The sequence below is a fragment of the Malania oleifera genome, chromosome 3, assembly GCF_029873635.1.
Source record: "Malania oleifera isolate guangnan ecotype guangnan chromosome 3, ASM2987363v1, whole genome shotgun sequence".
Taxonomy (NCBI): Eukaryota; Viridiplantae; Streptophyta; class Magnoliopsida; order Santalales; family Ximeniaceae; genus Malania; species Malania oleifera.
The window spans coordinates 22,483,440-22,771,797 of NC_080419.1; the positions used below are offsets into that span (position 1 = coordinate 22,483,440).

Genomic DNA, 288,358 nt, shown 5'->3' on the forward strand with positions numbered 1-288,358 from the left:
TTTGAAGCAAGCTTCTAGGTAATGGTTTGCTAAATTATCCACAACATTACTTGCTTATGGTTTTACTCAAGGTAGCTCTGATTGTTCTTTGTTTATCAAGAATTCTAAATCATTTTTCATAACTTTACTAGTCTATGTAGATGATATTCTTTTGGCCAGTGATAGTTTACTTGAAATACAACTGCCTAAGTCTTTTCTACATGACAAATTTACCATTAAAGATTTGGGAGAACTTAAATATTTTCTTGGCTTGGAGATTACAAGATCTAAAACTGGTATATCACTTTGCCAAAGGAAGTTTGTTCTCAATATGCTTGAACAAGCTAGAGTTCTTGGTGCAAAACCTATAGCTTTTCCAATGGATTAGAACTTAAAACTCACTACTTCTGATTCTGATTTGTGTGATGATCCTTCAGCTTATAGAAGACTGGTTGGGAAATTGTTATATTTAACATTAACTAGACCCGATCTTGCATTTTCAGTCCAAATTCTTAGTCAATTTTTTACCAAACCAACTGTGAGTCATTTCCAAGCTGCCATTCGAGTTCTCAGGTATCTAAAGGCAACTCCTAATCAAGGCTTGTTCTTTGTAGCTTCATTAGAACTGCAGCTCAAAGCTTTCTCCAACAGTGATTGGGCAGGATGTATTAACCCTCGAAGAAGTGTCACTAGTTTTGCTATCTTCTTGGGTGATTCCCTGATTTTCTGGAAGAGTAAAAAGCAAGCAACCATCAGCAGATCCTCTGCTGAAGCAGAATACAGGGCCCTTGCCTCAACAACTTGTGAAATTCAATGGCTTCTTTATGTACTACAAGATTTGCATATTCCCCATCAACAGCCAGTTTTGGTTTACACCGATAGTAAATCAGCATTGTCCATTGCTACCAACCCAGTCCAACATGAGAGAACCAAACATTTACAGATCGACTGTCATCTTATTAGAGAAAAACTACAACAAAATATCATAAAGTTGTTCCATGTTCCTTCACGATTGCAATTAGCAGACATTTTCACTAAGCCTCTCAGTTCTCTTCCATTTCATCATAGTCTTCGCAAGATGAACATTCAAAATATGCATGTTCATCTTGAAGGGGGGGGGGGGGTGTTGGAATATTGTCTCATGGATTGAACAACTGAAGCTAAAATCCAAGGCTAAGTTATAAGAGAAGAAGATGAGTTAATATAGTTTTTAATCAGTTATCATAGTTAGTTAAGTTATTAGTTTCCTTTTCTTGTTTCTTGTGTTGTATAAATATAATCATGTATTCTGTATTTTGTATTGAATAGAAGTATTTTTCAATTCATACAAAACTTGACATTAACCTCCGAGTAAGGTTTCAAATTAGTTCTCAAATTTAGTTTTGTCACACACTCTTCTTCCAATTTAGCAATTCATCATCATCATCTTCTTCTTCTTCAAAAATTTTTTTAGGAAGATTCCGATGGGATGAGATTCTGAGTGAAGGTGTTGTTGATGCTAGTGTTTCGTTCAACCTCCAAGTTGAAAATAAAATAAAATCTACAAGCTTATCACTGAAGTCCAAAAGTTCTATACTTTTAGCGTATGCCTATCAATGATTGTGTGGCTTTTGAATCTCTGAGCTATGTAGTTGTTCAGCTGGTTCAAAGATGATGATTCTTATGGTTTTATAGATTTGTAAATTGAAAAAGAAAATTGTGTTTATCTTTTAGTTCTCTTTGATGGGGTTATGTATTTGCTTCCCATGAAGTCGATTGTTGAGTCGATGATGTTCTCAAGTGGCAAGTGGTATGATCTATGGCAGCCATGTCTTTGTTTGAAGTATTGAATTTTGTTCAAGTACTAAGATTTACTCAATGTTTGTGGAAGAAAGGGAAAGTGGGATGCAACAAAAAATTACATAATGATTATGTAAAATTATAAAGGTAACTCTATTCTTATCGTTAATTTCAATTAAAAGGTAATAATTCTAAATACATTAAATAACCAAAAATGATGAATTAAAAAAAATAAAAATAAAAGGGAAACTAATAATCGAAAAGAAAATATAAATATAATAAAGAAAAATAACAAAAGAAAACAAGAAGAAAATAGAGGTATCATTTTGCATAAGTGCATCAATCTTTTTTCAGTTTAAAGGTGCTTTCTATTTTCATTCATCATCATTTTGTATGTATATACAAATGCAATAATCAAAGTCTCTTGTTAACTTACCAATATCTTCATCTTATTTTAATTTTGATGTAGTTCAATTTGAGCAACCAAACATAGAATCCTTACCGAGTGAATATTTATTCATACTTTCTTCTCTATAGAAAATCTATAATGAAACATAAATAACTATTAGCACTTTTTTTTTCAAAGATTTTGCTTGATGGGTGGGAACTAACTTTTTTTTTTCTTTTTTTTAAAGCGGGGTGGGAACTTGATTCACTATATCTTTTACATGAAATATATTTGTTAGTGCATATGTGTTCCATATTTTATGTAGTGCATTTTTTATTTTTTGTTACAATAAATCGACTTTTATGGAGCCTATGTATTGATGGGTATTTACAGTTTAAAATTATTAGGTGTAGGTTTATAACTAATAATATTTGTTTAAATATGGTTATTAAAATATAAATAAGATATTCATTATATGTGTTACAATTTTAAATAATAAATATACTTTAATTACAAGCTAGTGCTCATGCATAGTGTCACGGTGCTATGCTATGTTTGGGAGATTCCTTGTGGTCTTTAGACATCTCTCATCCGTGACATATAGCATGGGACGGAGATTGTTATTCTTAAAATTGCAAAGTTAATGATGATGAGTATTTTTGAAAATTAAGTGTTGATGCTGTGTTTGTGTCAGTTTTGTGTACCCTCTAAAAATGCTACAGAGGTTGTATATTATTATAACATGGAAGGCTAAGGGCTCAAAAGAGGTGATGTGGAGGCCAAATATTCAAAGCACGTGGAAATGTGGATGAAGAATTGTAGACAATTATGTAACATCAAACCGTTTTGCGTTAGAGTGAGGTTAAAGGGCTAATTCAGAACCTAGGTGCGTATCATGCGTGAGGTTGCCCACGTCAATGTTGCCCAATATAGAAGTGTTGTCTAAAAGTGGCAACTAACAAATTAACCAAATACGATCGTAAATATTAGACGAGATCTTCAATGATCATTAATATAAAAAACTAATTGAAATATGATAATAAAGATCATACGAGTTTTTCAAGTTTAAGAATCAACTTCAGTTGGGAATTAGTGTCCCAAAAATGGAGAAATCCTTAAAATTCAACCATTTAGTTAAGAGTAGGTTTCACTTTGACTTGATAAGAAAAGTTGATAGAGTTAGGTCTGTGTGTATTCGAGTAAAGTCAACACAACAAAATACTCAAACTTGACTTGACTTAGAAATGTTCACCTTGAAACTAAACTCAAAATAATCTTGTGTCTGTCACATGGAATATTCACGAAAGAAAAAAGGTCATCTCTAGGTCACAAGGCTCTCAGCTTTGTAAGGGTTGTCATACTATACGCAACCTTACCTATACTTTTATGCAAAAAAAATGTTTACTTAAATTCATGACCAACCAATCAAAAAAAAAAAAAAATCTTACTGGGCCTGCCCTTTACTTGAAATATTTACTAATTAATATTGAAAATTTTATGCTCTGTGATTTTTTATTTTTAGGATATTTATACTTATTATCCTTGTAACAAAAGCTCGAATGTCTTTCGCAAATCTCCATAAAGGCTGATAAATATTTTTTAGGGAAACATATACCTTACTTTAGGTTTGAAAAAAAAAGATACAAACCTCCTTTAAGATTTTAGAAATTCAAAAATCCTCACCTAAGGTTTCAATAATTTCACGGACTTTTCCTAAAGTTTATAAAAAAAATTGTTAAACTCCATTTATATTTAATAAAGACGCTTGTTTTTAAAAAAATATAAGTATTTCAAAATTCAAATGTAAGAAAACACTAATAGAATATTTAAAATTATAAAAGAGATTTGTGTGATTTTTGAAAATTAAAAAAAAAAAAATTTGCTAAACTGAAAAAGGTAAAAGACTCTATGGTATTACTATCAAAAAATTATAGAAACAAAATTAGAAAAGACAACCAAAAGCTAAAAATGAGAAATCAATAATCGTTAATATTTATAAAATTAATACAAATTAAAATTTTAATAAAAATGTTCATTTTCATCTTTAAAATATGATTAAAATAATAAAATGATAAATAATACACTTAAAAATACTATGATAAAAATAAAAATTATTATAATTACTTTACTTAATAAAGTTTTATTGGACATGATAATTGAAAAATAGTAAAAAAATATATTTTTAAATTGGCTTCATTATTATTTTTTGAAATTTATATATATTTATTTTTAATTCATATGATCCTTTCATTTTATAAACTAGATGATTTAATTCAAATATATATATATATATATATATATCTATATACATATATATTAATTTTTTAAAAATAATTTATTAAAATAAAATATAATTCTTAAATTTTTTTAGAAAATATAAACCAACAAGCTTTTATAATTTGTTTACTGCGTAATTTTTTTTTTTTTACAAAAAAAAAAAAAAAAGAGAGAGGGAGAGGGAGAGAAAAATGAACAACCAGATGGTTTAACTCAAATTGAGAGAGATGGTGCGTGCATGAACTGGTGAGTTCTTCTTGCGATCTCTTTCATTTCAGTCATGTTTGTTTATCTCTGCAGAACCCTAATCAATTTGAGAACTTTCTATGGAGATTTGGCCTCTCAATCCTGCGTTCTTCAGCAGCCATGGCCATTTCTAACAAGATCAATCTCAAGTCGCACCTCGCATCAGCATTCTTTTGCAGCTTCTTACCTCATAAACACTTTTAGGTTCTCGCAGGAAGCTGCTGTAAAGGCTACCAAGTATGTCAATTTCGACTCCTCAGAGGGGCCGGACTCGGCCATCGCCTTTTTCGAGAGCAAAGGATTCTCTAGAAACCAAATCTCCAGTCTCATCAGAAAAGTTCCGCGGATTCTGGTATCGTATAATCCCGAGAAAATCCTTCTTCCCAAATTCCAATTTATGTATTCAATTGGCATTTCAAGCTCCGATCTTGCCAGAACCGTAACTTCATACCCAGATGTTCTGAGAAGAAGCTTAGAGAAACAACTCATTCCTTCTGTTAATTTCTTGAGGGATTTGCTTCGCTCAGATGAGAGAGTCGTCCTTGCTTTTAGGCGCTTCCCGGATATATTCGCGCATGATCTTTCAAAAAATGTGGAACCAAACGTTAAGATCTTGCGAGAGTGTGGAGTACCCGAGTCGAATATTGCGGATTTAGTAACTTGGCATCCTAGGGCTATCTTAGAAAAGAATGATTCGTTTAGAGAGGTTGTCAATAGCGTAAGGAAAATGGGTTTTAACCCTTCGAAGGGGGTGTTTGTTCTAGCAGTAAATGCAATGGCGTCAATGAGCAAAAAGAAATGGGAAAAGAAGATGGAGGCATATAGGAGTTGGGGTTGGTCTGAGGAAGACATTCTTGTTGCTTTTGGGAAGCATCCGTGGTGTATGATTACATCGGAGGACAAGATAATGGCAGTCATGGATTTTTTCGTCAATACAATGGGTTGGGACTCTTATCTAATTTCCAGAAACCCTATAATCCTTACATTGAGCTTGAAGAAGAGAATCATTCCTAGGTGTTTAGTTTTTCACGCTCTGTTGTCTAAGGGATTGTATAAGAAAGAGCTTAGAATCCATGCACTGTTGAATTCCCCTGAAGAGTATTTCCTAAAGAGATTTGTTACTTGTCATGAGAAGGAAGCTCCTCAGTTGTTGAAGCTATACAAGAAGAAATTGAATTGCCCTACATAAGCATCCGGTTCTGTGAGAAAGTGTGTGTTGAAATAGTTGTAGTATGTCAGCATTAACTTGCAAAATTATGTCATATTCTCTGTTTTGTTACTTTCTTCTGTTGATTTTCTTTGGTCTCAAAAGGCAGGAGCAACCATGATGCTTGCGCCATTTTGAAAATTTAGTTTATTTTTTATCTGTGATAGAGTTTGATTTCCAGCGAAGTAATGTTTACCTGTTTGTTCTAATTCAGTTGCCTAGTGTAATTCCCTTTGCTTTCTTTTAGCCTAGTTTAAATTTCTTATTTTAAGGGCAGTGTGAATTTTTTCAAAACCTTTTCTAAATTTTCACCGTTGCTTGTGGCCGTTGAGTGCAGACGCAAAGACAATTTACAAAGATCTAGTCATCAAATTCCTGAAATTGTCTGTGGTTTGCCCAGTGGGGGCTGAGGATGGACAAGCTTCCTTAGCTGTCCTAACAGACTGGTTTCAGAAATGTTCCATCTTAATTGTGTTCTTCCTTCGTGTTTGATAATCAAGACAACATGTGCTGCGATTTTCAGGAACATATGGAATCTCCATTATTCTTTTCATAATTCAGACAGAAGGATTTGAATGAGACATTTCTTAGGAGAGGTCAAGATTGGGAAATTAAGTGTTATTATTTCTTTGCTACACTTATATGCGAGCTGGGTCATCCAAGGTGGGGAAGATGTAATGAGGTGGAAGAGATCTAAGAGTGAGATTTTTTGAGGTCAAATCTTTCAAACGCATCATTAGCAATGAGACACTTGAGAGTGGTGAGTGTGCTTTCATCTGGAAAACTGTTTGGCAGACACTTGATCCTTCCAGAGTTGTGGTTCTAATGAGGTCTCTTGGCAGGAAAGAAGCAGAAGCTTTTGAAGGTACTGATTTTAATGAACTGTACTCAATCAATTAGAACTATGAATTTTTGGATTAACAGATAACCCTCTTATTCTAATACCCAGGCTACCGTTAATTTTGTTGCTTTGTGTCTTTGTAATCCTTCCTTCTCCATCTGTACCACCTGCTTGGTGCCCATAGTAATTCTTTTTATTTTGCTTATCCTAAAAGAAATACCTAGAAATTATTTTGGCTCTTGGTAATAGTATGGAATGTCATATGATTTTATTATAATGAATACTTGTTTTAAGAAGAGAGAACACTTAATTACCTTTAAAAGCGGACAAAATAGAAGTCATATAGATTTTTTTTTTTTTAACTATGAGGGTAGATGGATTGTAAAGTTATTCTAAGTGAAAGCACCACACAACATAGAGTTTTAGTGTTAGATATATGTATTAAAAAATAGAAGAAAAATGATAAAATACACCAATGTAAGACAACTAGGTGGTGTAACCTAAAGGGAGAAAATATAGTAAAATTTAAAGATAAAATGATCAAAGATAGAGATTAGACTATAGAAGATGAGATAAATACAAATATTCTTTGGAGTAGATTAGTTAGGTTTATTAAAGAGATAACTTAAGAGATTTTAGGTGAATCAAGGGGAAGATTCACGAATAATAAAGAAAGTTGGTGGTGGGATAAAGATGTCCAAAAGGCCATAAAAAAAAAAAAAAATGGTATAAAATGTTTCAAAAATGTAGAAACATGAATAACTTTGAAAAGTATAAAGAGGTGAGAAAAGATGCAAATAAGGCTGTTAGTGAAGCTAAACATATATCATTTAATAGTTTGTATGATAGATTAGACACAAAAGAAGGAGAAAAAGATATATTTAAACTTACTAAAGCTAAAGAAATGAAGAGTAAGGACTTAGGAAATGTAAAATGTATAAAAAGTGCAGATGATATCGTCTTGGTTAAGGACAAAGACATAAAAGATGGATGGCGAAGTTACTTTAGTAAGTTATTTAATGAAAATCAAATAGAAGACTTAAATTCAGAATTGACAAATGAGGAAAAGACTAAAAATATAAGATTTATTCTGAAAATTAGAGTTAATGAAGTTAAGTTTGCACTAAAAAAGATGAAAAATGGAAAAGGCATAGGACCAGATAACATCCCAATTGAAGTTTGGAAGCGCTTAGTTGATAACGAAATTATATGGTTAACTAATTTATTTAACAAAATTATAAAAATTAAGAAAATGCAAGATGAATGGAGGTAAGACACTTTAATACCTATATACAAAAATAAAGGAGATATTCAAAATTGTAATAACTATCGTGAAATTAAACTTGAAAGTCATACGACAAAACTGAAGGAAAGGGTATTTGAACAAAGATTAAGGTTACAAATAAAGGTTTTAGAAAATCAATTTGATTTTATGTCTGAAAGATCTACCACAAAAGTTATATATCTTTTAAAAACATTAATGTAAATGTTTAGGGAAAAGAAGAGGGACTTGCATATGGTATTTATTGACTTAGTGAAAGCATATGATAGGGTACCTGAAGAACTTCTATTGTGGGTTTTAGAAAAAATAAAAAAGAAAGGTTTATGTAGTAGATGTAATGATGTCATTAAGGATATGTACGATGGAGTAATGACTAGTGTAAGGACTATAGATGAAGAAACTAGAGAATTTCCAATCACCATAGGTGTACATCAAGAATCTGCTTTGAACCCTTATCTTTTTGTTTTAGTGATGGACCAACTGACTATGAATATTCAAAATGAGGTGCCATGGTGTATTTTGTTTGCAGATGATATTGTATTGATTGATGAAACTAGGGGCGGAGTAAAGGCTAAGTTAGAATTATGGAGAGAAGTTTTGGAATCTAAAAACTTTAAGATTAGAAATAAGACATAATATATGAAATGTAATTTCAGTAATAGTTGGGGTAATAATGGAGACAAAATTAAACTTGATGATGAAGAAATAAATAACACTTGTAGATTTCGATACCTTAGATCTTTTATGCAAGCTGAAGGAGAAATTAAAGATGATGTGATACATAAATTTAAAGCAGGTTGGGTAAAATGGAGAAGTTCTTCAAGTGTGCTTTGTGATCGTAGAATACCATTAAAATTAAAACTGAAGTTTGATTGGTCGGTTATAAGACCAATCATGCTATATGGATCAGAATGTTGGGTGACGAAAAAACAGAATATCAAAAATGTAAAAGTTGCCAAAATGAGAATGCTTAGATGGATGAGTGATATAACACTGAAAGATAAATTAAAGAATGAACATATACGCGATAAGTTGGGTGTAGCTCCTATAGAAGATAAGATAAGAGAGGGACGACTTAGATGGTTTGGGTACTTGCAACGTAGGCCACATAGTGCATTAGTTAAGAAGAGCAAGTTAGTTACTATGGGGGGTAGTAGAAGGAGAACTTGAAATGAGATAGTGAACAAGGATTTCATAGCCCTAAATTTGTCATAAGAAATGATCAATGATTGCATAAATTGGCGAAAAAAGATTCATATAGCTGACCCCACTTAGTGGGACTTAAGGCTTAGTTTTGTTGTTGTTGTTGCTGTTTGGTAATAGTATGGGAAGAGTGAAAGAAATGTTTTCAAATGTGCCCATCCAAAATTAGCAATTAGTACCTACTTTTTTCTTATTTTTATTGAGAAGGGAACAGAAGGTAACTCTCACACAAATCCATCCTTTTGGGGAACAAGGCAAGGAATGGAAAACTGGACTGAGTTCTTCACACAAATGAGAGGTAAACTGTTTTGACTTGTTTTTCCATGTTTATTTCAGCACGTTGATGAAGGACTGGAAACAAATACGAACTCATCCTCCCTTGCTTTCCCTGCTATTGTGAGTGCTTTGTAAATCTGATAATTGGCTCTTAGGGTCCTTGACAGACGACACTGATCTTTCAATCCCATCAGCTTCGTAAAAAATTTTATTCTATTGTAGCAGCTTAATTTACAGGTGATTTTCTCAGTTCAAATGTTCAAATCTGCTAACCTGTTCTTTTTGAAAATTTGATGTATTCTTCTGTCCTACATAAGGCGAATGTTTTTTGGTGTTCAAACAATTTTGACCTATTTACATTTTCATTCATGAGTGCAGAGGATATTTTATTTTTTATTTTAAAGAAGATGCCTATCAGACGGAATAATTTTGTTGATGATTTTAGCATGCAATGCTTTAATAGGGATCGGTTAATTTATCCTAGTTTGAGACTTAAATGTTGCATTTAGAATGTACAACTATGTAGTTCTGAGACACTTCAGCTATTCACATCAATTTCACAAGGTCCAATTCAGCAGTTTATCTTCCTTCTCAAGAAAATTTGAAGGAAGATTCCTATAAGGATCCGATGAATGTGCTGCTGATGCTAGTGTTTTTTTGGGCATGTAGTTATCAAAGATTTTGTAACTTGAATCTCTGAGCTGTGTAGTGATCTGTTCATGGTTGTGAAAGGTTAACATTTGCCTCTGTGATTGGCATTTTGGTGTTTTTTTTCCTCTCTCTTGTTAATGGTGTTTGTTGGGCTGGTTTCATTTTCATGTTTCATCATTGCTGTCAATTGCAGGTTTTGTTTTTTGGGGTGCAGAGGAGATGATAGGGAGTAGTTCTGCACTTCTACACTATGAATCAGCATTTGACATGAAGCCAAGAAGTATAACTTCTATCATTTTGTTCATTATCTGCTAAAAGGCAGCTGGCTGACTTTTAGTCTTTTAATGACGATTAATTTGCTCAGAGGAAAAAGACTGTAGTTTGTAAAATTCACTAAATAATATGCCTACTAATATTTAGGTGATGGAAGTTCTGTAATATGTTTATATTTTGTGCTGTGTTAAACTTTTCCTGAATTTGGAATCATGATAGGTTTGAGTGTGGGATTCATTCTAATGAGATCAGTTCTAAATTTGAAAAATTAATAATTTTCTATTTCGTCATCAATCATATAAATCTATCAATTAAAATTATTATTAATGGAAAAATGTGAAGCTTAAGAAAAACCTCGGCAAAGGGAATTTGAACATTCTATGATCGAACAACTATTAGAATTTTTAAAAAAGAAAAACATTGTACTCTTTAATAAATTATATAATGAAAATCAAATAAAAAACTTAAACTTAGAATTGACAAATGAGGAAAAGATTAAAAATATGAGATTTATTTGTAAAATTAGAGTTAATGAAATTAAATTTGCACTAAAAAAATGAAAAATGGAAAAGATATAGGACCGAATAACATCTCAATTGAAGTTTGGAAGTGTTTAGGTGATAACGGAATTATATGGTTAACTAATTTATTTAAGGTAATTATAAAAACTAAGAAAAAGTTAGATGAATGAAGGAAAAATACTTTAATACCTATATACAAAAATAAATGAGATATTTAGAAAAGTAATAACTATTGTGGAATTAGACTTATGAGTCATACAACGAAACCATGTGAAAGTGTAGTTGAACAAAGATTAAGGCTAGAAAGAAAGGTCTTGAAAAATCTATTTGGTTTTATGCTTGTGAGATCTACCATAGTAGCTATATATCTTTTAAGAAGATTAATAGAAAAGTTTAGGGAAAAGAAGAGGGACTTGCATATGGTATTTATTGACTTAGAGAAAACATATAATAGGGTACCTAGAGAAGTTCTACTGTGGGTTTTAGAAAGACAAAAAAAGGTACATGTAGTAGGTGTATTGATGTCATTAAGGATATGTACGATGGAGACTATAGATGGAGAAACCACAGAATTTCCAATCACCATAGGTGTATATTAAGGATCCGCTTTGAGCTCTTATCTTTTTACTTTAGTGATGGACCAACTGACTAAGAACATTCAAAATGAGGTTTTATGACGTATGTTGTTTGCAAATGATAGTGTTGATTAATGAAACTAGGGGTGGAGTAGAGGTTAGGTTAGAATTATGGAGAGAAGCTTTGGAATCTAGAGGTTTTAGGACAACTTAAAAAAAAAAAAAACTGAATATATGAAATGTAATTTTAGTAGTGGTCGGGAGAATATTAGAGACAAAATTAAACTTGATGATGAAGAAATAAATAGCACTTGTAGTTTTTGATACATTGGATTTATTATCCAAGTTGAAGGAGATATTGAGGATGATGTTACACATAGACTTAAAGTGTGTTGGGTAACATGGAGAAGTACTTCAAGTGTGCTTTGTGATCATAGAATACCCTTAAAATTAAAAAGAAAACTTTAGGATGACTATAAGACCAGTTATGCTTTAAGGATAAAATGTTGGGTGACAAAAAAAATAGAACATCCAAAATGTAAAAGTTGCAAAGATGAAAATGCTTAGATAGATGAGTGGTATAACATTGAAAAATAAATTAAAGAATGAACATATTCACAATAAGTTAGATATAGTTCCTATAAAAGATAAGAGAGGGATGACTCAGATGGTTTGGGCACTTGCAACGTAGGGCACATAGTGCGTCAGTGAAGAAGAGTGAATTAGTTACTATGGGGGATAGTAGAAGGGGTAGGGGTAGACCTAAAATGACTTAGAATGAGATAGTGAATAAGGATTTAATAACCCTAAATTTGTCAAAAAAATGGTCCATGATCGCATAAATTGACAAACAATGATTCATATAGCCTGACCCCACCTAGTGGGACTTAGACTTGATTTTGTTATTGTTGTTGTTTGGTAATTGTATGGAAGAGTGAAAGAAAATTTTTTTCAAATGTGCCCATCCAAATTTAGAAATTAGTAGGTTCTACTTTTTTCTTATTTTTTTATTGAGAAAGGAATAGAAGGCAACTCTTGCACAAATCCATCCTTTTAGGAAACAAAGCAAGAAATGGAAAATTGGACTGAGTTCTTCACAGAAATGAAAGGTAAATTGTTTTGACTTGGACGGGAAACAAATAAGAACTCATCCTCAATTGCTTTCCTTGTTGTTGTGAGTGCTTTGTAAATCTGATAATTAGCTCTTAGAGTCCTTGATAGACAGCACAGATCTTTCAATCCCATTAGCTTTGTAAAAAAATTTATTTTACTGTAGCAACTTAATTTACAAGTGATTTGTTGGAGATGTGGTTTATATTCGGAACGTATCACATGTACCGGAGAAAGTTAGGTGAAGCGAGTGACAATTACATGAGCGGAGTATGTAACACTAGGGCAAACTGTCGACTGATTAGGCCAAATCGTTGATAGTTCCAGGTTGTACGCAAGAGTATTTTCTCAGCACCAATTAGTTGATTGTTTGGCCTAAACAGTTGACTAATTCAGTTGGTGCAGATTACGAATTTTGAATTCAGGGGCTTGTAGATTGGGGTCATCTGGAGGATTTTCCTTCGGTAGATCACTATAGTTATAGTTTAGTTTTATTAGAACTCTTTTATAGGCATTGGGTTCATACTTAAACACTTTTATAACCCAAAGATGTAAGCTTTGACATTGTTCATAGTGAAAATTGAAGTGCTGCTCCCATGGATGTAGGCTATTGGCGAACCACGTATATCTTATGCGTTCTAGTTGTGGTTTGCTTGTTCTTATTATAATTTGATGGCTTTTTTAGTATATTTCATCATTGAGTGTTTGCATTAGTGATTGTTGAGTGATTCATGATTGATTGCGTGCTTCCGCTGCGCGTGTTCAAGTCAAACGAAACACCAACAAGTGGTATTAGAGCATCAAGTTCTGTAATGGTTGGGGGTCTCTTCGATGAAGTTTGATGTGAACAAGTTCGATGGAATGGGTAATTTCAGGTTTTGGCAACAAAGAGTGAAAGATCTTCTAGTGCAACAAGGGATGAGGAAGGCTTTGTACAAAAGAAGTTGAACAACATGAACGAGGCAAGTTGGAAGGAGCTTGAAGCAATGGCGATTTCCATAATCTGACATTGTCTAGCCGATGATGTTATGACAACGTCATGGATGAGGAATCATCGGTGGGATATAGTTGAAGCTTTGGAAGCCGATACATGTCCAAGTCACTAACGAACAAGCTATATCTTAAGAAAAAGCTTTATAAGATTAAGATGGCGGAGGGTTCTGATCTTTCTCAACACATCAACACTTTCAATCAGATCATTAGCGATCTAAAGCGTGTCGATGTGAGGTTCGATGAAGAGGATAAGGCATTGATGCTACTAAATTTCCTATTGACATATTTGACATACAAAAACCTGGTTATGACTCTAGCTCGAGGAAAAGAAACTTTGGAGTTGGAGGATATCACGAGTGCATTGCTAGGGTTCCACCAAAGGAAGAAGGCCAGTGATGAGGACTCACATGCTGAAGGGCTCGTGGCAAAGGGGAATCAGGATCGTGGGAGGAGTGGTTCTCGGAGTGGATCGAGCGGCCATAGGGCTCGATCTAAGTCTAGGAAGAAGAAGGACATGCAATGTTTTAAGTGCGTCAAAAGAGGGCATATAAAACGCGAGTGTCCGGAAAGGAGTAAGGGAGCTGCTAAAAACAAAGAAGGTTCATTAATGATGACAAATGTAGTTGAAGAATAGGACTTTGGGAGTGGTGATGGTGATATGCTATCAGTTTCATCAGGCTCGAATGAGTTCTCGGATTCTTGGATTTTGGACTCTAAATGTTCATATCATATGACGCCAAATAAGGACTGGTTCACTACGTATAGACTGGTCAGTTCTGGTTCCGTTCTGATGGGGAACAATGCTATGTGCAAAGTGATCGAGATGGATAATATCAGAATCAGGATGTATGATGGTGTAGTGTAGATGTTGTGTGATGTGAGGCACATACCAGAGTTGAAGAAGAATCTAGCTTCATTAGGCACCTTGGATTGCAATGGGTTTAGTTACAAGTCCGAAGGTGGGGTAATGAAGGTGAGCAAGGGAGTTCTTACCGTGATGAAGGGGAAGAGAGTGAGGAGTAATATTTACACACTGTTGGGAATCAAGGTTGTAGGTGGAGCTACATCCATAGAGTCTGAGTCTGACAGTAATTTTTTGTGGCATATGCATCTACGGCATATAGGAGAGCATGAGATGCAAGAACTCCACAAGCGAGATCTTATGAAGGGGGTAAAATCATGTAAGCTAAAGTTCTGCAAGTACTGCATACTTGGGAAGCACAACTGGGTTTAGTTCATGACGTCCACGCACAAGATGGAGGGAGTATTGGACTACATTCATTTAGATGTTTAGGGACTGATGAGAGTGGCATCATAAGGGGGACATGTGTATTTCATGAGTTTTATCGACGACTACTCACGAAAGGTTTGGGTTTACTTCATGCATCACAAGTTGGAAACGTTTGCCAAGTTTAAAGTGTGGAAAGCTGAAGTGGAGAACTAGACCGGGAGAAAAATCAAATTCCTCATAACATACAATAGGATTGAGTACACAAATTCGTAATTCAGAAAGTTTTGCGAGCAGTAAGGCATAAGGAGGCATTTTATCGTGCGTCGGACACTGCAGCAAAGCGGGTTAGCGGAGAGGATGAACTGGACCCTGGTTGAAAAGGCTCGGTGTCTTAGGTTGCAGGCTGCGCTCGCCATGAATTTCTGGGCCAAGGTGGTTAATATGGTATGTTTCTTGCTAAACATATCACTTAGGGCATCACACAATGGGAAAGTTGCTGAGGAGCTGTAGATCGGTGAAAAGGTAAACTACTCTGGACTTAGACTATTTAGGTGTCCGACCTATGTGCACATTCAGGGTGAGGAGAGATCTAAGCTTGATGCAAAGTCTAGACGGTGCATCTTTCTAGGATATCATAAAGGGGTGAAAGGGTTCAAGTTGTGGGATCCAGAGGCAAACAAGGTGGTGATCAGTAAGGACGTGGTTTTCGATGAGAAAACCACGTTGTGGCGCACTCAAGATGAAATAGAGAAACAGATTCCAGGAAATCATAGTAGCAATGAGTGTGTGATTCAAGTGGAGTTAGAGACTCAAGGCAGACATGCAGGGAGTCCTAGATTGAGAGATCAACCAGTGGTGCAGGTGGAGTCAGAAACTCAGGGTAGAGATGAAACGGGGAGTTCTAGCTCGAATGACCAGCAGCTGTGTCGAAGCATAGATTTAGATAGACCCAGATGCGTCGTCAGGCCACCCCAAAGATATGGTTTTGACGATATGGTGTTTTATGCGCTTATCACCAGCAGCGGGGATCCTACTACCTATAAGGAGGCTATGCATATCTAGGAGAAAGGTAGTTGGATAGGCGCTATGGTGGAGGAGATAAAGTTGTTGCATAAGAACCAAACATGGGACTTGGTAAAGCTTCTAGTTGGAAAGCGAGAAATTGGATGCAAGTAGGTATACAGGAAAAAGGAAGCAGATTCAGAAAAGGGGAAAAGAGAAGTACAAGGTTCTCTTGTAACGAAGGGTTACTCGCAGATGAAGGGAGTATATTATGATGAAATCTTCTCTCCTGTGGTCAGACACACTTCCTTTAGGGTAGTGTTGGGGCTGGTGGTGCAACATGATCTGCATCTGGAGCATATGGAACGAAAGACAGTGTTTCTCCATGGTGACCTAGAGGAGCTGATTTACATGACACAGTCAAAAGGGTTTAGTCAACCTAGATAGAAGCATTTAGTTTGCAAACTGAAAAAATCACTGTACGGGCTAAAGCAGTCTCTGAGGCAGTGGTATAAGAGGTTTGACGCCTATATGACCCAAATCGGCTACAAGAGATGCGAGTATGATTGTTGCGTCTATGTGAGGAAACTTGTGAACAAGTCTCTTATTTTTCTACTGCTATACGTAGATGATATACTAATTGCTGCTAAAGACATGACCGAGGTAAATCGGTTAAAGACTTTGTTAGGAAAAGAATTCAACATGAAAGATTTGGGTGCAGCCAAGAGAATACTTGGCATCGAGATTCGCAGGGACCAAGTTGTAGAGAGACTATGGTTATCTCAAGGCGGTTATGTGGAGAAGGTGTTGGAGAGGTTTAGCATGGCCAATGCTAAACCAGTGAGCGCTCCTTTGGCAAGTCATTTTAGGTTGTCTACTGCCCAATGCCTAAGTACAAATGATGAAGTCCGTGATATGAGGGTCCCCTATGCTAGCACAGTAGGGTGTCTGATGTACGCCATGGTGTGTACGAGGCTAGGCCTGGCACATGCTGTTAGCATGGTGAGCAAGTTCTTTTCGAATCCGGGTCGACAACACTAGGATGATGTGAAGTGGATTTTCAGGTACTTGAGAGGTACGACCAAGTATGACATAGAGTTCAAAGCACAACAGAGTGATCCTACAGTGGTGGGGTACATGGATGCTGACTACGCAAGAGACTTGGATGACAGAAGGTCTACCACGGGGTACGTATTTACCCTTGTGGGGGGACCCATTTGTTGGAGGTCTATGGTACAGTCGCTTGTGGCATTGTCTACTACCGAGTCAGAGTACATGGCAGTGGCTAAGGCTTCTAAGAAGGTGTTGTGGCTTATGGGGTTGGTTAGAGAACTGGGTGTCTAGGAAGGTGGAGTTCGACTAAAGTGTGATTGTCAGAGTGTCATTTACGTTGTGAAGAATCAGGTGTACCATGCGAGGACAAAGCACATTGATGTGCAGTATCATAGCGTCAGGGAGTTGATAGCTTCAAGGGAATTTCTTTTTGAGAAGGTCCATACGTCTGATAATGTGGCGGATATGCCAACGAAGTCGGTCATGATGGACAAGTTCAAGCATTGCTTGGACTTGATCAACATCTCCAAGTACTTGAGGGGAGACAGACCCAAACTACAAGCCTGGGAGAAGCAATAGTTATGCTTTCAAATTTCCAAGGTGGTGAATATTTGCCAAGCTAGAGATTGTTGGAGATGTGGCTCATATTCGGAGCAGATCACATGTACTGGAGAGAGCTACGTAAGGTAAGGGACAATTTCATAAGAGGAGTATGCATGTAACGTCCTCAAAATTCTTACCATTTTTTTTTATTATGTGTATAACTACATCCATGCCTAAGCAGCGGAAACACAAATCATACAACCATTTACATATATACTATACAATACCAGAATCTAGTATATACAAGTCACAACCATACAAAAATAAACCCCTCCAGCATCATCTATCTCAAAAATACAAAACCCTATCATAAATCACCCTACAACCAGGGTAATCTCGTAAACTTCCTATCCGAAAGCCTAATCTGCTCACCTAGCTGGCTCACCTGAAAAATGTTAAAGTAATGGGGTGAGTCGACGCTTAATAAGTGGAAATATGCTATTACTAGTGTATGGCGGCGGAGTTAAATAATTAAAATACTGACATAATACTGTAATCTGAGAAAATTGATAAACTGAACAGAATATATCTATCTACCATGTAATCTTTAAAATATAACTGAGTATCCGAGTTTACTATCTAAAGGTACTGCTAATATTATAATAATATAAGTTGCTGCTATATGATATATCTGTACATAGGAGTTTCTGCTATACCCTGGGATCTGTATATCATGATATATCCCCTCATGATAGGGTTGTGCGGCCCGTAGGCTGGACTTACTCTGATCAGCCCTCCAGGTAAGTCAATATCTATCATCCGCCAATCTGTGATGATCTATGTAGATCCTGGCCCATTGTAATCACTCTGGGCTTTCACAAACCTCTGTCATCGTCTAACCGACTTCCTCAACCTAGCATACTGGGGAGACTGCAAATCTCTCCTAGCACGGTTAGACGGAATCCACATGCTATCTAAGTCATGTGGTTGCACGTGTCTGAAACTAGCAACGGTACCATGCTCTGCTGTAATTATATATGTCTGTAATTTCCATAGGGATCTGATATCGTGTAATACTGTATACATATATACATATATATATATATATATATAATATATACTCATTTTGCTGCTTTTAACATGATTTCAAAAACAACCACAACACTATATTTCTGAGCTCTATTATCTAAGATATCTGACTATTCTGTGTATGATATTTGTGGGCTCTGTATATAATATTTGTATGCTCTGTATGTACTCTCTATATGCTTTGTAAATAATCTGTATACTCTGTATATCTGCTGTAGCATCTTGATGCTATCACTGTATAATCTGTCTGAGTATTATGGTCTAGAAATCATGTTTTTCTTTGAAAATACTGTAAGTCTCATTCATTTCTAATATTCTGAAATATCTGAATATCTATATACCTGAAATATTGTAAAATCTATATATATGTATATATATATATATATATATATATATATATATATATATGATACTGTAATAAACTCATGCCACACATTTGAATAAACATAGTCTCATGCTCAATTCCTGTAATTTCTGCTATAAGGTAATATTCATAAATCTCTGGAAAATAATCTGATATACATGCTTGAAACACTCATTCATAATCTTCTGTATACATAATAAGAATTACTAGCATAGCATATTTCCCTTACCAAATTACTAGCATAGCATATTTCTCTTACCTTAATTCTGAAAAGTCTCAATTAAATTCTGGCCCTATACCCATAGGGTTCTTAGCTCAACATCCTGAAAAACAATATCCCCCAGATCATAATATCAGTATTTCCTTACCTACAACATTTCTCATAACTATAAGGAAGGCATAATCTGAATAAAATACCTTACCTTGGATTTGTGATGAATTTCAAATCGACTCTCCCCACGATCTGCTCTGGAAGACTTGCATAGAACTTTGTCGGGAGCGTCGTGGTGGCCTCGGATCTTCAATCCGGCGAGAAATGGGGCTAGGATCTAAGAGAGAAGAGGAGGGGATCGTAGGAGAGAGAGAGAGAGAGAGAGAGAGAGAAAAGTTCTGCGCTGAAATTTTGGTTAAAAATTCGAGTTTCAACTATTTATAGGACTGAATTTGTCGACGAGACATGTCACCTTGTCGACGAGTCCTTCAATAATTTCGTCGATGAACTTCCTCCCTCGTCGACAAATTTCAGACTATCCCAAAACCCTTATCGGTATCTTCTCGTCGACGAAACTTGTCTTCGTCAACGAGGTCCCCTTGTGCGCTCGTCGATGAATCCCTGTGTTCGTCGACGAGGCCCTGTGTAAGAATCCCGGGTTATTCCAACCAAAGTGCAATGTCGTCGACGAACGCTAAGCCTACTGTCTTGTTCTATTCCTGTTTCCATTTTCCTTTCTCTTTATTATTCAAATACCAATATTTTTCGGGTCATTGCATTCTCCCCTCCTTATAAAATTTCGTCCTCGAAATTTACTATTTGTATCTCCATTTATCATCCCATAAAGGAAAATGGTCTACTTATTTTATTTCCTGCCCTCACTTGTGGCGGAGGAATACCGTGGTTACATTTATGTTTTGAGAAATTACACATATAAAACTAAAAAACTATATACTAACTAATATCAATACATGTACTTGCAAAAGAAACATATCTAACTATTATACTTTACCTGAGTACCTTTATACCTCTTGGAACAACTGCGGGTATTTCTGTCTGATCTGCTCCTCGAGCTCCCATGAAGCCTCCTCTATAGCGTGATTCTTCCACAAAACTTTTACTAACTGTATTTTTTTAGTGCATAAAATCTGAACCTTCCTGTCCAAAATCTGTACTTGTACTTCTTCATATGCTAATGAATCCTTAAGCTCTATCTCTGCATAACTAAGGATGTGGGATGGGTCTGGGACGTATTTCCTTAACATGGCAACATGAAACACATCATGAATTCGAGCCAAAGCTGGCGGCAAAGCTAGCCTGTAAGCAACTGACTCTATTCTATCAAGTATTTCAAAAGGACCAATATACTTAGGGCTCAACTTGTCCTTCTTTCTAAATCTCATAACTCCTTTCAGAGGAGCTATCTTTAAAAATACTCAATCTCCCACATCAAATTCCAACTCTTGGTGGCGAGTATCTGCGTAGCTTTTCTGCCGACTCTGTGCTGTACTGATTCTTTCTCTAATTAATTGGACTTTGTCGGATGCTTGTTGTATTATCTCGGGACCCAAAACTCGCATCTCTCCTACCTCATCCCAGAAGAGAGGAGAACGACATCTCCTACCATACAGTGCCTCATATGGAGCTATGCCGATACTAGACTGGTAGCTATTATTTTAGGCAAATTCAACTAGTGGTAGAAACTGAGTCCAGCTACCCCCAAAATCTAGTACGCACAAACGAAGCATATCTTCTAAGGTCTGAATTGTCCTCTCAGTCTGGCCATCTATCTGGGGATGGAAAGCTATACTAAATGCTAACTATGTACTCATAGCCTCCTGAAAGCTTTTCTAGAATCGTGAAGTAAATCGAGGATCGCAGTCTAAAACTATGGATACTGGTACACCATGGATGCGAACTATCTCCTAAACATATATCTCTGCCAATCTGTCCATGGAATAGCCGACTTTAATAGGGATAAAATGGGCAGTTTTCGTCAAACGATCAACAACTACCCAAATTGCATTCAATCCCTGCCGCACTGGTGGTAACCCCGTAACAAAATTCATAGAAACGTGGTCCCGCTTCCACTCTGAAATAAATAACGGTTGCAACTGTCCTACTGGTCTTTAGTGCTCAGCTTTAACTTGCTGGTATGTCAAGCACTGCTGGACAAATTCGGCTATCTCCCCCTTCATTCCACTCCACCAAAAGTACTCTCACAGATCCCTGTACATTTTAGTACTGCCCGGATGGACTATGTATAGTGATCTGTGAGCCTCCTCCAATATAGTTCTCTTGATTTCGGTATCCGCAGGAGCACATAGTCTAGTACAGAAACGCAAAGCTCCGTCATCTGATATGCTAAACTCCTCTCCCTAACCATCCCTCACTCTAGCCATCACCACTGCCAACTCTGTATCATCTCCCTGAGCTACTTTAATTTTCTCATATAAGGTTGGCTGTATGACTAGGCTGGCAACAAAACCCTGAGGACTATCCTCTACCAACTCTATAATGAGTCTCTCTAAATTCATCAAAATCGAGTGCTGAATCTTCATGGCTGCTAGTGCTGGTCCCACTGATTTTCTGCTCAGTGCATCTGCTACTACATTCGCTTTTCCTGGGTGGTAATTAATAGTACAGTCATAATCTTTAATAATCTCTAACCACCTTCTTTGTCTCATATTTAATTCTCTCTGAGTGAAAAAATATTTCAGACTCTTGTGATCTGTAAAAATTTTGCATTTTCCCCCATACAGATAATGCCTCTAGATTTTAAGAGCGTACACCACTGCAGCTAACTCCAAGTCATGCACAAGGTAATTCTTCTCATATTCTTTAAGTTTACTAGAAGCATATGCAATAACCCTATCGTGCTCCATCAATACGCACCCAAGCCCTTTCAGGGATGCATCACTATATATTACAAACTCATCCTCTCCTGATGGAATAACCAACACTGGAGCTGTAACCAATCTTTGCTTCAACTCCTGGAAGCTCCGCTCACAATCATCACTCCATTCAAACCGTACATTTTTCCTTGTAAGTCGCGTCAACGGACCTGACAAACTGGAAAATCCCTCTACAAAGTGTTGGTAATAGCCTGCCAATCCCAGAAAACTTCGAACCTCTTGAACATTTCCAGGCCTCACCCAATTAACCACTGCTTCTATCTTACTCGGATCAACAGATACACCCGCCTCATAAATCACATGGCCTAGAAAAGAAACCTGTTTCAGCCAGAATTCACATTTCTTGAACTTCGCATACAACTTTCTCTCTCTCAATGTCTGTAATACCAGCCTCAAATGATGCTCGTGCTCCTCAAAACTCCTCGAGTAGACCAGTATATCATCAATAAACACAACTATGAACTGGTCTAAGTACTGATAGAACACTCGGTTCATTAAATCCATAAATACCGCTAGTGCATTAGTCAATCCAAATGGCATCACCAAAAATACGTAGTGCCCATATCTCGTACGAAACACCGTTTTTGAGATGTCCTCTGGTCTCACTTTCACCTGATGGTAACCTGACCGCAGGTTGATTTTAGAATAAACCTGGGTCCCTTGGAGCTGATTAAACAAATCGTCAATCCTGGGAGAGGATATTTATTCTTAACTGTTAATTTATTTATTTCTCTGTAATCTATACACATCCTCATGGTCCCATCTTTCTTTTTCACAAATAAGACTGGTACTCCCTAGGGCGACACACTGGGCCTGATGAATCATTTATCTAGTAATTATTGCAATTGATCCTTCAGTTCTTTTAATTCAGCTGGGGTCATCCAATAAGGAGCCTTAGATACTGGCGCTGACCCCGGTAGAAGATCCACAGTAAACTCAACTTCACGGTCTGGTGGCAAACCAGGTAATTCCTCTGGGAATACATCTAAGAAATCTCTAACTACAGGGACATCAGGTTGTTTTAGTTCTTCTTTCGGTGACTCTTTAATGTAAGCAACAAATCCCTGGCAGCCTTCTTAGATCAATTTTCTCACCTAAACAGCTGACGCAAGCTGTGGCAAAGAACGTACCCGTGAACCAAGAAATCTATATTTTGGCTCGCTTGGAGGTCTAAAAATCACTTCTTTCAAATGACAGTCAATACTAGCATGATTATCTGCCAACCAATCCATACCCAAAGTGATGTCAAACCCCTGCATATCTAATATCACCAAATCAGCTGGCAATATTTTTTCCTGAATAGTTACTGGAAATCTCCTGAGTACCCTTCTACATTTCACCACTAACCCAGTCGGTGTGGCAACAACCAACTCAATATGTAACAACTGTGCCTCATACCCCGTTAACTTAGCGTATACCGCAGAAACAAAAGAGTGGGTGGCACCTGTATCAAATAAAACAATAGCTATAAATGGAAAAGTAGTAAGGGTACTTGTAACTACGTCTCTAGCTGCATCGGCGTCACCCGACGTCAACGCGTACACTCTCGCCGGTGCTGTATTCCTCTGCTGTCCTCCACGGGGCGCCTGATAACCACCTTAGTATGGTCTGGGAGCTGGTGCCTGAGCTGTCAATCCCTGACACGACCAAGATATGTGCCTGGGTCTCCCACATTGATAGCAGACGTCCTCACCCATCCTGCATTCACCCGGATGCTTGCGGCCACACCTAGGACAGACCGGAGCAGCTCGTCCACCATGAAAACCACCATGGTCCGTCATCTGTCTTCGACCACCTCCATAGCGATCTCCTCTCCATGGCCCTCGGCTAGAGCTCGCCTACAAATCCTGAGGGGCAGACCTCTTCCTCTGACCCTGAGTTGCAGCGCTCCTCTGCATACCACTTTCAATAACAACAACTCTGTCCACCACCTCGACAAATGTCTGAGCTCGAAAGCTAATGACTTGCTCAAATAAACTCTGCTTCAATCCCTCTTCAAACTTCCTGACCTTTTTCTCTTCGTCTGGTGCTAAATGTGGGGCGAAACAGTATAACTCAAGAAATCGTGCAGCATACTGTGTCACCGTCATCAACCCCTGATTCAGATGTAGAAATTCTACTGCCTTTGCGCTCCGAACGATAGCAGGGAAATATTGCTCGAAAAACAAATCCTTGAATTGACTCCATGACACTGGCACTAGATCCGGCCTCTGCTCCTCAATTATACGCGCTGATCTCCACCAGCGCTTTGCCTCTCCTATCAATTTAAATGTCGCAAACGCCACTTTCTACTCGTCTGTACATGCCAGTACGGCTAAAGTCTCCTCGACCTCCTGTATCCAATTCTCAGCCACAATCGGGTCAGGTCCTCCAGTAAAGGAAGGAGGTCTCATCCGCGTAAACTATTCAATCGTGCAGTCACGCTCTCCTCTACTCTTGGCCATCTCAACCATCACCTGCTAAGTGACGCTGCGCATTACGACATATGTATCTCCACCTCCTATACTGGAGGGTCTTGGTCTGTCACTCCAGCATCTGTACCACTGCTACCCGGATCCATCCCTGAAAATACACAAAACACTATTTTAAAATCCTATACAGATCTACTTTACTCCATCCAACTAAAATCTCAAATTCACTATTAACTATTTCCCTTACTCCTATCCCAAAATCCAATTCTGCGACCCAAACACACGACTCGTCGATAGTTTACTATGATTTTCCTGAAATCTTCACCTCAGAAAAAACACAGAAACCACCACGATAATCTTATATTTAGACCATAAAGTATAACCTCAAATTCTTTTCCTATATTATGGTATTGTATCCGTTGCATTCTAGAGTTTACAGAACCTAACAACCTAGACTCTAATACCAAATTGTAACGTCCTCAAAATTCTTACCATTTTTTTTTTTATATGTGTATAACTACATCCATGCCTAAGCAACGGAAACACAAATCATACAATCATTTACATATATACTATACAATACTAGAATTTAGTATATACAAGCCACAACCTTACAAAAATAAACCCCTCCAGCATCATCTATCTCAAAAATACAAAACCCTGTCATAACTCACCCTACAACCAGGGTAATCTCGTAAACTTCCTATCTGCGAGCCTAATCTGCTCGCCTAGTTGGCTCACCTGAAAAATGTTAAAGTAATGGGGTGAGTCGATGTTCAGTAAGTGGAAATATGCTATTACTAGTGTGTGGCGGCGGAGTTAAATAATTAAAATATTGAAATAATACTGTAATTTGAGAAAACTGATAAACTAAACAGAATATATCTATCTACCATGTAATATTTAAAATATGACTGAGTATCCGAGTTTACTATCAAAGGTACTGCTAATATTATAATAATATAAGTTACATAGGAGTTTCTGCTATACCCTAGGATCTGTATATCATGATATATCCCCTCATGATAGGATTGTACGGCCCGTAGGCTGGACTTACTCTGGTCAGCCCTCTAGGTAAGTGAATCTCTATCATCCACCAATCTTTGATGATCTATGTAGATCCTAACCCACTGCAATCACTCCGGGCTATCGCAAACCTCTGTCATCGTCTAATCGGCTACCTCAACCTAGCATGTTGGGGAGACTACAAATCTCTTCTAGCACGGTTAGAGGGAATCCACATGCTATCTAAGTCATGTGGTTGCACGTGTCTGAAACTAGCAACGGTACCGTGCTTTGCTGTAATTATATTTGTCTGTAATTTCCACAGGGATCTGATATCGTGTAATACTGTATACATAAATAATATATACTCATTTTGCTGCTTTTAACATGATTTCAAAAACAACCACAACACTATATTTCTGAGCTATATTATCTAAGATATCTGACTATTCTGGGTATGATATCTGTGGGCTCTGTATATAATATCTGTATGCTCTGTATATACTCTGTATACTCCGTATATCTGTTGTAGCATCTTGATGCTATCACTGTATAATCTATCTGAGTATTATGATCTAGAAATCATGTTTTTCTTTGAAAATACTGTAAGTCTCATTCATTTCTAATATTCTGAAATATCTGAATATCTATACATCTGAAATACTGTAAAATCTATATATATGTATATATATGATACTGTAATAAACTCATGCCACACATTTGAATAAACATAGTCTTGTGCTTAATTCCTATAATTTCTGCTATAAGGTAATATTCATAAATCTCTGGAAAATAATCTGATATACATGCTTGAAACACTCATTCATAATCTTCTGTATACATAATAAAAATTACTAGCATAGCATATTTCTCTTACCTTAATTCTGAAAAGTCTCAATTAAATTCTGGCCCTATACCCATAGGGTTCTTAGCTCAACATCCTGAAAACAATATCCCCCAGATCATAATATCAGTATTTCCTTACCTACAACATTTCTCATAACTATAAGGAAGGCATAATCTGAATAAAATACCTTACCTTGGATTTGGGATGAATTCCAAATCGACTCTCCCCATGATCTGCTCCGGCAGACTTGTAGAGAACTTTGTCGGGAGCGTCGTGGTGGCCTCGGATCTTCAATTCGGCGAGAAATGGGGCTAGGATCGAAGAGAGAAGGGGAGGGGGTCGTAGGAGAGAGAGAGAGAGAGAGAGAGAGAGAGAGAGAGAGAGAGAGAGAGAGAGAGAGAGAGAAGAGTTATACGCTGAAATTTTGGTTAAAAATCCGAGTTTCAACTATTTATAGGACTGGATTCGTCGACGAGACACGTCACCTCGTCGACCAGTCCTTCAATAATTTCGTCGATGAACTTCCTCCCTCGTCGACGAATTTCAGACTATCCCAAAACCCTTCTTGGTATCTTCTCGTCAATGAAACTTGTCTTCGTCGACGAGGTCCCCTTATGCGCTAGTCGATGAATCCCTGTGTTCATCGATGAGGCCCTATGTAAGAATCCCGGGTTATTCCAACCAAAGTACAATGTCGTCGACAAACTCGAAGCGTTCGTCGACGAAGCCTACTGCCTTGTTTTGTTCCTATTTCCCTTTTCCTCTCTCTTTATTATTCAAATACCAATATTTTTTGGGTAATTACAATGCAGCACTGGGGCAAATCGTTGATTGATTAGGCCAAATTTTCAACGGTTTCAAGCAATACATAGGAGTATTTTCTTAGCACCAATCAGTCAACTATTTGGCCTAAACAGTCGATTGATTTAGTTGGTGCAAATTACGAATTTTGAATTCAAGGGCTTATAGATTGAGGTTATCTGGAGGATTTTCCTCCGGGGGATCACTATAGATGTAGTTTAGTTTTACTGGAACTCTTCTATAGGCATTGGGTTCATACTTAAACACTATTGTAATCCAAAGATGTAAAGCTTTGACATTGTTCAAAGTAAAAACCAAAGTGCTGCTCCAGTGGACATAGGCCATTGTCAAACCATATCTTGTGCGTTCTAGTTGTGTTTTGCTTGTTCTTATTATTGTTTGATTGCTTCTTTATTATATTTCATCATTGAGTGTTTGCATTAGTGATTGTTGAGTAATTCGTGATTGATTGTGTGCTTTCGCTGTGCGTGTTCAAGTCGGACGAAACACCAACATGATTTTCTCAGTTCAAATGTTTAATTCTGCCAACCTATTCTTTTTGAAAATTTAATGTATTATTCTGTCCTACATAAAGCGAATGTTTTCTGGTGTTCAAACAATTTTGACCTATTTACATTTTCATTCATGAGTGCAGAGGATATTTTATTTTTTATTTTAAAGAAGATGCCTATCAGACAGACTAAGTTTGTTGATGATTTTAGCATGCAATGCTTTAATAGGGATCGGTTAATTTATCCTAGTTTGAGACTTAAATGTTGCATTTAGAATGTACAACTATGTAGTTCTGAGACACTTCAGCTATTCACATCAATTTCACAAGGTCCAATTTAGCAGTTTATCTTCCTTCTTAAGAAAATTTGAAGGAAGATTCCTATAAGAATCCGATGAAGGTCTGCTGAATGAGTAATGTAGTGAAGTTTGAATTTTAAGGTTTCAGGGATTTGGAATGTCGTGGGACGTAGGCCGGGGTGTTAGTGGCTTTTTCAAGAATCAGGTAAGGGGATTAAGTTAAGTCAGGAATTTTATTTAATTTGAACCGATTAAATTTATATATATATATATATATATATATTTTTAAGAATTTGAAGGTTATTTCAAAAACCAACCGTTCGAAATGGATTTTACAAACCTAGGATATATGGTATGATATTTTGAATAGAAACTAACGGTGGAAAGTTTGGTTGTTTATATGGTTATGTTTAAATGTTAAAATCGTGTGGCCGATGATTTTTTGGTAGGATTTATTGTTTAACTGGATTTGAGATTGTTTGTGAAATACTGGAACTGTTTGTGATATACTAGAATTGTTGCGAAAAATACTGGAACTGCTTGTAAATAATGCAGGAATTTGGTATGACAGCCGAGGGCCGAGTTTTAATTGACGGCTATACACCAGGTTGTATTTTGTGACCGGGGGCTAGGTTTTTGGAATAACAAGAAATATATGTGAAATGATGTTTTAAATAGTATTTTCTATTATCTAAATTGCATGATATGCTTTAGGAACCTTGGGGACCAGTATATTGTGAGCACGGTACCATTGTTAGGGATTTGTTATGTGGCCATGTGCGCCCACACCTGTGCTAAGAGGTGTAAGGTGGCCTTATCTGATTTGCCTATGTGAGGTGAATGTGCCCCCCTGGGTGAGGACAATTGGACCAGCAGCTGGAGTTACATATACCCGCTGAGTATGTTAGCGGAGAGTACAAATGACTATTGTTTAGGTGGATCCTTCAGGACAATAGTCCAGCCTTCGGGCCGCACAATCTATATCATGGGAGAAGTAAATGGTGTGTTTATCATAGGGAGTGTCTTATATGCATATCTGTTAATTTATGTGAATATGAATAATTAATAAGATAATTTCGAGAGCTTGCTGAGAAAGGCGAGTGCCCTAGTAGCAGTAATGATATTAGAGCAGAGGGAAGCTACTTGTATGAGCAGGTAATCTTCCCTATCCTCGACTAATTGTGTGTGTGAGTGTAAAATAAGAATGTTTTCATAAATGTGTTTATCTACTTAGTGAACTGGTTATTTTCTATACACTAAATGCATGTTGGCCACATACTAACATTAACTTAGTTTTTCCCTTACTGAGCTGTGCCTCACCCCTACTTTACAAACTGTCTTTTCAAGAAATCCTAGAGATCGGGTCTAGAGGATAGAGCAGCCGGGCTAGTGGTGTAAATTTTATGTTGGTAGTGTGTACACAGAGATTTTATTTTTGTTTAGTTTTATGGGATGTAATTATGTGAAAATGAATATATTTGTGTATAAAGATAATTAGAACTCTGGTAATGTAATTTGAGGATTTTGTATTTTATTTTCGCTGCATATATGTATTTTATATATGATGAACAAGGTAATAGGTACTCAGACGTCACTAAAGTAGCACTCCGAGCTTACGTGGCAAGTCAGGGTTGTTACAGATATTTTACAAATATTATACAAACAAATATTTTATAGTATTTACAGAATGTCATGATTTCCAAAATCATAACACCCAAACATTATAGATTATTTTAGTCAGATATTACAGTTATTTCAGTCAAATATTTTAGTATTTTCAAATCAAATTTGTAGTGTTATGGTTATTTTGGAATCATGATGAAAACATTTACGTCAAATTTATACGCCGCTGGGAATTAGAATTCAACGTGGGAGATTGGGTATTTTTGAAAGTAGCTCTACTGAGAGGAGTTATGAGATTTGGAAATAAGGGTAAGCTAAGTCGTAGGTACATTGACCCATTTGAGATACTTGAGAGAGTAAGGTCAGTTGCCTACAGGCTAGCTCTACCACCAGTTTTATCTAGAATTCATGACGTATTTCATGTTTCTGTGTTGAGGAAATACGACCCAGACCCTTTCCACGTGATTAGTTATGCAGAGATAGAGCTCAGGGATTCACTGGCTTATGAGGAAGCACTGGTGCAGATCTTAAACAGGAAGGAACAAGAATTGCATACTAAGAAAATTCAGTTGGTAAAAGTCCTGTGGAAGAATCATGTCATAGAGGAAGCTTCATGGGAGCTTGAGGAGGAAATCAGATAGAAATACCTACACCTATTTAGTGGAATATTGTAATAGTTAGTATTGTTCAGATAACAACATTTTTATTTTATTCAGTACAAAGTGATGAATGTATAGTTGTATTTTAGATTATAAGGTAGGTAGTGTTTTAGTTTTGGGAGAACTTTTTTTTTATGAGTATATTTGTAATCTCCCAGAACTGCTTTTGTAACCACGGTATTCTTCAGCCATAAATGAGGATAATTAATAAAATAAGTAGTCAATTTTCCTTAATGGATGGTGTTCAATACAGATAGCAAATTTCGAGGACGAAATTTTATAAGGAGAGGAGAATGTAGTAACCCGAATAATTATAGAAATTAAATAAAAAGGAAGTAAAGAAAAAAAAATTTTCAAAAGGGTGTGCGTTCGTCGACGAATTGCCTACTTGGGCATGTTGATGAGGACACGTGTCTCGTCGACGAAAAGAAATCGAGAAGGGTGATTTCAGGGCCTGAAAATTCGTCGATGACGTACGAGTTCATCGACGAACTCCATTCTTGCCTTCGTCAACGAGATGACGTGGCTCATTGACAAGGTCACGTGGCCAAAGGTCTATAAATAGCAAAAAATCGGGATTCAGCGAGAGAAATTCATTTTTCCTCTATTTTTCTCTCTCCTGCTCGGTTTCTCTCCCCTTCTCTCTAGATTTCTTGTCTCGTTTCTCCCCATTTCGACGATCAGAAGCCGCCACGTTGATCTTGTGGAGATTCTCTACAAGTCTGTTAGAACAGATTGTCGATTAGGGCAACTTGGGCACCATCCCAAAATTTTCATAAGTAGACTATTTAGGTATTTTTAGTATTAGAGAGCTTATTTGAGTTCAGATTTTGTATTATATGAGAGTATACTGGTGTTTTGTGGAGTAAAATTAAGGTATTATGTTTTCAGGGTTAGGGTGTTTTTGGGACCTTGCAGGCATGGGTTGAGGACCCCAACAAATATTTTCCAAGAGCTCAGGTAAATTATAGTTTAAAAAATTACGGGTATGCAGGTTCAGGAAATATAAGTGAGATGATCTTCTTGGGAATTCAGTGATTTACTGAGGAATTGGTATGTGTGTGTGTGTGTGTATATATATATATATATTATTTCATGATTTTGAGGATAGTACGTTGAGGGCATGAGAGTGGAATTGGAGGCAAGTCTCTTGATCAGTTAGGTAAAAGAAATATGATATGCTAGTAAATTTAGAAATATTATCAGTAAATTATAGTATTTGTTTATTAAGATATAGGGTATAAATTATACAATTTTTCAGATTCTAGAACATGAGTTTTATTAATTGTGTGGCCTGAAAAGATATTTGTTTAGTACATAGTTTATATAGTTTTTCAAAATATCATGATTTGCAGTGTTTTTTGTATAGAAACATGTTTTACTAGATTTTACATAATTATGAATTACAGTGTATATATATACAGATATATCTTACAGACATATATTTACTAGACAAATATTTTACAAATATTATATAGACAAATATTTTACAGTATTTACAGAATGTCATGATTTCCAAAATCATAACACTCAGACATTACATATTATTTCAGTCAGATATTACAGTTATTTCAGTCAGATATTATAGTATTTTCAGATCAGATTTATAGTGTTATGATTATTTTGGAATCATAATGAAAACAGTAGGATATCTATAGAAATAGTATATACAATAGCAGATGCTGATTAATCAAGTTATGTTTAGTTAGCAAAGCACAGTACCGTTGCTAGTATAGATCAGAGTGCAACCACACATCTTAGATAATGTGTGGATGGTTTCCATCAACCGTACCTGGAGAGATTGCGGACTCCCTAGAAGACTGGGTTAAGGTGGCCGGTTTGACTTGGTAGTTACCAGTTCTGAGTCTAGGAGAGGTTGCAGTTTGGCCGGACTGAGGATTGGTAGAGTACAGTTGACTTACCTAATAGGCCAACCAGGATTACGTCCCGCCTACGGGCCGCACAACCTTGTCATAAAGGGTTAAATCATGACGTACAATTTTTTAGGATAAACATCTGAGTTATGTATATGTATACACATTTACAGAATATCAACAAATATAGTATGATACTAGAAGTATGAAAAGTAGAAAACTCAAATATTACAGTTATATTTTAAACTATAATAGATACAAGTTATACTATATATTGATTTACTAACTTTTACAGTTTCAAATATTGTCAATATAGTATTTAGGAAACTCAGTCGTCACACTCTAGCAATATCATATTTCCTCTTACTGAGTGTTGTCTCATTCCAGTGATTTAACATTTTTCAAGTGATTCAACTAGGTGAGCAGATCAGACTCGCAGATAGAGAGATCTTTTGTACTGCCCTATTTATAAGGTAAATGTATTCAGGAGATTGTATTTTTGAGTAAATGATATTGGAGTGATGTGTAAATATGTATGTATGGTAAATTCTGGTATTGTAAATATGGGTGTATGACTTTATATTTTCCGTTGCATAGGTGTGTCAATTTGTGTATAGGGATACCTCAGTACCATCTAAGGGCTGAGATGTTATAGCAGGTGTTACAAGAGTATCAGAGTAATTTATATATATAAAAAATGGTGTAATTTTTGGATTGTTACACATAATGGCATAAATTGGTTAATACCTAGGGTACTCGTTGTTTCTGTGTCTTTGTAATCCTTCCTTCTCCTTTTGTACCACCTACTTGGTACCAATAGTAATTCTTTTCATTCTAATGAGATCAGTTCTAAATTTGAAAAATTAATGATTTTCTATTTTATCATCATTCATATATATCTATCAATTAAAATTATTAATAATGGAAAAATGTGAAGCTTAAGAAAAACCTCATCAAAGGGAATGTGAACATTCTATTACCGAACATCTATTAGAATTTTTAAAAAAGAAAAACATTATACTCTTTAATAACTTTAATTAAAAATAAAAATATTATTGAAACAATATAGTCCGCGTTATCAAGATGCGGATTCACAGCACGTTGCAGGTTTGAAATTTTCTACTCTCAATTTCCTCATACGTATATTCTCGCAATTCCTGCTCTTTTGTGTGCGTCTCTCTCTCTCTCTCTCCCTCTCTCTCTCTCTCTCTCTCTCTCTTTTGAGAATTATTATTTCGGATTGAGTCTTCTGACTCTTCTCCAAGATCGAAGGATAATGTGAGTGGGTCTTCCATCGATGATTGGAGCTCTACTTCTGTAAACAGTATTTAGAGTGGTAAAGCGCAACATTGGTGAGTTCCCTTTGCCATTTCTTCTACTTAATCATGTTTTTTGTTATCTCTGCAAAACCCTAATCAAAGCGAGTACTGGCCAGGGAGATTCCGCTTTTCACTCACACATTTTTCAAAATCCATGGCTATTTCGAATTAGATTCGTCTCAAATGGCACTTCAATCAACACTTCATAGTTTTTTACCTCAAACACTCGTGGGTACGTCCATTTCGACATCCCCGAGGGGCCTAACTCCGTTATGGCCTTCCTTCTTCGAATACCAGGGATTCTCCAAAACCCAAATCTTCCATCTCCTCAGAAAAGCTCCTCATCTGATCTCATATAATCCTGACACAATAAAACCCTGTCGCCCAAACTCCATTTTTCTCTACTCTATTGGCTTTCCAAGTGCCGACCTTGTCAAAACTCTAACTTTGTTCCCAAATGTTCTGAGACGAAGCTTAGAGAAACAAATCATTCCTTCTCTTTAATATCTTGAAAGATTTTTCTTAAATCAAATGATAAGATTATTGCTGCTGTTAAGAGGTGTCCAGATATATTCACGCATGATCTTGAAAAAGATTTGAGACCAAACACTTGAGAAAATGGGGTGCCTGAGTCAAATATTACGTTTTTAATTCCTTTGCTGCCTAGGGCAATCGTAAGGAGGACTTGTTCATTTAGAGAGGGTCTATAGAAAGCAAGGAAAATGGGTTTCAACCCTTCCAAAAAGAAGTTTGTTTTGGCAATATTCTTAATGGCAAGAATGAACAGAATGACGTGGGAAAGGAAGAGGGAGGTGTATAGGAAGTGGGGTTGCTCTGAGCAAGATGTTCTCAGTGCTTTTTCTTAGTATCCAGACTTCATGGTTATGTCTGAGGACAAGATAATGGCAAAGATGGATTTTTATGTCAATGAAATGCGTTGGGAGTTCATTTTTTCTCAGGGAGCATTTTTTAATGACATTGAGCCTAGAGAAAGGTATTGTTCCTAGGTGTTCAGTTGTTCAAGCCCTGTTATCTAAGGGTTTGATTAAGAAATATTTCAGCATAAATGTATTGTGGGAGGACTCAGAAAACTTATTCCTTAAGAAATTTGTGACCTGCCACAAGGAGGAAGCTCCTCAGTTCATGAAGATGCACAATGAGAAATTGAATTCGTCTACCTGACGATCTGGATATGAGGAAGAGTGTGATGAAGTAGTCCTAGTGGCATCTTAATCTTAATTTTACTTGTAAATTTGAGTCTCATTGCTTGTTCTGTTGGTTCTTTGGTCCCAAAAACAGGAGAATGTGGTGCTTTCTTGACATGCATTTGCAACAATTTGAAACTTTATTGATAACAATGACACTGGAGCTTGATCTCCAACAACCCTTGGTGCATCTGTTTGGTCTTATTGAAATTGCCTATCATCATTGATCTTGCCTTGTCTAACTTTCTCATTTTTAAGGCACGTAGACGCTTGTATTTGGGAATTGTTTCCAGACCTTTCTCATTCTTCAAAATTGCTTGTCCCATCAATATTGGATCTCTAAAGTGGGTACAAATGGTAATTTAGAGAGTTCCTTGTCATCAATTGAACTGTTAGTACAATGCATAGATGAGTATGATAAATCTACAAGCCATAAACATTTTGAGATTATGCCTTAACACTACCACAAGCGTTTTGTCTTCCTTAATGCTTAACACCCTGCCTGCTTCCCACTTCTAGATCTTTGTTTCCAAATACCAGCTTCTTCTTTTTCTAGTCAATGAATGCTACCAAATCTTTCCTTTTGATTTAGCCTCCCAAACCACTTGCTTCAATTTTCCACAGGTTTCTAGAAATTGAAATTGTGAAATTAACATTGAGTGCTGCAATTAGCCACCATTCTATGGTCATTTTTCTTTTTCAAAATATATGATGTTCAAGACAATGTTAGCTTGGTAAGTAGGACATTTATATAAGACAAACCCAAGAAGCTTGAATGATGCTTGATTTGGTAGTGAGTTGCCTAGCATTGAAAAAAATATTATTTGGTATCAGTTGGATATGTTATTCTAACTTCAAATTTTTATTCTTTTGGGAAATTGTGTAGTTTTTTTAATAATTAACCGCTGGTCTAAATTTTTGCTAATTATATAGTTTTTTAATGATTGAGCATGGGTGGAAATTATATTTGTAGGTATACCGATGTTATTAAGGATATGTACGATGGAGTAATGACTAGTGTAAGGACTATAGATGGAGAAACTAGAGAATTTCCAATTACCATAGGTGTACATCAAGGATCTGCTTTGAGTCCTTATCTTTTTGCTTTAGTAATTAACCAATTGACTAAGAGTATTCAAAAGGAGGTTCCATGGTATAGTTTGCAAATGATATTATATTAATTGACGAAACTAGGGACGGAGTAGAGGTTGAGTTAGAATTATGGAGAGAAGTTTTGGAATCTAGAGGCTTTAGGATAAGTAGAAATAAAACATAATATATGAAATGTAATTTTAGTAATGATAGGATGATTATTGGAGACAAAGTTAAACTTGATGATGAAGAAATAAATAGCACTTGTAGATTTAGATACCTTGGATCTATTATGCAAGCTGAAAGAGAAATTGAAGATGATGTAATGCATATAGTTAAAGCAGGTTGGGTAAAATGAAGAAGTTTTTTAAGTGTGCTATGTGATCGTAGAATACCCTTAAAATTGAAAGGAAAGTTTTATAGGATAGCTATAAGACCAGCTATGCTATATGGATTGAAATGTTGGGTGACGAAGAAACATAATATCCAAAAAGTAAAAGTTGCTGAGATGAGAATGCTTAGATGGATGAGTGGTATAACATTGAAAGATAAATTAAGGAATGAACATATTTGTGGTAAGTTAGGTGTAACTCCTATAGAAGATAAGATAAGAGAGGGATGACTTAGATCGTATGGACACTTGCAACGTAAGCCACATAGTGCACCTGTGAGGAAGAGTGACTTAGTTACTGTGAGGGGTAATAAAAGGGGTAGGGGTAGACCTAAAATAACTTGGGAGGAGATAGTGAGTAAGAATTCAATATCCTTGAATCTATCAAAAGAAATGATCCATGATCGCATAAATTGGTGGAAAATGATTCATATAGCCGACCCCACTTAGTGGGACTGAGACTTGGTTTTGTTGTTGTTGTACTTCTTGAAAAAAAAAAAAAGGAATGTATATCTCAGTGTTTGTATAAGTGGCTATGCCAATAATTAGAAGGCAAAGAGAAGAAATAGAAGAGATATAGAGAGAAAATATGGCATAGTCATAGAGAAAGAGGACACAAAGAGGTGAAGATTGAAGAGAGAGAAGGGGAAGAAGAAGAGGGTTCGGAGTTTAGACCCTTTTGGAGAGTTCTCTTGTAAATCATTTTTCACCTACTTGACTTGTGATTCTATTGTGAATCCTTTTGCTTTGCATCGTTTGATTTGGAAAGCTATAGATCCCTCGAAAATAAAAGCTTTCATGGACTGTGATACTTGAAAGGATTAATACCAATGATTTGCTTCAAAAGAGAAGATATAATAAGCCCCTATCCCCCAACATTTGTGTCCTTCGCATGAAGAGGGAAGGAACTTGTGCACGTCTCTCTCTTCATTACCTTTTCACATTGGCTATTTGGAATAACTTGTTTGGTATATTTGGTGGAAATTGGGCATGTCCATACACTTTGAAGGCCATTTATACCATAACTTTTAGGGGTTTTGGCAAAGGAAAGGATAGGAAAGCTCTCTGGCATTGCACCATTTTGGCTATTATTTGGTGTGTTTGGTTGGAAATGAACACTAGAATGCTCAAAGATGTGGCTACTACTAACAATTTGCTTTGGAGTAGAGTGGTATTTCTTGCGTCGCCGTGGGTGTCAGCAAATGGTTTTTTTTGTCATGGTTGACCCTGTCACATTGAGTTTACTTCTCTATTTAAATTGCATTCTTTGTAACTAGTTTTTATTGATGTAAAGGGAGGATTTCTTATTCTCCCTATCTTTTCTTTTTTTATTTTCCTTTCTCTAACTTTCTGATGTACATTCTTCTTTCTTTTAATACAATTCTTTGTTTATCAAAAAAAAAAAAAAGAGGAAGGAGAAGGAGGAGAAGAAATGGTGTGTGTGTGTGTGTGTGTGTGTGTGAGAGAGAGAGAGAGAGAGAGAGAGAGAGAGAGAGAGAGATTAAGATAAAGTTTTAATTAGGCATCCAATTACCTTGTTCTTACAACTGTAGGCCTATTTTCATACGCAAACAATAAATCCTAAAAATAAAGCAACCAGAAATTACAAAATAACCCCAAACTAAACGAAAAAATTCTAAGATAATGTACTTTTCTAAACCTATGCCTATAATACTTAAAAGGCTGGCACAAGCAGTAATCCATCATACTCCCCAATTGAAAAGAGCTTGACTTTGTAGAGTCAGACTACAATTTCCATTCTAAAGATCAGGATCAGTATCAATCAAACTAACATCTGAAGTTGGGCAGCCTTTCTGCTGAACTAGGAATTAATGGGAACCTCCAGGGGAAGAAGGCAAACTCATCATGTAATACATCCTCAATCTCATCCAAATGATCCAACCTCATCCTATTATTGCTGTGGAATAACCTGCACAGGTTAGAAGGCAAAGGAGGCCTTGGTTAGGTGTCGAGTCCTCTGCATTGAAAACAGAATAAACTCTGGCATAATACAGCATTCCTGCATCATGCACAATTCTTGCACCAAATTTGGAAACTTGATAAGGTGTCAAATCCTCGTGCTAAGAAAAAATGTTAATATTTGATGGCTTGAATTGTTTGTAAAATGATTTGAATGTAGATGGTAGTACAATAGAAGAATGACCAAGAAATAAAGTGAAAATTATTTTTTTTTAGCATATTTAATTAACTAGTTAATTAAAAGAACATTTATTTCTTCCTACATCCTACATGTGTTAATTGCATATTAGATCCTCATATATTTTATCTTGATAAGTTGACATTTTTTTGTTTCCAAAATTTTTTGGATGGGTAGTACAACAAATGTCAGAGATTTGGTGAAAAATATTTTTTTAGCATGTTTAGTTAATTGAATAAATAAAAAATTATTTTGTTCCTTCTATGACCTGTTTTGTGTCCTACTTTCCGGAACTTGCTGTGTGATTGTCTATGCAGTGCCATGTCTATGCCTATACCTTTTCTATTTGGGGGTTGAGGAAGGTGTTTTTTTTATTCGAATTCCAAGAATAAAAAAAAAAAAAAAAAGTTTTCTGATTTTTTTGCTCTTTAAATTCTTGACAGTCAACATAAAGCCTAATCCCACTGGCATAAGTAAAAGTATGAATCGCCCGCCATTACGCGGGTTTTCCAGTTTGCTTGATGTGTGGTCAGAACATTCTAACTCAGCATATCCTGGGAAATTAAGGGGGAGGAATTGGAATCCTCTTCCAATACCACACAGAACATTTCCTGTACCCAAGGGGCAAGATCTTGATTTCATCAATGTTGCTCACAGTCACCTTGTACACTCTGATTGGGCTAAGCTTGATACACTAGTTTCTGGTCTAACAGCATTCAGAATCAAGCACATTTTGCTGAAGATTCAAAAGGATTATGTGCTTTCACTCGAATTCTTCAAGTGGGCCGAGCTCCAAAATCCTGATTCCCACACTCTGGATACTCGATCCATAATTCTTCATATTCTCACCAAGAACTGCAAATTCAAATCTGCAGAATGCATTTTGAAAAATATTCTTGTCTCGTATTCGCTGGAATTGCCTTATAAGCTGTTTGAAGCAATTCTCAACTCGTACAGAATATGCGATTCCTCTCCCCGTGTTTTTGACTTGCTCTTTAAGTACTATGCGCATATGAAGAAGCTAAGAAATGCTACTGACACTTTCTGTAAGATGAAGGATTATGGGTTTCTCCCAACTGTTGAATCTTGCAATGCTTTTATGAGCTCATTGCTTGATTTACAGAGGACAGATATTGCCTTGGCATTCTACAGAGAGATACGACGCTCTTTGATTTCACCAAATGTGTATACCATCAATATGGTTATGTCTGCTCTTTGTAAATCTGGGAAATTGGAAAAGGCTGATGAGGTGTTTCGAGAGATGGAGACTCTGGGTATAAGTCCTACAGTTGCATCTTATAATACACTGATTGCTGGACATTGTAAACAAGGCCTTCTGAACTCAGCTATGAAGCTTAAAAACTTAATGGGAATGAAAGGGATGCATCCGAATGTTGTTACTTATAATACTCTTATCCATGGGTTATGCAAGGAGGGGAAACTAAATGAAGCAAACAAGGTGTTTAGTGAGATGAAGACCATGGGTGTAGCTCCCAATACTGTAACTTATAATACTTTGATAAATGGGTACAGCGAAGTGGGTAATAGTGAGATGGGAAATAGGCTTTATGAGGAGATGTCAAAGGCTGGAATTGAAACTAACATTTTGACTTATAATGCGTTGATTTTGGGACTCTGCAGGGAGGGTAAGACAAGAATGGCTGCAAATTTGGTGAAAGAACTTGCTAAGGAGAACTTGGTACCCAATTCGGCAACCTTCTCTGCTCTTATTTGTGGGCAGTGTGTAAGAATGAACTCTGAACGTGCCTTCCAATTATATAAAAGCATGATAAGGAGTGGCTGTTACCCAACTGGTCATACTTTCAAGATGCTGATTTCTACCTTCTGCAAGAATGAGGATTTTGACGGTGGAGTTGAAGTTTTGCAGGAAATGTTGAATAGATCTTTGGTTCCTGATTCAGCTATCTTACACGAGCTTTGCAGTGGCCTCTGCAGGCATGGAAAAAATGAATTGGCTATGACATTGTGCAAAGAGTTGGATGCTAGACACCTTACTCCAGAAGGTTTTGACAAAGCCAACATTTTGTAAGTAACTTTAAAGCACTGTTACTGTTTGGATTAGCTTCTTAAATTATTTCCTGGTTTCAGAGCACAAAAAAGAGCAGCAATTGTTGCTTATTAAAAGTGTGGGAATTTCTTGGAGGCTGATAATTGATTGAATCCTTGCTGGGTGTCTTGGACAAGTTTTATGTGTACAAGCACACACTCTACTGTATTTACCCATAGCAGCCAAACTTTGTGAAACTTGGCGTACTCATCTTTAGGTTTAGTATGTAAAGTCATGGAGCAGCATTATTTCGCCGGATAATTAAAGAAAATAAATAGCAAGCTGCCCATCAATACTAGAGTTATTATGATTCCATTGTAATCCTGATCCTCTAATGCATTAGCATTAGATATGGCAGTAACTCTTGTTTGTCATTTCTACTACCGCCTTTTAGCTTACATTACCTCCCTCCCTCTTTGTATTCTGGTTTGTGTATAAAGTGAAGCGAACGAGATTTGAGTGAGGTGGCTATGGGGTATCTATAAGCAATAATAGTGTACATAATCAAGTTAAGGGGCTCACTTGATTTGCGTTCTCAATAGATTATCCTTTCGTCATATCAGAAGCAGAATAAATAAATAGAAACTTTATGGGTACAACTTGCCAAAGGTCACCCTGCAGATTTTTTAAACCTGCTAGTTTGCCTCTTACCGTCATTGCTATGGTTCATCGATGCCGACAATTAATTGCAGGCTTTGTTTTCTGGGGTGATGAGCTGATGGTGGATACTTCTGCAATATGAATCATAATTGACATGAAGGGAAAATCTCAAAAAATTTCATTAATCTTCATTTTAGAAACCACCTATTGGGGCTTAGTACTCGCTTTTTTTTATTGTTCTTCATGTTGAAAGAAACCATGGATGAGAAATCAGAACTGTACTTTCTTACTTGGCAAGAGACGTGTTTGTATTAGTTTGATTAACGCAAAATTGAATGAACCAAACCCTTCAAATATATTGTTCTACTATGTGCTATTGTAAATCTTCAAAGAAGTAAAATGTCTCCTTTCTTTCGGTAGTTTTTGTTGAATCCAAATAAATATTTGGTTTCCCTATTTTGTTCTTAAGGGTCCATCTAGATCAAGGGTTTTTCTTTGGGAAAAGATAGGAAAGGAAAATAAACAAAATACTTATTTTTCTTTCTATTTTTCTTATCTGTTAAATACTATCAAAAATAAAATGTTTAGTTTAATATGATCAAAAATTAAGAAAAATTAAATATTAATGATGTGTAAATTTTAAATTTTATTCATTGATTTTGTAAATTTTTTATTTTCTTTCTTATTTTTCTTGATAAGAAAATGTGGATTCTTTTGATATTTTCTTTCTTTTTTTTTTTTTCATTATTTTGAAAGTTCTAAACAGGGCCTAATTGAGTAGGATTTTTTTTTAGAAATTTTTGTGCAAAAGTAGTGGCAACCACAAATTCAACTTGCAATAATATGGTGCTTTTGAAAAAGAGGAATGCAAGAATGCTTGCTCTATGTACTCTCCCCACACATCATGATTTGTCTATTTTGCATTATTTCAAAAACAAAGGAATGCGCTCGGACCTCATACTCTCCCTATGAATGGGCCACTAGTCATTTAAAAAAATGAAAAATAAAAAATATGCCACTATCTTAGATTCGTATTCATATAGCTAAATAAAAAGTAAGCTATTGTCATAGATTGTCCTAATTAGATTGTTGTAAATAATGAAAGGGGAAGACTAAATTAATAAAAGCATTAATCAATACATGTCTCGTCTCTTCAAAACCTTTACTAGAAGGTAATCTTCTAATCTCACCTCTATGTTGGTGTCTATGTTGTGCATATATGCCTCTCTTGTGGCTTTTTTAGGTAATAATAAAACTTCAACCCACACAGAGATGTTTTCTTAGAAAAGGGAATATTTAAGAGAGAGAACTTCTTGAAAGAAATAATACTTCTTTTAATTTTTTCACTTTTAAATATTCTCTTTTCTAAGAAAACATCTCTACGTGGGTTGAAGTTCTATTGTTGCCTGGAAGAGCCTGTAGGAGAGGCATATAGGTACGACATAGACACTAGCATAAAGGTGGGATTAAAGGATTACCTTCTACAACATCGTAAAGGTTCTGAAGAGACGAGACATATATTGATTAATGCTTTTATTAATTTAGTATTCCCCCTTTCATTATTTACAACCATCTAATTAGTAGTCTCTCGATAGTTTAGTTGAAATCATCGACCTCTAGAGAAATTGGTATCAAAGCCTAAGGATTTATAGAAGCAACGCGATGCTCTATGGACAGTAAGAAAGGGTTGTATTATAAGAAAGCTACAACAGAATCTCCTATAAGATTTTACGAGACTCTAATTGAAGAAGTGTGGTTAGAAAAGTATTTTAAACTACCTTCTTATAGAATTAACTTTGAGTCAAATTCTATAGTAATAAACATAAAGAGAGTCAAAGCAGGGTTAGAAAAATGCCTGAAAGAAATTGAAGAGCAGATAAGTCTATCAATCTAGAATTAAGTAGTGCAAGTGGCAACTAGAATAGTTCCATAGAACTTTAGGTAAGGAATCTATTGGTCAAGATCATATTTATCTTTGAAGATGAGTGATATTAAGTCTATCACAGATAAGAAAAAAGAGATCGCCAAGAGTTATGATAATAAAATTAGAGAACTCGATAGGATAGAAGATCCACAAACTTCTCAAGTACGTAGCAGCATATCGGGAAGATATGCTGCTAAAGACTATGAAGAGGTGCAGAGTGCCCCCAACGATATTGATGAAACCAAAGTTTTATCAAGCATAACTGAGGATATTCAGAGATCTCAAAAAGAGCTAAATAAACTCTTGTTAAAAGAAAGTTAGATAGAAGATGATGTAGCTAAGATACAAGAAAAGGTCAATAAGAGGCTTGATGAGGTAGAACACCTAAATGCCAAGAAATTGGCCTAAGCAGAAGCTATCATAGCAAAATCCAAAAGGAGATATGCTCCAAGAGAATCCTTAGGAGCAGGACCATCCAGACCGAGAAGATCAATTGATTTTCCGGAAATCTCTACTTGGGAGGCAAAGCTAGTATGGCTGCCCCTAAGATTAGAGTCAAAACCATGGGAGCGAAAGAAGTTATCTTTTAAAGAAATGCTCTAATCGACTAGACAACCAGAAATGGTGCTTGATTACCCAAGAAGAATTCAGACCTAAGAAAAGTATTCCAAAAGGAGTTCCCCAAAACGAGACGATATTTAGGCTTGATAACTGGGCAGTGGATATTATGTTCAATATCCTTAGCCATGGTGTAGAAACTTGGATGGTAGAGCGAGCATATAAGTTTGGAATATCTACCTTGAGGGGTAATGCCAATAATTTTTGGGAAATATTACAGAGAAACTCAGATGTTAGTGCAATAATCCTAAATACGATTTGTACCCCAAACAAGGTCATAGCTATTATTGCGGATTTCCTCAAACAAGAGTTTGTTGGATATTCCCTAGTAGACAGAGGAGAAGAGTTTATCAAAAAAACTAGGATGGCTATCACAAAAATTTAAATTTGTGATATGTGCTATTTCGAAGAATACTTGTGTGAGTTTCAACACTGGTGTTATCAACTAGGACCTTAGGACCAAACTTATGCCAAAGAAGTTTTTGTGCAAAAACTACTGGGCAGTTGGCCAAGTTTGGTAGTCCAAGCCATAAAACAGAGACTTGAGAGGAATACAGAAGTATTAGACACTCTCGGAGTAAGAACAGAGACAGTAAGGCATATGATAAGACTTTACTATACGCAAAAGCATGTCTTACAGGACGTAAGAAGTATGCCATATATGAATCCAGCATGTTGTCCCAAGACAAGTGGGATTGCAGGAAGATATGGATGTGACCAAAAAACAGTAAAAACTTCAAGAGTTATGGAGTCTAGCTATTCAAGAGGTCAATGCCATCGGAAGAAATCAGGAAAGAAATCTTGGAAAAGATTCGATAAGAGGAGCAATTCAAGAAGAGAACCTAAAGCTCCAGGAAAGAGATGCCTTAGACCTAATAGGGTCAAAAAGGATGTTAGGGAATCTTTCAAGAAAAGATATCGAAGATATCCTAATTGTCCATAGGGAAAATCTCTTTCTGAATGCAACTGTTGTTGGTTTTTTGGCAAGAAGGATCACAAAGCTAATGACTGCCTAGAAGCAGAGAAGAGAAAAGGTAGCCTCTAGAGTATCTTGATGGAGAACTCTTTAGAGCTTCTTTATAAGCCTATTTGGGGAGAAGAAATAAATTTAGATGATGATAGTGTCTATTCTGTTTTTTTAGAATACTCAAAATCTGAAGGAGAAGATTCTAAGGAAGAAATCCTAGAACAAGCTCTTTTCCATCTAAAGCTAAGCCAATTGAGATTAGCAATGATGAAGCCAACAGAAAATGTACCTAATCTAGTTCCATTAGCATAATTGGGTAAAGATCTAGTACATTTTGTAGAAACGAAAATCCCTTCAGGAGGAAGAGGTTCCAAAGAATGAAGAATGCCTCGAGCCAATTGGGCTAAAGCATACCACACCTCATGGATACCTTACAAAGAAATTGTAAAGGTCATCAATAAAGAGGTAACTACAAAAGTATCCAGTACAGATGCAAGGACATTCATAGTTCCATTACTTACTACACAAGAAGTACAAAAATCAATGGATAAAAGGGCAAGGCATGTCCATTATAGAATCATCCAAGTTGGGATTGATCCATTAGTCAGAAAAGGGCAAGATCTACCCATCCTTGTAGCAATCATGGATGGAAGCATAGGTAATTTTGGTAGGTCATTACTAGGAGGAGCAAGGGCTAATTTGTAGCCTGGATCAAAGTAATACCATATTCACACGTAGATCTCCAGGAAAAAAGTGTAGAGAGAACTCTGCAGATTAAGGTAAATACAAGAGAAGGGCTGAACATGTTAAGATGCAGTCCAGATAGGAGATGCATCAAATTAATTACTAGATTGTATTTAAAGTTTTATAACACGGGGAAACTAGCTCTTTGAAGAGGAGTGAATAGGTTTACATAGCTCTTCGAGACAAATCAACGAGACTTAATCAGAGGATTACAATCAAAAGTTGTAAACCTTAGAGCATTGAGTTGACCACAAATTTGGGTCACCCCAAGAGCAGAAGAAATGTTAAAAAGTCTTTTGCCAGAGTCAATAAGACAAAAGGCAAATAGATTAATTATAATCAAACCAATTACTGATAATACTTCTAGTAGAGTGAGTATATCCAGAGAAGAAGATTTTAATTCGGAAATAAGGTTAGAAGAATATGGACCCTCTGAATTAAGGTCATCAAGAAGTAGAAGGATAGTTGGTCAGAGAGCCATCATAATTTCTATCTATGGTAAAGATAATACAGACTAGGCTCATATAGCATATATGGGAACATCCATTCTAAGCGATAAAATTGAAGAATGGGTAGCACTAGTAAACATATTTAATGGTGGGATAGAATGTACGGCCCTAGTAGACACTAGATGTACCTGGTCAAGTACAAGAATTAAATTCCCATAAGTAAATTGGGATTTAGCCAATCTCCATGTTACAGTAGGTAATAGTGCACTACTCTAAATTGGAGAAGTAGCAAAGAATGTTAAGATAACTCTAAATGGCAGGGTATTTGAGGAGCAAATCCTTTACTTAATTCCAGAGTTACTTGACTATTTCCTCTTAGGAAATCTAATCCTTAGAAAATATCAACCATTTATGGTATTTTCAAAAGGAATCAACTTAGATAACCATTTTATTCCTACCTCGTCAGCTATCATAAATGGAAGGAGCCAGATAATGATAGAGAAAGAAAAGAACAAGGAAGTTCAAGTTTATCAAGAGAAGCTTGATGAATGGAAAATTTTGGTTGGAGGAGAAATCCTAAGTGTAAATCAGACAGTTGAAAATAATAGCCAGATTGAAGAAGTTAAGGCTTTGCTTTTAGAAAATTGGTCAGACAACCCTCAAGCACTATGACAGAAGGCAATGCCTAAGACTGACATTTTTCTTAAGGATCCTGACACGATTATTCGAAGTAGAGGGATCACTTACCCTAAATTAATGATAGAGGAATTTGAGAAATAAATTCCTGAATTATTAAAGTTAGGTCTTATTAGACATAGTCAAAGCCAGCACAGGAGTGCAGCTTTCATGGTGATGAACCATGCTGAAAAGGTTAGAGGCAAGGCCAGGATGGTCATTGATTACATGGAATTAAATAAAGCCTCCAAGGATTATGGTTATAATTTCCCAATCAAGAATTCTTAAGGAACAGGATTCGAAGAGAGTAACCAACGATTTATTCTAAGTTCTATCTTAAGTTGGGATATTGGCAGATTAAGATCAAAGAAGAAGTCGTTGGTCTCACTGCCTTTACGACCCCAGTAGGATTATTTGAATGGATAGTTACGTCATTTGGATTGAAGAATGCTCCGGGAGTTTTTTTAGAAAAGAATGGATAGAACATTTGAAGGTATGCTACAGTTTGTGGCTATCTACATTGATGATATTCTTGTCTTGAGTAAAAATTTAGAAAAGCATTATAGACATCTTAAGCAGACGACAGAGGTGTTTAGAAAAAAAGGAATGGTTATTTCAGAAAGAAAAACCATATGGTCTAAAACCAAAATTGATTTCCTTGGCGTAAAGATTCAAGGAAGTGGAGAGGAACTCCAACCGCATATAGCAGAGAAGCTATTGCAGTTTCCAAATGAACTTGAAGATAAAAAGCAATGCAAGAGCTTTCTGGGAGTTATGAATTACGCAAGGATGTTTATCTAGAACTTTACAGAAAAATCATTTCCTATACAGGAAAAAGTTTCTAGTAAGAAACTATAGAAATGGGAGAAGGAGGATACTGAAGTAGTCAAAATCCTCAAAAGCGAGATTCAAAATCTACCTAAGTTAGATTACTCAGATGGGTCTGAATCAGAGATTATCCTAGAAATGAATGCATCCAATGTAGCATGGGGATGTGTTTAAAGATCAAAAAGGTTGATAAAACATAACACCTTAGTAAATATTGGAGTAAATGTTTTAGCAATGAAGGAGCTAAATTATCCTGTACACGAGAAAGAACTTCTCACTATAGTTAAAGGCATTCGTAGTAATGAACTTTTTCTAAGAAAACATTTTATCGTTAGAACATATAGTTCTTATGTAAATAATTTCATGGTAATTAAGCTTAGACGATTTACGCAAGATAAATTAGTTGGATGGAGAAATGAATTGCAATATTATTCCTTTTCTATAGAATGCATAAAAGGTCAAGAAAATATTATTGCAGATACACTAACAAGATATCTAAATGCTTGTAGGTTCAATGGCCAGCAATCGCAGCCAAATAAAATGCCCTCTTTGTCAAGAAAGACACAAGCCGGCAGAATGCCCAATTGTGAAATTTGTTGAAGAAAAGAGGTATTTATCATCTAACTTCAGAAGAGGAGGAAGAGGAAGAGACAGTTTTTCTCAGAAAAAGGAAAGACCAGTCTCAGCCCGAGCTGCAGAAAGTAGCCAGGCAAAAGTCAAGAATTTATCATTAGGAAAAGATGAGAAACCAAAAGACAAGAGTCATATCCAGTGTATTGTATGCAACTAATACGAGCATTACATCACTCAATGCGCTCAGAACCCTAAAACCAGGAAGGTAAAAGCAAAAGGGGAAAAAGTATTAGCATTGAAAGATAAGAAAGAATGTGACCTAACCATTGAAGAAGATGATTCAGAATCCAGAAAGGAAGAAGGAATCAATCTTGAAGATTTTCTAGGAAGGATCCCAGAAATATCAAAAAAGAAAAGAGAAATACTAGAAAGATTACTAGTTAATCTAGCTAGGGCACTTTTCTCAAAAAGTGTAAAAGAAGTAATCAAAATAGTTGAAGAATTCGAAACTATTTCAAAAGATTACAAAGAAATTAACAAGTATAATATGGCAGCCCTCATACATGAGCAAATTATCTTAAAGGTAACCATGGACATTCAACTCAAAAAGAGGACGTTCACAACCAGAGCGATAATTGGTATTGAGGAATACCCAAAACTAAAGCAATATTGGATAAAAACAGGATTATGTAGTCCAAAATTGCAGATCCCTAGCCGTATAAATCTTGAAAATCTGATTGCAATTTAGAGAGCCCTTAGCTTGGGAGATATCTAGTTTTTTGGGTTCAAAAAAACCAGACAAGTCTTTAATTTCTTACCACCTTTGGCAAAGCATGTATTACTTCACCAACCCAGGGTGGCTATGATGGGTAGGATACATATAGAGCCAATTGAATTAAAAGACAATGAGAGTTCTTTTTTGGAATTTGTTTCTAGAGGACTGGAAAGAAGGACCAATTTCAGAATTCAACGAAGAAGCATCATATTGGGATGATTTCCGAAAACATAGAAAGTTTTATGAAATAGTTCAGATTCTATAGGCAATTTATCTTCTTGAAGCAATAACTGCTTTGGACTGTGTGCTCTTTGAAGATTATGAAACTTTTAATTACTATTGAAGGGAAATATCTCCAGCAAGCTTATCTGATTATACTATTGACGTAAGAAAATTAGTAAGCCAGATCAGAAATTGAGAATGTCATCTCCCATCAGTTCAGGCAATGAAGAATGAACTCCAATTGGTTTTAGCAGAACTCGCTAAAAAGGATAATGATGAAGAAGTCATCGAGGCACTAAAAGATTTCTGAAGAGACGATACAGGTATTGATTAATGTTTTTATTAATTTAGTCTCCCCATTTCATTATTTACAACGATCTAATTAGTTGAGTCTCGATAGTTTAGTTGAAATTATCGACCTCTAGAGAAATTGGAAAAATTAACGTATCGATGTAGTAAAATAATGCCTTTCTAAGCCCTGAAAATTCAGATATTTTTGTTCATGTCATGTGCAATAGTTATTCATCTAAATTTCCATCCTATATATGCTTATAATTCGTAAGGAAATGTCACAATGAAAAACATCGTTTGAATGTAGATGATGTGGGTGAGAAATTCAACCAAAATTATTAATTATTTACATGTTTATATATTAATTAGTTTGGAAAATTGAACTAAAACAATTATGTAGATATAAAATTGAGTAGTTAATTATGTACATATTCAAATCGAATTGTCCGTGGTTGTAAAATTGTGTATATAAATTTTCAAATAATAGTATTAATTATGTACTTATGTAATATGTATAATTACAAAGATTTATATAAATTATGGACATATTTAAATCAAATAAATTATTCAATTACTTGCATGCATGTTACGTAATTTGGACCATCGAACCAAATCAATTATGTACACATATAATTGTATAATTATGTATATATTCAAATTAAATTGCTCTCAATTACAAAATTAGGTACTTAAATTTTCAAATTATAGTGTTAATTACGTAATTATGTAGTTTAACTTCAAATGATATTAGGTGTAATCAATGCTATAATTATATAATTACATAACTATAGATATATTTAAACTGAATCAATTTGTAATTACGTACATACTTGTTGTGCGCATATGAATGCGTATTATTGGTTTGGAAATTCAAAATAAATTAAATTACATACATATGCATAATTGCATAATTACATTCATATTGTAATTGAGTTTTCTATAATTATAAAATTATGCATTTAGATTTTTTAATATAACATTAATTACATAATTATATAGTTTAATTATAAATAATAAGTGTAGACAATATTATAATCACTTACATAATTACGGACACATCTAAATTGATTGAATTATGCAATTATAAGCATGCATCATTATTATTTTTAAGTTGTCGTTCATGTAGTGCCTTCTTACTATTACTTCGGCTTTTTTTTGTGGAAGCTATATCATATGTTTATAATTTATAGACCAACATGTATTGTCATTACTAAAATAATATTAATTATGAGTTTGGTAGCATGGATTTCACTTTGGATACATATGAATTTAGACAAAATATAATGTAAAATTGTATAGCATTTCTTTCAGATACAGACAAATTCAAATTCAAGGTATGAATAATGAAGTCAATGATTCCGAGCACTTTGAAAATTTATCATGTAAATAAAATGTACATATTCTATTATTATAAAAATTAAAATGCATATTATTATTTACTAAAATATTATTAAAAAAATATTACACTCTTCGATAATTTATATAGTTCAACTACGATTAATAATTTTTGTTTGGAACTTAATCAACGAAACTAAACGATGTCATTTGTCTAAGGCTTCTTTCCACTTACTAGATGAAGTGTGCATTTTCATGGCTGTAAGGATTTTTTTGTCGATTTTAAAAGTTTATTTTAATTAAAGTTATTTAAAAACATTTCGAATGGAACTTTATTTCCCAAATTGATGCGTCCAAGACGCTGATTCATTTAGCGTTTTTTAATCTGGGCGAGCCTCTTGTCAATTGACGCATGGCGATTAAAAAACGCTATCCTAAGTAGCTTTTTTTGCTTGCTTAAATCTCATCTTCTTCCTTCCTCTCTATCTGCAATTTGCAAAAGCTGAGACGACCAAGAGAGTCGAGCACTGACGAGGAGTACTTGCGGGCCATTTTTGTAGGTGAACATTGTGGTTTGGATTATACAATCCAAACGTTTTGCCACAAGGTACAAGTGAACATTAGGGAAGTAGCATATAAGGAATGGAAATGAGGTATGTTTTCTTACATCAAGTTGTTTAAAACTCTAGTTCTCATAATTTACAATTTGAGTTGAGATTCTGAAATTTGAGTTCAAATTCTTATTAGTTTGCAATAGAAATTGATATTTTGTATCTTGAATTGAGTTATATTGAAGTCAATTTGGTGATTTGAAGCGTTATTGAGGTTAGGGTTTTTTTTTCATGTTTGAATTTTTCATGTTTAAATGATGAATGTGTTATAAAAGTTGCAGAAAAATAAATAGGGAAATAAATAAATAGAGACGAGACAGAAATTTACGTGGTTTGGTTATGCCAACTCTATAGGCAGATAGGACCAAAAGTTCACTATCACAGGCTGAATCATAAGATGATTTGGAACTGGCCTTGTATAAAATATCGAAATCGACCTTGTACAAGACATTTCTTTTTTCTTTATCTCTCATCTTCTTTTTATATATTTTACTTGCTTCAAGCATGCAGGTGAGTATACAAGCATGCAAAGATATGTGTTAAAAATGTGAGGGGTAGGATCCCCTTTTATAAGGCAATATAGATAACAAGACATTCATTGGGGTAGAAAAATCGAAGTGGTGGAAAATGAGGTGACATACACATTTTTCATAACACTCTCCCTTAGATGTCACTCATATATTAACTTCTTTTATTAAGATCTTTAATATATCTCATTCCGATGAGATGAACCAATTTTTAAAATATTGTAGTAGGCAAAGTTTTGATGAAGAAATCAGCTAGATTATCGTTTAATCGGATCTGTTGAACATTTATATCATCATTCTTCTGGAGCTCATGTGTATAGAAGAATTTTGAAGAGATATGTTTTGTTCTGTCATCCTTTATGTATTCTCCTCTTAATTGAGTTATACATACAGTATAGTCTTCATATAAAACTGTTGAAATATCCTTGATTGATTGAAGACCCCAATTTCCATAAGAGGCATGCTCAGTCATTCAGCGATTGCTAGCCCAATTAAGAATTTGAAAGTGATCTCATCAATTACGAGAGAATATGTCTTCTCATAATCAATTCCAGTTTTAGAAACCTTGTGCCATAAACTAGCCTTGTTTTATATCGAGTAATTTCATTATTTTCATTTCGCTTGCACACAAATACTCATTTGTATTTAACGGGTTGGACATCTTCTAATGTTTGGACTACAGGTCCCAAAACTTCTCTTTTTGATAGAGATTTTAATTCTGATTTGATAGTCTCTTTCCATTTTGATCAATTACTTCTATATCGACATTCATTAACAGATTTAGGTTCAGGATTCTCATTACTTATGGTAATGTCATTACTTATGCTAATGTTACTTCTAGTAATGTCATCATTACTTCGGGTAATGTCAGTAGTTGGTCCATGTGCAAACGTGTTGTTGACAACAACTTTATTACTATCCCACATTTCTCCTATGTAATGAATTGAAATCTCATTATTATTTTCAGGTACCTGTCCCTTTTCAAGGGAAGTCTCTTCAGGAGTTTTTTCTTTAGGAGATTTCTCTTCAGGAGGTTCCGTAATAGGGATTTCATTTTCAGGAGAAACAGATATGTGAATTTCGAATGGATTATTCACCTCTATAACCTCTTCTAAAGTGTTTACAGATTTCAATTTTCTCCTTCTATGACTTTTATCTTTTGCACCAATAGGTCTTCCACGCTTAAATTGCAGTTTAGGTTCCTCTTCAGAAGGTTCCGTAATAGGGATTTCATTTTCAGGAGAAACGGATTTGTGAATGTCGAATGGATTATTCACCTATATAACCTCTTCTGGAGTGTTTACAAATTTCAATTTTCTCCTTCCATGACTTTTATCTTTTGCACCAACAGGTCTTCCACGCTTAAATTGCGGTTTAGGTTCATTAGTTGGTTGTTGTCCTTCAGGGACGTCAATACGTGTTAAAATATTTGTAGCATATCTATGAGATTTTAATATGGCCTTGGTATCTACAAAAAAATCTGGTAATTGGTTTGCAACCTCTTACAAATGTATAATCTTCTGAACTTCAAGTTCACTTTGATGAGATAAACTCATGACATTCCATGTGATTTTATGTTGTACTTTACGCACTGATTTTGCTCCCACTAATGTAGGGAATACTGCTTCATTAAAATGACAATTAATTTCCTTTAAGAGCAAGAAGTACACATGAATTCATTTGATAAAAGAATCTTCTGGTTCTTTAGTGGATGACCATGTGAATTCTCAATAATTTTTCGCATCATTACATCTCCAAGATGTCCAAGACGATCATGTCAAAGTGTAAATAACTTTAGGTCATTGCACTTCTAGTGCAAGATATTATATGATTCTAGTGCTTCAATCTTTGTATAATACAATTCAAAAGATAAAATTGATAGTTTTTCTAAAATTTGTTTCTTCCAGAAACAATAGAAGTAATATAAAAAAATTATTTACTGTCTTTATTTGTAGTTTCAATGTAATATCCATTAAATCTTTAAAGCTTAACAGATTTCTTCTAGATCTACTGGAATATAAAGTTTCATCAATTTATAATAAAGTACCATTGGATAACTTTATATTAGCTCTTTTGAAACCTGCAATCAAATTTGTAAAACCTGATATTGTATTAATATTTGTTGAAAATATATTCAAGTAATGGAAATATTTCTTATCTCGAAGAATTGTGTTCGTTGAAGTATTGTCAGCTAAACAAACTTTTTTCCATAGACATCTTAGAATTGATCAAAACTTTAGGACAATCTATGGTGCAATACATATTTTAAGGAGTACGATTCCAATTTATAATATTAAAATGGATAATAATTTACCACCTCTTCCGGAGGTTAAATATATTACCTCATTTAGAGGATAAACGTTTCACCCCTTTAGGAGGTCGATTTAAACATTTTTTTGAGAGGTTAAAAATATACCCTCTTTAGGAAGTAAATATTTATCATCTCTTATGAATATTAGATATATAGCATCTTCATGAGGTTTATCTCTTCGGGAGAATAACATATAGATGAAAAATTTAAATATATTGTCTCTTCAGGAGGACTATCTCTTCGGGAGATTTAAATATATAGACGAGAAATTTAAATATATTGTCTTTTCAAGAGGTCTATCTCTTCAGGAGATTTATATATATGTATGGAAGATTTAAATATATATAGCATCTTCAGGAGGACTATCTTACCATCTCTTCTGGAGATTATGTAATAACCCCAAAAATGATTATACAAGATTAGTGGGGTGATTCCCAAAAAAAATAAAAAAATAAAAAATTGAATTAATTAATTAAATTTATTAAAAAATTAATTAAAATTTATTTTATTTTTATTAATAAAATATATTATTAATATTAATTAAAAATATTATTATTATTATTATTATTATTATTATTATATATAAATTTAACATCCTGAAGCTTCAAGCTTCAGGATGCATCTACAGAGCCGCGGACCCCCCCTTCTTCCTTTTCTGTTGTATTCTATGCTCGAGACCTGCGCAGCCTCTCTCTCTCCCTCTCTCCTCAGTTACGTGGCAGATTTTCGCCCGATCGAAAATCGAAAGATACCGCTGGACTCCATTCTCCGTTGCTGTCATTTCTACTGGAGCGGATCGGTCGTAAGAGCGGCGTAGGCGTATCTCTTGGAGTAAGTCTATTTCAATTTTTTTTAATTTCTTGCAAATTATAAGTTTGATTGACGAACGGACACCACCACGAGAATCTATAGATGATTCTTTACAAGTCTAGCGGGACGATTTTCTCATGGGGTCGTCATGGGCAAAACCCCAAATTTGGAGTTATTAAGGGGCTTATTTTTAATTAATTAGGATTAATTTAGAAATGCTAAAATATTGAACATCTGGAGTTGAAGTAGAATTTTTGGAATTTAGGGCCCAAATGAGCGCCGCGGGTGTAATTTTGAGACCCGTAAACAATGTTAATTTGGAGTACATGGAGCCTAGGGAAGGTTAGATGGGTATTATTTTGGGAAAATAGGTTAATTAATTTAGAAAAAATATAAATTGCAGGATTTGAATTTCAGGCATCAAGGGCGTAGGATTTGGTCCTAACGAAACTCTCAGTAAGTCAGATAAGTGGAATAAATTATAGCAGTATTTTTAGAATTACTATTTGAATTAATATATGAAAATGAACATATTGTATTCTGCCTGAAAATTATTAAGATATAAATATCACATAAATTGTGTGGCATTTGAGTAATATTAATTTTTGATGCTTTGGAGTCTGAAATTAATATATTATGAATATTAAATGAAAACTGTGTGGCACATGACATGTGTTGAAAAATATGAAATATAACGATGGGTATTTTTTGAGAAAAATATTGAAATGAGAATGATTGATGTGATTAGTGAAAAATAATGAAATGTGGTATTTATATGTGAGTGGAAATTATTTGCATGAGAAATGAGTTTGTACAAATTACTGATATTAGTATTTTGGAAAAATGTGAAAATACATGAAATATGATATATATTATTACGAGATGATGAAATGTGTACAGAAAATAATGAGAATATTTATATTGAACTGAATTGTGATATACTGAAATATGATTGATGAAATGTCAATACCACATAATGATTGCGGGTATGTGGTAGTGAACTCTGATGGATGGTTATAATATTAAGTACGGTACCGTTGCTAGCGGTGTTGGTGCAACCATATGGACTCTTGGAGCGTGTGGCGTGACAGTTGACTGAGCCATTTTGTAGGGTTGTTGGGGCCCCTGAGTCTGGATCAGGGCTATAGGTCGGTTAGTCGTACTACAGACGCAATATGTGATATGATATTTGATCTAACCGAGTCGGCCAACCGCAGTAAGATCCAGCCTTCGGGCCGCACAACCTTGACCAGGAGGGGAAGCATGGCGTGGATAGAAAGATCCTCCAAGTGGCCATGAGTTACAGACGCAATGTTGGTATTTGATACCAAGGATACTCATGAGCCGGAAAATAAAAATGGAAACAAAAAGTGAAAGAATGATAAAATTGGTTAAAATGAGAAATGAAAGAAAGAATGGAAATTGAGAAACAGAGAATAATAAAATTGAGAAATGAAATTGTGTGAATTAATAATATAAATAATTGAGGTAAAGTGAAACTCTCCGCCTAAGGGCTTACAGAGTAAGGTGAGTGCCCTGATAGGTATCAGATGTGGTCATACCTGACTGCATAACGTGTTAGGGCAGAGAGAAGCTACCTGTATGGGCGGGTAATCTTCCCTATTCTCAAGAACTTCGCAGATAAAAATGTGTTGGAATGATTGATTTTGAGAAATGATTTTAAAGCTTATAAAAGCTTGTGTTGTATATTTATATGACTATGAGAATATATTTGCCAGTGTATTTTCTCAGATGAAATGTTATTTTGAAAAGTAAAGCATGTTATAACTGAACTCATATGGTCACACACTGTAAATAATTTATTCCTTCATACTGAGATGTGTCTCACCCAATTTATCTAAACTTTTCAGGGAACAGAGACTGATTGGGTGATAGAGCTCTGTGATAGTAGGGAGCTGGAACCCTGATATACAAGGTGAGTTTGGACTAGGGAGGTGTGATTCCCTAGGGTTCTATCATTTTTGGGTATGAGATAGTATTGTGTAAATATGTATGTTAGTACTCTGGATATTGTATTCTGGATGATATGAATATATTGTCTTCCGCTATTAGGTTTTATCCGGTACCCAGTGCGGGTCGAGTCGTATGAATGATAGTAGGATTGTTGACGTGGCCGATTTATGGATGTTATCGATGACGTGTAATTTATTTATTATTGTTTATGAAAAAATTGTACGAAAATCAGAGTGTCACAATTTGGTATCAGAGTCTAAGTTGCTAGCTTCTGTAGATTTTAGTAGACAGCGGAATACAATACCAGAGTATAGGAGTAGATTTTGAGGGAAATAGAAGATGGGTAGATTAAAATGGGGGTTAGTGATTGTTAGAGAATGAGGTAAGAATTTAGGGTTCTATATTGCGGCCTAGAGATAGGAGTACCAGGGTGGTTTCTATGTTTTTCCTGGGGTGACGATTTCAGGAAAACCATGGATACTATCGCTGGGTCTTGTTTCTAAGTGGTAGGACTGAATTATAAATGGGGATTAAGGATGTGGAGATAAATGGTCATAGAAGAGTAATTTATGAGTTATTGTAGTGTATGGGTTGTGTAATAATGATTGTATGCTGAGATTAGCTGTTTACTTTGCAGGATGGATCTAGAGAACGGTAACACGAATGCGGGAGGTGATGGAGTAGTACCTTCCAGTATGGGTGGTGCAGACCCTGATGCAGTGTTGCGTAGCATCACTCAGCGGGTGATGACTGAGATGGCTAGGAGTTCGGAGGAGCGGAGCTACACGATCGAGCAATTCACGCGTATGCGACCCCCGTCTTTTGCTTGAGGAGTGGACCCACTGGTAGCCGAGAACTAGGTTCAGGACATAGAGGACATACTAGCAGTCCTCTTATGTACAGATGAGCAAAAGGTGTTATTTGCTACATTTAAATTAACCAGGGAAGCAAAGCGCTGGTGGAGGTCAGTGAGATTACTTGACAAGCAGAGGCCTGACCCTGTAGTGATGACGTGAAGTCGCTTCAGGAAGATTTTCTTCGAGCGGTACTTTACCACTACGGTCAAGAGTGCAAAGGCATCGGAGTTTCTGTATCTGACACAGGGGTCTATGATGGTGCAGCAGTACGTAGCAAGATTTGTTAAGCTGTCCCGATTTGCCCCGTATATGGTGCCAGATGAGGAGAGAAAGGCAAGGAAGTTTGAGGAGGGCCTGAGGCCAAATCTGCATGAGCAGTTGGTAGGCTTCCGAGCTCAAACCTTCTCAGAGATAGTGGATAGGGTTACGGTGATTAAGAGCAGCATACAGAGAGGTGCAGCAGCACAGAGCCAGAGGAAGAGGCCCGCTTCTTCTGATTTTCATGCAGGGTCCAGTCGAGGGCCGTGGAGGAGATATGATAGCAAAGGGGGATGGCAACAGGGAGGAGTAAAGCGAGCAGTACAGGGCAGAAAGATGCTCCCTCCTTGACCCAGATGTTTGAGGAGGCATCCAGGAGAGTGCCAAATGAGGGAGATTGTCTGCTATCAGTGCCACCAACTTGAGCATATCACAAGGAACTGTCAGGCACCGCCAGCGGTAGTGGCTACTCCTCAACCATATAGAGGAGGCTATCAAGCACCTCGAGGTGGACAGCAGAGGAATACTGCTCCGGCGCAAGTTTATGCACTAACACCGGGAGATACTGAGGCGGCTGGAGATGTGGTGACAGGTACGGTTTCAATACTGTCATTTAAAGCTACTGTTTTGTTTGATTCTGGAGCGACTCATTCTTTTATCGCCTAAGAATATGTGAAGTTATGTGAATTTGAGCCTCAGCAGTTAGATATTAGTTTGTCTGTTACTATGCCGATTGAGGTTGTAGGGATATGTAGAAAGGTACTTAAAGACTGTCCTGTGGGTATTCAGGGGAGGCCTTTGTTAGCTAATCTGGTAGTTTTAAACATGCATGGGTTTGAGGTAATCTTGGGTATGGATTGACTAGCTGCCCACTATGCTAGCATTGATTGCCATTAAAGAGAGGTGTATTCAAACATCCAGAGGGACAGGAATACAGATTCGTGGGATCACGTGTACGCACCCCACCTCAGTTATTATCTACTATTCAGGTGCATAGATTGCTATTAGAAGGCTATCAGGGATATTTAACCTGTGTGAAGGTGGTATCAGAATAGGAGCTGAAGGTGGAGGATATTCCAATGGTGAGGGATTTTCCTGATGTATTTTCTGAGGATTTCCCGGGACTACCTCCTGATCGTGAGGTAGAGTTCGTTATTGATCTGGTTCTAGGGGACAGCGTCGATTTCGAAGGCACCGTATAGAATGGCACCGGCAGAATTGAAAGAGAAAGAACAGTTGCAGGAACTGTTAGATAAAGGGTTTATTCGGCCTAATGTGTCGCCCTAGGGAGCACCGATTTTGTTTGTGAGGAAAAAGGATGGGTCGATGAGGTTGTGCATTGACTACAGGGAAATAAACAAAGTAACTATAAAAAATAAATACCCGCTCCCGCATATCAATGATTTGTTTGACCAGTTACAGGGGACACAGATATTTCCAAAGATAGACTTATGCTCTGGGTACCATCAGGTGAAAGTCAGGGCGGAAGATGTTCCGAAGACAGCATTTAAAACACGATATGGACACTATGAATTTCTGGTTATGCTATTCGGGTTGACGAATGGTCCTGCAGTGTTTATGGATCTGATGAACAGGGTCTTTCACCAGTACTCTGATCAGTTTGTGGTAGTATTTATTGATGATATACTAGTGTATTCAAAGAGCCCAGTGGAGCATGAGGAACATCTGAGGATTGTGCTTCAAGTGCTGAGAGAAAAGAAGTTGTACGCGAAGCTAAAGAAGTGTGAATTCTGGCTAGAACAGGTTACCTTCCTTGGACACGTTATATCCAGGGGTGGTATTTCTGTTGATTCGAGTAAGATTGAGGTGGTAGTAGACTAGGTACGACCAAAGAACGTGCACGAGATTAGGAGTTTCCTGGGATTGGCTGGGTACTACCGCAGGTTTGTTGAGAGCTTCTCTAGATTGTTAGACCCACTTGCCAGATAGACCAGGAAGGGAGTGAAGTTTGAATGATCTGATAAATGTGAACAGAGCTTCCAAGAATTGAACCAGCGACTCATCACTGCGCCTGTATTGATGATTCCTTTAGGAGAAGAAGGGTTCGTAATTTACAGTGATGCGTCCCATAAAAGGCTCGGATGTGTGTTGATGCAGCGAGGGAGAGTGATAGCATATGCCTTATGACAGTTGAAATAATATGAGAAGAACTATCCTACCTATGATCTGGAGTTGGCAGCGGTTGTTTACACACTGAAGATTTGGAGGCACTATCTATATGGGGGTAGGTGTGAGATATTTACTGACCATAAGCGCTTAAAGTATTTCTTCACGCAGAAGGAATTAAATATAAGGCAGAGGAGATGGGCAGAGCTAATAAAAGATTACGACTGCACTATCAACTACCACCCAGAAAAGGCTAATGTGGTCAATGATGCTTTAAGCCGAAAATTAGTGGATTCATCTGTATCTGCAGTAGAGATTCAGCATCCGATTCAGATGGATCTAGAGAGACTTGGTGTGGATTTGGTAGAGGGCGATTACCAGGCATTCATTGCTAACTTGGTTTTGCAGCCCACTCTACAGGAGAAAATTAAAGTAGCTTAGAGGAATGTTGCAAAATTGGTAGAGCTTATGGAGAAGGTACAGGATGGTCAAGAAACTGAGTTCAGCATCTTAAATGATGGAGCCTTGTGGTTCCGTACCAAGTTATGCGTTCCTGCTGATCTTGAGATCAAGAAGGTCATTCTGGAATAAACACATCGGTCCCTATATACTGTACATCCAGGTAGCACTAAAATGTACAGGGATCTTCGAGAGTCCTTCTGGTGGAGCAACATGAAGAGGGAGATAGCTCAGTTTGTGGATCAGTGTTTGACGTGCCAGCAAGTGAAGGCTGAGCATCAGAGACCGGCAGGATCATTACAGCCACTCCACATTCTTGAGTGGAAGTGGGAGCATATAGCGATGGATTTCGTCACAGGATTACCGCTGCCGTTGCGTGGATAGGACGCTATTTGGGTAGTGGTGGATCGATTGACAAAGACTATCCACTTTGTGCCGATCAGAGTTAGCTACTCCATGGACAGATTATCTGAGTCATATATCCAAGAGATAGTTAAACTCCACAGCGTCCCAGTGTCCATAGTTTCAGACAGAGACCCACGGTTCACATCTCGTTTTTGGAAGAGTCTGCAAGGGGTCATGGGTTTTCAGTTATTGTTGAGCACAGCTTTTCATCCTCAGACAGATGGGCAGACGGAGAGGACGATATAGATTCTAGAGGATATGCTGCGAGCATGTGTGCTGGACTTTGGAGGTTGTTAGATACAGTATATGCCACTGGTCGAGTTTGCGTATAACAACAGCTACCAGGCTAGCATTGGGATGGCACCGTATGAGGCATTATACAGCAGGAGGTGTAGATCTCCGTTGTACTGGGATGAGATTGGGGAGAGACAGATATTGGGGCCAAAGCTGATACAACAGACTCAGGATAAAGTCAGACTCACTAGAGATAGGATCAGGACGGCACAGAGCCGGCAAAAGAGTTACGCAGATACTCGTTGGCGAGAATTGGAGTTTGACGCAGGAGATCACGTATTCCTGAAGGTTGCACCGATGAAGGGAGTTATGAGGTTTGGAAGGAAGGGTAAGCTGAGCCCTAGGTATATTGGATCATTCGAGATTCTTGAAAGAGTGGGTCCAGTTGCCTATCGATTGGCATTACCACCGGTCCTGTCTAGGATCCATGACGTATTCCACTTTTCTATGCTGAGGAAATACGTCCCAAACCCCTCCCATGTAATCAGTTATGAAGCACTGGAGTTGGGTGATACCTTAGCTTATGAAGAAGTGCCAGTGCAGGTTCTTGATTGGAAGGAATAGGATTACGCACGAAAAAGATTCCACTGGTAAAAGTTTTGTGGCGCAATCATGCCATTGAAGAGACTTCTTGGGAACTAGAGGATCAGATGCGTCAGAGATATCCATACTTATTCAGTGGAGTTTAGAGTTGACCCAATAAGAGTAAAAAGAATAATATTGTGTATTTTATTTGTATAGTGTAACGTAGGATAGATAGGGTTTTTAGTTTTGAAATATGAATGGCTTTGAGAGAATTTTGGAAAAGCTGTAATCTCCTAGAACCCTCGTTGTAACCACGGTATTCCTATGCCATAAGTGAGGGTAATTAATAAAATTGGGGTGTTTCTCTTTAAAAATGGGAAGCAAATGAATAGCAAATTTCGAGGACGAAATTTTGATGAGGGGAGAATGTAATAACCCCAAAAATGATTATATAAGATTAGTGGGGTGATTTCCAAAAAAATAAATAAATAAAAAATAAAATAAATAAATAAATAATTAATTAATTAAATTTATTTAAAAATTAATTAAAATTTATTTTTATTTTTATTAATAAAATATATTATTATTAATATTAATTAAATATATAATTATTATTATTATTATTATTATTATTATTATTATTATTATTATTATTATAACATCCTGAAGCTTAGAGCTTTAGGATGCATCTACAGAGCCATAGACCCCTCCCTTCTTCCTTTTCTGTTGTATTCTGCGCGGGAGACCTACGCAGTCTCTCTCTCTCCTCTCATTCTCTCTCCCTCTCTCCTCAATTATGTGGCGGATTTTCTCTCGATCGAAAATTGGAAGATACCGCTGGACTTCATTCTCCACTGCCGTCATTTCTACCGGAGCGGATTGGTGGTAAGAGCGGCGTAGGCGTATCTCCTGGGGTAAGCCAATTTTTCTTTTTTTTTTTTTAATTTCTTGCAAATTATAAGTCTGATTGATGAACAAACACCACCACGAGAATCTAGGGATGATTCTCTACAAGTCTAGCGGGACGGAATTCTCGTGGGGTCGTCGTGGAAAAAACTCCCAATAAGTTCACATAAAGATATCAAGTCTCATATATTTCAATCAGCAGGATGTCTCAAGCATGTAAATGTCAAATAATGTATATGTTTGGTTTGCAAAAGATGTGTAATCTTTGTATTCAGTAAATAATATATAAGTGAATGAATATTGCAACAAAGATCACTATCACATAAACAAATATCTTATCAAAGTTATATCAAAATAAATCCCACAAGATATTTGGAAATGTTTTGAAGAGATTTTGCAATCCACAACCAAATACAAACTTCACAAGATATTGTAATGGATATGCAATATTCGGAAGTTTAATACAAGTTTTCTTAGGAGAGACTTATTAACAAAGTCCTCTAAGAATAATTAGGCTTAGCTCTCAAGAAAAATCATATCAAATAATCTTCCAAACAAGGAGAGCAAACCTTTCAACACAAACACTCAATTAACTTACAAATGATGTAGGCAATAATAGAAGGTAAGTATGAGTGGTTGGGGCTTAGATATGAGTATTATAGGTTTTGGGAATTTCAAAGAATCTCTCCTAATCAAAGTAGCTAATCCCATGCTAATTATCCCAAATGAGAGGGTATTTATAGACACCCCTTGAAATATAACCATTAGGGACCTATTGGGAATAATTAAGAAAGTTTTAAATCATTTTAAAATAATTAACCCTGTTTAAAATATTTTAACCACGGTAAAAAATCAGGACAACCCGAGAGGTTCGGTCGACCAGAACCTTTTCGGTCGACTGAAGTTCATATGGTTCAGTCGACTGGGCCATTTTTGAACTGGGGACTCGGTCGATCGGACGAGTATGTCCGAAGCGATTTTTTCATTTTTTCGAGGTTCAGTTAATTAGGCCATTTTGAACTGAATGGTTTGATTGACTAGATAGTTGGGATTTCTCCCGAGGACCCTTGGTCAACCAAATAGTTGGTATTCAATTTTGGCTCGGTCGACCAGGTGGTCAAATTGTTGACCTCATGAGGGTTCGGTCGACCAGGGAATTTGAACTACAATGGTTCGGTCGATCGGGGCAGAATGAACTGCCTTGGTCGATCGACCGAAAGTGCACAATGTGTGCATTTCAATCCTGTTATGATTCACTCAAACCCTAATCAAGTGCCTAATATTCATAGGTGCAATGGTAAGTGTCCTAGGGTCATTTATGTCCAATTAAAGACACCAAGAAAATTCAGTGTCGGTCGACCGAAGGGTGAACCCTAAGGTCATTTTTAGTTTATAGTTGGTTTGAGCTTACCTATTAAATCATGCATGTGATGTGTGTGAACTTATTACAAACCAAAGACCCTAATTACTATTACATACCCTTTACAAAAATAAATTATAATACAACATAAGAAATTGAGTCTTTAATGGAAATTTAGTCTTTAAGCTTTACTCGTTCCATGTGCATTATGATCTGACAATTTAAGTTCCTACACAAAATCTCAAGTACCCATTAGATATTATGAGTATTTGTCATAATCAAAACCGAGCGTGACCTATAAGGTCAACATGATAGTTTGGAAGTGTGATTGGAACCTTAGATTCAAGGGTTTTGGGTGAGAATGGAGGGAGACAGAGAGATAAGTCTTCGGAATAGTGATAGAATAGAGTCTAGAAGGCTGAAGTTAAGGTTTTGAAGAGTTTTAAATATTTATAACCCACGACTTCAGAAGACTAAAGTTAGGTTCAGTCGTCTGAATATTTTCAGAATAGGAAACTAAACAAAGAGTAGTACTTCAGAAGACTGAAGTCCAAATTCAGTCATCTGAACCTTCAGTGCTACAGTGTTCAATCATCTAAGCTTATAAGTTCAGTCGTCTGAAGTCTGTAAATTTTCAGAAGTCTTTCTATTCATATCCTGAAATCTTTCTAAATTACTTCCATACTATGTTTTATCAATTTATTAGGTTTCAAGCATCTTTTTAGCATTGCCTTTTGAGACATATAACATCCTTTTTCTTTGAAGATAGGTTCAATTATTTGAGGGTACTTATGAAATTTTGTGATTATCTCATAAGTTCTTAACTAGTTCACTATCCTTGTAAAAAAAAATGACTTTCTTAATTTCTAAAGGGAATGACTAATCCAAATATCTTTGGATCCTTAGTTTATGAACTTGGCTTTTCATCTAGGTACCCATACTTTCTTGGGTCCGTATGGTTTAACAAGTGATGTTTCTTTAATTCTCCAAATTTGTTTTGTTTTCACACATTTCCTCTTTAATGGACATTCAAACTTAACATGCCCCTTTTTCTTACATAGAAAACACGTGGTGTGTGCGTAGGCATTTGAGGAGGTGCTAGCATAATCTTTAGATGCTTTTGTAAAGTATCCCATATAAAGATTCTTTTTCCTTTTATTTTCAATTCCATTGAATCTTATGCCTTCTTTGTTTAATGACATTCTTTGTGAGCCAATCATTTTCTCAAAATTTTCTTTTCCTTTTGTGAAATTGAAAATGATTTTGGCTTGATCCTCAATTTTTCTCTTAAGATCATTGATTTCTGAATTTTGTATATTTTTACCCTTTTCTTGATTTTGAGATATTTATCTGATTTTACTCTCTAATTCAGAATTATATTGATCTTTCTCATTTTCCATAGAAGTTTGGGATCTTAGATCTTCTAACTCTATTATTAACTTTTCATTCTTGCTTTCTAATCTCTTAATGTCCAAATTCTTTTCTTTTATAACAAGATTTTTAAAGTTTAACTCTTTTATCAAAGCTTCATTTTTATTTCTTATTTTCTTGATTTTTGAATCTTTTTCTTTTTCAGCAAGTTTAAGGGACTCCAACTTTTTTATTGTACTTTCATTCTTATTTTTTCAATAAAGTATATCGTTTAGTTACTTTAGCTAATATCTTATGAACTTTGAATAATTTATTTTGTAACTCTTCATAAAATGGCATGCTCTCATCATTGGATTCATTAAATGAATCACTACTATATTCATTAACTGATTTGGGTGAGGAACTTTGTTCTTTATCATCGTCCCATGCCATATAGCAAGCAACCTCTTGGTCACTTGATTCTCTTTCTGAACCACTTGTACTTAGATTGTCCCATATAGTGGCCTTCATTACCTTTTTATTTTTCTTTTTAAAATCCTTTATGAGCAGTGGACAATCCGGTTTTATGTGTCCATATTTCTTGCAATTATAACATGTGGGGATTCTATTCTTTGATTTCTTTTCATTGGTTTCTTCTTCATTTGATTTTGTTTTTGAGTTATGAAATTTTCATTTAAATTTATTCTTTCTTCTAAGGATTTTTGCAAGTTTCTTAGATATGAAGGTTAGTTCATCTTCATCCATTTCATCTTCATCCATTTCATCTTCATCTTCATCACTAAAGCTTTTATTTGAGGCTTTAAATGCAACAGACTCTTGGGCTTTAGATTTTTCACTTCTTTCATTCATAGCCATTTCATAGGTGAGAAGAGAACCTATGAGTTCATCTAGGGAGGTATTTTTCAGATTTCTTCCTTCAATTATTGTTGTGGCTTTTGGTTCCCATATGGGTGGCAGTCCTCTAAGGATTTTTCTAATCATTTCATAAGTGGTGTAAGTTTTTCCTAATGCATTGAGGGAGTTTATTATGTGGATGAACCTAGTGTACATACTAGTGATGGTTTCATCCGGGTTCGTCCTAAATGCTTCATACTTGTTAGTGAGCATATTGATTCAATTGTCCCTTACATCAATAGTACCTTCATAGGTTACTTCTAATTTATCTCATATTTCTTCAGCTGGTTTGCAAGTGATGACCCTATTAAATTCGTTTATGTCAAGAGCACAATATAATGCATTCATAGCACTTGAATTTACTTGCAGCATCTTATGGTCATTGTCAGTCATCTCTTTTTCTTCTTTGAGTATTTCTTTTCCATCTACACGCTTGGTAGGAATTAAGTCACCATATGTGACAACCTTCCATGCTTTCCAATCCATAGTTTGGAGGTAGATTCTCATCCTTTGTTTCCAAAATGTACAATTTAAACCACAAAATATAGGAGGCCTAGTTGAGGATTATGTAACGACCTTCCTATTTTCTATATATTTTTTCACATAATAACATTTATAATAATTCTAATAACCTGCTAAATTGCCAAAGTTATGATCAACCTAGACCCATGGGTACTAGGGATGTACCTATCATACAACTCTAATACCTAAGCAGCGGAAAACATAAAATCACATACTTGCCATAAAACATTAGAAATCATGCCAGATATTAGAAAAGGTGTATTCCCAAGGGGGGGGGGGTGAATTGGAATTTTAAACTTTCTTCCTAGGTTCAACTAATCCTACAATCAGTATTACACAAACCTAGGGTCTTTTTATGCAATTCCAAATGTGTAGATGAAAATGATGTGGAAATTAAATCAAACGCATCATTCACACCAAAACATACATGTGCGGTAAATATAAAGTGCTGAAATGTAAATAGGCACACGATATGTTATCGGGGTTCGGCCAACTGTGCTTACGTCCCCACCTCTAGCTCGCAAGTCAGAGGATTCCACTAATAGCTCACTTAAGGGTGGAGCGGCACCGTTTACAACTAGGTCAAATTAACACAAAGCTGACCTCAACCTTAACCAGGTCAATTAGCGGGGCTGACCTCAACCTACACGCCTTAACAGGACGACGCAACTAGCTTTCCTAACCGAGTCTAAGCCAATCCGGGACTATTCTAGGGCTAGTCTCCCTCTTCAGGCCCGTGGCTGGATATACAACAAATGTGTATATAATTAGATGGTACAATGATTGTGCTTTCATGTAAAGCAGATATGTACCCAAATGCGTGCAATAACATACACCACAAATGATATAATAAGTAAGCTCAATGTGGGCTAAATGGTTCAACTCTCAAAGGTATTTTCTATCTGTGTAATGCTTACGTGAGAGTGACAAACAAGCAATCTTTGTATCACAAGATATTCAGCAAATAAGTTCACAAAAAGATGTCAAGTCTCCAGTATTTCAATCAACAAGATATCTCAAGCATGTAAGTATTAAATGATGTAAATGCTTGGTTTGCAAAAGATGTGTAATTTTTGTATTCAGCAAATAATATATAAGTGGAAGAATATTGCAATAAAGATCACTATCACACAAACAAATATATCTTTAAATATTTTACAAGATAAAAACACAGTAGATATTTGGAAGTGTTTGAAAAGTTTTTGAAATAAAAAACAAATACAATCTTCTCAAGATCTTGCAATGAAGGTGCAAGCTTGGAAGATCAAATCAAAATCTTCTTAGGAGACTTATTAACGAAGTCCCTTAAGAATACAAGGGTTTAGCTCTCGTAAAAATAAAATCAATCTTACATAAAATTGGAGAACAAACCTCTCTTAATCAAGCACTCAATCAACTTACAGAGAGTTTGAGCAATCAGAGAAGGTAAGTATGAGTGTTTGGGGCTTAGATATGAGTATTATAGGATTTGGAAATTTCAGAGAATTTCTCCTAATCAAAATGGCTAATCTGTTACTAATTTGCACAAATGATCTCATATATGTAGACATTTGAGAAAATATGACCGTTGGAGACCTATTGGGTATTATTAAGAAAGTTTAATGAGATTTAGAACATTTTAACCCTGTTTAAAAAAATATTAACTGCGGTAAAAAATCAGGGCAACCCAAGAGGTCCGGTCGACTAGAACAAGTTCGGTCGACCAAGTCTCATATGGTTTGGTCGACCAGAAGAGGGCGATTTCTCAATTTTCCGAGGTTCGGTTGACCAGGCCATTTTGAATTGGCTGGTTCGGTCGACCAGACCACTGAGATTTCTCCCGAGGACCCTTTGGTCGACCAGATAGTTGGAGAACAAAAGTGTTCGGTCGACCAGATGGTCAAAATGTTGACCAGGGAGGGTTTCGATCGACCAGGAGTTTTTGAACTACCTGGTTCGGTCGACCAGGGCAGAATGAACTGCCTTGGCTAGTCGACCGGAAGTGCACCATGTGTGCATTTTGATCCCATTTCGAAACATACAAGCTCTATTCAAGTGCCTAACAAACATATGTGTAAATATGTGTCTCCTAGAGTCACTTGAGGTCCAATTTGAAGACACTAAAAAAGTCCGGTGTCGGTCGACCGAAGGGAAAACCCTAAGGTCTTTCTAAAGTCATTTCTTACTTATGGTTTGTTTGAGCTTACGTATTATCATAAATGTGATGTGTGTGAGCTTATTACAAACCAAAAGATCTATTTAATATTACAGACCAATTTCCCTACTGAATATATATATTACAACTGAAAAACGTGATTGGTCTTCAAGCTTTAAGCTTTGTGCCCATCTTGATTTCAACAATCTTAGTTCCTGCACAAAACCTCAAACACCGATTAGATACAATGAGTATTTGTCATAATCAAAACCGGTCGTGACCAATAAGGTCAACACCAGAGTTCTACTAAATATGTTTTATATATATATACAGTCACCTACAAAAAGACTAAAAAATATTCCTAGGATCTCAATCCAAAAATCCATCTGACCCTAACTCACCCACTTACCTTATAAACAGGGTAGCTCAGTCCACTTATACTACTACGGGGCTCTATCAACCCTCCTACCTGGATTTCCTGAAATGTTTGTAATGTTGGGGTGAGACACCTCTCAGTAAGGAAGACAAATTAATATCAGTGTGTGACAACATGAATATTTTTCATGATATACTTATAAATAGTACATAATTCATAACCAGTATGAACAATTGTAACATATTTGAATAAAACATGATTTAACATAACATAATTTAACATACTAAATTCATCTACTGAAAAATTATCTTATATAAACATATGATACTTAAATTATTACCTAGGATAGATAGATAGTTAGTTATCTTCATGTCTTACCCCCCACATGATAGGGTTGTGCGGCCCGAAGGCTAGATCTAGCAATGATTGGCCGACCATGCTAAGTCAATATCGGTTACAGTGTAAGTATGATGGGCATGTTCCACCTATTCCAGACTACCAGGGGAACTACGACACTCCCATAAAGCCACATCGACTGCCATCTCCCACACTCTATATAAGATGTGTGGTAACACTAACATAAACGTAAACATGAACATACATTTACAGTACCGTACTTCGTGAAACTAAACTAAGCTATCTAGGTTGTGATAACATATAATATATTTCATGATATTGAACATAGCAGTTTCATATATCAAGGTAAAACATAACATGATAATATTTTCTTGAAACTTGACATAACATGCATAATTATGGCATTTTATGCCATTATATCATAACAAAAAAATCATAATACCGGCGCCGGCATAACATGACGTACTTGTACATTAAATTTTTGCACTTGTTAACAAAATAATCTTATAATCATAGTTCTTGTGCTGTTTTTATTGTTTTCCTAAAAACTATTATAGCATGCTTATCTTGGGAAAATCATAATATTTCAATATAACATAAATTTCATGGAAATATTATACTCATGCCACACAAATGTTCATAGCCTTATAAACTTATAATTTATCCTGCAATCCTTTTTCCATATAAAATGTGTTAAAATCATTTCCCTGTTCAACAGTAGTATTCTCAAATATAATTCTATATCATACATATTTTCCTGAAAATAAATGTCATTTAATTCATAATAATTTCATGAAAAATACTAACTTAATTTATCCCCTTATCTGGCTTACTGGAAAGTCCACAAAATATTTCAAACCTACACCCGTGTGTTCCCCAGCTCAACACCCCGAAATTACATTTTTTCTAACTAAACTTCAGTATTATTCCATCTAAATCATTTTCCTCAGTCTAGAAACATCAAATATCCTATAAAACTTAAAATATCCAACTTACCTAGATTTTGGAATGGTGCCCAAGTTGGTCTAACCAACGAACTACTCTAACAGACTTGAAGAGAATCTTCCTAGGAGTAGCATGATGGTTTTCGATCGTTGAACCAACAAAGGATGAAGCCAAAAATGAAGAGAGAGGGAGGGAGAGACGTTTTAGAGAGAGAGAGAGAGAGAGAGAGAGAGAGAGAGAGAGAGAACCCTTGCATGCAAAATTCCTTCGCTGAAACCCGAACTTAGAATATTTATAAAATACGGATTCATCGACGAGACATGTCACTTCGTCGACGAGTCCATGAAAGGAGCTCATCGATGAACACTTACTCCTCGTCGATGAGTTTTAGGCCTTGAAAACAGCCATCTCGGTAAGTTCTCGTCGACGAGCCCAAGAAGTTTATTCATTGACGAGCACTCTGCACTCGTCGACGAAACCCTACTGAATCCCTTTTTAATATTCCTTTTCTCTCCTTCCTTTTATTATTTAATTACTATAATTCTTCGGGTCTCTACAGATTAACCCTCTCCAAGGAGTTACGCCTAAGTGTGCCATCTAGATCTTTATATAACTACTTGTTAGGATTTGTTATAACCCCGCTCCGATACCAATTGAAAACTAAGGTGTAGTCCTAATAAGGGGGTGAATTGGGTTTTTAAAAAAATTCTTTTAATACTTTTCAAGAATCCTTAACATCTTTTAATTCTTTTAATGAATTCTTAACTTGTTGTTAATTTATCCAAGACACAACAAATACTTAAGTCTTTATACAATTCTCAAAAACAATATTCAATCCACAACCATATACCAATAAAGTAACCAATCAATCAAACATTCAATCAAGAAAGCTTTAGAACAATTCTCAGCTTTTGTTAACAGCCCTGTGTATATAAATTTGATTTAAGCCTTGTAGTAATAAAATTTGTTTCTTCAATGCAAACCACAACTCAAATTCCCAACAACTTAGAATTTAAATAAACTCTTAGTTAATTTGTCTTTGGGTGTTAACCAATCAACGTACTCCCTTTGAGGTTCCCGCAAAGTATTGATCAACCAACGTACTCCCTTCCGGTTTCCGCAATCCCAAATCAAAATTAAACTTTGGTTTATTTAATTTCCAATTCACGTAGTTTTTATGATTAAAGAATTTAAAACATCCACGCAGTTTATATGTTTGCTGGAATTTAAAGAGAGTAAGGGAAAGAGAAGAAGACCACAATTTTTTACGAGGTTCGAATTATCCCTAACGTACGTCCTCGCCTTAGGCAAACCACCTAAGGATTCACTAAACCAATTCCTTTCCGGGTAGAACAAAACCTTTACAAACACTCCTTCACTAGGTTAGAGTAATCACCTCTCCAAGTGATACCCCACGCTTGGGCACTCCTTCAATAGGCTAGAGTAGTCTCCTCTCCAAGCGATACCTCATGCTTGAACAACAATCTAAATCAACCTTGAACAATCTAAGAACTAAAAGAAACACAAAATAAACACTGCGTACAAGAACACTCTCAAACAGAGCAGATTAGTACAAATTCAACACTATGTACTTCAAAATTTAAATATCAAAGTGAAATAAGATGAATCTCAAGATTAGATTTCACCAAGGTTCCTTCTTAGATGAGGATCAGCAATAAAGACTAGAGTATAATGGATTCAACACTTCATATTATCTCAGCAAATCAGCTTTGTAATGAGTGAGCAAGAGATAGTTTTGTAAGAACAAGAGTGCTTTCAGCTTTTTTCAGATTTTCAATTCTTGGCATATATTTTGATTTACAAAACAATATATTTATAGGCTTAGAAAAGTGTTTTTGTGATGCCCAAGTTTACTTGGAGTATCTTCAAAGTTTTCATTAATTTTGGATCACAAGCAACCTCAATTTAAAATTTAAAACAATCAAAATTTCTGATCATTAATAGTGTTTAGACGTCTGAGATATCGAGTTCAGTCATATGAGGTTCCAATGTTTTGAAAAATTTGAACTGAACACAAGGTCAGATGTCTGAAGCGTAGGTTCAGACTTCTGAAGTTCATATTCAGATAACTAAACTGATCGTTCAGACGTCTGAATGTGTTCTGCCTGTTCTGGGTTTTAAAAATAAAATCTTCAGTCTTTTGATTTTAATCTTGAGACTTCTGAAGAAATTCTTCAGTCATCTGGGCAAGCTACTTTCAGTTTTGTTTTCAAAAAACATTTTTGCTTTCTTACTTTACTTCTTCATAAAACATTTTTCGGGTTTTGAAATAAGGTCTCTAAGTCAATATTTAACCCTAAAATAGCTTCAAAATTATTTCAAAGGATATTCAAACATGAAGTGTAATAACCCGGAAAAAAATTTTTTATAAAAAATTAATTAAAATTATTAATTAATTAAGTGGTTAAACACTATTAAATTAATGTATTAAATAAACAAATGAAAATAAATAGTATGAAAAAAAATATTAATTAATTAATGAATTAATTAAACATTATTAAATTAAATAAATAAAAGAATAGTAAAAAAAAATTAGAATAAAGATATATATATGTATATATATATATATAAAAGTTAAAAGTATAATATATATGTTGTTAAAAGCTTCCTCAGGAAGCTTCCTGGAGTAAATCTCAAATTGAGATTGCAGCGCTCCTCCCCCAGGCAGGAAGCTTCCTGGAGTAAATCTCAAATTGAGATTGCAGCGCTCCTCCCCCAGGCGATCTTTCTTCTCTGTCAGCTTCTCGTAGGCTCTCCGTCGTCTCTCCGTCCACCTCCCTCTCTCTCTTCAATTTCGTCGGCCTAACGAGCACTAATCAAGAAACGGAAGGTGTCGTTAGGTTCCTAGTTCCGCCACCGACATTTCTATTGGAGCAGATTTGTCGTGGGAACAGCTTAGGCACTGCTCCTGTGAAAAAATATATTTTTCCTAATTTCTCAATTTTTGGTTAAATCTACTATTGAATCGACGATCAGGCACCACCATCGGGTCCTAATCGTCGTTGTCGTCATTTTGACGTAGGTAATTTTTCAATTGGGGTTTTTTAGGTCCTACTCCAAAGCGAGAGTGGGATTTGAGAAATTTGGCAATTTGGCTAAATTTAAGGGTATATTTATTTATTTAGGAATTATGACCCTAGGAAATATTTAAATAATATTTTATTCAAGAATAATTTATTGGAATTAGGAATTTAATTTCAGGGTCCGGGTGAGCGCCGCAGGTATTTTTTGGAGTCCCTGTTGGCGTAGTTCAAGAAACCAGGTAAGGGGAAAAATATATATTAAATCAGAATTTTTATGAATTTAAAGAAAAAAAAATTGTGTTATATATACGTGTATATGTTTCGGTATGGGTAAAATGCCAACTGTTTAAATTATATTTCTTTCGAATTTAGGGTTGTTTATTAGATATGTATATGCGAAAATGAACTGATGAAAGTGAAAAAATATTTTCAGGATAATTAAGTAAGAAATGAAAGGTATTTTCAATATATAAACACTAAATGTTGGTTGGCTTATTTTACAAGCAGTGTATGAATTTTATTACTAAATTGTGTGGCATGAGAATCTGTGCAAATTATATGTTAAATGTATAAGATGCAGGCTAAGTAAGTAAAACAATGAGAATAAAATATGATATGGACAATGTTGCTTGTGTATGTTAAATGCAACCATGTAAATGTAAGACAGTTGAAAGAGAGTCATGTTAGCAGATCTAGCACATTTCTGTGCAGACTAACTGATGACAGCTAAAAGGAACTGTGTTAGCAGATTTAGCACGTTTCTACGTAGACTAACTGATGATGGCTAAAGACTAACTGTAGTACGAAGTAATGAAATGAAATGTTATGTAATGAAATGACGATGAAATGGTAATGAAATGAAATGACAAAGGTAAATGATGTAAATGGGAAAGAGTCACTTAAAGTGAAACGAAATGCAAAATTAAGTTATGAACAGGAATGAATGTGCATGAATGTATAATGATAGAAAAGAATGATGTATTATGATAATAGAATTATGTATGTACGTAGAACATGGTACGATTGGGCGAGGCATACCTTTCGCCTGAGGGCTTGCTGAGTAAAGCGAGTGCACTAGTAGCTTCAGATGTGACAGTAGCTGCATAACGCACTAGGGCAGAGGGAATCTACTTGTATGGGTGGGTAGAATTTCCTATCCTTGGGGTTTTTGCCGATAAACTATTGTTGAATGCGTGAGTACGGGATTAATTTAACACTTGAGGGCTTACTGAGTAAGGTGAGTGCCCTGGCATGCTTTAGCTGCGCCCTTTGGGTTGCCTAGGTATCAGAGCAGAGGGGTGCTACTTGTATGGGTGGGTAATCACCCCTATCCTCGGGTAATCTTGTGGGTTAAACATTTGCATGTGTTTGATTAGATTCAGGCAATGATTTCAGAAATTATGTTAACGATTTTCAAATGTTAAATAATATGTCATATATAAACTCATGTTGGCCATACACTATTTTAATATATTGTTTCTTCCCTTACTGAGATGTGTCTCATACGAGTATGAATTCATTTTTTTCAGGATTTCTCAAGATCGAACTTTGAGAACTCGAGATTTTATAACATTTTTTGGAAGATATAAGAAAAAAGGGTATATTTTTATGTTAACTTTGATATGTATATTTTATGTTTTATAATTTATGTTTTAAATTTTATAAGATATGGCAGGTTGTGAAACATACTGGTATTAGTGGATAATGTTTTGGAGACATGTATATACTTGAATACTGGTGGAAGAATAATTTATTATGGTTGGTAGTTAGAATTAGTAAACTTTGATATTGTGTTTTATGGAGATTATAGTTATGTTTTCCGCTGCGTATATATTGATTATGGATTATTAGGGATTTTATCAGGTATAACGTGTCGGACCCGGGTTTAAGGGTTCGGGGCGTTACATGAAGTACTTACAACATGGTCCTAAAATTTGAAACTCTTTTCTTCAAACCTTCCATGGTATTTCTCTTTAAGATCTTTTTAACTTGAATTCTAAGTCAGCTTTAAGTGTCCTCATATTCTGCTCATATTGAAGTTGCTTTAAGCTCTCTTGTTAAATCTTTGTGAATAAGACTTTGTGATTCTTTGAACTTTCCATTCTTTTCCTTTTGAACTTTGTCTTACACTCAATCCTGAAACATCACCACTCAACCAACTCATATTAGATTATCCTTGATTTGTTATCATTAAAACAAGATTGAAAAACCATGAAAGGCCAACAGTATATGTAGTTCTATGTATATTATTTTGTACATTAGTTTCATTCTTATATATTATCTTTCATGTCTCCTTGCATTACTTCTATATAATTGGAAATTTTATTTTTTGTTCCCTAATATGTATATGTAATTGCTGAACAATGTGAACAACTTTACTAATATTATAAATGTCATGATTAGGAAATATCGCCGGTATAGTATGTTGTGAAAAAATTTGTTTGTCAATGAAAGTTATATTTTTTACAAGTGCGGTAAAAAATGGGTATACTCGATTTTAAGAGGAGACTTTGTCCAATTTTTTACAAAATTTGGACATAATATGAATATATAAATTATGTGTATGAATGTTGTGAAAAAATGTTGTCATTGTTTGCCTATGAAAGTTGTTTTTTTTCGAACAAGCGTGTTTAGAAATAGGTATACTAGATTTTAAGAGGAGACTTTGTCGAGATTTTTACAAAAATTCAACATACTATCAATGTATAATTTCTGTGTATGAATGTTGTGAAAAAAATGTTGTCATTGTTTGCCCATGGAAGTTGTTTTTTTCGTATAGGTGCAATAAAAAATGGGTATATTCAATTTTAAAATGAGATTCTGCCGAAATTTTTACAAAAGTTCAACATACTATCAATGTATAACTTATGTGTATGAATGTTGTAAAAAAATGTTATCATTGTTTGCCTATAAAAGTTGTGTTTTTTAAATAGGTGCGGTCAAAAATGGGTATACTCAATTTTAAGAGGAGACTCTGCCGAAATTTTTACAAAAGTTCAACATACTATTAATGTATAACTTCTATGTAAGAATGTTGTGAAAAAATATAGTGGCTGCAGGCAATTTCTCACGAGAGAGGAAATTGCAGAAGAATCTGGGAAACTTTCTCATGCACTTTGCTATCGTGTGGGGTGCGTGAATCACTAGCAATAAGATTCTAGCGATGAAACTTCAAGCAACTGTTAACTGTTTCCCCACCAAAGAGGAGAAACCAGAGGGTGAGGGGAACTCACGTTCACTTCAATTCACATTCATGAATAATTGCCTAAACATGACTTTCATACACTCTTTATAATAAAACCTCTTTAAATGAAATTACACATAAACCCCTAAAACTACATTACATTACAAATGTACCCCTACTTTACACAAATATTATAAACAACCCCCAAGTACACATAATCCTATACTAATTAATACTATACACACATAGTAAACTACTAATTTAACGCCACAATTCCTTAACCCAACTCTTCTTAATTATTTTCCAGCAATGATCTTCCTTAGGTCTTATTTCTTGACCTACATCAGTATCAGTTATGCCCTAGTTCTCTAGAGTTTGGAGGATTTTTTGTTGAGTGCTTTTAAAGGATATGGGAGACAAGGATGTGAGGAAACTTTGGTGGTGTGTTATTTTTGTTGTCTTGTGGTGTCTGGGCTAGAAAGAAATGCTTACATTTTTTAACATTAGTTATTGTCGATAAATGTCGTCCTCAACCGGATTGAGTTTTTAAGATTAGTTTCTAGGTAGACCATGAAGAAAAAATAATATTGTTGTTTTTAAATATCAATTTTACTTTGCAGCGGAACATACTATTATAGTGAACATCTAATATGCAAAAAGTTAAGACTTTATTATTCCCAAAAGCATTAACCTTCCAATTATCTTTACCCTTTCAGTTTCTACATGCTTCAAGAGAAAACTAATGCCACAAAGTCAGCCTGAAAGACACTTAGATGGTTTTCAGGGGATACATGGACACTGCAATCTCAATGAAATAAACCTATTCAGATGAATGGCGCCAAGGACCTCCTTAAGGTAGTTGGTGTCTCTAGGCTACACAGTTTAGCATCTCTTAGGTTCTTCAAGAAAATGTTTTTCAAAAAAAACTCACTTTGCAAGTTAAGCACAAAACTGACGAATCTAATTAGTGTCTTTTTGAAAAATATTAAGAGAAGTTTGTTGAATTTTTAAAACCTCAAGATTTTTCGATAAAACGTTTCACAAAAAAGGCTTGCTTTAATTGCAAGCTAAACACACACCTAACAAATCTAGTTAGCGTCTTTTTGAAAAACCTCAGGGAAGGTTTATGAAATTTTTAAGATTTCAGGAAAGGATTTTTAAAGCCTTAGTGACCTTGATACGAAACTAGAGCTGCTAACTATGATGAATGCGCTAACTATGGATATGATGCCGGAAATAGACCAATTTTATATCACCCTTCAATTCGAATCAGCAAAAGCAATGTCTCCTTGCATAACATGGATTGCAAATATTCATGATTTGGATGTGAATGAGTCGAATTACTTAATAATTGCGATTGAAAGTCGTCTCACAATTAGTATTATAAGTACACATCTAATTGTGTGATGATGACGAAAATTTTTAAGTTACATGAAGACTATGGGAATGTTACATAATTATTAACGATAATTAACCTTGCCTATTATAGTATCAATCATCAATAGTAGATCTCAAGTTTCTCTTTCCATCTTCCACTCTTCTTTCATCTTGAAATTTTTTTGAGTCATTTATAAAGACTAAGCCCTACTTAGGAGCACTTAAAAAAAGTTCTTATAGTACTAATCCCTTTAAATAAACACTTTTATTAGAAAAAATATATATTAACATTTTGTTTGTACCACAATAAACACTTACTATAAAAAGTGATTTTCTATAACCACCTTTTTTAGAAATATTTAAATGAATTTTGAGAAACAAACTAAGATAACTTTTTGGCTACTTACAAGTGACACTATTTATAAGTGGGGTTAATTTTGTTAATATATGAAAATTTAGTAGCAATTTTATAATTTAAAAAATACATTAGAAGATAATTATATATTATTTTACTATGTATTATGATATATTAGTTATTAATGAAATATAATTCTATTTTAGAATAAAGAAGAAGAACCATTTATTAATTTACATTAATATTAAAAATTAAAAATATTCATTTAATTAATAATGTTATTTTAACATAAATTAATATGATACAACATGTCATTAATATAAATTAAGAACGAGGTTATTGTTAATAAAAAATAATATTATATTATTTTTACTTAATAAAGATGTTTAAACATTAACTAAAATAACAGTTAACGCAATTATTTAATTAATTATTAATTAAAATTAATTATATATTCTTTTATTATGCATTATAACCTACTAATTACTATTAAAATTATAATTAAATTATGGAACGAATAAAAAGAACTATCTATTAATTTTAATTAATATTAAATAAAATTAAAATCTTAATTTGATCATTAATACTACTTTAAAATAAATTAATGTGATAATCATATGTTATAAATATATATTAATAAAAAAATATAATTAATTAATAAAAAATATTATATTATTTTTAATTATAGAAGTTAAATAATTATCATTTATATTTGTAATTATTAAAATATTAATATTTTATTTAAAATATATTTGGAAATACATCTTAGTTATTATAATTCAATTATTGATTGACAAGAACTATTTATTAATTTAAATTAACATTAACTAAATTAAAATTTTAAATTTAATTAGTAACATTATTTCATTATAATTTAATATGATAGTTATATGTTATAAATATACATTAATAACAAGATTATTATTAATTAAAAATAATAATCTTATATTATTTTTCATAAAAATACTTAAATTTTAATTATAAGTAATTAAAATATTAATACTCATAATTCAAAATATGTTCAAAAATAATTATATACTGCCTTATTATAAAAGTAAGTATGCCAATGCCACTAGTTATTAAACATAGTCAAACCACTTGTAACTTTCAACACTTTTATATTTCGACACTCATTAAATTTAGCATTTTTTTTTCCTAAAATGTACTTTTACATAAATAGTTCCAAATGATTCCTAATTATTCTTCCAGCCAAGGATGGTTATTTGTGTCTCACCATTTCATCCACATAAAAGACCATTTATATGTGTGAAGATTGGAGGGCGGGCCTAGGATCAATGATAAGGTTTATGCTTTGTGACCAATTGGTCATGAGTTTGAGTCTAAGAAACAATCTCTCTACATAAAAGTAGGGGTAAGACCGTGGATACTGTAACAACCCTCACCTTACGGCTTACCCTCGTGAAGCAAGGAGCCTCATGGCCCTATTAGGTAGGAAAAAATGGATTCATTAAAAAAAAAAGTAAATTAAGAGGAAATAAAGGTTTAGTCAATAGCAAATAAAAAATTATGGAGATTTTTTTTTATAAAAAAAAATGTTTATGTAAAATTAAGCTTAAAATATTAGGAACACTGAAAATTGAGTTTATGGGAGAAGGATATAAAATAGAATTATTAAACTCAAAAGAAAAAAAAAACTGAATTGGGGGTGTTAAACTTGGAACTAATAGAACTAATGGCTTCCCAAAATTAATATAGAGGGGGAAAAAAAAGAAGTAGATTTGACTTAGAATACGGGAGATAATAAAACTTTTAAGGTTAATAGAAGAATATATGTAAAAGTAGTCGTGGACATAGACGTGGTAGTTTTTCTTAAAAGAAGGTTTTTCAATTTGATTAGAAGAGCAGTTATAATTAATTATATTAATTACAAGAGCATTTAAGGTAGTTATAGATAGTTATAAGGATGTTTTGAGACACTTATAAGCAGTTACATGGATAAATTTGACATTCATTAAAAATGACATAAAAAAAATCTAATTTTTATGTTAGATATTAGAGATCATAAAATTATTGTGAGTTTAAAATAATATTTTTACAAATAAAAATACCTGCAAACTTATAATATTATACGTAATTATTCACATGCATCATAAAAAAAAATCTTTATTAATTAGCATTTTTAAATTTAATGAACAACAACAATAACAATAGACTGCTTTTAGTCCTACCAGGCAGAATTGGCTACACGAGTACTTTATGTGAATTCACTCCATTGAGGGTATTCTTTTCGGTTAACGTAGGAGTAATTACATACTCACTATCTCATTGCATGTTATTTTAGATCTACTCCTATCATTTTTTGTTTAATTGACTAATCATATTTTAAGGTGCAAGTAATATAACTTTCTTTTCTAAAGTAATATTCAAGGCATGTTTACTTACGAAATATAAAAACAATAGATGAGACACAACATGTTGGCCTATATTAAGAGATAATAATGAGGTCATAACATAATGTCAATGAACACAAATGAGTGCATGTAATTAAATACATTTAAAGGAGATAGTAAAATGTTTGTAACCCCCAATAAAAGTCAGATTAAAGATTCATAAAATTTGTGTGACTCTTGGAATAAAAGCTCATGACTCATATTTAACTACTCCATGGTTGGAAAAAAAAAAACATTAATGGGAGGGAGACCTAAACAACTATAAAATGAGGAATCTGAAAAAAATGAAAGGATCCACGAACACCTAATTCTTATACTATTGTCATCCCATACTATCATCATTCTATATTTATCCTTCTAGTTTTTTACTAAAGCATTAGAGTAATCTCCCATATTATACTTAGGTCTTCCAAACCCTTTCTATTTCCCTTTTTAGGTGATTGAGATTATGATCACAAATCATAGTCCAGATTTTATCTACAACAATTTGACGTCGTCCTTTGAAATGGTAGGAGTAAAGTAGTAAGGTTGGCACATGATCATGACAACCTCATACAACTCTAGCTCCAATCATTCGGACGGAAAACCATTTACCATTATCAATTCAATATTCCAACCTACTATTTCACCTTAAGAACAAATGGTTTCAATACAATAGTTATTGACTTTTCAAAAAAAAAAGGTGAACGAGGGACAACTTGATTAACCACAAATTATGAGTATCTCAACTCTAACGATACTAAATAATTTAATATTAGATTATTTTTTTTGGCTTTTTAGATATAAAATTAATATTTATCATGATAACATGGATAAAAAGTGTGTTGATCATAGTATGACAAGACATTCCCTTGTTAGTAAAATTAGAATGCAAGGGAAATAAGTAAAAAAAAGAGTCAACAAATGCTACAAGGCTAATTAAACATACCAAATAAGCCTACTTGTTAGAATAAATAAAGACAAATAAGCAATGCTCATGTTACTTTACAGATGGACAAAGCCCATATTCTTCAAAGATGACATAACAGATGGACTTTATTTATAATCTTAATAGATGGCAATGGCCATATAACCTAGCAAACGAATAATAATTATGTTACTTGATATATGGGCAAAGCCACTATTACTCAGAAGATGGGCTCTATTCATATATCTAACTAATGAGCTTTATTAATGACAAATGCACTCTACTCATAATTTTGATAGACGAAACCTGCTTATATATTTAAATTGATACATTTACATAGTATATCTAAGCTGATGATGTGTGCTCAAAACTACATAAATGATATATATATATATATATATATATATATATATATATATATATGTGTGTGTGTGTGTGTGTGTGTTAATGAACCTATTCATGTTAAAATAGATGATCTTTCCTTACAAGGTCAGCTTGTGTTTGGAGGTAAGCTTAGTTTAAATTTATATGAATAAATGAACTTTGCAAAAATAAAGTATATCAATGCATGAAAGTAAGTAGATTGAAGAAATTCCTGCTTGGCTATGAAATTTTTTTTTTTTTTAAATTATAGTAAGCCTTCAATAAGGTCTACTTGGGCGTCAAAAAAAAAAAAATTCATGACTTGCTTTTTATAAGTGTTCTATTTGGTACAAAGAAAGACAGAGAACAACAACAACAACAGCAAAACCAAGCCTTAGTCCCACTAAGTGGGGTCGGATAAATGAATAATTTTCTGTCAATTTATGCAATCATGAACCATTTCTTTTGATAGATTCAAGGATATTAAATTCTTACTCATTATTTCCTCCCAAGTTATTTTAGGTCTACCCCTACCCTTCTACTGCCCCCCCAGAGTAATTAAGTCACTCTTCCTCACAGGTGCACTATAAGGCCTACGTTATAAGTGTCCATACCATATGAGTCGTCCCTCCCTTATTTTATTTTCTATAAGTGCTACACCTAACTTACTACGAATATGTTCATTCCTTAATTTATCTTTTAATGTTATATCACTCATCCATTTAAGCATTCTCATCTCGACAACTTTTATTTTTTGGATATTATGTTTTTTCGTCACCCAACATTCTGATCCATATAACATAGTTGGTCTTATAATTATCCTATAAAATTTTCCTTTCAATTTTAAGGGTATTCTACGATCACATAGCACACTTGAAGCACTTTTTCATTTTACCCAACTTGCTTTAACTCTATGCATTATAGTATCTTCAATTTCTTCTTCAACTTGCATAATAGATCCAAGGTATCGAAATCTACAAGTTCTATTTATTTATTCATCATTAAGTTTTATTTTGTCTCCAATATTCCTCCTATCATTACTAAAATTACATTTCATATATTCTGTTTTATTTCTACTTATCCTAAAGTCTCTAAATTCTAAAACTTCTCTGCATAATTCTAACTCAGTCTCTACTCCGCCCTTAGTTTCGTCAATTAATACAATATCATCTGCAAACAACATATACCATGGAACCTCCTTTTGAATACTTTTAGTCAATTGGTACATCACTAAAACAAAAGGATAAGGACTCAAAGCAGATCTTTGATGTACACCTATGGTAATTAGAAATTCTCTAGTTTCTCCATTTATAGTTCTTATACTAGTCATTACTCCATCATACATATTCTTAATGACATTGGTATACCTACAACATACACCCTTTTTTTTCTAAAACCCACTATAGAACTTCCCTAGATATCATATCATATGTTTTCTCAACGTTAATAAATATTATATGCAAGTCACTATTCTTTTCTCTAAACTTTTCCATCAATCATCTTAAAAGATAAATAGCTTCGGTGGTAGATCTCCCAGACATTAAACAAAGAGAGTGAGAGAGAGAGAAGAATAATCTTTTATTAAGCTCGAATAAAATCAATATATCAATTTAAATTTTAAAGCAAAAAGGCTAAAATAGAACCAAAACAACACAAATATTGCCAAAAAAGACTCATTTATAGCTTAATTATTTCATATTAGTCCAAATAGCTTGGGTATAACAATATAGCCCAGACAACTCAAATTTAGCCAAAAATAATTCGGTTATAAGCCAAATGGCTTGGCCAAATGGTTGGGCCAAATGTTGTTTGACTAGAAGCCTGCTTAGCCCAACCTATCTTCCACCTTGCTTGATCAAAAATTTTTTTTTTCAAAGAAAAGAGGGGTGCTTGCATCTATCTCCCCCTCCCCCCTTCCCAAAAAGGCCAAATTAAAGGACTATAAATCTTACATATAATACCTATATAATTCATTCATAATTGAAAGAAATAAGAAAAAAGAACATTATTGGTACAAAGACCTAAACAACTATAAAAGAAGGATTTTGAGAAAATGTAATATATTCTAAAGACATCCAATTTATGTATTATTGTTATTTCATACTTATCCTATTTCAAACCTTTATGTATCATTTTTGAGGTGATTGAAGTCATGATCAAGTTAATAAATTGTGATTCAAATTTTAACAACAACACAATTTAAAAAATAAAGCACAATCGGTATAAAAAATTGATAAAAAAATAAATGAAAACTCATTTTTCTCTATTTAATTAATTAAAAAAAATGTTGAAGGCGTCATTATGTGAGATGTTGAAAGTTTTTTCCCAAATTATCTGTTTAAAAAAAATATATATTAAATAATATTTTTTTTTAAAAAATATTTCTCAAAATGATTCTAACGTAATTTCACTACTCAAAGTAACGAGATTTGTCATGTGTTGACATTAAGCAAATCTCGCTACTCCAAGTAGCGAAATTTAGTTGCTACACATCTCTGTGAGAATGACCCTGACATTTAAATCTTACTATTCCGAGTAGCGAAATTACGTTAAAATCATTATGAAAAATATTTTTTAGAAATGAATATTATTTAATATATTTAAAAAAAAAATAATAGGGGAAAAAAACTCCAGATGTAGATCTTCGAGTTATAAAATTCAAATTAAATCGCTCAAAGCAACTTCCTAAACTTGATGGTACGCTCTCAAGTTTCGCGGGTTTGCCCTTAAATTTCTTCATCGTCATCATCCTCATCGTCTTCGTCTTTGTTGCTAAACTCTGTGTGCTTTCCTCTTCGGTCGATGGCTCCAACATAGAGAAGCTTTGCTCGGTGAGCGTGCACTTTGTGAAAATTTTTAGTGCTTGCCAATTAGTTAACTTCGTAACGCTCGTCATTGTTCATTGAACTTTGGGGGCTGACAATGCCAGTAAAATTGTATTTTCTGGAGTTCTTTTGTGATTTCAGTGGAATTTTTTGTTGTTGTTATTATGTTGTTAATTTGAGAATCTGTGAGTTGCTTTTGGTTATATTTGGTCTGCAAGTTTATATGTTTTGATCAATTCTTAGCTCGCATCTGCGGATCAAGGTATCTTAGGCTCGTTTTCTTTTTCGTTTTTTGGTGTGTGCGCGATGCCAGTGTAAGGATTGCCGCGGAGGGTCTTAACGTGTATCTACTCTGTGGGGTTTGAGCTTGAAATTGTATCTGGGTTTGTCAACGACAGTCGATTTTAGTTCAACATTTTGGGTTGTTTGAACTTTCTGGGAATCTTATTTATTGGCGCCTGGTCAATGCCTTGTGTGTTTTTGAGCTTTAGCCAGGAGAAAAGTAGGTATTTATTATTTATTATTTTTTTTTCGCAAATTCAGCAAGCAAAAAGTTGTGATATTGATCTTCTTTGGTTGTATTTAGTTTATATTTTGAAGGTAGTTCTGCCATGATTCATCAACAATGTTCTTGTTTTGAGTTTATTTTTGTTCCATTCTTGGACATGCTTGACTTGTTAAAATCTACTTGTTTATAACTCATGAATTAACTTAACAGAATTATATTCAATTCTAAATAACAAAGTAAAATTTACATTTCCAATCAACACGGTGCTAAAAGTATATTAATTGTCAAGCCCTTTAAAAAATGTAAATAATAACAGGAATATCAGAAATCTCACATCTTTTTTTTGGGTGGGGGGGGAGAGGGGGGATAAAGCATGCACAACATGCACTCCGATAGAAATTAAACATAGAGGATGGAGAGATACAACCATTTATATTGGTTCAGACCAAACACTATGCCTATGTACACATCTCAAGGAACCTTCTTCAGCTTTCTGCTAGGTTTAGACAAAGATACCTAACCTTGAACATGGAAAAGACCACTCTTCTCTCGCTTGAGAACAATAATCACTTTCCCTCATGAAGAATAAATTTGGCTTATAAAGGATCTCTCAAAAAGTAAGCAGATGAAACAGCGGTGAACCTTAATAGAAGAGATTGGTGAAGCTAAAAATATTGAATCTCTCCCTTTTTACATGGGTTTCTCTCTTATATATTAGCTGTTAGATGGAGAGAGAGTGCATGTCAAGAACTTCTTTCTCCTTCCCTAGTTTTATCTCTTAAGAGTTTGCATCAAACAAGGAAACAAGACATTTCCTTCAAAATCTATTTGCTTTTGATAGAGAGGGAGAGTGCACATATGATAAAAAAGCATACCCGAGTCCTGCACTGCTGCCGACAGGAAAAGAGTATCAAGGCCCAACAATCTTCAAAATCTTTTTGTTCTTGATGACATTTCAAGTTTTTTACTTGAATTCTAAATGGAATCCACCAAAAATATTCTCAAACAACAAGAAATTTTATGGACAATGCAAAAAAAGGGGGGGGGGGGGGGTGGAAGAGAAGGATTCCCTTACTCTTGAAGTTCAAACACCAAATCCAAGCAAATTTTTGTGTTTTCGAGGTCTAAGATGTGTCGATCTAGGCTGGATGACTGTTGGGAGAGGGAGAATGAAGCAAATAGAAGGAGAAATGTGAAAGAGATGGCAGAAAAGTGTTGTTGGCAGTCATCCATGCACAATGGGGAGTAACAGTTCATAGAAGGTTGTGATAGAATAATAATGGCTGTCACAGTGGCATAATGGCTGTTGCGCGCGTGAATTTCAGTCTTATCACAAATGTAGGTTGTAACAGGAATGGAGGCTTCAAAATTGGTTACATAATGGCTCATTATGCTATTAAACGGTTGTTATTTAAAACTTTGCATCTACAACACTATCTTTTAGATCTTTGTCCACAATGATTCGTACCTCATTTTTATGTTTTTATTTTTCGGTGTACCTAAGTTTAAATCCTGATTTTTCAATTTCTCTAGCATTCTCCCCTTCTCAAAGTTTCTAAAAGGCAGATTTTCCAACTTTCTCCAAGTTTTTACCAATAAGTGTTCTTATATTCCAAGTTGCGAATTTAACCCTATTCTCTTGAACTGATATCTTTCCCATGCCAGAATGATGTGGGAACCCTAAAATATTTGACAATGTACCCGGGCACCGACACAATTTGTCACTTTGGGGCGACAATCTAGCCTAGCCTTATCCATTTTTCACTATGCCCGGGTATTATAAGTGCAACGCAGCACTTGTAGGGGTTGCCCCAATGAGTAATCACTAAGATTCATATCATAGAAATATGACAAGTGTTATGCTTAGCTATCACCTACCTAGCCCAACCCACCTCCTTTACTTGGGCTTGAGTCCGGTGTTAGCTACTTGACGACTTTTGAAAATCCAACTTAAAAAATGATCCCTCCCCTTTCCTTTGGCAGATGTTCTCCACCACCTCATTAGCTACTAAGTCTATCAACCCCTACAAAGCACTCTGAGGATGAGAAATAGTGTCATTTACCACAATTTCGCAATTAAACAAAGAAATAAAGAGCAACTATTAGGCCTTACCTATAAGTTAACATTTTGTGTGGAAACACCCTAAAAAAAAGTGAATATGAAACTGACCTGCTATATTAAAATTTAAACTTCATTTTAGCAATTAGACAGATAAACAGAGAGCATGGTAAGATTAGACTTTGGCAAGTAAAGCAACAATGGTTTAAGTGCAACACCTGGAACACAATAAGAGTTTAGAAAATTATAAAAACAACTATTATGATTTAGATTCTGAATTCAGAGAGCTTCATATAAGAAACCATCACTTGACAAAATACCCACCATTCAGCTGACCAAACACCCACCAGTCACCACCTTAAACTTCACGTGTTATCATAAATGAAATTAATTAACACCATAAGAGCAAAGGAATATTGGAACTGATCAGATGAGATTAAATTAAATTAAAAATTACAGTGAGGAAAAACACATCACAACGTGCAATGCAGTGAAAACAACTAGAGAATAAATAAATTATTTCTTTCGTTCTGGTGCTTCTTCTCCATGGCCAAGAAGCAGGCCTGTGAATCACCCTCATAATCCAGAAAAGCTACCCTTTGTGTAAGATTAACATTGTATTGAGAATCTAAAGAAAACGAAGTATCAAGTATATGGCAAGGTTTTGTTATAGTCCTGTCAATGGTTTCACAACAGGCTCTGCTTGTATGGGAATTGTTGAGCATATGGCGGCTACAGGGATTCGGAAGAAATCTAGAAAACTTTGTCCTCCTTGCTTACAATCCACTTGGAGGTGCTTCTGAGCATATTGAGTTTGGGAGGGAGGACACGGCAGGAAATGAAGCAAGTGAGGAATTGGGGAAGTAAGAATTAGGAAGATCTGGAAGACCAACCTATCTGATGTGAAAGTGGAAGACTTTGAGAGAGAGAAGAGAGAGAGGGGTAGAGAGTAGAAAAAACTTTGAAGCACCAATGACAAGCATTAATTAATGCATCTGGGTTGAGAGAGAGGCTGCAGAGAACAAAGCAGAGAAAGGAGAGAATGAAAAATGTAAAAAAATGGTAAAGTGAGAAAACAATAAAGTGAGATGTGGCGAAAGCGAAACTTTCTTGAGTTTCTATTTTACAGTAATAATTATTAGATTACTAGTTTATGGGGATCCTACACATTTTCTGGTGCTATTGTAATCCCAGTGTTAGATTCCTCCTTTCCCTTGTTAGAAAATTTCTTGATTTGGGACTGTAATTTATATTATGGATAAATCATGTATTGTGTTTTAGTAGAGATTGTAACTTGTAATGAACTTCAGCTTGGACATCTTGTGTTGAGCTTAGTTATGAGTCTAAGCAAGCTAATTTTTGGTTTTTTAAATATTTCCTCTATGAAAAATTTTCTGTTGGTATGTTTTTCTTTGCAACTGTTTTTTCCAAGCATGATGGCATTAAAATTTGCAGCAATGTTCCAAAAATTTTCTTTTAGTCATTAGAAGTTTTAGCAACTTGTGCAGTTGTGCATTATATCTGTAGATTTATGTGTGCGTTAGTACTAAATTTTGAATATGTCAAGTTTATTTTTCTTTTAAAAAAGTGATATACTCAGTTGGGATTTTAAATTCTTTAAGTTTTAATTTTTTAGGGGTGTTGCAGTGAGAATGATTAGGAGATTATCATAAAGATACTATGTTCTTCCCATGAGAAATTTGATTTGCTTACTTGTGGTTTTCTTGTTTGTGCATTTTAGACATTTAAGGAAGTTACTAATGGGCCCAACAAGAAAATCTAGAAGTGTGAAGAAGCATTTTTCTTATGTTGATGAGGTCTCTCCTAGTAAAGATGGTGAGAATGTGAACAAAAGTAGGCAGCGGGTGAGTTTTGGTTAATCCATTTTATTTATAATTATATATGTTTTATATTGTCATGATTAATGAACTTCTTATGCATTTATACATGTGGTATTCCAGCTTTCTCAATATTGTTTTAATGATCAAATATCTCCGTTGATATACTATTAATTTGGTTCTTGATTATATATCAGTGTCTATTTCTCACAGGTTAATCTGATAGATGGGTTCTAAATAGTTTGTATACATGTTGTGGATATTTGATCAAATTTCTTCTGTTTTTGAGTTTTAATTGAATGCTTTGACCACCTGTCTTCTAGGTCTTTCAATTAAACAATGTACCTAGGCTGATATTTTGGTGGTCTCCAGCTCACTACATTTATTACTAGATGAGCTAATGTGTTGAAGCTGTTTTTCCTAGCAATTTGATTGGGGGTGGGGTGGGGTAAATGGGTCTTGACTATCAATAGGACTTTATAGCTGTGCATGTGCATCAAAGCGAACCAACGTGCATTTCTCTGCAATTATGTTTTTTTCCACTCAAGATTATATTTTCAGCTAAAATTTTCTTTAGATCCCTACATAATAGGGAAATTGAGATTGTTGTCTATTTTCCACACCAACTCACGCAAGACGAACTCCTACTTGTATGGTGCTGCCTGGTGCCTAACACAATGCTGAGCAGTAACTTTGTGGTTTATGTCACTCACAAACAGCAGATGATTTTTCTTCAATGCAATATTTGGATGGTAAGAATGAAAGTTTACAATGGGCTTCACAATCATTGGAAAGGAATATCTAGTTATGGATATCCTTAAATGACCTTCATTATGTTTGGATAGTTTATGAATCCAAGGTAACTGTTGCCCCCTCCTGGGTTGTAATTTTCTCCCTTCTCTTTCCTAATATATTTCTGTTGCGATAAAAAGGAAAAGAAGAATCCGAAGTAATATTGATTCCTATTGAAAATCTAGGATGTTTGGTTTGATCTAATTACATATAGCAATGTAACCAAATGTTTGATTTTGAAGCAAAGCCACCTTGAGAAATTGATTAAATAAATGATAGAGCAAGAAAAAAATTGCAGAAGCCAGCATAATCTAGAAGCCACTGTTCATAAATTTCTTACTTCTTAAAATCAGAAAATAAAAACTCTAATAAAAGTCAAACATATATTTAAGAAATTTTCCACATGATGGATTGGAGGGTTCGAATCAATTGAAACCCTTTAGCTTGATTGTTGAATAATGTGATGAAGACAAGGAGCTTTAGGATGATAATTGTGGGTCTGAAGCATATCAGATCAGATCAGACCAAACAGGAAGCAAATGGGTTTGAAGGACTTTGAGGAGTGTGCTGAAAATGCTACCCTGCTCAAGAATCTGAAAAACAAAAACATGCTTATTCTCTATGTGCTGTGCCACCATAATTTGGTTGATGACCAGCTGTCTTGGGATTTTTAATATGAGGGATAAAGCAAAGTAAGATGTGCAGAGGTTCCTCAACATCAGGAATATAAATCATACCATACATGCAGGGTTTTATCCGTGTACCAATCCAAAAAGAAAACAAAAAAATATAGGGTTTTATTTGCCATGTGTAAAAGAGTTCCTAAAAGCAAATTAGTCATGGGAATAGAATTTTCATTTTAGACTCCAATCCTGACATCCAAACAGGTCCCAAGTAGTTTTGATGGATGTTAGAACAAGGATGGGAAATGAAAAATGTGATTTATTGAGTGCTATTTCCCCAAGAAGTGGTAAGGTGGACAGGTAGAATAATTTGTTTGGAACATGCGGGAGTGACCATTGGCACGTCTTCTTTTGCAGGCATGGAATAAGATAAGTTCTTGCTTACTTTTATTTGGTAACTAGAATCATGAAATAACTTCTAAATACAATGTGAAGCGATTGTTTTATAGGAAAAAAGAAGTTAAGCAATTGATTATAGTGGGGAAAGATGGTGAAGTGATTTTATGTGGATGTGCATAAAACTGTGGGTGTTTCCTGACTAGCATTTGAAAAACTAAGGTGTAGTCCCAAGAGGGGGGGGGGGGGTGAATTGGGTTTATAAAATTTTTCTTTTAATTCCTTTTATAAATTCCCAACTTATTTTATATTTAGCAATTACTCAAGAATTTGATATTCAATGCTTGTATAGGCCAATCAAAAATCACACTCAGTTAATGAATTGATTTAATATAAACACAAGGTAATGATTCTTAATGAAAATCAACCAATTGATTTACCAAACACAAGTTAATGTATGAACTGCAGCACTATCAAGATTTGGTGATTAAATAGCAAATTTTGAATATGAATGCTTACAGAGATTAAGCCCTGTATTATTGAAATTGATCTTTCAAAATGATAAGCAATATAACATCCAACACTCTTTCCAAAATTTAGATTTCAAATAAACCTTCAGTTAATAGGTTTTGAGTGTTAACCAATCAATGTACTCCGTTATGGTTTCTGCAATTTATATTGATCAACCAACGTACTTCCTTTCGGTTTCCACAAGTCCCAAAAGCAAATTAATCTTTAGTTTATTTAAAGTCCAATCTACGTAGTATTTATGATCAAGAAATTTAAATCAATCACGCAGTTAATAAGTATGCAGAAAATTAAAGAGTAAGGAAAAGAGAGTGAGACCGAGTTTTTTATGAGGTTCGGCTTATACCCAGCCTATGCCCTCGCCTTAGGCAACGACCTAAGGATTCCACTAACATGTTCCTTTACGGGCGGAACACACCGTTACAAACCCTCCTTCAAATAGAGTGGAGCTCCCTCTCCAAGCGATACCCCACGCTCGGTTACAACGATCCAATAGCCCTGAACCGTCAAGAAATAAGAAACAAGAAGAAGAGTTTGTGTACAAGAATCATTCTCAGATAGAGCAAGTTAGTACAAGTGTAAGCGCAAAATATACTTTAACGTAAATCTCAATATAATGAAATTGAAGCTCAATGTAAATCTATCACCGGTATAATCTTTCTATGATTGAAAGATTTAGACTTGATGCTCAATTTCGGTGTGAGAAGTTCAGCAAAAACTCAGTTGAAAGATCAGCAAGATGTGAGCAAGATAGCCTTTGAGAATTAAGAGCACTTGAGAATATGTTGATTGCTGAAAATATTTCTTGTTATGAACTCTTTGCTTTTGGGGGATATATATAGATTTTAAAAAGTAAATTCCTTGTTCCCCAAGTTTACTTGGAGTGTTTCTCAAGTTTGCACGAAGTTTGGAGCCCAAGCAACCAAATTTTGAAACTTTCCTGTATTGTATTTTTTAAAAGCTTTTGAATGGCAGTCGCTTGTCTTAAAGGGGTCAGGCTCCTGTCGTAGTTCAATTTAAAAAGTCAGTGTACTGGCAGGCTCCTGTCCAAACGAGGTCAGTCGCCTCAGTTGACAAGGGTAGGCGTCTGTCACCATTCTGTTTGCCAATCTTACAAAACATGAAAAGGTCAATCGCTTGTTGGTTTTAGGTCAAGCGCTTGATCATTTTAAAACACTTGTTTTTCAAGATTTTTATTTTAAAAACTCTTTTCTCTTGGGACCTTTATAATTTATAACTTTGGAAATTATATTTAAAGGTCTTTTAAAAAATGGTTTCTAGGTCTTTGATTATCCCTGAGGAGCTTCAATGCATTTATATTGACTTTTACTTGAAGTACTTACATGAGACTTCCTTAAGACTCTAAATCCTTCAATTCTTGAAGTCTTCATGTATGTCCTTGCTTTGAGTCCATCTTGTCTTGAGCTTCAAGATTCTTTGAGCTTCCATGATATTTGTCAAACTTGAGCTTTCATAGTATTTGTCAAACTTTGAGCTTTGTCACACTTTGATCTGAGCTTTGCTTGAATCACTTGTTTGAATATTTTCATTGTATTCTTGTGATTACTTGATCTTTGAGCTTTCTAATATTTGATTCCTGAAACATTACCACTTTGAAACATATTAAATTCCCTTGATTTGTTATCATCAAAATAAGAGTCGTAAGCCCTATTTGGCCAACAATCTCCCCTTTTTTGATGATGACAAATTCGGAGCAGAAGAGAGTGAACCTTAAAAAGGCTCCCCCTTACAATAAGCACGTATGTAATAATAAAATTTCAGTACTCAAACTTAGATTGCAAGATCCATGTAACAGTACAGGCTTATGCTCATGATTTTATCAACTTAGGCTCATTATATGTTCAATGTCAAATATTCAATGTGAGTCAAACAAAGTTAAACAAAGTTTCAATCATTCAATATGAGTCGAACAATTTTATCTTGTATATCTTTTGTCTTGTATATTTTTAGTCTTAGTCTTATTTTGCATAGTCATTCGATATGACTCAAACAAGTTTATCTTGTATATCTTTTGTCTTGTATATCTTTAGTCTTAGTCTTATTTTGCGTAGTCTTCTTCTTTTGCTCTCACATTATTCTCCCCCTTTTGACATCATTCAAAAAGTGAAAGAAAATCAACAAGTATAGGCATATCGGAGCATACAAAAGAAGAATATCATATTCATCCAGATTGATGCTCGTATAAGCAAAAGTCTGGAGAAGCAAACCAAAAAGCATTAAATGTCAACACAAACAAAAAAAAAACACTAAGATAAGAACATCTAAGATCAATCTTCATCCGTAGCTGCAGCATCATCATCTTTAGCAGCATCAGCGGAATTCTTTAGAGTCGGCTTTGGATGCATCATCGTCTTCTTCATTGCCCTCAGAATCATCATCAGATGTAGCGTCGCTAGAAGGAGCAGAGCTAATGTCCATAGGTGCTGTACCTCTGGAGGTGCTAGCCAAAATTTTCTCCAAACGATCCATACGCTGATCAAGAGAGGAACAATGAGTTTCTACAACGGTGACCTTCTCCTGAAGAGAATCATGACCAGATTGCATCCTTTGACTGAAGTTGAGGTTATGAGTATAAAAAGGGAGGAACCAAGAAGGTGTGTCCGCATCCTGTGGAGCAAACTGGGCTGGCTTAGAAGGCTGAGCAAGTATAGGAGGCTTAGGAGTTAGTTGCTTGCTACCTCTATGAAACCATCCTTGAGTTTATTTCTTATATCCCATTAACTTAAGGGTTGTGGCAGAAAATATATCATAATGGGTCTTTCTCACAAAGTAAAAAGATGGTGTGAGGATGTGATAGTGGGCAAACACCAAATTCGGCATTCCTGCGTAAGGAAGAATGATACGAGAAGCTTCTTCCTTCATGATCATCCACTTGATGATGAGGCTCGGTAGGTCCAACTTTTTCCCTTTAAGAATGCCCTGCATGACAGAGCAATCAAGGAAAGAAACATGGTCATGTGAACCTGCTCTAGGTAGGATGTTGTAGGTGATAACTTGTGCAAAATCAGTGCTTGAAGATTCAACTATTTATAGAGTGGTGGATTGCCAAAATATACAGGACCGTCCTTCATGACTAGTGGCAAAAACTCCTGTGGAGTGAACCCTTGTTCCATTATCCACTGTTTTTCAACGGGGTTGCACTCAAAATCTCCTTGCTTTGTACGAAGTATCTTTCCTAATGATAATGGAGTGAGATGAATGGACTGCCCCATAAGATCAGTTGAGAGACCAATGTCATTCTTCACCATATTTGCATAGAAAATCTTGACTAAGTTCGGATAGTATCCAGTGGCTTGATATGTGATGAATTTTTCCCACCCAATATCTTGAAATAACGGTATGATTTCAGGAAAATCAAAATTGAAAAATAAGGCATCAAGTACTTTACCATAGATTGGATCAGTAGATTGAATTTGATTCTGGTAAAGTGTCTTGGCCCGAGGAGTGGTTAGCCACTTTTCTACTTCGTCATTGTTGATACGTCAGGAGGAGGAGGCCTTGTTCCCGGTTGTCTTCGTTCGTGGCATGGTTCGTGATGATGAAAAACCCTAGAATGCAGTGATGACGGGAAGCTAGGATTGATGAAATCTTGGAGGAGAAAGGATGGTATGGGAAGGAGAAGGAGTTTTAGAGAGGAATGGAACAGAGTCAGGCAGTTGATAGGTTTAAAAATGAAGTTCTTTCATGTTTAAGTAGGTGACCCGCCGCGAGTCAGGCGCTTGGTACTCGAGGAGTTAGGCACCTGATGCCCTTAAGTTCATCAGGCAGAAACATGGCAAGCGCCTGACCTTCAGGTGGTTAGTTGCGTGTCCTTCAGGTTTCCTGAATTCCTTCTTTAAACTACTTCTCTAACATGTAGTAATCCTCACTCACATCTAATAGATATAAACCGATCCTCTGAAAGTGGTTTTGTGAAGATGTCCGCTAATTGATTATTTGTATTTACGAATTCAAGAGTTATATCTTCTTTTTGTACGTGATCTCTCAAGAAATGATGTCTAATATTGATATGTTTTGTTCTTGAATGAGATACTGGATTTTGGAGATATTTATAGCACTAGTATTATCACACTTAATCGGTATAGCAGAATATTCTAAGTTGAAGTCTTTGTTCATGTAGAGTGTTTGTGCACAACAACTACTTGCTGCCACATTCTCAGCTTCCGCGGTAGATAATGCTACGGAATTTTGCTTGGAGAACCAAAAGACACGAGACTGTCCTAGAAAGTGACAAATCCCACTTGTACTTTTTCTATCAATTTTACAACTTGCATAGTCCGCGTCTGAGTAACTAATCATTTTAAAACTGGTGTCCTTAGGATAACATAATCCTAGGTCAAGAGTACCTATCAAGTATCTTAGAATTCTTTTAACAACTATTTGATGAGATTCTTTGGGAGCAGATTGAAATCGTGCGCCCATACACTAAACATTATGTCCGGTCTACTAGCTTTCACGTATAACAAGCTTCCTATCATGCCTCGATAGTATTTTATATCTATTGGTTTTCCTTTTTCATCCGTATCAAGGTTTATTGAGGTACTCATGGGAGTTCCTATGGGCTTACTTCCTTCCATATCAAATTTCTTAAGCATGTCTTTTATATTTTTGGATTGATTTATAAAAGTTTCATTTTTGGCTTGCTTAATTTGTAGTCCAAGGAAGTAGTTTAATTCTCCCATCTTGCTCATTTCAAACTCATCTTGCATACATTTTGCAAATTCCTTACATAAGTTTTCAATTGTTGCACCAAATATGATGTCATTCACATAGATTTGGATGATGAGCATGTCTTTCTTCTTAGTTTTGATAAACAACATACTATCTGCTTTTCCTCTAAAAAATTCATTTTCTAATAAAAATCCACTTAATCTTTCATTCCAAGCCCTAGGGGTTTGTTTCAATCCATATAAGGCCTTAGTCAACTTAAATACATGATTGGGATATTGAATGTCCTCAAAGCCTGGTGGTTGTGCTACATATACTTCTTTATTTATAAAACCATTTAGAAAGGCACTTTTTACATCCATTTGATATAATTTGAATTCGTTATGTGATGCATATGCTAACAACATTCTAATGACTTCCATTCTTGCTATGGGAGCAAAAGTCTCATCGTAGTCTATTCTTTCTTCTTGATTGTATCCTTGTGCAGCAAGTCTTGCCTTATTTCTTACAACTATTTCACTTTCATCCTTTTTGTTCCTAAAAACCCATTTTGTTCCTATTATTGAGTGGACATCGGGTCTTGGAACTAGTTTCCATACTCTATTTCTTTCAAATTGATGCAGTTCTTCTCGCATAGCTATTATCCATGAATCATCATTTAGAGCTTCTTCAACATTCTTAGGTTCATCTTGAGATAAGAATGCATAGTGATTACATAGGTTTTTCAATGATGATCTAGTAGTTACTCCTCTAGAAGGTTCTCCTATAATTTGATCTCTAGGATGGTTTCTTACAAACTTCCATTCTTTTGGTAAGTCATAATTTTCTATAGGATCATCATTTGGAGTTTCTTCGTTTTTCTTTTCTTTGACTTCTTCAATATCTAAGATTTCTAGTTTTTGTAGGGAATCATCTTTCTCTTCAATTTGAATTGTTTTTGTATAAAGATTAGCTTCATCAAACGTTACATGGATTGATTCAATAATTGTGAGTGTTCTCTTATTGTAGATTCTAATTGCTTTTCTATTTGTTGCATATCCTAAGAAAATACCCTCATTTGACTTAGCATCAAATTTCCCTAAGTCATCTTGTCATTAAGTACAAAGCACTTACATCCAAATGCATAAAAGTAAGCTATATTGGGTCTTCTTCCTTTCCATAATTTGTAGGGAGTTTTATTTAAGCTTGATCTTATCGACACTCTATTTATCACATAGCATGTGGTATTAACCGCTTCAGCTCAAAAGTACTTCGGTAGTTTGTTTTCATTTAACATTGTCCTAGCCATTTCTTGAAGGGTTTTATTCTTGCTTTCTACAACTCCATTTTGTTGTGGAGTTCTAGGTGCTGAAAAGTTATGTCTAATTTCATGTTCATTGCAGAATTTTTCAACGTCTTTATTATTGAATTCTCTTCTTTGATCACTTCTTATGTTCAAGATACCATAACCTTTTTCATTTTGAAGTCTTTTACATAGGTTTATTAACATATTGCATGCTTCATCCTTTGAGGCTAAGAAGAGTACCCAGGTAAGCCTGGAGTAGTTATCATTGATGACGAAAGCATATTGCTTTCCTCCTAGACTTTGTGTACTGGTTGGTCCAAACAAATCTAGGTGAATAAGCTCTAAGGGTTTGCTTGTGGAGATATGTTTCTTCTTCTTAAAGCTGGACTTAATTTGTTTTCCTAATTGACAAACATCACATATTTTATCTTTAACAAACTTTGTACTAGGAAGTCCTCTAACTAAGTTCTTTTTAGCTAATCTTGATAATAAGTCCATACTAGCGTGTCCTAGTCTTCTATGCCATAACCAACTAGCCTCATTCATAGTTACTAAGCATGTGATATTTTGAGATTTTATCTTTTCAAAATTTATGCAGTATACATTATCAATTCTTTGAGCAGTGAAGAGAACATCATGTTTTGCTCTATTTTCAACAACACATTTATCTTGCTTAAAGGTTACATCAAATCCTTTGTCACTTAATTGGCTTCTGCTTAAGAGATTATGCTTTAATCCTTCTACTAATAACACATCATCAATGGTGAGGGAAGGTTCTTTACTTATCTTACCAATTCCAATGATTTTGCCCTTAGCATTGTCTCCAAAAGTGACATATCCACCATCTTTTAGCATGAGTGTGGTGAATTTGGATCTATCTCCGGTCATGTGCCTAGAACACCCATTGTCCATATACCATTTGTCTTTTGATGTGGTTGTCCTAAGGCAGACCTACAAGAAGGGTTCAATGTGTTACTCTTAGGAATCCAAACCTTCTTAGGCTTCTTTGATTCAGTTTTGTCTTCTTTAATTTTCCTTACTTTCTTTACTTTCACATTCTTTCTTTTAAATGGACAATCAAATTTAATGTGTCCCTTTTTCTTACATAAAAAGCATGTATTGTGTTGATAAATGTTGTTTGAGGATGTGCTTGCAAAGTACTTTGATTTTTTGACAAAGTATCCCATATAAAGATCCCTTTTCTTTTTGTTCTCAATTCCATTAAATCCAATTCCTTCTTTGTCTAATGACATTTTTTGTTTACCTAGCAACTTTTCAAAGCTCTTCTTTCCTTTAGTGAATTTGTATATGATTTTCTCTTTATTTTAAATTTTGTCTTTAAGGTCCTTTATTTCTAAGTCTTTCTTGCTTTGACCATTTACTTGTAATTTAACTAACTCTTGAGACAAGTCATTTATCTTATTCATAAGTTCAGCAATGTGTGTTTCTTTTTCTTTTTCAACTGATTTTGATGTATCAAGTTGATTTTTGAGGAATTCATTTTGTTCTTTTAAGGCAACGTTTCTTTTTGTGACTTCTACAAATCTATTGTGTAAAGAAAAAAGTTCAGCTTGCATTTCTTTGTATGATGACATACTATCACAAGAATCACTACACGAATTATCACTTGATTCATCGAATGAACTATAGTAGGAATTTACCTCATCATTGTGCACCATGAAGCATATGTTGGTCACTTCTTGTTCACTTGATTCGTTCTCCAATTCACTTGAGCTTGTATCATCCCATGTAGCTTTCATCGCCTTCTTTTTGACATCCTTTTTGAGCTGTGAACAATCGGGTTTAATATGTCCAACTTTTTTACAATTGTAACATGTAGGGGTTTCATTCTTATTCTTATTTTCCTTTTTACTAGTTTCTCCTTTTTTCAGATTTTGACCCTTCAAACTTTCTGTCAAACTTCTTATTTCTTTTAAAGAATTTTCCAAACCTCTTAGTAATGAACGCTAGTTCTTCATCATCTAAGTCACTTGTATCTTCCTCTTCTTCACCAGAGTTTTCTTTTGCTGCCTTAAGGGCTATAGATTTCCCATTTTTGTTTTCAGCATTTCTTTCATTCGTAGACATCTCATAGGTGAGAAGAGATCCAGTAAGTTCATCTTGTGAGGTATTCCTAAGGTTTCTTCCTTCCGTAATAGCTGTGGCTTTAGGTTCCCAAATGGGTAGAAGACCTCTAAGGATTTTTCGAATCATCTCATAGGTGGTGTAAGTTTTTCCTAATGCGTTGAGGGAGTTTATTATATGGGTGAACCTAGTGTACGTGTTTGTGATGGATTCGTCGGGATTCATCCTAAAGGCTTCGTATTCACTAGTCAACATATCAATTCTATTGTCTCTAACATCAACGGTACCTTCATAGGTTACTTCTAGTTTGTCCCATATTTCTTTGGCTGTTTTGTATGCCATGACCCTATTGAATTCATTTATATCAAGGGCACAATATAATGCGTTTATAGCACTTGAGTAACCTTGCAACATCTTATGATCATTCTCATTCATGTCTTTTTCGTCTTTGGGTATTTCTTTTCCATCTACAAGTTTGGTAGGGATAAGAGCACCATGTTTGACAACCCTCCATGCTTTCCAATCCATTGTTTGAAGGTAGATTCTCATTCTTTGTTTCCAAAATGTATAGTTAAGTTCACAAAAGATAAGAGGCCTAGTTGAGGATTGACCCTTTGCAAAGGGAGCTATGCCTAGGTGTGCCATTTAGATCTTTATATAGCTTCTAATTAAGATTTGCTATAACTTCGCTCTGATACCAATTGAAAAACTAAGGTGTAGTCCCAAGTGGGTGGGTGAATTGGGTTTATAAAATTTTTCTTTTAATTCCTTTTATAAATTCCCAACTTATTTTATATTTAGCAATCACTCAAGTATAATTAGATATTCAATGCTTGTATAGGCCAATCACAAATCACAGTCAATTAATGAATTGATTTAATATCAACACAAAGTAATGATTCTTAATGAAAATCAACCAATTGATTTACCAAACACAAGTTAATGTATGAACTGCAGCACTATCAAGATTTGGTGATTAAATAACAAATTTTGAATATGAATGCTTACAGAGATTAAGCCCTGTATTATTGAAATTGATCTTTCAAAATGATAAGCAATATAACATCCAACACTCTTTCCAAAATTTAGATTTCAAATAAACCTTCAGTTAATAGGTTTTGGGTGTTAACCAATCAACGTACTTCCTTATGGTTTCCGCAATTTACATTGATCAACCAACGTACTTCCTTTCGGTTTCCACAAGTTCCAAAAGCAAATTAATCTTTAGTTTATTTAAAGTCCAATCTACGTAGTATTTATGATCAAGAAATTTAAATCAACCACGCAGTTAATAAGTATGCAGAAAATTAAAGAGTAAGGGAAAGAGAGAGACCGAGTTTTTTACGAGGTTTGGCTTATACCCAGCCTACGTCCTCGTCTTAGGCAACAACCTAAGGATTCCACTAACACGTTCCTATACGGGCGGAACACACCGTTACAAACCCTCCTTCAAATAGGATGAAGCTCCCTCTCCAAGCGATACCCCACGCTCGGTTACAACGATCCAATAGCCCTGAACCGTCAAGAAACAAGAAGCAAGAAACAAGAAGAAGAGTTTGTGTACAAAAATCACTCTCAGATAGAGCAAGTTAGTACAAGTGTAAGCACAAAATATACTTCAATGTAAATCTCAATATAATGAAATTGAAGCTCAATGTAAATCAATCACTGGTATAATCTTTCTATGGTTGAAAAATTCAGACTTGATGCTCAATTTCGGTGTGAGAAGTTCAGCAAAAACTCATTTGAAAGATCAACAAGATGTGAGCAAGATAGCCTTTGAGAATTAAGAGCACTTGAGAGTATGTTGATTGCTGAAAATATTTCTTGTTATGAAAATCTTTGCCTTGGGGGATATATATAGATTTTAAAAAGTGAATTCCTTATTCCCCAAGTTTACTTGGAGTGTTTCTCAAGTTTGCACGAAGTTTGGAGCCCAAGAAACCAAATTTTGAAACTTTCTCGTATTGTATTTTTTAAAAGCTTTCGAATGGTAGTCGCCTATCTTAAAGGGGTTAGGCTCCTGTCGTAGTTCAATTTAAAAAGTCAGTGTACTGGCAGGCTCCTGTCCAAACGAGGTCAGTCGCCTCAATTGACAAGGGCAGGCGCTTGTCTGGCTAAGCCGAGGCGCCTGTCACCATTCTGTTTGCCAATCTTAAAAAACATAAAAAGGTTAGTAGCCTGTTCGTTTTAGGTCGGGCGTTTGATCATTTTAAGATACTTTTTTTTCAAGATTTTTATTTTAAAAACTCTTTTCTCTTGGGGCCTTTATAATTTATAACTTTGGAAATTATATTTGAAGGTCTTTTAAAAAATGGTTTCTAGGTCTTTGATTATCCCTAAGGAGCTTCAATGCATTTATATTGACTTTTACTTGAAGTACTTACATAAGACTTAAGATTCTAAATCCTTCAATTCTTGAAGTCTTCATGTATGTCCTTGCTTTGAGTCCATCTTGTCTTGAGCTTCAACATTCTTTGAGCTTCCATGATATTTGTCAAACTTGAGCTTTCATAGTATTTGTCAAACTTTGAGCTTTGTCACACTTTGATCTGAGCTTTGCTTGAATCACTTGTTTGAATGTTTTCATTGTATTCTTGTGATTACTTGATCTTTGAGCTTTCTAATATTTGATTCCTGAAACATTACCACTTTGAAACATATTAAATTCCCTTGATTTGTTATCATCAAAATAAGAGTCGTAAGCCTTGTTAGGCCAACAACATTCATCACTTGTGCCATTTTTTCAAATTCTATGCATTTTTTTTCTGTGTTGTATTGGAAACCAATGGAGTGGAATGTAATGAGCTAACAAAAAGCACTAGTTTGAAACTGGAATTCTCACCAAGATATGGAATCTTTGTGTTTAATCCCCATGAGGCTTTAGAAATTATCAATCTTTGTGCTTAAAGAGATAGGTATTTGTATTAAACATATTTGACATATAGTTTTTCTTTTAGATAGTCAAAACTTCATTAATGCAAGAGATAGGAAAAAAAATTCTGGAAAAAGAGGACAAGTGATCCTCTTATGCAGAAAAAACAAAAGGAAAAAAAAGAAACTAACTATTTACATCAAAGCTGCCTTCTCAATCCTCTGGATATCAGACAGGTAAATACCCTTAAAACCCTCCAAAATATAAGCTTAAAAAGCAGCCATATTTGACATATAATAATTCTAGAATGAGAAGAGGACAAAGGAGAGAGAAGTATTTTTCAGTATTTATTTTGGAATGCTTTAATATAAAGATCCTTCGAAAATATTTTCTGTTGGAACTTGGAATAGGGTGATCAAGATTATTTCCATAGTAATACATGCACGATCCTTGGTTTGTTTTGGGGCTAGGATGTTTAATGAAAATTAGCCTAACTCCTGGTGTTCTAAATGGATTCTAAATAATAGGATATCAAATTTTTGTTGAGTGTGTTTGAGAGTTTTGAAGAGCTGATTTGGTTTATTTAGTAAGAATGAGTTTTAATGCTGCTTTTCTTGAGAACCATTCTTCATATTTTTGAATTAGAAAAATTTAGTACTGTTAAAGCTTGATATACATTGTAGGCCCACAGCCTAACAGCTTAAGCTTTTAGGTAAAGTGGTAATCTAACATGGTATCAGAGCTGGTTATCAAGAGGTCTTGGGTTCTAGTCTTGTTGCCGTGTTTACTGTGTGGTATCTTAAAAAATTATTGTGTTCTCTATCATGGGTGCTATTTATCATGTGCTTATCTCTTCACGTGCTGTCAGGCTGCACGTGCGGGGGAGTATTAAAGCTTGATATACGTTGTTGGCCCACAACCAAACAGTTTAAGCTTTTGGGTAAAGTGGTAATCTAACAAGTTCCATTTAGTTTCTCTCCTAGATTGGACCTTGTTTGGATAGAATACTTGTGTTGGATCAGTGCAGTCCCAAAGGTTTTCCATAATCAATAGATATCTTTATATTTTTATTTTTTATTTTTTTGGGTGTCAAAAAGACTGGAAATTTGACAAATGAAAATATAAAATAATGGACGGTAATTTGATTCCTTGTCAGTTTTTATTGGATTTGTGGTAATATATTCATTTGTGGTTTGGGGTGTTTTGCCTCTGTGGTTTCTTTTGGTAACACTTGTTGCACGTATGATATAGCTTGTGTGGGATTTAGTGCTACATTATTACTTGCAAGTTGCAAGACTGATTGTTTTGGGTAATGGCATGGATGGAGGGATGGGGTATGCTACTTAATTTGGCACAATGTGTGAGGCATAGGCTTCATGGTTTTAAATAGTGGTAGTGAATAGCTCAGTGTAATGGTCATGGGTGTATTGAAAAGCAAGAGTTGCGGATTTCAGTTGAAATTGTATTTTTTCCAAGCACACACAACCAATGTTAGTTAGAATGTGGAACATTTTGGCTTGTGGAATGGGGATGGGATTGCGGCACGGCACATGCTCTAAAATGTGGGAAATTAGGGGTTTAGATGAATAGATATATTGGTGAAAAAAGTGTACTGGCACTTGTATATTTTGGACAGGATGATGTGTTTCTAAATGTGCAAGAGATTTTCTGTTGAGAAATAGATTGATAATGACAGAAACTGAATTAGGATGTCATGATTCCCCTTTTTTAACTAACAAAAAGCTATTATGTGAAAAATATTGAAATAAAACTTTGGTTGTTGGAATTAGCATTCTGGAACAAAAATGTTCCATGTTTCGGAATGTACTTACCAATATGTGATTTGCTAGGGTGTTATATTTTCTGGTAGCTATGCAAACAAACTCATTGATATTGGTATATTTGCGTGTTTTAAGCCCTTAACCCTTCTTGAAAGGATATTTAATGTATTTTGGACACTGTTCAACTTACTAACATTGTTTGGGAAGGATGAATTATTTATATATATATATATATATATATATTTGATAGAAAAATAAAAATTTCATTAATAGGAAAAGAATTTACACGAGGGAGAATGAGAAATCCCTCGAAAAAGATCTGGAACAAACCAGGAAAAAAAACAACTAAAAAATGGCAAAAGGAGAAAAGATCAACAAGCCAGCATGTTCTCTGTTATGAGGATTTGTGGAAGAAAGGAATGTCAATATTATAATATTATTTGAAATTGTTTTTTATTTTATTTTAATTTTCTGTTATTGAGTTTCCGATGATGGAGTCATCTTCTGTCTTTGAGTGGCTTTCTTCATTATGTCCCTTTAAAGTGGTGAGGGAAGAAGTTTGTCTACTTCGAATGGGAGTTTGTCACACATGGGTAAACTTTGTTGTTATCCATTTTTGTAAGTTTTTGAGGGTGTACTGATCTCTCCCCCTCTTCCTCATTATCCTTCAAGGAAAATTTTTACCAATACAAAGTGCACAATTTTGATATTTGTTTTTATTAAGAAAGAATAATGTTGTATCAACATAGCTGAAACCAATCCTACCTTTTAGGCGTCCACAGCATCTACACCCTGCTCCCAAGTGTTAGTAATTTTTATTATTGTTTGCAGTGATCAGATGCTAGACATTCTATGCTAGATGACGCAGCCTATTTGAGAGGATTTATGTTGCCAATCCCAAATAACTGGGTTATAGAGCTCTTTTATGAGTTGATTACGATTGCATATCTTCTGCCATTTGGTTGAACAGAATGGTGTTTCCCATGTGACATGATATTGACTCGCGTGGCTGACAAATATTTCTGCATGATGGCCATAAAAACGAAAAAAAAAAAGAGAGAGAGAGAGAGAGAGAGAAAAATTGTGACAAATATATTTGGCGACCTTTGTGTGGTATTTTTTTGTTGTTAGTAGAGAACAAAATTGGTAAAATAGGAAAAAGTTAACATTTCTCAAGATTTCCCATATCTTTCTCGAGGCATCATTCTGTGCACTATTGGCATAATACAATTGTGGGATCAAGCGTCTACTACTGCACCAAAATCTGTAATAGCTGATAGTGAGAGTGATACTCGAATCCAACCTTAGCAGACCAATGCCATGTTTTGAGTCTTTTGGTTGTGTATTGACCCATACCCTGAGCCTCTGCCACATTGGCCAATAACTGAAACAGCTTGGCCAACAATCTCCCCTCTAGCAACTGCCCACTGGCACCTGGGAGTTGAATCCATGGCCTTGGCTACGATACCACTTGTAGGATGGATCGCCTGCCACTGCATCAACAATTATATCTGATAGCGAGAGTGCTACTCAAATTCCAACCCAAAGTGATGTTTTGACTGTGACTTGACCATCACCTTGGACCTCCGCCATGGGGGTCGATTGCTGCCTTTGGCCAATAGCAACATATTCTTTGAAACTAGACTGTAAAAACTTTCTGTATCCAGCCTTTGGTACCATTGCTTCTCAAGGAATATCATGCCCCTATTGATTCTTTTTGTATTTAGCAATATTTATTTTGTGCTGATTTCTTTTTATAGCTATGCTACTCTTGAAAAACAGAAAACAAAATGAAACAAAAGAAGAGGAAGAAAGAAAGGAAAGAAGAAAAAAAGAAGAAGAAAAAACATCATGTTCTTTGCAATATTGCATATTGATTTATGATCCCCAGAGAACCATACAAGTGTACAACAGCTGACTTTATAAGTTTGGTTTTTGATGCATTTTCCTTTTTTGAATTTATGACCATATTCTTGGTATCTACAGAAGAGGAAGCTGTCAGATAAATTAGGCACTCAATGGAGCAAGGAAGAGCTAGAACGTTTCTATGAAGCTTATCGTAAGTATGGGAGAGAGTGGAAGAAGGTAAGCACAAATTTTATCATTGTGGTCCTGCATCCTTACTAAATATAGGTTATATGTAACTTTTATTGGGCTTTTGTTCCTTGGTATTTTACTTACCAATGCTTTTCCTCTGGCTTTTCAACAAAATTGGTGGGAATAAGCTTATTATATTGGTTTCAGCATCTTCTGAAATGCTGTTTCGCATGGGATTTTAGGTGGCTGCCATGGTACGTAACAGATCAGTGGAAATGGTTGAGGCCCTTTATAATATGAATAGGGTAAGGCATAACTTTCAATATCTTGCCTAAATATTATGTTATTACCATGACTTGTTTATTTTTCTGTTTATCATGTGGAAAATGGGGATTTATGTCCCAATAATTTAACTTGATAACTGTGTCTTTCTTTTAACCTTTTTTCTTCTGCATTCATGATGGGTATATGCATCGAGTGGTTTGCTTTTGCCAATTTAGGCTCAGCTTTGAGGTTGCCACATCAGGATTCAGATTTTTGAGTCGACTTCAAAAAAAAAAAAAAAAAACAAATAGATTTGGTTTTAAAAAAATTGATAACTCAAGTTTGTGCTTTGTTTTCAGGCCTACTTATCTCTTCCAGAGGGCACTGCTTCTGTGGTTGGACTAATAGCAATGATGACAGATCATTACTGTGTTTTGGTGAGACAAAAACGAAATTTCTGCCATTGTGTAGGATGCATGCATGTGCGCACATGTGTCTACGGAATTTAGTTTAGTAATCAAATGTCATATTTGCTGTAATGTTTACTGATAAATATTGAAGGATGCCATGCAACAAAAAGGGAATAAATTGGCCTAATTTGAAAGGTTGTATATGGTAAGCGTGCAAATATTATGCAATTTGTCCCATGCAGACAAAGTATGCTATTTTTTTATTGTGAGGCCCTTGCCACTCTTCGCATTTCAAAAACGGATGTGTTTGTTGCTCTTTTTGCCATGATGTGCAGCCAAAAGGATTGTTATTTGTTAGCACATCTGCATCCTTCTCCTTTTAGTAATACAATTCAAGAGAAAGGTAATGGGGAGCCCAAGGATGAACTTATGAATTGTTTATATTCAAGAAAAAATGTGGAAAAATGTCTAATCATTGTGGAAAATAGAAAATGTGGAAGTGAATATAATGTGCAATTTCATGGTTGTCAATTTGTGGCTTTTGTGTTAGGTTTCACTGCAAATGGACTTGCTTAAAGTAATAAATTAAAGTGCAAATCATGCAAGGGGATTAGGAGGTCCGCTACTCTCAGGCCCAAACATTACCATCTCTAGTTGATGGTTCACTTGCAGGAAACCGATATGCATCTTGCCAAACCACCACTTTTTCTTTTTGATTGCATTGTGCCGCAGCTGCTGGACTGCCTTTGTGACAGAAACTTTCTTTATCCCGACAACTTGCACCTGTACATCCATAAACAGATGACTCCAAAGGGAATCCTCCCATAGTGACTTCACTCCACTGACTCTTACCCTCTTTTGCCACTTTGATATCTACCCTTTTAAGATTGGATTCATCCATACATTCCTCCCTACCAAATCCAGTAACCGTTTCAGGAAACTTCTCCAACTACCTCTGTTCATAACTTCAGGAACAGAAATCAGAAACTCCTGGACTCCCAATCTGAGTCGGTCTAACAAGAAATCTACCAATCTGAGTCGGCCTATGCCATAACACAATTGAAACGACCAAATTCCTCTCTCCATATAAAACTGCTCAATTGAGATGTCAACCTCTGCAAGATCCATTGTACCATCGGCACTGTGCCCTAATCCATCAATTTCTTGTCACATTCTTCTTGATCAAAAATACATAACCTCCTACCCTCGTCCTTCCTAGTCTAAAATTGATGGGATTTCCCTTGGGTTTGTACTAATCAGTGGTGATTCTTCTCCGTCCTGGCTGTCTCCAATCTCCTGATGAGGGAGAGAGAATGAGGGAGCCCTTTCCCATCTACCCTCATCCTCCCTCATCCCAAATTGAAGGATTTCCAACATGCTTCTCCTTTGTGGTTGATTGCATTGTGAGAAATAATTAGGCTATTGGGCGTAAGAATGTGGCCTTGACACTTTAGAATTGGCGGGTCTGTGAGTTATGGAAGTGCTTTGTGGGCCTGCTGGGGGAGGGGAGAGCTTGTTTAAAAGTTTTGATAGACTTCGACTAATTGGTGAGCTGTTGTGGCTTTTTGCTGAAGGGGCATAGGTAAAGCTGGCAGAGGGGTCTATAGTTTTTGGTCTGAATTACAAAAAGGCAGCAGTGACAATTGGAAAATCCCAGGTACGGTCAGTGTGGGTTTCCCTTATTGGGCAGGGATATGGGTTACATGATGAAGGGGTTTCGTGCTTTGACAATCTGGGTGTGATGCAAATGGAGATGAGGGAAGATGATGATATGTTTATTTTTATTTTTTTCAAAAGTAGCACGTTGTTTTCCAGAAGTTTCTTTTTGAAATCTGAATGATGGACCTTTAGGAGCAGGGGCTAATGCAGGAATTGGCAGTAATTTGAGCCTAGTTAAGGCTCAAGAGGATCACAGTCGAACTGAAAAGCTGGATATTCAGGAGACTTTTAGCTGGACTGGTGGCTCTATTGCATTGAGTTTGAATTGGGCTTAGTCTGAGATTTGTAGTTTTTTACTTTTGATGTAAAGGGAAGATTTTCTCTCCCTGTTTTTTGTTTGTTTGATTCTTTTTGTATATTCTGCTCCCTCTAAGAAAGTTTCTTTGTTTATCAAAAAAGGAAAAAAATTCAAGAGAGACTTTGTTATAATGGAGGGAATAAGCTTGTTAGCTGTGGGGAAAAAATCTTGATATGGATGGGTCTATTAAGAAATATCCTTGACCAATAGTGCAGGGAGTAATGGTGAACTCTGTGCTGTAATCAAAGTAATTCTTTGGGTTGTGTGGCTGAAACTCAGGCATTGATGTTAATCAGATGAGAAGGAGAGCGAGAGTGGTTGCACAAGGATAAAAGGAAATGGGGTGATGTCTGACAACAGATGTGATCTTTATAGTGACTTTGCATGCAATGGTGGCTTATCATTGAACAAATTTAGTCAGCATTAGGGTATTCGGATTCCTCAAGATTTAGTCAGAGACATCTCCTAAGTGCGGGGAAGACCGCTTGAAGGCTTAGAAGGTTTTAAATCTCTTTGAAGATGATAGTAAGGATGCAGGAAGCAGGCAACTGAATAGGTTGGGAATGGAATTTTGTCCCCGTATTTCTCTTGGGTGTGAGGTTAATGGAAAGGATGTTGAAGCTCAATGATTTTTGGACAAGATGGGTTAACAGTTAAGGGAAAGAAGTTCATTTGGATTGTGGGAAAAGCAAAGGGAGATTGGGTCAGCATGAGTCAGCTAATTTAAAGTGTTCTATCAATTCTTCTGGCGAGAGTTTAAAGGGCTTCTTACTTAGGTGGCTAGTTTTTTATTTTTTGGATAGAAAAAGAATATATATTAATTGAAGACGAAGAATATACAAAGAGGAGAAAAAGATCTTCCTACGAAAGGAAGAACCAAAATAGACTAGAAAACAATAGGTTCTGCGTGAACTAGCTAATTTAAAGTGTTCTATCAGTTCTGCTGGTAAGGGTTTTAAGAAGGGACTTGCTTATCTAGGTTGTTAGTTCCCACTCCACCCTCCTTCCTTCCTAGATAGAAAAAGAAGATACGTTTATTGAAGAGAGAGAATATACAAAGACAAGAAAAAGAACCTCTGATAAAAAGATCCAAAATAGACTAGAAACAATCAAAATAACATTGCCTTACAATCTTTCTGCTGAAGATTCAAGAAAGGCACCCTTTAAATATGCCAACTGCAAAAGACCAGAGAGAAGTGTAATGTAGCCTATCCTAATGCCAAGTTCCAGAATTCCTCTTTCCAGTAAAGATACAAGCATTCCTTTCTGTTAGGCAACCACTTCACCTAAAAGCTTAAGCTGTTAGGCTGTGGACCATCAATGTATATCAAGCTTTAACACTCCCCCACATGTGCAGCCCAACAGCGCGTGGAGAGATAAACACACGATAATATCACCCTTTATAGGGAAATCAATAATTTTTTAAATACTAAAAAATAAATGCGGGCAACAAGACTAGAACCCAAGAACTCCTGGTAACAAGCTCTGATACTTTTCCAAGGACTCTCATAGAGCATCTTAATCACCAACTAGTATTCGACCCTTTAGTATGTAACCCAAATTTACTTTTTATAACTTTATGCCAAAGAGAGTTCTCCTCTAAGAGGGCATGTGGTCTGCAGCATCAAAAATATTTTCATGGAATGATGACATTCTTGGAAATCTCATCCTAAGAATGGGATGCAGGCTGATGAGAATATTTTTATTTGGTTTACGTGTAAGATTCCCAGGAATGTACATAGGATTCCTATGTCAATGTTTAGTTCAACATGGGAATTCTAGCAAGCATTTCAAGAAGATGACCATGATACCCTTGACATGTGTGTATCCAATGTATGAAGAATAATTATATTTTCTACCCAAGAACCTACTAAGCTTACATACTCAATTAAATCCATGTCCTAAAATTTTCAGCAATCATAAATTTAAAAAATGCAACACTTAAATAATCAATTAATCGAAACAATTGAGGGCAATATAGTGTCTAAACATTAAGCATTATATTAAATTATTATGACACAATAATAATATTACTTTTATTTTATTAATAACTTATTATTTTAAATATGCTAATAGGTGATAATATTGTATTAGAGTGTCATTCTTGTCCAAGTTGCCCACATAGTGAGGCAAGTTGGTCCAAATAGTAGGATTTTCATGAAACTTACCCATGACGAAGGGTGGGAATAGGATGCCTGTGTTTTGTGGGAATCCTTTCAAACCCAAGAATGTGAACATTCCCACCACATCAGATTCTTATGCTGAAGTAAATGTGGAATGAGATGTCATAGGCATCATATCCCCGAAAATATTGAATGGTACCATGAACCAAACGCCCTCAAAGGCAAGTGCCACAACCATTACCAATAAGGCAGTTTTTAGACACTAAATTTCCAAGATCTAAACCACCCTCCCGCTTCAATCTATGCGCGTCCTCCCAATTGACCAAATGATCTCTCTTCTCTCCTAGTCCTAGCCACAAGAAATCTTATTATTTTCTCAAATTTCCTAGCTAACCAATTGAAATTCTAAAGATGGACAAAAAATAAGGAGAAACCCTAGAAAGACAAGTTTGGATAAGAGTGATATGATCACCTAGATAAACTAAAGCACCTTTACATCTATCCAAATGCTTAGGCATCCTACTCCACTATTGGATCTCAAAACCCAACATACCTAGGATTATCCCCCAAAGGAAGTCCTAAATATGACAAGGGCCACTGGACAATGCCACAACCAAGGAAGATAACTCTAGAGACTTGAAACTGCTAAGATTAATTGTAGCAATCCCACTCTTTCCAAATATATTTTTAAACCTGAAACCTTCTAAAAAATTTGTAGTACTTTGAGAACATTAAAAAAGAAAAAAGACTCTCTAGATTCATCTAAGAGAAAAAAAGGTATCATTTGCAAATGGAAGATGAGACACAACCACCCCCTTGCTACACACCCAAATCCCCTTCACACAACTTCTACCAATCTACTTACTCAAAGTATCATTGACTAGAACAAACAAAAAAGGTGATAAAGGATCCCCTTGCCTAACCCTTCTTGAAGCTCTAAAGCACTCCTAATGCTCCCAGCAATTAACTAGAAAGCATTAGATGAAAGAATACCCGAGAGATCCTTTGGTGGTCTCTTGCTTTCGCCATGTTTCTCTCCTTTGAGAGCCTTCCTCTGTCTATGGATCTTATTGAACATTTGAAGGAACGTATGAAGGAGAATCTCCTCATGTTGGTGCAGATTGAAAGCAAGCGCTTGGAAAAGATTGGGGAAGCGGGGTTTGTTCATTTGGAGGAGAGATCCCAAGTCAGGACTCAGCGAATCAGGATCACCCTTTCGGCCACAAGACGGGTGATTGTCTTCCTTATTTATAGCTTGGAGCATTTCTCTTGTCACAACATTTGGTAGATTGCTTTTTTCTTTGGGTGGTGAGTAGATTGAATCACAAAAGTAAATTCTTGGAAGTGGGAGTGCAGTCAAACAACAAAAGAAATTCGACATACATTATGGAGGATCGAAAGGGGAAATTTAGAGTAGCTTTGATTAAGTCTCGGAGTCAGTGGGAGGTAAGCAAAAGATCCCTAATCCCAAGGGAGAGGCTGGGAATGAGTTTGCACAACCAAACGATCATTGGAGTTGGAAGGATGCCTAAATGGGAGAATTGTTGCCAAAGGTCCAACCGGGTGGGTAGTGTTGCAACAACTGTGGAGGTAAGGTTTGATCTCTAGTCAATGTGGTGGCTGCAGATGGTCTACTGGACATTGCTTTAGCAAGGGTTTGCTATGTGGAGACAGCTAGAGGCGGGACCCCAAGACTAAAGGAGTGGTCTTAAAGTTGGGTGGGCCGGGGATTACACATTACTTTGAATTTTGGTTGGTTGTTGGGTGCAATTGGGCTTGATCCAACTCTATTTAAAGGGCAGCCCCCTCTAATTAACTTGTTCTTTCTAGAGCAGGCCCAAGACTTGTCTCAGGCTTTGCAAGGTCTTTAATTAGATATCAGGCCCATAGCCCATTGGAGAGATCTCGCCCATGGTTTTAGGTAAATTTCCTTTCAACCAGGTTTAAAGCTTGGGAGCAGCTTCTTCAGAGATGGGTGTCAACATAGACGAGCACAACAAACTTGGTCTCAGCCAAAGTAAGGAGGTGGAGGAGAAATAACCTTGCAGTACCTCTTCTATGATAGAGGTGCATTGCGTGAATGAGCAACACATGATGTTTTTGGATGGGCAAATAGGGTGAAGGGATTTATTAAAGATAGATAAGTTTATAAGAGGCATTTGTATGAAGGATGGGTGTGAGGAAGTTCTTATGGAGGATAATGGCTTGATTGTTTGAAATGGGAATCAAGATGATGCAAGATTTAGTAATGACAAAGCAAGGATGAATGGAGTGAAAGAACCTCAAGTTGACGAGAAGGTAGCAACATCAAAGGTTTAGACTAAAAAATTTTTACATTGGGGATTCAAATGGATTGAAGCAGATTTTAAATTAAAGGATTAGTGGGGAAATTTCGTTGGAAGTACAAAGTGGGGTGATGTATCAGATAAGGAGGGTGATATGGTTAGTGATTTTGATTTTGATGAAGGGCTATTCATAGATGAGGTTTGTGAACAATTTGGTTATGGATCAAATGATTCTAATTTTATGGGGGCTCATAATTTGCAATCTTCATCTCCAATGGAGGATCCAGAGGGAGTTCTTGGTTTGAAGAATTATGAATTAGAAGAGGTAGAAGACAAGATTGAGCAGAATGTGACCAGTACTGATTTGTGTCTCATATTCAGCACATGCTGGATTAAAAAGGTATGCGATTAGCTGACTTAAATGGAAAGGAAGTCCGCTTGGATGGAGACATAATTAAGGCTGGGAAGGAGCAATAGGAACCATCAATTATGATGGGAAAGGACAGAGAAGAGGTTTTCTTAGGTAGTGTTTTGTTTAGGCTTAGTTAGAATCTTGGACTCTTGGGTGGTAGGTAATAGTGGTTCAGATTGTGGGTAGTTATGGTTTGGGGTGGTCTTTAATTTTTGTTTTCATTGTCTTTGAGGAATCCTTATCCTTTCTTGCTTGTATCTTCTTTCTCTCTTAATGTATCTTCTTTTATTATCTAAAAAAAAAAGCATTCAACAAACACCCCACCCTACCTCCTCTCCCCAAACCCTTTTTAGCAAATATCTTAACCAAGAAATAATAGCTAACCATGTCATAAGCCTTCTCAAAATCCAATTTAAATACAACCTCCTCCTTATTCCTCCTATGAGTATCCTCCCCGACTTCATCAGCCATCAAAATAGTGTCCACAATTTTTCTTCGCCCATAAGAAGCACTTTGGGCGTTAGAAATAGTATCTCCTATCAATTTACTCAACCTATTGGCAAACACTTTTGCAGCAAGCTTGTAAACACTAGTGACTAGACTGATCATCAACTTTTGAAGCCTAATCCTTTTAGATTCTAAATTAATGAAAGTAGAATTTGTGCTTTTGCCTAAGACTCCATTAAAATGGAATTCATTAAAGATCTTTAAAAGATCTGCCTTAAACCATATCCCGACAATCCTGAAAAAAGGCCATAGCAAAACCATCTTGACTCGAAGTCTTATCTCTACCCATCTCAAACACTATATTCTTGACTTTCATCTCCTCATAAGGCGTTTCCAACCATCTTATGAATTCACTAGAAATAGGGCTCTGCTCCAACCCCTCACTTATAGGCCTAGTCTCAGCTATCGCATTGGTTATTAATTGAGGCTACTTTTTCTTTTAACTCTGATCCCTCCCTAAGTTTTTCCTCATCTTACTATCAGTCGGAACTTTAGTCCATTTGAATATAATCTTTTGCTTCCAACTCCTCGCCTCCCTAAAATAACCTCTAGCTCATTTTTCAAGCTTTGTCTCCTTCATTTTTAAAAAAAAATCCATCATCGTCTTTTTGATCTAGAAAATCAATCTTAGCTAATATGTTAGATTTCTTAACCTTATTATCTCCAAAAACAATACCTCCTCCACTTTCTCAAAACTCATTTTAAATGTTTGAATTTTTTTATATCTTAAAATCCTCACTGTTGGGCCACACATGTGGTTGCAATAAATGATAAGAAAATAAAAATAAAAATGAAGAACATGTTTGGAGGGGGTGAACACATGCTTGCAATAAATGGTAAGAGAAGGCAAAACACGTGAAGAAATAATGAATGATAAGAGAAGGAAAAAAACGTGAAGAAATAAAAGTCAAATTCCATGTGAAGCACATGTTTATTTTTGGGTACCAAATCCTCCATAAATAAGGATTTGTAGCTTGCAAAATAAATGCTATGCTCCTCTCCCCCTATAAAAGGGGTTGTGTGTTGTAGAGGAAAGATGTACAAGTGTAGTGGTGTAGGCAAGTGAGATATGTGTTGTGATTGAGAGGCAGAGAGGTTGAGCTATGAGTTGAGTTTGAGTGTGTTATTCATCCTCCACTGCATTTTCTATTGATATAGTGAAACTCCCTCTCTCCCGTGGATGTAGGCCGAGTCTCAAGATCGAATTCACGGGGACAATGAGAAATATGTAAGCATTAATGTTTCAATTATAACCCAAGAAATTAGATTACTATTTATGGTGACAAGGAATTCTAAACTAAATAATTAGCTAACAGGTTAAAACAATAATCAGGTAAACGAAAGATAAAAATAATGAGATTCACACACAAGAAGGATTTGAAGATGATATGATGAATCTAAGGATCTAAAATTACTAATAACTAAGCAACTCAAAGGGAACGCGTAGAAAATAAATTGCGATTGTAAAAGACAATTAATTAAACACTTAAGACGCAAGTTTCGCCCGTTTCCGATTTGGTAATGGATGTTCCTCTAATTTCCTATTCTCTCAACCACTTTCCCATTCCTAGAGATCATGACCGGATAATATAACATTCAAGCCCGCAATTTCAGTATAATCCAAATTACTCAACAAATTGTACGACAAATTTAAACAATGGAAGAAAACCATCCAAATCTTGTTACTAGCTCAAGCATCAATTGTGGTTTCACGTATACATCAAAACCCAGAACAGAGAATTTGAAGGAAACTATTAAAATCCTGTTAATAGTTCAAGCATCAATTGTGCCTTCACGTCTACAACAAATCAAAACCCAGAACAGAGAATTTTAATATCTTCTAAACATAAAGAGGAATACAACCTAGCAAGTTAAATATTAAAGCCCCAAGAAAAGGAGGAAATCCAACCCAAAACATCCATGGGTTACTCCCTGAATCTCAAGATAAAATTTAGCCTAACATGTTTGTAATCCGAAATTTTCGGGACAAATTAAAACAAAAACAAATCATTGAAAACAATAAAAATAAAAGGCAATAAAAGTAAAGGAACAAAGGTAGAGTGGAGGAGAGGAAGAATGGATAAGAATCCAGCTTTGCTGAAGATGGCGCTGCTGCCGGTAGCACACAGCTGAACTCTTCCTGCGCACGGCCTTGCTGCGCACAGCTCCCTGCGTTGCTGCCCCCTATTATGCTGCGGCTGCCCCTCCCTGCTGGCTACCCTTGTGGCCGAGTTCTCCTTCTATTTATTCCCCAAGCTACTGCCCTAATAGCTGCCGCATGCATGTATCTTTAAATTGGGCCCCAATTGCTGCGCATGGCCTCCAATCTCATGGCCGAAATTAAGGTGCTGCCCTTCTATTTTGCTGCTGTATTTTGGCCCCCCAATCTGCTGTTTTTATTCCCCCTTAGGCTACTATGCATGGCCCATGCAACTTCAATGTTGCTGCTGCCTTTTTGCTTTCCTTTTTCCACACAAAAAGAAGCCCTATCATTCCCTAAAAGCTGCTGCTCCCACTTGTGCATGGCTGGCCCTTTTGTTTCTTCATGCATGTTTAATTTGGTGCTGGCCCAGCCCAAAAAGAAGAACTAATTATCCTCCAAGGTTGCTGCTGTTATTGGCCGAATCTTCCCATGCAAAAAGCAACCAAATTAATTCCAAAGTGCTGCCCTACTTTTTCATCATCCAATCCTTGCATGGATGTTTCTTTTAAATCTTCTTTTTATTTTTGTGCTGGCCCAGCCCACTTCATGGCTGGCCGCACATTGGTAATGCCCCTTTTATTTTGTACTATTGTGCACATCCCAATCAATTTATCCACAAGCAGCTTGGCCGCATGAAATTAATCACTTGGTTTGCATGGCCCAATTTAATTCTCTCCTGTTTTTTATCTCCCAAAAATAACCGGCAGAAAATAATCATCAACTCATAGGCTAGTTTTTTCAAAGGCATAATTGAGGCGCGCCTTAAGGCGTTTTAGGCCAAAAACGCACCAAGGTGTAACTTAAAAAGCGTAAGTCCATATAAGCGTACACCTCAGGCAAGAAGGTGTACGCATCAGGAAAAAAACCTCGTCTTTTTAGGCCTTAGATTCGAGGCGTACGCCTTTTGGTATTCCTGGCCAGAACACAAAACGTAGCCTTTGCTCTTTTTAGAAGCCTCAACAAGGCCTTTGCTATCTCTAACAAAGCTTGATGAAGCCTCAACGAAGCCTTTGCTCTCTCCGACGAAGCTCGACGAAGCCTCTGCTCTCTCTCGAAGCCTCAACGAACCCTTTGCTATCTCCAATGAAGCTCGACGAAGCCCGACGAAGCCTCTGCTCTCTCTCAAAGCCTCAACAAAGCCTCTACTCTCTCTGACGAAGCTCGACAAAGCCTTTGCTCTCTCTGACGAAGCTCGTTGGATATGTGCTGAATTGTATTATCTTTGGGTTTGTGATGTCTTTTGCCTTGTGCAATTCTGACACTTTGGAACAAGTGTGATATGTGCAAATTAATCAAGAAAACATAATTAAAAGGTATGCATTTTATTTGTTTCTCCATTAGTCTAACAATTTTCTCATTTTTATACTATATATTAATTTTTTTGTTTATTAATTATTTTTAAAAATATAGTCCCGAAATGCTTACACCTTGCCTTAGCCTTCGCCTTTTAAAACATTGTCATAAACTTAAGGGCAAAGAATGGAATAATGATTCAATTAAAATCAATTACTCAAATTGTGTGCATAACTAAGCTCTTAATTCATTTTGCAATAACCAAGTAACGCATTTAAACACCTAATTATGCAACTTTGACACTTAATCAACGTAGGCCAAGTATGGGCGAACCACGAAACTCTCCGGTGTTCCTTGTGGTTGGTTGCTTGTGTTTGTGTTCTGGAACATCTCCAATCCCTAACAACTAGTATCATAGTAGTCAGATGCACAAGGTGAGCCGAGGCGCAAAGGGTATTTGAAGCCGAGGCGCGAGGCAAAGGCACACGCCTCATATAGATGAGGTGCACAACTATTAAAATTCTATAAGATGCCTATTTGGGGTAATCGATATATGAACATATGAATATCTAGTAATATTAGAATTTAAAATGCCAAAACATTCTATAGAAAAATTGGAAATTTAATGAAATTGACAAGGCCAAAAGCATCAACAATCCAACATAGTTCAACATCAAAATAAAAGAGTACAATAAAAGATTTCAAAATCTAAAATCTAAATATCCTCCTCAATCATCACTCATCACTCATCATCAACTAAGTCTGCTAAGATATCATCATCTTCCCCTTCATCATCAGAATTGTTTTCTCCAACATCTTTTTCCTCTCCTGTCTCCTCTGCACCATCCACTTGGATTTCATCCTCATTTACAAGTTCCAACATTGTGGTCCGGCCCCTAGCACTGGCTGCACTGCTGGATGAAGCTTTTCCTCTAGATGATGATGACATATTTGCGCTTATTCTTGATCTAGTGTGATGCAGGGGTTATTTAGTCTAGCAGCTCTAGCAACAAAATCCCAAGTCAAAATATCATCTTCAAACACAAGTTCATAATCCTCGTCAGAATCGCCATCCATCCTACCAGTCAACCACTCATTACTATCATCAATGTCCTTTAGGAGGATGGGATCAATGGTGTCATGCTTGCCATATCGATGCCTTAGAGTTCAATTATATTTCACAAATACCAAATCATTCAAGCGTTGTCGGGATAGCCTATTTCTCCTTTTGCTATGAAGTTGCAAAAGGTTTAAAGTAATATGGTAAAAAGTATCAGACTGGTAGTTCATGTTCTTTAATAATTAATCCACGATATACTAATGACTTGCATGTTGGAATATGCTCCAATTTCTTTCGCAGCCGGTAGCACATGTGAGGCTAAGAATTTTCATAGAAAACTTTTGCAAGTTTGGAGTTGATGAACCAAATGACATCCACCATTGCGCTATTATAAAATAAATTTTAAATGAATACCTACTAGGTAAATAGCAAAAATAATTTTAAAAAGAAAGAGGTAGTAAACATGCCACTTTACCCAGTGCTTGCATCTTCCTTGGTCTCACTACCAAATTAATTCCAAAGACGCCACTAGCGCTATTGTATTTTTCCAACTCATGTACAACTTTATCTTGCATTTCAAGGGTTGGTAGTAGCCTTGCAATACATTTGTACAAACCCGCCATAATTTCTTTATCTTGCAAAATGTTGGGGTTTGAATAGAAAAAATTAGGGTTCAAGTAGTTTGTAGTTGCATGCAACGGTTGATGGAGTTGGCATCCCCACCTCGTATTAATAATTTCAAATACCTCCTTGAATTTATCGTCTTTCTCATCGAAAGCCTTAGCTATGGCTTCCTTAGCGCTATCCATTGATTCATAAATGTATCCCATTGCAGGTTTCTTTTCCCCATCAACCAAACGGAGTATATAGACAAGTGGGTCTGTCAACTTAAGAGCATAGACGATGGTACTCCAAAAGGTAGGCATCAAAACAATACTAGCTACTCTTTTTCCAGTCACCTCCTTTGCCCATTTAGTAGTATTCCAATCTTCAGAACTAAACATCTTCCTCAAGTTGTTCTTTTGAAGGTGGATTGAACAAAGGGTGATGAAGGAAGTTGCAAATCTTGTAACTGCAGGCTTTAGTAAGTCCTTTCCTCCAGTGAACTGTCTCATCAAGTTCACCACACCAACACGGTTATAAATATAACCATTCAAAAACATTGTCTTTTTCAAAGTTATATGAATTGAAGGCATCTTCCCAATATCCTCCAATATTAAATTGAGGCAATGGGCAGCACACGGTGTCCAACATAAATGTGGCCTCTTTGCTTCCAACAATCTCCCTGCTGCAACATAGTTTGAAGCATTATCAGTTACTACTTGAATCAAATTTGATTCTCCAATTTCCTCTACCATCTCATCAAGTAATTTGTACATTCTATCTGCATTCTTGACAAGATTAGAAACATCAATAGACTTGATGAACACTGATCCCCTTGGAGAGTTCACTAAGAAGTTTATTATGTCCTTATTAGCAACTGAATCTCTCCAACCATTAGACATAATCGAGCAGCCATATTTTTCCCATTCCTTTTTATAGACCTTCAACAACTCTTTCATTCGACTAACTTCTTGCTTTAGGAAAGAAACTCTCACTTCATGATAGCTAAGTGGCTTTATTCCAGGACCATATTGCCCAATCGATTCAAGTGCCACTGCAAAGCTACTCAAACGTACAATATTAAATGGTATTCCACCATCATACATCCACCTAGCATAATCCGTCATTGCCTTTTTTCTTAATTCTTTCTTGCATGCCTCATTTATTAATGTTTGCTTCATCTTTCATTCTTTCCTAGTTTCAACTGCTTTCTTTGGATCAGGAGTAAAAAACAAGTCTATAGACCCCTTTTGTTTTGGTTTCTTCAAGTTGGATTGGTATGAACTTTGACTTCGACTTCTACTTCCATCAATAAGTACTCTCTTGCCACGAGTGTCAATTTCATGAACTTCATCTTCTTCATCTTCACCATAATTATCTAAGTCAGGCAATAACTCATTTTCCTCCTTTTCGATATCTTTCTTCAACATATACTCCTTAATCTTCCCACGTACATGAGCAGGGCACTGAGCATTCTTTTACATTTCTAAATCCTCCGACAATATGTTGTTTTTTTTCGAAATATTCCTCCCCTTGTGACTTTGCCACAAAAATTGCAAGTCAAATTATTTCTATTTTCGTTATCATCCAAATGTGCATACTTCCATGCAGGATCTTTCTTTGCAGAGGTATAGTTTCCACTTCCGGAATCCATTTAAGATTTAACACTTGGTATCCTAACTGCAAAACAATGTATCAAATATTTCAGAAAAATGTATAGTTTGTATAATGCATTTCCAAACAAATTACAAAACTGTAGTTAAACTCAGTAAAAAAAGTATTATGTATTAGTTATAAACTTGCATTAAACTACATATTTATTTACATATAATATTATAAGAAGAAGCAGCAGGTAGTAGAAAGAAGAAGAAGAATTGAAAAGGAAAAATAAAAATAAGAAGTGAAAGAAGACGACGAGCTCACGAAGGTTCTTGTTGATTCGAAGGCTCGTGAAGGCTCTTACTGGTTTGAAGTGTGCAACGTTTGCGAAGGCTCTTGGTTCCTGCTGATTCGAAGGCTCGAAAACAAACTCACGGTGCTGGTTCGAAGGCTCGCGAAAGCTTCTGGTGGTTCGAAATGTGCAAAAGTGCAAGACGAACTCGCGAAGGGTCATAGAGCTTCGAAGGGTCGCAGAGGGCTAGGGCTCCTATTGGTTCGAATCGAATAAGGGCTAGGGCTTTGGCCTTGGCTATTTCTTTATTTAATAGGCTCAAAAATTTCAAGGCGCACCTCACATCACATGACGCCCCTCTGCGTCTCATCGCGCCTCTTGCAGGTTGCCTCGCCTCGCATGGGATAAGGCACTGACCCTCTTGCCTCTCTGTGCCTCGTGCCTAGGAGGCGCGCTTTTGACAACTATGATTGGTATCAGAGCAAGGTTGGGGGTTTCTGGCAAAGTTGCACGAAATTTTAATTCGATCACACCATCGCGTAGATTGTGTCGAGACGGTCACAACGGTGAAAACGGCGTCAAAAATTGACCCCGAACGAAGCCACACGTGCCACCTCAATTCAATGCCACGTTAGCATTAACGACATCATAACAACTAGAGAATATTCCGTCAGTCAGGGAATATTATGTTCAACATTAATGACGTCATAACAGCTAGAGAATATTTTGTCAGACAAGTAATATTCTGTTCAGCATTAACGTCGTCATAACGGTCAGAGAATATTCCGCCAGTCAAGTAATATTTCGTAATTGAGTCAATTTAGTCCAAAATAATTTTTGGGCCAAGTCAGCCCATTTCAGACCTGTTTTTGATTGGGTCAGACCCATTCCTAGGTATTTTCGTCGTTCCGGACGCACTGGTGCGATCGATTTTGCCAAAAGCAATCTCCAAGTTGTTGTTTTATAATGGATAATAATTTATCCAAGTTTGGCATGGAGAAATTTGACGGCTGAAACAATTACATTTTATGGCAAAGCACAGTCAGGGATATCTTGATTCAACGTGACTTGATAAAGCCGCTAATCAGAAAGGGGCTAGCTAATATTGAAGATGGTGCTTGGACAAAAAGGGAAATTAAAACGGTTACTACCATTTGTTTATTCTTGTCAAATGAAGTTAAATATTTTGTGTTAGATGAATCATCACCTGTTGAGCTATGGAAGAAATTAGAACATAGATACATGTCAAAATCACTGACAAACAAGCTATTTCTCAAGAAAAAACTCTATCAGCTAAGAATGGAGGAAGGGGTCAATATTTTTTTTTATCACATTAATGATTACAAGAAGATCATGACCCAGTTAATGAGTCTTGGTGTAAAAGTTGAAGAAGAAGATAAAGCGCTTCTTCTCTTAGCATCTCTACCACCTTCGTATGATAGTCTTGTCACGGCGTTGCTTGTTGGGAATGAAACCTTGAAATTGCAAGGAGTGATGGCTTCACTACAAGATACCGACATTCTGAGAGAGCCAATTGTTAACTCCCAAGGGTGCGCCTTGCTCACACAAGATGAGAAACAGACTAGGGGTAGAATCAAAATAGAAATTTTCCTTACAACCTGGAAGATTGAGAAGCAGATGGTCCAAATCAAGAGCTTCAGGAAATTCCAACAACCCTCAAAGCAAAATGCATAGAGTGTTGGAATTGTGGCAAGATTGGACACTACAAAAATCAATGTCGATCCTAGAAGAAGGAGCCAGAAAATAAGACTGAAGCAAATGTCGCCTATTCTTTTGGAGAAGGAGATGTATTGCTATGCTCTTTGGAAAAGAAGGGAGAGTCTTGGGTATTAGACTTTGGAGCCTCTTTTCACACGACAGGCAATAGAGAAATGCTTGACAAGTATATATCTGATAACCTTGACAATGTTTATCTTGTTGATGACAAACCTTGTGAAATTGCATGAAAAGGAGAAGCAAAAATAAATTTGACAGGTACCACTTGGAGTTTGACTGATGTCAGATATATCCCAGATCTCAAGAAAAATTTAATCTCTATTGGACAGCTTGCAATTGAAGGTTACACTACAACCTTCTGTGGTGACAGTTGGAAAATTTCCAAAGGCGCAATGACATACTTGCACGGTAAGAAAATAGGTACTCTTTATATGACCACAGATGCTTGCATGTCAATTTTAGTTGCTGCAAGGAAAGAAGATTCAAACCTATGGCACTAGAGACTCAGTCACATGAGTGAAAAAGGCTTAAAAATCATGAACTCAAAGGAAAAGATGCCAGGTCTCCAGTTAGCTAATATCGACCAATGCGGGAGCTGCATCATCGGCAAATAGAAAAGAGTCAACTTTTAGACGAGTGACAAAACCCCAAAGAAAGAAAAATTGGAGTTGGTGCACACCGACGTTTGGGGACCGAGCCCAGTCTCATCCATTGGCGGGAAATCCTATTTCGTCATCTTCGTCGATGACCATTCCAGGAAGATATGGGTTTATTTCTTGAGACATAAATCTAAAGTCTATGGTATTTTTAGGAAATGGAAGGTCATAGTGGAAAATGAAATAGGCTTAAAAATTGAAAAGTTGAGATCAAACAACGGTGGTGAATATGAAAACAATGAATTCAAGAATTTTTGCTACGAGCATGGGATCAGACTTGAAAAAATCGTTCCAGGTACACCCCAACACAATGGCATAGCAGAATGAATGAACTGATCCTTGACTGAGAAAGCCAAAAGCATGCGATTACAAGCAGGATTACCAAAACAGTTTTTGGCAAAAGCGGTCAGTACAGTTGCTTATCTAATTAACCGAAGTCCATTAGTACCATTGCAATTCTAATTACTAGTGGAGGTATGGGGCAAAAAAGAGGTAAAACTTTTACATTTAAAATTTTTCGATTGTGTTGCTTATGTGCATATTAGTGATCAGGCTAGGGGCAAGCTTGATCCAAAATCTCAAAGGTGCACACTTATTGGATATGGTGAAGATGAGTTTGGTTACCGCATTTGGGATGACCAAAACAAGAAAATAATCAGAAGTTGAGATGTTGTATTCAATGAAAAGGTTGTTCACAAAGACGCACCATCGTCAAGTTATCCCGCACAAAATGATCCCGATATTGTAGAATTGGATGATACCACTGATAGCAACATGGCACAACAAACAATTGATAATTCCCAGACAGAGGGATCTATCATAGAGGGGTGCACTAAGGCACCACAGACCCCAACTCCGACCCCGACTCCGGTATTGAGGTCTTCTTGACCTCATTTACCGAATAGGAGATATTTGGATTACTTGTTACTAACTGATGCATGTAAAACTAGAGTGCTATGATGAAGCATGTCAGGTGGATGAGGCTAGCAAGTGGGAATTTGCAATGAAAGATGAGATGAAATCTCTCACCGACAATAGGACTTGGGAGCTAGCTAGGTTCCCCAAGGGAAAAGAAGCTCTTCAGAACAATGGGTGTACCGAATAAAAGAAGAGCATGATGGTTCGAGAAGATATAAAGTAAGACTCGTTGTCAAAGGCTTCCAACAGATAGAAGACATTGACTACGTAGAAAATCTTCTCACCAGTTGTGAAACTCACGACCATTCGGTCAGTTTTGAGCATTGTTGCAGCAGAGAATCTACACGTCGAGCAGTTAGATGTAAAAACTGCTTTCCTCCATGGTGATCTAGAGGAGGAGATATACATGCACCAACCTGAAGGTTTTGTAGAGAAAAGCAAATAAAAACTCGTTTGCTGGTTGAAAAAAAGTCTGTATGGTTTGAAACAAGCTCCAAGGTAGTGGTATAAGAAATTTTTCAGTTTCATGCAAAAGAATGACTACACAAGTGCAACGTTGATCATTGTTGCTATTTCAAGAGGTATAAATCAAGTTACATAATTCTTTTGCTTTATGTTGATGACATGCTAGTTGCAGGACCAGATATAGGCGAGATCAAAAATTTGAAAAAGCAGTTCATAGAATTTGAGATGAAAGACGTGGGTCTAGCAAAGCAGATGCTTGGGATGAGAATCACTAGATACATAAAGGAGGAAAGTTTGCAATTATCTCAGGCTAAGAGGTTCAACATGAGTGATGTTAAGGCAGTTAGCACACCATTAGCCGGCCATTTCAAATTATCAAAGACTCAATCTCTAAAGTCAGAGGAAGAGAAGAAAGAAATGGACAATATTCCATACACTTTAGCTGTAGGAAGTTTGATGTACGCCATGGTTTGCACAAGACCAAATCTCAGTCATGCAGTCGGAACCATCAGCAATTCATGTCGAATCCAGGAAAAATCCATTGGGAAGCGGTCCAATGGAAATTAAGATATCTCCGAGGTACAATTAACGAATGTTTATGGTTTGGCAAAAGTGAGCTGACATTGGATTAATATTTAGATGCAGGCTTTGCTGATGAGATAGATCACCGAAGAAGCACTACTGGATATGTCTTCACAGTAGGTACTAGTGCCGTTAGTTGGGTATCACAGATACAAAAGATCGTTACACTATTCACTACAGAGGTAGAGTATGTAGCCATGACAAAAGCCAGAAAAGAGATGATTTGGCTACAGGGTTTGTTGACAAAGTTGGGTTTCAAGCAGGTGAAAAGTGTTTTGCATAGTGACATTTAGAGCGCCATACACTTGGCAAAGAATTCAGCATTCTACTCAAAGACCAAGCACATCAGACTCCGCTATCACTTCATTAGAACTCTTTTAGATGAAAGGGTGTTAGCAGTTGAGAAGATCCTTGGCAGCAAAAACTCGGTAGACATGTTTATAAAGACAATGACTACAGAGAAATTGGAGCTATGCTTAGATTTAGTAGGTCTCCTAGATCCACTAAAATCATCTAGAAGATGATCACTGCACGAGCATCCCAACAAGGGGGTGTGGGCACTTCCGCAAGCGGGTGCATTTGCCCAGAGACTAGGGTGAGGACACAATGTTGCAGCACCAGAGCAACTAACACTTGGTTGCCCCCACATGTTTGGAGGGGGTGATTTGTTGGGCCACACACATGATTGCAATAAATGATAAGGAAAAAAAACATGAAGAACATGTTTGGAGGGGGTGAACACATGTGGTTGCAATAAATGGTAAGAGAATGAAAAACGCGTGAAGAAATAATAAATGGTAAGAGAAGGAAAAATCGTGAAGAAATAAAAGTCAAATTCCATTTGAAGCACATGTTTGTTTTCTAGTACCAAATCCTCCATAAATAAGGATTTGCAGCTTGCAAAATAAATGCTACACTCCTCTCCCCCTATAAAAGGGGTTGTGTATTGTAAAGGAAAGATGTACAAGTATAGTGGTGTAGGCAAGTGAGCTGTGTGTTGTGATTAAGAGGCAGAGAGGTTGAGCTGTGAGTTGAGTTTGAGTATGTTACTCCTCCATTGCATTTCCTATTGATATAGTGAAACTCCCTCTCTCTCGTGGACGTAGGCCAAGTTTGGCCGAACCACGTAACTCGCCGGTGTTCCTTGTGGTTGGTTGCTTGTGTTTGTGTTCTGGAACATCCCCAATCCCTAACACTCACAACCTTTTACAGACACCTCATTCCAAGAATTTTTAATCAAAGAGCGAAAAGACATATGATCGAACCACTATTTTTGAACCTAAAATGGGCCAAGGGGGTAGGACCCCACTTTAACTTGCTAGATTCTAACAAAATGGGGAAGTGATTTGCCAAAGGTCTAGATGAAGAGGTTTGGGAGAGATTAGGAAAATCATCTTACCACTCATTGCTAAACGAGAATCTATTTAGACAACTAGCCACTGATCCACCTCCCACCCACAGAACAAGAGAAAATAGCATTGTCCATAGGAATACCCCTTAAACCACAACCCTAATGAATCTGTTTATGGTTATTTTGGTCAATTGGTTTTATTATTGTGTCAGTGTTGTGTTAATGAGTGTGAGTTAGTGAGGATATTATGGTCATTGGTATGTACTTGACATATATTATAAATAGGGGGGGAGCCCTATCTTTGTAATGAGGTCTTCCATTTTAATCAATACTTTTAAGATGGTATTAGAGTAAGATTTGACTTAATCTTTACTACCAAACCAAACCTTAAACCTAATTGTATTTTGTGAATTTGCTGTTATAGGAGGATCAGTCATACCTTTAGAGATTAGAAACAAGTCTAGAGGTTGTTGGACACTTCTTGGATAGCATTGCCTTCTTTAGAATCTCAAGAAACCTTCCATACTTCACAAAACCAACACCATACCCAGTGACAGAACACTCAGATCCGTAGGTGGGTGAAATTTCATCGACAAAGGGCCAGTCAATGGCAGATCTAGAAATTATTCTCAGTGGGGGCAAAAATAAATATGCAAGCAAAAAATATATGTTTTTCATATTTTTCTAGGAAAATAATTAAAAAAAACATACATTCACATTTACCATTGATAATAGTTGTTTCAAATAACCCATCTTAAAAAATAGTTGTTTCAAATAACACAATTTAACAAAAAATTCTGGCATTTCATGTGTGTGGCATTTAAAACGAGGCCAAATGAATTTTTTTAGTGGGGGCATCTTCTAAATTTACTCAAAACATCTCTTTATTTTCTAAATTTCAGTGGGGGCTCTTGCCCCGGCTCACATATAAATAGATTTACCACTGAGACCAGTCATGTGCCCCTATGTGCCGACCAGTCACCAATAGGTTTGTTCCCATATGCCGGCGTGAGCTTTATAGCAAGTTTTGCTTCCAATTTCATCCATAATGCTTTAAATACTTCCTTACTCCTTAGACCATACTATCAAGTTGTTGGTCATGTGTTCTGATAAAAGATCTCACCTTTTTTGATCATTCTCTCAGGGCAATTTTTTAGTTGTTATTTGGTACTATTATGGTGATTGGTTCATTCCTTGTCGTAGTGGTAGTGTCTATAGGCTAATTTTTGGGGGCTCTGGTACTGGCAATACTATGCCTATTTGTTGGTGACTTTTTCATGGTTGAGTCAGTGGTTAGCCTTATTTATGGTTGTTCTAGTTGTTCTAGAAGTTCACCTTGTTTGTTGTTGGTTTCATCTGTGAGCGGGTTGGAATTGAATCCCAAATGTATGTTCCCTTCATTATTGCCGCAAACAACAATTGAAAAGTTGGATGGAAAGAATTATATTTAGTGATCTAAGACTGTTAAGATCTATTTGACAAGATTAGGTAAATCTGAACACTTGTTCCAATATGAGCCCGTTAATGAGAAAAGGAAAGAAGTGTGGATTCAAGAAGATGCACTTATTGCTTCCTTCTTGTGGAACTCAATGGAACCCAAATTGTACGAATGTGCACGCATCTAGACGTATGCAAGGAGGTTTGAGATTATGTCAAGCTCTTGTATTCTAGTAATATTACATATATGTATGATCTATTTGTAGTACATTCAATTACAATAGGGAGATCAGAGTGTCATGGAGTACTTTGTAGAGATGAAGTCTATCCATGAGGAGCTTAACATTGTGCAACCTATAACTACTGATGTTCACCAGATGCAATATCAGAGAGAATAGGTGACAATTCTTTGATTTCTATGGGTTTGAAACCCGACTTTGAGGCAATCCAATCCTAGATTCTTGGTAGTGCAGAGTTGCCATCCTTTTTTAATGTTTATTTAGAACACATTCGTAGCCCTTGCATATAGTGTTTCAACCCTTGGCTTTGAGAGGATTGTTTTCATTACACAAGGTGATTTTGGTTTCTAACCAATTAGCCATAGAAGTTTTCGAGGTGGTTCAAGTGGTTGTGGTGGGAGAGGTGGATGAGGTAGAGGCCCTCCTCACAAGTGCACTCATTCTGGACTAAGAGGTCATACTATTGAGCAATGTTGGGATCTTAGTGGTAAACCTCCTTGTGTCAACGATGCAGCCACCACAGATTTCATTCTTTTGGGTCCAAGTGGGGAGGCAACGTATTGTATTTATGTTTGAGGAAGAGTATTTCGAATTCAGAAAGTATCAAGTATCCTGACAAGCTTCCTTTCCCATCGCATCTCTTGCTTAGATAGGTAACCCCATTTGCCTGTCATCCCATAGTTCTTGTCCTAGTCCTTGCGTTATAGACAATGCTACAACTGGTCATATAATAGGCATACTTAATTTCTTCTCTACTCTCCATTATCTTGAAAACTTACCTCATGTTATTTTTGCTAATGGATCCACCATTGCCTTTAAAGGAAAGGGGACTGTTAATCCCACACCCTCTATTTATCTTCTTTCAGTTTTGTATAGTACCAAGTTCCTTTTCAATCTTGTATCCATTAGCAAGATTACTAAATCCATAAATTGTACGTTTTTCATCGATTCTATGGTCATTTTAGGATTTGAAGACGAGGAAGATGGTTGATCGAGGGTGTAAAGCTGGTGGACTTTACTACTATGAGTCGTCTGCACGGCTGCTGCCTTACCACTCCAAATCCATTGTCGCCTCAGCCATCCTTCATTAGAAAAGCTAAAACAACTAGTTCCTACTTCGAGTCTTGTGTCTAGTCTTGAGTGTGAGTCTTTTCAGTAGGGAAAGCATCATTGTGTTCCTTTTGCTTCCAATCTTGAGTGAGTCTTGTCAGTTGGGAAAGCATCATCTTGTTCCAATTGCTTCCCGAGTCAATAAACAGCCAGCAAACCCTTTTGTGTCAGCCTATTTTGATGTTTGGGGTTATAGTCAAGTAATGTCCAAATTGGGTTTCTAATACTTCATAGCCTTTGTTGATGATTATTCATGGATGATTTGGCTATATTTAATAGAAGATCGTTTTGAGTTATTTCATATCTTTGGTGCCTTTTTATCAGAAATAAAGACTCAATTTGGTTTTCCTATTCAGATATTTTGGATTGATAATGTTAAAGAGTACTTTGGTTTGCAATGCACTAATTAAATGACTCAGTTTTGTATGCAAGTCAAAAGATGTAGGGTCAAAGGGAATTAGTGAATTAGAAGAGTTCTTTAAATTATGATGAAGGGTTTGAAAAAGGGTTTTTGGGTTAATTTTATTTTAGTTTTATTTTGAGATCTTGTGTATTTTATTTTTTTGTTTTGTTTTTCTTTTTTTCCTTTGGTGCGTGGTTTTTATGGTGGACTCCTTGTCCCTGCATGTTGCACCTTTTCTTCTTCCTAATGTACCTTCTTTTATTATCCAAAAAATATATATGATTCAACTTGGTGTTGTTCATCAGTCATTTGCTGCTGACACTCCTTAAGAAAATGGGGTAGCAGAGAGGAAAAAAACAGACATATCCTTGAAGTCACTTGCACCTTACTTTATCAAATGCATATTCGTAAAGTGTTTAGGGATGTTGTACTCACTACTTGCTATGTTATCAACAAGATGTCCTCCTTTGTTCTTGGCGGTAGAATTCCCTACTTTGTTATCTTCCCTAATTCTCCTTTGATTCCTTTACCTCCTCGTAGACTTGGGCGTGTGTCCTTTGTTCATCAACTAACCATAGGGTGGATAAGTTGGATCCTCGTACTATAAAATGTCCCTTTCTGAGCTACTCGTATATTCAAAGGGATATTGTTGTTATAGTAGTACTCTACATTGGTCTTTTTGTTTTTGCCGATGTTACCTTTGAGTCTTCTATATACTACTCTCATTCCTTGTGTGCCTCTTACCTCAAATGAGTCTCTTCCTCTGCCTAATCTTCTAGATTCTAGTTTTTTTTTTGTACCCTACCATTCACTTGCGTAACCATGTAGCTCAAATCTTTCTCATCGTCTTGATTGTTCTAATTTGCAGGTGTATTCATGACTGCGGCTTTGGAGATGACAGTCCCCTTTAGTTTCTAATACTATGCCTTTGGTTTCCTCGTTTGATGATCATATTTCTTAGAATGTTGAACCTCCCATTGCTGCCCGAAAAGGTAAATGAACATGTACACAACATCCTATCTCCAATAGTGTTTGCTCTAACTTCTTGTCACCCTCTTATTATTGTTTTGTTACTACTCTATCGTCTGTAGTTCTTCCCAAATCTGTTTCTAAAGCCTTATCCCACTCTGGGTGGAGGAATGTAATAGTTGAAGAGATGAGTGCACTACAGGAAAATGATGCTTGGAATTGGTATTACATTCTTCTGATAAATTTGTGCTTGGTTGTCACTGGGTATATATTGTGAAAATCAACCCTGATGGTTTTGTGGCTTGTCTGAAGTTGCGCTTTCTTGCTAAGGGATATACTCAAGTGTATGATTTGGATTATTTAGACAAATTCTCCTCGGACACCAAACTTACTTTCATACATTTGTTTATCTTCTTGGCCACCACTTGTCATCAGCCTTTGCATTAGTTAGATGTGAAGAATGCCTTATTGCATGGTGATTGAGGAGGATGTCTATATAAAGCAACCACTTGGTTTTGTTGCTTAAGGGGAGTCCGGCTTATTGTGTCGGCTCAAGAAGTCATTATATAGTTTAAAACAACTTCCAGAGCATGATTTGGTCAATCAATGCAATAGAACTTTAGTTAAGCCTTCAACGATGTACAATATATTACTTTGTTTTATCGTCATATTCTAGCAAGTAGGATCCTCTTATTATTTATGTGGATGATATCATGATTGCTGGTGATGATGATCAATGTATTCATGGCCTAAAACACTTTCTACAGACTAAGTTTCAGACCAAAGACTTGGGATCATTGAAGTACTTCTTGGGTATAGAAGTATCCAAATCTCTTGTGGGAGCCATTTTGTCACAAATGAAGTATGTTCTTGATATTTTGGATGAGACTAGGTTGTTGGGATCCAAACTGGTTGAAACACCCATGGATCCTAATAGCAAGTTATTGTTGATATGGGTGATTTTTTGTGTGACCTAGGACAATACTAGAGACTTGTTTAAAAGTTGAATTATCTTATAGTCTCTAAACCAGATATATATTTTGCTATAGGTGTTGTGAGTCCGTTTTTGGATTCTTCGGGGACAAGTAATTGGGATGTGGTGATTTGCATCTTGAGATATCTTAAAAGTGTCCTGGGAGAGGTCTGTTATTTTCAGATCAGGGTCATGGTTATATTCAGGGATATATAGATGTTGATTGAGCCAAATCACCTTCCGATAGAAGATCCATGGCTGGATATTGTATCTTTATTGGTGATAATTTGGTTTCCTAGAAGAGTAAGAAACATACTTTAGTGGAGTGGCCAAGTCAAGTGCTGAGTTAGAGTATAGGGTTGTGGCTCACACTACATGTGAACTTGTTTGGTTTGAAAAACATGTCCACAGAATTGGATTTTCCACATTTTTTGGTCTATGGATTTAACTTTTGATAATCAAACTGGTATTCATATTGCCCCCACCCCGGTCTTCCCTAAGTGGACAGAACACATTGAAGTTGATTGCCACTTTTTTTGTGAGAAACTTGTGCAGAAGCTCATTACAACCACTTATGTGAAGTTTGATATGCAATTTGCTGACTTGTTTACTAAAGCTTGGAGGGGTGCTTGTATTTAATTCATTTGTAACTAGCTAGGAGTATATGATATCTATGCTCGAGCTTGAGGGGAGTGTTAATGATTATTTTGTTTTCTTATTGTTATTAGTGTGTAAGTTTTATGTAAATTAGTGTGAGTTAGTAAGGGTATTATGGTTATTGGTATGTACTTGACTTATATTATAAATAAAGGAAGAGACCCATCATTCTGATGAAATCTTCTGTTTTAGTCAATACTTCAACATAATTTATCAAAATTATCCATGTTTTAGTAAATTTACTTCTCCCTTTCCTTTGCTCCCCCTCCAACCCGAAAAAGAAAAAAAGAAGCCCAAACACCACATACAACTCCATCCCAAAAATAGAATGAAGAGCAGGCCTACGAGGACCATAGACTGAAGAGAACCCCTACCCCTAATTTTTAACATAGATAAAGGAAGAAACCCAATAGACTATCAACTCTGGAGAAAGAACAAGAGTCCCACAATAAAATAATATCCTTATTCCTCAGCAACTCCTCTAGAAGGAAGGAACTCCCCATCTCTAAACCTACCCTCCCGAATGCTCTTTGATCTATCCCCATCAATTTTTTTTAGTTTAATTTCTTGTAGGAAATGCATTTAGAAATATCAGTAGTTAAAGGCTAAATAGGAATAGGTAGAATACCTGATTGGGAAATAGAGTTCACTAGATTCCCCTTTTTGTGCTCATGCTCAAACCTACCAGACTAGTAAGTTTGTTTTATTTGCCTTTTTTATTATTTTATTATCTTATTTCTTGAGGATTTATGGTCTTCTTTAGCTTGTAATTCCTTTTCTTATCTCGTAATTTATTTCTTTTCTTATAAAAAAAAGTGTCAAACAATGCTGAAGTTTGTGAATTTTAGGGGTCATTTGGTATCAATGTTGAAAATTATGGAAACTAAAATGAGAAACAAAAACTAAAAATCAGAAATAGAAACTAAAAATCGAAAACCAGCAACTTGTTTGGTTGATATTTCTAAAAATCAAACAAATTAAAAACTTGATTAAACAAATGCTTATTTTTGTCCATGAATCAAAGAATAATTAAAAAATATGATTAAAATAATAAAACTTCAAAGTAATGCAAATTAAAAATACCATAATAAAAATAAAAGTTGTTATAATTATTTTACCGATTTATTATATTTCAAATTCCACTTTATAGTAGCAATCTTATCAGACATGACAATTGAAAAATAGTAAAAATATTTTTTAAATGATTTTTATTATGTTTTTATTTTTTGAAATTTTATGGACATTTTAATTTTAATTACAATTCATATGACCATTTTGTTTTAATTTTAATTAAAAAAAAACTATGTATAAAATGATTGTATCCAGAAAAAATTAATTGTGGATATTAAAATATTTTGGCAACAAGTTGCCAAAACAATTGAAAACCGTAAAATTTTGGTTTTGATTTTTTCACAAATAGCTGAAAATCAACAATAGAAACAGAAAACTAGTAACATAAACAAACGCAGTTTTATAATCTATTTGTTCATTGTACAGAAATGAACATAGAAAGCAGATACAATACCAAACAGACCGTTAGGTACTGTATCAGTTGATGCAATAACTATGTCAAAAATTTGAGTTCCTAATAAGTCTTGACAAGTAAATCCTTTTAAATTTTTCTCTCGAACCTAACATCTTCTCAAACCTCACACTGAACTGAAAATGAAAAATAATTGAAATAATATGAAAGAGTTTTACAGCATAAAGAGGCCCGTTTCTTTGCAAAAATCTTCTTTGATGTTTGGTGATGTTGTGGCTGCAAGTGGCTGGGTGCTGGTCGAAGAAAACAAGAACAATAAAGATGGGTGTTTGGATTGGACAACTTACTGTATTTCTTTCTTTCCATGATTTTTCCAATTTCCCATGTTCCCAAAATGCTACACAATATATGTCTCTGATTCATCAAGCCCAAGAATTTTTAGATATCTACTATGATAAAATTCATTCTTTTTTTTTGTTCACATTGTTAAGTTTATAACACTTTTTTTTTTTCCTGAGATTACTCTTAATCATTATGAGCTTATGAATATTGTTAGGAGTGTAGGACCTGCAGTCCAAGGGTATTGTCTGGGGTATTTATGTCTACTTCTTTCTCTCTCTCTCACTCTACACCATGAAAGACATGGTATCATAGATCCTAAAGCCCCTAACCCCTAGTATCTGAAAATGTGCTGGTGTTAGCATAACATCAGCTGCATCAGTTTTTTTCATAGGCCCAGGCAACACTGCAGATTGGTGTTCTCCCATGGGCAGGCAAAATGATGTAGGACAAGGAGCAAGACCCTGGGAAGATCCTTGTTAGAGGATAATTAAGAAGAATCTGGTGAAGGGATTGTTGGGTTTAGTTAGTGGTTAATTGTGTGTTTAGTTTAAGATTATGCGTATTTGGGGGTTTGTTTGTAATATTTGAATTTTTAGGGGTATGTTTTTATATTAATGTAGTTTTAGGGGTATATGTGTAATTTCGTGTGTAGAGACTTTCTTGTAATAGTGTGTGAAAGCCATGTAGAAGTGGAGTTGTTGATGAATTTAAATTAAGTTGAATGTATGATTTCCCCTTGTATCTCCTCTCTTCCCCTTCCTTCCTCTTCAATTTCTTCTTATCAATTCCATGGCTGCAGATCATTGATGCTGCCCCTGCATTGCGAAACGCCTCAAGAAATTTGTAGATTCGAAGTTTTTAGTTCTATCAATTTGGAATTTTTCTTAGTTACGACTTTCCATCAGATTTTTGTTCCAATTCAAATCTGAAGCATGTTGTGGCCTTTTTTTGCTGCAAAATTAATGCTCCCTGGATGACTGAATTCATAACGTAAAACATGTCTTTTACGAACATTAGTTCTATATTTTATGTTAGTACTAATTTATTATTAGCTCGACTTAAATTATTATGGGAGAACAAATTTAGAGTGGTATAACTGTCCCCTTTTAAGTATTAGATCTGTGTGACATTCCTTGAATCTTTTTTTCTCCAAGTCCAAATGTGAAGCGCGTAAACAATTGCTATTTTTAATTAGTAAAATTCTGAAGTGCCTAAACAATTTCTCGAGTATTCTGAATGTACTTGATACATATTTAATTGATCCAAAAATGAGTAGTTAGATGGCAAGGTTCGGCAAAATGCATTTTAACAACTGTTGAGAATGGGGTGAAAATTTTAATTATCATTTATAGTATCTCTAGGGAACTGTTGAATAAGAAGAAACCTAAGGCCTACATACTTAATGAAAAAGAAAACCTTCTATGTTGTTTGAAAGCCTTTAAACGACCAGAGAATGACATCTACGTCAAAGCTGGAAAATGCAAAAATGCTATAGCTGTTTCCATCATACCAAATGAAAGCCTTTGCATTTAAATTAAACTTTGAGAATAACAAAATCAAACAAAGATAACTGAAGAAAAAGGGAAGCTGTAAGCTGTTCAATTCAAACCAGTACATAAAATAAGATTAAAAATTAAAACCAAAAAGGCTAAGAATACTTTCTGAAAGGTGGCCAAGAAATATTTTTTTCATTAATAAGTGAAGAATTTAGCTACTATAGAAGATAAGATAAGGGAAGGACGACTCAAATGGTTTGGGCATTTGCAACGTAGGCCACTTAGTGCACCATTGAGGAAGAGTGAGTTAGTTTCTGTGGGGGGGCAGTAGAAGGGGTAGGGGTAGATCTAAAATAACTTGGAATGAGATAGTGAATAAGGATTTAATAGCCCTGAATTTGTCAAAAGAAATGGTCTAATGATTGCATAAATTGGCGGAAAAGGATTCATATAGCGGACCTCGCCTAGTGGGACTTAAGGCTTGGTTTTATTGTTATTGTTGTGTAAGTGAAGAATTTACAAGAGGGAGAATGAGACATCTCCTAAAGAAAACCTGGAACAAACCAGAAAACAGCTAAAAACTACATAAAGAGGGTAAAAAAAAATCAACAAGCCAGCACATTCCTCCAATCTCTTTGAGTCTCCTGGAAACTAATTTACCGAAGTGATGCCAAATACTGGATTTTCTCCCAGATCAGCTCCCAAATTAATTTTTTCCCCAGAGAATATCGTGCATTACATTTCATCCATATCCCCCATAAAGATGCAAATAAGCCACACCTCTATAAAGCTGCCCTATCCTTCCTCATCGTTTTTTTAATAGCAAAAGAAATTTCATTAATAGGGAAAGAGTTTACAAGGGGGAATAAGACGTCTCCCAAAAAAATTTGGAACAAACCAGGAAAAAAAAAACTAAAACAGAAAAATAAAAAATCAAGCCAACTATATCTTCCAATCCCTATTTAAATCCTGAAAGCTAGCTTCCCATAAAATTCCAAACCCAACACACCATCAAGAAGTCAAACAAAATCTTTTCTCACATTAAAGACGAATTCAGCTTCTTCCCAGAAAAAATCTGTGTGTATGTTCCAACCTTAAACCCCATAAAACTGCATACTTGCTACACTTCCATAAAGCTGCCCTATCCTTACTTCTTCCAAAGCCAGCCAAAGAAATGTCTAACAAGTCCACCGCTGAACAGCGGCGTACCCAACTCTTACCAAACAATTTATTCCGAATTCTCCATGCAAAGTCACAATGCAAAAAGATATGGGAGGCTGTTTCAGAGTTCCTATAACAGAGCATGCAATCATTTGGAGAGAGAGCCTTCAAAGGTATCTTAATTTGCAGTGAGTTATTGGTATTAATTTTGTTAAGCACAAGCAACCAAGTAAATGCTTTAATTTTTAGGGACTTCAACCTTCCAAATAACTGAATAAAGAGGAAAGGGAGAGTTTGAATAGGTCAAAAATTCAAAGAGTGATTTACAAGAAAACACCTCCAAATGATCTAGACAGCAAGAACGAACATCCCTAACCAAGGGTAATTTGCAATTGTTCAATATGGGCAACAAGGAAGACAATTCCACCATCTCCCTGTCATTTAGAGGTCTCTTGAAATGAAGATTCCAGGAGACAGAAAAGCTGCTCATGTTGTCCACAAAAAATAAAAAAAAAGACTTAACTTTGTTAGACTCAGAACACAGTCCAAAAACATGAGGAAAAGAAGTGGAAAATGAATCATTTCCGAGCCAAGGGTCTTTCCAAAAATGAATCTGGGAACCACCCCCCTAAACTTTAAATTTAGTGAGGGGTGAAAATAGACTAAATCTGGGAAATAAACCTCCACGGACTCCCCAAAGAATATCTCAAACTAGCATTGGTATCCCATCCATTTTCATCCAACCCAAACTTACGACGAATAATTCTATGCCATAGGGAATTATCTTCTAAGGGGAAGCGCCACAACCATTTAGTTAAAAGAGTGGTGTTTTTAGACACCAAGTTACCAATACCCAACCCCTCCTCCTTTTTAGACTTACAAACCGCTGCCCAGCTTGCTAAATGGTCCCTATGACTCCACACCAGATAAAAAAAAAATCTCGCATAATTCTCTCAAGCTTGCTAGCATTTCCCACTGGAATTCTAAAACAGATAGAAAGTACAGCGGAATGCTGGAAAGACAAGCCTGGGTAAGTGTAATTCTCCCCCCAAAAGAAAAAGGGGCACCCTTCCAATCATCTAATCTCTTCGGAAGTCGTAAACCTCTCCAACTACTGGATTCCAAAAGTCTGCCCCTGTAGGATTCCCTCCCATTGGAACGCCTGAATAGGGAACGCCTGAATAACTTAGGGGCCAGTCCAATAAACCTCACCCCGCTTCTGCTGCCCAATCACTAGTTCTCTCAACGGGTTCAACAGATGCTAAACCACTTTTCCCTATATTAATCTTGAGCCTAGAAGCCCTCTCAAAAGCTTGAAGTATACCCGAAATTCTTAACAGAAGGTTATGATTATCTAGGAAGAAAATGGTATATCATCAGCAAGTTGAATATTAGAAACCACCACCTCCTCATTCCCCACACGTAATCCTTTAACCAACCCTCTATCAACCAGCCTATCCACCATCCTACTTAAGACATTAGCTGCAAGGATGAACAAAAGGGGAGATACACAGTTCTCCTTGTCTAAGGCCTCTTGAATCCTACCAAAATCTTTCATTTGTAAAAGTTGCATAATGTTATTTGCTAGCTTTGTATGAGTGTATGACTCTGCCCTTCCACACGTGGAATAAAAGCGTTAAAATACTTTAGCCACAAGAAATAAGTTGCCTTTGGTATTACTATGTAAATATTTTCCCTAATGAATTCGGCAGGATATTTGTAAAAAAAAGGGCGTTCCTGGACCACAAGGCTCCCAGCTTTGTGAGGGTAGGGAGAGGGTCATCACAGTGTATGAAGCCTTACTTCTGCTTTCATGCAGAGAGGTTCCTTGGATTCAAACTTGTGACCAACTGGTTACAAAGGAGCAACCTTACCATTGATCCAAGGCGTGCCCTCACAGGATATTTGTTCATAAGTGTTAATCTCATTTCGTTATAGTGGGTTCCTACTTCATATTAATTTTTTGTTGACTCTTACAATTGATAATAATGTTTTGATAGCATATTTATTAATATTTCTATGAAAACACTTTTTCCAATGATTTTGCGAGGATATTTGTCTATAAGCTTTTGCTGTCATTTTTTTAGTGGATGTCTACTTCATATTAATTTTTGTTGACTCGTACAATTCAAAATTATATTTTGTTAGCTATGTTTACTTTTGCATTTTTTCACATATGCACATGCCATATAGAATAATTGTAAAATTATATTTCTGAAATGTTAAGCACGAGCAGGATTGACAAATTTCAACAAATAATTGTGGTGCTTACTCCTTAACACTTTTGCATCAATTATATATTTAGCCTTTGTAGTTCTGGAAGTTTCATGAACAGCTGGCTGCAATGAGAAACTCGAGTTACAGAACTGAACAGATGCTTCATAAATAAAATAATAAATATGGAACAAATAGCTTATGAACTAATCACACATTCATTTCTCATGTTTTTACATAATATTATTTAAAGAATAGGTGAATTAGGGTCCATTTTGTGGAATTTTTACTTGACTATGATATCAACTAATGAAAAGTCTTGCTCTCTAAACAGTAGTTAGAATCCAAGCAGAGAACATAAACAACTCAAAGAAAGCCATGTGTTTGAATCATCTAATTAGAATTTCAGCAAACATTCACAGAATTTGCAAGAAAAATGGACAAATTGAAAGACCTATATAAAGTTTATAGAACTGAGTGAACAGAGTTGTAGAGCAGATACTGTTCATTTGGCAAATCCAAATCCTGCTGAATGCCTCTTCACAGCCAATAACTGTTCATCAGCAAGAGCAAATATTAATTTGAATGCAAGGAGAGAAAGGGAGGGAGGTTTTGGCAAAGACAGTCCAATTACCTATTGAGCCTCTCTTATATTTGTTGAAACCACCTTTTGTGACTATAAAATTCAATACTTCATAACAATATGCAAAGTTATCTCAGGTAAACTAGTAAAAATTTATATAAATTTTAAAATTATAAAACTAAATATGGAAGAGAAAATATATGGGTTCACTAATTGCCTAGGCTTGAAGGGTTTTATGCATGGTCCCAGTAAAACAGGGGAGATTCCATTCCAAATAAACCAAGAGAAAACAAAAAACAAAAAAAGAAAAGAAGAAAGCACAGCTTCTAAATAAAGAAGATGAAGAAAAAGAAGGAACAAAAAAAATATAGGAGAGAAGTGATAAGGGCAGGAGATGGACATGCGAATAGTGAAGGCGGTTTGTAAGTTGAATGGGAGATGACTCTACAAATTGCAAGCAATGCCCAGTTCTCTGTCAATGACAAGTGACACGGAAGAAGCACATTAGGTACTCTCTTAATAGATCCCATCATGGGAACTCAATACTGTTCGAAGGAGGAATGAGTTGGGAGACAGTTGGTTACTGAGAAGAAGAGGAGAAGATAAAAAGTGAATTGAGGGAAAAGAAAAAAAAAATACTGATGTGTTATTAAAGAAAACATAAACTGAATATTTGACACATAGCAAAAAGCTGGGACAGCCCAGATTGAGCTTAACATAATTATTTATAGTATACCAGATTTTAAAGTGCAGATGATATTGCTTGGTATTCTTGGGACAAAACTGAGTCTAGAGTTTGAAAACTCTCAGCCAAGTGCATACCTGCTCGGCTCCATTCAGAATCACCATTTTGTCTCCTTGTACATCCCCCTTGTGTGAGGGCCTTCCTCAAATGAGGGTTTGCAAGCATGTAACCATACCACACGTATAATTTTCTTTCTTTTTTGTTCAATTGATGCTCCTGCATTACTCTCCTTCAGGTCATGGGGACTTTAATAACTCCATTTTCCCCATCCATTACATCTCTTTGGGTATAACCTCTTGAAATTGCAGTTTGTGTTGTTATGTGCTCTCAGTGATTTGACCCTTTCACTTGGCCAAGAGCATTAAGTTCCATATCCTTTCATCTCAAAGTTCATTTTCTTTGATTAATCAAATTTATTTAATTTCTAAATGCTTCTCATGTATAGTTGACAATAATATCTGATTTGATGACTTAAATTGCATGTGCCAAATGCTGATAATGAAACATGTGCAAGGCTCTCAAACTTCTCACATTCTAGTTCCATTGTCTTCTTAATTTATTTACATGAGTACACATGACCAGTGAATTGATTGCATTCAAATCCCCTTCCATAATATGGGGATTTTCTCTATTTTAACTCTATTGCCAGTCCCATAGTCTTTCTGCAATGAGAGAATGCGAACACAAAATGATTTGGCTTTTGTGCCAGTTCTGTAATCCGTGCCCTCTATTTCTGGGAAATGCGGTCCTCTTTCATCATCTGAACACCTTTTTCAATCTCAGCCACCTTTTCTTATCACTGTTTGAGGAAAAAAAACATCTTAAATTAAAGCCTTTGTTCCAAATTGATAGAGATGTCCTGGTCATGCCTGCATCCTGTTCAAAAAATGATTTTTGTGCAATTGAACCTGAGATTCTGAATATGTTAAATCTGATTGTCACGTTTGCAGTTAGAAATTTACACAACAAAGGAATCAATTTTACTTTTTATATGATCTTGAAATGGCTGGTATGGTGAGTTTGGAAGCATATATTATCATGTCAATGAGGTAGACTGATGATGTTTACATTATTGTTGATTCTTTTGAGCATCTTGATAGTTCTGTTTGATACAGTGTAACTGTCTGTTGACCTGGCTTGGGTTGGAACTGGAACTAACTGGTTTTTGACCTGGCAGGGAGGAAGTGATAGTGAACAAGAAAGCAATGGTGGTACAGGAACATGTCAAAAACCTCAGAAACGAGGTCAGGAAAACTTTCAGAACAACACTTTAAGAGGATTTGATGGATGCTCTGCAGATCTTTCACCGTCCCAGTCTCTTGCATCAAGTTATGGTTGCCTCTCATTGTTGAAAAAGATACGCTCTGATGGTAAAAGAAATTCCTCTGCTTCTCACTCTTGTTGCTCTCTCTCTCTCTCTCTCTCTCTCTCTCTCTCTCTCTCACGGTGCAATCATAATCCTATTGAACCCCTTTCCTCTGTCCATTGAGACAAAATGTAGCAGCACCCAAATAGGATTCACTGATCCAGGATTACTAAGTACTAATCTAAAATACTAATTGGATGTTTTGATGCTGCTATGATTTATCAACTTTTAGGTGTTTGCTTTGCTCTATTCTGCTGCAGTTTTTATGGTAGTGAAATAGAAATTCAATGCATGTGAAAACACGTGAAGCAATACACTTATTTTTTAAAACGATTTATTTATGATTTTGTCACAATTTATGAAAATTGAGGCTTAAATATTTTGATGTTGGTTTGGGATTTTTTTAGGAAGCCAAACACGTGCTGTCGGGAAAAGGACACCCCGCTTCCCTGTTTCATATTCCTACCGTAAAGATAAAGGGGAGAAGTTTTATTCAGCAGCCAAGGAAGGTCAGAAACTAAAGGTGGATGCAAATGATGATGTTGCTCATGAGGTTGCTTTAGCACTGGCGGAGGCTTCACAGAGAGGTGGTTCTCCTCAAGTTTCTCAGATCCGTAATAGAAGAACAGAGGATTTTATGTCATCTCTGCGGAATGGAGAAAGTGTGGTAATAATTTGCTTTTTATTTGACTTCTCTCTCTTCCTCTCTCTTTCTCTCTCTTTTTCTCTCTCTTTCAGCATGTGTTTGTGTGTGAGAAATGACCAAATTGTTTGTAACCTGTCATTAAATTCAGCATGCTGAATCAGAAAAGATTGGTCTGCTTGTGAATAATGAAATGGATGAGGATGGTTTTGAAGGAAGCATAGGAAGCATGGAAGGTGATAATGATGACTATGCGAGGTGTAAAAGTTATTTGATTGGTACTGAAGATGTTGGCACAGTAGATGTTCAAGAAAAAGGGAATAAATACTGTGGTAAGATGTCAGAATTTGTAGATGGTGGAAACAATCATGATGTAAAGGAAGCCTGTAGTGGGACGGAAGAACAAAAGTCTTATATTGCTCGAAGAAAAGTTGGAATGGAGGTTGTGGATGCAAAAGTTGCACTATCTTCTCCTCAGGGTCCAAGAAAGAGAAGCAGAAAAGTTCTTTTTGGGGGAGGTGTGTTAATAATAGCATCCCTACAGTTTTTACCTTTCATTAATATGCCTTATGCTTTTATTATTTATTTCAGGGAGTAAATTCTATGTGCACTCTTATGTTTTCTGCTCCATAAATCTGAGCATGATTTCCAGAAATATGTTGAATGCTTCTATGTTTTGTGAGTGGGGAAACTTGAGTTCTAAGAGAGGAAATTTTTCACTTTGAAATCATGCTGCCTTCTTTAATATATATATTTTTTTCTTTTTTCCCTTTTGATTTTGTCATTGTGCTTGAAAGCATCCTGCTTTTTTTTTTTTTTTTTCCTTCAGTACATTTTATTTTTGATAGAGAAACAATACTGTATAATCCAGTTATATTACTCCTTTCATAGAAAACTTTCAGAACTGATTGATGGATTAAATTTCTTCTTTCATCCTCAAAACCTTGTGATGTAAAGCAGTATGGTTATTTGAGAGGCCTTTTAGAAAAAAAATGGAAGTGGTGTAAGGTTTTGTCTCTATTCTTTCAATTCTGAAAGTGATGGAATGTCCTTTCTTCATCACCAACATGGTAAAGCCACTGCCTGCTTAAAGAAAACTTGCAGTTTTGAGTGTGGATCCTCCTCAACTAAATGGTTTAAATTGATGTGGTTTTTGAAAACAATTTTGCTATAGAACCTGAAAATTTGGTAAATAGTTAAAATTGATATGATTTTTGAAAACAATTTTGCTATAGAACCTGGAAATTTGGTAAATAGTTAAAATTTGTGGTAATTTTTATTTAAATATTTTTAAACTAACTATATTGAATGGATTAAAAATTTTGTATTCCATTAAAAGTATGTGTGCGAGTGTGCATGTGCGTTTATACATTACTTTGTATGTTTACTGTTAAGGCAATAAATAAAAGGCTTTGTCAGTGATCCTAGGGAGGAAGATTGAAGAAAGTGTTAAACTTGATGGTCGTTAAGTTACTTATGGTTGAAATTTTGGCACACATCTAAGCTACAAACCCCTCATAAAGATCCAATGAAAAAGAAAAGCCAAGAAGACTTTTTTTTTTTTAAGTACTTTGCGTAATGGAAGCTGAAGTGCCTTTGGTTCTCCTCGCAAACAACCTTCTTTTTTGAACCTATTTTTAAAGGAAACAAAAAAAAAAAGAATAAATCTGTAAAAGAGGCACTGTCTAGTTCTAAGTGTCTGTCTAGTTCTAAGCGTTTAAGAAGTGTTATACTGTTACTGTGGATAAAGGGGTATTATCATCCTTTTATGTGTTAGGAAACTAGGAGGTATGTTATAAGTGGGTGACTATCACTCATAAGTTCTCCATTTCCTAGAATCCTTCTTCTCCCTATTTCATTTATTGTCTAACGTGATGTAAGAGTGTCAATCCAAGACCTAAACTCTAAAAGGCCATCAACACCAAGCTGCTGTCAAACCAAATCCTAAAGCTTCTTCCCTTATGATTTCCATCACTATCAGCAAGCCCTCTGCCATCCTTAGTCCCGAACCTGTACCTGCTAGATTCTCTGCCAGATGTGCTGGACCTCTGCTGGAAACTTGTTCGTATCATTGACAGTTCATTTTGACCTTCTCCAGATTGTGTTTTACAAAACCAACACTGTATTTCTCCTCAAAACTATACAATTAGCTGGATCCCAAAAGATGGACACTGTCTACCAGCTCACATGTCCTTGTGTCCCAATAGCCCCAAAGATTCTGATGCCATGCACCAGCATGTGAGTCTGTTAACCTTTGTTTTTGCACTGGGGTTTTTCCCAATCTGCTTCAATTCACTCCATGAATCATGTTATCAAGTCATTTATTGTATCATCATGCTTGTGGAATGGTATCATGGGTTGCTTGTTGAAGTATGAGTTTGACCGGGGTGTGCGTTTTTAGAACATCCATGAAGAATTGAATTTTGTGAAACCTATAACTGCAGATGTTTGTGAGATGCAGAATTAGAGAAAATAGATGACAGTTAAAGTCTTTATAGATTTTAAACCTGAACTTGAGTCAGTCCAATCACATATTTTCTTCATGTCTATTACATCTGTGTCATGCCTCATCTAGCAGTTATACTTCAGGTCCTTCTAGTTCTGACATTCCAATTTTGGCAGTGAAATGCCTTCATTGCTAGGCTGGTTCAGGTACACAGCTTTGTAGTAATAGAGAAGGTGCTTGGGAAACTGTGGTGGTAGAGATGGGCATGGTGGAGGAACACTCATGATGGACATGGTGGTCACATGGTTGATCAGTGTTTGATCTTTATGGCAAGCCTCCTCAGGCCGATAATGCTTTCTGTCTGTATTCCCTCAACAGTTGGAGAGCCTATGTCGGTATCAGAGGAAGACACTCAGTTTCTCCAATATCAGGGATCTCAGCATGCATATATTCCCATTGCATCTCTTACCCAGAAAAGGTAAACCTAGAACTTGTTTGTTCCCTAGCACCTTTCCTCCTTGACCACGAGTCATAAATTTTGCTACCGCTGGACACATGGCAGGTATAACAAATCTCTTTTCTTGACTCCAATGATTTGATGAATTACCTCGTGGTACCCATGTAAATGGGTCTACTACCACTATTAGTGGGATGAGTACAGTAAATCCTGCTATTATGTTTCTCTGTCCTTTGTTCTTTACATCCCTAAATTTCACTTTAATCATATGTCTGGTAATAAAATGATAAAATAGACCAACTACTGTTACACAAATCAGCCAACAAGCAATTCCCCAGTCAAGAAAGTGGGAGAAAACTGCAAGAACCCAAACTGAACACATGTAGCCTTTTCTGACAGCTATAACCGAATTCCTGAACAGTCTCACAATCACACCATTAGCTATAAGTAACCAACTTGTGATGAATATCAGAAACCCTGCATCATAAGACAATTAAAACAGTAGAAAATTACACCATCCACCATCGGCAGCAGTCTAACAGTGAAAAAAAAAACCTCAAATAGCTGATTAACAGCTGGACTGACCACTTTTCATCACAAAGAAAGCAACCGGATGCAACAACCAGCAAACCAGAGCACAAACCAACACAAGAAGAATCTTTCTTACATCAAATTTCCTCTGGAGCTGTGAATAAACACTTGGACCTGCAATCAACAGAAAAGAAAAAATCACCGAAAGAACCAGCCTGTGCAAATTTCAGGAACTAGGGTTTAGGGCCTATCCTTGAGCTCCAAACCCTTGAACTAACTTCATATCCACACTTAGCAGAGAGAATGACCCAGGATTGAAGGATTTTAATCTGTCCCTCCACAGCCCTGATGTTTTGGCTGTTTGAAGCTCTGGTAGTTCTGGGGGAAGAATTCTCTGAAGCAAAAGCTCTTATACCAGCCCGTTCAAATTTCAGAAGCTAGGGGTTATGGCCTATCCTTGGGCTTCAAACCCTCAAACTAAGTTTGTTAAATTACAATCACTTAAAAGCTTCGGCAGATAAGTTGTGTGCTGTTTTAAAAACTATTGTATTCCTTATAATTGATGTTAATTATCATGTGTTTATGTCTCCACGTGCTATTGGGTTGCATGAGCATGGGAGTGTTAAGGCTTGATATACATGGCTGGCCCACAACTAAAAGCTTAGGCTTTTAGGTAAAGTGGTAATCTAACATGGGGAGAGCTGGTTACCAAGAGGTCCTGGGTTCTAGTCTTGTTGCCTGCGTTTATTGTGTGGTGTTTAAAAAATTATTGTATTCCTTGTAATGGGTGTTATTATCGGTTGTTTATCTCTCCGCGTGCTGTAAGGCTGCAGGTTTGGGGGATTGTTAAGGCTTGAAATTTGTTGGCCCACAACCTAATAGCTTAAGCTTTTAGGTAGAGCGGTAATCTAACATGGTATGGGAGCTTGTTACCTGGAGATCCTGGATTCTGGTCTTATTGCTGGCATTTGTTGTTTGTTTGTTAAAAAATTATTGTATTCCTTATAATGGGTGTTATTTATTGTGTGTTGATCTCTCCATGTGCTATTGGGCTGCACATGTAGGGGAGTGTTGAGGCTTGATATACATTGTTGCTCCCCAACCTTGCAACTTAAGCTTTTTAGTAAAGTGGCAATCTAACATGGTATTAGGTCTGCTTACCAAGAGGTTCTAGGTTCTAGTCTTGTTGCCTGCTTTTATTGTGTGGTGTTTAAAAAATTAGTGTATTCCCTATAATTGATGTTATTTATCGTGTGTTTATCTCTGCACGTGCTATTTGCCCGCACATGTGAGTGGGGGGGTTAAGGTTTGATATACTTTGTTGGCCCACAACCTAACGCTTAAGCTTTGAGGTAAGGTGGTATTGTAACATACAATAAATACATGACTAGAACCTAGGTTGTGCAGCCCGATAGGACCCTCCACACATGCCAACAATGCATATTGAGCTTATGCTGTTAGGTTGTAGGCCAACAATATATATCAAGGTTAACAAACTTCATATCCACACTTAGTAGAGAGAAATGAGCCAGATTTGAAGGATTTGGATCTGTCCTTCCACGGTGCTTGATGTTTTGGCTGTTTGGAAGTTATGGGAGATGAATCTGTTGAAGCAAAAGCTCTAATACCTTGTCGAAATTACTAGAAGCATCAGAGAGAGAGAGAGAGAGAGAGAGGATTTTTTGAAGTTTTGCGAGATGACTCATTTGAAACAAAAGCTCTGAAGCCTTGTCAAGAATACTAGAAGCATGAGAGAGAGAGAGAGAGAAAACTAATGGTATCATATCTCACACAAATATGTGTAGAGAGAGAGATGCATTGCTGCCCTTTCACGAGAGAGAGAGAAAGAGAGAGAGAGAGATATTTATATTAGAACATGCTAGCTAGCCTCACACATTTATAGTTGAGTCTTATCTCACACAAATATTTGTATTAAAACATGCTAGTAATTGCAAAAGAGAGAGAGAAAAATATTTATATTAAAACATGCTAGCTAGCCTCACACATTTATAGCTGAGTCTTATCTCACACAAATATTTGTATTAAAACATGCTAGTAATTGCATTGCTACCCTTACACAATTATAGCTTCGAGAGAGAACTAATGATATCCTATCTCACATGAATATTTATATTAAAACATGCTAGTAATTGCATTGCTACCCTTACACAATTGTAGCTTTGAGAGAGAGAGAGAGAGAGAGAGCTAATGATATCCTATCTCACACAATTTTTTATTTTATAATATGTTGGTAATTGCACTGATACCCTTGCACAATTATAGCTTATTCATAACAATGATAACACATCACTCCTTTATCTCTCTCTCTCCTTCTCCAAGTTCCTCTGTGCATTGACTTCAAGCCATGTCTCGTCATCCAACTTTTGAAGCATGTGTATTTTTAATACACATTTTAAAATTATATTTAATATTGTACTTATCTTTTTTGTAGATGAGGGCCTTGCTTTTGATGCCCTGCAAACCTTGGCAGATTTGTCTTTGATGATGCCAGATACAACCGATACTGGTAAGAAGTTTTGACCTTTGCTTCTTGAAGAATTCAAAGGGGTAACTGATGGGATGAATGCTTATGCTTGGTTGGATATTTCATTATTATTATTTTGAATAACGAAAGAAATTTATTAATAAAGGAGGAAAGAATTACAAAGAAAACAAGATTATTTAGGACTAAAATATAAAGAAACGAGAAAAAATCAAAAATCAAAAATCAAAATGAAAAGAAATCCCTTTCATTATTTTTTGCTTTCCACTTTTGTACATACTCATTACATTTTACATGCATTTGAGGATGAGGTTACTTGTCATGTTTAGCATTGTAATTGTGATATTTTTTTTTCTTTCTTATTCATAAGAGTTCTACTCCCTATTTTCTCTTATCTCTACTATAATTTTGACACAATCTAACCCCTTCTTAGAATAAATTTTTTTTTTCTAGTAAAATTATGAATGACTATTTTGGAATTATACTTTTTTATGATAAAAAAATTTATTAAGAAAGGCAAAGAGATTGCAACTAAAAGAGGATATGAAGTGCATAGTTAAAAAAAAAAAAGAAGAAAAACAACCAAAGAAAAACCAAGAAACTAAGGGGCTATTTGATATAGTTGTCAGAAATTATAAAAATGAAAACCATAAACAAAAACTAAAAATGAGAATCAAATCTAAAAATGGAAAACTAACAACCTTGTTAATATTTCTATAACTAAATCAAAGAAGAAACTTGATTGAACAAATGCTCATTTTTGTCCTTGAATCAAATATCAATTTAAAAAATATGATTTAAATGATAAAAATACAAAAAAAAAATCAAATTTTAAAAATATTATAATAAAAATAGGAATTATTAGAATCAAACTTGACCTCTTTATGGTATGTTGGTTTCGGATGCTTCAAGGGAGTTAGCTTTTCGGAGGTTCTACGAGAATGGAGGAATCTTTTGCTGACTTTTTTGAGTTATATTTTTTTTATTTTATTAGTTTATTTTTTCTGGATTTTTTTCCATATTTTTTTATAGGAGAAATCTTATTCTCCTTTTAATAAATTCTTCTCTTATCAATGAAATCTCTTTCTTTTGTTATAAAAAAGGAATTATTATAATTATTTACTTAATTATTTTATTTCAAATTCACTTTTACGACAACAATCTTATTGTACATGACAATCAGAAAGTAGCAACAATATTTTTTAATGGGTTTTATTATTATTTTTTAAAAAAATTAGAAATTTAGGTATATTTATTTTAATTATACTTGAATTTTACATGGTCATTTCAATTTTAATTTTAATTAAAAATTATGTATAAACTATAAAATAAATGAATTATTCCACAAAAATAAATTATGGATATTAAAGTATTCTAGCAACTTAAAACCACAAAATCTGGTTTTGAGTTTTTTTTTTTTTTTTTTAAGGTTCAAAATCAATAATAAAATAGAAAAATTGCAACGTAACAAGCACATGTTCATAATCTGTACAGAAACAAAAATTGGAAACCGAAATTATACCAAACTAATCATTGTTGAAAAAAACTAGATAAGAAATGCCCTCTGAAAACCATTAACATCATAATTGACTGCACACTGTAATTGGCTAGTTCCTGCTGACCCTTCATCTTTCTTTTGCCCCTGTGGCCCATCCAAACCAATTTCATTACCTCCATGATGAGACAGCCATAAACCCATTTTATCCATCAATTATTGAGCTTCTAAGTACTTCCCATTCATCTCCTCCTCCTTGCACTGCTGCTCTTTTGCCATTCCATCATCCTCATGGATAACACCCCCCATATCTTCCATTGGAGATGGTGGCACATAAAATATAACCCCAAGTAAATCAAATGATTCAGAAATGACACAAACTGAGAAACACTTCGTGAAATAATTTTCTTCATCATTTCGAATAATACGCAAAACGTTAGCTATATAATCAACCCTTGCAGCTGAAAAGGAAAATTAACTAGGTTATATCAGATCCCATGATTTATGGGATATTCTAAAAGAATAGGAAACTAACCAAATCAGCCTAATTCTAGGAATACAGGCTGTTACAAAATTTCCTAAAATAGCTAACTATACACGTAAGAATACAAGTCATTAAACACTTTTGCCCACACTCCCCCTCAAGCTGGCAAATAGGTATTTTCCATTCCCAGCTTGGATACAATACTTTAAAACACTGAACTACTTAACCCCTTGGTAAGTACATCAGCAAGTTGGCCATGTGTAGACACATAAGATGTACAAATCAATCCACTCTCTAACTTTTCTTTGATGAAGTGTCAATCAATTTCAATGTTCTTTGTTCAATCATTCTGTACCGGATTATGAGCTATGCTGATTGCGGACTTATTATCACAATAGAGTCTCATCAGACCATCCCACTTAATCGTCATGACTTCTAAGATGATCTTCAAACAAAGTAGTTCACATACACCCTGAGCCATTGCTCGGAATTCTACCTCCGCACTAGACTGAGCCACCACATTTTGTTTCTTACTCCACGTCACAAGATTTCCGCCAAGAAAGGTGCAATATCCAGAGGTTGACCTCCTGTCAACAATGGGCCCAGCATAATCGGAATTCGTGCATGCCTCAAGAACTAAACTTCTGTTTTGTGGGATTAGGATGTCCAAAAGGTTGTAAAGACTAAAAGAATTTGGTATAAAGATTGAAAATATATATATATATATATATATATATATGGGAACATAAAAAATTTTGAAAAGTATAAAAGCAAGAAAAGATGCAAAAAAAAAAAAAAGACTGTTAGTGAAGCTACACAGTTTATTTACTTGCTTAGATGCAAAATATGGGGAAGGAGACATTTTAAATTTGCTAGAGCTAGAGAAAGAAAGAACAAGGACTTAGGTAATGTGAAATGTATAAGAAAAGGAGGATTATATTATCTTGGTTAAAGAAGAAAACATACAAGAAAAATGAAAAAGTTGCTTTAATAAGTCATTTAATGAAAACCAAGTAGAATGCTTAAACTTAGAATTGAAAAACAAGAAATACTAAAAATTTGAAATTTATTTGCAAAATTAGAGTTAATGAAACTAAGTTTGCATCAAAAAGATGAAAAATGGAAAAGTCATACGGTCCTAGATGACATCCCAATTGAAGTTTGGAAAAGGTATAGGACCAGATGAAAAATGGAAAAGTTATAGTTACTTTTAGTGGAAGTAGAAAAGGTAGGGACCTAAACTAACTTGGAATTAGATAGTGAGCAAGGATTTAATAGCCCTTAAATTGGTGGAGGAAATTGCCACGATTGTGTAAATTGGTGGAAAAGAATTCTTGTAGTTGATCCTACCTTGTGGGACTTAAGGCTTGGTTTTTTGTTGTTTGCTTTCACAGCATGATTGACTAATTGTTGTCATTGTTGTTATTTTTTTTCCACTCCATAATTTGGTTTTTTTTGGGTAGTTTGCTTTGGCCTTGTGTTATATGATTCCATGACATTGCAAGTTTTTTGGTCAAATTTTGGATGGAATCAAGGATTTTATGATCTTCTTATCATATCTTATTCTATAAATAAATTATGATAAGTTTTTTTTTTTTTTTTTTCAATTAAGAATTTATTTATACCCTAATTTTCACCCAAAAAAATTAAGATAATAATCTTCTGTTATCTGTGTGTTAAGAGTCGTCCGTTCTGGTGAAGGACAAAAAAGATGACAATGCTGGGTTGCAAGAAACTATGCCTGTTATCCACAACAAAAAGGTTCAAACTTCAGGGTCTAAAATGAGAGGAATTTGTATTATTCCTGGAGTCAGTGATACGACCCTTGAAAAATCTAAGCAAGCTAATGCTGCTTCTGAAGTAATGAGGGGACGTCATCAATCTATCCCCAGAATGCAGAGAAGAAAACAAAAGGCTTTGGCATTCAAAGTAAGAAAGGATGGAAATCTAATAACAGTGGTCTGCTATTTTATTTTCTTACTGACATTCTTTATCTTTCATCTAGTTTTTGGTAACTACATGTGAATTGCTTGTTGATTCCAGATTCCACAGAGTGAAGCTCAGACTGATTCTCATGTGAATGAATCTCTAAAAATTGAGGTGTGTAATTATTTCACCCATAATTTTTAACAAATTTTCTTTTAGTATCTCCTTGATATAGAATGCATCTGTTCTGCTTATATGAAAGGTCCTCATAATCTGCATGAGTGTATGATATAATATTTTTATGAAATATTATTATTAATTATTTGTTGTAGACTATTGATACCAATGATGTTATGTATGCATTTGATTTATAAGTATGGCACTTACGATGGAAGTTTGGGTTGGCATGGTAGTGAAGTTGGTTGCTGTGCCCTAATATCAAGTATAATTTTCTTTTGGGGCTTGGCACTACTTTCCCTCTATTGAGGAGCTTGTAACATAAGAACTATATTTATCTTGGAAAAAGGCTATCCTGTTTTTAAGAATGAGATATCAGTCCAGCTTTTTATATTCAAAAAGGATTATTCTTTATCTTATTTCTAGTAGGATTTATTTCTTTCTTTTTTAATGAAATATCTTTTATTTAAAAAGAAAAAAGAACAACTTTAAAGATATCAAAAGCTAAATCAGGGCGAGGGATTTTGATTTGGAGGGGTACCTGAATCTATTTTTGTTTTAGAGATCCCAAATCCAAACATTGAAACCAAAAAACTATGTATTTTGTATTTGTGTTCATTAGCCTTTGAGTTGAAATATAATAGTATTTCACTATGCCCAGCCAAAGGAATTGTCTTTTCATATGGTGATGAAAAATAGTTTTGAATAATGCTAGAATACCACTTTACCTAAAAGCTTAAGGTATTAGGTTGTGGGCCAACAAGGCATATCAAGCTTTAACACCCCCCACAGGTGCAGCCCAATAGCATATGGAGATATAAACACACAATAATAACACCCATTACAGGGATTGCAATAATTTTTTAAATATCTCTCAATAAATGTGAGCAGCAAGACCAGAACCCCGGGCCTTCTGCTAACGAGCTTTGATAACATATTAGAGTAGCACTTTACTTAAAAGCTTAAGTTATTAGGTTGTGAGCCAACAATGTATATCAAGCTTTAAAAAATAATTTATTACATTTATACTACTATTAGGGCTTATAATTTTTCTAGTGCTTGGTATTTAAAATTTTAAAAAGTCTAAAATGATAAATTCTTGTTTCTGAGTACCTTTCATCAAATGGGGATGGATGCCCTATAGGTGTTTTTTTTTGGTATTTATATGTGTTATGGGTTTTCAATGTTCTTTGAAAGCTGGGAAGTTCATTACTTCTGAAAGTGTGGGCTATGGATTGTTTTGCATCTCTGAATCTGTGAAAAGATGATCGTCATGTGTGGCGTTGGGCAATGGCGAGTTCTCATGGATTCTACAGCAAACGAGTTTATTCTAGTCAGGGCCATCTGAGGAAGATTGTGTTCCTTCGAGTGCTTTGCTAAGAATAAATAGGGGTGCTTTATGTCTGAAACTATTTTGGAATGCAAGAGGTTAATTTTTGTGCTTAGACAGATTTGGGAGGTTGGCTGGTATCAATGTATTGATACGCCTGAGATAGCTTTTGCTTAAGCATGGCGGGCTTTCTTCAAGCTTAAAAAAATTATCTTGGTGCGATGGGAGTACTGTGGCAAGATGGCATGGTCTGGCCTTGCTGCAACCATGGTTTGATGAAGATCAAAAGAATCAGAGGCACAGAAAAGGAAGACTGAAGACAGTGTATTTTATAGATTTTTGGAGGGCATGTATTTTGCTGATATGCTCTGGCAGGCAGTGAATACCAATTTGAATTTTCCCATTGCAAAGGTTATGCATGATCAAAGGGATCTTGAGAAAGATCACTGTAGGTTCAGCTGTTGAGTTGTAGTACTTTAAATGCTGCACTGGTTGGAGGGTGGGGGCTAATTTAACAAGGAAGACAGGATGCAGTTATGGAAATAATTTTCATAAGAGAAGGGTGGCTCCACTAATTAAATTGAGTGGGCCCCAGGTTTTGAAGGAGGATAAAGCAGACAGGCCTTTGGTGATTGGGCTTAACTAGGGGCCATTTGATTCACAAAATCAAAAATATTCCCATGGAATGACATTCCTGGGAGAAATGGGGTCTGAAAAAAAGGGTGGGAGAGGATTTGTGCAGGAGTTCGGTGCAAGGGTTCCTGTTATTGATGAGGGACTACTGAAAACTAATTGCTTGTGGAGCAAGGTGGTGACAATGAGAAGTAATAAGGTCTGGGATTGGTGTGTGGGTGCGGTGCTGGTTGTGAGACCTGGTTGTGTGTCGCTGCCCATTAATGCTGTGCATCCAGATGCAGCTACGGTTTTGTTGAAGGATGATCATGTGGAGAAGAAAGGGTGGAATAGGCTGGATTGTTCAAAGAATAGGGTTGTTGCCTGGGAATCCAAGGGGAATGACGTGGGCTTGGATATGGTTGGGCCAGGTATATTTAATGTTCCACTGAATCTTGGCTAGCTTTTAGGCAATTTTGTATCAAATACTGTATATAAAAATGGTCCTTCAACTCAGGCCCAAAAAGTTAATCCACTGAAGGTCTATTTATTTCATGCTTAGCAGCTTGGACCTGATAGCAATCAGGTCCAAATATTAGGAATTTGAAAAAAAAAAAAAAAAACTGCAGCCTATGGATTCAGCTCCTTCACTGAAGCAAATTGCCACGAACAGAGACAGCATCCTACCAAGGATGCTGCATGGCCAAACCATGATGAAAGTGTCCTTAGAACCAGAAATCAGATTTGAGAACTGACTAGGGAAGATAAAACAAAAAAATGAAAAACTGTGCGTCTAGAAAACGACTCAGATAAATCTGATTTAGAGGAGACTAACGCTCTGATACCATGTTACAATGTTACATAGAGATGGAAAAAAGAGGATGCAGTTTCCTGGAGTGCACTATGATTCAGCTTCATGTCCACTCTCGTAGTCTCTTTATATATTAATAATAAAAGAAAAAACCTGGAAGACAAAAATACTTCCACTTACACCACATAATTACTAAAATAACTTATACATCTAACAGGATTGTTATATATTGAATATTTAAAAAAAATATTCTGATGTGTGGAATGACGGCCAGCAGTGTGAACAACGGTTACGGTTGGTGAATGACGGCCACCTACCATGGTAGGTGAGCCACCGCCACCTACCATGATATCTTGCCTCAAGCCAGAGGGCTGTAAATTGAGACCCTCCACTGAAACTAAATTACACATCTCAACTACAAGTTGTGTCCTCTTCTGTTTTTCCATATTTTATTCTCTATGTACATGTTAAATAGGGACCCGAGTATGTAAAGAATACACAATTGAATATACAATTGATTCATTCTCATTCTTTACATGGTATCGGAGCTTGGTTACTCTAAAACCCTAAGCAATCCATGGCTGCCCAAAAAGGAGACAGCCATGAGTCCAGCCAGTCGGCAACCCAGGAGGGAGAGTCGGAGATAACCTCCTCCATAGGCTCGGCCGGCGTATTCGAGAATTTCCCACTCCATCTTACTGTTGAAAAATTCAATGGTAAGAATTACAAAGAATGGGCACAGTCAATCAAGCTCGTTATCGGTGGTAAGGGAAAACTCGGCTTTCTTACCTATGAGACTCGGCGACCACCTCCTACCGATGCAGTGGCATCCCAGAAATGGCGGTCCGAGAACTCCTTGATAATATCACGCTTGATAAACTTTATGAAGCCAGCCATTGGCAAAACGTACCTGTTTCTCCCGACAGCAAAGGGTGTGTGGGATGCGGTGCATGAGACATACTCCGATGCTGAAAATGCTTCCCAGATTTTTGAGTTGAAGACGCAGCTATGGCAGACGAAGCAAGGAGATCAGGAAGTCACGGAATACTACACCGAGATGCTCGGACTTCGGCAAGAACTTGGTCTCAGCTGTGAAGAGGAATGGGAATGCACGGGTGACAGTGTACGTTTCAAGAAGAAGATGGAGAACGAGAGAGTATTCGAGTTTCTGGCAGCGCTGAACCAAGAGCTTGATGACGTGAGGAGCAGGATTCTACGTCGCCAGCTGCTGCCCTCCATTCAAGAAGTTCTCTGAGGTTTGGCGTGAGGAAAGTAGGAGGAACATGATGTTGAAGGAGCAAAACAAGTCTGGGCGTGGGCCTCATACTGGATCCAGCCCAAAACAGTTCAGAAGGCCCTATTGTGAGCATTGCGAAAAAACGGGTCATACTAAAGACACCTGCTGGACCTTACATGGCAAGCCCACAGATTGGAAGCCCAGACAGCCCAATAAAGCCCATGGTCATCAGTCCTCCACCGAAACCCAGGCAAAAAAATAACCCACTGAAGCCCATGGCCTGACAGCTTCTAGTGGGGGATTTAATTCCGACCAACTTGCGAAAATATATGAGCTATTTTCCAATTTCCAAGCCTCAGGTCAGTCCGCTAATACTATGTCATCTGGCTCTTTAGCTCACAAAGGTACTTTTTTGACAGCCCTTAGTACCACTCCTCATTTTATTGTTGGGCTGCATGTTACTAATTAACTTTTTTTTTTTTTTTCATACTTTCCTTGGAATGTTGCGACTTTAAATATAGGGTCAAGGTTTTCTCCTTTTTATTTCTTTTGAACTGTGTATGGCTTTAAGATGAAATTATTTTACCAGTAGATTTGCCATCGTTGAGAGCTTTCTATTTTAATCCAAATTAGTTCATGAATTAAATATGCCAATCGTTTCTTGTGTCAGAACAGTATTTATATATATCCCCTTGTCAGTTGCCACTGTTTAATATTGATGCTATTAATATAACTCTGCACTTGTTGTAGACTTCAGATGAAGGAAAGAAGTCTATGAATAAAGGTAAATGCGCTTCTCATAATGCTTCATGCCCCAAACAAGGGAAATCTGTGAAATCTTCAAAACATTCCCCAAGTTCTGTTCTTAAAAGGGAAGGAAACATATCTACTGTATCAACAGTACAGGCAAGTCAGGTTACCTTACCTACCAAAGTCAGGAGTAGGCGTAAAACAGACATACAGAAACCATTTATTCATAAAGAGTTGAAGACCTCTTCTGAAAATACTGTCAATGGTCAGCCTAATGTATCCATTCCTTCATTCCATGACAAGACCCAATGCCCTGAGGTTAAGTGCATGCCATTTTTTACATTCACATAAAATCCTGTTTGTTAAGGCTCTAAACATAGTTCTTATTTGTTCTTTTTAATTGCAGGAAAAGCTTTCTAAGTGCCTTTCTTGGTATCAATTCCGGAGATGGTGTACTTTTGAATGGTTCTACAGTGCAATTGATTACCCTTGGTTTGCCAAACAGGAGTTTGTGGAATACTTGCATCATGTTGGATTAGGCCATGTTTCAAGATTGACACGTGTTGAGTGGGGGGTCATAAGGAGGTATTTCCCGTCCTCTTTCTGGTTATTATTATTGCTAGTACTTAACCCAAAGCATAATATTGTGTGCTGACAATGTATATCAAGCCTACACTTCGCCTCGTAAGTGGCCTAGTGCACATAGAGGGGAAAATGCATTCAACTTAACGTATTTTAGGGTGAGCCTCAACACATTTGTGAGGATATTACACCCGAACCTAAAGGTGATAGATTCTGCTGTGTGTGTGGAGGTCAGGCAAAGTACGTCATGCCCTCCTCATACTGTGGTATAGCATGGGAGCCTTGCGCACTAGGGATGCATTTGCATTTGCATTTGCATTTTATAGAAGATCAACACAGGAGATAATGAGCCTTGACCTAATGGTTAGGGTGTTATACTCAAACCTGAATGTCACAGGTTCAAGTCATAGGAATAGGTTCTTCAAATGTGGAGGTGAAGCTGCTTACATAATACCGTCCCTAGATCCCTGATTTGGGTGGGAGCTTTATGTAATGGATGTTTAAAATAAATAAATAAATAAATAAAATAAAGGAGAAACACAGACGATAAGAATTGAATCCAAGACTTATTGATGACTGTGGCTTTGATACAATGTCAATTGTCAAGTCACCACATGACTGAGAAGATTAAACTGTTTGGTTGTTGGCTAAGAATAATGATGGGCTTGCACCAGGATTTTGGAGAAGTGTTTGCTACAAAAGCATTTTGATCTGTACTTCTTGTTGATGCAGTTCCCTTGGCAAACCACGGAGGTTTTCTAAACAATTTCTGAAGGAAGAAAAGGAGAAGCTTAATGAATACAGAAGTTCTGTTAGAATGCATTATGCTGCACTTCATTCTGGTGTTAGGGAAGGACTTCCTACTGATGTAGCTCAGCCTTTATCAGTTGGACAGCGTGCTGTTGCTTTCCATCCCAGGACAAGAGAGGTTCATGATGGTAGTGTACTAACAGTTGATTGTACGAGGTGTCAGATCCAGTTTGACCAGCCTGAATTAGGGGTTGAATTTATCATGGTAATGCCTTTTGAATTAACATCTATGGCATTTCCACTTTATTTTATTTTTGTCTTCGAGCTACTTGTTACATAATGTGACTGATAGTTGAAAACGCTACACTTTGTCCAGATTGAAATGCCACCTGTGTATGCCAGTCTATGCGGAAATGCATCCAAACAGCCAGTTTTTTTCTAGCTCTGTTTTAATTGTTGGTTCATATACAAAGACGTCTCATCTAAAGCTTGAGATTAGAAGGCTGTATCAGCCTGTTTTAACTTTTGCACTGTGGATGGACGTTGTAGCTTAAGTATGAAACTTGTTGGCTTGTAACAATGTTGAAAAGCTTCTTGTTCATGCTTATTGAAGTCCTCCTGAAATTTCGGTTGAAAATTTAAGAATCTTGACATTTCGCATGAGCAATGAATAAGTCGTTAAGAATGCCCTCAAAATGAGAACATCTTAAAATTGATTTGAGTGTCATTAATATTTAAAATCTTTGCTGCACTAAATCCCTGTATCAAGTGTTGTGAACAGCATGAGATAAAGTAAACGTCACGAATGTTGTTGTTTTGAGCCATGGGAAAATTAATATTATTTTTATGCTTAAAATTATTGCATGTAAAAAATGTTCTTGAAAGCAGTGCATCTAGTGATGACTTTCTGTTGCCTCAAAACTCTATTCTGCCAGTTTGTGAGGATCAATAAATTGTATTTGTAAGAATTGGATGTGTTTTGAGTATCCTACTTTTTTTACATCATAAATTAATATTGAAAACATATTTATTTGATTGCGACTTTCAGTGAGGAACTCTCTCTCTCTCTCTCTCAAAAACAATGTCTTAATGTAACAATTTTCTCTCATATTAGGATATAGATTGCATGCCCTCAAATCCTATGGAAAATATGCCTGCATCTCTTAAAAGAAACAGTGTCACTGCTGTGGCACCTGTTACAAGAAACAGCATCGCTATCAATAAATTCTTTGAGAATTCAAGTGAACTGAATGTGACCAGACAACTAAGAGATCAGAACTTGGGAAACATGAAATTCATTCCGTGCAAGAACCTGGAGAATGTTGATGGTATGTATTGTATTTCCTCACCAGCTTCTCCCACGATCAGTTCATCAAAGCGAGCAAAGGTTAGTTGTAGCTTGCATTTGATTTATTCTTGTATGCATGTTAAGCTAGTTTAAACCCCTTTAACATCTCTTTTCAATTCATTCACTTAGATTCTGTGTGTGTGTGTGTGTGTGTGTGCACATGAATGACTCAATAGATTGTTTCTTGAAAAGATTTTAATTGTAATTGTTAAAATTTTTTATAGGTACTGTATGTTTTCTTTGTTTGTCAATTATGTTTTTTTCCAACAAAAAAATAAAAATATAAATATAAAGGAAAAGGTGGGGCTTCCTCCAAGCAAACAAGAAAGCAGAAGAGAACAAAAGGGAAAGTAATTACAAAACCAGGTTAATAAAGCTAAGCTCTTCGGTCTCGCTGCAAGTTAGTCAAAAGCAACTCCTTTGGAGAATCTATTTGCAGATCACTTGAGCTATGCATACTCCAAACCAAGAAAAGATGGAGTAACAGTACCCTTGATGATTTAGCTTTACATTCCAACCAGATGCACCTAATAATCTCAAAAAGTAAACCTCCAAACGGGTTTCTTTTCCTTTGCCTTCCCAAAATGACTAAGACAAAGGAGACGAACTATGAAAGGACAAACCCAGTGCTCCCTTAAAACTCTTAATGAATCATTCAACGTACTCCATGAAAAGGGACTATGTACAAGCAAATGAGAACAAGTATCCTCACTTAAAATAATAGAGTGCATGCACATATGGAGAATGTGCTTTATTTGACCTTATCCTCTAAATCAAATTATTAATATTTATTTTATTACTGATTGCAGCCCAACTGAAAGCTATTCATTTTTGGGTAACCTTAAGTTTTGAAATGAAATATTGTAGGAGAAAGGAAAGAACATGAATCAAATGAGGTTGCAAGAGCAGTGTTTTAAAAGGTCTCAAGGTGCGTCTCAGGGCATTTTGGCCCCAAAATGCACCAAGGCGCTTTTCCATAGGCACAAGTCCCAAAATACACGCTTTTTTACCTGTTAACCACATGTATAAGAGAAAAAGACGCACCTTCAATGCCTTGCCAAAGAAGGCGTGCACATTACACTTTTTTCACCAATATATCTAATTAAGTATAATCCTAACGTTCCACATTTTAGAGCATGTCCTGTACCACGATCCTGTTCCCGTTCTCATTCCATGTTCTGGGTAACATTGGTTTGGACCAAGCTGACTTGGTTAAGTGCAGGGCATCGCTAAGTGTCAGGAGCCAAGCTTGTTGAGGGCATTATGTTTTTTTGTGACCACTTGCCTTGTGTACAGGGGATGGGTAACCATCATGTAAATAGTAGCATAGGTTTTATTCATTGAGTGTGTTTATGCCTTAGTGTAAAGTGGAAGTATCAATTTTATGTTTCCTAGTGATATAGCTAGAATAGCATAGAAATCTTTGTAAGTGAGGTTGAGTGTTCATCAATCATTGTAAAACTCTAATATCTTTTGTAACGTGTTTAGCCTAGTGGGCCTCCCTCACTAAACACACTTCGTCTACGAAGATGTTAGTAATGAATTGTGTTGCTTTACAATTTATCACGTGCCTCTCATTTTGCTTACATGATTGCTTGCTTCTTTGGCTTACTTTGCATTTGATTATGAATGCGTTTGTGCGGTAAACATTGGTATACTTCTGATTAACTAGTTAAGCAAGAGTGCTTTAACTGGTGCCACACGGCCCTCACAAGGTGTGAAATGTTCGGCCCCATGACACTAAGTAATGATGCCAGATATGGCAACTTTGGCAAGCAGCATTGAGAAGCTTGCTTGAACGAGAATTGTGATAGAGATATTTTGTGCAGTTTTACTTGCTTGGACAAGACTTGAGATAGATTGTTGGTGGTAGTCATACTACCCTACCAACTGATGTTTAAGAGTTGAAGAAGTGGGAAGAGAGGTTGTCAAAGCATTGTGCGTTGTGGCAATAACTGTTGAGGATGAGTTAATTGCAACACATCAAGGGTGCAGAAACACCCATGGGCAGGTGGGTCACCCAAGCAGGTTGTTCACTAAAACAAATGAAAAAGCTCCCAACATTTGGAAAGTGAGATTCTATCAGTCTCACAATAAAATATAAAGGTAAGTCGATATTTCTCAATAGTTATATGCAGTTTCAAGCCTGGACCTTGAAAATAAAATTTTAGAAACTAGAATTAGGGGATATTAGAGTATTTGCATGCAGTGTTACTTTTTTGGATACTACTTGTAGTAGATTTTAGAGTTGAAGAAATAGGAAGTGAGAGATGGAAAAGCGTTGTATTCCTTGGCTGTAACAGTGGAAGATGAGTTAATTGCTACACATCAAGGATGCAAAAACACCTATGGAGACAGGGAACACCTATTGTTTGCTAAAACTAATGACACAAAGCTTCAATATTTATAAAAAGATATTCTATCAGTCTCGCAGAAAAATATAAAGGTAAATCAATATTTCTCAAAAGTTAAATCTACTTGTGAAGAAGTTTCAAAATTAGACCCTGAAAAATAATTTTTTTGGAAACGAGAATGAGGAGGATTATTATGGATGGCCTTGTGGCAGAATATAATAGCCTCATTACTGCCACCCTGTGGATGGGCCAAAGAACCGACTCTAACAGAGTGGAAAATATATTAGCCAATCAAGAGGCTTTGGATAAACAATTCACACAAGGAAAATGTCCCTTTTAATGAGGGAGGCTTTAAGAAAATGGATAATGTGGCTACAAGATCAAAGATTTGAGAAGGCAAATCAAGAAGAAAGCAAGAAGACTGATGAAAAAGCCCAAATGGGAGGAGCTCTCAATGAGGGGGAGCTTAAGAAAATTGTGACTGAGAAGAAAATGAAGATAAAAAATATCAGTGACAAGAGAGGACACTTCACTTAGGACTTTCAGTATTTAAGGGAATACCATCGGAATAGGAATGATGGTGTAGAAGTATAGCATCACAAAGCATCGTTCATAGCAACAATGGACCTGTCAAATGAGGAGTATGAAGCTTCATTGGTACCAAACCAAAGGAGGCATAGGCGCTCATTACGGTGAGTGTTAAGTTAATTACTTATAGTAGTGATTGGAAGTTCCAATAACATGACTGAAGAACCTAGCAGAAAATGAATAAAAAAAATCCATAAATAAATAACATGATCAGAGACAGAGAAATTATAATGTCCAAATATAAAGGACCAGTAGGGGTGACAACTAACAAGTCTAAACTGCCAATCACATTGGCAAGACAGTGACCATGCCTAGGGCTGTAAGCGAATTTTTTTCCAAATTTACTGTTATTTTAATAGAAAATATTCAAAAATAATATTAATTGAACTTTATTTCCAAATTTGATGTGTTTTGAAATCTTGCTGCATGACTTAGTGATTTTCAATTAAATCTTGCTGGACAATACAACCAGATTTGCTTGGTGAATTTTTGGCAATGTTTTTTTTCCTTCCTCCCCATGTCTCATCCACTTTCGCAATCGTAGCAACTCCAATGGGTTTCTAATGAGAGTTGAAGCAACGGGCACTGGCAGTGTAGATGCGAAGCCGCTGTGCAGCAATATTGCTCTGCTGGGAGCTGGAGCCCAGCCTTATTGCCTGTGTCAATATTGTCTATGGCCTCAGCCAAGGCTTTGCTGCCTCCTTTCATGTTATCTCTGACTTCTAATGGAAAGATGTCTTGTGGGTGTAGTCCTCCGTGGTGCAACTCTACATGGGCCTCTATTGCCTGCCCTAGCTTATGAAGCCCCTCTGTGAGTCTCCTAACCAACGTATTTCCAGTGATGGAGTTCCGCCACCGCCCCTACATCATGCTTTCCGGCGTTCTCGGTGTTGTTCTTATGCTGGCAGTCACCGCCTGTAGGAAGCTGCCAGCGACGTAGGTGCTGGGCTGTTTGGTTGGGGTAATGGTAGCCATGGAAATTGCTGCCATGACGATTGATACATGCATCACTGGCTGCTGCATCGAGAACCTGTCGTTTGCGCCGGAGATGCATAGCCTTTGGGAGGAAGCGGAGGAAGAAGAAAGAAAGTGAATGGTCCCATCATTTGAAAATTGGCTAAAATTCATCCATGCAAATCTCACTGGGTGGTCCAACAAGATTTGATTACAAATCGCCAATTCATGTAGCAAGATTTCAAAACACATAAAATTTGGAAATAAAGTTCAATCAATGTTATTTTTAAATATTTTCCATTAAAATAATATTAAATTTGGAAAAAACTCGCTGCAAACGAGCAGTGCTCAAGCTTGGCTCAATGGAAAAAAAGCTCAGCTCGGGCTCAGGCTCAAATCATTTCACCTTAAGCTCAATGTTTAAAGTTCAAAGTGAACTTCAAGAGCGGGTCCATTCTACTGGAGTAGATGAGGCTGAAGCTCACTGCTAATATAGATGGCCTTTCACTAGAGCAAGGTGGCATTTTGTAAGGAAGGGTGAGCTCTCAATTTTTTGAGGTAATCGATGTGGGACAGCAAGCATTTCATTCATCTCCTCTAGCTGTCAACTGAGCTCAGCCTCCCAATCCCTGGCTCCTTCAGCAACAACTTCTAGGTGAAAAAACCTATATGATCAACAATTCTCAATCTGCAGAGAGTAATGATTGCTACGATGAATCGACGTGTCGATCATTGACGTCCAAGGTACACAAGATTAAGGTGGTCCTTAGCTGCCCGCTGTCACCATGTTGGCTGAGGCTGTCTCCCTGTGCAAGAGATTGTTCGTGTCACCAAAGGAGCTAAAGGAGTTCTAGCCGAGGGTGTCTCCCCTGCACAAAATGAAATTGTTGACAGAGACGGAATTTCAGTTGTTAGTTTTGCCAGAGGAGCAAAAAGAGTTCTTCCGATCAAGCTTCAAGGTCATCATTGGCGACAAAAGAGAAGGAACCCATGCAATTGAATTATGGTGGAGCCCAATTGCCCACGCTTCAACCCTCAATTTGATTATTATTTTTAAAAAAAAATTTACCAATTTGATTTTCTTTTATATGAAGTTTTTAGGTATCCTCAATTGAGGTCCATGAATTCATAGTTTATAGCTAGTTTCAACTCGGAAATTTGAGGAATTTGGATCTGCAGGATAGATGCATAGAACATCTATCATACAAGTTTTTCAATCAGAATTAAATGTGAAAAAATTTATTAAATTGATGGGCATAAAATGTTGTTTTATGCATAAATGACAACGAGGTGTGGAGCTGTCAACCATACATCATTTAGGTAAAATTGAAGCCTTCCCATTTTTCCCACATCGAACCAGGCCTCCCTTTTTTGTATAAGCCCCCTTTCTCACATGTGTTAAACTTACCAACAGTAGTTGATTTAACTACTTAGATAAATATAACATTTTCAGAGTACCAAAATTGAAATTGAGCCTCTTAACGAGCCCATTATCAAACCTAATAAATGAGCCCAATACAGTTGTTCATTAGCCAAAATAAGCCGAGCTCATCTGTGCTTAGGCTCAGCTCTTTTATTAAACGAGCTTAAAAATTGGGCTTGGTAATTGCTCATTTAGATAATAAACAAGTCCAAGCAAGCTCTTACCGAGCCGATCTCCAGAGTCGCTCATGAACGGTTTGGTTTGTCTGCAGCCCTAATAGTGCTGAAGTTCAGCCCTCATTGGGTGCAACAACAAAATGTGTTTCTTGTATCTAGAATGAAGAAAAATCTGCAATTATGTGTTCGGACCAAGTGATGTCAAGGTTTATTAAAGCTTGTAGCCTATGGGTGCACCAATCATGGGCGCACGATGGACAGAATCTGTCTACATAATGTGAGCAGAAGAATCGCATGTATATAAGACAAGAAAGAATGGGATAATAGGTTTCATGGCTTTAAATTGTGGTAGCAAATAGCGTAACGTAACGGTAATGGGAAGCAGCAGTGTAATGGGAAGCAGCAGTAGTGGATGTTACATAACGGGAAGCGAGTGTAATGGCTGTGAATATTTTTCAAGCACACACAACCTTGTGCATATTAGTGTACTTGCATGTTTTAAGCTTTTAACCCTTCTTAGAAAGAGTTTTAGTGTATTTTGGATCCTTTAGTTCGACTAAGTTATTTGGTAAAGGAAACAATTTTACATTTGTTTTAAACCACAATAGATAGAAAAATTACATGTGTTTGCGTACTTATATTTCTCATTGTTCTTATCTGTGATAAATTCTTATGTGTTCTAAATTAATTAATAAAACAAAATACATTATACACTCCATTAATCTATTAAACACATAAGACATATGAATAATAAAAATATAAAATAACTAGAAAAGAAGAAGGTTGAAGTTGAAAAATATAGAACATAAATATCAAATTACTAATATTATCAAAATAAAATATTTTCCTAACAAGTTAGTATTTTCAAATTGTTAATTAATGCATCTCTTGCAAGTATTTAAAGAAATAGTAAATTTTGTATCATTGTCATCCTCATTATAATCGTTTCCCCTCTCCTCATGGTATATTGAGATTTGAGAATGATTTATGAAAGACAGGGAAAAAGTGAGAAGAAAAAGTTTAAAATAAGATAATTTTTTTTGCACAATAGCCCTATAGTGGTTACGTAACGGCCGTAGCGGCCTTTACATAATGGTCTTGGTTTGTAACAGCCGCTACAACCATGATTTTTCTTCCCACCGATTTCACGGTGTGTAATGGTATCGGTAACTCAAAAAACCATTACGTAACAGTTGCGGTTGTTATTTAAAACCATGATAGGTTTGTGGCATACATGGATTGGGCATGTGAGCAATAACAAGCTTAGGATAATAATGTGTATGCTCAAAGGCCTCCTCCTTGTAGATGTTTGACAAGACATTGTTTGCATTGGATACCACTATAGGAAAACATACTATTTGCCAAAGTTCAAAGCCTTTTGAACCCATTCACATGCATGTATTTGGAAGAGTAAAACAACCATCCATGAAGGGCTTTTGGTATACCTGACTTCTCCAAATACATATGGATTGATTTTAAAATTCAGAAGCATTAAAAAAATTGAGTTCAAGAAGATGGTGGAAAAAGAAATATGCCAAAAACTACAGTGTCAAACACACAGATAATGAAAGAATACACATTAAATGAAGTATCAAATTATCTGCAGGATTTCATTATAAACCGATAAAAATTGAGATTTTAAATTTTGATTTTGATTAAGATTTTGAGGCGTCAAATGTACGGAAATTACAATGGAAACTTTGATGTTAGTGTTAGTATTGATTTCAATTTTCAAAGAATGATCGAAATTTTTTTTATGGCAAATGAACATGGCTTCGTGAGAGAAAGAATAATGTACAAGAAGGAGAACAAGAAATCCTCCAAAATAGAAGAAAAAAAAAGAATAAAAGTAAAACAAAACTGCAACAATCTGACTAACAAAACCAACCAACCCCGTTTGATATCCAAAAACCCCACTCCTTTTAAAACAACTAGAAGAAGTTCATCCAACCAAGGCCAAATAACAATTCTTCACCCATAAGAAATATTCATTCAGCTTTTTTCCATCAATATACAAGCATTTCTTTCAATCCATCAACAAAGCACGAACAACCTTCCTTTTAACAAAAACAGCAAAAGAAGCGGCCAACAAATCCTCCACCAACTTTGGTCAAACCTAATTATGATGGAAATTAGTCATCAAGTGGTTTTAAATATTGATTTTGTTTAGGATTTTGAGGCTTTGAAGGTACAGTAATTACGATGGAAATTTTGATGTCAATATTAATATTGATTTTTATTTTTAAATAAGGATTGAAATTAGTAATAAAGCTTGGAATTTTTTATGAAACTTAAGTTGCTTTGAATAATCCTAATCATGCAAGATTTAGAACAAAATTATTGTGAAAATACATGACTTGTATGTTTCGTATGAGGTGGGATAACTATAAAATAATAATCATATTAAGCCTCGTTACTATTTTTGTGGTCATTTAGCATTACTAATATGTGTTATTGCTATGTTTATAAGTGTGAGTAAGGGTGTTATGGCCATTATAATGTAAATGACATATATTATGACTAGAAGGAAAGACCTATTGTTGTGATTAGGTCTTCCAATTTACCCAATACTTCAGTATGGTATCAAGCAGGATCTTATTCAAACCCTAATTTCATAGCCGCCGCCAAGCCAAACCTTAAACCTAATAATCCTACACAAATTTGCCACTTAGGAGGATCACTCGCATCATTAGAGATCACAAAGAAGTCCAAGAGTCATCAGAAAATGCAGTAGTGGTCATAAAACTTCCTGGACTTCATTGCCCTTTTATAATCTCAAGAACCCTTTAGATTTTGCAAAACCAACCCCATATATAGCCACAAAACCTTCTGAGTTTGGCTTGCACAGTAGATCACTCTGTATTTTATCATCATAGTCCATTCGATAGGACTTTTCTCATTGTGTATTCGGACGACGTTGTGATTACTGGTGATGCGATCAAGATATATAGGGCTGCAAGCTAAGTTTCAAACCAAAGATTTGATACTATTGAAATTTTTCTTGGGTATAGAAGTATCCAAATCTCATATGGAATAGTTTTGTCACATGAAATATGTTCTAAATCTTTTAGATGAGAATGGATTGTTGGTATCCAAACTTGTTGATATACACATGGATTGACAGTATTGGAGACTCGTTGGAAGTTGAACTATCAAATAGTTTACAAGACATGTTTTTCGCACAAGTGTCATGAGCTGGTTTTTTTATTCTTTGAGAACAAATCACTAGGATGCAGTGATTCATACCTCAAAGCGCACTTGGGGGCAGTCTCTTTTATCAAGATAGAGGTCACATTTATGTTTAGGGGTATATAGATGCAAATAGGGTTGACTTACCTTTCAACAAAAGATCCGCAACAAGGTACTATTTTTTTGTTGGTGAGAACTTGGTTTCTTGGAAGAGTAAAAATGTTGAGTCATGGTAATGGGCCATGGCTCACACTAAACATGGAAACTTGTTTGGTTAAAGAATATGTTCGAAGAACTTGGTTTTCCTCATTCTTAGTTCTATGGAGTTTGTGGGCTACTATTCACATTGCCGTGTTCCTAGTCTTCCATAAGCAAACAAAACACACTGAAATTGATTGTCACTTTGTTCAAGAGAAACTTGCATGGAAGCTCATTACAACCAATCATATGAAGTTTTAATTCCAACTTGCTACTTTATTCATTAAAGCCTTGGGGGCTGCTAGTGTTATATTCATTTGTAACAAGATAGGAGCATATGATATCTATGCTCCAACTTGAGGGGGAGTGTTACTAGTTATTTTGGTCATTTAGCATTACTAATATGTTTTATTGCTATGTTAACAAAGTATGAATTAGTAAGGGTATTAAGGTCATTGCTATGTACTGGACTTATATTAGATCTTTTCAATTTACCTAGCACTCAACAAGCTTATTAAATTTGATTCATTAGTTCAGCATAGCTCCTGTAGAAGATAATATAACAGAGGGACAGCTTAGATGGTTAGAGTGCCTACAACATAGGCCAAATAGTGCGCTAGTAAGGAAGAATGAGCTAGTTACTATGAGGGGCAGTAGAAAGGGTAGAGGTAGACCTAAAATAACTTGGAATGAGATAGTAAGTATTTAGTAGCCTTGAATTTGTTGGAGGAAATTGTCAATGATCGTGTAAATTGGCGGAAAAGGATTCATGTAGCTGACCCCACCTACTAGGACTTAAGACTTGATTTGTTGTTTTTGTTGTTATGACAATATTAGTTATTATGCAAGCACAACTAATTAAGATATAGAATGTTGAGTAAAATGTTGTAGTTAATACCGAAGTTCAATTTTTCATAAAATTTCTTAAGTTTGAATATTGTCATTCATATCTTGTAATAGATTTTATTTTCAATAGAAAATTATTTATCAAAAGAGAAATTTCATTTTGGGCTTTGAATTTCAACTTTAAATTTCAAGGCAGGATGTTAAACTCATCTCTTGCAAATAGGTTTACAAATTCTTGTGAGTCCAAAGAAATAAAATATGAATTTATCGAATTTTAATATGAAAAATCAGCATATATAGTCATGATTCAGTGATTCAGGTACTTACTTTTTCAAGCGAAGACTTGGCCGGATGTATCAATCGAAATTCCACTTTGTAGCTCAGGAATTCTTTCATAAATATGGGATAGACGATGACAACATTTTTAGCCCAATAGCAAAAATCACTATTGTGCTGTCCTGCTTGCACTTGCAGCTATCAAGTCTTTGAGGTTTTGGCAAATGGATGTCAAGAACACATTTTGCTCAAAGAGTTGGATAAAGTCTTATACATGGAGCACCCTTAAGGGTTTGAAAGCATCATGGAGGCACATGTGTAGACAGATTAAAGCAAACACCAGGAGCTTGGTATGGTTAGATAGTAGAGATTTCATAATATGGAGTGGCTATTCGGTATCACCATAAAATTCAAGTTTATTTGTGGAGGCCCAAGGAGGAAGGTTAGCAATAGGGCTTGTCGATGTTGATGGTCTAATAGTCATTGGAGACGACGAAATGGAGATCCATAAAAGATCTTTTTAGTTTGAATCCAAATGAAGGATTTTGGACAGCTTAAACATTTTCTAGGGGCCCCAAGGTGGAGCAAACCAATGAAGGACTGTTCATATGTCAATAGAAATATGCAATAGATCTTTTATAGAAATTGAGATGATGATTGCAAGCCTCTCCATTGTGAATGAAGTCAATGAAAGGCTTTACCGGACACCATTCAAGAAAAAATGCCTCAAATTCCTTAGTATTAGTGTTGTGATATGTGGCTCACATACAGAGTGGAAGGCATGCACAAAATAGAAAACATGATGGAAATCAAGATGAAGCAGGGGAAACCGTTGACGGTAGCCTTGTAACCGTCGACGGTTTGGGGTAGTGTCTGAGAGTTTTTACTCTCTGCCTTAAACCATCGACGGTTTGGCTTGGGAAACCCAGCGCAGATTTCAAATTTTGAATAGAGACGTTAAGTTGGTTGGGGTTTGGAGGGAAAGCCTCCGGGAACTCTATTTATATGGCATTTGTGATGTATTTATTATGGTTGTTCATGCCTTTGACACGAGATAGTAAGAAATACTGCCAATTGCTCCAGTGGATGTAGGCATTGTCGAACCACGTAATCCTTTGTCTTTTGTTACTGCTTTCATATAATATGTGTGACAGTGTTCTGTATTTTCACCGTTGAGTGCTGCGATATATGCTTGTGTTATTCTGCTGTGCATTTGATTTTATACAACAATAAGGTTTCTGCTTAGTGGAAGAGAAGACTTGGAAGATGTGGCGATGCATGGATGCATAGTGCGTGGATTGATCTACCTTTTTAACGAACATATCATCTGCAGTTGGTTTATGCAGAAACCAAAGAAGACTCCTCTAGATGCAATGCGGTAAATTTTGAGGTACGTTAAAGGAACTATTAGACTTTCATCTCTTATATGGTAAAGGAGGAATGGGGGTCATGGTAGGGATCTGCAATGCCAATTTTGCTGCTGATCATGACACATGCCATTCAACTACTAGGTATGTAGTCTTGGCTTCAAAGCGATCTTTTGGTGTAGTAAGATTGTAAGAGACAACTAACGGTGTCACTATCAACTAATGAGGCAGAGCACAAAGCAGCCAGCAGCAATGGCAGCACAAGAAATTACCTGGTTAATGCAGCTTATGGAGGATCTTCACCAAAATGCAACTACAATATGATGGTCAATCAGCAATACGCTTGGCAAAGAACCGAGTATTCCATGCAAGAACTAAGCATGTGGTGCTGCACAATCATTTTATCAATGAGAGTATTGCAAGGAGAGATTAAGATGAAACAGACTCAAGACCAGGTTGCAGACCTGCTTACTAAAGGATTCCGCAGTGTCAAGTTCGAAGGGTTCAGAAGGCAACTTTGTATGACTTCTAGAACAACACTGAGATAGAGTAATCATTCTGAGGGGGGGGGGGGGGTCTTGAGAGAGCACTGAATCTCTCTCTATGTCTAGAATTCTCTTTTCTAGAAAATTCTCTCTAGCAAATTGATGCATGTTGCTGCCTGCCATGAGGTGAGAAGCCTCCAAAAGAGTTGGTTCAGTAACCAAATTCAGTGAAGTGGAGAAGGAGCTTAAAGCTCCATTTTAAGTGTGAGTACAACAACAACAACAACAACAAAACCAAGCCTTAAGTCCCACTAGGTGGGGTCGGCCACATGAATCCTTTTCCGCCAATTTACGCGATCATGGACAATTTCTGTCGACAAATTTAGGGCTATTAAATCCTTACTCACTATCTCATTCCAAGTTATTTTAGGTCTATCTCTACCCCTTCTACTACCCCTCATAATAACTAACTCTCTTTTCCTCACTAGCACACTGTGTGGCCCATGTTGCAAGTGTCCAAACCATCTGAGTCGCCTCTTCGTTATCTTGTTTTCAACAAGAGCAATGCCTAACTTACTATGAACATTTTCATTTTTTAAGTTATCTTTCATTATTATATCATTCATCCATCTAAGCATTCTCATCTCAATAACTTTCACTTTTGGGATATGTTGTTTCTTAGTTGTCCAACATTCTGATCCATATAGCATTGCTGGTCTTAAAGCCATCTTATAAAACTTTCCTTCTTAATTTTAAGGGCATTCTACGATCATAAAGCACACTTGAAGCACTTCTCCATTTTACTTAACTTGCTTTAACTCTATCTATTACATCCTCGTCAATTTCTTCTTTAGCTTGCATAATAGATCCAAGGTATCGAAATCTACAAGCGCTATTTATTTCTACATAATCAAGTTTAACTTTGTCTCCAAAATTCCTCCTACTATTATTGAAATTACATTTCATATATTCTATCTTATTACTACTTATCCTAAAGCCTCTAGATTCTAAAGTTTCTCTCCATAATTCTAACGTAGCCTCTACTCCACCTCTAGTTTCATCAATCAATACAATAGCATTTGCAAAGAACATGCACCATGGAACCTTATTTTGGATACTCCCAATCAGTTGATTCATCACTAAATCAAAAAATAAGGGCTCAAGCAGATCCTTGATGTACACCTATTGTGATTGGAAATTCTCTAGTCTACCTATAGTCCTTCACTAGTCATTACTCCATCGTATGTATCCTTAGTGACATTAGTATACCTACTACATACATCCTTTTTTTCTAAAACCCACCAAAGAACTTCTGTAGGTACCCTATCATATGCTTTCTCTAAATCAATAAATACCATATGCAAATCCCTCTTCTTTTCCCCTAACTTTTTCATTAATCTTCTTAAAAGATATATAACTTCTGTAGTGGATCTCCCAGGCATAAAACCAAATTGATTTTCTGAGACATTCGTTTCTAGCCTTAACTTTTGTTCAACTACCCTTTCCCACATTTTTATCGTATGACTCATAAGTTTAATTTGACGATAGTTATTACAATTTTGAAATCTCTTTTATTTTTGTATATAGATATTAAAGTGTTTTTCTTCTATTCGTCAGGCATTTTTAGTTTTTATGATTGTGTTAAATAAATTTGTTAACCATATAATTCCATTATCACCTAAGCATTTCCAAACTTTAATTGGAATGTTATCTGGTCCTATAACTTTTCCATTTTTCATCTTTTTTAGTGCAAACTTAACTTCATTAACTCTAATCTTGCGAATAAATCTCATATTTTTAGTCTTTTCTTCATTTGTCAATTCTAAGTTTAAGTCTTCTATTTGGTTTTCATTAAATAGCTTACTAAAGGAACTTAGCCATCTTTCTTTTATGTCTTCTTCCTTAACTAAGACAATATGATTCTCACTTTTTACATTTTACATTACCTAAGTCCTTACTTTTTCTTTCTCTAGTTTTAGCAAGTTTAAATATATCTCGTTCCCCTTCTTTTGTATCTAATCTATCATACAAATTATTAAATGATCTATGTTTAGCTTAACTGACAGCTTTTTTTGCATCTTTTCTCGCATCTTTATACTTTTCATAGTTATCCATGTTTCTACATTTTTACCATGTTTTATACCAAATTCTTTTTGTCTTTACGGCTTTTTAAACATCTTGATCCCACTACCAACTTTCTTTGCTATTCGAGAATCTTCCTCTTGACTCACCTAAAATCTCTTTTGTTGTTTTTTTAATAAAGCTAGCTATCCTACTCCAAAGAGTGCTTGTTACACCATCCTTTATAGTCCAATCACCATCTTTGATCATTTTATCTTTAAATTTTGTTATATTCTCTCCCTTTAGGTTCCACCATGTAGTTCTCTTACACTGATGTATTGTATTCTTTCTCTTCCAATTTTTAATACACATATCTAACACTAAAACTCTATGTTGTGTGGTTTAAGCTTTTACCTGGGATAACTTTACAATCCTTACATGATAAATGATCTACCCTCCTAGTTTAGAAAAAATCTATTTGAATTTTATTTTTTTTTATCCACTTTTGAATGTTATTAAGTGTTCTTCTCTCTTCTTAAAGCAAATATTCATTGTAATAAAATCGTATGACATAGTGAAGTCTAAGATCATCTCTCCAGTCTCATTTTTGTCTCCATATCCATATCCTCCATGTATCCTCTCATAACCTTTATTATCCCTTCCAATGTGTCCATTCATATCTGCTCCTATGAACATTTTCTAAGTACCTTTCAAGTTTCTTCCCAAAATTTTCGCTTAAGATTTTCTAATAAGCCTACTTGAGGAGCATGAGCACTAATGATATTTATTATATCTTGGCCTAAGACCATCATGATTTTTATAATTCTATCTCCTACTCTATTTACATCTACAACACTATCTTTCAAGTTTTTGTTTATAATAATTCCTACCCCATTCTTATATTTCTCTTTTCCAGTGTACCAAAGTTTAAATCTTGATTTATAACTTTCTCTAGCTTTCTTCCCCACCCACTTAGTTTCTTGAAGGCAAATTATATTAATTATTCTTTTAATCATTGTGTCTATAATTTCCATGTTTTTATCTATCAGTGTCCCTATATTCCAAGTTGTTAATCTAATCCTAGTCTCCTGAACTAACTTCTTTACCCGCTCAAGTCCATAATGATGTGAAAACCCTCACATATTTGACAACGTACTCGGGCGCCGACACATCACATCGCTTTAGGGCAACGACCTAACCTGCCCTTATGGCCTCGCCCACATTTCGCTACACCTGGATGGTATAAGTTCAACGCGTTGCTCGTAGGGGACGCCCTGGCAAATATTCAGTAAGGATTCATATCATAGCGATCTAACAAATTTTACGCTAGTTGTCAGCTACCTAACGCAACACTCCTTTATTATGGCTTGGGGCCGACTATATGTGAAAAGATTAGGACATTAATTGCATCACTGGAAAAGTTATTTTAAGTGTGAGTGCATGAAAGCAAATGTGAGTGTGTACAAAAGTGATGAGAGAAGTGAGAGCAATTGTGAGTGTTGGGCAACATTCCAAGAGTATGTGTGACTTGTCCTTGATCATATGTGTGTAATATCTAGGGTGTGTACTTGTGTAAGGCATTGACCACCTTATTTATTTGCATGCCTGACAGAGTTATATATAATTTTGGTTGAGTCTACCTTTTGCTATTCTCAATAGTTCCCAGAAGTGTACAAAGCCCAACTCTTTCTATCCCTTCGCAAATAAAAGAACCCAGCACATTTAACAAAAGGATTGATCTCCTCATTCAGATTCCTAACAAATGAAAATGTCTATGTCCCCATTCCTAAGTGTGGAAAACCCTTTGTATGGTTCCTCTTTCAGTAATTATGTCATTTGTGTTTTCCAAAATTTATGTGAGATGCATTATATTTTTAGTGAAGCTTTGTCCATGCCCTTGTGATATAAAAAATTGCAAAATATTCTTTTTTCCAGATCTGAAATTTCCAGTACTCAAAAAAACTCAACCAGCTTTGTGCTAGTGGATTTCGATTATATTCTCATAAGAGAAGATATTTTTATTTAGCATGTACTTGTTGGAACAGAAGAATAGAAAAACAGAAAAAATAGAGAAGAAAAATACTGAAAAATGCCTCTTTAATTTACTGACTTGATAAAGAAATTACATATATAAAAAGCTACAGTGCTGCAGCACTTTTTGCTGGATTTTTGAGATTTTTTTCTATTTTTTCACTACCTAAAATGACTGGGATAAGGCCACTATTTATAGGGCAGAGTACATGGGGAATAGATGGGAAATTTTAATACTCTAGGGACTTAACAACTCATTAAATAAACCTAGAAACAAGGCAAAGAATATGACAAGTTCCTAGACTAAATAACTCACTCATGTGCTATTAATGGATGATAGTTGTATTCCACTTTGAAAACCTGAACAGAACTTTGAATAAGAATCACACTGGCTGCAACTTGCTGACTGAATAATTTTATTGCTGAATGTTCTGCTGACTGTAAGTTGAGTTGTCTGTTGACTTTTCAACTAAATAACTGAATTAACTAACTTCAGTAGGTTCACGGCTTTCTCACAAATTCCCCTCTAAAGCCGTGAGTCCTACATGTCTCTGAACTTCAAAAATTTCTCAGTAGTAATAGGTTTTGTGAGCATGTCTACTGGTTGTTCATTAGTGCCGATGAATTCTAGCTGAATTCTTCCTTCTGCACAAGGTCCCGAATAAAGTGATGTCTGACCTCAATATGCTTTGTCCTGGCATGAAAAGCTGGGTTCTTAGTTAGAGCTATTGCTGACATATTATCACAATAAATGGTTGTAGGACTCTCTTGCTTCAGTCCTAAATCACTAAGTAATTTCCTCAGCCAAACTCCTTTACAAGCAGCCTCTGTTGCTGAAATATATTCTGCTTCTGCAGATGACAAGGCAACAATGTTTTGCTTTCTTGAACACCATGAAATGGTGCCATTTCCAAGGCAGAAAACATATGCTGATGTGCTTTTTCGATCATCAACTGATCCGACCCAATCACTGTTAGTGAAACCGGTCAAAACAAACTTAGAATCTTTGTTGTACTTCAGTCCAAGTTTTAGTGTGCCTTTAAGGTATCTTAATACCCTTTTTGCTGCTACATAATGAAGTACACTTGGGTTGTGCATGAACCTAGACAACATACTAACGGCTTGTGTAATATCAAGCCTAGTATACAACAACAACAACAAAACCAAGCCTTAGTCCCACTAAGTGGGGTCGGCTATATGAATCCTTTTCCGCCAATTTATGCGATCATGGACCATTTCTTTTGATAGATTCAAAGATATTAAATCCCTACTCACTATCTCCTTCCAAGTTATTTTAGGTCTACCCCTACCCCTTCTACTGCCCCCCACAGTAACTAAGTCACTCTTCCTCACAGGTGCACTATAAGGCCTACGTTGCAAGTGTCCATACCATCTGAGTCGTCCCTCCCTTATCTTATCTTCTATAGGAGCTACACCTAACTTACCACGAATATGTTCATTCCTTAATTTATCTTTCAATGTTATACCACTCATCCATCTAAGCATCCTCATCTCGGCAACTTTTACTTTTTGGATATTATGTTTCTTCGTCGCCCAACATTCTGATCCATATAGCATGGCTAGTCTTATAGCTGTTCTATAAAATTTCCCTTTCAATTTTAAAGGTATTCTACGATCACATAGAACACTTGAAGCACTTCTCCATTTTACCCAACCTGCTTTAACTCTATGCATTACATCATCTTCAATTTCTCCTTCAGCTTGCATAATAGACCCAAGGTATCGAAATCTACAAGTGTTATTTATTTCTTCATCATCAAGTTTAACTTTGTCTCCAATATTCCTCCTATCATTACTAAAATTACATTTCATATATTCTGTTTTATTTCTACTTATCTTAAAGCCTCTAGATTCCAAAGCTTCTCTCCATAATTCTAACTCAGCCTCTACTCCATCCCTAGTTTCGTCAATTAATACAATATCATCTGCAAACAACATACACCATGGAACCTCCTTTTGAATACTCTTAGTCAATTGGTCCATCACTAAAGCAAAAAGATAAGAACTCAAAGCAGATCCTTGATGTACACCTATGGTAATTGGAAATTCTCTAGTTTCTCCATCTATAGTCTTTACACTAGTCATTACTTCATCGTACATATCCTTAATGACATCGGTATACCTATAACATACACCCTTTTTTTCTAAAACCCACCATAGAACTTCCCTAGGTATGCTTTCTCAAGGTCAATAAATATCATATGCAAGTCCCTCTTCTTTTCCCTGAACTTTTCCATTAATCTTCTTAAAAGATAAATAGCTTCTGTGGTAGATCTCCCAGGCATAAAACCAAATTGATTTTCTGAGATCTTCGTTTCTAACCTTAATCTTTGTTCAACTACTCTTTCCCATAGTTTCATCGTATGACTCATAAGTTTAATTCCACAATAGTTATTACAATTTTGAATATCTCCTTTATTTTTGTATATAGGTATTAAAGTGCTTTTTCTCCATTCATCTGGCATTTTCTTAGTTTTTACAATTGTATTAAATAAATTAGTTAACCATATAATTCCGTTATCACCCAAGCATTTCCAAACTTCAATTGGGATGTTATCTGGTCCCATAGCTTTCCCATTTTTCATCTTTTTTAGTGCAAACTTAACTTCGTTAACTCTAATTTTGCAAATAAATCTTATATTTTTAGTCTTTTCCTCATTTGACAATTCTAAATTTAAGTCTTCTATTTGGTTTTCATTAAACAACTTACTAAAGTAACTTCCCCATCTTTCTTTAATATCTTCGTCCTTAACCAAGACAATATCATCCTCACTTTTTATACATTTTACATTTCCTAAGTCCTTGTTCTTCCTTTCTCTAGCTTTAGCAATTTTAAATATATCTCTTTCCCCTTCTTTTGTACCTAATCTATCATACAAACTATTAAATGATCTATGTTTAGCTTCACTAACGGCCCTTTTTGCATCTTTTCTTGCCTCCTTATATTTTTCAAAGTTATCTCTGTTTCTACATTTTTGCCACGTTTTATACCAAATTCTTTTTGTCTTTATGATTTTTTGTACATCTTTATCCCACCACCAACTTTCTTTGCTATTTGAGAATCTTCCCCTTGATTCGCCTAAAATCTCTTTTGCTATCTTTTTAATAGATCTAGCTAATCTATTCCAAAGAGTATTTGAATCTATCCCGTCCTCTAAGGTCCAATCCCCATCTTTGATCATTTTATCTTTAAATTTTATTATATTTTCTCCTTTTAGGTTCCACCATCTAGTTCTCCTACACTGGTTTATTTTATCCTTTTTCTTCCATTTTTTTATGCATATATCTAACACTAAAACTCTATGTTGTGTGGTTAGACTTTCACCTGGAAAAACTTTACAATCCTTGCATGATAAACGATCTACCCTCCTAGTTAAAAAACAATCTATTTGACTTCTATTTTGTCCACTTTTAAAGGTTATTAAGTGTTCTTCTCTCTTCTTAAAGCAAGTATTCATTATACTAAAATCATATGACATAGCAAAGTCTAAGATCATCTCCCCAGACTCATTTTTGTCTCCATATCCATATCCTCTATGTATCCTTTCATAATTTTTATTATCTCTTCCAACGTGTCCATTCAAATCTCCTCCTATAAATATTTTCTCAGGCCTAGTATGAGTCAAGTAAATAAGGAATCCAACTCAACTCCTATACTGATTTTTGTCGAATTTCTTAGCTCTATCATCAGAATTTAATTTTTCATTTAGAGCCATAGGAGTACTTATAGCCTTACAGTCCTTCATATGAAATTTCTTCAAGATATTAGCTGCATACTTTTCTTGGGAAATGAAAATTTCCCTTCTCCCTTGCTTAACTTGCATCCCGAGGAAGTACTTCATGATCCCTAAGTCTGTCATCTCAAAATTTTTCATCATTGAGTGCTTGAAATTAGCAAGTAAATGAAGATCGCTTCCAAAGTAAATCAGATCATCAACGTACACGCAAACAATGATGAAATCGGTTTCTTTTTTAAAAAAATAAAGAGCTGGTTCATGAGAGCTTTTTTGAAATCTTGAATTTTGAAAATAAGAATCAATATTACTGTTCCAAGCTTGTGGAGCTTGTTTGAGGCCATACAAAGCCTTGTTCAGTTTGTACACCTTTCTTCTTTGCCCTTCACTTCATATCCACGTGGCTGCTCAACATAAACCTCCTCATTCAGTTCTCCGTTGAGAAACAGAGATTTAACATCCATTTGATACACATTTAACTCCAATTTGGCAGCTATTGCAAGTACAAACCGAATTGTCTCAATTCTTGCAACCGGTGCAAAGGTTTCGTTGAAATCAACTCCAGGTTGTTGAGAATAACCTTTGGCAACCAATCTGGCCTTTTACTTTTGAATGGAACCATCCTTGTTGTACTTGGTTTTGTAAACCCACTTGAGACCAATAATGTCTTTGCCTTCAGGAGGATCCACAAGTTTCCATGTGTTGTTCTTTTCAATCACGTTCAGCTCTTCTTCGATGGCATTTTTCCATTTTTTATCCTTCACTGCATCTTCAAAATTCTATGGCTCACAAGAGAAAAGAGCAAATTCTAAATTTTCATTAGAAAAATAGCTTCTAAAATCACCATACCTCTCCGGAGATCTTCTAACTCTTTCAGATCTTCTTAGGACAGGTGAAGAGGATGAAGTTCATTTTTTGAATTTTCATATTTTGAACTAAGGTTCTCGGGTGCAATTTCAGCTTCCGAATTGTTGGATTCTGAGATTCAGTAGCTGATTTAGGTCTTGTTGCTTCAGCTGGTACAAAATTCGGAATATTTGTTGAGTTATGGCCGCTGGAAGTCCATTGTCATACTCCCCTTTTGTCAAACATGACATCTCTTGCCACTATCAGCTTGTGATTAATGGGACTCAACAACCGGTAGCCCTTTGATTCATCGTTGTACCCAATAAACAGAAGATTTTCTCCCTTTTGATCAAACTTGTCCTTATTAGGAGCTTTGTTGAGTGAGTAGGCTAGACAACCAAACACTTTCAGATGGCTAACATCTGGGTTTCTCCCACTCCAAGCCTCATAGGGAGTTCTATTCTTCACTAATTTTGTTGGTGACCTGTTTAAGATATAAACAATGGTATGTACAGTTTCAGCCCAAAGAGAATTAGGAAGTCCTTTACCTTTTAACATGCTCCAAGCCATTTCAACAATGGTCCGGTTCTTTCTTTCAGCAACTCCATTCTGCTGAGGGCTTCTACTCACTGTTAGTTGCCTTTGAATGCCTTCCTTCTTGCAATAATTCATGAACGGGTGATATATGAATTCACCTCCACGATCAGTTCTTAAGGTCTTCATTTTCATACCACTTTTCCTTTCAACAAGGGCTTTGAACTCTAGAAATATTGAGAAGGCATTTGATTTTTGCTGAATATAATACAACCATATCATTCTAGTAAAATCATCAACAAAAAGGATGAAATACCTTTTGTTTCCAAGAGATAGTGTTCTTGTGGGACCAAATATATCCGCATGAACAAGCTCCAAAGGAGCTTTGGCCCTCCAAGAAATTTTGGGGAAAGGAAGGTGGTGCATCTTCCCGTAAATACAGCCTTCACAAACTCCTTCAATTTGATTTATTTGGAGAAGACCACAAACCATATCCTTTTGCTCAAGAAGCTGCAGTCCCTTATGATTTAAATGCTCATATCTGAGATGCCATAGTTGAGATTCGTCTGAAATTTCACTCTTCAAAGCCACTGGACTTGTTTAGTTGATGGAGAGTGGAAAAACCTTGTTTCGAGTCATCTCAACTTTAGCCATCAATGAGTTCTTCTTCTTGTCTATGATTCTACATTCATTTCCTTTGAAATGGACTTGATATCCTTTTTGCATCAACTGCCCCACACTTTAGAGATTGTGAGCAAGACTTGGGACATAAAGAACATCATTGGTGAATTTTTGCTCACCTAATCTGGACTGCATTGCTATTACACCTTTTCCTTTAACTTTTACAGATTTCCCATCACCAAGAATAACGGAATTTGAAGCATTTTCATCAATTTTAACAAATAACTCACAGTTACCTATCATATGATTGTTGCAGCCACTGTCAAGGTACCAAACCTTGTCGTCGTTGCTTTCAGTATTGAGACAAGTGAGAAACACTTGCTCTTCATCATTTTCCTTACTGAAATTTGCTTTTGAACTTTCATTCTTTTTGTGCCAACAATCTCGGTCTGAATGGTTTGGAATGCGGCACATTTTACACCTTAAATAGCATTCAGCTGAGGTGTGATTTGACTTATTGCATATAATGCAATTCTGTCCTTGATTGCTGGACCTTTGAGGCTGAAAATTCCTACGTCTACCACGGCCTCTTCCACGACCACGGGACTGATTATTTTGGCCTTTTTGAGACTGGTCTTGTTGCTGAAAGTTTCCCCTCCTCTCTTGATTTTTCCGGTTCAAATTAAGCTTTGATTGAAAAGCCTGCTCCAAGGGCTGACCTAAAGATCTTTTAATTCTTTCCTCATGTGATTCCTAAAGAACCACAGAGGTCAAACATGGTCATAATTGGGAGGTTTTTTAATTTTTCAATTGCTGCAGCTACATGATCAAATTTTGGTGGTAAACTTCTGAGAATTTTTTCAACGATATTTTTTTCTTCCATCTGATCACCATAAGCTCTAATTTGGCTGACTATTTCAGCAACCTTGGAGAAAAAATCTTTGATGCTTTCAAAATCTTTCATTGCCAAGCAATCAAAGTTCTTCCAAAGAGACTGTAGTCGTATCAAGACTACTTTATTGTTTCCTTGAAATTCCTTCTGCAGTGTTTCCCATGCGTCTTTAGCCTTTTGAATGCCAAAGATGCAGGGATAGATGGTTTTGCTGATCCCTTGATGAAGATAACTCAAAGCAAGAGCATTATTTTTTATTTTTTCTTTGTTCTGGGCAGATCTCTGAGATGAGATTGTTGTGCTTGTGTTTGTAGAGGATGAATCATCATTTGCTGAAGTTGAATCATCATACCCTTCTTCAATAATCTCCCGTAAGTCTCGTGCAATGAAGAAAATTTTCATTTGATCAGCCCAGTACCCATAATTTTCTCCTTCGAAGATGGGTACTTGGTTTTGAGAATAACTAACATAGTTCTAGCAGAGGAAGAGGTGCTGGACGACATGGCTCTGATACCAAATTTTTTTGGAACAGAAGAATAGAAAAACTGAAAAAATAGAGAAGAAAAATACTGAAAAATGCCTCTTTAATTTACTGACTTGATGAAGAAATTACATATATAAAAAGCTACAGTGCTGCAGCACTTTTTGCTGGATTTTTTAGATTCTTTTCTATTTTTTCACTACTTGAAATGACTGGGATAAGGCTACTATTTATAGGGCAGAGTACATGGGGAATAGATGGGAAATTTTAATATTCTAGGGACTTAACAACTCATTAAATAAACCTAGAAACAAGGCAAAGAATATGACGAGTTCCTAGACTAAATAACTCACTCTTGTGCTATTAATGGATGACAGTTGTATTCCACTTTGGAAAACTGAACAGAACTTTGAATAAGAATCACACTGGCTGCAACTTGCTGACTGAATAATTTTATTGTGAATGTTCTGCTGACTGTAAGCTGAGTTGTCTGCTGACTTTTCAACTAAATAACTGAATTAACTAACTTCAGTAGGTTCACGGCTTTCTCACAGTACTCACAAGGAGATGGGGATGGAAGAAAACTTGAGATAAAGTAATCATATCTTGCTGGCTTTGCCATGGAAATTGAAGTTTTTGGTAGTTCATATTAATGGAGTAGTCTTCAAAATTCTTGGAATTGTACATTTGTAGAGCCCTGTTCACTCAGCAAAGCCTTGCCTTATTTAGTGTTGGCTGTATGTCTGTTTTGTTTGTCTTTTCAAGCTACATAAGGCTATAATTTCTCTAATATGTCATGTACCTTTTCCTTTAGTACTACCTGAATCTATAGCCTTTGTTTCATGTCTGCGTAGTTTAAAACGATGTATATTTGAAACATCTTGAAGTACAATTATAGATTTATCTAAAAGGGATCTGTTTTGAGCAGGATGGATTAACAACTGCTAATGACAAGGTTGGATGTAATGGAATGGCTATTAACCAACAAGCAGCAAATTCTCAGCCGGCTCATGTCCAAGCCAAGGAAGCTGATGTCCATGCTATCTCTGAACTGACGCACGCTCTTGACAAAAAGGTTGTGTACCTTAACACCTTATTTATGTGTTAGGTTTAGATGTTTATATTTCTATATTTTTTAATCAGAGCAACTAAACAGAGCCTTATCTGGTTGACTTGCCTATGTCCAACTACATTGCTTCCGTGTATAGTTGCCAATATTTCTTTTGTACTTGCAATCCCTATTATTTTTACCTGCTGTCTATTATTTTTCATTGGCTATTCTTGGTGTCCTCAGTTGTCCACTTGCACGGTGGTTTTTTAAGTTTTTTCCTTTCTTTCAATTCCATTATATAACTTCTTTCAATGGAATATATCCAAAATACTCTGGATAAAATAATTGATAAAGCCATTTCTATAATTTTTCAGTTTTTATTCTTAAAAGATAACAATAATTAAGAATTGGTAACCGTGTTAGTTTTTGGAAAGATCCCCTTGGGTGGCTTTATCTTCTTCTTTTGCTTGGTTATATCATCTGTCTATGCATAATAATTATGTGATTTCCTTTTTCCTCTTTTCTTATTTCTGAAAGGGGTTCTTAGTCTTGATATTTTCACTTTAGCAGGGATTTGAATGATAGAGAGGTGGAGGAATTTGTCTTCTTTACTTATTTTATTGGAGAGTTGTCATATTTCTGGTAGAAATGCTAGAGTTTGATCTTTGGATTCTTTGGGGGAGTTCTTGTAAATCTTTCTTTCTCATCTTACCGAGGTTAATTCAATTTTTCCTCTCTATCGGGGTGTTTGGGAGGCTAAATTTCGTTCTAAAATTAAGGCTTTTGTTTGGCTTAGCACCAACAATCTGCCGCAGGATAGGAGACCTTCTTAAGCTTTGTCGCCAGACGTGTGCTATGTATGGTAATAGTTCAGAGGATGTGTCTCACTTGTTTATTAATTGCTCTTTTGCTTGGAATTTGTTTCTCTCTGGGGTATTTGGAGAAACATGGGTTAGTCCAAATTCAGTGGAAGCTCTTTGTCTATTTATTTTGCTGGTTTTGAGAAGAGTAAGAAGTGCTGGAAGGCTGTGGACATTTGCTCTTGGAGCTACATTGTGGGGTATTTGGTTGGAAAGAAACAAAGAAATGTTAGATTTTTTTTCACTAGGAAGAACTTATCAGTGGGGTTTACTTGGGACAGGATCCAATACCGGGCTTCTCTTTGGACTTATATTTCTGGCTGTCTGAAGGGTTGCTGTTTTCAAGATGTTGTTAAGAAACTGGAATGCTTTATTAAGTTGTTTTTTCATTTCTGTTCTGTTTGAGGACTGCTGGTTCTCCTTTTCTGTATCCTTTTCGTATGATATTCAATAAGGTTCTTTTTCTATCAAAAAATAATGACAATCACAGGCTTATTAACAGCAGCCAAGCATTAAGTCCCATTGGGTATGATCGACCATATAGTTCATTTATCTACATTCCATATGCTCTAGGGAAATATCCTCAAATCCCTAGTCACTGTCCCCTCCCAAGTTATTCTGTGCCTACCCCTCCACCTTCTACTGCCTCTAATAACAACTAAATCACCCTTCCTCATTGGAGAGTTATTTGGTCTTGAGTACAACTGTGCAAGCTATCTTAGTCATCTTTCCCTCAGAGTTATGTCATCCATCCATCTTAGCACTTTCAGTTCTGCAAACTTTACTTTTAAGGCATGCTGTCTCTTAGTTTTGCCCGATGTATATAGCATAGTTTGTATTATAGCCATCAGAGTAAACAGTGTTTGGTTCATCACTTCCAAGGAGAAGGAAGACTCATTTCCAATAATTTGGATATGTAGGGTTTCATTTGAATCAAGAATTTTGTTAGTTAGCAGGAAAAGAAAAATGAAATTCAAAGGAAATCAATTTTCAATAATATATTCTCTCCATCCCAAATACTATTAAGGACAAATATTTATTCAAATATGATTGAAGTTTGGAAAATTATATAAAATAAAAAATAGTATTCATTGATTTACTATATATTTTGTTTTCCTTCTCATTTTCCTTGATAAACAAACAAGAAAAAATGGACTCCTTCAATTTTTCCGTCCTTTTATTCATGTTTCCCATGTTCCATACAGAACCAAAAGCGAGAAATCAATCTGTTACTCTTTTTACCAATCATCTTTGTGTATCTAATGACATTGGCCTCGTAATATATGAGAACAACCATTTTAAAATTCAGTTGTTTACTAATCATTGACTTAAGAGTTTCATGACATTTAATACAAAGGTCACCAAAACAAAAATAAAAATATATCTGCCGGGGAAAGTTTCTCAGCTGGATCACTATAACCATAACTCAAGTTCAACATCTACATAAAGATGCATCTGAATAATCTTTTAGTGTCTAAACATTTAGAAATTTGATCTTTTGTTTCTCCCATAGTTGTCTTTTCCTCGAGGCAACAAGAGCCCAATGTAAATAGGAAATAGTTGGTGGATGGGTATGCAATTCATTCACGTGCTTAGTTACTGTTTAGTAGCTAACCTGATCATAAATGGGAGACTTGCATTCTATTACATTCTATGGTTCATTAACATCTTCTGACATGAAGAAATTATGCATCCATGTCATTGCATGGGACTAGAATTTTATAATTATAGTATAAGAAATACAAGTATTCCAACTATTTCCAAGTTAAGCTAGCAAATGAGAGTAGAGAGGGGCATCGAAAGCTGTGATTGGCGATTTTTATTCCTTTTCAGGCAAGTTATCCTGAACGCTCCTTCCATGATGTTGTGGGAAAAAAAAAAAAGATAAAAAAATTGTTTACTTTATAAATGCCCAATCATATCCAGCTTAATGCAGGATTCTTTGTTTTCATTCTTTTTTGAGGTTTATTGACTATAAAAGGGCGTATGATGACCTACTGCATCATTGTCTACCTACTGCATCATTGTCTAATTAAATGTACTAATTTTTTTCCTTTTCTCTGCTCAAAAGGTAAAGACTATGAACCAAAGTGGTCGATGAAGAACCTTTTTAGTTGTACTGGAATAAATATTCTAAAGTTAAACAACTAAAATTAGTTATATGTGTCAAGTAGTTTTTAGTGAATTAGACATTCTAAGCATTGGGGGTAAAGGTAGAAACTACTAACATTTAAGTTTAACATACTTGGGTTTCTCTTTAAGGCATGATTTTTCATTCTTCACATTTATATTGTTAGATTAACACATTACCTAAAAGCTCAAGCTGTTAGGTTGGGAAACTTACATTAAACACAGGTAACAAGACTAGAATCCAGGACCTTCTGGCAACCATGGCTCTGATATCACTACTTTACCTAAAAGCTTAAGCTGTTGGGCTGTGGGCCAAGAATGTATATATATATATATCCGGCCTTAAAATATATCTTATCAATAATATTCTATTATTCAACTCAGATATCATCTGATTCATTTTGCTGCATCTACAGTTGGAAAAATCATGAAAGAAAAATGCCTAAACTTACACCTCCTTTTTTTAAGTCAACAGAGCTGATAGTAGTGCTGCCCATATTATTCCAACTACTAGGCATTCGGGTATATGGATGCAGTGATCATACAGTGTGGAAGAGATGCTCATGTCTCTCAAACAACTCTTGTAGATGTTTTCTGTCATTCTCTCTGGATGCAAATGATTTCTGTGTTCATTACCAAACGAAAGACTGACATTTCCTTTGTTGCACTTCATTTCTCACTTTATTTTCAATAATCAATATCCTTGTAATGAGACATCAAGGTGCTGTGAAGTGGAATGCTCTGTTAGGGTTGGTCCTCCAATGGAATTCAATTGATTTTAGGACTAGACAGTTGGGCTTCCTTGTAGTTTATCCTAAATCTTGAGAACTTGAGCCTCAGCTTGTTTTTTCTTTCTCTATATTCATGAGTTTCTTGTCTTTTTTAAAGACTGCAATACTATATTCAAATTTTTTTCACTACTTTATTATTTTCCACTGCTTTGTATTTCAGCTATGAGGATTTCATTGAGTTTATTTGCTTGACCATAGGCTGTATGTTTTCTTAACATTTTGAATCAGCTGTAAATAATACCCTGTAATCTTAACCTCATTTTTCCCTTAATTGGAAGCTATATGTGGGAAGGCAGTCATGTCATCAACACTGGTAATTTAGAAGTGAACTGATGGTACATGTTAGATTTTGTAGGAAGCACTGGTGTCTGAACTGAGACGCATGAATGATGAGGTGTTGGAAAACCAAAAATATGGAGACAATTCCCTCAAGGATTCAGAGCTTTTTAAAAAGCAATATGCTGCTGTGCTTGTCCAGTTGGACCAAGTAGATACACAGGCATGTTCCGTCCTTGGATTAATACTCACCATGGATTAATACTCAGTTTTGTACCTATTTTGCTCTATAGCCATAAAGTAGTTTCTTTTATTGATGGGTTTCATTGACAGGTTTCTTGTGCTCTGCTTTGCCTAAGGCAGCGCAATACATATCAAGGAAATTACCTCACTACAAGACTGAGTCCTGTAGATAGTTTTGGTGACCTTTGTAATCACTTGAGCTCTTTCAGTTGTATTGCATCTCACTCGCAAGAGTTGAGATCTCCTGTGTCTGATATTGTTGAAAGCTCGAGAACAAAAGCCCAAACAATGGTTGATGTGGCTGTGCAGGTACAATGGCTTTCTGTATTGTTCCAGTTTCTCTCTTTACAGTAGCAGTTTTCCTGCAGGGATTAGAGCCAACTGCTTCCTTCAAACTCGAAACTATTTTATTGTTTTGAAGAAAGATATTTAATTGGGGCATCTTGTTTGTTTATCTCCTGAATCCAGACTACAAATTATAATTTGTCTTCCCCAGCTATTGGTGATGGGGCGGCAAAAAGCCCCTTTCTGCCATGATGCTTATCACATTGGTGAAATGCCATTTTGCTCGGTCAATTCAAAAATCCTAAATGAAAATTTGATGTATTTTTACATTGAGACTCAGGAAAAAATTTGTAGGGGTGATGCAGCTCGATAGTTTCTCGTAAGAATGTAGGTGGACCAATAAGATTAAATTATCCACCACAATGGCTACCTTGATTTTTAGATCCACAATTGCTGTTAATCCATTTCTGTTTCCACAATCACTGTTACTAGGCAATGTCATCATTGATGGGTGGAGGACATGATGCTGAGAGGATTGAGAAAGTTATAGATTATGTGAGCAACCAGCTTTCAGTTGATGATTCCAGTGATTCCAGAATGCCAGCTACAAGAACAATTGTACCTGCAGATCCAGTTCATGGCAGCTTGGCTTCTCAGGATCTATCGTCTTCCTGTACATCCAGTTCCCCAGCAAATGGTCATGAACTGGCTTCTAAGTTAAATAATGCATCAGAACAAAGTGAAGCAAAAATTCCTTCAGAACTTATCGCACAATGTGTAGCTACCTTGCTCATGATTCAGGTAAAATTTAGATTATATTCCCAAAGTTCATCTTTATCCATTATGTTGTCTTTGCAATAGTAAGATTTAAGACTATAAACTTAGATGAAGACGAGTTTTAAACACGTCACGTTTGACAACTAACAGCTATTCAAACATCACAAACAACAACCAAAAAGAAGACATTATTGAGTACATCTATGAGTTGGGCGTGGCTATATGTGGAGTAATGGAAGCTGGCATTTGTAGAATGTTATTGCCTTTTAATATCTGATTTCTTTAGTTGCAATAAGAGTAATTTTTTATTATAGTAGTTATATTCAGTAGTTATATTCAGTGAACATATTACACATACAATTAACATTTTACATTAAAAAGTAGCGCCATAATTTTCTTACATGCAGTTCCGAGATCGTATATGTAACAGCCATTGGCAAGTGTAATAATTTAAGAGTGCCTTTTGATGAATGGACAGTTCAGCTGAAAACTCCCTCAAATACTTTATCCATTCAATTGGAAACCTCAACCAATCCTTGGAACATTGTAACATGACATTTCAAAGGCAAGATGGAACACAATAGATGTGGAGTATTTGGAGCCAGTATTTGTTGAATGCGGAAACAACCATACTAAGTTCTGCTATGAGTGACTTTACCATCTGATGTCTTTGGTTGCAAGAAGACGAATCTTGTATTTTATAAAAGCTGTTTTAGATGCACAAGTTAGCTGTATAAAATTTTCTTTAAAAAAAATTAAGTCATGTCAATTTTGCCTTTAGTGTTCCAGATACAGTAGAATCAAACAATTGGCTGACCATTTGGTATTTTTAGGTTTAATCCTGTATGGTACAAATATAGATGACAGTCCAATGAAGAACTTCCACCAACACTTGATATGACTTCATAAGCAAGATATATGAGTATAGGCTTGATTTTTCTTGGTTGAATTGTTTTTTCTTTGTTATAGTTTAGGCTTGGTTTTACAGATGCTCCTTTTATCATACAATGTTAAACCGATTGTTACAAATTTTGTTTAACTTCTCCTGGTGCATTCTCGAAAAAAAAATGCAGAGGTGTACAGAAAGACAATTTCCACCTGCTGAAGTGGCTCAGATACTTGACTCTGCTGTTACAAGTTTGCAGCCTTGCAGTTCACAGAACCTTCCAATTTACACAGAGATACAGAAGTGCATGGGGATCATACGGAACCAAATATTGGCACTTATACCTATCTAGGTCACTCATCCAACTTTTTTCTGGATTTTGCAAATCTGCAATATCAGACATATGTTCAGGTCTTTTGTCCTCGGATTTTGGATGTCCTTATTAAGCTTCCCCAACCACCCACTCCAACATTCATTTGCTAATGTAGACTGAAGTGAACTCTGTAATGTTGTTTCCAATATATGAAAATTACCTTATCTTCCATCCTACTGCACATTTTCATTCTTTTAATAGTTTAAACATGGATTAATTGCCCTATTTTTAAAATAAAAATAAAAATAAATAAATAAATACTGATTGACAAGAGGAGCATGAACTTGAAAGATTAAAAAGGGAGCAAATATGGGATAACCATTATAACTGATTGATGTTAAGCAATGACTTGATGGCAGGAAACTTAAAGTACATGGTACAAAAAAGCCTTCATGTGGTTTATCCAGGAGCCAACTGCAACTAAAAAATAACATCTTAAAACTAGGTTGCCCTTCAAAACTTGTGGGATCAGCAACACGTTCCGGTTTGCCATCACCGCAATCCTACTTCACGAGCAAATATGCATCTTCCACTCGGCAACTAATGCCCATCTTTTTTAAAGCCTCTTCGACATTCTGTGTCACAATTTCAACTTCTTTTTAGGCTTTTTAACAGTGACAAGTCCTGGGTCTCCCACCATCTGCAATTGACAAGAAATAAAAATCAGGCAAGTGCTCGTGTTCAAACATAAAGAAACTCAATTAAAAAAGCCCTTGCAAATAACCTTCTGCTTTTTATTTTTCTTATCTTTCTTCTTTTTTTTCTTCTTATTTTGCCTCTCAGGCTCATGATTTTCCATTGTCCCTTGAGATAAATCCTGAGAAATCAACAGTGACCCAGAGTGACAGAGAAACGTCTCAACAGCATTTAAGAAACATTTATAGGAAGGAGTAATATCAAAGCACCTCAGTATCACTGAAAGATGTTACGTGTCGAACTGTTCTACCTGAATTCGACGCCCCACCTAACAGGCAAGAAAATCAGAGCATGATTTAAAATTCTGCATAAAAAAGAAAAGGATGAGTGAAAAGTGAACAGCTTCTACAGTCATGCTAGATCCCATGTTATTGTCTTATTATATATCAAATCAGAGATTCTTGACAAACATTAGAAGAGATGGTGCAATGGTTCATTAATTCTTCCTTGCAAAGCCCACATCCCATCAAAACCCTCCCTCACATTGTTCCCGCTCTTCTCTCTTCTCCTAAAAAGGGTAAAATAAAAATACTGACAAAACTAAATGAAAAAAAATATATCACCAAAGATCAAACTCTTAAATACACATGCAGTTGACCAAGACTAATGACCCTAGACTCAAGCAATTGATGTACAATTAACTTGAAAAGGCAAGAACTATTCGAACAACAAGAAATGGAAGTCATCAAAGTAGGAATCAGATGCTGGCCTATACGGGGCGTTTGCCTTGGGTTATTCTAAGAATTCCTAGAAATGTGGCCCCTTGGAAAGTTGGACGCTCCACATTTAGGAAGCCATGGAATCCTACATGGCAGGTATTTTGGGTTCCTAAGGAGTGCAAGATACCCTTGGAACAGAGGTATTTGAAACTCAACTCTCCCTTGAGCTCTCTAGGATTCTAATGGATATCCAACTAAATGATACAAAAAAATATCCCTCTAATGCGTTGCTCTCAGACGAAGAAATTGCACCTTGTTCGCTTGTAATAGTAGTAGTGGTGGTGGTAGTAGTAATAATATATATACTACTAAAAGTTATTATTACTATTTGTTTACACTATTATGATTATTACTATATTAAAAATTACTATTATTATTAATTGCTTTCATTATTACAATATTTATTTTTGGTAGAAATGAAGAAATATCATTAAAGAAGAAAGAATGTACAATAAATAAAATAAAAAGGACATAAGAAATCCTCCTAAGAAATAGAATTAAAAAAAAAAAAAAGGAGCTGCCTGGTGCACAAAGCTCCTGCTTATGTGGGGTCCAGGAATGGGTGGACCACAATGGGTCTATAAAGAAGAAAAATTACAATCAAAATAACAGAGCTTTCCAACCATGCTGTAAATCTGAAAATATACCCACTTAAAACAACCATCTGCAAAAGCCCAAATTTTCAAAAGAATCATATTCCACAGCACAGATGACATCTTTTTCCCCCTAAAGATATGAGCATTCCTCTCCAACCAAATACCCTAGAAAACAGCAAAAAATCCCACACCACTCTTAACTCCAAACCATCTCCACTCCTGCCATAACCCACAAAGAAATTAGCCGACAAATCCTTAGACAAATTGATGTAGGACAGCATCATGGATTTGCTGCCACAGGAGAAATTAGAAGACATTGAGAGAAGGGTAAGGGAAGAAGAAGGGAGAAAGAGATAAACTTCAGAGGAAAGAACACCTGTCACAAACCCCAAAAACACATAATCCTACTACAAGCAAAGGAAGCACACATATAATAACTACTAATTAACTAAGCATAATATGGGTTAAGGACCCAATCAAAAGGCCTCCAAATTGGGTAATTATCCATCCAATTACACGCTTCTCATCCTACATCATTTCTGGCCTTCTTAAAAGAGCTTAACTCCATCAAGTTGGGGAAAGTAGCAAGGAGTCCATCACCATGAATAGAATCATCTGGCTTCATAAGAAATTAACTAAAACTACACTTCAATTTGGTAAGTGGAAGAACTCAAGACAGCATCAAGTTATACTTCTTCGGTCGATAGAGAAGGAATAAAAATTTTCATATCCATCATGCACAGCCCAAAAGGATATGGCAAATCTAGAGAGGAAGGATATCACATTGTGTGATTGCACTGCCTCCACAAGAGAACAGATTTTGAGGGTATTGTTCACCCAAGCAATTTCATATGGATAGGAATGAGGTTTGACTTCCAAAAGATGCTAGTTCGCCTCCAATCTCTTTACCTTCAACCTTGTGGGAGGCAAGCATATTCGGAGTACTAGACAAATTTTACGTTGCAGTTATAATCTAAGTCACTTGAGATTTCTATTTCAGCTTCAACTACTTGAATGTCATCGTCATTGTTGACTTTTTGAGTCCGATCCCTAGTTTTGATTGTGACAAACCGCAAGTTACTTATGTATGTATTCAGTGCTTGAAGCAAACTTAATACTTTAGCGCACACATAAGGAAGAGATGGAAGCTAGGAGGAACATAAAGACCATATCATCTGGCGCATTCCAAGGAAGTCATAAGAGTAAAGAAGATTGAAGACATTTAAATTTTATTTGTATTGTATTTTGCTTTATATTTTATCTGTAATAATGCATGACATGCATGATGTAAATGATAGGCTCCGATGACCATAGATTGACCGTAGGAAATCGAACAAAGGTCATAGGCTGACCCTAGGACACAATACCCTTAATATAAAATACTATAACTTATTCACAAGGGTTTAAAAAAGAATTTAGGGTCAAAATTGGGGCAGTTTAGTCGATCAACGCTAGATTTTTTGGTTTAATTTAAAAGCTTGGACAATAGGGAATAGGACAAGTACCATAACTAACCTCAGGGGCAAAATAGGAATTTCCCTTGCCTTGGTCGGCCGACCTTTGCAAGGTCATTTGACATTGGTCGATCGAACTGAGAAAGTTGACCAAAGTCAAAGATTTGGTCAACCGAACCCTTGGCAATATAAATGCCTCAGTCAACAGAACCGATCAAAAATCAACATATTGACTTTGCTCGGTCGACCGTTCTATAATGAGTGTGTCCTCCATGGTCGACCGAACTAGCACGTGTATGACTCCCAACAACTTGGTCGACCAAACCATTAGTTCAAAGCTAACTTGGTTGACCGAACCTTATAAAATGGTCAACCGAACCTGCCTTGGTCGACTGAACCTCGAAGGGTTCAAAATTGCCCTGAGACAGTTGACCGAATTCTTAGTTGAAAATTACCACGGTCGACCGAACATAGCAATACGGTCAACCGAATCCTGAATATGGTTGACCAAACCTCTCGAGTTGGTCAATTTTTTACCGCAGGTAAACGAACTTAATTTTAATTAAACATCATTAATCTTTTTTCTAAAATGACCTCCGTGTCACCAACAATCATATTTTCACCCAAGTCTACCCTCATTTAACTCAAAATTGTAAAGATGATTAGTTAGAAAATCCTCTGAAATTTCTATATCATATTTTCATCTTCCTAACTAGTTTTTCATCCTCTTTTTATTATTTATTCGAAAAATCATTTCAAGAGAGTATTCTTTATCTTGGGCATTTTATTTTTTACAAATCATATTGCTTATCCTCTCATATCTCATTTTTTTAAAATCATTATCTTGAGAGTAAATCCTAAATTTTTTTCATATATTTTCATTGATAAACATCTTTAGAGAAAAACTATTTCTTACTTGTGAATCTTGCACATCCATTGCAAGATTCAAAGGCTCACTTGCTCGTACGTGCAAAAATATTTTTGAGCCATAAACCCTAGATTATCTAGCACTTTATTTAGAAAAAATATTTTTAGAGAGATTTCTTATTTGGGTTAAAATCTTTGAGCACTTATCATAAACATCTTTATACAAAGGTTATTTTATGAGAAAATCACCATACTCACATTAAGCTTATTTTCATATCATACAAGAGTGCATATTGAGCTTATTGGTGTACACATCAGCTTGTCTTAGAAGCAATTTATTTGTACACAAATATTTTATTGGTTGTATTCCCGATGTGTGATCGGAAGAGGAAGACTTGCCCTGTGAAAAGTCTCAAACTGGTTCAGACCTGGTTAGGAGAACTAGGTGCACCATCCTATAAGGTTTTGTATTATGTGCCGCTCCACCCGTTAAGCGAGCCATAGTGGAATCCTCTTACTTGTGAGCTTGACGCGAAGGCGTAAGCAGTATTGGCCGAACCCCGATAACATGTTTGGTGTAGCTATTATTTTTTCGCAATTTATTTTCTGCACCTGCATGTTATTATTTATTGTTTTGATAGTTTTACTAATATGCATTGAATGATTGATAATACTGAGATTGGTTTATTAGGTTAAATATTTGCTCAGTAGTTCATCTGTGTTATTAGGGAATGCTTAGACGACCCTAGGTTGTGTTATCTTGTTGTTGGTTAGTTGACCTAGGAAGGAAATTTTAAATACCCAATTCACCCCCCCCCCCCCTCTTTTCTCCTCTTGGGAATACACCAATTCCAATAGTCATCATCTCCACTCTCTGCAAAAAAACATAACTTAGTTAGGACATTGTGTAGCTTGATGCCCAAATCCTTGACATTTGAAGCACTCAATTAATAATTGGACCTCAGAAGTTGCTTCAAAATTCTCAAGAGTCTTCCAAGGGGTATTAGTCTGAACTCCTTTGCCCAATTGCTCAATTGACTTCTCTCACGCAACTCCATTAGCATTCTTCTCAAACCAAACGATTGATGTGGCACTAGGAAGATTATGTTGCATAACTTCCTCGATATAAGTGGCAAGCGATACTGCATCCCCAACTATAATGAGATGACAGGTAGCAAGCTAAGAGGCAATAGCTACCTTCAACCCTTTCTTGTATGTTGAAAATTTCACTTGTGAGTTTGTCCCACATTGAAAAAAATAAAGTGAAGGATGGGTGCTCATATATGGTTGAGCCCAAGATGTAATAGGATCTTTTGGATCAAGTTGGTGTTCACTCATGTATATCAAGTGTCCATGCAAAGACTCCCCCAATGCTAATAAGTAGTATCAAAGCCGATGGTTCATAACTCACGACAAGCAACACTGTAAAGTTGAGGTGTGTACCTAATTCTCATAACATTGAGTGAACTCCCCATGGTTCCATCGCCCTCCCTAATGATTGAGTAATGGCTTCCATTCAAAGGGAAGTGGTTAGAACTTGCAGGTGAGAGGGGATTATTGAGAATTCTACTTGTGAGTTTGTCTCATATTGAAAATTTTGAGTGGATGATGGGTGCCTATATGCATGATTGGGCCAAAGACCCAATAGGCTTTAGATTTTTGGTCAAGTTGGTTCTCACTGCTCACTTATATATATCAAGCCTGCCACAAGTACTTCCCCAATGCAAACATTGAACAGAGCTATCATCACATTCTATTTTCATTCTATATCGGCACGAGTAGCCAAATGATAGAACCTACTAGTGTACTCTTATCACTATCTTTTCTTCTTGCTTCAAATCAAAGAGTTGCAAATGAGCACTCCTATACTCTGACTTCATCTCATACCACATTATAATCTCACCAAATCTCCTTCTTCTAAAGATCTCCTGTTGTTTAATCCACCAAATTTGAGTAGTTCCCTTTAATTTTGATTCAGCTAAATACAACTTTCTATTCATGTCATTCCATAGAAAATAGTATTCTAAAGAATACACACAATCATCAAATTTATGAGGAGAACATCACCAATAAAAATATGGAACGTTTAATTTAATTCCCTTAATCAAGTGATCATTTTGGCATTCACAGACCTCAAAAGTATGAGAAGCAACAGCTGTACCATTTTCCATCCATGACCCTTTTACCTAAGGCTGCAACTTCAGTAATTAGCCTATTCAATACATTAGTAAGTCTCCAAGGCATTCTTCATGTTTTGTACCCTGCCGGACAAAAATTCCAAATTTGCAGACAACTCACCATTAGTCACCATGCATCTGTTTCCTATATATATATATATATGCTGCAAGATTTATCATAAAGAACCCTTAACATAAGTGCCAAATTCTCAGTCTATTTATGCAAAACCACTGACCTTATTCCCAATCCCGCTTGGAAAACTCACAAGTTATGGCAATGAAATCTGATTCTTGATGCTGGCAGTCAAAGTTCTTGCTTTTTGCATCAAATTATCATGTTTGCTTACAAAATACCATGTCCGCAATCAAAATATCAAACTGCAAATCAAATTATCATGGAAAAACTAAAAATCTCGCAGTTGGAAGCAATTTCTGGTGAAATTGGAAAATGCAGGAGAATCTGGTTCAGGCGCATGTTGATGGTGTGTGGGCACAGAGGTGCTGGCAGTGACCTTCCGATGATGGTGTTTGGAGCAAAGTTAGATCAGGGGATGCTAATCATAATGGTGGTGGTGGTGGTGGTGGTGGTGGGGGTAGTTGTGTGCAGAAATAATCCCAGGAACTCAGGGATTTCGAAGGGCCAACGCTGGAATTTTTTCTCCGGAATGTGGGGCCACATAGCTGGTTGGATGGTGACGAAATTTTGGGGAAGCGCTTTTTGAGGGTTTTTGTTTTGTTTGGTAATGGGGGTGTCGCGAAATGACACTTGGGAAGTGGCATTTGAAATTTGAGGCAGCAGCTGTAATTTCAGGTTTGTTTTCTTGGCAATGCAGTGCTGCAGTGATAGAATTTCTAATGTGCAGCAATGAGTATGGATAAATTGGGAGAGGTATGGAATAAAGAAGAGAAAAGAAGAAGGGAGAAGAGAAGAAGACAGCAAGAGAGAAGTTACAGAACAGAGGAGAAAATTCGGAAGGAAAATCAGAGATGAAGAAGAAAAGAAGAGAAGAAGGAAGAATGAAATGGAGAATGGGGGATTGAAGTGAAAGAACAGAGATCGATTTTGGGCTCTGATACCAAATGATACAGGATAGCATCATGGATTTGCTGTCAAGGGAGAAATTAGAAGAAATTTAGGAGAGAATGGAAGGAAATGAAGAAGGTTAGGCTTGAGGGAGAAAAGAACACATGTTAATTCTCAATTCAAATTCAACAATAACCACCTCCTACATGGCTTTCACACGCTATTAATAAGAAAGTCTATAACACAAGAAATTACACATAGCCGTAAAGATACATGAAATTACAAATGCATCACTAAAATATACAAATATTACAAACAAGCCCCCAAATCACATAATCCTACAACAAGCAAACTAATACACACAATAAACCATTAATTAACTAGGCAGATTTTGATTTAGGACCCAACAATCCATTTTTTTGTAGCAAGAGAAAAAGATTTCATCAAAAGATCATGAATGTAAAAGAAGGAGAATAACACATCCTCCTAGAAGAAAACAGGGAAAAAAATAAAAATCAAGGACAAAATCAAAAAACACAAATCAAGCTATTAGATGAAGCCAATCCCATTGAATATCCGAGAAGCTCACTCCTTTAAAGGACTCAGAGGCAACACATCAAATCAAAGCTAGGTAGCAACTCTTCTCCCAAACCAGCAAAGAATTCAGATTCTCCCCCTGAAAAAAATGTGCACGTTATGCTCCAACCATAAATCCTGCATTACTGCATAATAAGCGCATCTCCATAGTGCTGCCAAATCCTTTCTACTTCCAAAACCCAAAAAGGAAACTGCCAAAAATTCCTCCACCATTTCCGGACAAACCCAGCTCTCTCCCAATACACCAAATAACTTATTCCACATTTTCCAGGCAAAATATCAATGCAGAAATAAATGGGATGCTGTTTCTGAACTGCTATAACAAAGAACACAAGCATCTAGAGAAAGGGCCTTCAAACAGTCTCCTGCTCAGCAACAAGTTATTGGTATTGACCCTATTAAGCACAACCAACCAGATAAAAAAGTGTTAACTTTGGGGAACTTAAGCCTCCTATTTTTTTAATGGAGCAGAAAGGAACAATTAGAACAGGTCAAAAAATCACAAAAGGATCTGCAAGGATAAACCCTCAAAAGGATAACAGAAATCATTCAACATGAATGACAAAGAAGAAAGCTCAACCACCTCCCACTCATTGAGAAGCCTCCGAAAATGAAAATCCCATGAAGGCTAAGGACCATCCGAACCAACAAAACAAGAAGAAATAATGCTATTCTTCCCTGAACCTAAGGGAAAAGAGGTGGACAGAGCAGCATTCCCCAACCAGAGGTCTTTCCGAAAACAAACACAAGAACCCTTACCCAACACCAACTTAGGTTTTCTGAAGAACTCCTAAATCCCAAATTGGTATCCCATCCATTCGCATTCAGGCCAAACTTACTTTTATTGACTCTATGCCAAAGGGATGAGTCCTCTATGGGAAACAGCTAAAGCCACTCAGCCAAGAGGGAAGTGTTTTTTAGACACTAGATTACCAAGACCCAAAACCCCTCCAGTTTTGACCTACACACGACATCCCAACACACCAAACAGTCCCATTTTACCTCCCACCTTGGACCAAAGGAAATCTCACATAATTTTCTCAAGCTTACTAGCAATCCAAATTCCAAATAGGAATTCTAGAAATAAACAAATAATACAACGGATACCAGCAAGGCAGGCCTGAATAATAGTAATCCTACCCCCAAATAGAAAATAATGCTCTCTTCCAAATAGGATGGTATATGTGGCAAATTCTTCTACAATATAATCTCACTACAAATTTGAGCAATTTCAATACCTTATACATTATGACAGATTGGACTGGAGTCTGGACTGCCTATAAAGTTCAAATAGGATGGTTTAAGTGGAAATGCTTCTAGAATTATTATCTCGCTATAAATTTCTATCAAAAAACAGGAAAATATCAAAATGATAAGAAGTCAGTTATGACATTTATTGTAGAGAGTGTTGAATTGTCAAGAAAACAAATACAAAGAACTAGATAACCAAAATAAGGATATTATAGTAGCTCAGAAGCAACGCATGAAAAGAGGAAATAGCAAGTAAAATGCATTCAAACGAAGCTATAGCTGGTAAAACTTGAGACAAGAAAATGGAATTCATTTAAAATAGTTCAGTAGCGTGGAATAAAGTCCAAGGCTGCAAGGCATATATCAAGAAGGACTGAAATGATTTTAGTTGAAGCTGTTGTAATGGCATTGGGAAGGCTAATGTGAGGATGTTACTTTGAGCCTAAACATAGTAGATTGACAAAGAAAAATTTGTGCAGGTAACATCAAGTAGTTTGGTCTTCGGCTTTGTTAAGTTTGGGTTTCAAGCAAACAGCAACTCATCAAATGGAAAGGAGGTGTTTGCAAAAACTTTGAATCCCTTTTAGCATACAAACCCTTGTAATTTTTGCTTCTGATATACATACGCGACTTTTTTGTTTCTTTGATATGCAATTTTAACCATTAAAATGGAAAATTATGCTCACATGTCCTTCATCCAAGCTATTAGAATTCAAGATAATCAGTGAAAAATGGCAAATGCTTGCTCAAGCACGCGATTTTAGCTATTTTCTTACAATACCTACATGCTTCAATTCATCAACAAAAGTAACTCAAATCTGGTATATAGAATCTCAGTCATTAGCTTGTATTTATCTTGATATTTGTGCTCTCTGTAGTCTGCATGCAGAAAGTAGAGGCCTTGATCACTTTCCTAATATTTTACTAAGTTAATAAGAAAGATTTGTTCTGTAGACAATAACTTAGGACACTAACTCAGGCACAACCACCCAGTTCATAAAATTAGGAAGCTTAAACAGGTAGAACCAAAATGAAGTAGAAGAGGAAAACACTGAATGACTAGCTGAAATTAGAAATGCATGGCAAGGAGGGGTAAGGTACCTGTTGAATCTATGAATTAATTTTGGTGACGTCAAAACCAGTACGTGCTTAATCATATTGCCTGATTCTTAGACTTTGATTGATTATTTGATTTTTTGTTTGAAATAAATGTTTAATCTAAAGCATTTGCTTATTCATGTTTGTAGTGATTTAACTACTAGTAAGGAATTTAAGATCAACTTACATTATGATTTGATAAAAAATGTGATTCATGTGATGATTAAATTATGTTTAAGTTGCTTCCCTGATAACCAGCTACACTTAGTGAAATAAAAAACTTAGCTATTTTGCACTGATCTTGACTTCAACGGACTCTAATCTTTTTATCTTGACTATAATGGTGTTTAATCTTGGCTTTAACTTGCAGTCTTCTGCTAATTATGATCGTATGGGATTAAAGAGAGGTTTTCTTAAGTAGGTGCTGTTAGTTTTTTTTCCTTTTTCCTTTGTTTTTTTTTTTTCCTTTCTTTGGCTGTTTTTTTGGGAGGATTTTTTGTCCTCGCTTAGATTTTCTATCAAAAAACAAAAACCTTTTAAGAAAAATCAAGATAAAAAAGAAATTGAAAAACTAAAAAAATTTTAATGAGCCTAGCTGCTTAGAGTTGAAATTCAAAGTTAAAGGCTTAAATAATAATGTTAATTTGACTAATTTTGATTGGTCAATAGAAAGTCATACATTTGGGTAAAGCTGCGTACTATAGATCCATTGTGGTCCACACCTTCCCTGGACCCCGCATACGCAGGAGCTTTGTGCACCGGGCTGCCCTTTTTTTTAATGATTGATTGTTCTTACTTTATTTAAATAGAAGATTTGATCACATTTTATAAATAAAGTAAGATTATATTTGGTCTCTATGTTTGATAAATTTTACATGTTTTTATGAGATTGGATTTTAGATGGAATATTAGATTTTTTTTTTAATTTCGCATTAATTAGATAAAAGGGATTTTTGAATGAAGTGAACATTGAAGACTCGTTCTTTCTCTCTTTCTTTCAAAGAGCTAAATTTTGGAGCATATACAGTGTGTACCATGACCAAATTGGGAGGAAAAACAGGCGAACCATGCGCAAGAGCTATCAATCATTCTATTATGTCTAGAGAGCTCGTTTTTATGGGGTTATTCTTTTGTAAAAGGACTTCAGTCCTAAGTGAGCTGAATTTAATTTGTAATTAAGTTTGCAAATTTGTGTTCTTGAGTGAGAGAACATGTGGGGGCAGGTAGTCCTTGCCTTAGGCAAGGTTAGTCACCTTGTGTGAGGTTGTCACCTCAGTGGTTCGTAACTTGGTTTGATCTTCAACATCAAGAAGATAGACCTTACTAAGAAAGGATTAGAAGGTTCCTAACAGTGTTTTGTGGTTAAGATCTATGGGACAAGATTAGATTGACTGACTATGATAATTATATCTCCATGTTAGGATTTTCATGTGTAAAGTGCAGGCTAATCATTTAAAAGACCAAAATATCCCAAATAAAAAGAATAACACCAAAAAAAAAAACACTAAAGGGTAGTCTAGTCTTTTATTGATTTGCCACTCCTAGCCTATGGGGAGGGAGTGAGGGAGGCCAATCCTATCCCACATCTTTGTTGCATCAAATGTAAGCAAAGGATTCTTAGCCTAGCCTAAGCTAACCAAGCCACCAAAACAACATACCCTTGAGGTATTGTTACGAGCATTAGATTTTTCCTTACCATTATAAATGGTTGTATCTCTCCTTTATCTTCAAATTTCCACAAAGTTTATTTTGTTCTTATTGGTGTGTCTGAATTTATAATTGTCTCATGATGGATCAGCAAATTATGGGCCGAGCTAGATTTGAACCAGCATAGACATTGCCATCGAATCTACAATCCATCTCCATTAATCACTCAAGCATGGGAAAAATAAAATTTAGGTTTTTTGATAATCCATGATCAACTTCCTTTCGTAGTACCCTACCCTCGTCAAATCCCCGCTGCCTCCTTGAAAGGGAGAATTCCTGAACCACTTGCTGATGGGGGCATACTTATAAAGGGGAAAAAATTGTTCATGAAAGAGAATGAACCTCTATCTAAAGGAAATAAGCCAATACAAATAAGGAAAGACCAACTAGCATTTAGACAAGCATTATACGAAGTAACTAAAAAAAAAAACCCTTTTTACCGGAACATAACCATTTGGATGAGCAATTTTGCAACGGACACAAACCCATTACAAAATCATTTATCAATTCTGAGCATATCAATAAATGGCATACAAAGTTTCTGTAGACCTATCAACATATTAGCTCCAAAGATTAAGAAATTAATGCTGGGAAATCAATAGAAATAGACAGTAAACAAAGACGAGAAGAAGGGTTGGGTACTTACAGGATTTTACGGACTGTTTAGCATTTTTTACAGCCAATTCAATAAGATCGGGGTTTAGGGAAGCCAATCCGCTAGGATCCTGGAGTTTTCTTTCCAGGAATTTTGCCAAAGCAGCAGCCTTGTTGGTTGTCACCGGTCCCCCTGGGTGAGCCTGCCTACACCCAATACGCAACCATCATCTCCCTCTCTAACGCACAAAACAAAAACAAAACAAAACAAAAAAAACACCAAAAATGGAGAAAAAAAAAAAGGAAATAAAAAAAGAAGAAAGCAAACTTGGGTTGAAAACGGGAAGAAGGAGGCGGTGCCGGCAGAGGCGCAAATTTGCTGCCCCGAAGAGCCCTTCGTTCGTCCTCTGTCAGTCCCTCCATCTCTCTCTCTCCTCAAATTCTCAATTCAATTTGTTGAGCCAACCAAGGACGACTACCAATGTGGTTAGAGAAGCGTATCAGGCAACGGCGTCGTTTTCATGGCAGAGCTTTTTTGAAAAATGGAAAATTCCCCCCTTTAGTAGTTCGCGCAATAAAACTTTAATGCAAAATTTAATAAGAAGATATAATCCTCATTTTGCAAAAATTCAATAAGACAATGGAGACTAGTTAATGTTCAAAGCCTCGATAAAAATTTATAGAAGTGTACAAGGATGGAAAATGCCCTATTATATTATAAAAGTAAAATGAGTTTATTCTTCGCCATCATGTGTTTTTTTACATAATATCTTAAGTTACAAAGGTCGAACTAGATTTTTATTTTAATCTAAATCACCAAGTCTTGTATAGAACATTTTAATCTATTAGATCAAAGGTAACATCTCCCTTGCTTGGCAAAAAAAAATAACAACGACAAGAGCTTTTATTACGGCATGTTGGATTATTTGGAGGATGTGGAATGTTGAGGTAATAAACGGAATATACTCTATAAATCATTATCAGATAACATAGATCATTCATAATAAAATAGTCTAAGGTTCATCTTATTCCCTAGCCCATTCAAAATTAGCATAGATTCATAAAAAAGTATATGTTCTCTCTCTTGGAAACTATCTCCAATGTTTTCTACAATGAAAACTCTTTTTTTTTTTTCAAATGAGAACTCATACCACAAAATTGCAACTCAACAAAGTGACCATTATTTTTAATTTCGTATGTAAATATTTGTGCATATAAAACTATCATGGGTTCTTTAGCACATTTTTTAGTTGTACAACTCTTAATACAACTATAATCCAATTTGGTGCCCAAAAAAATATTTGGCACAGGAAACAACACAGAAAATTAGCATTTAAATATATATCATAGAATATAATGTGGAGGTCTTAGAATAGAATACGTTGTGATATCATTGGTCTTGTATAAGTCTATAAGTTCTTGTTGTTGTTGTTGTTAATATTATTATATTTAAATTGACTTTGTGGAAAGAAAAGAGGAATGCTAGGTTATTTTCTTACATGATACCTAAGTACTCTAAAAATTGAATTATTTTTTGCAAAAAATATTTCAAACTCACTTGCGTATTAGATTAATTCCAGTATGAGTAACCCAAATATTTTTAGCATTGCTGTTCGTAAATCCCAGACCACGTCCCAAAATCACCCAATTTGTCCCAAGTTTTCATAAGCAATTCAAAATTTGGAAACATGAGCCCAATTCATTAAAAATAATTTAAACTACTCAGAGAAATTCAAGCCTAAATTGCCCCAATAAGTTAAGAACTTCAAACACTTCAATAATTTAAAGTAAAGTGAAAAGTCATATCAAATTTATTTTCATAATGAAAGCTATAGGAACCTTCGCTTCTACTTTTTGATCATTTCTTAGTCAAATATTTAGGAAAAAAATCTCCTTCTATTATGAATTGTCAAAAAAAAAAGTAGATGTCGAAGTGATTGGTTAAGGTTATAGTAACATCCTATAAACATAGTTTCCTAAGGGTCATAACCATACTAAAGGTTCATTAGATAACAAAATAACCCATCTTATATATCACCAAAATGAAAAGAAATGGTTTAAATTTCATATTGCGCTTGCATTCTAACAATAACTTTGGATGCTTTAAATTATTTCTAGGTTCATTTTTTGTCATCACTCCTCTTATGTAGTTGACTCAGCCAACCAATCCCTCCATAAACAATCTCACTCCTTGCATAACTGTCGATCATTGTGAGCACCTCTTCAAAATCTTCTTACATTAAAGAATTTCAAAATGTAAATAAATTTGAAAAGTGTTACTAGTTGTAGACCTTCCCAAATTACCTTTATTGACCAAATTAGTTCCCCAAAAATTTCTCATTGTCCTTAGTTACATCACACCCAATCAATAATATTAAGGAAATTTGTTGAACCCTAACAGTTGAAGATTTGTGAATATCTTATTGTATGCGGCGATCTTGAATTCTTCAAATTGTATTATTTGAATATAATGTATCTAGAATTTCATTAATGTAATATTTAAATATTTTTGAATTTGTATTTGAATTTGATAGTTTAGAATCTCTTTGATTTAGTATTTAAATACTTTTGAATTTGTATTTGAATTTGTAACAAACTATACCTTGTACAAGTCCTATATATAGGACATCACTACATCAATGAAAGTGTCATGCATTTTCTATAATTAACTCCTTGTGTCTCTTATAGATGGAGACGTAGTCCGATCAAAAAAAGCTAAGTCTCCATTGTCCATGATGCTTAGGCTCTTTGTCCCAATATTTTTTCACACACACATATATGCAGGACCTTTTTGCTTATGTGAATGGACATTTAACATTATGTAGATTTGCCACTATGATTGTACTAATTTTTTCTATTCCTTTTTTCTTTTATTCCAAGATTTTATTATTTATTTGTACTTATTTAAGTCAAATTCTTAAATTTAATTATCAATAGATACATACAAAGTGTAATCAACTATCTAAACACACACTTATGCTATACTACACAATTGAGGACAATACTCTACAAAATAAATAAATAAATACTTACCCACTTGGTCAAAGTTAAAGCTGAATTATAGAACTCATAGAAATTTTTCATGATGGTTATTGCAATTTATAATTCCCAAACTTCAACCAGAAATCCTATTGTTTTTCTTCCTTTCATCTTATTTTATTTATACTTGTCGGCCCAGGTATGTGCATCTAGAGGGGGGACGAATAGACGTCTTTAGCGGATATATAACTTTTTCTATAGTCATAAATTTATCTTGGCAAGATACAAGGTATTATATCACAATTTATATTCAAAGTGAATAATAACAAGCAAGCAAAGTAAAAGAGGAAGGGTGAGAAGAGCTTAACACGGCGATATAAACGTGCTTCGGCACCAAGCCTACGTCCACGCCTTGAGACCAACTCAATGATTCCTCAAATCTACTAATCAATCCTCCTTCAAGACGAAGAAGCTTTTACAATCCAACTGCTCGCCAAAAGCTACAACAAGATGCTCACCAAAAGTCATCTTACAAAGGCTCACAAAGAATCCCTCAATACAACAAATCAAAACAATTAGATACAACTTCAAAGTGCTCCTTCTTGAGCTGATAATACAAATCAAACCTTCCACTACTCTCTTTGTAAATAATGTGTAAGATAAGAGTAAAAAGCAAGAGAGTATAAGCAAAGATGAAAACCTAGAAATGAGTGCTCAATTAACATGCTTAACAACCAAGTGCTCAACTAACTTAAAATGAATGCACAAGACGCATATTTAAGGCAAAGGGATGAGCAACTCGCTAGAGAGCCGTTGGGCATTAATGGAGAAAAGACAAGCCCAAAACTAGTCGTTACTGTGCATTAAATGTTGTCTGTAGCCCGACACTCGTCGACGATTTCATGACCTTGTCGACAAGTCGTACACATGCCTACGTCGACAAATCCTCTGTGTTCGTAAACAAGACTTCTCTGCTGAATTTAGATAGGTTTCGGTTTCTCTTCGTAGACGATTCCCCTTTATACGTCGATGAGCCACCATTGTACCTTCATCGCCAAATCCTCTGTATTCATCGACGAGTATGCTCTAAGATTTTAGGTGGTCTCGGGATCTCATTGTCGACAATTCCCATGTGTACGTCGACGAGTTTCCTTCATATGTTCGTCGATGAATCCCCTGTATTCGTCGACGACTCCCTTTGTTTTATATTAGGACCTAAATGAATGTGGACAAGTCTAAAAATGGTTTTTGTTCAAGTTAAAGTCCAAACTTGTCCAGAATTAATTTTTACCAATTATAAGATGTCTTGGTTTGATCAAATACGTTTGAAAGTCATTTCGACATCTTATGCAGTTAAGTGACTTTGATATGCATGTGTGAACTCGAAATTTATGTTCTAACCTATTATGAACTATATGCTTATGTGATTTACTCGTCTCTTGTAAGATACTCTTGACCACACCATATTCACAAGAGTTGTAACATACATCTTACCTCTCACACACACAACCCAACAAAAATACAGTTAATGTAGAGTTATATATATATATATATATATGTTTTGTTTGGGTGGTTGAGCTCCAGATGTACCATGTGTGGAATTTTGTTGATGGTCATTTGCTTTTTGTTTGTTTGATATATGTTTGACCCTCATGCTTGCCTTGGAACTGTGATGTATATCTGAACTGAATTTGAGGAAAAATGTTAGCATACTTAAGAACCACTAATGGGTTGTTGTCATCAAAATAAGATAGAAAGAGAACTCTTAGCTACTAGGGCTAACAATACTTAATTTCATATCTTCATTAACTTAAATTTAATAAATAAATCATAAATTTGTAGCTTTCCTCATTCATCACTACTAAGTTCAAGCCTTTCACTTGCTTTCATCAAATATAAAATTGAAATAATTTTCTCGTTTTTCCTTCTTCTTTTTTTTCACTACGTATGGCAACACCATTCCTATTTTATATATTTCTTAATATTACTTAACTCTCCAAACTTTCTTTCTCTAGTCCTAAAAATTTTGAATGATTTTTTTCTCGTTTGTTACCTATGCTATTATACAAATTATTATATGCTATAAAGGAGCTTTTTACTAATAGTTTTCTTCTTCTTCTTCTTTTGCATTTTTCTTAATTTTTTTACTTTTAAAGATTTTACATATCTACACATTGGTACAATGTCTTAAATCGTATTTTTGTTTTATCTATTCTTTTTTGGGCATCCTAATCTAATCACCACTTACTCTAAATTTACTTAAAACCACTTATGCTATGTAGCAAATAGAACTAATCATCCTACTTATATGTCTACGTTATCACCTTCGAGTTGCATTCTTTTTTATGTTATCATTGAATTTGATAATAATTTTTCCTTTTAGGTTCAATTACAAATTTTTTTAATTGCATACATCTAGCACAAATATTTTACATTGTCTAGTTGAAAACTTTTACATAATATAACTTTACACTTTTTACATGATAAACAATCTACTTAATTAATTAAGAAAAAATATGTTTAACTTTTACATTTTTCCTTTTTTTAAGGTTATTAAGTGTTCTTTCTTCTTTAAGGTATGTATTTACTGATATCACGTAACAAACTCAAAGACCATATCACCAATTTATTGTTGCCTTAGCAATGTCCTCTATGTATCATTTGAAAACTTATTATTCTTTTTTGCATAACCATTTATTTGCTCCTACAAAAACATTCCTCTAAATATCCCTTAGGTTATGTCTAGTTTGCTAAATGTCTATTTCCATTAATAGATTAATTTTAATAAGTTAGTTACAATTAGTTATAAGAGAAATTATGTTATTATTATAAAACAAATAACAATATAAAACATTTTATGAGTTCATAATAAGGAATAACTATTCCCAAATTCTATCATAGGGATGTTTATTCCTTTTTAATTACATGTTGAATGAAATAATTAAGAATATATATGAGGAATAACTATTCTCTTCATTCCCAAGATTTAAACTAAATTCCATCTTGTTCCAATGAATAGCTATTCCACCAAACCAAACGGGCCATTAGTATAATATTATTCCCATCTTTCTAAAATTATCTTTTAGGATTTCCACTAATCCTATTTGAAAAGCATAAGTACTCGTGAATTTATTATCTCTTATTCTAAGACCATCTTTAATTTTTATGATTTTATTTCTTGCTCTTTTAACATTTCTAACACCATCTAAATAACTAGGGCTACAAAAAATCTAACTAGTTCACAAGCTCAATAACTCAATTTAGCATGGACTTGCTCTACTCGTTCATTTGTATAAATAAGCAATTTTCAAGCCTACTCTTACCCTCATTTACTAAATAAGATAAACTTGAACAAGATTTTGGTCTATGATAAGGCTTATTTGGGGCTCGATTGTGAACTCAAATTAAGCTCATCTAGAAGCTTATGGGTGGACTTGTTTAAATGGTCACAAGAGTGGCAACAAAGATGTCAATTTATAATCTACTAGCCTAACTCCCTTATGATCTTCATTTTTTACTCTATCCAATTCCTTAATTTTCGATTCAACAAACCTACCACTAACACCTTAAGATGTTGCTATTAACTATGATAGAAGACTGCCGACGGGTTAATATTACACACCACTCCATGTTTGTATTTAAGCATTTTTGTTTCGTAACATATCAAACAAGTCCTAAATAAAAGCAATCAAAACCCAATAGAAAGCTTGAATGGATAAGTATATTCTAGTTTTATTTAAGGTCAATCTAGCCTTTTGTAATTCTAATAAGATATAATCAATAAGTTTGAATATAAAAAGGCTTTGCTATACTCAACTCGAACTCCATTGAAACTTGGATTAAAGTGATTGGACAAGTATATTTACACTTCAATTTGAACTCAACTCGAGTCCAAGCATAACTTAAAATTTAATGAATAAATTTGAACATGACAAAACTCAACTCGTTAACATAATGAACCAAAAATAGTGAAAGTAATTGGTTTGAATTCTAATCATAAAAACTTGAATAGTTTAGATGGTTATCCGTCTAAACAATTCTCTTCTTTACCCAAACTAGAAACCATGCAAAAAGGATTTGATACTATCGCTATTTTCAGTTTCCGAAATAAAATGACTCGAAAAAGAATGGAATGAAAATTTGAATAAAACACATAATGAAATCAAGAAACAAATTCGATTATATTCCCTCCATTTTCATTCCATTTCTACTACCAATACAATACGTGCAGTAAGTGCAATGATCCAACTATTAGCATTAAGGTCTTCGTCCAGTTAATAACAACTGCATATTATTTTTATGCACGCAAACAGATCATTTCCAAGTGACATTTGCTCATATAAGGCACCAGCTTCACATACCCCCCAACTCTTTAAAAAAAGACTTGTAATCTTGGGGTCACTGCGCTGAAACAATGCCAGACCAGGATCAGATCCTGCACGCCAAACAATATTCAAGCCCTAGGGTGGTGAAGACACCTTAAGTTCTCTCTTTAATGTAGAATGCTTCAGCAACAAGCCGAATTAATTAGATGCATCACATTTGCACCCAGCCTGGCCACTTCTTTCTGCTAAGAATTCCATTTAGTACACCTAATTAAGTTACTCAACATCATCCTGATTATTTCATTTCTTCGCTGGATCTTCAGCTACTGCAACCCAATAACAAATATGAGCCCCTGGGTCGTCAAGAGGATGGAATTGGCCTCTTATCAATTACTAGGGTTCAACTTTGCAGGCTTACATACAAATACAATGGCATTGCAATGTTTGATATTTTCCATTATTATAAATCACAACATGAAAATGGTGGGGGTGGGGGGAGGGGAACATAAATGCCAATCACAGGCCGATGAAGTAAGCACGGGACAGAATGAGTTGAATCACTTCGTACTCTTCCACCTTTTTTTTCCAATTTCTTGTTAGTAGCAATATGAAACTATTACGCATCCCATGCTCTTCACGATGACGACGGCAACATTAGCAGCATAATTTAGATGATAACAATGTGGGCCAGAGGGAGGAGATGAATATCTGGGATAAAATTGAATCCTCTCAATTTTCAGGCCCCCGTGATCTAGCCTAATATCCTAAAAAATCAGGCAAGAAAGCAAGAGACCGATCCAATTGCAAATTTGAAACAACTGAGATGTCACCGTGGAAGAGAGTGGTGTTTGCTTGAAAGGCAAGGCAGGTGACGGTGCCTGTGCAGATTGGTAGGTGGAATTGCTTCTGGAACCATTGAATGAGCCCTTTTCAATATAACTTTAGCAATTTGCATCTCGCTAACCAAGCAACAGCCTAAAAATGTCGCTCAGTGAAATAATGCCTTCTACACGCTTACTGCCAGCCTCCACAACAATAAGTCGTCTAACCCCTGCAATCATTGGAGATCAGTTAGCGAATAGAAATCAAGCTGAGGGATATTGTGGCAAGAGACCAACCAAAAACCACAATCACAACAGCATGAACAAGACAAAATAAGTAGAAAGCCCTCCCACATTCAGCCCAACAAATCCATCAAGGCAGGACAACCACAATAGAATAAAAATCAATCATAGCCAATCCAATAAAACCCCACCATTAAGTTGTCGACTTCCAAGTTGCCTCGACTAACAAGTCTTAAAACCCAAAACCAAACAATTGTAACTTCTGTTATTGGAGAAAAGGCTCAAGATGAGAAAAATAAGGATAGCAATGGCATGGATAAGCATAAAACAAAGCACAGGTATCAACAGAAATTTCCAGGTTCCGGAATTTACATTTTCCTTCACCTTCTTTGAACAGTAAGGCATTTCAAGAAAATAGGCTAATCATCCACGGAAAATAATCTTCATATTATGCATAATTCTGTACAATGATATACTATATGCCTTGTCCAACAATTTAGGAACACCTATTCTGAATTTTTTGCAGTTGACAAATGAATAAGACATGTTAGGAGAGGAGAGAGAAATAAAAAATTTAACTGGGTTGCCATTGAAAATGAAAAATTACCTGGGTTCGCCAATCGTTCCATCACTTTTTGCAGTGGATCAGAGCGCAAACACATCTGACATCTTTGACTGCTGAATTCATAAGCAGAATATGAATCCTGTACCCGCAGCAATGCCTATTTAAACAAATTAATAGAAAAAAATGAGTTTCCTAAGGGCTACAATGCCATACATATGGCCCATTCATCTAAACTGCATTTATCAACAATCAAATCTCAAAAATATGTTACAGTGCATAAGCACACTTCTCCAACTGATTTCATCCCATATAAGATCTTAAATTATGACCACCTATAAAGACACTGGAACTAGGACCTCCTCATGAAACCTGCTCTAAAGCATGCAAATGCCTCCAGAATTGTTTTCTGCAACAATCGATTCTCCCCTAGGTCCCTACTTGAATGCCTAAAGTTGGCTATAAATTTCCCAGCTTTATTGGTGGTCTATAGATGTGATCCAATAAGTATCCTGTAAATTAAGAGTATCAAGGAATGCATAACAAGAAGTAAGGATGAGGAATACAGCGATTGACCTCCATAATCAAATTCATTACCACGAGGAAAAAGCATTAAGGTTATGACTTCAATACACAAAAACAATGCTTCTATCATTCTTCAAAGATTAGTTTTCTTCAATCTTAAGGACCGTGGTCCTTTCCACCACAACAATCCTTCATTCACTACTGCTACCTTATACATGCCTGATAAAACCATACCCTGACAAAATCATAGTCATCTGTCGAATTCGTTGTCTAGTAAAAGCAGCAATCAATTTCACCAGAAAAGTTGTGAGACATTCTGTAAGGGTCCTTCAGCAAATTAAACCCAATCATGATTTCTCTATATCTGAGGAAAGACAATCAATTGTGAAGAAATGTGCACAAATACTGCAATAAATATCCACATGGATACCTGAGGTATGCGCTCTTTCTAAATCCATAACAAAAGGCTCAAATTCCTCAGATAAGAAAAACTTGTGCCGTCCACCAAGAACTAACTAAAACTCCAGGAAAGAATAAAGTTGTAAATATGAGCCATTAAGGGAACCCGGACAAGCAGAAGGACCGAGAGATGAGGACAGAGTAACAGTTAGTGATTACTGCAACAGCTAGAATCTATCTAAACATGTGAGAATACTGAAAAATATTATCAGCAATCCAAGAATCTTAGCCAAACTGCGACAAATTTCAAGAGGATTAATGAAGACTTGTTAACAATTTTCAATAGGATTAAAAAGAGCACGCCAGAGACTTATATCTCCCAGTACCAGTAATTAATTAAAAGAATTGTAACAGAATGCCTCCCCTCATTATTGACATTAACTTAGTCTCAACTTTCTTTTACATTGCTAAAAGATAAAAGCAGACTAGCATCCTTAAAAGGCACTACATTACACTAAAATAATGATTTCAATATGTGCAGTTCATTTTCTCCCATACATAACCAAGAAAAATATATACGTATATATAAGTTACCTGATGAATGGTCATTTCGTCAAGATTAATATTTGTATAAGCTCTATCTTTTGCCAAAGCTGTAATATCACTGTCAAAGAATAATGAACAAATAGAAACTTCCATTATGGAATAGAAGAAAATTGATTCTAATACAGACAACATTCTATCAAAGAAAAAAAAAATACAGACAACATATATCCACTTACCGAGATATATGACAACTAATTTAAACTACAGCTTACCTTTGAGAATTACAGCTTACCTTCGAGAATATATATCCAATAATGAGTTGTTATCATCGACTATTGGTATTGAACTAACTTGAGCTGCAGAGACAAAAGCATAATAGCATAAGAATTAAGAGATGGACATATGGCTGAAGTAAATCTTAAATTGCTTCATTTCATTCATTCACAAACAAGGTACACTATTCCACTGTGCCAGTGGGCACCCAATCCATGACAGATGCATGAAGCAAATGATTGAATTTTATGTGACATATCCAGTGGATTTCTAGCCTGGCTCTTGAGCAAGCAGCTCAACCCCATGATTGCACCCACACAAGAATAAATTTAATCTCCTTATCCAAGCATTTAAGCTTGAATTACTTTATAACTACCGTTTGAACTACAAAAAGACTTAGGCCAAGATGCCATACGCCACCTTCAATCAATTACCCAATATACCGTGTAAGTTCTCACTTTTGCCAATGCAGAAGTAAATATTTCATATGGACTGAATCAAATCAATCAGACCGGAGGCTGAAATGCCTAGGTAAAAATCAGATAGCAATTTCAGAAATTTAACTGAAAACACATGTATATATACATCTGCATAATACATATATACATATGTATGCAAACATATATACATGCATAAGTAGATAGATTTTTGTGTATACGCACAAGCACAGATGAATTTTGTGTACAAAGGATTGCATATTCACTAATAAAGGAAAACAGAGAGGTGAACAATCTCAGGTGCATTAGAATTGTGGATAAAGAAGATTGAATGTGAGTTTAAGGAAAGGCTGAAGAGATCCACTTGTTAATTGAAAATGGAGTTATTTTCCCATTAAAAAATTAATCATTATTCCATTTCTCCCTGATATTTTTTCATTGTTCAATATAAAAAAGAAGCATACCTTGAACCAACAAATTCAGCGCTGAACTAAGAGAAGCGCTTGGTCTCAACATTGCTAACAGCCGTTTATTTGTTTCTCCAATTCTTGGGACCCAAGTACCCACAGGAAGTGCATAAATTGGTAGTTGGAGTATGGGCAATGAGCTAGAAGAATGTCTAAAATACCTGCAAATAGCTGAAGAAAATGGCACTTGTATTACAAACAAGTCACATAAAGATAATCAGCAAACTAACAAAATGGCTTACACTTTAGAATTCCCGAAAGTGAAGCAAGGTGTAACAGTTGTGAGAAAGATCCATCCTCTGAAGACGAATGGATAACAGGAACTGTGGCCACCTCATTTTGCAAGATCTTTAAAGCAACATCTTTTAAATTATCATATGGCCCAGCCTGCACAATTAACAAACTTACGTCACCTGAAAAGACTCACGACAACAAGAATGTTGCATTCATCACTGTTCATGGCAGCATTATTATTAACAACAAAATTCAGCATGAAAATCTCTCAAAATTGCATAGTAAATATAGAAAATCCCACAGAAAATTGGACAATATTGATAAATTTGGTAAATTCGTAGAAGAACATGACCACAATTAATACTGATAGAAAAAACACAAAGAGCTGCAGAGTTCACAATAAACTTTCAGCGTGAAATCTCATATTTAATACCCTAATCACATATTCTTAAACAGGGCAAAAACGAGTGTCGTCCCAATTCTGATCCACAAACTCATCATGATCAGAAATTTGCATTCTCTATTTTATCATTGTTGCACTAACTGCCCCACACTAGCTCTTTGAACCTTTTCTTCAACAGTTTAACCCACATTCATCTTTCCAAAGACCTTAAATACTTTCTCTAATTTGGAGCATGCCAATATGAAGATCTTTTTATTGCAGTTTAAATCTTCACATCAGTCAACCATCCAAGCAAATAAGTGCCATAGTCAAACTCCCAACATAAAACAAATTACTTGTAAATAAATAAATTTTCTGCCTTAGAAATATCACAATTATTCCACTAAAAAAAATCTTCTGGTATGACTACTCAGTTCAGCATATGAAAGCCAACATACCTCTAGATACTATTGCCTATATTCAAAGTTGACAGTATCACTGAGGAGGAAGGGGGAAAACCAAGGCAAATGGATTTTGTTTCTAAACAAACCTTTTAATAGGGCCCACATTTAATTACAGATACTCTTTTTTATAATGGTCTAACAGAAGGCGGGCCTAAGATGATGTTAGTAGAAGAATTCAGTAAACTAATGAGTTTGAACAACTTCTGAGGGAAGATAAGTTGGAGGCACAAATATAGGATGAAGCAGGTCGAGAATGGGGATTGTAACACAAGATTGTTTCATACAGTGGCAAGTGGGAGGAGGAAAAGGAACTTTATTAAAAGACTTGAAGATGATAGGGTTCAATTACCGGGGATCCAGGTCAAATTGCGGGTCTGATTACAGACTTCTACAATAACTTATTTTCTAAGGAGGATGCAGGAAGAGCCATGATTGAGGGATTGAATTGGGCCACTGGGCAGGCCTAATTCCTAATAATAAAGCCCAAGAGGATTTAACATTGGATGAGGACCTTCAATCTCACTTATCTCATTTAAACCAAGCCCAGATTCCTGGAGTTCAAGAGGTGCCTGTGATTGAACAAGACCAAAGTTATCCCATTAAATATTCTAGGGAACCCATGGACTCAGTAGGTATATTGTCTTTGAAGCAGAGCCTAGACGCAAATCCAACATTGCAATGCACATCTTCGAAGATGATGGCCAAGAGGGTATTTCCTCTTCTCCATAAAGAAGCATCAGTACCGGAAGGATTAGAGGGAAAGAGGTGACAAAATAAAGAGGCCTTTCAAAAAATTCTGGAAGTTTGCTTGATGATTCTATTCTTTTAATTGGAGCAGAAATTCCGGTACAAAGGACCTTCAGTGGGCCTTCTGCAGTGGCTGAAATAGGGGTGGAGGGCTCTATTAAGAAACAAAATTCTACTGAGGTTAAAGTTCAGGGGAATAAATTACAATTGTCAGAAGGCAGTGCAGATGGGTGCTGTCATGAGGAAAAAGTTAGAAGAAAAGTGAGTTAATTCTGATGTGATAACAAAAATAGTTCTAAGGAGAGATGTTTTAAGTATAGTGCAAGAACCAATTGTTTAGAAGGGAGAAACTAGTGAGAGGGATAGCATTTGCAAGGGAAAAAAAATGAATTGAAGGGATGTTCAAACAATGATAGTGAAGGCCTTAGCAAATGGACAAGGATGGAATTTTGCCCACCCATAGAGGAGATTTCTGGGAAGGGTCTACAAGCTCCACATTTGATGGTTAAATTGGGTTTACAAATGTCTGATAGTGAAGGAAACAAAATTTGGCTCGATGGTGGTAAAGCTAAGGCTAAGTAGGGTCATAGGGAATAGAAAATTTGAAGTGTTCCATGAATTATGGTGGGAAGGGTTTAAAGAGGGGATTTCTTGATTAATTATTGTCATTTTCTATTTATTTATTTATTTTTTAGGATTCCGTATCCTCATATAAGTTATAATTTCTCTCTTAATGTATTTTCTCTTTTATCAAAAAAAGTAACACAGGGAGATCACAAAATCCACACTAATGTAGCCTCTTACACCTTTTTGTAACTCTAAAACAGGTTTTAAATGTTTATTTTAAAATTTTTAAAAAAAAATAGCATAAGCGGTTAGACTAAAGTCTGGTTTGAATTAAGTCATTCTTCTTACTCCGAGGGACATACAAAAGTGAAAACTGAGCCTTCTCTTACAAGCAACAACAGCCCAGATATTACACTCAAAAAAGAGTTGCAATCCCTAAGTTTGTTTCAATTTATGTGCATATGTATATATGTATACTGTATGATTTATATAAGCAAAAGCAAGCATGCATGACCAATTTATAAGCCTTTCCATATGCCCTTATATTTTTTTTTAAGAAGGCAAGATAGCTTATAATCTTAAAAAGAAAGAAGTACAAATCATCAATTTAGAGCAATTATCTTCACACATCATGATGATAATGAAAAAATATAATGCATCTCACCAAACATTTAACCTTATTGATGGTAAAGAACTAATAAAATTAAAATAGCAAGTTTAATTGGTCCATTACATATAAGAGTTTTAGAAGTCACATAAAAAGCACTCACATGGATGAGATTCCTTGAAAATGTTCCCCCATACCCATCAATATGTCTATTAAGATATGCCTTTCCCTCTTTCCAAGCAGATATAGTATGTGTTTCAAGCTCTTCCTCCGTCAAACTAGAACCATGATTTCTGAGCTGCAAATCAAATGTGCATATTTTGAATAAAAATCATCATCCAAAGTAATCTAGTATGAATCCAAATATCTACACTTCACACAAACACAAAATCAGAACAAGAATATCTAGTACACCCTCATAACTGATGTCAATTGTTGCTGCATTCCCCAAGAGCTTAAACTATCAGAGATAATTTAGAATGGTACAAAGCCTTTTTTATCTTGAGGCCTTGGCATCTAAAACTGTTGTCCGTCCCGCCTGTATTCAACATTTTACTTTCCACATGGAATGGGACCATAAATGCAGGAAAAGTGGATGTTTAACACATCAATAACCATATTAGAATGTTTAACTATTAAATCTTCTAATACATTTAAATTTTATCTACACAACAAAACTAGCTATATATATATATATATATGCATGTGTGTGTGTGTGTATTATACAATGGACAAGAATTATACAACAATAACAAACCAAGACTTAAGTCCCACTAGGTGGGATTGGCCACATGAATCCTTTTCCGCCAATTTACAGGACAAAGGTCAATTTCCTCAAACATATTAAGGCTATTAAATCCTAACTATCTCATTCCAAGTTATTTAGGTTACCTCTACCCATTCTACTCCCACTATCAGTAATTAGTTCACTCCTTCTCACTGGTGGACTATTTGGCCTATGTTGCAAATGCCCAAATCATATGATTCGCCCCTCCCTTATCTTAACAAAGGGAATAAAGAATTATATTAAGATAAAAAGAGAATAATTACATAGAGGAGGTTAAGGTATTGTCTAAAAAACAAAGAATAAAAATACAACTAAAAAATAAAAGAAATAAAATAAGGGGACAAGATATCCAATGAAAAAAGGCTTGCCAATCCCTCTCCGTGTCAAAAAAACAATTTCCCTAAAGATACCACTAGCTAAACACCACAAAGAAGCCAACAACACTGCTCCATCAGACCTGATAAACTACAGTAACATAGTCCTTAAAAACTTGCATTACTCATCGACCAGATACACCAAATCACTGTCAACTACCTCAACAAGGCTTTTCTCTCCCTCATTCTCCCAAAACCCCTGAAACAAATAGATAAAATACCCTTTAACGGGATATAAAAACCCATTAAGAACAAATTATTCAAAGTTTCTCATTAAGAACAAATGTGCACAAGTCCCCGCACCCTGATGACAATGCACACATATATCAAGCGCTAAGAGCTTTATTTGGCACTTTTTTTGCCAGAGATCATTAGTGTTGATTCTATCAAGGACTGCAGTCCAAATGAAAACTTTCATTTTGGGGGGAACCTTAGACTTCCAAATAACAGGTTTAGCATGAGAAAAATGAACATTGGGATTACAAATCTGATTGGTGAAGAAAGATTTACAAGAAACACATTAGATGAGTCCATGCCCACCATTTATAATTTTGTTTGCTCTCACTGAAAACACAAATGAAGGAGACAAGTTACTAGGCTTCTAATGCTGATCTTCAATGGTGAACACCATTATCATCAAAACAAACAATATAAACCAGCTCTCATTCTATAACCACCTCCTTAACAAACTTAACCAACACCATTTGAACCCCCAAGGGGTGTTTGGTTCACACTATCTTCCAATGTTCCCAGGAATGTTAATATCCAACGCATCCCATTCCCACATTTATTTTGGATCAAACTCTACCCTAGCAAGAATATCATATTCTATAGGAAAGAAGGATTCCCAAAAAACATGAGAATCCCATTCCCATGCTACTGAGTTTCATAGGAATCTCATTCCCATTTGAACCTTATTTTTTGAACTAAATTGCTCTCCACCAATTGGGTTGGTTGGACATTAATGCCCCCATACTATGCGTTATAAATTATAATAATAACAACAACAATAATAATAACAATAACAAACATCAAGAAAAGATAAAAATAATAATATTATTATGTTATAATAATATAACTTAATAGTTGAAACCATATTGCCCTCTATTATTATGGTTAATTGGATTATTTTGTGATAAATTTTTTTATTCATCATGGTTGAAATTTTTAGGGTACGTATTTTTTTTTATTTTTTATTTTTTATAACAGAAGAAGGTACATTAGATGAAAAGAAGAGAAGGTACAACGTGCAGGAACAAGAAGTCCACCAAATAAAGAAAAAAGGAAAAAACAAAAAACTAATAAAATAAATAAAATAAAAATAAAAAATAAACCTAAACAATATTAAGCAAGGAACCCCCTTTTCAAACCCTTTCCATCGTAGTTTACCAAACTTTTCAAATTCGCTAATTCCCTTTCTTCCTTCATCTTTCAACTTTTACCCCCATCCATATGCACTTCATTTCCTCTAATGTCACTCAACTTTAAATCCATTTTATCCAAAAGATTTTGAGCTTCTATCCTTCTTAGGGATCTCCATCATGGGTGTAAACAAAATTCCATTCTCACTTCATAACTTGTTCGCCAACCCATCATTATCAAAAATAAAAACTTTCTCCAAGCCTTCCAATGGGGGGGGAATGGACATACAACCCTATTTCATTGCAAGAACAAGAAATGCACCCACATTGTTCTCGAATCTCAACCAATAACAAACCCCCTCACCATAATCAAACTCACTAATATCACCACTCTCTGAATCTGAAAAATCCCCCCATTTCTTTCCTTTCCTTTACTAACCTTGTTACTACATCCAGCCTTCTTTTTCTTGCACTCAGGTCTTCGGCAATACTTAACTCTCCTTCATAATTTCTCCCCTAGTAACTTTGGCACTGACTGACCAGAACTTTCTCTCTTTGGTACTAGGGTATTTTTAATTTAGAACATACTTTAATAGGCCTTTGTGCTGGAAAATATGATTATTCTTCATATATGGTTCATATACAAGTCACGGGTAATAATGATAATCTTTTTGAAATGCATGACAAGAATCCATGTTGAACCCTGTGAACATTCCTGGGAATCTCATGGGACCAACATCCCATTCCCAGGAATGAGATTCCTGTGAATGTCATCCCAGGGGAATATTTTTTATTCCATTAACTGAACGCCACCTCAAATCTCGGCATTGAGGATCATCTTGCAAAGGAAATGTTCATATGGTTCCCTAAGCAAAGAGTTTAGGTTAGAGGCTGTGTGGTTCGCGGCATCCTTCAATATTCCCAGAAGGTGATGTAGATGGCACCCCATTTCCGTACATTTGTTTTGAGCCAGAATATAAAGTGGCAAAAATCTTACATTACAAGGGGGCAAAGGATTCCCACAAAACATGGGAATCCTATTCCCGCTCTCCCCAGTTTCACGGGAATCTCATTCCATGGCTGTCCAATTCTGGACTAATTTGTCCCCCACTATTTTCATAAGATGGACATTATTGCCCATAATATATCATTGCAGATGTTTATAATAATAAAAATAGAAATCAACAAAAACCAGTAGCATTATCATTATGTATTACCTCTCCATTATTTTGATTAATTGGATGTGTTAAAATGTTTTTATTTAGGATGTTTTAAATTTTTAGGACATGGATTTGTGCTGAAAATATATTGCCCATACATAGGTCAAGGGTGTAATAGTAATCTTCTAGAAATGTATGCCATAATCACCATATTGAACGAAACACTGCCATTATTATCTTGTACACTTTCCTTGGAATCTTACATGCCAAACCAAACGAAAATATTCCATGAGGTAGGCATCCAATTATCGCAATTGGATTCCCAAGAAATTCATTCCATGAGAATATTTTTTTATCCCACAAACCAAATGCCACCATAAAAAGTTTTTTTTTTTTTTTCATAAACCAAGAAATCTATAAGAAGGAGAAACAAAGAAGATACAAAGAGGAGGATTAGACATCAATATAAAAACATAAAACAACAACAACAACAACAACAAAACCATGCCTTAGTCCCACTAAGTGAGGTCGGCTATATGAATCATTTTCCGCCAATTTATGCGATCATGGACCATTTCTTTTGATAGATTCAAGGACATTAAATCTTTACTCACTATCTCCCCCCAAGTTATTTTAGGTCTACCCCTACCCCTTCTACTGCCCCCCACAACAACAATATAAAAACATAAATGAGAAAAAAATACTAACAGCACCAACAGATTATTGAAGCACAAGATATATAGAGACCTTGAATATTCTAGCATCACGTCCAACCAAAGGCACCAAATAACAGTTAAAACAACAGCCAAATATCTGTCCTTTCTTCCTAAATCCCCTAAAATGGGGGAGACAAAAACCATCCAAAGAAGGTGGGCAAACCCAATGCTCCCCATGAATACCAAACAAACTATTCAAAGCACCCTAGGAAAAGGAATATGCAAAAACATAAGCAAACAAGTTGCCCCACTCCAATAACAAATCATACACACATCAAGAGAATAATTCAATAGTAGTCATCCAATCAAAGTTTGCAGCCCCAGTGAAAGCCTCATTATTTTAGAGGGGGTCTTATTAGGAAGAGCAGTAGGAACATGGGAATAGGTTATTGAGAGAAATACAAGTTCCAAGTCCCTTTTCTCCTTTCATTTTTTAGAGGGGGGGGGGGGGGGGGGGGGTGTTGGTTTGAAGGAAAAGGGAGGGGGGAGACGACTACCTACAAGGCACTTATGAGTTCTAAGAAGAAACACACAGTAATTTTCATTCATTCCAAAATCCCCATCCTACAAAGTGTCACTTGACTCAATGTAAACAAGTGCTAAACTCTATTAACAAAAAATCCTAACCCTTAAAGAAAATTAATCTCTCCCATCAACTAAAACCTAATTAAAAAGAATGCAAAAATAATTTCAAAAAATTACCTAGCGTGCAGCTACAGTAACAAAAAAAAAGTATTAGATCACTGTTATTATTGTAATCGTGGATGTGTACATAATTCCTAAACATAACAAATTGGCAGCTTTCAAACTCATACATCAGGTTTTAGGATATAAAAGTCTATCCAACACCCTCAAGTAACTGAGAGATTTGCATTGATAAGCCAAACCACTGACCAAAAATAGAAAATAGAATAAAATTTATTTCCACACACATACCTCTCTTAAAATTAAGATAAAATCCAATGAACTAATAACTCCAACAAACCGCCCCTTGCTGAAGTCCCAAAGAGGAGCAATAGAAATTCCCTGGAAAGAGCTTAACTCAGAAAGATGCATATCCAAGCTTGTTATCAGCAACATATAATTGCAAAAGAACAATACAAATAAAGGACGGGAAGAAAGAGGCAAATGTGACTTCAGAGCCTAGATCAGCTGTCTAAGGAAAATAAATTTGATTTTAATGAATTGATGGAAATTAGCGTCGATCCCCTACAAGTACCAAATATATAATCAGAAACAAAAACACATAAAGGGTGGAGAACTGGAGATGCACAATCATAAAAGCCAAAGCCCCTCAAATAAGAGGATATGATTCTTTTGTAAATTCATCTCAAAGTTACCATAAAGGCATCACTCATCAAAAAAAATAAAAACATGAAGGCTTCATTTCATTATTACATGGAAATACATTCCCTGCTTTCAAGTGCTAGAATTGCTCTGACATGAAACGCAGTAAATAGTAATTTAAGATTAACATAACATAATTTTTAAATTTTTGGTGAGAACGAAATGAACAGGAGGGGAAGGAGGGCAGGGGGAGTCAGATGATGTTAAAAATAGTAACTCAGGAAGTGTTATTAAAATTCAAACAAATTCTCATTAAAATGGAAAACAACAACAATAATAATAAATGAGATACCTGCTCATGCAGAATATGAAATGCTTGTTTAACAGGCAAATTAATGTCAATGGCAATAACCTGCAATCAAGACCAAGTTCAAATAGACTGCCAAATGTAAATCCAATAAAGGTGCCACAAGGAATAAACCATCCAAACCTTTCCAGAATCAGGAAGCAACTCATAAACAATGTGTGTAGACAAGAACAAGGAAACACGATGGCGGGAGACCTCTAAATCAGCCTCTGATACTCTTGGCACCACCTCATGCAATGAACCATCTGAAATTCTGACCTGAGTTGCAAGAATTAAAATGCACAGAATGGTAAGCATTAGAACATATAACTGCATGCTACTAAAATAAGAAGGGCAGTAAAAGAATAAATAATGAGATTAATTATCCCACGCTATCAAAAGCTTTGACCCCGTAGCTCCGACCCCATATACTTCAATCACATGGCAGAGGAACAAGTTTTTTACTCATGTTTCAAATTGTACTACATGAAACAATGACTAAATGTTAGCTAACAAAAAATAACAGTGTTCCTATGTTCCTTGGTTGACTCATTTGATGCATTTGATTTTTTAAGGGCTAAATTTTTCTCTCAAGTTTTAAAAAAATTTAGACGAAATCCCGGGCTCTATGAAGCTATTCAACTCAATATATAGCCTTCGCAATGTTGATACTTCTTATAATGATTTAATGAAGAAGTAGCTTACACTTTAGTCTTTAATTGTGTTACTTTATGTGTTTTAAGACATATTATTTGAAAATGTCATACGTTACTTAGTTTTTTATAGTTTTACACATATTTGTCTATATTATATATTTTTATTAGACACGTCCAGACATTTCTAACCTTAAAACTTTTCTTAAACTTATTTATAAAAATATTTTATATATTCTATATAAAGACTTCCCAAGGCATTCCTGACCCTACACTTCCACACCTCCCTACTTCACTACACCTGCTCATGTACAAGAACTAGACCCTAGCCTCCTGCTTCCAGCTTGTGTTAACTGTGTGATGGAGAACCATCAATGGGGAACTTTACATATTTATATAGTAGCTAGGTTTTTATATTTAGTTCAGGAAAACTCTAATTATTTTAGGAGTTTAGTTAATTTAGGTTTGTTTTGTGTATTTTATGTACTTTAAAGTTATTTTACAATTACATGTTTTAGTTGGGATTATTTTGTAATTATTCTGTCAGTTATAGTATTGGGTGCATAATTATTGGGATCGTAAAACCTATTTAATTCAGGAAAACTCTGGTTATTTTAGGAGTTTAGTTAATTTAGGTTTGTTTTGTGTATTTTATGTGCTTTGGAGTTATTTTGCAATTACATTTGTTACTTATAGTATTGGGTATATAAGTATTGTGATTGTGTATTGTATGGGACGGTTGTATTGAATCAGATTTGCATCTGCAGTTTCTCCCTCTCTCTCTCTCTCTGGTCCTCCTCCTGCCTCTTCCTCTTCCTCTTTGCTTCTTCTTCCTCCTCCTCCTCCTCCTCTGTTCTGTCTAATTATCTCCTCTGTTCTTCTTTCTCTTCTGTTCTTTCCCTATTCTGTCTAAATCTCTGCTGTCCACCAGCCCCATGGCCCCCCCTTCCCTCTTCTCTTCTGTTCTGTCCTTCTTCTCTTCTTCTTCTTCTCTTCTTCTCCTCTTCTTTCAATTTTTCTCCCCAGAATTCTCTCAATTCTCTCTCTATTTCTGAATTCTGTCGCTTGTCCTATATCACTGTGTGAAATCAAGAATTACTTTGGGCAAGCAAATGGTAAGCGTGTTACACTCAAACCTGATCATGGGGGGATTCAGGCCGTGGAAACAACCTGTCCAAATGTGGAGGTAAGGCTGTATATCATGCCCTCTCTGAATCCCTGCTATAGCCCGCGAGACTTGTGCATTGGAAGTTGCATTTTAATGCATGAAATCAACAAGTTTCTAGTACCAGTGAATCAGAAGGATCATTTTTCTTCTATGGAACAGTCAAAAATGCATTGTAGATTAGAAGAGGAGAGTTTAGATTTAGTATATTAGAAAATTAAAAAAATAAAATAAAATAATTACAAAGAGGGAAGAGACTTCCAGAAAACAAAAGTTGAGCACTATCTAGCTAAAAGAAGGGGATAAAAAAACACCAAATTCTTCCACAGGCTGTTGTCAAACTCTTACATTGTATGACATCAAATTAGAAGCACTAAAAATTGATGTCGATCGAGGACTGAAGACAGGGAGATAGAAGATAAAGTCATTTCTCTAAAAATTTATAGCATTTCTCTAAAAATTTATAGCATAGAGAAGGCCAAGGCCTGATGGGCTTGAGTTTAATCTACCGTAGGAGGCTGACAGATAACAGTTACAAAGATTCTTTTTTTTTTTCCGAGGAAAAAATTTGAGAAGCCAATAAGAAGCTTGGCGGGGACAAGATGCTGGGTCCAGATGGCATGCCTACGCACTGTGGCTTTCTTTCAACAGGGTCGAAAAGGGGTCAAAGAGAATAATTTGACAGCGTATGATAGTTGTTTTGACTACGGACATTTGATAAGAACTTGAATCATGCCTTCTTAGCGCTCATCCATAAACAAATATGAGAGGAGATGTGATTCAAGGCTTTAAGGTTAGTAGTACAGCCAGTTAGGAGTAGTCTACGTTCATCTTCTATTTGTAGATGACAACCAATTTTTTTTTTGCACAAGGAGGAGGAATTAAGATGTCACAGATGCATTCTCTCATATTTAAGATAGATTCTAGGAAGACTGAATTTATTCTAGTTGGGGAGATCGAGGAGGCAAGTCGGACAAAAAATCTAGAATGCAGCACTGGAAAGCACCTGCAGTTTACTTGGGGTTACCTATTGGATCAGCAGATCCTTTCATTTGTGAAACATTTCACATGAATGGGTGGAAGAAACAAGAAGAGGGGGCATTAACATCATTAATTAAGAGTACTACAGCAAGCCTTGTTTCATGCCCCTCTAACGATTCTGTCAGTCACAAGAAACTGGAGATTTTTTTTTTACAGAGGCTACATGTGGTGTCAGTGGGGTGGAAAGGAAGGGGGAGTTGGAGGAAGGTTCAAGTGTTTAATATCACCCACTTGACTTTTAGGAGCAGGGAGAATTTTTCTCATCTTTTCTCACATTGCCCTTCTGCTTGGACTTTTTGGAATACTATTTGGTGTTCACGGGGAGCATTGGGTTACTCCATCTTTGAATACTTTCTGCCTTGTAACTTTAGAAGATTTTGAAAGGGAAAATAGAGGACATGTGGTGTAGTGCAGTCCTTGCTTCTAGTTGGTGTATTTGCTTAGGGATGCCAGATTTTGTAAGGAGGTTATTAGTTCTACTCATTTGGCCTGAAGCAGAGAAGTTTTTATGGCGCTGTTCTGGTGTTCTGCTCATGGCATTTTTCATGTTTCTTTAAAAGACTTGAACGGAGATTGGAGTGTTTTGCTTCATTAGATTTGTTTTGGATTCTTCTTTTCTTAGTTTTGCTTTGTTGTATTTACAGAGGATTCCTTGAATCCTTTTCCTTCTACTGTTTTTCCCTTTCCTTGATTGTAATTATTTCCCGCTCTCGTTAATCTCTCCCTGATAAAATTACATACACACACACACACACACATTACCTAAGAAGATTGTAAAATGTTGGGGGCAAGGTGACTGTAAATCAGGAAGCTGAGTGTAGTAGATCAACTTTTCTAGGAAAATGGACCAGTGGATGTGAAGATAGAGAGGGGAAGCGTGTGACAGAGGGTTGTGTGGGGCGAATTTAGAGAACAAAGAAGCAGTTAGCTATCTCATGTCTCTCATTATTTTCATATTCCACATGTATGTCTGTAAAAGCTACTGTTTTAGTGTAACAATCAAAAATATTATTAGAATAAAAGAGCAGTTACAACCAAAGTCTTAGAAGGCTCAATTGAGGCTCACCTCAAGATGGAGCATGCCCAGAACACCTTGAGGCACTGTCTAAAATACCAAATACCAAAAAGAATGGCACATTATACACTGAGGCTTATGCACTTGTACAAAAAGTCGTGCATTTTTAGTTGAGACTTATATATTTTGCATGTGTGAATCTCAAGTTAGATTTGGCTTGAAAATTTTAACTGCATCTTCATATGTAAGGAAGATCCTAACATGAGTTGATCTCTATAACTCTTGACCTTAACCTTTCCTAAATAATTGAGAATTGCATCTCAAATCATTAAAGAATTTGAACTCAAAGTTATAACTATCTCCTCACATGGGTTACTTGATGAGTTCAAGAATTTTTTTTTCTTTTTGCTGAGAATTCAAGTTAATATTCTTAGAATGGCAACAAGTAGTTTATAAATCCTATTTGATTTTTTAAACTGCAATTGTAATTTTCTGAATTTTTTCGAGAAAATTTTATGTAATTTACTCACATATAAGAAACGAGCATATATGCAATAATTTAGGCATAACACTAGCTGAAGACAAGATAAGAGAGGAGCGGTTAGAAGCTTTGGGCATTTGAAACACAGGCCTAGTAGAGCACCTGTGAGGAGGAGTGAGCTAGTTATTGTTTCTGAAATGGAAAGGAGTAGGGGTAGGCCTAAAAAAACTTGAAATGAGTAAGTGAGGAAGGATTTAATAGCCCTTAATCTAATAGAAGAAAATGCTCTCGATCAGGGGTGAATTAGCAGAAAAGGATTCATGTAGCTGACTCCACCTAATGGGACTCGATGCTTCTTGTTGTTGTTGTTGTTGTAGTTGTTGTTGTTATTGTTATTCACATATTAAATTTCCCAAAAGGCTTAGCCCTTCTTTTAAGGCTTACACCTTGCCTCATTGGGGTTAGATCGCCTCGACTTATGCCTACACCTTTCAAAACATTGGTTACAACAAATCAGAGAACAGAGACAGTCCTCCTGAAGAGCAAGGGAAAAAAATAAATCACACAAACAAGACAGTTAAAATAAAGAAGCCCTCCAATTTTGCAACACATTAATGAGCCGCATCCTTGGAACAAACGAAAAGTAGAACATCATAAAGAAGCAGAAAAACCCACTCCACATGAAATCTGAAACCATCACCCTTTCCTTAAAAATCTAGAGTTACGCTTCACCCAAATACACCACAGAACAGCAAACGAAAATTACATCTTCAAATCTAGAATTATACTTCCTTATGACCTTCAAAGCTTACACCTTATGACCTCCAAATCGCTTACATCTTCAAGGAACAAAATTTCCAAAGCAGAAGCGCATGCCCAATTCTCCCAAAACACACCAATAAGCATGTCCCAAATGACCCAAGAAAAGGACAATGCAAAAATAAATGTGCATTTGTGTCATTTCTTTGGAAACAAAGAAACATGAGGAGCAAAGCATTCAAAAGTCTTCAAAACTAAAGCCAATCATCAATATCATTTCCATTAAGAACATCAGACCAAACAAAAGCCCCTTATATCAGGATAGAGTCTTAGACTCTTAGCTTCCAAGATTGCAGAATATAAAAAGAAAATGAGAATCATTTGAATCACAAGTAAGATGATTGAAAAAAGATTTACAAGAGAATTCCTCCGACCCATCCAAATCCCAAAGCCTACGATCACGGAAAGAAGAAGGAATAAAAGAATCAATCACCCCATCAAGGCAATGCTCTTGGGAACTATGTTACCAGATCCTACACCACCCAAGGTTGCCAAGATACCTGTCAAGAAGAATCTGGATGCCTGTTCAGAAAGCTTGAATAAGCAGTTGGAATTCCGCGTCCACAACAAATGATGTGGTTAATGTATCAAGAAAATGGGAAGTTGACAAAGATCCAGAAGATAAAGAAATGCGTAATAGCATAGAAAAACCCTCACAACTAACCAAATGGTACCTTTTGTCCCCACACACTCCCCACCACAATAAATCTCTCATCAACTACAGAAGAATAAAATACAAAGGTAATACACCCTCCCAAAGCAAAAAAAAAAAAAAAGGACACCCACTAAAGATTAAGTTTTAACCCTGAAACTTCTTCAAAAATTTGCATAAGAGTGAGCAGATTACAAAGAACTAAAACTGTCAAAGAGAAAGAAACCCTAACCCTCCACCACACCCCTCTCCATAACACAGCTAACCATCCTACTAAGAACATCTACCAAAAGAGTGAATAGAAGGGGAGATAAGAGACCATCTTGACAAACACCCCCACCTCCACTCCCCGCCCCCCAGAAGCATTAAACATTTAAACCATGATTTAGGCTCACCATTACGAGCATTGATTTCATCAAAAACCTCACTTAAATCTATCCGCCAGCACCTTAGGTAAAATCTTACACACACTTGGGCACCAAGGCAATAAAAGTTAAACATTCCTACCCATAATCCATATTAAAAAAAAAATTAAAACCCTCAAAAGATCTTCCTCGATAATGTCCCAACAAGTCTGAGAGAAACCCAAAGTAAACCCATCCAGCCCCCAGGCCTTCACCGTATCCATCTCAAAGACCATTTCCCTGGTCTCCTCTTCCTCAAAAGATCTCTCCAACCATTCTGCCTTCTCCACATAAAAAGGAGAAGCCTTCCACCACGGTTGCATCAGTATGTTCCTCTAAATACAACTCCTTGAAAAAGGAAGTAATCTCCTCAGCAATCATATATGGGACTCTTAACCACCTCCCCTTCCACATTCGCTAACTCCGCCATGAAACTTTTCATGTTTTCTACCATTAGCAACTCTGAAATAGCCTAGAACTCAAATCACCTTCTTTCACCCACTTCAGCTTAGGCTTTGCCTCCAACTATCAATAGAATTGCATCTAACTCATTCAACAATTCCATCCAACAAGACCCCACGACCAAATTAACCTCCTTTTCTTATCAGTCAAGATCTCTAATATCCTTAAATATATCATACTTTCCAATATCTAAATCTCTCAAATCTATTTTATACCACACCTTTAATTTATTTTTAAAATATTACAATTTTTTCATAAAATAAAATCCCTCCTAGTTCTCCACAACACATTCTCCCTACTATGATGACTTTTCCATAACTCAGTAAGACCTAGGGAAGATGAGATAAGATAATTGGCAAGTTAGAACCTTTTGTTTGGTCTTACAGGGTAATTTATAGGGGAGTTATCTAGAAAGAAGGCATGGAATCCATGGGATCATCCAAATCTCTGCCTTTGTGTGCAAAAATTGGTAGCCATGTTGGAGAAAATCCTTACGATTGATAACTGTCATGAGAGGCAATAATATTCCAAAATAGTGTAACTAGGGCAAAAATGATGGAGAAGCTATGCTCTGTTTGTCCATTGACCAATAGCCATGGAGTTATGGATCATTTTCCATCTATTTTTGGAGTACAGTGAGTGATGCCAAGGTTCACTACTGGTGCTCTGAGCTCTTAATTATGGACACCAATAGTAAAATCTAGGAGAACAATATGAATGGAGCCCGTTTATATTTGATTTGGATTATCTGGGAGAACAGAAATAGAAAAAGTGTTGAAGACACAGAACTTCCTACCCTTAAGCAGCAACAATTTTTGGTTCATAATCTCTATCAGAGGATTTTAATTTCTTTCTTCATGTTGTAGATCCCTTTTAGACTATCTTGAAAATACTATGTTAGGGTGGGTTTCTTTTATTCTTTGTAGACCTCATGTGTACATTGGTTGACACTCCTTTTGGGTACTTTAATGAACTTTTCACTTCATAAAAATATGCATCCATGTACGACTAACATGAGGGTGTGTGTGTGTATATATATTTCTGGACATGCATGCATACACAATGATAAAATACATCAGCTTACTCTCTCAGCATCACTTGAAATAGAAGCCCATAAAAAATGGTAAATGCTAAGTCGCTACATGGATAATCAGATTATAATAAATGCATCAGAAAAAAATAAATAAATAAAAGCCCTACAAATAATATCACTTACCAACCGCCGAAAGGCCTCATTATCGACATCCATGTTAGATCCAGAAGGCATCTCAGGGTTCACGATTGAGGGAATGTAACCAGATTCCCTAGATAAGAAGATTGTATTCACCATACCATATGCACCACTAACTAAACGTTCGTGCTCATCATGTCTCCATTCTCCATCAACAAAAAACTTATACTGCATGAAAGCATTTAAAAAAAAAAAAAATCAACACTAAGTGGATAAATCTTCATAAATTAGAAATAAGATAGACACCAAGCAGACATTGTTAAATTTGAGCATTAAAATCCCCTTAGTTCAATTCCTGTTTTTTATTAGTAATGAAGCTAAGATAATATTAAAGGGCATCAAGGGGGTGCCAACCCTTGGAGGCTAGGACAAAACTTAATTTCATGACAAAAAACAATAAGCTCTAAAAGGGATTTCGCATTAACATCATTAGCACCAGTAAGTCAGAAGCATAAAATTTTCAACTATCTTTAAGTCCTTCCATGGCTCTTCTTCTCCATCAAATACATGCTTTTCTATTTCTTCCCCTCCACACAATCCAAAACACAGTGAGGGATTAAAATGACAGCTTTCCTCTTTTCTGTACACATATTTCTCCCTGCAAGCCCATAATTCCCTGGAAAACTAAGTCAATCATCCCAAGCAAAAGACCCAACAAAGAGGGCCACCGACCACCAAAGTTTAGCCCACTTACAGCCAAGAAGGAGATGGTTAACAGTCTCAGCCACCTTTTTCCAATAAAAACACCTGTTTTTCTCCCAAGCTGCCTCCCTGCCAAAGAGCCACCTGAGGGCCTCTATGTTTCTAAATTGCCTTCCAAGGGGAGTGGGAATGGGGCTGACCATCCTGTCTTCTATCATTAACTCCCTATATATAGTATAAGTCAATTTTAAATTAGATGGACCCATCCAACTTCATATTCCCTGTCAGCATTGATCAAGCTCTTGTACAATAGTGTACAAAATTTTGAGAAATATTCAACCTCTCAATCTTGAGATTGCCTTTCAAAAGTCACATTCCACACCACTTCATATCTAATTAGTAATAAAAAAGGTTTCACATGAGCGTTGCTTTCCTTAGCCATCCATTTATCATTTCAAAATGACAAGGATTTGCCATTGCAAACCACAAACTCCACATGCTACAGAAAGTCCTCCAAATCATTTCTAATACATTTCCAAAGCTCCATTCCATATGGATCCCTTCACTCTTTAGCATGGTTATTAAAATAGCGATCTGGATTGTATGATTCTACGATCCAGATTCACCCAAACGACCCAAGTCGCAAAAAAATCGGAATCAAGTAGAATCATAAAAGAATCAGTAGAATCTTAGAATCGGAATCGTAAGTAGAATCGTACAGATCCCACTCTGTTACCTGGATTGGGATTTTTTTTCCTTTTTGGGCTTCAATAATGTGGCCCAATACATTTTTTATTCGCCTAAAGGCCTCAAAAGGTTTATGTTGGGTCCAAAGTCTTCTAAAACTGGGGCAAAATGGCTCCCAGCCTCCAATCAATGAACAAATTCAGCAGAATCTGCACCTGACTTCCCTGGAGTTCGACACCTCAGTCCTCTACTCATTGAAATTCAGCAACCCAGCACCTGAACTTCTCTCCTGTTCGACAATCAGAGAGCCCTCCATCTAGTGACTGGTGTTTGATCAGCAGCAGCTAGCATTATTGCTGTTTGATCAACAGTTCTTTGGTGTTCAACAAAAACTCAGCCCTTAGTGCTCAGTCCTCTTCCTTCTTTGGTGTTCAACAAGAACACATCAGTCTTCCTCAACACATGGTTCTTGTTTGATCAGAAGCAGCCAAGAAAAAAGCCAAGCCAGCAGGCCCAGCAGAGCTGCAGAGGTATGCCTTGAAACATATTTTTTGCTTCTTGAAAAGACTCAATAGTCAGCATTGTTTTACTCCTCCTTCTTCACCTTTTCTTGCTCTTTTTCTTTTTCTTCTTTTTGTTGTTTGAACTTTTTATTATATTTTTAACTTCTTATACTTACTAACCAAGTTTTTAGTCTTAAGACTTGTCATATAGTTCCACATATATAATTTTTAAATTTTTGTTTTACATTGAAAGTAGAATCTTAAGATTCTCAATCCAATTCTACGATCAATCCTGCAGACCCCTCCAACGATCCCACTTAGAATCCCAATTCTAACAACCTTGCCCTTTAGTGATCAATCCATTCCTAATCATTTCTAATACATTTCCAAATCATTTCTGATCACTCTTTGGTGACCATTGACATGCTACAAAAAGTCCTCCAAATCATTTCTAATACATTTCCAAAGCTCCATTCCATAGGTATCCCTTCACTCTTTAGTGATCCATCCATTCCATTCCAACCCATATTTATCAACAATGACTTCTCTTTAAATATGCTCCTTCTCCACCATAAAGCACCAGGCTCCCATTAAGGGCTTTGCTGAAGGTGGTGAGATATTTGAGTCCAAAAACTCCAGCATCTTATAGGCATTTCACAAAGAACCATTTTAGCACATCTCTTAATCTCTTTACAACTGAAAAAAGGAGATGAACGAGGATATGACGTAACTCAGCAGATGAAAGGGTACTGTCAGTGAGAGTAAATCTTCCCCCTTCTCAAAGAAAATTCCTTTTCCGACCAGCTAGAATATTTTCAAAAATTTTAAAAATGAGGTACTGAACACTTTATTTCTGTAAATTTAGCTAAAGGAGACACTTCAACCACACCAACAAAGGGTACCCAACTTGCAGCCCAGGATCTTTGCAATAGTATTTTCTGGCAAACCTTCCCCTGAAGGGATCAACCTGCTCTTGTTCAAATTTACTCAAATCATGCATCTTAACTTCAAAACCTGATCACGATCTGTCCCATAAATAGTTTCATCGGCGAAAAGGAAGCAACACATTTTGCCACAACAGCCTCGCTAACCATTTTTCTAAGAACATCGATAACTAGAACAAACAAGAAAGAGGAGAGAAAGTCTCCTCATGGCCCTGATCTTACCCAAGACCTCTTGAAGATTTGAAGAAACTAGAATTGAGTTTCATTGGTTAAAATAGAGAAACTGGAAACATATTTTCTGATCCATTTTCGTCACGGCCAGCCAAAGCCCATTCTTTCCATCACATTAGAAGAGGAAATTCCAACAAACATAACAAAAGCCTTTATATGTCAAGCTTAAAAATTACTCGTTCTTATCTTTTGAGCCAAGGCATCCACCAACACATTCACAATTAAGGCAGCATCAAGAATCAGTCTTCCTTTCATAATAGCACTCTGAATGTCCCAATCATTTTCCCAATCACTTAAGTCTTGAGGCTAAGACCTTAGAGATAAGATGTAGGTGCTTCCACCAAACTAACAGGACAAAAACCTATAATGCTTGTAGCCCCTAACTTCCTTGGACCCAAACAAAAGTTGCATTAAAGCTGTTGACAAATTAAACCTTTATCAAATATTCAAATCTAATTTGACCCCCTCTCACATTGATGATTTCCAGAAGACAATAGTGAAACCATCCAGCCTTGGAGATTTGTCTCCAGAACACTCTTTATGAGCCTTGATCACCTACTCGGCGGCCTTTACTAAAAGGTTTTTCCAGCCAATGATCCCCTTCTCCCCAATGTCATTGAACTCCATTCCACCCCAAAATATGCATCTTAACATCCAGTTGAAATAGAGATCTTCATAGAAGTGACCAAAGCAACCTATTTTGAAAGCTTAAATAATTTCCTTCTCCTTAATAAATGTTATTTTTCTATCAAAAATATTTTGGAAAATTTGGAGCAGATGCAGGCCATGCAGAAATAGACCATTGTGCAATAATGCCATAAAAACACCAAGTCTGAGACCATATATCATTCTAACCTGAACTATATATAAAAGTATGGATGGTGTAAATCATTTTGTAGACAAAAAATATCCTTATTTTTAAAAAATTAAAATAAAAAAAAAATGTCTAAAGAAAATAAAATTTGGCCAAAATTGGATAAAATTAAACAGATAAAATTACAAAAAAAAATATTAATTGACCATTAGGTAAACAAAAATAGTTGCAATTAAGATTTTAAATAACAAATCACAATATTTACAGAAGCTGAGTATCAAAACTTAAAAATATTGAATTTAGCATATTTTTAAATCTAAAAATGTAAATTTAGTATTATGCATTATTAGTATCATACTTTAGTTATTGAGACATATAACAAAGGATTGGAGTATGGAAGTATTTTGTTTGCTAATAAAATATAAAAATTATAAAAAGCAGAGCAATACGAGTTTGGGGGTTTTTTTAATTTACAATAGATTAATGACATTTTCAATGGAAGAATTCATATATTGAGATTTTAATGAAACAGAAGAGATTGGATAAAATGTATACGCATTTACCAGATATTTTTACTATAATATTAAATAAATATTAAATTTAATATTTTATACACATAATGTATTTAAATATGATATAACTTAAATTATTTTATTCATGTCCTATCATATCCTATATTTTTAGGCTTTTTGTGTCCCTGCATTTGCATTGTGACGTGACAATATCTCATGTTCATGTATGTATTCTATATTTCCAAATAAAAATAAAATTTTATAATTTACAAAAAAATTTCATTTCTTATTCAATTTATAAACTTAATTTCAATGTATTATTAATTTATTTTAAATCATCTAAGCTATACTAGAGGTTGTTTGGAAATATTTCTGGTTCAGGCTGCAATACAGTGAAGAAACAAACTATAACAACGCAATTGTTTATGTTGCTAGTCTTTTATATCTGTTGTCTGTTTCTAGCATGGTTATTAAAATTGTGATTTTGATTGTAGGATTGTATGATTCTACGATCCAGATTCACCCAAACGATCCAAGTCACAACAAAAATTGGAATCAAGTATCATAAAAGAATCGGCAGAATCGTAGAATCAGAATCGTAGAATCGTAAGTAGAAACATATTGATCCTACTCTGTTACCTGGATTGGGATTTTTTTTCCTTCTTGGGCTTCAATAATGTGGCCCAATATATGTTTTTATTCACCCAAAGGCCCCAAAAGGTTTATGTTTGGTCCAAAGTCTTCTAACTGGGGCAAAATGGCTCCCAGCCTCCCATCAGTGAACAGATTCAGCGGAATCTGCACGTGACTTCCCTGGAATTCGACACCTCAGTCCTCTACTCCTCATTGAAATTCAGCAACCAGCACCAAAATTTCTCTCTGTTCGACAACGAGAGAGCCCTCCATCTGGTGACTGGTGTTTGATCAGCAGCAGCTAGCAGTCTTGCTGTTTGATTAACAGTTCTTGGTGTCCAACAACCAGAGTTCCTGGGGTTCAACAAAAACTCAGTCCTCAGTCCTCTTCCTTATTTGGTGTTCGACGAGAACAAATCAGTCCTCTTCAACACAGAGCTCTTGTTTGATCAGCAGCAGCCAAGAAAAGAGCAGCCAGCGGGCCCAGCAGAGCTGCGGAGGTATGTTTTGAAACAAATTTTTTGCTTCTTGAAAAGACTCAATGGTAAGCACTGTTTTCTCCTCCTTCTCCTTTTCTTGCTCTTCTCCTATTTCTTCTGTTTATTGTGTGAACTTTTTGTTGTACTTTAACTTCTTATACTTGGTTACTAACACTTTAACTTCTTATACTTAGTTACTAAGTTTTTAGTCTTAAGACTTGTCATAAAGTTCCACGCATATAATTTTTTAATATTTATTTTACATTGAAAGTAGAATCTTACAATTCTTGATCCGATTCTACGATTCGATCCTGCAGACCCCTCCAATGATCCCACTTAGAATACCAATTCTAACAACCTTGGTTTCTAGTTGATTTTGCAAAAATTGGAAACCAGATTTTATAATTTTCAACCGCTTTGCCACAGAACATCAGTATCCAAAATTCAGTTTTATGGATTGAACCATTCATTTAATACACAATTTTAGTGAAATTACAACCAAAAAAAAAACTATAACGTAAATTTAAAACATAATTAAAATAAAAAAATTCATAAACTTTCTAAAATTTTGGGGAAAAAATTTTACATTGTCCAAAAAATATTTTCCCTATTTTTCAATGATCATGAATAATAGGGTTGTTATTAGAGCACCAAAGGTGATAAATATAATAAATACGTAAAATAATTATAATTTATTTATTTTTTTCATTTTAACATTTTAAATTTGTTTTTTTTTTATTTTCATTATTCTAATCATATTTTTAATTGTTATTTGATTCTAGGATAAAATGAGCATTTGTTTCATCGAGTTTTGAATTTATATTAGTTTTACAAATATTAACAAAACAGGTGGCTAGTTTTTCTATTCTGATTTTCAGTTCCAGCTCATAGTTTTTGTTTCCAAATTATTTTTTAATGATACCAAATAACCCCTAAAGAATTATCTAAATATATTAATCAAGATTATTCACTTACAATCATGTGCAACATACATGACATGCTTACTATATGTACAAACATGACATACCACCCATACACACACACACACACACACAGTGTGTGTCAGTGAACATCACGAGGCCTTCTCTGTCCTCCAAAAGGCCAATCCTAATTTCTTGTGCATTTAAATTATTAAAAAACACATACACAGACACAACAACAGCGACAACAACCATGTCTATCAACCAAGCTTTACACACTTAAAGAGGTACAAGCAGGCCCATAACCATAAGATAATAAATTCGATACACAATTCCCACGTGCAACATCAGTTAAACAATTAAATAAAGTATGATTTGTTTATTAAAATCATTATAACTGCTATCTTTTGTTTACTAAAAGGTCACTTATTTTCTTCTAATTTCAAATAAATTTAATTCTTTTTAAATAGCAAATTGGAGAAGATATTCGCTCAACCAACATCCTCTCACATAGTGGTCAAGACCTGGGATGAGCATAATATAAAAAATTTGATACACAATTCCTACATATAACATCAGTTAAACAATTATATAAAGCATGATTTGTTGATTAAAATATTTATAACTGCTATATTTGGTTTACTATAAGGTCACTTGGTGAGTTCCTTCTAATTTCAAATAAATTTGATTTTTTTTAAGTAGCATATTGGAGAAGGAATTCACTTGACCAACATCCTCTCCACATAGTTGTCAAGACCTGGGAGCAACTTCTCTATGTTCTCAACATCATCATGAGGCTGCATCCTTATAATGTAGATCTAAAAGAACCTTTTGATGGGCAAGCATGCACAAAAAATTCACCTTGCACATGGCACAAAAATGAGGGTTGTATATGATTGCTACATTAAATAGAGCATTACAATTTGCTAAAACAACATGATTACAGAATGCTACTGACAATTTCATGACTGCTTTGAAATATTTCGCTCTGTTCTAGTTTTCACTTAAAACAAGACATACAATTTTCATTTAGCAACACATATTCTTGTTCCCCATGTATTACACATATTCTGGTTCGCAATGTGAAAACATGTTTTAGTTTTTATACAAAAATAAATCATATACAGGATAGACCAAAACAAGGGCAAGGGAAATACAAAATAAAGCATTCCCCTAAGTATACGCTAAATTAAAAAAATAAAACAGTATAATACAAAAGGAATTAATAAAGATTTATTAGAGATATTAAATGGACAATACATTAACTTGCAGCCATGACATCAAAACCTCCATGGATACACATCCTTCATGCTACTCACACCTACAAAGCATACTCTACTAAACACATCTCAACATCAAATATAAGAACCAGCACCATAAACTAACCTCATGATACCCAGGCATTAAGCTGCAAATAACCTGAAATACAGTGGGGCAACCCTCAACTGGAGACATGGGCAAAAGCTCAGACCACCTTCATCAATAAAGACTTTGAATTATTTAATTTTTTAAAATACCTAAAAGGCACACAAACAAATGCTAATGCACACACAGATAATTAAAAAAATACCCTAAAACAAACTGAAATCAGATTTATAATAGTCAAGGTAAAAAAAAAATTATAGCCAGCTGACAAATGAGGATATGTCAATATACAGTGGGTAAATTGATCTTATCAATTGATCTGTCAAAACATTGATACTCATGAGTATTCAACTCACCCAGTGAAAGAGCCAGTGAGAAACACACTTCTCCCTCCATGAGACCATACAAATCGCATGGGAATTAGCACTGTGCCCATAACTCCACCGGCTTCTCGTGCTGATTCCATACCCGGAGAATACATTGCTGCAGAATATTATAAAGAATTTCTGAAAAAATATCATTCACAAGCAATTAACTTTCTGCGGTCTACCCACAATTCATTAGCCCAAAAAAAAAAAAAGTAAATAAAGCAAATACCTCACAATCCAATACACCATTCAGCATTAAATACCCAAAAAGCAAAGAATATTTCAAATTCGGTGCAAAGCCCTTCTTTTAAAACAATCAACAAAAGACTTAAGAAAAAATTATATATATATATATATCCTCAATCAAAGACGCCAGGTTAACTACAGCCTCTCACAGTACCCAAAGTCTAGAAATTTGAATTGGGCAGGGAAATATATTTCGAAGGACGCAATATTTCACGCCAACAACAGAGTAGTTAAGGAGCAAATTATTTCCAATCGCTCTTAAAATGTACAGTCGACTCAACGAACAACCCGAAAAAGAACCCAATACGTTCCATTTCCCAAACCAAATTCTCACACATTAATGAACCAGGCATTATCCGAGCAAGAAGCACTCCGATTTCAAAATGCATGAAAAAGGCATGGAAGCTAGGTCCACGAACAACCAAAACCCTAGCAAATGGAAAACAAATTGGCTGAGGAATCAAAAACTTATCCCCTATATCGAAATCAAACCAAAGAGAAACCCTAAAAAATTAATAAAGTTCACGAACAGGCTTTTGAGGGAGAGAATCACGAAGTAGAGGGTTGAGTCTAACCGTAGAAAAACCGGTAGTATATTTCAGATGAACAGATTCAGAAGAGGAGCGACATTGGCGTGCATGTTCCTCGAACCCGTGACCGGAGAAGCAGCTCGTCGATGAAAATACTCAAAAAGAATAATGGACGTGGGGAAATTCTTATTATGATTTTTTATTAATTTTATATATTTATTAATTATTATTTTATATTTTATGTTATTAATCCAATTTTTTTAGATTAAAACATCTTTAATTTGTGTTTTAAGTACTTTTTTAATCCAATTTTTTTATTTTTATTTAATCCCTCTTAACCTTAGAAGAAAAAACACCTTCTTCCAAAAAAAATATTTAGAATATATGAAAAGTTATTTAATGGAATTGCGTAAATAAATTTATATATTAAAATTATTAAATTCTATTTTTTGGCCTATTTGTACTATGTTATTTTTTAAATTTAATAATATTTCAATATTCTACAGTGATATAGAGAAATAATACTATTCATAAAGTGATGTTCAGTAATATAAATTTTAACACTTAGATTTTAATTTGTGTGAGTTTAAAAAGATTAATATAATATATTAGTCTAATATTTAAAAAGAGATTCGGCCAAAACATTCAAAGTCCAGAAGTCTTAAGAATCATGTTATTATATTTATTGTCATGTTTTCAAAACAACAATTATTCCTCCAATTAGGTTGCAAACCAACCAAATATGCTTTGACATTAAATGTATATAATTTATTCTCCAAAGTCATTTGAATCAAGGGACATTCAATAATAATAAAGCAATAAAACATCCAAAAATTGAACACCAAAAATTTGCATGGAAACCCCTAGGTTTGGAAAAAACCACAGGACCGCCAATACAAACCAAATCCACTAGGTAAAAGAAAAATACAAGGGTCACAAGTTCTATAAGAACTCTCAATAATAATGACTATTGTAATAAATCATAAACAATCTTACTTGGAAGTCGAACTCACCAACAAGAATCAAAGATCAATAAAATACTATATCAACAGAAGACAAATTTCGAAGAAGAATACTACGATGAAATCATATCAAGTTGAAGCTCTGATCACACACCTAAAATTTTACGTTGATTGGAGTCCATTTGGTGGGCTGATTAAGTACCCAAGTGGGTTTCTTCTCCACTACGCCTTCTTTTTCCTCAAGTTGTCATCAACCCTTTTTTCTTATTTTCTTTTAATTTCCAACACATCCACTCACACACAACCCTAGTTTCCTTTTATTTATATATTTATTTTTTGGACGCCCAACAATCTCCATCTCCTAACTCACAGGGGGGAGGTCTTGAATACGTGCACCCACCGTGAAAAACTCAAGTTTCCTCTAAGGCATCACCTTTGTCATCATGCCAACCTCATTCTTATCCGTGTGAATTTTCTCAAGTTGTAACAATTTCATTTCTAATGCATTTCGAACCCAATGATACCTCACCTCAATATGCTTTGATCTTGAATGAAGTGTTGAATTCTTGCTAAGTTGAATTGTACTATAGTTATCACAATGCAATATACATTTTTCTTGCTTGATGCCTTGCTCCCTTTGAAACTTTTCATCCATAAAAGCTCCTTTGAAACTTTCATGATAGTGATATATTCAGTCCCTGTACTTGACAATGCAACATATTTTTACAGTTTTGATTATCATGATCACACTGCACCACCCACAAAAGTCATCAAATTCCCAAATGTTGATTTTCTAGAGTCAACATCCTCTACCATAATAGAGTCAATCAAACCATTTAACTTAGGAATAGACAAACTTTAGATGTACCCTTGAGATATCGAAGTATCCATTTCACTACCTCTCATTGTCATTTACCTGGATTAGAAAGAAACCAACTAACCACACCAATTGTGTAAGTTATATCCAGTCTTGTACGTAACATGGCATACATCATATTACCAATAGTAGAAACATAAGGAACCTTTTTCATATACTCCTTATCTCCATCACATGTAGGACAATGTTTAGAGTTTAACTCAAAGCGACCTGTAAATGGAGAATTCACTGACTTTGCATTGCTCATGTTAAATCTTTCTAACACCTTTTCAATATACCTATCCTGAGAAAGCCAAAGCTTCATGTGCTTCTTGTCACGAAATATTCTAATGCCACGAATTTATTGTGACGACCCTAAGTCCTTTACTGGAAATGACTTACTCAATTCTTGCTTTACATTAGTTATTTTCTTAGCATCATGACCAACAATCAACATGTCATCCACATAAGCAAAAGAATAATAAAATCATCACTAGAAAATTTTTCTTAACAAAAACACAATGATTAGAATAAGTCTTACTATACCCGTGGTTGTATTCAAACTTCTTGTACCACTGTTGTGAGCTTGTTTCAGTTCATACAAGCTCCTTTCTAACTTGCACACAAGATGATCTTTACCTTTCTTTTTGAATCTTTCAAGTTGTTTAATGTATATTTCCTCATGCAAGTCACCATGTAAGAAGGTAGTCTCCACATCAAGTTGTTCAACCTCTAAGTTCAAGCTTGTAACTAGGCTAAGAATCACTCTGATAGAAGATATCTTGAAAATGGAAAAAAAATTCCTCAAAATCCACTCCTTTCCTCGAACTAAAACCTTTAATTGCCAACCTTTCCTTGTACCTAAGTTGTGAATTATTTCCATCATTCTTTAACCTCAATACCTATTTGTTTTTTAGTGCTTTCTTGCCCTTGGACAACTTTGTTGTCTCACAGAGATTCTCATCTCTTCCTGTATAGCTTTTAGTCACTCTTTCTTGTTATCAAAAGTCATAACTTTTTCAAAGCACTCAGGTTCTCTCCCCTTAGTGAAGTTCATAAAGTCCATAGAGTAATACTTTGGATTTAGGTGATGCTCTCTAGTGGATCTTCTAAGTAAAAGTGCTCCTAGTGGTTATAAAATAAGTTGCCTAATGTAGTTTTCTATGACTTCCTCATGTAGTAATGGTTCAACTTGGTTTTTTATAACTTCGTCATTCAGTAATGGTTCATCAACATCAATTTCACCACCTTCTTACCTATATACCCCGTAATCATCATTCACCATGGTAGGAGTCTCTAAAATAGGAATAATAGTTTTATCAAAGTATATTTTGGCTTATCTACTTTATTGTCAAAGTCTTCAAGGGTTTGGTCTTCGAGGAACACAACATCCCTACTTCTAATTAGCTCATCGTTAGTAGGACCCCATAACTTATAACTAAACTCTTCATGGCCATAAACTAGGAAGATGCATTGTGTTGACTTGTTGTCTGACTTGGATCTCTCATATTTGGGAATGCAAACAAAAGCCCTACAGCCAAAAACTCTAAGACTATCATAAGAGACATCCTTCCATGTTCACACTTTTTTTGGTACATTTTCCTGTACATTAATTGATAGAGAAATATTAATCAAATTCACTACAGTACACATAACTTTACCCCAAAATGACTTAATCATTTTTGCATAAGAAAACATATATATAATTTTATCAATAATGGTCATGTTCATCCTATTTGCAACGCCATTACGTTAAGGTGTCTTAGGAACTTTCTTCTTAATTTTGATGTCATGTTCTTTATAATATACCTCAAAAGGTCCTTTATATTATATCCCATTGTTAGCTCTAACATGTCTCAATTTCCTTCATGTTTCTCTTTCAACACTAACATGAAATTTCTTGAATGTTTGAAGCACTTGGTATTTTGTCTTTAAAGTTATGCTCACATTTTCCCAAAACAATCATCAATAAAGGTGACAAAGTACAAAACTCCACCAAATGTCTTGTCACTAATTGAGCAAACATTCGTATGCACAAGATCAAGAATATTAGATTTTATATGTGAAGGAGATCTATGAAAAAAAAAACAATTTTGCTCACCAACCAAGCAATAAGTGCATGCCTTCAATCCCATACTTTTTAACTAGAAGAAGCTTTCTTCTAGCAAGTGTATTTAAGCCTTTCTTACTCAAGTGCCAAAGCCTTTTATGCCAAAACTCCACAAAAGAATCTTTAATTGCACTCATCTCCCATGTGCACACTTTGACATGAGTAAGATAAATAAAACTAGGTTTTTCACCTCTTGCCACAACAAAAAATCCTTTGTTGAGCTTCCATTTACTATCAACAAAATGATTAAAGTACTCATTATCACTTAGGAGACCTATGAGGATTAATTGAAATCTTAAATTTGAAACATGTTTGACATTCATTAGTAGTAGCTCGTAGCCAACACCTGTCGAAAAACCAAACATCCCTAATTCCGGCAATTTTGGATAAGACTTGACTAGTCATCCTCACACAACAATAGTCACCACAAGTGTAGGTCGCAAAGATATTGTGTCATGAAGAAATATGGAAAGAAGTGTCAAAATCAACAACCCAAGTATTGTCCTGACATGCTAAGTTTACATTTGCGACGGTCCGATTTTCATACCATTTTTTCCCTATATAATCAACATATATATATATATATCTATATATATATAACCATATATCGGCCACGTCAACCACTAATACCATATTACATAACCCGACCCGAAAGTGGGTACCGGGTATACAATCATACTCATACACAACCCCAACAACGGAAGTCATTTCATAAATATATACATACATACCACAGCGAATACACATACCAGAGTACTACCATTCATATATACAAGTCTAATACAAAACCTTTAGGGGAATCAAACCTCCTAACTCAAAATACTCACCCTATTTACTTAGGGGATCTACTCCCCTCTATCTTGAAGCTCTATCACCAGGCCTATCTCAGTTTCCTGAAATATTTAAATGATTGGGTGAGACACATCTCTGCAAGACAAAATAAATTATCTATAGTGTGTGGCAATATAAGATTCACTATATCATATCATATATTCGTTTCAATAATAATAACTTCTGAGAAAATAAACCATTTCCACAATCATAATCATATAGGTATAAAACACAAGCTTTCATAAGCTTTTACTTCCATTTCCCAAAATCATTTGTTCGTAACCCAAGTTTACTGGCGAAGTTCCTGAGAATAGGGAAACTTACCCACCCATACAAGTAGCTTCCCTCTGTCCTGATATCGTTTGCAACCTAACCCGATTAACTCGGGTTTAGCTATAACTGATACTTATCAGAGCACTCACCTTACTCAATAAGCCCCAAGGCGGTGTGTTCTACTTTGCTTTAATTATTTATTAACTCACGTTGTTCATTTCTCATTTTCTTTCTCATTACCATTCTCATTACATTTCCACTTTCATTTCCATTTCCAATTCCATATCTAGCTTATAAGTGTCACTAGTTACCAATACATTTGTGTCCGTACTCATGGGTGCCCTAAGGATATCTTTCCACGTCATGCTTCTCCCCATAAATAGGGTTGTGCGGCCCGAAGGCCAGACCTAACAGCGGTTGGCTGACCCGGTTAGGTCAAATATCATCATATATCATGTATTTTTAGTACAACTGGCCGACCAACAGCCCTGATCTGGACTAAGGGGGCACGACAACTCTACTATATAGCTCAGTCGACTGTCACACCTCACGTTCCACAAGCCCGTGTGGTTGCACTAACACCAGTAGTAACGGTACCGTGCTCAATATCACTACCCATCATTAGGGTTTCCATATCTATCTATCAGGGTTATCATTGCCACATATCAACAATCATTATGCGGTATTGGCATTTCATCAATCACGTGTCTGTATTCATATTTCAAAATTTCACATTTCAATTCTCATCATTTAGTATTCATATTGCAGAATTTTGCATTGCAATATTTACATTTCATAGATTCACATTTCTCATAATCATATTTCTCATATTCACATTTCTCATTTTCATATTGTAGAGTTAACGTTGCAATATTCTACATTTCTCATATTTATAATTTCATATTCTCATACCAGTAGTCACATATCTTTATTCTCATTGTAGTATTATCATTGCAATGTCCACATTTTCAATATTCACAACTCATTTCATCATTTCAACAGTATTTCATCAATTCAATACTCAATCATCTCATAAATACAAATATACCTCTCAATACATGCATTTCACATTTATCCATAAAACATTTTCATATATCAGAAGATATACATTTTTCAGTACATTCCACATTCATCATTTTCCCCATTTCAAATCTCATATCACATATTCATCATTTCATAATCTCATATTCTCAGGGTAAATTATTTAACCCAGTTTTAAACAATTTACAGTATAAATCATATGCCACACAAATTTCATCTAATATTTATATCATAATACCATTTCTTATATTTCTCAACCCGTAATTTTTAAAAAAGCTGCTATAATTTATTCCCCTTACCTGACTTACCGAGATTTCACTAAAACACCTAATTTATTCGCCCCTCGGCGTTCGCAGCCCAAGACCTACAATTCAAATTTTCACCAAATTATTCAACACAACTCCCAAAATAATTTCCATTTAACACTTCCTACATTTCATATACTCCAAATAAACTTAAAAACCTTGAAATACACCACTTACCCTGGTTTTGGGATGGTGCCCCGAAACCCCAAATCGAAAATTTGCTCCACGTAGGTTGCAGAGAATCTTCCCAGGAATCTCATGGGTTTCCTGATCGCCAATCCGGCCTAAAATGAAGTCGGAATCAACGGAAAAATGGAAGGGTTTCATAGGGTTTTAAAGAGAGAAGAAGAAGGAAATTTTGTTTTTAAGAAATAAGTCTCGCGACTCTCCTTATAAAACTCTCTGTAGAGAAAATCATAGCTGATTTTCTCTGACCCTTAGAAAGCCATCGCCGATTTTCTATTTAACTGGCCCAATTTTAACCATTTACCCGTTACCGTTCCGTGGTAAAAACCAAAACTGTTGCTGGTTTTCTGGCTCCTCAAGAAAACCATCGTCGGTTTTCTTCCTTTTCACCCAAAAATCATCTTTTTCCATTTTATTTTATTATTTATATTCCTGGGTCTCTACATTCTCCCCTTCTTATAAAATTTCGTCCTCAAAATTTGCCATTTATCACATTTCCATTCTTAAAGAATAACACCACCATTTTATTAATTACCCTGACTTATGGCGGAGGAATACTGTGGTTACTTAGGGGTTCTGGGAGATTAGAATCATCAAAAGAAAATTCTCCCTAAAACCATTAAAACCAAAATAGTACCTATATTATATAAATTCAATTACCTAACTCAATTTTGGTTCCCACTGAACAGCTGTGGGTATCTCTGGCGCATCTACTCCTCTAACTCCCAAGAAGCTTCCTCTACTGTGTGGTTGCGCCACATAACTTTTACCAATGGTATACTTTTCGTACATAATTCTTATTCTTCCAATCCAAAATCTGCACTGGCGCGGCATCGCTAAGCTCCAGTGCCTCATATTTGATCACATGGGAAGGATCTGGGACATATTTCCTCAACATAGAAACGTGAAATACGTCGTAAATTCTTGATAAAATTGGTGATAAATCCAATATATAGGCAACTAGACCCACTCTTTCAAGAATCTCGAATGGTCCAATATACCTAATACTCAATTTACCCTTCCTCCCAAATCTCATAACTCCTTTTAATGGTGCCACCCTAAAAAGTACGTGATCTCCAACGTTAAATTCTAACTCTCATCGGCAACTATCTATATAACTCTTCTACCGACTCTGTGCTGTTCTAATCCTATCCCTGATGAGTTTGACTTTGTCATGAATCTACTATATCAGCTTTGACTCCAATATCTGTCTTTCCCCAATCTCATCCTAGTACAATGGGGATCGGCATTTCCTACCATACAATGCCTCAAATGGTGTCATCCCATTGCTATCCTGATAGCTGTTATTATACGCAAACTCGACCAGTGGTATAAACCGTAACCAACAGCCTGCAAAGTCTAGCAAACATGCATGTAGCATATCCTCCAATATATGTATTGTTCTCTCTAACTGCCCATCTGACTAAGGATGAAATGTCGTGCTAAATGACAAATGAGAACCCATTGCCTCCTGCAACCTCCTTCAGAAACGGGATGTAAATCGTGGGTCTCGGTCTGAAACTATAGGCACAGGCACGCCGTGCATTCTCACTATCTCTTGAATCTATAACTCTGTCAATCGGTTTAAGGAGTAGTTAACTTTGATAGGCTCGACGTGGGCAGTCTTTGTGATTCGATCTACTACTACGCAAATGGCATCCTGTCTATGTAGTGTCAGCGGTAACCCAGTGACAAAATTCATCGCTCTATGCTCCCACTTCCACTCAGGAATATACAACAATTGTAATGACCCTGTCGGTCTCTGATGCTCAGTTTTCACCTACTGGCATGTCAAACACTGTGCTACAAATTCAGTAATCTCTCTTTTCATTCCACTCCACCAAAAAGATTCCCGAAGATCTTTGTACATTTTAGTGCTACTAGGATATACTGTATACAAGGATTGATGGGCTTCCTTCAAAATCACTTTCTTAATCTCAAGATCGGCAGGTACACATAACCTGGTACGAAACCTCAAGGCCTCATCATTTGAGATACTGAAATCCTCCTCCAGACCATCCTGTACTTTTTCTATAAACTCTACCAGCTCTGCATTACTCCTATGTGCTGCTTTAATTCTTTCCTATAGAGTTGGTTGCAACACCAGATTGACAATAAATGTCTAATGATCACCCTTTATGAATTCTATCCCCAATCTCTTCATATCCATCATAATCGGATGCTGGATCTCCACTGCAGATACTAATGCACCCACCGATTTTTGACTCAAGGCATTAGCCACCACATTAGCATTTCCCGTGTGGTAACTGATAGTACAGTCATAATCTTTTATCAGCTCCAGCCATCTTCTTTGTCTCATGTTCAATTCTTTCTGCATGAAAAAGTATTTCAAACTCTTGTGGTCAGTAAAAATCTCACACCTACCCCCATAGAGATAATGTCTCCAAATCTTTAGTGCGTATACTACTACTGCTAAGTCCAGATCATGGGTAGGGTAATTCTTCCCATATTCTTTCTACTGCCGTGAGACATATGCTATAACTCTCCCCTGCTACATCAAAACACAGCTGAGCACTCTATGCGATGCATCAGTGTAAATTATGAAACCCTCTTCACCTGAAGGAATCGTCAACACAGTGTAGTGATAAGCCACTACTTCAACTCCTTGAAGTTCTGCTCACATTCATTAGACCACTCAAATTTCACCCCTTTCCTGATCAATCACATCAAAGGACTCGACAATTTAGAAAAACCATCAACAAACCTACGGTATTACCCAGCCAATCCCAGGAAACTTCTCATTTCCTGCACATTCTTCGGTTGTACCCAATCTACTACTGCCTCAATCTTCCTCGGATCCACTGATATAACACCTCTAGATATCACGTGTCCAAGGAAGATAACCTACTTTAGCCAGAACTTGCACTTCTTGAATTTTGCAAATAGTTTCCTTTCCCTTAGTACCTGAAGTACTATCCTTAGATGTTCCTCGTGCTCTTCTGGGCTCTTTGAATACACCAGTATGTCATCGATAAATACTACCACAAACTGATCTAAATACTGATGGAATACCCGGTTCATCAAATCCATAAACACTACAGGAGCATTTATCAATCCAAACAGCATAACCAAGAATTCGTAGTGGCCATACCGACTCTGATCTGACCTTTACTTGATGATACCCAGACCGTAAATCTATCTTCAAGAAATTTTGTGTCCCTTGTAGTTGATCAAACAAATCATTGATGCGAGGAAGCAGGTATTTATTCTTGATAGTCACTTTGTTAATTTCTTGATAGTCGATGCACATTCTTATCGACCCATCTTTCTTTTTCACAAAAATACCGGTGCTTCCCAGGGCGACACGCTAGACCAAATAAATCCCTTGTCTAACAATTTTTACAACTAATCCTTCAATTCCTTTAATTCTGTTTGTGCCATTCTATACGACGCTTTCGAAATCGATGCCGTCCCCAGTACAATAGAAAACTCTACCTCACGATCAGGAGGTAATCCCGAAAAATTCTCAGGAAAAACATCAAGAAAATCCCTCACTATCGGGATATCCTCTAATCTCAACTCTTCTTCTAATACCACCTTTACACAAGTCACAAATCCCTAATAACCCTCTAACAGCAACCGTCTCACCTGAATGGCAGATAACAATTGTGGTGGGGTACGCAAATGAGACCCCACAAACTTGTATTCCTGTCCCTTTAGAGGTCTAAATGCAACCTCCCTCTAATGATAATCTATACTGGCATAGTGAGCAGCTAGTGTAATGACCCGAATAATAAAAATGGTATTTAAATAGAGAGGAAGGGAAATGGAAATAGGAACAGAAGGAGGCAACAGATTTCGTCGACGAACGTTTCGCGTTCGTTGACGACATTGCATTTTGGGAAGTAATGAACTAAGAAAATTATCAGGTCCTCGTCAACGAAAGCAGGGGACTCGTCGACAAGGGTACAAGAGGGCCTCGTCGATGAAGACAAGTTTCATCGACATGAAAATACTGAGAGGTTTTTGGGGCGACTCTAAATTTTGTCGACAAAGGAAAGAGCTCGTCGACGAAATTACTATTGACCTCGTCGACGTGGTGACATGCATGGCTCGTCGATGAAGCCACTAGTATAAATAGTGTAAAACTCAGATTAAACGTAGAAAAATAAAAAATTTTCTTACCCTCTCTCTCCTTTACGGTTCCTCTCCCCTCTCTTTTTGATGTCGGGCAGGATTTTCACTGGTTCGACGATCTGAAGCCACCACGATGCTCCTGGAGAAGTTCTCTCCATTTTTACCGGAGCGGATCATTGGTGGGAGCAAGTTGAAATTCGTCCCCGAATCAAGGTCATGCTTTTTATGCCGAATTTGGTCTTTTCATAGTTATAGGAAATGATATTCACGTGAAAATACTGAAATTTAGTACTGAGAGTTTTCATTTTCAGGGTATTGATCAGGAAATCTTAAGGGTGTGAGTCCAGGAATTCATAGGGGCTTTTTAGTTGTCAGGTAAGGGAATAAACTAAAGTAGTTATTTTCCACATGTATTATTATTATTTATCGGTAAATTAATTTTTAGGAAAGCATGCATGATATTTGAATATTATTGAGAAAATGTATGTTATGGGGAAAATACTGCTATTACAAAAAATGTGATTTTAGAATGAAATGTACAAAATTATTGAACTTTGTGTGACATGAATGTTATTTTTCATGAAAAGTAATGATATGGCAAATTTTACGAATAAAACATGTTTCAGGAGTTTTGAAAAGATACAGTATATTATGATGATTTTGATAAGTACATGATAATTGATTATTTTCATAATGATATGTATTTATGAAATGATTTCGGCGCGAGACCGCATTTATGAATGTTCGGTGCGAGGCCGTATTTATGAAATTTTCGGCGTAAGATCGTATTTATGAAATGATGTTCGGCGTGAGGCCATATTTATGAAATGATTTTCGGCGCGAGGTTGTATTTATGAAATTATGAAAAATGTTATAATATCATGTATTATATGTTATCAGAACCCGGATGTTAGTTAGTTCAGTTTCAGGAGCTCGGTACCGTAACTATATAGATCAGATATCTATGTTCAGATTTGTGCTAACCACCCCACGAGGGGGTGGGAGATGGATAGTCGATGTGGCTTTAAGTGTAAAGTTGAAAACGTCCACCTAGCAGTCCGGACTAGGGTGTGGCGGGCCCATCGTACTTATAGACATTTTTGACTCGGCAGTGATCGGCCAGCCATTGTCGGGTCCTGCCTTTGGGCTGCACAACCTGTTATGGGAGGTAATACATGACACCAGCTAGCTATTCATCCTTAGTATGTTTTCAGTATTATCAATTATAACAGACGTTTTATGAGCGATATGGTTTATTAGCAAATTTGAAAGTATATGACTATTCAGTACGATATGATGAATGTTTATAGATATATAAAATGTACTGTATATGTATAATTGCATTAAATGTTCATGTTGCCACACAGCTGTATTTAGTTTATTTTCCCTTACTGAGAAATGTCTCATCCTCGAATTTAATTAATTTTTCAGGAGACCCTGAAAGACCGGCGGGTCATGGCCACCGTTGAATTTGTTAAGTTACCCTACTAGGAGGGTAAGATTTTGTACTAGGATCAGGATTATTTTGTTGTGAGATCCTAGTTGTATTTGGAATGTTATGGGAGATTGAACATATATGTATATTATTTTGGTGTAAGTAGACTCTGGTATTATGTTTTATGGTTGGGTGGTTGTAATTTTATACTTACTGCTGCTTAGGTTTCCGCTGTTTATGACTGGTCTATCCCCATTGCCCACGGGTTGGGTTGATCATATATTTAAATATGCTTATTGTTTAATAAGTTAAACAGGTCGTTACAGCTAGCCAATCCATACCTAGTATCACCTCGAACCCATGCATATCAAAGACCACCAAATCAGCTAATAAAATCCTCCCCTGAATGTATACAGGATAGTTACTAAGTACTTTATCACATATCCCCACAGCCCCCGTCGGCGTAGCCATTGACAAACTGACACTAAACTGTTGTGTTTCCAACCCATAAAATTCAACAAACTCCTGGGCGATAAAAGAATGAGTCGCCTCTGAATCAAATAAAGCAGTAGCTGTAAATGACGGAATTGAAATTGTACTTGTCACAACATCTTCTGCTGCCTTTGCATCCCCCAATGTCAGCGCGTAGACTCAAGCTGGGGCAATATTCCTCTACTGCCTGCTTCGAGGTGCCTGATGACCTCCTCAGTATGGTCTAAGAATAGGCGTGGCAACTGACGGTGCACAACAATCCCTCGCCATATACCCAGGCTAATAGCACCAATAACATATCACCTCCTTGGCCCGACATTCTCCCGAGTGTCTCCTGAAGCATATGGGACAAGAAGGAAGCGTATGACTTCCCTGTACAACCCGATCTCTCACTATTTGTCTCCGTCCACCTCTGCTATCCTGCCTCCTCCATGGCCCTCGGCTAGACCCTACTTGAACATCTGAAGGTGCGGGCCTCTTCCCCTAACCCCGTGCTGCGGTGCCTCTCTGAAGGCCACCCTCAATCACTACAGCTTTGTCTACCACCTCTGTGAATGTCTGAGCTCGAAAGCCTATAACCTGCTCAAACAGACTCTGCCTCATACCCTCCTTAAATTTCCTCACCTTCTTCTCCTCATCAGGTACCAAATACGAAGCAAACTTACACAACTCAATAAACCTCACCACATATTGTTGTATTGTCAACGGTCCCTACATTAGATGCAGAAACTTCACCGCCTTCGCACTACTGACAGTAGAGGGAAAATATTTCTCAAAGAAGATCTCCCTGAAACGGCTCCACGTCACTGTTATGGGGTCCAGTCTTTGCTCCTCCAACAATTTCGCTGATCTCCACCAATGCTTTGCCTTCCCTGTCAGCTTAAATGTCACAAATAATACTTTCTGCTCACATGTACATGGAAGAACTGTCATCATATCCTTTATATCTTGGACCCAGTTCTCAGCCACAAGTGGGTCAACTCCTCTAGAAAACGACAAAGGTCTCATCCGCGTGAACTGCTCAATCGTGCAGCTCTGGCCACCCGAACTCCTAACCATCTCTGACATCACTTGTTGGGTGACGCTACGTAGTACAACATCAGGGTTTCCTCTACCCATACTGTAAGGCCCTACATCATCCCCTCTAGCCTATGCACTACTACTCCGTGGATCCATCTTGCAAATGGAATAACACAGTTTTAGAACTCTATTTTCATATCTCACTAACACACTCAACATACTCAAACACACAAAATATTCTGTTATGGACATTTCTCTAAACATTCTCAATCCCCATTTAAGATTCAATCCTACCGCTTAGAAACACGATCCAACGATAGCATCTATGGTTTTCCAAAAGTCGTCACCCCAAAAAAAACACGGAAACAACCACGGAACTCTCGCTTCCAGGTCGCAAGATAGAACCCTAAATTCTAATCTCATCCTCTAACAACAACTGACTCATATCTCATCAATATTCATTCATATACTTTCGTATTGTATTCCGCTATTTACTAAAATCTGCAGAACCTAGCAAACCTAGGCTCTAATACCAAATTGTGCCAACCCGATTTTCATACCATTTTTTCCCCATATAATCAACATATATTTATATATATATATATATATATAACCACATATCGCCACGTCAACCACTGGTACCATATTACATAACCTGATCCAAAAGTGGGTACCTGGTATACAATCATACTCATACATAACCCTAACAGTGGAAGTCATTTCATAAATATATACATACATACCACAGCGAATACACATACCAGAGTACTATCATTCATATATACAAGTCTAATACAAAACCTCTAGGGGAATCAAACCTCCCTAAGTCAAAATACTCACCTTATCTACCCAAGGTATCTACTCCCCTCAATCTCGGAGCTCTATCACCAGGCCTATCTTGGTTCTATGAAATATTTAAATGATTGGGTGAGACACATCTTAGTATGACAGAATAAATGCGATTCATTATATCATATCATATATTTGTTTCAATAATAATAACTTCTAAGACAATAAACCATTTCCACAATCATAATCATATAGGTATAAAACACAAGCTTTCATAAGCTTTTATTTACATTTCCCAAAATCATTTGTTCGTAAGCCAAGTTTATCGGTGAAGTTCCTAAGAATAGGGAAGCTTACCCATCCATACAAGTAGCTTCCCTCTGCCCTAATATCGTTTGCAACCTAACCCAATTAACTCGGGTTCAGCTACAATTGATACTTATCAGAGCATTCACTTTACTCAATAAGCCCCCAGGCGGTGTGTTTTACTTCACTTTAATTATTTATTAACTCATGCTGTTCATTTCTCATTTTCTTTCTCATTTCTATTATCATTACATTTCCACTTTCATTTCCTTTTCATTTCCAATTCCATATCTAGCTCATGAGTGTCACTAGTTACCAATACATTCGTGTTTGTACTCATGGCTACCCTGAGGATATCTTTCCATGTCATGCTTCCCTTTATGAATAGGGTTGTGCTGCCCGAAGGCTGGACCTAACCACGGTTGGCTGACCCGGTTAGGTCAAATATTATCATATATCCTGTATCTGTAGTACGGCTGGCTGACCAATAGCCCTGATCCGAACTTAGGGGGCACAACAACTCTATTATACAACTCAGTTGACTATCATGCCGCACGCTCCACGAGCCTGTGTGGTTACACTAACACCACTAGCAATGGTACCGTGTTCAATATCACTACCCATCATTAGGGTTTCCATATCCATCCATCAAGGTTATCACTACCACATACCAGAAATCATGATGTTATATTGGCATTTCATCAATCACATGTCTGTATTCATATTTCAGAATTTCACATTTCAATTCTCATCATTCAGTATTCATATTGTAGAATTTTGCATTGCAATATTTACATTTCACAGATTCACATTTCTCATAATCATATTTCTCATATTCACATTTCTCATTTTCATATTGCAGAGTTAACGTTGCAATATTCTACATTTCTCATATTCATAATTTCATAGTCTTATACTAGTAGTCACATATCATTATTCTCATTGCAGTATTATCATTGCAATGTTCACATTTTCAATATTCACAACCCATTTCCTCATTTCAATAGTATTTCATCAATTCAATACTTAATCATCTTATAAATACAAATATTCCTCTCAATACATGTATTTCACATTTATCCATGAAACATTTTCATATTTCAGAAGATTTACATTTTTCAGTACATTCCACATTCATCATTTTCCCCATTTCAAATCTCATATCACATATTAATCATTTCATAATCTCATATTCTCAAGGTAAATCATTTAACCCAGTTTTAAACAATTCACAGTATAAAATCATATGCCACAAAAATTTCATCTAATATTTATATCATAAATAAATTTTTGGTAAAATATCATAATACCGTTTCTCATATTTCTCAACCCATAATTTTATGAAAAAACTGCTATAATTTATTCCCTTACCTTGCTTACTGAGATTTCACTAAAACACCCAATTTTTTCGCCCCTCGGCGTTCGCAACCCAAAAACCTACAATTCACATTTTCCCCAAATTATTCAACACAACTCTCAGAATAATTTCCATTTAACACTTCCTACATTTCATATACTCCAAATAAACTTAAAAACCTTGAAATACACCACTTACCCTGGTTTTGGGATGGTGCCCTGGAACCCCAAATCGAAAATCTACTCCACGTAGGTTGCTGAGAATCTTCCCAGAACCCCGTGGGTTTCCTAATCGCCAATCCGGCCTAAAATGAAGCTAGAATCAATGGAAAAATGGAAGGAGTTTTGTAGGGTTTAGAAGAGAGAAGAAGAAGGAAATTTTGTTTTTAAGAAATATGTCTCGCGACTCTCCTTATAAAACTCTCTGCAGAGACAACCTTTGCCGGTTTTATCTGACCCTTAGAAAATCGTCGCCAGTTTTCTATTTAACCAACTCAATTTTAACTATTTACCCGTCAACGTTCCACGATAAAAACCAAAACTATTGCTGGTTTTTTGGCTCCTCCAAAAAATCGTCGTCGGTTTTCTGGCTCCTCTAGAAAATCGTCGCCGGTTTTCTTCCTTTTTAGCCAAAAATCATCTTTTTCCATTTTCTTTTATTATTTATTTTTTCAGGTCTCTACAATATTAGCATCATTGGAGATAATCATGACATCTCCATCAACTGCAGTTGTAATAAGAGTCTTTTTTTTATCTTTCTGCTCATTCATGTCTCCACCTTTTTCTCTTGATTTTCCTCTTTTAAACTTCTTTCAATTTTTCCTAATGTGCCCAAAACCTCCTAATGTAGGATGGGGGAGGGTGACCAAGTCCTACTTGTTAACCCTCAATCAACACATACATCAAATGCACTTTAAATTGAGAATTGAATCAACCAAACTTAAACAATATAAAGTAGGCTAAGCTTCACATGTTTAAGAATTTTGAAAAGGTATATAATATGTTCCAAAATTCAATCTCAAAGGTTCTTTCACAAAGGAAACAAGTAATATGCTTTAAAGATGCTATTTCAATCATTCAAGAATATAAGTCTAAGTTAACAAAGCAATATTCCCACAATTGACAAAGAAATAAGTGTATAAATGTTGAAAATTAAGATTTTGGGTGACTACAGTTGCTTGATCTTTAGAGTTAGTCGCCTGATGAATTTTAAGCTGAATTGTGGAGTGGCAGTAGCAGGTTAGTCGACTGACCATCGGGGTCAGTCGCCTGACCTAGGTTAGTCTACTGACCGTCAGTGTTAGTAGCCTGACCTGCTATGGGTTTTGAAGAAATGACCAGAATTCAAGGGTTATTCCTCAACTATGGCTTATGAGTTTCAAAGAAAGGTTCACAACCAATTCAAGGTGAAGTAAAAGAACAATATTACTAGGGAAAATCGCTGGATGACGTAATATTATTCACCACAAATTCAAATCACAACAGAAATATCCTTGAAATAAACTTTAAACAAGTGAAGACGTAAGTTGTTGTATGTATATGGAAGTGACGTGGGTGAAAGGAAATAGATGGTGATAGAAATGCTGGATAGATAGTGGTTTCTTACCACCTGATCTCCAGAGAGAATGAAGTAACCTCTCGCCACTCAATCACAAGGATCGGACAAAGCTATAACAAGCTTTACAAAGGAAAATCCTCCAATATATTCAATATCAATATCTTAGCTAAATTTTCATCTCTTACTATGGAGATATAAATACTTAACATGGGGGGAAGGGGGAAAGGGGAAGACAAGACATTAACTCTTACACAAGCATGGGGGACAAGGCATGGGAAAACACACATAGGAAATTAACATACACAGCTTACAAACATATTAAAGACTCCAACTTACTAGACACACGTAAATACTCTTACAAGTAACAAAGCACACACACTTGCAAGCTTGGTTGTCTTGCAATATTGCATATTAAATAAAAGTCAAAAAGGAGGCCCAAACTTTGTGGGGCCCAATGGAGCCTAGTGGGGCCCACATGGGTCTTGAACTTAGACTTGCAACAACATATCAACTCGGGTTTTCTCATGCTAAAAATCTTCAAGATACTCCATGTATACTTGTAATAATTACCAACCAATGTGGACATCTGGAGGATGTACACGTGTCACCATGTTGGTGAAGGACAAGGGTAAGGGCTGCTGATTCCAATAAACTCTCCTGGGTCCAAAAGAATTCTTCTCCGAAGAATGAGAAGCGCAGTACTAGGAGTATACTTCTGGGTTGAGAAGAAGTAGATCTTCTTTCAAAATCCAACTATGCTCAGAAAGTGGTTCACCTCTCCACTTGACCAAGAATTTCTGATATGATCCTACTCGTGTGAATGTTGTTTTATCATCCAGGATTTCTTCAATTTCATCACAGTTCTTAGGTATAGGTAAAGATGGAGGCAAAGGCAATTTCAGTTGTTTAGGTTTATAAAGAGTGGGCAATGGAGTGGGATCACCTGCAAGGTTAGAACTGGAGGGCTCCACAAAAGTAGATGTTTCAAGAAATGGGGTTAATTCCTCAACATTAAACACATTACTAATGCCAAATTCAATGGGAATATCAATCATGTAAGCATTAGGACTGATTTTATTTAAAATCTTGAAAGGACATCTTTTTTACATGTAACTTTCTTACCTTTCCTACAGGAATCCATTCAGGACGAATACGGATCATAACCATATCACCCTCTGAAAATTCTTGTAACTTGTGATGAATATCAGTACTAGATTTATAATGTTTATTGTTCAGGTTGATCTTCATTCTTGTTTCAAAGTGTAGGTCATGTATGTGTTTAACAAAAGCATCGGCTTGCTCACTCACTCTAACCTACGGAGGTAATGGAACAAGATCTATCGGTCTCCTAGATTGATAACCAGTGACAACCTGAAATGGGCTAAGGCCGATGGTTCTATTCATTGAGCTATTGAACGCAAATTCAACCATCAGAAGACACAAATCCCTTGAACCTATGTTCTCACCTACTAGTCATCTTAATAGGTCACCTAAGCTCCTATTAACTACCTCGGTTTGGCCATCGGTTTGGGGATGATGAGCACTAGAAAATCTGAGTTAGTAGCTAACATTGCCTACAAAGTTTTCCAAAAGTAACTTACAAATTTTACATCCTGATCAGAAGCAATGGTCTTGGGAAAACTATGCAATCTCACAATTTCTCTAAAAAAGATGGATGCAATTTTTGAGGTATCATGTGCTTTGTAACATGGAATAAAATGGGACATTTTTGAAAATCTATCCGTGACAACAAACACAGACTCATTCTTTCTAGCAATCCTAGGGAGTCCTAAAACAAAATCCATGCTAATATCTTGCCAAGGGGTATAGGGTACTGGTAAAGGAGTGTATAGACTAGTGTTCTGCTTTCTACCCTTTGTAGATTGACATGTTCCATAATGAGATATAACTCTAGCGACATCCCTTTCAAACTAGGCCAAAAGAACCTATCCTCTACCATTACAATGGTTTTATCCCTACCAAAGTGACCAGTAGCACCGCCTATGTACAATTCTCATATTAACTAGTCACGTAGAGACGTAGAGGGGATACACAACCTAGTTCCTTTTGTCGACCCGAGTGTGCGTTTAGAGGGGGGGTGAATAAATGTCTTTTGTGGATATATAACTTTTTTCTACAATCACAAAATTATATTGGCAAGATTCAAGTGTATTATATCACAATTTATATTCAAAGTAAATAATAACAAGCAAGCAATAACAATGAGGTAAGGTGAGAAGAGCTTAACATGACGATATTAACATGGTTCAGCACCAAGCCTATGTCCATGCTTGAGACCAACTCAAGGATTACCCAAATTCACTAATCAATCCTCCTTCAAGACAGAGAAGCCTTTACAATCCAGTTGCTTACCAAGAGCTACAACAAGATGCTCACTAAGAGTCACCTTACAAAGGCTCACAAAGAACCCCTTAGTACAACAAATCAAAACAACTAGGTACAACGTCAAAGTACCCATTCTTGAGCTAATAATACAAATCAAATCTCCCACTACTCTCTTTGTAAATGATGTATAAGACAAGAGTAAAGAGCAAGAGAGTATATGCAAAGATGAAAACCTAAAAATGAATGCTTAATCAATGTGCTTAACAACCAAGTGTTCAACTCAATCAACATGCTTAACAACCAAGTGTTCAACTCATTCAATGTGTTCAATGAATTCTAAAGACACATATTTATGGCCAAAGAGATGACTAGCACGCTGGAGAGCCGTTGGGCATTAACAGAGAAAAGACAAGCCCAAAACTAGTCGTTACTATGCATTAAATGTTGTCTGCAGCCCGACACTCGTCGACGATTTCATGACCTCATCGACAAGTCGTACACATGCATCCATCGACAAATCCCCTATGTTTGTCAATGAGTCTTCTCTGTTGAATTCAAATAGGTCTCAGTTTCTCTTCGTCGATGATTCCCCTGTATACGTCGACTAGCCACCCATATACATTCGTCGCCGAATCCCCTGTATTCGTCGACGAGGCTGCTTTGAGGTTTTAGGTGGTCTCGGGATCTCATCATCGACAATTCCCCTGTGAACATCGACTAGTTCCCTTAATGTGTTTGTCAACGAATCCCCTATATTCATTGATGAGTCCCTTTGTTTTACTTATATAAGGACCTAAATGGATGTGGACAAGTCCAAAAATGGTTTTTGTTCAAGTTAAAGTCCAATCTTGTTCAGAATTAATTTTTACTAATTATAAGATGTCTTAGTTTGATAAAATGCATTTGAAAGTCATTTTGACATCTTATGTAGATAAGTGACTCGATATGCATGTGTGAACTCGAAATTCATGTTCTAACCTATTATGAACTATATGAATATGTAATTTGCTCATCTCTAGCAAGATACTCTTGTTCACACCATATTCACAAGATTTGTAACATACATCCTACCTCTCTCACACACACAACCCAACAAAAATACAGTTAATACAAAGTTTTATATATATGTTTTGTTTGGGTAGTTGAACCCTGGATATGCCATATGTGGAACTTTGTTGATTGTCATTTGCTCTTTGCTTGTTCAATATATGTTTGACCCTTATGCTTGCCTTGGAACTGTCCTGTGTATCTGAACTGAACTTGAGGAAGAGTATTAGTAAACCTAAGAACCACTAATTGGTTGTTGTCATCAAAACAAGCTGGAATGAAAACCCTTAGCCCCTGGCGCTAACATTCTCCTCCTTTTTGAAGATGACAAACCATTGGTGTTCTTTTGAAAAATAATTTCTTAAAAATACTCTCCCTCAAGATATGCATACATGTTTAAAAGATTTTAACAGTTCCTCCCCCTTAATGTATGCACTTTATGACCATTTTATCATATTTTATTTTCAAAAAAATCAATAGAAATTTCGGCAGCATGCAGTCTGTAATTAGAGCATTTTTCCATATATTCAAACCTGAAATAATTCATAATTCCAACAATATTTCATTCAACGCAAACAGTTCAGTATACTCAGTATATCAACATATTCCATATAGCACAAACAACTGAGTATGATCAATATTTCACGACATTTCATACATGCAATTAGGTTAAGTATTTCCTTACAAGCATCAGTGAAGCATGATTGTTCTTCATTACAGGGTTAAAATGAAAAAAATACAAGATAGTTTGCATCAAGACACCAAAGTTGATGCAAACAGTCAGTGATATCCTCAACAAAAGAAAGAACTTTCTTTTTCTTTTAAGAGCATCATCAATCCATTTTTCAATTCATGGTTAAAAAAAAAAAATAAACACCATTTTCTACCACCACCATTTCTCCCCCTTTGCCATTATAAAAAAACCGGGGGGGGGGGGGGGTGTTCCTACCCAAAAACTTCTACTGTTGGCTATCTAATTTGGCTAAGATGGCAGCGAGAGTAGCATCTAGGGAATCAAAGCGGGCACGATTTTGATGATCCAATTGTGCCATGATTGCATCAAGGGAGTCGAAACGAGCACGATTGTGTTGATCCGTTTATGCCATGGCGAACTGTATTCCATCCAGGCATTCTAGGACGGGATCAACTGAAGATTCCTCAGCCCCCTTATCCTCTTCCATGGCGGCTTGCACCTCGTCTATCGGTGCCCTGCCCAGTTCATTGGCTTTCACCTAGGTATTGGTGTCCTCATTCTTCTCAAAATGCATCCTACGAAAGGTAGCCTCAGTGTAAGTATCTTCCAAAGAGAGTCCAATACTAGGTATGCCAACGCAGATAAAACCAAAGTGATAAAAGAATATAGTGAGCAAGTGGCCGTACGGCAGACACCCCCTTTGTCTTTTCAAATTTTCCTCCATATGTTGAATAATAACTATTGGCAAGTAAATCCCCCTACCATTCCATAGACAATACATGGAAAAAATGTCACCTAGAGTCACCCAGTCTCGTTATCCTGTTCGCGGCGAGAAGTTATATGTGATCATGTGGTACAATACGCGAAATTCAACAGTAAGGTCTTTATATTTTGGTCTTGCAACTGCAGGAATATGGGGGTCACCTATGATTAACTTCAAGGCCTCGTGTGAATCAAACGAATCATACCACGAAGGCCATGATGCCTTGGGAAGGCATTGAACCGGATAAAATTGGCAACCCAAAACTTCAGGAAAGGTATGGTTTAACAATCGAATTACGGTCCCCCTAATAGTAGAGTAGGCCGCACAACCACGAGAGGACGAAACAAAATTTGCATAAAATTTGCGAACTAACTCCTCATAGACGAGCTCTCCCAAATTGAACAAAACTTCCCACCCTACAACTTTGATCTTGGCTAACATAGTGGGGAAGTTATCTTGAAGGAAAGGGTAAGGAACGATCTTACCGTGAACAATGTGCTTCTTGGAGATGTCATTGTTGTAATAGAACTTGGCTTCTGAAGAGATGAAATGAGACGGAGCTTCAGTGGAGGCTTTCTGAGTTTGCTTAGAAGGTGGATTTCTTGAAGAACCCTCGCCAATTTCGGGAGGATGGGAAGAACTGATAGCCCTCTTCTTTGATCATGGTGCTATGAGAGTGGAGCGTAGGGCTTTGAGGGAAGTGGAGGAGATGAGGAAGATGGAGAGTGGCATTCAGATGGACAAAGGAAGGAAGAGTCACGAGAACCTAGGGTAAGGGCAAAAAAAATCAATTCTAGTACGTTGGGATTTTAAGTTGTCCCCTCAGAGTTCGTCAACGAGTATCGTGATATCATCGACGAAGTGTTCTTTATCGATCATCCACGAATCCACTGTGTTCGTCGATGATTGCAGTTAAAACTAATGCATTATGATTTTGGGAGTTTTGAGCCATTGAAAAGCAACTTAATTTTCTTTATAGAGATTTTCACTCATCCTTTCAAAAAACAAAGAGCAAGTTTGCTCTCTTCTACTCCTTTATTAGGAAGCGCCCCCCCCCCCCCCCCCCCCCCCCCCCCCCCCCCCCCGCTTTTTTGAAATAAATGTTAAAGTTTTTCCCATATGGGAGATTGTCTCTCGGAGAGACCCTTTTTGCTTGTAAATCTAGGACCATATTCATGGCACAGTTAAGATAGATCCTTTGTGTAATGCCCCAAACCCTTAATCTTGGGTCTGGTGCTTTATACCTGATAAAATCCTGATAATCCATAAATCAAAACATACACAGCGGAAAACATAAACATAATTTCCATAAATATAATACCAGAGTTTACTATTTCTATCTATAATCCATATTAACCATTCATCTACTTGTATTCGCAACTCCATAAACCTCCAAAAACACAATCAACAACCAGTATTCACAATCATTCCTTTCTCAACAGACTTAAAACATAAAACATAAACATAAACTTTATACCCTTTCTATTTATAATCCTCAAAATGCATGAACCCTCGAGCTCTCTGAGCCCGACTTCGAGGATGTCCTAAAAAAGAAATATTCATATTTGGGTGAGACACATCTCAGTAAGGAAAGAAACAATATATTAAAAACAGCGTGTGGCTAACATGAGATTATATAACAATGTAATATTTAACATTTGAAAACCGATAACTTAATTTTTGAAATCATTCTCTGAACCTAATCAATCACATGCAAAAGATTTGACCCACGAGATTACCTGAAGATAGGGGTGATTATCTGTAACACCCCGACCCCGAAGGGTCTGGGATATTAACTTTTTACTATTGATTTATAGCGGAAGCAAATAAACTCAATTATTATTAAACCAGAGCGCTAATTATCCATATTACAATCATTTATTTAAAAAAAAAAAGAAAAATTTCATAAGCATAAATATCTGACATCATACTAATATTTCTAATCAATCTTTATTTTTCTATCCCCACCTGCGTGCTTGCTAAGCCTGATTTCCGACATGCTCTTCAGAGTTATCTGAAATAAAAATATGATTGGAGTGAGACGACGCTCAGTAAGTAAATAAGATTATTATTAGTGTGTGACCAAAATGAGCTTTAAAAAAATTTTGTAAAACAATATTTAATACTATAACTTCAAAACTGCTTTTAAAATAAATATAAATTTAAAATTTATTATATAAAACTTTTACCATTAATTACAACAGTAAAATTTTATAATCATATACTATAACTGTTAAATTAAACTTTTAACTTTAAAACTATAAAAATATTTAATGATAAACATACATATAATTTTCCTTATACGTTTTCTTTAGATCATCATTTAAGCACCATAATGATCATTTTCATGTAAACTTACATTTTTCCTTCAAATCATCAGTAACTTTGTACACGTAATTAAATATGTATAAACATATATTTTAAAAACCACCCTTAGGCCTATTTGCTGTAAGTCATGTTTACCCCCATGACTGGGTTGTGGGGTCCGAAGACTAGACTTAGCTAGCTGGCCGACCAAACTAAATCAACGTACGTAAATTTTAAGTGAGATTTTCCTTATTGAGTCCTGGTCCGGAACCAAGTGTGCACTCATGAGAAATCTACTAACATAAATAACCACTCTGTAAACAGTGTGGGTGCACTTTAATCCGTTTAAACTTTAAGCTGCGGTACCGAGCATCTGTAACTTTAAACTTTCATTGCCATAAAGGGTTTTAAAAATCATCTTATTATAATTTATGCAATTTAAAATAATATCGTGAAAATCTCATCTTTACTCATATTTTCAAAAAAAAAAATGCAACGTAGAAATAAACTCATGCCACACAATTTTGTGTTAAAAACATATATAATTTTATTTTTGAATAGAAAGAAATGCTGAAATTTTAACCGAGGGGATTAGAACATTTCTTAACCCAAAAATAGATGCAAGTATATTAAAGATAGAACTGGTATAATTAAATATGCATAAAAATAAACTTATGGAAATTTTGTGGAACTAATTAACATAATTAAAATTTACTTATAAAATAAACTCGGGTATGAATTTTAAATAAAAAAAAAAAACCATCATAATCAAAATTTACTTACCTTCTTCCTTACGAACACTGTAACTCTCTCTAAGAAATGAGATCGGAAAGAGTGGGTGATTGAGAACTTACTCAAAAATTCTTTCTCCACCACAATTTCTTTCACTCACTAATCCTTCTCTTCCTTAGAAAATTGTTGTGAAAAATGAAGGTTGAGAGCTCCCTATTTATAGGAAAATTTTGGGGAAGAAATGGAATTTATAAAAGTGTGGGGAGATGGGTGAAATTATATATATTTTTTTAAAATTAAAGAATGGCAAGGGATGGGCAAGGTATGGGTTCAGTATGGGATGGGGATGGAGGCCATGTGGGAATGCTTGCCACTATTCCCATTAAATAAATTTTTAATTAACTACTTACCTAATTAATTAATCAATTAGTTAATTAATTATTTTATTATTTTTCTTAATCATTATTATCATTATTATTATCATTGTTATTACTTTTAAATTATTTTTAGTATTTATTTATTTTATTATTTATTTTTGAACAAGAATTAAATTTAAAATTTGAAAACTCATGTGGGCCCCACCTGGTCTTGTGGGCCCTACACAACTTCGAGATCCAAATGGATCCTACATAACTCCAATACTCCTCATACGATTTTATGAGCCCTACACAGCTTCGAGACTCATGTAAATCTCCACATGGCTTCGAGACTCATGTGGGCCCCACACAGTCTTGTGGGCCTCGCATAGGATACCTATATTATTATTATTTTATCATATATTTCTGCAAATTATGTCAGTCAAAACATTATTTTATATACTTATTTACGTGTACAAACAGTGTTTATCCTGTTTATCCTATGAAATTCCATTTTGACCAGGCCGACCTCTAGGGAGCGACCGAGCCGCAATGGTCTCTGAGCACTCGCTCAGACAAGGTCTTTCTTAGGCATCAAACATGGAATCAAGGATCCTCTAGAAAAAAAAACTTATGTATTGATATTAACTTAATGACCATTTTTATTATTTTATTATTATTTTGCTTTAATCGTATATATATATTTTTGGGTCATCACATTACCCACCCATATAAGTAGCACCCCTCTGCTCTGATACTTAGGCAACCCTAGGGTTACTGCTTAAGCATACCAGGACACTCACCTTACTCAGTAAGCTCTCAAGTATTAGATTGATCTCGTACTCACACAGTTTAAACAAAGGTTTACTAGCGAAGGCTCCCAAGAATAGGAAAATCTACCCACCCATACAAGCAGTTTCCCTCCGCCCTAGCACGTTATGCAGCCTATTGCTACACCTGATACAACCAAGGCACTCACCTTTCTCAGCAAGCCCTCAGGCAAAGAGTTTTCCTTGCCCAAACGTAACATGTTCTACTAGCATTAATACTTCTAATATCATAATACATTATTCTTTCTGTCGTTATTCAACCATTCTCATATGTTCATGTTCATAACTTTAACATTGCATTACATTTCACTTTAGGTGACTCTTTCCCATTTTTATCGTTCACATTTCACATTTCATTCCATTGTTATTTCATTGTCATTTCATTCCATTTTCATTTCATTCATTCGTACTAAACTGCTCTTTAGCCGTCATCAGTTAGTCCACATAGAAATGCGCTAAATTCTGCTAACACGACACCTTTTAGCTGTCATCAGTTAGTCCACATAGAAATTCGCTAGAATCTGCTAACACGGCTTTCAACTGTCATGCATTTACATGGTTGCATTAACATACACTAGCAGCATGGTTCATATCGATTGACCCCATGGGTCATACCCTATTTTGATTATGACAAATAGTCCGGTATTTAATGTTTGCCAAGTTTGTGTGCAGGGCCATATTAGGAAGATCATATTGATGGCACATGGCAACTTGAGGAAAATGAAGACCCATAATGTTTTTTTATTGTTGTAATCTATATTTTATTTCATTGGGTCTGTAACAATTATCATCCAAGGTCTGTAATAATCTACATATCATGCATGTAGACTATAAGCTCAAGACCTTAGCGAACACCCTTCGGTAGATCAAAACTAGATTTTTAGGCGTACTTAAAAAGGCCTTAGAAAAGACCTTAGGTCCATAAACAAGTACACAAACAGTCCCCATATCACTTACATAATCAGGGAAATTAATTGAAGTAAAATTGTAAAAATTGAGAGAGGTCGGGCGACCAAACCCTTGGAGTTCAAAACTCCTCGGGGCCTGAACTGCTGGAAAGTTAGCAGTTTGACCAGGTTTCGGGCGATCGAACCCAAAATGACCCAATGCCCTCGGGCACTTGAACCCTTTAAAGGGAACTTTTCACCAACCCGGGCAATCGAACCTCATAGTTCAAATCAGGCCTCGGGCAACTAAAATTGTCAGTTCGGTTAACCGAACTTAACACCAGGCACCCAAACCTCGAGCCAAATGTTTCTGAATTTTGTTCAGCCAACTGAACCTAGACTCGGGCAACTAAACCCTTTAAAAATGATTTTTCGGCTAAGTCTATTCAGGCAACCGAACTGAAGTTTAGCCACCCGAACTTCTCAGGTTGCTTAATATTTTATCGCTGTTAAATTTAATTAAACAGGGTTAATTTTCCTAAATCGTTTTAAAATAATTTAAAAAATACCCTACATGTCCCCAACGGTTATAATTTTGTCATTCTCTATATATAGGGGCTCATTTGCAAAATTAAGAGGTGATTAGTAAATAGGATTAGCCGAAAGCTCTCTCAAATTTCCTAAACCCTATTTGTTCATTCTAACGCCATACACTCATAATACTTCCATTCCTTTAAGAAATATAGTTGTGTGAGTGTTTTATTGATTATTCCATTTTGCTAAAAACCCTCACTTGCTATTGTGCTTGTGATTTTCATATTGAGGGTTTAGCTTGATTTTCCCCCCGATTTTATTTGATAAATCTTTGTGTGGGAAAAATCTTATAGCTAAGTGGGTCTTTGCATTGTCATTGCAAGATTCATTAGGGCTTATAATTTTTGGTGTGCAAAAATATTTTACAAGCTTAGATTTGAATATCACATTGTGCATTGTTATTGAGAAAATTATTTTTGGAGATATTCTAGATTTCTATTAGTTTGAATCTTTGAAACCCTAAACTAAGATTGAAAGTTTATCATTCCTTAGTTTCAAAGATTAGCTTGTATAAACACTTATGTGCTTGACTTGAGATAATTACTATACTAAGTGTTGATTGCACACATAGAGTACCGAGTTTATAGTTCTTACATCATTGAGGTGCATTCAATTGATTTGTATTAGTACATATCTGCTTATCGGAGAAGCATTATATTGTACACAGTTTGTATTGTGATACTGTTGTATTCCAGGCGTAGCTTGAGAGAGCTGCAATCCAGCCCGTAAGGATTGTTAGGGTCTTCTCCGCCCCGCAAGGAGAATTTGTAAAGGTTGAGGTCAGACCTGTGCTAATTGACTTGGTTGTAACTGGTGCCGCTCCACCCGTTAAGTGAGTATTAGTGGAATCCTCGGACTTACGAGCTAGAGGCGGGGACGTAGACAGTATTGGCTGAACCCAATAACATATCGTGTGTGCACTGTTTATCTTTCTGCAATTTACATTCCTGCACATGCATGTTATAGTTGGTGAATATTGCGCACGATTTTAATTTCCGCATGTTATATTTATCTGCGCATTTGGAACTGCACAGACAAACCCTAGGTTGTGAATGCACTGTTGCTATTTAGGTCCAACCTAAGAAAAAATTTTAAATTCCAATTCACCCCCCTCTTGGAAATACACCAAAGCTAACAATATCATATTTCATTCTTAATACTTTACTTACTTAGTCTGCATCTCATACATTTAACATATATTTGCACAAAACTTACATTTACTCATGCCACACAATTTAGTAATAAAATTCATTCATTGCTTGTAAAATAAGTCAACCAACATTTAACGTTTATATTGAAAATACCTTTCATTTCTTACATAATTATCCTGAAAATATTTTTCACTTTCATAAGTTCATTTTCGTATATATGTATCTAATAAACAGCTCTAAACTCAGAAAAACATAATTTAAATGGTTGACATTTTAAACTCATACCGAAACATATACACATATATAACACAATTCATTTTTCATTAAATTCATAAAAATTCTGGTTTAATAAATATTTTTCCCCTTACCTGACTTCCTGAATTACGCCGACAGGATCCCAAAAAATGCCTGTGGCGCTCACCCGAAACATGAATAAAAAATCATAATTCTATTAAATTAACCCTAAATAAAATACTATTTTAATATTTCCTAGGACCATAAATTCTAAATAAATAGTTATACCCTCAAATATAATCAATTTACCTAATTCCCCAAATCTCACTTTCACTTTAGAGTGGGGCCTAAAAAACCCAAATTGGAAATTTACTCACTCCAAAATGATGACAATCGCGACTAAGACCACGTGGTGGTGCCTGATCGTCAATTTAGCGGAAGATTTAAAGAGAAATTGAGAAATTAGGGAAAAGTTGCCTTATGCCTTATTATTTCAATGTAACAGTAGGAACTCTCTTACGTTATTTGTAACAATAAGCCTCTAAAGATAAAAGAAACATATTTTAACCAGGTCCAAACAACTACCAAAAGCTTTCAGATCAACCAGATGCAGTTTTGTTTTACCAACCAGGGATGAGAAAATTTAAACTGGGCAAAATAGGAATGTGGCAAATTTCTCTAGGAAGTTAGTGGATAGAATCGTTGAAAAATGGTTACTCCATTAGGGATGATCAATCAAGTGTAAGATCCCGAGTATTCAGGTGTAGGGTCCTGAGTCTTTGAAAAATGGTTACTCCATTGGGGAATGATCAATCGAGTGTAAGATCCTGAGTATTCAGGTGTAGGGTCTTGAGTCTTTGAAAAATGGTTACTCCATTAGGAATGATCAATCGGGTGTAAGATCTCGAGTATTTAGGTGTAAGGTCCCGAATCTTTGAAAACTAGTTACTCCATTGGGAAATGATCAATTGGGTGTAAGATCCCGAGTATTCAGGTGTAGGGTCCCGAGTCTTTGAAAAATAGTTACTTCGTTGGGGATGATCAATTGGGTGTACAGTCCCAAGATCCTTTGAATGTCTGACTACTCAGGTGTAAGATCCTGAGAGTCTATTGATTGCTCGAGTGTAGGATCTCGAGGACTCCTCAGATGTAGGATTCCAAGAGTCTACTGATTACTTGAGTGTAAGATCTCGAGGACTTCTCAGATGTAGGATTTCGAGAGTCTAATGATTGCTCGAGTGTAAGATCTCGAGAATTTCTCAGATGTAGGATTCTGAGATTCTGCTAGTTGCTCGAGTGTAGGATTTCGAGGATTTCTTAGATGTAGGATTCTGAGAGTCTACTAATTGCTCGAGTGTAGGATCTCGAAGACTCCTCAGATGTTGGATTTTGAGAGTCTGTTGATTGCTTGAGTGTAGGATCTTGAGGACTTCTTAGATGTAGGATTCTGAGAGTCTGCTGATTGCTCGAGTGTAGGATCTTGAGGACTCCTTAGATGTAGGATTCCGAGAGTCTGCTGATTGATCGAGTGTAGGATCTCGATGACTCCTTTGATGTAGGATTCTGAGAGTTTGATGACTATTCGATGAGAATTCTGGACCAATGGTTAATGCTGACTTGAGTGTAGAATCCTGGCTTTTGAGGAGGACTTAGCAGGTGACTACTCAGGTGTAGGATCCTGAGATTCTAGTGACTACTTGAGTGTAGGACCTTGAGAGCCTGATGAATTGTCTAATTGAAGATGAATGCTCAGGTATAGGATCCCGAGAGCCAGATAAATTGTTGAACGGATGATGAATGCTCAGATATAAGATCCTGAGAGCCTGATGAATTGTCGAATTGAAGATGAATGCTCGGGTATAGGATCCCGAGAGCCTAATGAATTTTTGAATTGAAGATGAATGCTCGGGTATAGGATCCCGGGAGCTTGATGAATTGTCGAATTGAAGATGAATGCTCAGGTATAGGATCCCGAGAGCTAGATGAATTGTCAAATTGAAGATGAATGCTCGAGTATAGGATCCCGAGAGCCAGACGAATTGTCGAATTAACGATGAATGCTCAAGTATAGGATCTTAAGAGCCAGATGAATTATCGAATTGAAGATGAATGCTCGGGTGTAGGATTCCGAGGACACCTCAAATGTGGGATTCCGAGAGTCTGTTGATTGCTTGAGTTTTGGATCTCGAGGACTTCTCAGATGTAGGATTCTAAAAGTCTGTTGATTGCTCGAGTGTAGGATCTTGAGGACTTCTCATATGTAAGATTCCGAGAGTCTGACGAATTGTCGAATTGAAGATGAATGCTTGGGTATAGGATCCTGAAAGCCAGATGAATTGTTGAATTGAAGATGAATGCTCGGGTGTAGGATCCTGAGAGTCAGATGAGTTGTTGAATTGAAGATGAAGGCTCGGGTTTAGGATCCCAAGAGCCAAATGACTTAATTTGACCCTAAAGGCTGATGCCCCAGTTTCAGAGTAGATGCTAAAATTTGTACTAGGGTCAATTACCCCAATTTCAGAGTAGATGACTTGACTAAGACTTGGGCTAGTTGCCTCAATTTTTTAGCGAGACATGGATTGCTTAGACAAGGATGACAAGACAAGTGTGAACAAATGATGCTATGTGGTGTATGCATGTTGCTACTTATAATGCTAGAATGTAGGGATGCATGCATGCTATTTGATATGATACCAGAACATGGGGACATGTACGCATGTTGCATGATATGACATGTATGCATTCTTTCATTTTTTTTTCTTTTTTTTTTGCAATGGAAATGCATGAAATGTAAAATGATGCATGAACTTTCTTTATCCACTGTGCCTGTAATCAAGAAACCACTCTGATCTTGGCCATATTTTCGAAATTCAACCTAACATGGATGCCCTTGAATTGGTTCCCTTCAAACTCGGTATGACATCTACCCCAGTATATTCATTTCTGAGTGATCTTGTCCATTTTCAGTTTTCTCAACAAGGACCTTCTTTGGATTGCATTCTTAATGTTTTAAAATTAATTTGAAATTTAAATAAATAAATATGCAATCAGATAACTCAATCTCATTAAAGATGTGAATGGAATATGCAAACTTCCTTGTTTTTGCTGGACTTTCAGTGCTTGTTTAACAGGAAACAATTTTACCAGTACTTTGACACTGATGTAACTCTGCTGCTGGTTTAGAGAATCATATCAACGTGCAAACCTTCCCTTTTTATTTTTTTTATTTTTTTTTATGTTCTTTTTATTTTATGTCAGCCTCCTAACCATAACTCCTCCACTGTATCACCATTCAGAGATCCATTCTTGCATTGTATTCCATGACTCATTTCAAGCTTCCTATCTTGGATTAGAACTAGTGTCTCATTAAGTAGTCTGATCAATATTTCAATCTCAGGGTGGACTTTAAGACACGGGATGAAATGTAGGCTAAGGATTCAGGTTTCAACAAGAACAAGGAAACTAAGGCTCAAAATTCTTTTCCCTAAATGATATATTCTGCCCCAGTTTGTGTCAAAGCATTTGCAAAGTATTAACTGAACTTGTCATTTGAACAAGCTGCCTACGTACCTTATTAAGATTAGGTCATTACGTAGTTCAGACTCAATATTGAGTCTGACAAATCATTTGAGACAATAATGTATACCAATCTGGTCAGGACTTTCATTTGGACCGTAACGTAGGCTAGGGGTATGGGTTAAAAAAAAAAATTCAAATAAGGCTCAAAATTTATCAATCTCATCACAGGTATTCGCTAGTCAAAGATCACATATGAATCATGTCCCTTATTTTTCTTTCTTCTTCCTTTCCTTCTTCTTTCTTTTTCTTTTTTTTTTCTTTAATTTTTTCATCTTCGTATTCTTCTTTTACCACAACTTTTGCTTTTCCTTTTATGAAAGAATCTTAACTTTATTTTCATTTGAATTCCATTTAGGACTGATTTAAAAAAAAAAAAAAAAAAAACTACCCCAGTATGGGGTGTGATCCTTCGATGGGTTAATTAAGAATTGAACTTTTCAGACTCAAATAGAGCTTGTAAGCGATTTCTTCTTTGACATTCTTTTGGATAGTAGAAAAATGACCTGCCATCATTTTGGTAGTGACCATTGCCTCAAATGATTTGTCAAATTCTAGGAGACCCAACCTCAAGTTGAATTTCTGATGAACTAAATTTTAAGAAAAGATTGATTTAACATTCAGGCTCAACTTGGTTAACAAATGGTAAATCATTGTTTGGTTCTTTATGGGAAAACCAGTAGATCAAAGATAGTCACCCCTCATTTGATCAGAATATAATCATTATACTCTTAAGACACCAATCATAATTTAGAAGACAAAGACAGGAGACTTTGTTCATCGATTTCATCCAACAAATGCATGATAAGGCTTGATAAGTCATTTCCGTTTACTTCTCCTACAACTCTTTATCATTTTGAAATCCTCACCCAATAAGACTCCTTGACAACATCTTGAAGTGGGATCCTTACTAAACTCTGACTTGGAGGTTTTTTTTTTTTTTTTTTTTTTTTTTAATTTTTTTGCCCCATTGAATATACTCCCAAAACCAACTATTGGCTCCAAGTCCTTTGTACTGACAAAACTATTTCCTATGTCACTTTACACAAAATGCAAGCAAAAATAGGCAAAATTTGGTATAGGGTGATGATCCAAGGAGGAGAGGATGAGATGAGACTGAAAGGCATTCTTATTTTATTCAATTTCAAAATGATTTAAATTAAAAACATGAATGCATTCCTCTTGTTATCACCCTTAGGTGATCAAGCACATCATGTTTGTATCACGCGAGCTCACTTCTGAAGTTGAATACGGATCAATCCTTCAACCCGATGGCATTTGCGACATTTCAACTGTGATTGGGCAATGGGTTCCCATGATTCTAACCTTTCACCTAGAATAGAGAGATTTATTTTGCTCAATGATGGAACCCCGAATCTTTAACTTTGCCACCTCAGTACACCGGTTTTACAGAAAATTGGGATGTGATTACCAACTTATTGGAGATGACTATGCATGCATGGTTATGAAATTGAACATGAGATGCATGATTATGTTGTGCAACGGGTGTTTATGTTTGGGTTTAACTAGTGCAAACATACATATAAACAAGATATGAATGTGCATACAGCCTATCGTGCATAGCTATGTGTGAAATTATGCATGAAGTGTATGAATGCAATGCAACCTAAACAACCACTTTGCCATAATTCTGAGAAAAGTCTTATCCACTAATGAAAGACTTCAAAATTAAGTCGACCATTGATAAACCACCATTTTAATTCAATTCATTTCCCTGGTAATGGTCCATGTACCCTAGATTCTGCAAAGGATTAGGTCACTATCTGGGTTTGGGGTTGACCCAGGCGAGTCAACCTATTGGATTGGTTTAATGTGAGCCTGTGGACTTTGATGTGCACTTGGACTTCGGGTGTTTCAAAATATGGGCTTGGGTTGCTTAAACATATGGGCCTAAATTTCTTAGTAATAGGGCCAAAGCCCACTTTTGAATTTCAGGTTTGGCTTTTTGAAAATCAGGCCTGGGCCGGGTTATTTGCTTAGAAAAAGGTTGGGCCCGGGTTTAGTTTAAAAGTAGTAGAGTTCGAGTTATTTAAGAAGGATTGGACCGTCCCATCTTTTAAAATGCTTAGGCCAAGTGCTTTATTTTTTGGAAAAATGGGTCATGGTTTCACTATCGGGTTTTTCCAGAATATTGGCTAAGTGGTATGCATGTCTTGAATGGATGCAAAATGCATAACATAATACAAAGTATCTCAAAAACATATATACAAAAGACTGTACATGGAGAGGGATGTGGCTCCTGTCCCGACCTAGGGTGGGATTGCATATACGGGGTTCTTCAGGGCTTAATCCTAGGCAAGAGATTATAGACAGTTATGTGTGGCTAGGCTCTAACCCTATTGACAATAGGTTCCCAATCTGACCCACATCCTTACCCAAAAGGGGTTTAAATAAAGTTCAAACCGAGTAGAGTGGTTTGCGGGTCCCATCAAGCTTTGCCATGAAGGGACTAACGCAATTACACTCCTATATAATCCTAGCAAGAAAAGCTCGGGTATAGTGTGTGCACAGATGTGTGAATTCATCTATTTTAGTCTATACCCTCTACCCCCCACCTTTATTACATGCTTATTCAAACAAGATATTCACAAGTAATCACATGCTCATTCAATAACGAAGGAAACAAAATATTCACAATTAATCACTTGTTTATTCAAACAACAAAGGAAATAAAGTATTTACAATCAATCACATGCTTATTCAAAATATAGAAATAAGATATTTACAATTAACACACTTATTCTAAAAATTTGGAAACAAAATATTTGCAATTTATAAAAAAGATTTGGAAAAAAATATTTGCAGTTAAAATTTGAAAAAAAAAAATGTACAAATAAAATGCTTTATTTAAAAAATTTTGGAAACAAAATATTTGCCATTAAGAAACAAAATATTTGCAATAAAAAATTTGGAAACAAAATATTTGCAATTAAAATTTGCTTATCTAAAAAATTTGGAAAGAAAATATTTGCAATTAATATGCTTACCTAAGAAATTTGAAAATAAAATATTTACAATTAATATTCTTATCTAAAAAAAAAAATTGGAAAGAAAATATTTGCAATTAATATTCACAAAATGAGAAGCAACTAAAAGATTTATTAAATTTGAACTCAACATAATTTCTAATTAATTACTAGCTCGACTCTCTATAATCCTCAATGGAGTCGCCAAGCTGTCGTGACGTCCCAGACGCGAGTAACGACCCAAAGAATAATGGTATTTAAATAATAAAGAGGGAGAGAAATGGAAAAAGTAATAGAAGGAGGCAGCCGACTTCGTTGACGAATGCGATGTTGCACTTTGGGATGCAATGACCCAAAAAAATTCATCAGGTCCTCGTCGACGAACACAGGGGATTCGTTGATGAGGGTACAAGAGGGCCTCGTCGATGAAGACAAGTTTCGTCGATGAGAAGAAACCGAGAGGTTGTTTTCTAAACTCTGAAATTCGTCGATGAAGAGATGGTGTTCGTCGACGAACCTTCTTCATGACCTCGTCGACGAGATGACATGGCTCGTTGACGAAGGCCAGTGTATAAATAGTGTTAAACTCGAATTTTAAGCAGAATTTTTAGCAAAAACTTTACTTTCTCTCTCCTGTTCGATTTCTCTCCCTTCTCTCTTCGATTCCAGCCCCGTTAGTCGTCGGATTGACGATTTGAGGCCACCACGACGCTTCTAAGGAAGTTCTCTTAAAGTCTGTCGTAGTGGATCATCGGTGGGACGGAGTTGGATTTCATCCCAGATTCAGGGTAAGGTTTTTTTAAGTAAAATTTGACTTTCCAACAGTTGTAAGAAATGCTATAGACATAGAAATAGTAATATTTTGTTATGAGATATATGGTTTTCATGGTGTTGAGTGGAGAACCCTACAGGTATAAGACCAGTCACAGTAGGAGGATTTTAGCAGAAATTAGGTAAAGGAAATATGTTATGCTAGGCAATACTAGTATGATTTCAATATGAATTATATGTTTTTACCAGATTATTATTTCACAGCAGGAATTTATACAGTTTATCAAATATGTTTAAAATATTTTAAATTACCGTGTGGTATGAGAATATGTATATAGTATAGAAACATGTTTTTATAGTATTTTTGGGATTATATTTTACAGAATATACAAACAGGGAATATGTTTTATAGTATTTTTCAGAATACCATGATTATACAGTTTTCAGTACCATGACATACAGTTTTACAGTTCATTTCAGAAATATAGTTGATACAAATACAGTTTATTACAGCGTCATGATTAATACAGATATTACAAAATCATGGTAAAACAGATAGATTGTATATAGTGATGTATTATTTAGTATCAGACCCTGATGGACCATTACAGATTACAGAGCACGGTACCATTGCTATATACAGAATAGAGTGCAACCACCTATTTAGATAATACGTGGTAGGTTGGTCGATCGTTGCCGACATGTGGACAGGCTTCCCATCAGATATGGGTTAAGGAGGGCTGATCAGACTGACGAAGTATAGTGGTTTAACCTGATCGGCCAGTCAAGTTAGATCCCACCTACGGGCTGCACAACCATGTCATGAGGTGTTAAATCATGACATACAGTTATCCATCCAGAAAAGTTTTCAGTTATTATTATGTATGTACAGTTTCACAGAAACAAGGAATATATGTATATATATATATATATATTAAAAGTATTATGTATAGAAACCTAAAATACAGATATGTTAAGCCACATGGGAAAGGTGGTGGTTTATATTATTTGTACTATATTTACAGATTCAATTATATAGGATTATATAGAAACAGATCTTCATAGTATTGTAATTCATTTGCTACAAACTAGTAATAACATATATCATTTTACTGAGCGTCGTCTCATCCCATTAAATTAATATTTTTCAGGTGATCCAACTAGGCGAGCAGATCAAACTCGCAGATAAAGGAGGTTACAGTTCAGGCCTATCAGTAGAGTGAGTATTTTAGGAAGGTTACTCAGTTGAGGGTATTTTGGGAAACACTTGTATATGTATATTTTGGGAACATTTTAGCACTATGGTATTATATATTTTCTTAATTGTATTTATATGAATTCCACTTCTCGCTGCTTAGGTTGATGGTTTGGTTTAATTTAGTAGGTATCAGAGCATTATAAATTTCATAGCATAAAAAAAAAAAACAGAATTGGAAAATAAATAGCAAATCGTTACAGCGCGGGTGCCCAAGGGTCGACGAAATAAAAATTGTGGTTTAAATTTTCGGGAAAAATTGTGTAATAGAGTCGCCATTAACCTTTTAGTGTGGTTAGAACACTTGATTACTACCCAATTAAGGGTAGAATCGGTCTGTGTTACCAAAACCGGGATCGAGAGTTTGGTTACGCTATGGAAAGGTACGAGCACCCCCTTCACGTCCGTTCTTACGAACAGTATCTAATTAATTATTAAATTATCCCAATGTAAATTTATAAAACCTTTTAGGTTACTCCTTTTATGAATTTATAAATACACATGCAAAATAAATAAATAAACAAATTATAAATATATATATATATATATATATTCCCTCAGAACCAAGGTACATGAAGTTTAAAAAACTTGTACCCTTTTTATTGCAATCATAGGGATATACACACGAAAATACTTAGTAAAATAATACAAAAATACTATAAATAATAAACATAGAATATTTTCGTGTGTATATCCCTATGATTGTAATAAAAAGGGTACAAGTTTTTTAAACTTCACGTACCTCGGTTCTGAGGGAATATATATATATATATATATATATATATATATATATATATAGTAATAATAATAATAATGCTAATAAATGGTAAGGACAATAATGATAATAATATAAATAATAATAAATACGATAATAATAATAATAATAATAATGAATAATCATAATAGGAATAATAATAATAATATTAACAGTAATAATGATAAATACAATAGTGATAATAATAATAAATAATAACAATAGTAATGATAATATAATGACCATATTATAAATAATAGTATTACAGATAATATACATATTTTATAACACTTACCTTAAAACAAATACACGCTTATATGAATAATTAATTAAGGAAACAAATCAAATTTAGAATTAAAATATGGAAACTGATGAAAGGGTAAGACAATGATACACTTATGGAAATAGATTACATTCTAAAATGTGTATAATCACCGAAATTAGTATACAACCCCTAAAAAAAAAAACTTAAATCCTGCAAGAAAAGCACGAATATCATATTATCACATTAAAAACAACAATATTCATTATTTAACATGCATTAATATAAACAATAAAAATTTAAACTTAAAAGAATATCATGACCAAAAGAAAAATCCTGCAAGTAAAACATGAATATCACCTGTTAAATATTATCACATTAAAAATAACAATATTATTTAACATACACTAGTATATACAATAAAAATTTAAACCTAAATGAATATTATGACAAAAAACAAACCCTGCAAAAAATAAATTGACATCAAATATATATATATATATATATAACCTGAATAAATATTATTACAAAAAGAATAAAAATCCTGCAAAAAAAATAAAAATAAATTGATGTTATATATATAAAACACTGGTTAAAAATTTTCCCTTTACAACTCAAATAAAATCAAAATAAATAAATATATATATATATATGTGTGTGTGTGTGTGTGTGTGTGTGTGTGTGTGTTTCTGAGTGCCGTGTGCATGCACTATGTGGGTGTGTGTTGACTGGGTTTATGTGTGCCTAGTGTGTGTTTAAAGTGGGTGTTTGTAAGTCTGTTACTGTGTGTTCTTTCCGTGTGTTCGTGTGTGTTTTTGTGTGTGTTACTGTGTGTATTCTCTGTGTGTTTTTTTGTGTTCGCGTGAGGGCGTAGTGCGGAGTTGCCGGAAGTGCAGCAGAGGACACAGCGGCGAACTGGTTGCCAGTGTAGGAGACGATCGTCGTGGCGTTGGTGGTGTTTGCTGAAACCGTGACAACGGGGGAGAGGGAGCGACGACGACGGTGGTAGTTTCTGTGTGCATCGGAGGAAAAGACTGCCGCTGTGAGAAGGCTTCGCCGAAGATGGGGTCGTTGGAGCGTAGGCGACGGCGATGGCGATGCCTGGGGTGTCTGGTGTGTGGCTGGATGTGGGAGAGTGAGAGAGACAGAGAGTGGAGCAGCTGAGATGTTCGGTGCTAGCAGGGTGTGGCCGTGAGGTGGCTAGGCGGCCGTCAGGGGCTGACGGTGAGGGTAGTTGGATGTGGGACGATTGGGGGGGGGGGGGGGGGCAGCGACGATCGGAGATTTGACGGTGGGGTGAGATGAGGGTGTCTGCACTGCCTAGTCTCGGCTGCTGTGATGGCTGCTGGGTGGGGAGTTGGTGGTGCTGCTGCAGGGAGAGGCTGGCCGTGAGGAAAGGATGGGAGGATGCCAAAAGGTGGTGGCTTGGTGTGAGGCCGCTGCTATTGCAGCGAGTGAGAGGGAGAGGTTTTAGGGTTTTTTTATCTTTTTTTCTTGTTGAATGGTCTTGCCCCCGCCCACCCCAGGCCGCCAGCCTCGTGGCTTTTATAAGCCAAAGAAGAAAAAAAAAAACAACTTAAACCCTAAGATGCCCCAAGCGAGTGTGTGCGGCGGCCCACTTAAAAAAAAACAAAACCTCTTTAATTTTATCTTTTTCCTCTAAAAAATAAAGGTGAGGCCCGATAAATAGTACTTGATTCCCGAAAAAAAATGGACCCGAACTCTATTTAATAAAATGACTCAAAAAATAAAAAAGGACTCAATTTTTAGGGACTCAATAAAATACTTAATTTAAAATGTAAAAGACACAATTAAAAGACTTAATTTATATCTAGATGGGACTCAAAAAATTAAAATACTTAACTGGGACTCCTTTTAAAAATCCAAAGTACTCAAAAAGATACCAAAACTCAAATTAAAAATACCTGACCTCAATTTTAAAATACTTGAACTCAATTAAAAATAAAACGGGACTCAACTGGGATTTAATCAGATCCTTCTAATTACGGGAATACAAGTTCAACTTTTTAGCACCAAGGGCCTTCTCGGAACGACCTGGTTAAAATTGGGGTGTCTACAGAGATCTCTATGTATGATGGTAGTCTAGAACTCTGGTAATATTTTTGATAATGTTTCAATTATTTCCGTTGTTTTTATATGATGATTATGGTATAAAAAATATAGATATTACTAAAGTAGCATCCCGGGCTCCATGTGGCGGGTCGGGGCGTTACAATATCAACTTACGTTGTAAAAAAATTATTGCACAATCAGCATTCCATGATACATGCATTAGAAAATCTCTACTAGTTTTTTTTTTCTAATTCAACAACATGGTCAAGGTTTTATATCTTATCAGCATAAACAACTAAAATGGTGCATCGTATATTGTTGCATCATAATATTATAGAATATTGCATCAGTAATATTGTTGCATTACTATAATCTAACAATGCATAACATACCAAATGTTCCACTATTGATTGTAGATTAGATCAAATGCCAAATCTTGCTAGATCATAAAATTTTTGGATTGCAACAAATGCTGCAATTTAAAATTTCTATATATTCTCCACTTTGGTCAATTTCCATCTTCACAATTTTACGAGTTATTGTTGTCATGCTCCGAACCCGCAGATGGGCCCCGGGTGATTTTAGTAATCCAACCTGTCTCTGTATCATTTAAAACATACACGATACTATACTGAATGAGGGTCCGACCCAGTGGGGTACACGTACACCCTATACACATTCACATACATATCGATATACATCAAATATGCAGTGAAAATATTCTTTCTAATACATATAACGTACCATACTAGAGTTTTTACATGACTAGAGTCTAAGATCCAAAATACCATACATATCCTAGGAGTCTACAAAACCCAATAATGACAACCTGGTTATAAAATCTGTACTTACATAAGTACTCTACGTAGCTAACTGATACCCACACTCCCGAACGTTAGGATGCTAGTTTCGGCTATCCGAAGGACTTGAAAGACATTTGTATATTCGGGGTGAGACACCTCTTAGTAAGGAAGAAAGCATGTTATATCAGTGTGTGACATACAAGTATTATTTTAACATAAAACATAACACGATACAGTTCTAGTATTTTCACAATCCAGTTCCAGTACATACGATACCAAATATATGGTTAGTGTCGTCACACTCAAGCACCCAAAACCCTGCAATAACTGAAGCCTCTCAGAGATATCGTTGCCAATACGGTGTCAACTCACACCCATTGGTGACCAGTCGAAACAAACATGCGATATTTTACACCCATGGATATATAGCCGGACACTTTCGCTCACGGTATTTAGCCGAGACATGGCGTTTGCTAGACTTAGCAAAGCGGATCGGGTCGGTTTATCCGTAGCGGATAAGGCGGATTATCGGGTGAAAAAATCATAGTCCATATTCGACTCGTTTAAGTGACGGATTAGGCGGTTTCGGGTCGGATAATTCATAGCGGATGGTCAGATAATCCGTCATTCTCAAATATAATTTTATTAATAATTTATTTTTGTCATAATAATTTAAATTGTATATGATAACTTATAATTAGTTTGTGTATTAACTTTTTTAGTAACTATATCAATCATTCAATCATTTATACTAATTAACAACTCCTAATTCATGCAAGTAAAACTATTAGCAATAAAACATAATAAATTAATCTCAATCCAACTCAAAATAAAAAATCAAACTATGTGACTTGTGTGAGTCTAAAATCTAAACATTATAATTGTTCCTACAGCATGTGAGTTTCTTTAAATACAACTATTGTCAAATCGTGTGAATATCTCAAAATAAAACTATCAACAAACTAAAAAAATATCTCAATCCATCCTTCAAATAACTTCAAAATCATTTGAATGCCTTGAATTGATTGAAATACTTTCATTTGTGACATCAAAGCTTTCATCTTCTTCTCCTCGTGTGTCTATCATGAAAGAATTCAAAATATAATTTAAGTTATGAATCGAATAACATAAATTGAACTTATTAATTAGCATCTCAAGAGTTACAAGTTATCAAACTGGAAAAAAATTTACGAATAATTTATTCAACACTACAAGTCAAAACAATAAATAAACAATAATTTATTGACTACATAATTTTCAAAGATAAATTGAAGCACTAGCTGCACAGCCTGTGCTAGTTGTAGTAATATTCAAATAAAGTCAAACAGAGTAAGATGATACACTAGATGAGGTACGACCTACTCTTTCAGCTTAAGCAATATCTTCAGCAAGTTCTTCCTTATCTACAAAATCTTCAACTGCATTTAAAATTCAAAATATAAATAAATAAATAAATATTGCATAATACATAGTAATTATAATATTATAGAAATATAATTAAATAAGCATACCTCCTCGACTATACAGCCAATCACTAGTTAAAATGATAGTTTAAGCATTATCAGGCGTAAGAGAACCACGTGACATATTTATCACTTTACCTCCAATACTAAATGTTGATTCTGATGCAACAGTTGATATTGGAATTGATAAGATATCTCTTGCCATTCAAGAAAGAATCGGATACTAATATTTATGACTCCTCCAAAAGTCCAAAATATCCAATTCTTTATCACAATCTACTATCCTCTCTCTAAAAAACATTTCTAGTTCTGACATTGGAGCTTCTTCATCTTCTTTAGAAAAAGCTTTAAAACCCTAAAAACAAGTATATAACAATAGAAATATAAAAATTCTATAGATGTATAATAAAAGTAAAATAAAATTTGTACTTAAAAAAAATCTTACTTTTAGTGTCATATCAACTGATGTTGCAATAGGTGTCATATGACCACGATCATGACTAATAGTTGCTTCAAAGGAAGGCATTTTCTTAGGAGTTGAAGGGGAGTGGTGCTTCATATACTCATCAAAAAGTGAATGCATCTCACACTGGATGTCGTTTACTTGATCTTTCCAAGACATTGGTTGCACTTCTTTTAAACAAAAGATACAATTTGTATCTTGAAACGAGGATCCAAAATAACAGCCATGGCCAAAATTTTACTATAATCTAACCAGTATTTGTCAAATTTCCCTTGCATTTGAGTAGCCACATTCCTTAAAAAGACATCATCACCCAATGCCGCATTAAGTAAAGTTACTTGTACCTTCCATACTCCTTGAAAGTACAAATTTGCAGTTGGATAAGATGTCCCAGAAAAAAGATTTGTCAAGTCATAAAAAACCTTCAAGAAACTAGCAATTTTCTCAATTTCCTTCCATTCATCATCATTTGGGCAAAACTTGAAATTCTCCTCACTAAACCTGAATTGGCAAATAGCATCTCTATAGTATAAAACACTTTCAAGCATCATATAAGTAGAATTCCACTTAGTAGGACAATCTTGGCGAAATCCTCTCACACGTGGCACTCTCACCTTTTCATAACATTAATGAAATCTAAACTTTTGATGTTGTGAATGCTTCAAATATTTGACATAATCTCGTATTTTGTCCACAGCGAAATAAGATAATTTTAGACCATCTTGGACAATGAGATTCAATATGTGAGTGCAACAACGAACATGAAAAAATTTTCCTTCCCTTACCAAAGCATTTTTCAACTTCAGATTAGACTTCAAAAACTCTACAAAACAATCATTGGATGTAGCATTGTCCAATGTTATGGAAAATAGCTTCTTGTCTGTACCCCAATTCACCAAGAAGTCCATGACTTTGTTACTAAGTGCTAGACCAGTGTGTGGAGGAGGCATGCTTGAAAAACTCAATACTTTCTTCTGAAGCTTCCAATTTTTATTCACAAAATGCACAGTTAAACATAAATAGCCATTAGTATTTAACGAAGTCCATAAGTCCGAAGTAAGAGAAATTCTACTAGAATTATTCAATAAAAGCTCATAAATGTGCTCTTTTTCCTTGAAAAAAACCCTCATAACATCAGCTTTTACAGTATTTCTTGTCACAAATTTTGTCTCTGGATTTAATTCTATAGCCCATTCATGAATTCCTTCATACTCAACAAAAGAAAAGGGCAAATTGTGTCTCACAATTGCCATTGCCAACTTCCTACGTTGTACAACTTGATCAAGTTTTCGTGTATGCAAAGACAACTTTCCATCACCTTAACTCATTAGCATTTGTTTCAGATCATTATTTTTCTTTCCCATGCATTTTTTTTGTATGACAATGTAAGTTTGATGTCTCAGAGTTCTTACTATGGTAGAGATATTTCTTAGGACAATACTTACATTGGGCATATTGTTTATCTCCACTTTAAATCAACTCAAAATCTGTCGAAATACTAGATGTTTTTTTCCTAGCTCTTTTTACCTGTGGAATTGTTTCTTTTGTAGGTTCTGTGTTTGATGAATTTGACAACTGAACTTCTTCTTCACTCATTTCATCATTTTGATCAATTGAATTCGCTATTGACTGAGACATTTTTTTTCCCAAATCCTTGTAATGCATTGCAAAAAATTATGAAATGGGATTAAATGTTTTCATTGCCCAGCGAAAGATTAAATTCATCTTGAAATAGAAACAATGCTACTATGCAGGCCCGCAACAATTACAATGCAAAGATGTCAAAATATTTAAAATGACAAAGGCCTACAGCAATAGCAATGCAGAAATGTCAAAGTATTTAACATGACAAATTTCCAAGGAACAATCGAGAAATCATTATGCTTAAAATTTTTAATTTAAAATTTGGAAGTAGAAAGAAGGAATTACAATAAGGAACTTGAGGAACACATGATCACTTGCAGAGAAGGCGTAAAACAAAGAGTTTACTACCAAATATTATACGATTAATTGTGAAAGGGAAAAAATATAATTAAAAACTCATTTGCATGAAGTTAATAATATCATCCATGACAATGTAGCCTCCCAAAGGAGAAGGGCTAAGGGTACCAACCACAACCTTAATTTTCTTACTCTACACAGAACAAAAATCATTTTCAAACAAAGGAGAGGCAAGGGCAACTAATTCCCTGGGGAAAGTGGGTGGAGAACCAATGTTCATTCCTAAGATCACCTTTTGTTGATGGGCAGTCACTCGGAAAAGAATATCTCACTACTGATATTTAGTGAAGAAGGAGATATGTACAACCACTACTGGCCGAGTGGCTGGTGACAGGCGAGAGACAAAAACGACTGGGCGAAGCTGTAAGCCACAAAGGAAGATTGGGCGAGGCCGCGAGGGAATCGTGGCTAGTGGCCGTGGGTGGCAGTCAGCGACGGCAATGGGAATCGCCGTCGACTTGACGTCGTGGGATGTGGCTGCGCAGCTGGAAAGGATAGTTTGAACTTTGAAAATTGAAACAATGAAAGTATGAAAATGAAACCTTAATAGGATTTGAGAGGGGCTGCTTGTGGCCGTGTGGTGTGGGCTACTGGCCACTATGTTGTCCGTGTCAATATGTGGCATGGGCCATGTGCGCACTGCCGCACTGGGCTTTCCAATTTCCATACTTGGGCTGATGGGCAATGGGTTGTGGGTTCCTGAGCATTTATGGGTTAATTAGTTATAGATATTTAAGCGGTTTGGCGGATATCCTCCGGATAAAATCGACCCGACCCGAAGGAGGCGGATATGAAAATTAAAAACCATATTTGACTCATTTAGCAAGAGGTTGATGATAAGTCAGTTAAAACGGATCGAATGCGGGTCAGATTAACGGATTTTTATCCATTTTGCGAGGTCTAGCATTTGCCCACGGTAATTAGTCGAGACGTGGCAAAATTTCACAAAACCTAGAACAATTTTGGAACTCATGTTCCTATACCCATCAGCATATGATAATTAGCCGCCCCTAACTGTTTTACAAAACCTGGAACATTTTACATACAATAGTTTATTCCACACTTATTTGAGCATACACAAATCATATCGTTTTCAGTTCGAGAATACAATTTAATACAAATATAGGTACGGTCATCTCAATACTACAATTTTATACAACA

The 288,358-nt window shown here is 35.7% G+C and overlaps 5 protein-coding genes across 11 annotated transcripts; 3 read left to right on the plus strand and 2 right to left on the minus strand.

The window, feature by feature from the left end:
* The first annotated feature begins 4,612 nt into the window (after positions 1 to 4,612).
* Positions 4,613 to 10,674, plus strand: LOC131150278 (transcription termination factor MTERF6, chloroplastic/mitochondrial-like). Its single transcript, XM_058100887.1, has 2 exons — positions 4,613 to 6,741; positions 10,323 to 10,674. Exon 1 carries the CDS (start codon positions 4,704 to 4,706, stop codon positions 5,856 to 5,858), a length of 1,155 nt encoding a protein of 384 aa, XP_057956870.1. The 5' UTR covers positions 4,613 to 4,703; the 3' UTR covers positions 5,859 to 6,741; positions 10,323 to 10,674.
* LOC131150276 (pentatricopeptide repeat-containing protein At4g26680, mitochondrial) lies at positions 4,662 to 40,408 on the plus strand. Of its 3 annotated transcripts, XM_058100885.1 has the most exons (4): positions 4,667 to 5,021; positions 9,539 to 9,715; positions 32,458 to 32,512; positions 38,648 to 40,408. In XM_058100885.1, the coding sequence occupies exon 4, from the start codon at positions 38,686 to 38,688 to the stop codon at positions 40,252 to 40,254; it is 1,569 nt and encodes a 522-aa protein (XP_057956868.1). In that variant the 5' UTR covers positions 4,667 to 5,021; positions 9,539 to 9,715; positions 32,458 to 32,512; positions 38,648 to 38,685; the 3' UTR covers positions 40,255 to 40,408. The 3 variants fall into 3 exon arrangements, with proteins under 3 accessions (XP_057956869.1, XP_057956868.1, XP_057956867.1); XM_058100886.1 differs by lacking the exon at positions 32,458 to 32,512 and having other exon boundaries at positions 4,662 to 5,021; XM_058100884.1 differs by lacking the exons at positions 4,667 to 5,021; positions 9,539 to 9,715; positions 32,458 to 32,512 and adding an exon at positions 33,136 to 33,391.
* A 44,194-nt stretch (positions 40,409 to 84,602) lies between these two features.
* LOC131151602 (protein ALWAYS EARLY 3-like) lies at positions 84,603 to 191,215 on the plus strand. 3 transcript variants are annotated; one of them, XM_058102861.1, is made up of 21 exons: positions 84,614 to 84,768; positions 89,071 to 89,194; positions 106,208 to 106,306; positions 106,501 to 106,563; positions 106,882 to 106,959; positions 142,025 to 142,217; positions 142,621 to 142,880; positions 143,008 to 143,374; positions 148,743 to 148,817; positions 152,454 to 152,701; positions 152,816 to 152,872; positions 157,616 to 157,649; positions 157,767 to 157,933; positions 158,022 to 158,200; positions 158,930 to 159,212; positions 160,062 to 160,334; positions 184,301 to 184,447; positions 188,560 to 188,703; positions 188,814 to 189,032; positions 189,501 to 189,809; positions 190,859 to 191,215. In XM_058102861.1, exons 2-21 carry the CDS (start codon positions 89,090 to 89,092, stop codon positions 191,021 to 191,023), a joined length of 3,465 nt encoding a protein of 1,154 aa, XP_057958844.1. In that variant the 5' UTR covers positions 84,614 to 84,768; positions 89,071 to 89,089; the 3' UTR covers positions 191,024 to 191,215. The 3 variants fall into 3 exon arrangements, with proteins under 3 accessions (XP_057958843.1, XP_057958844.1, XP_057958845.1); XM_058102860.1 differs by having other exon boundaries at positions 84,603 to 84,768; positions 157,616 to 157,933; XM_058102862.1 differs by lacking the exons at positions 84,614 to 84,768; positions 89,071 to 89,194 and adding an exon at positions 106,011 to 106,126 and having other exon boundaries at positions 157,616 to 157,933.
* Positions 191,216 to 191,344: 129 nt separating this feature from the next.
* Positions 191,345 to 204,330, minus strand: LOC131151603 (uncharacterized). Its single transcript, XM_058102863.1, has 5 exons — positions 204,153 to 204,330; positions 203,877 to 204,031; positions 191,950 to 192,008; positions 191,769 to 191,861; positions 191,345 to 191,684 (listed from the first exon to the last, which is right to left on the minus strand). The coding sequence occupies exons 1-5, from the start codon at positions 204,245 to 204,247 to the stop codon at positions 191,625 to 191,627; spliced, it is 462 nt and encodes a 153-aa protein (XP_057958846.1). The 5' UTR covers positions 204,248 to 204,330; the 3' UTR covers positions 191,345 to 191,624.
* Positions 204,331 to 211,486: 7,156 nt separating this feature from the next.
* LOC131152017 (sucrose nonfermenting 4-like protein) lies at positions 211,487 to 241,421 on the minus strand. Of its 3 annotated transcripts, none has more exons than XM_058103573.1 (14): positions 241,276 to 241,421; positions 240,443 to 240,592; positions 240,108 to 240,195; positions 232,342 to 232,524; positions 224,578 to 224,712; positions 224,440 to 224,499; positions 223,737 to 223,826; positions 218,566 to 218,700; positions 215,644 to 215,788; positions 215,399 to 215,572; positions 214,517 to 214,580; positions 214,273 to 214,342; positions 212,800 to 212,914; positions 211,487 to 212,179 (listed from the first exon to the last, which is right to left on the minus strand). In XM_058103573.1, the coding sequence occupies exons 2-14, from the start codon at positions 240,565 to 240,567 to the stop codon at positions 212,088 to 212,090; spliced, it is 1,476 nt and encodes a 491-aa protein (XP_057959556.1). In that variant the 5' UTR covers positions 240,568 to 240,592; positions 241,276 to 241,421; the 3' UTR covers positions 211,487 to 212,087. The 3 variants fall into 3 exon arrangements, with proteins under 3 accessions (XP_057959556.1, XP_057959557.1, XP_057959558.1); XM_058103574.1 differs by having other exon boundaries at positions 240,443 to 240,569; positions 241,276 to 241,411; XM_058103575.1 differs by lacking the exons at positions 211,487 to 212,179; positions 212,800 to 212,914 and having other exon boundaries at positions 214,291 to 214,342; positions 214,497 to 214,580.
* Positions 241,422 to 288,358: the final 46,937 nt, after the last annotated feature.

Excerpts from the sequence above, each read along its gene's own strand:
- LOC131151602 (XM_058102860.1), top strand. The coding sequence starts at position 89,090 with ATGGGCCCAACAAGAAAATCTAGAAGTGTGAAGAAGCATTTTTCTTAT. Across the intron at positions 106,564-106,881 it reads CCCTTTATAATATGAATAGG|GCCTACTTATCTCTTCCAGA; the intron begins GTAAGGCATAAC and ends CTTTGTTTTCAG. Across the intron at positions 142,218-142,620 it reads GAAAAAGATACGCTCTGATG|GAAGCCAAACACGTGCTGTC; the intron begins GTAAAAGAAATT and ends GGATTTTTTTAG.
- LOC131150278 (XM_058100887.1), top strand. The coding sequence starts at position 4,704 with ATGTTTGTTTATCTCTGCAGAACCCTAATCAATTTGAGAACTTTCTAT.
- LOC131151603 (XM_058102863.1), bottom strand. The coding sequence starts at position 204,247 with ATGGAGGGACTGACAGAGGACGAACGAAGGGCTCTTCGGGGCAGCAAA. Across the intron at positions 204,032-204,152 it reads TCTTCCCGTTTTCAACCCAA|GCAGGCTCACCCAGGGGGAC; the intron begins GTTTGCTTTCTT and ends TATTGGGTGTAG. Across the intron at positions 192,009-203,876 it reads TAAACAGTCCGTAAAATCCT|GTGGGGCGTCGAATTCAGGT; the intron begins GTAAGTACCCAA and ends CTTGCCTGTTAG.
- LOC131150276 (XM_058100886.1), top strand. The coding sequence starts at position 38,686 with ATGAATCGCCCGCCATTACGCGGGTTTTCCAGTTTGCTTGATGTGTGG.
- LOC131152017 (XM_058103573.1), bottom strand. The coding sequence starts at position 240,567 with ATGTATTCTCCGGGTATGGAATCAGCACGAGAAGCCGGTGGAGTTATG. Across the intron at positions 240,196-240,442 it reads CTCACTGGCTCTTTCACTGG|GTGGTCTGAGCTTTTGCCCA; the intron begins GTGAGTTGAATA and ends TTATTGATGAAG. Across the intron at positions 232,525-240,107 it reads TAATGCCTGGGTATCATGAG|TATAAGTTTTTTGTTGATGG; the intron begins GTTAGTTTATGG and ends GCTTTCATGCAG.